This window comes from Anarhichas minor, unplaced genomic scaffold (genome assembly GCF_050575085.1).
Source record: "Anarhichas minor isolate MPS153535 unplaced genomic scaffold, ASM5057508v1 ptg000073l, whole genome shotgun sequence".
NCBI classification, from domain to species: domain Eukaryota; kingdom Metazoa; phylum Chordata; class Actinopteri; order Perciformes; family Anarhichadidae; genus Anarhichas; species Anarhichas minor.
The window spans coordinates 4,187,643-4,397,447 of record NW_027466519.1 but is presented as its reverse complement, the minus strand read 5'-3'; the positions used below and the strand labels follow the sequence as shown (position 1 = coordinate 4,397,447).

The 209,805-nt window shown below is 42.0% G+C and overlaps 4 protein-coding genes across 7 annotated transcripts; 1 reads left to right on the top strand and 3 right to left on the bottom strand.

Moving 5' to 3' along the window:
• The first annotated feature begins 6,474 nt into the window (after positions 1–6,474).
• Positions 6,475–28,333, top strand: stxbp1a (syntaxin binding protein 1a). 2 transcript variants are annotated; one of them, XM_076079709.1, is made up of 19 exons: positions 6,475–6,484; positions 10,930–10,979; positions 11,592–11,673; positions 11,767–11,843; positions 12,343–12,421; positions 12,731–12,834; positions 17,312–17,460; positions 17,703–17,787; positions 18,012–18,142; positions 18,294–18,401; positions 18,531–18,594; positions 19,809–19,874; positions 19,967–20,047; positions 20,313–20,451; positions 20,802–20,911; positions 21,144–21,245; positions 21,560–21,645; positions 23,783–23,937; positions 28,251–28,333. In XM_076079709.1, the coding sequence occupies exons 2-19, from the start codon at positions 10,935–10,937 to the stop codon at positions 28,331–28,333; spliced, it is 1,746 nt and encodes a 581-aa protein (XP_075935824.1). In that variant the 5' UTR covers positions 6,475–6,484; positions 10,930–10,934. The 2 variants fall into 2 exon arrangements, with proteins under 2 accessions (XP_075935824.1, XP_075935823.1); XM_076079708.1 differs by lacking the exon at positions 28,251–28,333 and adding an exon at positions 25,139–25,248.
• A 1,697-nt stretch (positions 28,334–30,030) lies between these two features.
• akna (AT-hook transcription factor) lies at positions 30,031–49,105 on the bottom strand. The gene is made up of 23 exons (XM_076079941.1): positions 48,932–49,105; positions 44,126–44,718; positions 42,989–43,766; positions 42,556–42,859; positions 40,798–40,872; positions 38,706–38,862; positions 38,429–38,529; positions 37,753–37,806; positions 37,545–37,663; positions 37,268–37,439; positions 36,526–36,695; positions 36,160–36,315; positions 35,721–35,961; positions 35,131–35,237; positions 34,673–34,929; positions 34,388–34,538; positions 33,714–33,866; positions 33,402–33,541; positions 33,061–33,186; positions 32,385–32,489; positions 32,096–32,185; positions 31,756–31,897; positions 30,031–31,278 (listed from the first exon to the last, which is right to left on the bottom strand). The coding sequence occupies exons 2-23, from the start codon at positions 44,472–44,474 to the stop codon at positions 31,041–31,043; spliced, it is 4,185 nt and encodes a 1,394-aa protein (XP_075936056.1). The 5' UTR covers positions 44,475–44,718; positions 48,932–49,105; the 3' UTR covers positions 30,031–31,040.
• A 7,195-nt stretch (positions 49,106–56,300) lies between these two features.
• On the bottom strand, positions 56,301–180,142 carry whrna (whirlin a). The gene is given in 13 exon segments (XM_076079911.1): positions 56,301–56,685; positions 63,613–63,735; positions 65,485–65,651; positions 66,115–66,703; positions 68,390–68,464; positions 72,612–72,833; positions 73,885–74,097; positions 88,900–88,936; positions 91,895–92,103; positions 119,499–119,624; positions 123,576–123,794; positions 179,304–180,116; positions 180,119–180,142. Coding segments are annotated over 13 exon segments (3,000 nt in total). The 3' UTR covers positions 56,301–56,502.
• A 15,356-nt stretch (positions 180,143–195,498) lies between these two features.
• On the bottom strand, positions 195,499–207,482 carry man1b1a (mannosidase, alpha, class 1B, member 1a). Of its 3 annotated transcripts, none has more exons than XM_076079637.1 (14): positions 207,118–207,482; positions 205,836–205,973; positions 202,839–202,947; positions 202,030–202,247; positions 201,584–201,729; positions 200,702–200,820; positions 199,976–200,167; positions 199,203–199,351; positions 198,711–198,899; positions 198,076–198,266; positions 197,444–197,564; positions 196,930–197,124; positions 195,918–196,049; positions 195,499–195,836 (listed from the first exon to the last, which is right to left on the bottom strand). In XM_076079637.1, exons 2-14 carry the CDS (start codon positions 205,935–205,937, stop codon positions 195,627–195,629), a joined length of 2,073 nt encoding a protein of 690 aa, XP_075935752.1. In that variant the 5' UTR covers positions 205,938–205,973; positions 207,118–207,482; the 3' UTR covers positions 195,499–195,626. The 3 variants fall into 3 exon arrangements, with proteins under 3 accessions (XP_075935752.1, XP_075935751.1, XP_075935753.1); XM_076079636.1 differs by having other exon boundaries at positions 207,221–207,482; XM_076079638.1 differs by having other exon boundaries at positions 207,097–207,191.
• Positions 207,483–209,805: the final 2,323 nt, after the last annotated feature.

Below are 209,805 nucleotides of genomic sequence, written 5' to 3'. Positions count from 1 at the left end.
TGGGTGCGAGTGTTGGTGGTCGTGGTTATGTCAGACAGGCCTGCATAGTGACTTAAACACTGACAGAGACCACTTAATGTGAAGCCAGGTGGCATCTACATCACTAATGTTCTCCGGTAATTTCCCCAGCTGCGCGCTCTCTCTATTTTTAACGTGCCCTGCCCGTGGTGCAGGATTTGCTTCATTTGATGATATCTGTTGTTTTCATCTTATTGGTTCAGTTTCACATGTCACTACAGAAATCGCACGCACTCGCTCCGCAGTAATGTTTTGCTCTCTGGCAATAAAATCGCTGAATCTCCAAATGTCTTAAATCGTGTCAGGATCATTGGCACATTCATGTGCTGCAAATTCTCAGGCCCCCACCCCATCTCTCTCACACACACACACACACACACACACACACACACACACACACACACCCAACTCCTCAGTCGTACTGTATTTTTCTGCTATATGATGGAGGGTGAAAGGGTTTGTGCTTTGGCTGGGAATCAGACCTCCCACATGAAGCTGAGTCTTAACCACCAACAGTTACGAACCACAAAATGCAAACCCGCTTTGAAGCCGAGAATATTGTATTATGTAACAGATATGATGTGATTGGTGGTGTGTAAAGCTGTGAATGTTTAGTGTCTCAACCCACAACTTTTTCGACCCATTTAGTTTGACTTGCTTGCTTGGAATCTCTGATTTTAACAATGTCATCAGGTAAATCACTGAGATGATATGATCATGGTGTCATGAATAAAATCCAACTAATAATACTACATTACTGGCCAGTCCCGCTGTGGAGTTGGAGCAGATTTTTAATAGTATTTTTTTTTTTTTTTTGTCCTAGTGCTATATAATACTGTGGTTTTATATTTTACGGCCTGCAAGATTTTTTTTTTGTAATATGGCAGATTTTTGTTTTACTCAAGGACCTAACATGGAAATTTGATAGAAATTATATAAAATGCACACCTACAACATTACACAATACAGCTTCACATGCCAAATATCCCTGCATGTTCTGCATTGCTTCTTTATAGGCCTTGTAACTGGCAATTACATAAAGCAGTTTGTAAGGCAGGAACACGCAGCCTCTGTGGCGAGTGAATCGTCTTTTCCAGACCAATGTAAACACTCGTGCGTGTTTCCCAGTAGGCAGGGATACGGCAGGCAACACCTGCTTTCTGTTTGGCTGAGGTGAAGCCGGGATGGGATTGGTGGAGGTGGTGGGGGCAGAGAGGGGGGAGGGGGCACGCGGGGCACGCCACACCATCATGGGTCTTCTCTGCAGCAGTGGATGTAGCAGCCAGGAGGAAGGAGGGGGATGGGCAGCGAGCAGAGCTCTCACCCTCCCCTTCCGTGACTGTATATGAGCGTCAGTCCCAGAGAGCAACAGACGGAAGATAAAGCTGAATGATGAGGATCTCAGCTGCCGGCTACAACCTGAGATGGTAGATTGATTCAAAGCAATGCGCTCAGGTTGATGAAACTGAGGCAGCACGGTGGTTCTTTTTGTAAATTACAACCCTGTCATTAAAAAGAAACAATATTCAGTTTTTACATTCAGGAGGTGAACACTTTACAAAGCAATGCATATACGGCTGGTGCTTTGGATGTCATTATGTTGTGCAGGTGTTCATGTGAAGGGCTTCTGTGCCTTTCTTTATGCTCACCCAGACAACAGTCTGCAATGACTTGGTCACCGTCTTACACTCATTAAACTTAGATTCCTCTCTGAACATCTCTTCTTGTGGCATTTTGATCACTTTATTCATATCAGTCAGCTGATCAGAGTGACAGTCAAAAGGCACATCACACCTGCAACACTAAAAATCACTTCAGTTGTTTCTGTTCTTGTGTGTTAAGGGCAAGAATGCAGAGGTAGAAATAAACTGTAAGCATCTACTATCTTTTGTTTTGCCAAACTGTCAATTTGTTCCAATTCCATATTATACACTGTTACTATGGAATACTATGCCATATACCACCTACTGTTGCTATATCTTCAAAGTGTAATAGTGTTGGACAGTATAATACTGTTTGGTGTTGTAACAACCGGAAACTATGCGAGGCTTGTGCTGAAAGTTGCCACTCGAGTTGTGAGTGTTACTGGGCGTTGAACTGTATTTGTGACCATTCATGTTGTCTTGTCACTTTGAAAACATTTAAGTACTAGTTTGACATTTTGGGAAATGCAAATTTGCTGTCTTATTGAGGATGAGATAAGGAAATTAACAACCCTGTCATGTCTGTGCTGTAAGTACAGAGCAGAAGTAGGACGTGGCTAGCCTAGCTTAGCATATAGAGTGGAAGTAGGGGGAAATGTATAGCCTGGCTCTGTCCAAAGTTCAATTTCTTGGCAAACAGAAGCCAGGCGCAGTGACTATGCAGCTTCCCAGAGTCTTGACGTCACAGTGAGGTGACCAGGTTTGGTTTGGTTGTTCCTGTACACAGAGAAAAATCTGAGTCTGTGATTACCAATCGTATCACGGAGCCTGTGCTATAGCTGGAGACGCTGCACAGGAGTACTGAGCAGATAAATAAACTAAATAGCTCCAACATTTAACTCCCTCTATAACCATACATTGTTGCTTTTGCATTCCACTTTATGTGCGGAATAAAGAAATGAGATTCAGCGTGTTGATTAGTGACTTTTAGTATTGGTATGGTGTATTTGGATAGAGGCAGGCTAGCGGTTACTCCCTTTGTCCAGGCACTCTAGTGTAGGTACTTTACACAGATATGAAACTGACATGGAGCTTCTCTTGGAAAGGAAGAACATACCTGTAAGTATCTGATTGGTTGTGATGACTCGGTTGACTCTGACTTGGAAGTATCTGGAAGCAGGCTGGTGTGTATTTGCTCCTCTCTGTGTAGGGTTTTGAAGAAGAGAAGGAAGGGGGAAGGTGATACAGAGAAGGACACATGCATGCACATCGCTGCACACACACGCACACAAACCAGCATGCACACAAATGCACACACACGTACACACACAAAGCTTTCATCTGACCTTGGAAGCATCACTGAACCAGAGCATCACACACTCGTCTGGGTTCAGAGTCTGACGCAGTGCCTGCAGCCCCTGGGCCTTCGTAAAACACACACACACACACACAACAAATACTCTTGCACCCTGCAAGCGCACACAGTCCCAAATAAATCCATGCCGACATGTCATGTCGCTGTGGTTACAGAGCATGAAGGGCTGGCTGTAATAGATCTCTCTAATTCAGGGTTGCAGTGGCTCATAATCTTAATGAATTCTCTTTCACTGAGGAAGAGTGCTGTGTCAGAGCTGGCAGACCTCCTCCTCCTCTCAGCAGCACATGGTTGCTCTCTCCATCCCCCTTTCGCAGACGTACAGTATGCACATACAGTGGAGACATATTTATCACGTGTTTCAGAAATATCTACTGATAGACGATCGGTACAGTATGAAAGCCAAGTAGCGCCAGCCAAGATGCTATCGTCTGGAGAAAGAAGAAGAGGATGGATAGCATGACGTAATAATATGTGAAGCTGTTGTTTTAACCATAAGAGGATTTTATATAAAATGATGTTGATGTGGCCCTTCATGATGTACATTAACCAGTACAGCTGAGCTGGAGGAGACCTCAGAGCTTCAGACGGAGCCTCCCCTCCAGCCAGGTTGTTGCAGTCGGCGGCATCATAGTGGATCGCTTGCTTTGCAGTCTATATACTGTCTGCTATTTTTAGCACCCTGGGCCTCTGTGAGTTGTTTCCCAGCTTCATTTAAATCCCTCTCTGGTTAGTTTCTTCATGGTGCTAAAAAAAGAGTAGCCGTCGCTTGAATTTCTTCTTGAATTAATTCACCACGTATCAAGCGGATGCTTCCCTGCAGCTTCCTGCCCTTTCTGTTATAGAGCGGAAACAATTATCTGTTTAATCAGTTGAAATGGATCAGTGACCATTTTGAATTAGGAATCCATTTTTAAAATCACAGTGAAATTGTATTTCCAATCAAAGTGGAATATTTGGGGTATAAATAAAGAGAGGGATTTGATTAAATCATTCAGGGGTTTCAATTGATTGCTCATTGTGTGTGTGTGCTGTAGTGAGTGTGAGTGAGTCTCTTGTGAATAACAATGAAGAGGACTGTTGGCGCCCAGCCACACCTTTCTCACCTGCATTATTAGATCAGCAATAGGACAAAAGTGAATGAATGAATTATGCTGCAACCACATTCTCCTGGAAATATAAACAGTTTTTTACCATGTGACATCCAAACACACTCCTCCAGAGAGGCACCAAAGCTCTACGACCTGAGACAAGCTAACAAAGTCAAGTTACGTTTGATTGAATCAATTCTACACGGTGCAGGATGAGTCATACAAATGTTTATTTTCGTATTTAAATACAAAGTTGTACATTTGAAATATATCACTAAATAACAAACATTAATGCAGGATACGAATGTATTTAACTGTCTATAATTCATGTCTTAACATATCTACATTTTACAAGTAACACCTCCAGCTTTTGTTTTTTAACAAAATAACTTACTACTTCTCAATTAGTATGTCCCTATAATGTATGCTTTGAGTATAGCCATCACCATGAAAACAGAGAGCCTGTTCATGGCGCCCTGAGCAATAAGACTTAAATAGATCTGCCCTCATAGTATCAAATGTGTTCAAAATAAAAAAAGATGTCTTCTCATCTGAAAAAAACAGTTGGATTACATCATACCAGTAGGAGTTTTATAACATCAGGTTTTGCAGTATAGTCATCGATTGGTGAACTTGTTATTGTTGACCTGTACTTTCTTAGTGAGAATTTTGCATGTGAAATATACACTGTATTTAAATGAACTGTGCAATTGCACAGACTGAAGAAAGATATAAATATGTACAAGCATCAACAAGTAAACTGCAGTTTATCTTTTTTTTCTGGCTACAAACGCTGACAATGAGCAGCTGGCTACTGTACACATCATCCACTGGTAGAAGTAACTTTCATGTGGAGGTAAAACACACCCTGAAGACCACACACAGCCTGCAGCATTCATGTTGAATGAGTTGTTCCACTCATCTGAGTTTCCTGTCACAAGCTCCTTGCTGTCATGTGAATGAGGGTGGCTGACAGCTCCATGTGGTGTGCAAGTGTTGGCAGACCACTCGGCCAAAGGGTCTAATTTGTCATGTATGTTATTACAGACGATCTTAATGCCTTTCCACACATTTTTTTTAAAAAGCGTTGTGATATGTTGATTGTTGCTATGCTCTACTGCCAACGTTGTTGGTTGATGCCTCTACAGTAGTGGCCCTTTGAAAATATAAACGGTTGGCACGCTGTTGTCACATGTGCTCCTGTGGCCTCTTATACGTTTATGTAAACTGCATGAGTATTAGTTGACACACTGCAAACACGGTAACTAGATTCAGTCCATTACCATGAATATACAGTACAGATATACAGACCTGCTGCCTTTTCTCTGCTCCCGTACGTCTTCATATACCATCACCCATCGGTGCAGGTCATCGGAAAGGGTCCTCCATCACTCCATTTCCTGTTTTACCAGGGTGACCTGCACCGCTCCTCAACCCGCATGACCTCTGACTACATGAACGTTGAAGGCCAGAGAGGCTTCAAACTCCTGATCCTCTGTTGCTTTTCTCACAACCATCTTGTGCTGGTTGGGGCTGGTTATGTAACTGCAGGCCAGGCTGCAGACTAATGTCCGGTCATGAAAGCAGACTAGCTCTAGGTTTCACGATTTTTTTTTTATTCTCATGCAAACTTTTATCTCTAGTCAATATTTTAGATTTTTTTTTTTAGTAGGTTGCGTAAGATACATTGAACTGAAGAGAACCAGAGTAACTGTTTCATGCTACATTACTCTTTAAGTCTCACTGATGAAATGCACCTCACTTTTATCTTGTTAAAAATTGTCAAAAGTAATATCAAGAGCTCAATGTGATGTCTTAAACTGACTATATGTGTTGCTCAACCGGTCAAAAAGCTTAACGTAATCTATTACAATGGCATGTAACAGAGGAGAGCGATTTTATTTCCTACATTTACAAGAAGTTAAAACTATAAAATGTTAACATGACTATTACAATCTATTTTCAAAGATATCAGACATTGATTCATTTTCAGTCAGTGAAATGACGAATCATTTCAGCTCCAAAGTATCCCATTTAGGAAATAATGGACTTCATGGTAAAATCCCATTACAATATCTTCTATATTACTGTAACACCTGATCACACATCATCACTTATATATGGCATAGTTTTACTGATGGATGAAGATGGAGATTACATTTTATTTGAAAAGGGAAGCTGTTTTTTTTGACATACACAATTAAAAAATGTCTCTGAAGGCTGTCGTATTTCAGTGCGAGCCACGCTGAAACGTCTGCATGTCTCTTTAAGATCAGCCTCGTCAGATTCTCTTGGGAGTGATGCTGCTGTGAAGCTGAGAGCCGGAGAAAAAATGGGTCATGCACTCATAGGTGAAAGTCCCCGAAGGAAGGGGGGGAGAACTACGAAGCAAAGGGAGGAACTGTCAGCTCTTCACTGCTGCATAATGTGTAGAGTCAGAGCTGGGTGTACATTGACATGTCGAACAACAACATCACACTGTTTCTTATTGTGGCACGATGATGTTGTTTGGGTGAAATGCTCACACTGTGTGGCCAGTATGTCTGGTGTGTCAAAAAGAAAAACAGCTTTATATATATATATATATATATATATATATATATATATATATATATATATATATATATATATATATATATATATATATATATATATATATATATATATATATATATATATATATATATATATATATATATATATATATATATATATGAATTTTACGCACGGGGAGACACCGCACTCTTATTGGCTTTATTGGCTGAAACTTATGTCAATCAATACCAAACTCGTCACACGCCTTCCTGAGACTATGGCGCGTCGAAGGAGGGCTTATTCACTGAAATCGACCGAAGATTGGCTGAGATAAGTGCCATACACACACAGGGACTGAGAAAATCCTATGGCTGAGAGCTCTGATGATGTCAGGAATCTCAAAATGATTCCTAACATCTGTATTTGGATGTATTGAATAATATGAGTGATAAAAAAAGTGAAATATATAGTTATATAGTATATAAAATTAGAATAGAGCATGAGTGAGTACAGAATTTCAAGCCGAATGCTCATTTCTCTGACCTCCTATTATGCTGGCCTGCTTCACTCAACCTAAATCAAATGAGCTTAGAGAGACCACAACCCTGTTGTGCTATGACACAGTAGTGTTTGTAGGATTCATTCTGCAATAATTCCAAAGAAATATCAATGAAAGCGCTTTTTTTTAAGTCGAATCTGAAAGTTTTTCAACTTGAGCTGTGCCATTAGTGTTGCAGTGTTTAACCAGTAACATATACACAATATTTACACAATATTTACACATCTCACAAGTGTTACCTGTATAGACCATCAAAATTATTAAAATAGACCTTGTAGTTTGGGTAGTTTACTCAAAAGAGTAGGAGTATGCAATTTTCGAGCAGGGGGCTAAAAATAGGCCTAGTAGGCAAAAGGTTGAAAAATGTTGTACCTTTGCTTTGTCTTTGTTCTTCCTTTGCTTTGCCGTGTGTGTGTGTGTGTGTGTGTGTGTGTGTGTGTGTGTGTGTGTGTGTGTGTGTGTGTGTGTGTGTGTGTGTGTGTGTGTGTGTGTGTGTGTGTGTGTGTGTGTGTGTGTGTGTGTGTGTGTGTGTGTGTGTGTGTGTGTGTGTGTGTGTGTGTGTGTGTGTGTGTGTGTGTGTGTGTGTGTGGTTGACACAGCTGTTGCCGCCGTGTTGTTTCAGGTCCCTTCCCCTCTGTCGGACTGCTACGTTCCTGTATTATTGTGCCTCCATCAGGAGGTCAGAAAGGAAGAATCCACAGTGCCGTCCCTCCCTGACGTGGTTTTGATCTTCATTCTCAGTCATGAGAGTGTGCAGTCAGCGTCCACTTTATTATTTTGATTATATTTTTCTATCCAATTCCCCTTAAAAACCTTTGTCTCAAGCAAAACTAAAAAGTGTCATGCCAACCCTCTGGCAAGCTGAAAACAACAGACATATTTTCACCACATAAAATTACATGTTGGCAAATAGTTCCCTGTTTACACAACCAGCTGACATGGAGCAGCATTAGCATTCCTTCTGATTTGATTATGTAATTCCATGATTCACTCTGTTTTTAGCTCTGGTTTGGTCTCCACCAGCTGCTGAGAAAACAAATATCTGGCTCTTTAACTGCTAAATGCTCCACTTTCTTAACCAGTTAGTCACCAACTTTTTCTGTTGGTGCAGGACAGGTAGTGTACAGTGAATTGTCAGAGCTTATTAGCGGAAAACAGCTGCAGGATTAATGAGCGAGGAAATCCAGAACAATTAGCGAAAAGATGCTCTTTAGAGCTGAGGGGAGAGATGCAGAGTTGGGTCATAATTCTCTGTGGGTTCGTCAATACAAAGGCCAACTTTTGATCATTTAAATCATTGCTGATATAAAACTATTGTACAGTGCAGCTTTACCTTTGCTTTACCTGCAACCTGACAGCCCACAATATTTTCATACATATTTCCCCAGACTAGATATCTATAAATATACAATATTGCTTTGAGCTTTTTTCTGAACTGTGTCTTTATTGACCTACATGGATTGCAAACGTTGTGTTGTTTCTCCACAGTTCACCCTTAGAAGAGGATTTAATACAGTATGCAGTGTGAAAGTTACATGTTGTATGTTTCAAACTCTTAGAAGTGTGACATCTTGAAACATAAATCTCTAGACAACTCTAGTTTATACTATATAGTTTATATATCAGTCCAGTGACTGGAGCTGCTTTTACCAGAAAAATGCTGCAGTACATAACAAGAGGAAACGCATCAGCTGCAGCAGAGGAAAAGGGAAAACGAGTGACGGATTTCCCCGCCGCTTCTTTGTGTCTCATCCTGTAGCCTGGAGCCACTGCTGGATGAAAGACATGTTGACTTTCTAGGTATTAAAGTGAACCAGCTTCAATTTTACAACTCTTACGTTTAGCATTTAGCACAGAGTCGCCAACTGCTCCAAAGTCAAAGCACTCTGTCCTTGTGAAACTAAAAGCCCATGTGCTGTACATTTTTTGTTTGCATTGATTTTTCTGCTGTTTTTGCTGACACAGCAGCTTACAGAACAGGACAAAGAAGAGTCTGGAAATACACTGGAGCTGAGTTGGGGAGTCTCTCGTGTCATTTAGAGAGAGTAATATTCATACTTACCAAGATCCTCTGTCCCAAAGGGGGGTCCATTACAGTTCCTCTGACTCACAGGAGGTGAAGGCTGGTGTCTGTCAGTGTTTCTGGATACACTGGAGATATTAATATCCTTGTGACTGTACTGAAGGTGACAACACCTTATTTCCTCAGGTGACATGGTGCTGCAGTGGTTAGCACTGTTGTCTCACAACAAGAACATACTATTCCGTTATTTTTTCACTTTTTCATGACTTTTCTATACCATAATATGGTATGATTTTTTTTTTTTATGACCTTTTTATACTATAATATGACTATTATAGTATATAATAATAAAAACCTGAGGCATTTGAGGCTTTCTATGTGGAGTTTGCATGTTCTCTGGTTCCAAAACACGTATGACATACAATCCTCTTTCTTTTACGACTCCTTCCTTCCATCCTATCGACTGTCTATCTTTCATTCCTCCGATCTTACCACTGCCTTCAGCTCGTCCCTCTCTTTGTGAAAAGAACAAAGCTGGTGTCTTCACCTGGAAGAAGAAGAAACACATACCTGATGTTTATTTGATGTGTGCTATAATCTTCTTCTTTTTTTCTACAAGTCTTTTTTAATCTGTGATAATCCATCAGTATCTGTGTGGTCTCAGTTTTATGCCGGGACCGAAGGGCTTAGCGGTTTATATTCACAGCGATCCGGTATGATGTTGAACAGTAATTCACCCTAAATGGATTTATCCTAACAGGGCTGGCAGACGGTTGGCACTGTGAGCAGGTCAACATCAATATTGTGGCATAAACATGGCCGTCGTGTCATGAGCTCATGGTGGACAGGAATATTTTTCCTCTGTGGATCTTTGAGATCTCTGAGAAACAAAGCAACGCAACAGTCTGTGTTTTTATTCACCCCTCATCCAGATGATTTATTCCACTGCTGTAGATCTGTCGTCATTGACTTTGTTGGAGGCTATATTTGACTTTCGTATACGTTATTGTTCTTCAGTGTAGGAATTGCATCATGGGATTTTAGAATCTATACCAGTAGGACAGCGCTGGATGAGGTTGATTGTTTCCAACATAGTTTTTATTTGTTGACGAGTTGGATTCTAGTCAGGTGAGCTAATACAACCTGAACAAAACATGAATACAAGCACCTGGTTTTCGACTCAACTCTATACTGCTGCTATAAGGTACATGTTATAGCAGTACGTTATAGTTGTCGTATAAGTAATGCTTAAAGGACAGTTTTGGCTCTCTATATTTAACAAATGCAGATGGTTATCATACCATTATTAAAACTGGAAATGTATAAATCTAGTATTAAAAGTCAGTATTGGCTGCATTTTTTGACTTTTTCCCAGAGTGAGTGTACCCCAAACTCAAAGCATGGTTAGAATTATCAGCATGCAGTTCGGACATAAAGGTTTGCCTCAATTGTCAAGATTGGTCCCGAAATGACTGAGATTGGCCGTTTGTCAAGGGTTCAAAGATGCCTGAACAACCAAACAATAGTTGTTACATTCTCCTCTGTGTGTATATGTGTGTGTGTTTTTGTGCGTGCACGTGCCTCTTTATTTATATCCCCTTCTTACAAAATGCCTTAAAACAACTTTGCTCATCAGGTCATTGTGTACTCATCAGATTCCTGATTGTGTTTCTTCTCTTTTGCAGAGATTATGAATGATGTAATCAAGAAGGTGAAGAAGAAGGGAGAATGGAAGGTAAGCGGTCCACAGTTAATTACACATTCAACATTTGGGGGAACACATTGTGCATCACTTTTTATTTTTAGGGTACAAATGACTAAATTGTAAAAAGAAACAAATAATAATTCACATAGAGGGGTGGCTGTTCTTTTACCACAAGCTCGGTGGTTTGATCTCCGGCTCCTACTGTCCATATTTACAATCACAATCACAAAGTTAAGTTAAAACAGGGAAAAAATAGAAGATAAAGCAAACTGAACTACATTCATTAGCATCATGTGCCAAACATGAATCTCATGAGAGTACATGTTTCAGTAAGGCAGGTGGGAAAAAAAGAGGCAAAAGAGTTACAGCTGAGATTTAAAGGGCGTGACTGAATGAGCCTGAATTAGCTAGTAAATGCACTAACGGCAGAGAGTAACACTTGATTTACTGACTGACATCAGACAAAAGCATGAGAAGGCTAAAAGTATTTCTGATTCCCAAAAGTATCAGCAGGGAACATTAGGTAAAACACAGTTCACAAAATATCACTTTTATTTAAGCGACACAGTTCCATTATTAGCAACATGTAAGGTGTGTAGTGAACAGTGTTTGTATAGTAAATGTCTTACTTCCTGTTGCCAGGCACTGATCGTGGACCAGCTGAGCATGAGGATGTTGTCGTCCTGCTGCAAGATGACAGACATCATGACAGAGGGCATCACCAGTAAGACACGATGGTCACATTCTCTTGTGCTGTTACGTTGTTCGTTTGTTTGTGTATGTTTCTCTGTACATACGACTGTTTCTGCTTCTCCAGTCGTGGAGGACATCCTGAAGCGACGAGAGCCTCTTCCAAGCCTGGAGGCCATTTACCTGATTACACCCACAGAGAAGGTACACAATGTCTTTCTCTCCTCCATAGTTTATATTCAGAGGTGTGTCTATGTCAGCAGGTCTGGGATTTTAGCAGAGAAAGCAGAGAAGTCGCTGAAGTCCAAACACAGGGCTGTTTACTCAGCCGCGGAAAACATTGCTACATAGTAAACTATAATGAAAGAAAAATAAATAATATCAAACTAATGGTGAGAAAATAAAAGCACACACAGCATGTTTGATAAGAAGAGGTCAAGTTTAACGGTTTAATGTATTGGCGATAGAAGAAAAGAGATAAAAAGAGGCCGTCAGCACCGTGTGTTTTCAGGTGTTGGTTTCCCATATTTATTTATAAGGTCACCTGTTTATGTTAAAGCTTTCGCAACATAATTTGGATGCAGACGTCATGGCAATAAAGCTTCAATGAACTGAATTGTACCCGCTGACACACGTACTGTTGTCAACACGCTCTCTTGAACTCTACAGTCGGAGCCCTGATTGCCCGTTTCTCTCTCCTCAGTCTGTCCACACCCTCATCGGAGACTTCAAAGACCCTCATTCAGCTAAATACAAGGCAGCCCATGTTTTCTTCACTGACTGTGAGTAGATCCATGAAGACTTGTTTTGTGGGTTGGTGTTCACATAAGAATCTGCTCCCACATCCTGCCAACTGATGGATTAGTGTTGATAATCATAATATCATAACCAAGTCTGACAAAAAGGTTACTAGATGAATGTTTGAGAAAGTGCAGGTCAGCATTTTCTCCAAACTATCTTCATAGGTCAATGCAATATGTTGAAAACTAATATTTGAATATGTTATTGGACCCAATGAATCACAATCTCTTTGTGCATAAAGATGCCTGCTGTCAATTATAATTCTGCTTTAATCAATTTGACCTTTCTAGCCTGCCCTGATCCTCTCTTCAACGAGCTGGTGAAGAGCCGCGCTTCCAAAACCATCAAGACTCTGACGGAGATCAACATCGCCTTCTTGCCCTACGAGTCTCAGGTAAATATCCAGCTGAAATGAGTCATCAGCGGAGACTTGTGATTGGTTTTCTCGCTCGCTCCACACGAAAATGTCTTCTGTCAGCGGGATGTAAACCTTTACGTGCTTTTCCCTGCGGTGTTGGTGCTTTCATTCACGACACAGCAGTGCTGGTGTTTCCCCTGACATGTTATCAAGTCTTGAGGTGGGAAATTGGCGGTGCAGATTTCCCTGAATATCGATTCATGCTCTCATTCACACATGACCCCATGCAGGAAATGTTTCTGAACATTCCAGGGAAAGGAAGGAAGCATGTGTGACAGGGACCTCAGAGAACCTCTTGTGTGTGTGTGCCCAGATGTACAATGATCCATTAAAAAAAATGTAAAAAAAACTGTAACCATGTTTATAAATGGCTTCAGAAATCTGGCAGAAAGAGTACATATGCATATTTCTGTCTTTGTGAACCTACACATAGTGTTATGCATCTGGCCTCTGGATTGTTTTCTTTTGTTTATTCAGAGAGAGAGAGAGAGAGAGAGAGAGAGAGAGAGAGAGAGAGAGAGAGAGAGAGAGAGAGAGAGAGAGAGAGAGAGAGAGAGAGAGAGAGAGAGAGAGAGAGAGAGAGAGAGAGAGAGAGAGAGAGAGAGAGAGAGAGAGAGAGAGAGAGAGAGAGAGAGAGAGAGAGAGAGAGAGAGAGAGAGAGAGAGAGGTTATTGGTAGATGTACAAAACAAGATGGAGAAAGACTTGCATTTGTCACAACGCCCTCCCTCCCACCTGCTTCTCTACCATTGTTATATTTCCAAATTGCTGCTTCCATCATGTTTATCTTTGTCCCTCCCTCTGTCTGTTTTCTGGTTTGTCCCGCCATTCCTCCATCCCTGCCTTTGCACATCGCTTGCACTCTCTCTGCTCTCCATCAAGCTTTTTATTTTTTCTTCATATTTATATTTATTCTTTCATTTATTTATCCCCCCCTCTCTTTCTATCTCCGACATCTCTCCTTCATTCCATCATTCTGTCTCACACTGAGGCTTGGCCCACAATGCTTTGCTCCTCTCCTGTCTACTCTGATTAGTTCAGAGTCGGTGGTTTTCTGCTTCTGGCAAAGTGCTGCATCATAGCCCCGCCCAAACGCTGATGCTCTCGCCCTGTTGGGTGAGTCAGAATCCAAACAGCAGGCGGTAGCCAATGGTAGCCGGGCTAACATAGGAACAGTTCTGCAGAGCAGAAGCGTGCTCATGTGACTGTAGACAGATGGAGAGGGAGGAGGGAGTGGTAGTGAGTGATGCAGGAGAGGAGAGGAGAGAGGAGGAAAGGAGAAGAAAGAGGAGAGCAAACAAGGACAGAAAAGTGGAGGACAGGAAACAAACAATTGATGGACGAGAGGAGAGGGAAGGAGAGGAAAGTAGAGAAGTAGAAAAAATGAGAAGACAGAAAGAGGATGGGAGACGAGAAGAACAGCACAATTAAACGGGAGAGGAGGTGAGATGAGTAGACAAAAAGAGATTGGAGGGGTTGTAGTGGTTAGCACTGACCCTCACAGCAAGAGGGGCCCCGGCTGGCCGGCCCTTCTGTGTGGAGTTGGCATTTTCTCCAACAGTCCAAAGACATGCAGTTTAGGGTTAACTGATGACTCTAAAATGCCCTTAAGGTGAATGAGTGTGAATGGTTGTCTGTCTCTCTGTGTCAGCCGTGCGATAGCCTGCCGACCCGTCCAGAGTGTATCTTGCCTTCGTCAGCTGGGATCGCCTCCAGCCACCATGAAGAATGACAGGCATTTACAGATGATGGATGGAAGAATGAGGCATTTTTCTGATTATTGTTGATCGATGCAGTAATGTAGGACTTTCTGGCAGATTCCATATTGTCGTTATGACGGTAGAGCGCATTTTTATAGATCTCAAAAGCAACTTGTAATTGCTTGTTCTCCACTTCGATTCAGCTCTCCGGCATCTCTTTGCCATCATTACTTCTCCAAGATGCTTTGATGCTTTGACAAGAGCAACATGATCAATGATCTGAGACAAAACATTTAAGAAATTGTCCACCATGGCATCACATGATGACAAGGTGGGTAATGTAAAATTCATCATTCCATATTTTAGCTGTATTGGCATTAATTAATTTAGCAATATTCACCTGTTCAAGGGAGCATATTACATCTAAAAATATGTAACAATAGTCGTAAATTGCAACATCTACAACAGCTGTTATTGTAATACTGAGACGTTTGGAAGCGTATGACCCTTTAGACCTTGTGGCATATTGTTTGAAATTAAATGATTCTTGTAAGTTGATGAATTGATTTGTATCTGAGTCGTTGCTGTCATCGACATGCATATTGAATACACCGCGAATGATAATACGGTTAAAATCAAATATGATTTGGGATAAAAGCTGACCACATTCTTCCAGAACACCCTGTCTCAGTTTAGGAGGATGACAGAGTACAACAGGAGATATGGAATTAATAACTATAGAAATAAATCAAAACTCAGGTAATTGCCAACAAAACAAATAGCTAAAATGATCATTATATACAACAGAAACTCCCCGCCCTTCCTATTTGTGAGTTATTGATGTTTCAGTCAGTTCCTTATTACCAGTTTGATCGAGCCAGGTTATACGACTTAGTCCAGTTATGAGCAGCACTGATATCATTAAAGTCTTTTTAGCTAGAGATCTGACATTAAGCACGTTTTAGAGTGAAGTACAAGCAGGGACAGACTCTAGCAAATCTCTAGGATTTTCTTACTTGTTTATTCATGGCCTGTTGTTAAAATGACTACTTCAATAGAAGATATCATTGTGCGACTCACAGTATGTCAGCGTTTGCTAGTGTTAAACACACTGTGTATGAGGCATCAAAACAAATCCTCTATTAGCTTCTCCGACTGCTGCATCTGAAGGTCGTTGGTGTCCGCAGGTACCACAACAGTCCAGACAGACTGGTGGTGACGCAGCAGCTGCAGGGCGGAGGTGTTGATGTCCTTAATGAGAACACCTGGGTGGCGCGCGGCGCGGCGCGGTGAGGCGCACATGACGGGTTATGGAAGACCAAACAATAAGCATGGAGGGATATTTTGTGGAATTGTACTCAACAACTGCCTCGTTGGACGTCCCAGGTTTAACACCGACAGAGAAGCGAGGTGGAGGTCCCGACTGATAGACGAGCGAGCCGCAGTATTGGCGTGTACCTTTTGACAGGCAGGCTGCCCATGTCTCATCGACGCGGTGTGACCGATGGCATGGAGGATTGGGACTGTTCACAGTCCTGCTCATGATCTCGATGGTGGGGTCCAGGGCTTGAAACTTGGTCTGAGCCTCTAGCGTAGAGCAGCGAGGGGAGTGCTTAACTCGCGTCCTTCACAAAAGTCCACGGCTTTGCTCCGAGGCTCATCTCCCCTCAAATCTGATGGTGCATCAGCGGGGCCGAATCACCTACTGCGAGAATGGATCCGGACCTGAGCACGAGATGTGCTAACCTGGGCAGAGGCGATTGTGGACGCATGCATGTTTTTGGATATCTGTGAGTAGACGGGTAGATATTGTCAACATTACTGATGATCTCCAAGTATGGTTAACAAAAAAAAGTCATAGTATAGTGTGCTTATATAGCCTGCATATGCAATGAAACCAGAATGCACAGGGCAAAGTATAAAATGCGCCTTTTGGAGTCCATCTTCGTTGTAGTTTCCCCATGGCAAACCCACGCCATAACATCCGCCGTCGCATCATAATAACATAGCTGAGTGAAAGTGCAGTCGGTTTTTCTGAGCATCACAGTTGTCTTTGTATAGTATATGACAAAAAAGTCATCATATAGTTTGTCAAAAAAATCTTAGTATAGTAGGTCAAAAAGGGGCAAAAAAAGTCATAGTAGGCTATAGTATGTTGAAAAGATTAATAAAAAAGTCAGTTTAGTTTGTTGAAATAACTCATAAAAAAGTCAGAGTATACTATGTCGAAAAAAGTCATACTAAAACAAAAAGTTATAATATTGTATATCATAAAAAGTCATATTATAGTGTGTCATAAAATGTAAAAAAAAAGGTCCAAGTATATAGCAGTAATTCCCAAAAAGTGTGTCAGGGCCCAGAGGTCATCGTAATCAGTTCATCCTTGAGGGCCAATGGATGTTTGTGCCAAATTTGAAGAAACTCCCTCAAGAACCTGAGACATCGTGTTCACAAGAATTGGACAATGTCACAGTGACCTTGACCTTTGACCACCAAAATCAAATTTGTTCATTCTTGAGTCCAAAAAATCCCCTCCAGGCGTTCATGAGATATCATGTTCTATAAGAATGGGATGTACCTGTGGACGGCCAGACAGCCTGTAAACATAATGCCTCTGGCCACAGTTGTCAGCGGCGCGGAGGCATAAAAAGATGTGTAGGAAGGTGGAAAAGTTCAAACCAATGAAAGTGGGAAAGCAAGGCAGTATTTTTGCTGAAGCAACATTTTAAGCTGTGTCTATGTCTGTGTGTGCAGGTGTACTCTCTGGACAATCCAGATGCCTTCCACAGTTTCTACAGCCCCCATAAGACCCAGCTGAAGAACCAGGTGATGGAGAGGCTGGCTGAGCAGCTGGCCACGCTCTGTGCCACCCTGAAGGAGTACCCTGCTGTCAGATACCGAGGGTGAGCAGCAGGGGGCTTGAAGAAGTCTTGTTGTTAAAATGAAAACCTGTCTTCCTGTATTGCTGCAGCAAGACATGTGTAGATGTTTTTCTCAAAAAAAATGAAAATAGGAACATTTTTATTCAGGTATTTTTATCAAAATGCTTTCATTTTTTTTTTTTTTTGTCTCGGTTTGCTTGGACATCTGTCTTTTTGTCTGTCCATCCCCTTCACATTCATCTGACTTCCTGTCATTCTGTCAGCGAGTACAAGGACAACGCCACCCTGGCCCAGCTGGTTCAGGACAAACTGGACGCGTACAAGGCTGATGACCCCACTATGGGAGAGGTAAGGCTTTTTCTTCTTTTGTCCCCCTTGTCTTGCTTAATTAAGGATTTCTGTTTTCACCTGTTGTCTCATTCTTGTTGCAAAAATATTTGTCTTAGTAGGTAATGTAATCTTCTACATTACTAAGAATGTACTTTAAAGTAATCCTATGTCGAACATCATATAGGTATGTTTATCTTTAACACTCCTTTCATTCCTGTATGTGTGTGTCGTCCTCTCTGTAGGGTCCAGACAAGGCTCGCTCACAGCTGATCATCCTGGACCGGGCGTTTGACCCCGTCTCTCCTGTCCTGCATGAGCTCACCTTCCAGGCCATGGGCTACGACCTGCTGCCCATCGAAAACGACGTCTACAAGTACGAAAAAAACACAATTGACAAAAATGATTACCTGAGAGGTTCCATTTTAATAAAGGTTAAAGCCGCAGCAGGCAGACTCTTTGTATATAATATAATATTTAGCTTCAGTCACAAATTTGAACCTTAATTAGTGTCTTTCTTTCTTCAGGTATGAGACCAGTGGCATCGGAGATTCTCGTGAGAAGGAGGTTCTGCTGCATGAAGACGATGACCTGTGGGTGAGCCTGAGACACAAACACATAGCTGAGGTTTCCCAGTGAGTACCTTTTTCTTATTCTTTATTAATCTCTTCGTTCACTCTCTGGATACTGACTCACGCGATATAATAATAACCTTTCTCTCTTGTGTTACTGCTTCTCCTTGCCTGTTTGTGTTTCGTCATTAGGGAAGTGACCCGTCAGCTGAAGGACTTTTCTGCCAGCAAGAGGATGAACACTTCTGGGGAGAAGGTAGAGATGAAGCTGCTGCAGGAAATGTTGATATATACAGTCTGAACATACAGTATTGCCAAGTTATTGGTATTACAGTGTGACTTAGCATGGCGGATAACTTCTTTAATTCTTCAAAAACTCCTAAAGGTTGTATTAAATGCATTGTGTGTGTTTGGTAAATATAGGGGATTTTTACAGCAATGGTTCTCAAACTTTCTCTTGTCAAGGCCCCCCTACATTAATACAGATTAGGTCACAGACCCCCATCTGATAAGATTTTGCTCCAGGGACCGTCATCTGAAAAGATGTTGGAAGTAAAACATGATTAAGACCAGAATTACATAGTTTTCAACTACAGTTGAGGAGATAACGGTGGAGAAAGTGAAACCTATGATCAGAATAGTCACTCTTGTGTAAACGTTGGTCTCATTTCAAAAGCGAAATAAATAGTGAAAATAAACTATTCCCCATTTTTCTGGGGACCCCCTGGAGCTCACTCAAGTAGCCCTGGTTTAGAACCAGGGTTACATTTACAACATTTCAATCATGTCTTTTCTAAGAGAACCGTTTCTAACTATTTTATGGCATATTCTGACATAAACTCTGACAAAAGTAATGTCATGCTATACTATGACTTTTTACTTTGTTGACATACTATATTGTGAATTTTTATTATTTTTTATGACATACTAATATATGACTTGTTAAGGCATACTTCATTATGAAACTATTAATGGCGTTTTTGTGACATACTTTGATTTTTTTATGAAATGCTGTACTGTGACTTTATTAATAACTTTTTAATTACAGTATGTCATACTATATTATGACTTTTAATGCTATATTTTTGACATTTTTAAAGGATATTTAGAGTTGGATAGGAATATTGAAATACCACTCATACGATAAGCTTAGCATAAAAAATGTAAACAGCGAGCCTGGTAAGACCACAACTTGTTGTTTTTACAATTACTTTTTTGTACCAAATGAGAAAACTGCTAGTCGGCAGATTTCGTTACCTTTGGACAGAGCCTAACTGTTTATCCTGTTTCCAATGTGTGTGCCGAGTAAAGCTGCTGCTTGCTTTAAATGATATTTATATATTTGTTTCGCTTGGTAGCAAAAATGTAGTGAGTCCAACATAAATACGGTCTGTTATCAGTAATGTAGTTGTCTTTATTATGTCCTGCACTGATGTTGACATCGTTACACTCTTTTGCTTGTTTCCACAGACTACTATGAGGGATCTGTCCCAGATGCTGAAGAAGATGCCTCAGTACCAAAAGGAGCTCAGCAAGGTGTGTGTGTGTGTGTGTGTGTGTGTGTTCATAGGAGTGTGTTTCCGTGTGTAAATATGTATGCTGACCCTTGTATGTTTCGTGTTTTTCAGTACTCCACCCATCTGCAGCTGGCTGAGGACTGCATGAAGCATTACCAGGGAACAGTGGACAAGCTGTGCCGTGTGGAACAGGTGAGAGGAGATGAAGCAAGGAGATGGGAAAGAAAATGACGAGCGGGGGAAATCAATTCAAGAAGACATTATTGCTAAAGGAGGACATTATCTAAATTAAAAAAATAAAATGAAGATTTTTGCACATGAATAAATGACAATGATTTCTGAAATAGTAACTGAAAGTAAAATGCCTACCAATCCCAGGACATGTGTATTTGAGGGTTTTAAATGACCATTCTAAGAGACAAACATGATATCATACCTGAGTTCTCTGTTGTTGCAGGATCTGGCAATGGGCACGGACGCTGAGGGAGAGAAGATCAAAGACCCCATGAGGGCTATCGTGCCCATCCTACTGGACGCCAACGTCACCACGTACGACAAGATCCGCATCATCCTGCTCTACATTTTCCTCAAGAATGGTGAGGAGGAGATTACAGGCAACATAAAGAAATCAAATCTGAAGTCTGACATTTCTACACAGCTATATTAAGCTGTTATGTTTAAGCAGTATACAGGAAGTATATATATATATATATATAAAATAATTTTATTTTTGCACTCCAGTTACAAAAACATGAATTCCCTTTCATCCCAGAACAAGCTGAACATATTAAATGTAAACACACGCACAGTTCATATCTTTGTGTGTGTGTGTGTGTGTGTGTGTGTGTGTGTGTGTGTGTGTGTGTGTGTGTGTGTGTGTGTGTGTGTGTGTGTGTGTGTGTGTGTGTGTGTGTGTGTGTGTGTGTGTGTGTGTGTTCGTGTTCAGGCATTACGGAGGAGAACCTGAACAAGCTGATCCAACACGCTCAGATTCCCCCTGAGGACAGTGAGATCATCACCAACATGGCTCACCTGGGCGTCCCCATCGTCACAGATGTAAGATCCTCACTGGCTGTTTTTCTTTTCTTCTTCTTCTCTCCTCTGCTTTTTCTGTCAGTCAACAGTTGTCTATGTTACATCATCTCCCAATACAATATATGGACCAAACAGTGTGAATGGAATATTTCTAGACTAACACAAGATGCATAGAGTGATTCTGGTCCTCGTTTCTTTTGTCCTTTTCCCACTTTATCTCATTCACTTCCTGGTCTCTTCTTTCCCTCATTAGTCCACCCTCCGCCGAGGAAAGAAGCTGGACAGGAAGGAGCGTGTGAGCGAGCAGACCTATCAGCTGTCCCGCTGGACACCACTGGTCAAGGACATCATGGAGGTGTGTCTGAAGGGCTTAAATCACTGTTTGACTATTCTCTATAGACAGATTCTGCAAACCTTGTCCAAAAACAACAATAGTCATTCAAGCATATTTACTTTTCAGTTGACGTACACCCGCAACAACCAAACAGCCTGGTTGTGACTATATTTAGCCTTTTATTTGTGCAAAGCCAATTCTCCAATGGACCACTCTGATGGAGCCACACATGGTTGCTAAGAGACGTGGCACAACTGTGATGCCCCTATTGAAGTGTGTTTGAAGCAGACACTATTGCTGACAAAGATCCGTTTTGTCTTTTTGTCCCCCTGCAGGACGCTATTGAGGATAAGCTGGACACCAAGCACTACCCCTACATCTCTACCCGCTCCTCTGCCTCCTTCAGCACCACTGCAGTCAGGTGCACAGACGCATATACACGTATAGACTCGTTGCATCGTAAATTATGAAGACAGAAATGGAGGTGGATCAATTGTAATTTGGGAAGGGAGACGAGTCTAACGGATCAATACTCGAGAAAAATTGAGCGCAGGGAGGCGATGCTGATGACTGTCGGGTTAGTGAGCCGTGTGCAAAGAAAGGAGGCATGAAGAGAGCTCAGACATGCTGCAAAGCTTCATTCATAACGTTTACAATCAAATTCTAAATCAACATTTCAACGTAGCGCAGCTTTTTCTTTTTGTATGTCTATTCATTCTGTTGGAGTTCGGTATTTCTGCAAAGTTGCAGATAAAGATCAGGCTACACTGATGTTTTTAGTATTATACTATTTGTAGAATTAGTTTCCAGTAGTGGCTGCGCAGGATTGTTTTCGACTCCAGGGCTTTGTGAAGGCCAAAAATGAATTACAAAAAAAAAAGATGGATGTGACCCTTTCCAAAATTCCAAGTTTTTTTGGCATTTAACCTTTTTAAAAATAACTTTTTTTTGCTGCGCTCAACAGACAGTTTGCTCTCCCACTTGCCGCACACAAAGGGAGGCAATATTCATTAAAGAAAGTTGTATTTAATCCAATGAATCACTTTTTACAATTGAGGATTTTATTTGACAGTTAAAGCTTCATTGGAAAAACTCAACAGAAGCTTTGAATGTAAATGCATATATACGTTTTAACGAATAAGAACATCAATACAGGAGGTAACAACCCGGCATTTACCATATAAGTTTCCTCATTTTTAAACTGATTACTTTGCATCTTTTTAAATTATTGGAATCATTGAAATGATCTGCAGTCACAGGAGATGAAATGTCAGCAACATTTTAAATAATGTATCTTAAGACATTTTCTATTAAAAACGTTTTTCCTAAAAAAAAATATATACATCTTAAATAACACCCCTGGAAACTACAACCCAACATGTAAGCAAGCTGACCTGATTACAAATTATCAATATTTCCAACTCCAAATTTTCCAACTCTGTGAGTGTGTGAGTGTTTGTCTATGAGAGGGAGTGATGAAGCCATGTTGAGCCCCACTGATCCTTACACTTCACTCTGCTGGTGTGTTGAGTCAGCGTCAAATCCTCTGCTGTTACAAACTGACCCGCCCTCACAGATACAGACCCACCCAGCACTGATGATCACATTAGGACACATGTCAAAGGAAAGCTACGCAGATACAGATGAAACCTCTGTTTGACTTCAACTCACCTGATATGGTTTCAGTCTCAAACTTTAAGTGGCTTCAATTAATGTTTTATACTTTGCTTCACACACAAGAGGCAAGTTTGCCAAGTCTGATAATCAAACAAAATAAACCCACAAAATGTCAATGAAAAGAATATTCACCTAAACAGAAAAATGCAACCGAACACCTTCTGATTAAAGTTTCTCTTTTACACCGGACTAAGACTTGCCTTGTTAACACACTTATGAAATAAAAAACCTAAATAAACTCACCAAACACATCTTGGTCAGTCTTGTTCCAACAATCAGCAACTCTGGTTTGGTCAAAACAAATCCTTAATTCACGGAGTAAGATGTGAAAATACGCCGGCTTTGCATGTCGGCTCCTTCTTGGGAGGCAGACTATTAAATTAGTAAAATACAATGACAAAAATCACCCCAAAATTGCCCTGCTGGTCTTGGTTGTCTTTTCCAGTTCATCTTCGGAGTCCTGAAGAAGGTTCTGAAGAGAACAAGGATGTTTTTAAGCAGCATTGTGACGCACCGCTACCAAAGCTGAAGTAGCATTCTGTAGTCCTTCCTTACCTCCAATGCATTTTTCACACTGTGTCCCCAATTCAGAGGGCTGAAAACAGCCTGTATGTAGCCTGAAGGAACAAGTGCCTGAGAGACAAAAGTTAGGGTGTAAACCAAGATGACTTAGGGACTGAGTGCATCTTTAGTATTTCACTCAAACTATTAGATTTTGAAAAGTTTCTCTGTTGTCCCTTGATTGATGAACAAACACAGCACATCTTTGTGTCCATTGTCGTGAGAGACTTGGGTAAAAGACTATCAGGATGCCAAGATGAGGCAAAAATGAGCTGTGCAACTGTACTAACTTGAACCTGTTCTCCTCTCTGCTCTGGCAGTGCTCGGTACGGCCACTGGCACAAGAATAAGACTCCTGGAGAGTACCGCACTGGGCCACGTGTCATGGTCTTCATCATCGGCGGAGCGTCCTTCAGCGAGATGCGCTGCGCTTATGAGGTCACACAGGCCAATGGGAAGTGGGAGGCCGTCATTGGTGAGTAGTGCACCAGGAGGCGCCACTGAGCGCAGGCCAAGAGCAAGAAGAAGTGTTCATATTTGTAGGACGCAGCCTGGTGTTAAGTAACACACAGTGGACGTGTCTCTAAGTGGACCATTTGTTTTATAGAAAGCGTGAACGCTGATAAAAGCTGCGTCCTAATTTAGAGGCCCAAGTCCTCTGAAGCATTTTCAGAGGACTGTGTGAGGTTTGACCAGCAGGTCCTCTGAGAGGCAGAAGGACAAAGCTTCTGAAATGGAGCGAACACAAATAAAGATGGAGGGGAGGAGAGACATGACGGTAACCACGGGAAGTGAGGTGAATGGACAATCTAGTGCATAAAAAGGAAGACAAATCTCTTAATGACACATTTGACCTCATAGGAGTCTGCTTGTTTTCTCAAAGCATGGGGTGAAACAAATCAACTTTTTGTCAAGGTAATGCCCGTTTTTAAGAATAACCTTCTGGAATTAAGTTATACTTTGGGGACGCAAGCCGTACGATAGTTATAAGGAAGTTTAGTTTCTTACAGGATTAACTATGGTCTATATTTATTCTGTGAATATATAACTCTCCCTCTTTTAAATAAAGAGACAAATTCGGAATTGAAGTTCAGGTTTTGCAAACTGAAGCCACCCACAACACAGCTCATGTAGGACGGCGTAATTTCCTTTTTGACTTCACCCTGATCACAAATCACAAATCCCACAAACAAGCGCAGCACCCTTGTGTAACGTATGTGGAAGGTGTAGCTGCAGATAGTTTTTACAACCTGCCTATTGTGTTCAATGTGTTATGTTAAAATAACCCTTCATGTTAAGCCCCTGTGTACTGTTTACTGTCTTAAAGCTTTGCCAGCCAGTCTGTTATAAATGGGAAAGTGTCTTGTTAGTTTTCGTTGTGCTCTGCTTCAGCTGTTGTCTTTAAAAACAACTGTTGTCTTTTAAATTGCAGCCACACCATGTCTTTATCTGTGTGTTTCTTTGTGTTTGTGCAACATGGCAAGTGTGTGTGTGTGTGTGAAGTGTGTGTGTGTGAACTGTGTGTGAAGTGTGTGTGTGTGAACTGTGTGTGTGTGTGTGTGTTTACTGTACGACAGTTTTTTCTTTTTGTAACCCTTTGTTTTTGGAGCGAGTGGGGAAGGGGGCGTGGCATGTGCTGAGAGACGAGTGGTGAAGCCGCCTCTGTTCCTCCACAGGTGCCACCCACATGCTCACCCCCACCAAATTCTTATCGGACCTGCAGCACCCCGACTTCCGAGAGTCCACTAGGGTGTCCTTTGAGGACGCAGAACCCACAGCCGAGTGAGGCAGAGAGAGATTGGGAGGGAGGGAGAGAGAAATCACACTGAAAAAAGTAAAGGCAGCCGCACAAAGAAGCCCTTTCTGAACCTTCGCAGCACAAGGGCTTCCTCCTTGTTCCTCCTTCTTTGAACACTCAGTACTGTTTTATGTAACTCCACCCGCCTCCCCCCCCGTGTCCCTCAGGGATGGGCAACCCCCGACCTTTCCTCAATGCATGGACCGCTCCATCAGGCTCTAGTCCCTGTACACACAGAGTTAGCCGGATTAGTTAACAGGATTCCTGCTATTCAGTCAGGTGCATCCTGTCTGTTTTCCCTACAGGAAGGCTGAATCCAAACGTCTGACCACTTTCCAAATCCACAATTCACTGAGTTAGCAGACTTCTAGAGAGAGCGCTTGGGGAGCAGACATTACCTGCTAATCATGTAAAAAAACTATTTAACGATATGTTCTTTGGCCATATGTACTGAGGCCACTAGACTGCAAGGCTACGAGGGCCCAGTATGGAGGACCCTCGAGTCCAGAGGGTGGACATTTGGATTCAGCCCAAGTAAAGTCTGTGCTGAAGAGCGGCCATGTCCGAGGGGGTCGTGACCCCATCCCTGCTGCCTCCTCCCATCATCTCAGCTGGGTGGATTAAATCGCCCCTCGACAGCCACCCAAAGGCCCCTTGAGCCTGTTGAACACTCACTCCAGATTTAATCTACCCCCGAGATCCATCTTTATCAGTTTTTACTGTCTGATTATTTTTCTAATCAACCCTTCGCTAAGACAGTCACCTTGATTTGTCACTGGTTTTTCCACACAAGGACAGGTCCTTCACTTGATGTTGGATTTCAAAGAAGGATCCTCTCCTCTTTCCCTTGTGGTTTTTTTTTTTCATCTTTTGACTACCAGTCCTCTTACGTCACTTTCTCACAGCCCACCATCACATGCTGACATGGCTCGTGGCTCGTCCGCAGAGGGGTCATGATATCACTTTCAGGGCGCTGACACACGGGGCAATTTTGGGGCAACAGAGAAAAGCAATGGGGAAACAATAATTGCTTCAGAAAAATACAAGATGCCCAAAAAGTTGCTCTTTGTATCAGGGCCTATATGATGACTCTCTGCTGACAGTCTGCGAATGTAGCAATGTTCCACCTGATATGCTTTAGCAACCAAATACAAAGGTAAAGATGCAGCTAATCCACCCCTCCCCCAATATAGGAGACTCTTCATTTCTTCCAAAACTCATTGTTTAAACCAGTCACTAGCAGACTATTAGTTTTACTTAGATACAGAAAAAAATGCATTCTAAAGAACCTGTTTAACTAAAACACGCTCTAAGAGCACATACCCAAATTAGCTGTTTTTAACAATTCAATATGTTTACAAGTTTTTGATCTGCAATCTACATTCAGATGGATGCATTGTTCAGTTTTGGCCATTGTAATGATTAGCAATGCTATTTCTGAACACTTATTCGACCATTAAAGATTGCACAGTGTAGTTCTGCGTATCCATCTCATGCCTAACTAATCTGCTAAAGCGATATCGTTAACAAACCAACGTTTGGTTTTATGGTTTCCTCAGTAAGCAGCTCTCATCATAAGCAGTATGGCCGCCCCCCTCATACTGCTGCATTCAACACTTTCCTGAGCAAAATGGCCATCACTTACTAAAACAAGTCTTTGTTTTTGTTATGCTATTTTGGTCTTAGCTTAGCCATGTACAATAATTTAGTGGCGTTGGAGATCAACGTCGCGGTGTTGTGTTTCTGGGGCAAAAAGGCTCACGAAGCTGTGTGTTTGGGGAACAGCAGAGAAGCAGGCGAGGCCAGTCCGACGTTGACCTCTGTGTCCCACACTAAACCCCCACCCACGACCCCCGTTTCACCATAACGACCACACTCCAGATGGGCTTGCCTCCTCCTCTTCTGTTTTTAAATACCTCCAGTTCCTATTCTAAGTTATAGTATAAGTTTTATTTTACTGTAGGTGAACGTCTTTAAGGTAATCAAACCAAACTGGAGGAAACATGCAGCTTTGCAACAGAAACAAACCAATGTAGGTCAAATACTGTTGACAATGTTGCATAAGGAGTAAATCAAATGTTTTGTCTTATTTATGATAAAGTTTGAGCATTTTTAATTTGGCAAAGCAACAAATTTGACAAAGTTTGCTTTACTCCAGTCTAGCACTGCTAAAGATTCACAATGTCTGAAATGTGTCTTCAGCTGTCACAACAGTTCATCTGTGTTAGTAGAGTTACTGAGTATGACATTTTCATTCATATAAGACGCGATGCTGGTTTGGGATTTCATGACGATCACTGATCTGTGTACTTCCATATTGTTCAGCTGCATGTAATTTAACACGGCTTCATGAGTTCGTATGTTTGTAGAGTGAAGTACTCAAGAGTATTAGTCAGAGGTGGGGGATGTTTACATGGTACTTAACAAAGACAAATCAGGATTAAAACATTTTAAATATAAAATATATGGATAATTGAAGTAAAACAGCAAAACTAGCATAAGTCATGCTAGTTTTGGCGACATGTTTGTTTACAGGCTAACAAGTCTCTTTTTTAAGTCTTTAGGACAATCAAAAATATTCATATTTTGACCAAACAACCTACAGTGAGAAGCTACTTTATGACTTCTTCTGTTACAGTAGTAACTAGAAACTGCAGCTCTAAGAGGAATGTAGTGAAAAGAAGAATACAAAGTATTCCTCTGAAATAAAAAGTCTGATTGGAAATACTCAAAGTACTTGGTTAACTCCCACCTTTTAAAATTATTTTTTAAACCGTTTTTATCCATTTTAACTTGCTGGCTAATTGATTATGATTTTATGACTTTGGGTTGCTCAGTGCTTCTATCTGTGCTTTCAACATTACGTGGGCGTGTGCTCATCTAGAGTAGGCATTCATGGCAAGAGCTGAAAACACATTTTTATCGGTTTCCCTCCAAACGTGCAGATCTAACGCTCTGTGTGTGTGTGTTTTATGAATGTGTGTCTCCAGGATCGACCCACATCTTCACCCCCACCAGCCTGCTGGAGCAGCTCAAGGCCATGAACAAACCAGACGAGGAAGTTACAAGCTAAAATCCTCCAATCACATCTCTCTCCTCTTTACATTAACCCTTCTACCCATCCTACCTCTGTATCCTTCCCTACATTGTGTATGCATCCTGCTTGAGAAGAAAAAGACCTCTAAGATGATTAAAAAAAAAAATATATGATGTATCAAAGAATAACATTGTTGCAAGTATTCCCACGTTTTACAATGGATGCAACTAAATGAACTCATTTAAACGGGTTTAAATATCTGAACAGAAGGCCATTTAAAGTACCAAAATGTAATATTGTATGCTGTGACACCTGTGCAAAAAGGTAGACATTTTCTCTTGTTTGTTCCTTTGGGTTTCCTACTTGTTTGAGAGGTTGATCTTGTAAAATATATCATATCGGTCAACATGCAATACATATAAAAAATATATTCATCAGAGAGGAGTTCCCCCTGCCCGTTTGAGATGTTCGTATACAGTAGCATGCTTGGACTTGTGTGGACTGTTGATGTGTTTGTATCCATTGTGGACGTTCTGGAAGCCGCAGAGTTTAGCACTTAGCTTTTTCCCTACGATGTTGAGCTTGAATACTTCACCCAAAACCTTTGTTTTGAGTATCGCTTTGAAACCACTCCTGATGCGTTATTCACTACTCAACGGTGCATCTGTAAACACCGCTGCCTGCTCATTAGGTAAATCTAATGCATTCTACTCATTAACTTAGTCTAATGTAACGTATAGAAATAGGGTGGATAGAATATTAACAGTTCGTAATATTCTATTACGAATATCCCCGCTGGGGAGTGGTTAAGATACTTAATTGAAAAAAAACGTTTGCTAATGAGCAAGCTACGCACGTTGACACGCCCACCGAGACTAGCAAAGAGTGTCCGGTTGGTGACTCATACTCGAAGCATACATTTTTGTTGAAGTATTTGTGTAAAACAACGCTTGGTGGAGCATTGGGCAGAGAAACCGCTCTGTAAAAAGCCAGAATATCCCTCCTCTGCCTGCCGAGACTAAAGTATTTACTTGCCACAACCTTTTCCTTTCTCCGGAGAAACTTCACGTTTTAATGTCGAAATGCTTGCTGATATTTAATGAATCTTAAAAAGGGCCAGTTGTATTTCAGTATTGTGTCGTGTTGTGTATTTGTCATATGTTGCTGTTTTAGCGTCTCACTGTTGACTGGCAATATTTCTGACTGTGACGTAGTGAAACTTTTCCTTTAAAACATGTCGATGTGAAGCCGCCGTGTTTGTGACGTTTTAGCCGTTAGTGGTCAACTGGGAAAATAATTAATATCTATACTTTCTTTGCCTGTTTCCTCCTCTGGTGCAATGTAAACTCTTCAATTGTGAATGGCTTTGCAAAGAATAACTTACATCCACCCTTTTCTCCCTTTCCTGGCCAAACGAGTTGTATATTGCACTGTAATGCATTTTCTGTGATGCAAACGCTTGACTGTGTTCATTTTTTTAAATTATAATTTGCTGTTGTATAGAGTTTACTTTATATCAAAATTATTTATCAGAGGAAAAAATAATAGTGATGCATTGGTCTGTCCTAAAACTGTTTAACTTATTGGGATTGTATGTTTGCGAGTGTTGAAGCACAAACAATACTTCCATGTGTACTTAATATGTACTAAGGCTGTCTAATAAATTGGCTTCCATTACATTTTACTCTTTTTTTTTTTTCCAATCACCTGAAAAGTGAAGTACAGCGAAAACAAGTTAATTTTTTTTTACCTTTTTATTTGTGTCTTTAGGGTCAACTGAAAAGATTCCCTGCTAAATATTAGAAAAGACCAACCGTTTAAAAAAAAAAAACAGTACAAAGAAATGACCAAAAAACAGAATTCACTTAACATCCACAGTTCTGAGGTATATTTCTACCAAATACAATTCATAAATTATCTGTAAAAATAGTTATATTCCTCTATTTGTTGGCATTTCCATATATATAAAAGATGGATCCACACCAGCACTGCATGCTCAAGTCTTTGCAGTGCTGGTGTGTGAATGCTCGATCGACATAAAGCTGCTCAGTTACAGTTCACTTGTTTGGCTCAGAGTTACAATTACCAGCATGTGATAAAACACTGTACAAAAGTTCAGGATAAAAACCCACAGTTTAAAATGTATAGAATACAAAATAACTAACATAGAAGCAGACGATATCCAGCATCTCGGGTCCACACGACAACAAGCTTCCACCATTTACAAAATAGATCCACGATGGTCTCCTGCAAGACCATCCAACACTAACTCAATAACAACAGCAAGTGCATTTTATTTACAGCACAATATGCTGCTGTATCAACAAGGGGACACAACGTTTAGGCAGCAACTAATACAACACGGAAATCCTGAACTTATTTCTACAAACTAGAAAATATATATTTTTTAAAACCACATTAATAAAGAGTTATAATAAAGTAGCTAGCCAGTAGGCCAAACCCACTGGGACATGCATCTGTGGCCGGACTAGCTACGCGACTTCATTCTCTACTAAGGAAGAAGTTACAAATAGTTTCTTTACGTAGCAAAAGGCCGTTTGCTGCCATGTTAATGTCCTGAATGTCATATGGGGAACCTTTTAAAAAATGCAGTATCCAAACATAGGACCCAAAGAAGAGGACATTTGATTTACCTGGTCCGACACTCACTCCCTTCAGCGCCTGTTGCCAGCCTCAGGTTACTCTTGCTCAGTCCATGCTGCCTGTGAGGTGAGTGAGCAGACTAGTAGCTGCAGGACTGAGTCAGGACCTCCTGGTATTGCACTCCAGTAGCCAGAGAGCGAGCCATGTGTCCAGAGGTATGTTTCATGTGCCGAGCTGCTCTGATGGCTCTGTTCAGAGAGGTGTCCACGGAGTGCTGCTGGTCAGAGGACTGGAAGCGTCTTGTCCTCTCCCCGCGACCTCTGATCCCTGAAGGCGCGCTGTGGCTAGGAGACACGTAGTGGGGCGATGAGTAAAACCTGAACAGGGTAAGATTGACAAAAAAAAAAAAAAATAATAATAATTTGTCATCCTAACTTTTAAACAAACAGTGCACAAGTACAACAAACAAATTCAGTTTTCTTTGTACTGATGGAAATGACAATATGTTGGCTAAAATATGTGAAAGTGTCACTTATACTTCACAGAAACATTCCAACTCTTCTATGTCCTTATTAGACAGTCATCAGTATGTACACTGACTTCATTTTGCTATGTTTGTACTGTAAGAGGGCCTCAGCTTCTGCATATATTAAAAAGGATCATTTGGATTTGACCTCATATAAACAAACTTAAAAAAATCAGAACGACCAGTCAACTACAGGCGACTTTCTGCAAAAAGCTTATGGTCTGATTTTCTTTTTACAATAATCATCTGTTTCAGAGGCCAGTGGCTGAAATAAGCCGAATAGACACTTCATCATATGTCTGGTGTGTGTGTGTGTAAGGTTGCTCACAGAAGTGGTGGCGGGAACACTGGCATGCACTGCAACAGTGCAGGAGGAGCTGCAGCTGCAAAGCGTCTGCTCCTCACAGCTCTATCCAGGGGACACGGGTGGCAGCTTATGTGTGTGGGTGAGTCTGAAACTCTGCGACAGTCTGTGAATCACAGGTGAAGTCAGCAGCTCCACGAACACTTCACATAATTAAACAGATTTAATTTACTGCAGACTGAACTGATGTATATCCTGAGCGCAGTGACTGTACAGAACTTTGTGCTGCTTGTACTGAACAACAAACTCATGTATTACATCATGCACTTAAAAGGACCGCGGCTCTGATGAAATGGTCTCTAACCTGGCTCAGTACTTCTGGAGGATTCAGGGCGTCCACAGAGAGAGCAGCAACAACAGCAATAGGAGTGGACCGGCTCTCTATCGCCACCGACTGGCACGGAGAGAAAAAAAAACAAGTGAGCAGCACAATGAGTGAGGACAAAAAGCAACGCTGTTAAATGATTAAAAAAAAACAAAGAAGTGGATTTCACTCTCTTTGTTTTGACTCGACTTTCTTTGCATTCAGGCAAACGCGTAGAAGGAAAGACAAAAGACAAATGTGCGGAACAGGATGAAAGGAGCCTCCTTACTTTCAGATCGCCCTTGGTGACGTGACAAACACTGAGGACAAAGAGGAGCCCGACGCTCTCTGCTGTCAGGTTCAGCTGCTGGTTCAGACACATCAAGATGCTGCCCTGCAACACATGTGCATCTATAATACATCGAAATAATCTAAAAACGTTTTTTATTGTTAAACATCAGTGTTGACATGAATCACGAGTCGTCCCATTTCTGTGCGTCTATGGAAATATAAGAGTGTCACACATTTTGGGATAGTATTTGGAAGCTGGTGACGGCAGGAGAGACACTGAAGTAAGCTATAAAAGGCTTGTAATGACAAAAGCTCTGTGCGTAGAGAACTTTGCATGGTTAGGACATTCTACAGGGGCTGTACTGTCTGCTGCTCAATACAGCCATGTGGCAATTACAAAAGAGAAGCCTCTGCATCACAATGAAATAAAACAAATGCTTCTATGTTTTGTTTTCAATCACAAGTCTGGCTGTTCTGAGCTGCAGCCACAGGCACTGGGTTGCACCGACTACATGCTCTTCAAATCCTGTAACAACGTCACTGTCAACACGTCTGAGCAAGACACTACACTTTAATTTGCTCAGTCACAAAAGGTTAATCTGGATTGGACTATCGCCTAAAGACGTCTGAAGTAGCCATTAAAAGGTCTGCAGTAGAGGGATGCATGTTCTTACTGGGGTGTGTTCTGCTGCGGACAGTATTTGTGTGTGAACAGTAGCTGTCTGGTGCTGCGGTGGATGTTTGAGTACACCTGGACACCAGAGGCTGAGGATTGGGTGAAGAGGGCTCTGAACCTGTCACTGAATACAAAAACATTACATGCATTAAATCAGAATTTGCCATTTTTTCTATGCAACTTAATCATACACATTTAGATCTTGTGCGTTATTCTCTCCCGAGTATGAATAAATGTAATGCATTACAATTTAAGGAGCATGTCTGCATGATAGTATGTGCATACATTTGGATTATACAAAGAGTTTAAGGATCAAAGTGTAAATTCAGGTCAATTTACAGATGTCCAGTTGTGGTTTTTGTCTGTGTGCAGAAGGTGGTCTCTCCCTTGTTGTTCGTCTCAGTGTAGACTCCTCAACCGCATCAACCGGCCGTCTGTCTCTTCTTCCACTGCTGACGTCACCCCATTGCTCCCCAGACCTAAGCAATGAGAGAAGACTAAATGACGTAGTCGCAGAAACATTTTAAGTAAACAGTATGGGTTGTGTTTATGTGTATATATAAGGCTAGCTATAAGCTCTGTACTGTTGCTTAACTCTGCAGACTAACAGCAGGTGGACGGTGTGGTTACACCCGGCAGATAAAAACAAACCTGAAGCGAGGTGGAGAGCTGGTGTGGTGAGTGTAGCTCTCCTGAGCTGAAGCAGCTGCTCTCACAGAGCTCAGAGGCGTCGTATTTCTCACACAGCTTTCGAGTCTCTCCCTCAGTCTGGTCACCTCGGCCTGCAGCCTCTGGATCGCATCACTAGAAAACACAAAAGATGTGCAAAACAATCACATGAGACAATCTAGCTGGAGGTCATGTTTGCATTTATTATGATTAAGTTATTATCACCACCACAGGTATCCAAAGTCCAGTAAATGTGACCACTGAAGTGCTGCATTGTGAAAATAAAAAGAAATTGCCAACGAGTATCTATCAGGTGTCAGTCCAAACGTGTACACACACACACACACACACACACACACACGCTTCGGAAAGTCATGCAACACCACACCATGCAGGGATCAATACAGAGTACCTCCTAATATGCAACCACATTCAATAGCAGCCGATTCTGTAATCAAATACATAAAAGAACACGATAGAAAAATTATGTTTAATGATGTTGCTGGGAAAACTTACAGATTAAAAATAAATTTCAGGAAATAACCGACACTATTTTCATTCGTCGGCAATCATTTCTCTGCAGGGAGACACACACACACACACCTGGCCATGTTTGCACAGCTATCGCCATAGCAGCCGCTGCTACACACACTTACTTGCGAGTCGCCGCCTGATTGGAGCTCAGTGCTCCGAGCGAATCGTCATGGTGATGCCTTCCAGCGGGGGAAGAGCTCGGGCTGGAGTTGTGGAGGGAATTGATAGATTCTGTGTACTCGTCCTTCTGTCCGTCTTCAGACACAGTGTGAGCTGCAGAGGACGACGGCACGTTAAATGCGCAATGAAAGACAACGCTAATGAATAAGAGTGAGAACATAGTAGGAGAATAACAGGACCACATTAGTACAACAATCTCAGTTGAAGGACAGAACTTAGAGACTCACATCTGTCACTTTCCAACCCAAACTCACTGGTCCCACTGTCAGCCCTGGTTTGTTCTGTGTGACGGACGCAGCGCTGTGGAGAGCAGGAGAAAGTGCGTCTCCTCTGCCCTTGTCTGGTTCTCCTCTGCTGGTCACGGTCGAGCCGAGAGTCACTTGTGGGCTCCATAGCCGCGTGACTGTGCGACGATGACGAAGCAGGAGCTGAGACTGGGCCTGTGTGAGGATTACCCGGGTTCGCCTCCTGAGGCCCTGAAACACTGTCGCAGAATAAAAGAATATTCAAACATGCTGAAAACACAAAAAAATATAAAATAAATAAAATAAGAGACTCAGGGGCTGTAGAGTTGTAGGGTCAAACATCAGTATGCTGTGTGCGTATAACATGGGTGGGGGATGGCACGGGAGGGAAAATTCATTGTACAGTAAATTGGTGTGGAGGCAGTGATGGACTTTCTCACCTCTCTGAGGCCCTCTGGTGGAGAGGACTGGAAGCTGCTGCAGGAGTCAGCCAGCTGCTCTCTGAACAGACAAACCCGCTGTCCGTCTCCGGAGAGATGATCCCATCCTGGTCAACACAACACAGAACAAAGATGATGCAGCATGTAGCTCTACACATTCTAGATGTAGCTGCATCACGTTTGAAGGCAAACACAAGGTTTTATGTATCACCGGTGATCTTTATTTTGATTCATATTGCTTTTTTTTTATAAAAGCAACAAAAAGAGAGGCTGTTACACTGGTTTCAAGAAGCAATTGCTAAGCATATATCAGTGCATGTCAGCTGATTGTCTGGTAGCTTAATAAAGGTACTTTGGAGTTCAGTGCTTTGGCTTTTAAAACAACTCGTAATTTGGAAGCACTAGAACACACAAAGCAAAAATATGAGAAAATGTTTCAAAATTTTAAATGCCGAAAGTAAAATCTTCTGAGGCTTCAACGCTCCAATCATCAAATGTTAAGCGCTGCCTCATCTAACCGCGCCACATTTGTGACTAAACTCAATGTAATGTCAATGACAGACTCTGGCAGTTTGCAATATAATACTGACCTGAGAAAGCACTCCGCTGCTCCCAGTTTGGAGTTTGGAGTTCCTCTTTTCCAAGGCTGTAATCTCTCCCAGACTGCTCAGACTGCTGCTGTGGGACTTCTCCACCTCTAACCTCCTTCTGCTACTGAGAGGATGGAGTGTGGTGGACTGGCTGGAGGCCCTGCGTGAAGAACTGGACCTGCTGGCCTGCTGTTTGACGGTGCGAACAGGAGCCGAGTCCAGATGGTCTGATTTGTCTTTCCTGTCAACAGAGAAGTGCAGCGAATTCAGTCCAGCGACTTAAATTAGCTTCCCCTTGAAAATAGGTAGGTAATATTGTACCATTCAAAATAAAAAGAATTACATTTAGACAGGAAAAGTACTGTGCAGTGTGAGAGCAAACACTACTGTGCTGCTGATGAAACTACCGCTCATTCCGTCTACTTCTCTGAAGACTTACCTCTGTGGAAGACTTTTCTGGACTTCCAGGTCTCCAGTTCTGTGACTCTGTCTTTCTTTCTCCTCGTCCGAAGGCTGCGTGTCACTTCTTAAGGCAGCAGAAGAGGAAGCTCCTTCCCTCTGGCTATTGTCTAAAAGTTTGGGAAGCTCCTTGAAGCTTTGGTAGCGAAACAGAGGAAGGAAAACTTTCAGGGTGCAATAATGAGTCCAGCCTGCAGGCTGCGCTCCTTACCTTCCATTCCTCCTTCTGACAGTGAGGAAAAGAATCGCAAGTATTTGGATATCTCCTAACATTTATTAAAAGTCTTCCACAGCACAAGATACAGATGGTCACTATTCATTAAAAAACACAAAGATTCCCACTCACTGATCCATTAGCGTGGCAAAGTCTTGTTCAACGTGTCTTTGTTTGCCATTCAGAGGTTTGAGGTAGAGAGAATTAAGAGTGTCCTCGTCTCCATCACTCTCTTCACTGGCTGAGCTCACCTCCACCGCCGCTGCCTCTCCTGGATCAACCAGCAAAGGCACAGGTGGACTCTGGAAAGAGATGAAGTTAGATCATATTATATACACACATATATATGAATAAAATCTGCTATAACATCCTGTCATGTCATAGCAGGAGTGTGTTCTCCATTAACCAAAGAAGGTCAAATGTCTGACAGCTACTATTTGTTGAGTTCATTAAGCCGTTTTAACACGAGGGAATGTTGGTATCGCCATGCAGAAGAAACTATTTTCTTTAGCATAACATTATCTTTCAGTGAAAAAATGTCTTCAACTAACAATTATTTTTATTATTATTTATTTGCCAATTACTTTTGGATGCATCATAATTGTTTGGTCTATAAAATATAAGAAAATAGAAAATCCCAATAGAATGGGACGTCCCTTGAGATAGATCTCTCTGTTCCGAGGGAGAACTGACCGACCCAAACCAAAACCCAAAGATATTCACTTTACAACAAAACAAACAGAAAATCCTCTCATTTGAGAAGCTACAACCATCACATGCTCAGAATTTTGCGTGATATATTATTAAATGATTAGATATTGTGTACTGTTCCAGGACAGAGGGCATTAATACAGACAGAGCTGTTCAACGGTACCTGTGGGTGAGTCAGCGTTTCTCCTCCCTCAGAGGGGACAGATGAAGGGGAGGGGTGAGGAGGTGGAGAGGGAGGAGCCACACAGGTGGGCTGCTCTTGTTGCATCTGTTCCACCTGCTCCTTCAGCTCGTCCATACGCAGCCCACACTGAAAGATCAGCCCCTCCAGCTCCCTGACACACACACACACATGCACACACAAACATAATAAAACCCGAGTGCACATGTGTAAAGAATATCAAATGGAATCTATGACGTATTTATCTTGGGGCGCTCACCGTTCAGGGTCAAAGTGGCTGATTTGTGCCCCATGCTGCTGCAGGACGTTGTGTTCATCCCTCGCTAACAGGTAGCCCCTTTCTAAAGAGTCGAGGCCCTCGGCAAGCTGAGAGAGACCCTGAGAGAGCACGACTTCATTAGTTTGGATTTGAGGTGGCTATTAGAAGTCATTCGTCTGAACTATTTAAACTAAGTTGTTGTTCTTACCTTCATCTGGTCAAAAGCCCCGAGTTTTTTTAGGAGATCCTCAAAAGTCTGCAGCTGAATGAAGAACATTAAAACCTTGATCTCTTTATCACATCATCTCATAAATCTGTCAGGATTTCCATTACTGATGATCAGGGGTGTGAATCTTTCGGTATCTCACAATTCGATTTTGATTCTTGGGGTCACAATATAATTCAAAAACAATTCCCGATTCAAATAGTTTCTCGATTTTGTACATAGAAGTGCTGATATGGCAATGTGGCAAATTATGGCATGAAAGCAGCAAAAGAGAATAAGATTATGGACTTTTTAGATTTGGAAAAGGTTATATCAACCAATTGCAATAATATAAACATCCAAGAATAAACCAAAGGCAACATTCATTTATGCCAAAGTTACACAAAAAAAAAAAGATTATTTTACTAAAAAGCCTCAAGAATAACAAATTCAAGTTGTACAAAAAATAAAAATGCCGCCTGATACATGAATACAATTAACAGGCTTTGTACAAAACAATAACACTGTAAACTGGTATTTGGTGGGTTTTTACAGCAAATTACACAATGATGCTCGACTATACTATGACTGTGTGTGCATGATTACATTCCATCAGTAGCAACATCTAGGTGCTTTTGTAGAAAACCCTTCCTGTTAATAGATACAACAGGTCATTTACCTGCTGGAGGAACTTGTCGGCCTGATTGCAGAGAATCCTGGCCAGCTGCTGTCCCACCTGAGGGTCCGGGCTTCTTGTGGAAGGACAGGAAGATGAACTTCCTGTTCATTTGACAGACAGGTGCAGAGGAAAGAGTTACATGATGCAAGTTACAGAGAATGGTGAAACTGTACAGCAATAAATCCATAGAGCAGGGTGACTCATTTATATGAAATATGATTATATGAAGTGATGAATTTGACAGCAAAGCAGTAAATATTGAATAGGATGAATGTACTCTGGTGATTGCTGTGTCCGTTTTGGTGAAGAGATGCAGAGTTAAACTCTGCTCGCTGAGCCGCAGGAAAATCCAGCATCATGAACTTTGAAGAGTCTCGGTTTGGTCCAGACAGCACCAAGTGGCCGGGCTTTGGAGGGTCCGAGTACAGGTTCACCTGGTGGAGATATGAATCATAAGTCTGGTGGTATATTGGTGCAACTTTCCCTTGGCTTTTCCTGGTGAAAGAAGTGACTTTAACTACTGAGCAACAGCACATTTGGTCCTGGTGACCTGGTGGAGTGTCCTCCTGGTGGAGGACACTTTACGGAACATATTAAGACTTTTTTGCTGCATAAAGTGTTCAAACTGAGCATTTTTGTAGAAATAATCAAATCATACGACAAACAATAGAGATGATCAAAACTAGTTGCATTTGCTAAGCAACCTAGTGTCATCTAGTGTTGTGTTTTCACTTGCTCTCTAAAGTCACAACATCAAACAGGTCATTTCAGAGCAGAGAAGACGGACTGAATTTAAACTGAGCTGTGTGATATACGGGTTAAACGTAGACACTGGGAGGTCGCCCTTCCCCCTCCACACATACAGAATTGAATGAAAATGAGTGTAAGCCCCTCCCCTCTGAGCAATAAATCACCATGACCTTAAAAGGACACACACACACACACACACACACACTTTCTCCTACCATTACATTCAGCTTGTATCACATTAATTAAACAGTTAACACTGAAAATAATTAGTCAGAAAGATGAAATGATATAAACTAAGATCATTAAACAAACTAGAGTATGTCAGGCCTGAGTGTTTAAGTTTTTAATTCAAAAGAAAATGTGCTTTGTATAAAATAGCATTACTTGAGCTTGTCTAAGTCTGAGAAGATGCATTTTCAGTTGAATGAATTAATCATTCAGGGTTCACACAACATGAAAAATAAACCTCTCCCATTGAAAGTAATCAGACAACAAATTTCAGCATAAAGTGGCTCCTCCCACCCTGCCAGTGTGATGTGAGCTAGCAGAGGGCGGGGGAGACAGATGGTGGTTCAGTGTTGTGGTGATGGAGATGGAGGGGAGGCTGAGAGCCCAGTGAGCTGATTTTAATTTAAAAATAAGTGCTGATTGTGGAGTGCTGCTGCTCCAACAGAAATGATTTAAAGGAGCTACTTCACTACACTCATCCCGTCTCTCCTCTTTCATTTCTTTCCTATCCTACTTTTTCGTTCTGACATAATGCTCCGTCTGTGATGTCCTGACAATGTCTGGGCTGTTGGATCTCTATAGGTCTGTCCTGTAGAAATAAAGACACAACAAGCTAATAAACAGTTGAATAAACATCTGAAATTTAAAAAAATGTGCACGTTTATTTTCATAAACCTCCCTCTGAGCACTCTGAAACATTTAATTTCTGTATTGTTGCTTTTTTAAAATCAAATTCTGGCTTCTGTTGTGCAGCTTGATTTTTTCATACAAATGTATGATACTCATTAATATCTTCATGCTAGTATCCATTAAATAAGGCAATCATATCTCCTTTTTATTCCTGTGCTTGGTGAAGGCAGGTACAGGCCACAAAAACACTCAATCAAATCATCTTTGGGCAATTTAAAAAGCACAAAATGAAGGAAACGCACAATACTAGTCTGTGTATTCTGAAACAGTACTGACCACATGCAGAAAATACACACAAACGGGAGTACTGTCATTGGCTAAGAGAGCGTTTTCTTTAGCCACATCATGTGGACTGTGCCGTGGTGTATTTTAGGAACTGGAAAGCTGAAACAGACATAATGGTGCGTTCACTGCTGCTCCTTTGTTTAATGAAAGCTCCAGCATTGTAGAAGTGAATCAGGTATTTGTGTTGTACACTTATACCTGCCATGTGTGTTTAGAAAAAAACATTTTATAATGTAATAAAATTAGAGAAAAATAATCATTTCACTTTGAAGCTCCCTTCTGGAAGTGCTATAGTGATTTAAAAATGAGACCAAAAATAAACTTTATGGCACCGTAATGTAATGTTTTTTAAAACCCTGTACTACTGCAAATTATTAAATAGTGATACATTACGGCCTGATTTCTATATTAACTACCTTGGCTGCGAGGCGCAGGCGATCAATGGTGTTCTCCGCTTCGGCGTACTTAGTCAGCAGTCTGTTGTAGTCCTCCTGCAGCGAGATGAGGCGGAGAGGAAATGAGCCAGCAAGAGAAGAAAATAGAGAGCGCAGAAGAAGCATGCGAGGAAGGAAACGAGCGAGGAATGAAAAATACAAAGGAAGAGTGGAGGCAAGGAATGAGGGGGCAGAGAGAAGGAAGCAGGATTTACATATCGTTAAGTTATTTGGCACAGTTGAACAGAGGAGATAAAAACATATTTGTACAACCTGGGGCTGTTTTTCACCGTTTTGGCCCCTTTGTTTCAATGAAGAAATGTCTTAATGCAACAGCTAACTATCAGCTAGCACAAAGTCTGGTCCATAAAGCAATGTTTTACCCAGTTTGGTGTGGAACAACTTGATTGGCCTGCACAGAGCCCTGACCACAAACCCAACCAACTCCTTTGGGGTGAACTAGAGCACCTCGTGTTTTGTGGAAAGCCATTTTAGCCGCAGATTAATGCCGATGGCTTTGGAATGTCATGTACACCAATCAAATGTGGGTGTAATGTTCCAGTGTCCACACACTTGTATCCTTGATATGTACATCACGGCCAGTGGTTCACTTTGAAAATACATGTACGGATTCTCTTGTATAAAACATGGGAGTTTGCAGTAGCCAAACTTAAATCGTGTAGCGGATGCAAAAAAAGAGCAGACCAGTAGTGGACTGTAATTTTAGAATAACATTTATAGAAAAAGTCACTCTGAAAAGCAAGGATTAGGAGTGTTGGAAGGCTAATTTGTGTTTTCTCAAGGTCAGTGATCTGCAGACCTTATTCCATTTCAATCAAAATCTCTGTAGTGTGAAGAGACGTCACAAGCCCAAGCTTTGTAACTGCCTCGGTGCTGTAGACGGATTGCAAAACAAAGCATTAAGAATGTAATCTTGAAATACACAAGGGCAGGGTTATATTGATAACTTGTTTGAGAACAATCCAGATGCCATCCTAGACTTGAACAGAAAGGATATTACTATTTCTGACTGATGTTCCCTCTTAAAATGTCTATAAAACCCAGCACCAGAATGAAGAAGGTCTCATCTTCATTATTCTTTTTGGTACCACATAGGCTAGTAATTTAAATCTCTCCAGTATACTCAATATATACCAAACTTTGAAGTTTAATTTCCCTGATGTATGCCTTCCCTGCTCAGTACATGATGTCTCGTTGCTTGACTTCAGCGTTGCTACAGAATAAGAGAGGATGTAAAGAGGGTGCCTCTGGGAACGAGCAAAGATGGTGGTGAAGTGGTGGCAATTTACTTTAGATTTCCCTTCGGACATTTAAGGAAATTGGGGAAAACCCTTTAGTTTTTCTAGGGCTCCTGCTCGATTTAGACATTATCACTGGTAGATGTTTCCAGAGGTGTGATGCAGTTGTCACTGAGTTGTCTTGGCTGTCATTACACCTTGAGCGGGTCCCCAGACAAAAGTGGGAGGAAACATTTTGAAGTCATGAATGTGTTTCTGCTCTTTAACAATCAAATAACACTAAACATGAGTAATCATTGCTTTATCAAATAATGTTGCTCTGGGCCAAAGTCAAGACCAGTATTCTGATGTGAAAAAGCCTGAGAATGCAAAATCTCGTGAGTGATTTGATCTTGGCAGTAGTTCCTGCACTGTCGTGCCAAAGCATTGTGTGTGTATTGAGCCAGCCTAGTGTAGATGTACTCCCAGTCTCTACCAGTACCTCCAGTTGGTCGAGCAGTGTGGTGGCCTGCTGGCGGGATCTGAACTCCTGAGGCACAGGGGAGTTGGGGGCGCTGGTTGGTGGTTTGTAAGAGTCTGATGAGGCAGGAGATCCAGCGGTGGTGTTCAGTAGGACTTCTTTCGCAATGTCAGCGGGGGATTTAAACATGAAGGGGGGCTCAGGTGATGAGGACTTCCTCTTGGAAGAGGGTCTGCTCTTGGGGGGGTTGTAACCATCTTTGGGGAAATGGACCTTGGGTTCCACCTTGGAGAAGTCTGGTGTGCGGTAACTCAGAGGCCCTTTTCTGGAAATACAATTAAAAGCATGGTTAGTGCTTTATATGAAAACTACAATCATGATGTATGAAAACTGAAAGAAGGGAGGACACAAAAGCTACAACATAAGAACTAATTGCTATGGGAATGTGGCTCACCTGGATTCATCCATTTCAGCAGCATTAGTCCTGGCTCTTGGTGTCTGCTGCCCTTTGTCAGGACTTGCCGTCCGATGTTGGAGTGTCAAAGAGTCGGCTTTGGCTTTGCTGAGGGAACGATTACTTGAATATGTAGATTGAGGAGAGGGCTGCCTCACCTTCCTTGGTGAGGGAGTGGGCTGTTTCTGAGGCTTACCTGACTTATCCGACGCCTTTAGAGGTCCATTATTTACTCCGCTGGAATGATTTGACACACCTTCTTTAGAAAACATGGCTGCTCCTGGCTGAAGAGGATCCCCGAGCTTCACCTCAGCACAACGAGGACTGGACGTCAGGCTTACGTGGCTCCTGTGTGATTCTGGAGGACTGTCTGTGAAGCTCATCTCTGGGAGGGTTTCGGCGTCAATCCCCGGAGCAGCAGCTAGTTCCTCAGCAGTGAAGTGGCAAAGGTGGGGAAAAGCGGGGGCGGTGACAGGTGAGGCAGGCTGGGATATTGGGCAGTGATGATTGGAGACTGTAGCAGGTCCCATGGCTAACCGGTGATATAGTGTAGGGCTGATCTCCTCCATCTCTCTTTTGGAAATAGAGCGCTCAGCCAAGCCCTTCGTGGTTCCAAGCTCTCTTGATGTGCTAGGGTGTCGATTTTTCTTTCTCTTCCTGTCACTGCTAGTCCCCGCTTCCTCTCCATCTTTCTCCTCCTCTGTCATGTCCAAGTACTTGTCCCACTGAGGGACGCACTCCATCCCCTGCTCTTCTGCTCTATCCATCAAGTCCTCAACTGCCAAAAACAAGGAGAGACGGGGAAATGGGACGACAGGTTTCAACACAGTATATGAATAAAGTGGCTCCCACAACAAAGGAGGGTAGCTCACCCAGCTTCTAATAATGTTTAAATCGAGGATTTTGTTTGAGGAATTTTATATTTTTTTTAGGGAAATGACATTTGAAGATTCATTGGAAACCTCAAAATAAGCTAAGAATGTCACTCAGTGATGTAAAGTACAAACAATTTGTAGTTAATGCGCTCAAACGCGAAAAAACAGTGGTATGGTCCTTTACGCATATTAGTACAGGAACTAGAACATCAAAACTTGCAAAGAAATACTTTAGTCAAGGTAAAAGAAATGAAAGGCTCACATGGTGATCGTATTTGTACATCCTCTCCTTGGGGTTCGTTATGTGACCAATGCTGACTCAGGTTGTAACTCAGCTCCTCGGGTGTATCCCTCTCACGCCCACGAGGGTCTGCCTCCTCTAGGGGGAGGGGTCCAGGGTACAAGTTTGGATTACTTTCTGCATCTGAATCACAACAAGATGCCCGCAACTCCAAATCCTCCAGCACTTCAGACAATCCAATGATGCCATTCTCATCCATCTGGTTGACAAAGTCCTCATCCTCAGATATCACAGAGCTGGTGGGTGAGGTGCGAACCGGGGCGGGGGTCCAGAAGAGAACCCCTGCTGTGGTGTTCTTTCTCGTCTCCATTCACCTATCGGGCCACTTCGGCCCTCAGCTCTGACCTCAGTTACTGTGTCAGCCAGGCACAGGAATGCCTTGAATCCTTTCTCGTTGATCGGGCTCTGCAGTGAGCTCCACTTTTAAAGTCATGGCTACAGAATGTCACCGATTCATGTCAGTAAGCGGGGAAAAAGTCCAGAGGCGGAGCTGAGGACGACTGGTTGGTCAGTCTTCAGTCTCGAGGAAGAGGAGATCTCTTTGGATGCAGTTCCTGAAACACAAAATAGTATCAACTCCTCAGTCTCTATAATCAGTTAGCATGACACTCTCAAGTAGAGGTATCCAAAGGAGATCGATTGAAGGAAAACAAACATATATAAAAGGACAAGTTCATGAGTTTGGGACTGTTGGACAAAACACGCATTTTAAAGAAATCACCTTGAGATCGTCTTTTTATTCACACACAGCTCCTCCGTAAACAAACGTCTACAGTCCATACATGAGGTCTTAACATGTGTCCCACTGCACATCTCTCATAAATAGATTGTGTGTATTATTGTTGCTGTCTGAAGTCAGAGGATTAAATGCCATCATAAGGTAAGGCAATCATTTCAAACAAAGAGTCACCAAATATCAACTTTGTCATAGTTATAAACACCAAATATAATTCACAGAAAAACACCATAGTGATTAAATAGTTTGCATTTAGGTCAGCTTTAACCCTCTCAGCCTCTCATCTGGCTTCGCTGAGGACTCAGGATGAGCTGCTGTGGGTTCATCTCAAGTATCTGATTTTAGCATTAGTTACAGCCATAAAATGAAGAATGAATTCAGGTAGTAAGCACTTCTAATAAAAACCATGCCTCTGAAAATGTGGACTATAACTGCCAGCATATGTATTTTAATGTTTCCATTCATGATGTGCAGTCACAGTCATTCTGTCTGACACTTCCTGTGAGGTGCAGCACTGAAAGACTCGTTTCAGAGGCGAGTTCTCCGTCAGCCTACACAACAGATAAGCATCTCTATTGCCCCGTGATGAAGTGCTGTGCTGTTGGGTCGCTCAACGAAGCATTTCAAGTTCTTCATTACAGACGTATCGCACATGTAACAGACTCTGGATCAGACTGCTGGTTCACAACGTTACACCAAGTCCCCCAAATATGTTCCTAGAGCTGCAGCGGTCACTATGGCAACGACACAACATGGACACGAGCTGCGCTTTTCAGCGTCTGCAATAAACCTTTGACAACTCTCAACATACATGCCAGCGCCACACAAAGTCTGTAACAGTGCTACAAAGACAAAGACTGAAGTTATACATATGCAACAGCAGCACTTGGACTCTCATTGAACACACACACACACACACACACACACACACACACACACACACACACACACACACACACACACACACACACACACACACACACACACACACACACACACACACACACACACACACACACACACACACACACACACACACACACACACACACACACACACACACACACACACACACAAGCATCATGCTCTCTCCACAACCCTTTCTCACACACAAAGCAGCAGAGGTGCACGCTGGCCAACATGGACGAACTCACCGTGCATTTAAAGTAGACCACAAGAAATGAGAGCGCGCACATCTCAGAGGATAAAAAACGTAAGAAGTTTAGAAAAGCAATAACTTGAGAAGAGAAAGAGCTCACTGGATGATTATAACATTACAGCATATACATTCCCTCACCCCAACACACACGAATGTCCAGGGACTCCAGATGAGGAGACAAGGAGGACAATATGTGAAGTCATTTGATTACAACTTGTAACCAGTGGTGAAAAGCAACTAAATACTTTTTTTTTTTTAGTGCAACTTTATGCTTCCTTACATTTGAGGGGGACATTTACTTTAAATTTCACTCCATTTATCTGACAGCCATGGTGAATTACAGCAAAATGCAAGACAAGCTTATAAAATATGATGCATTGTTATTATCCGATGTACCCGTCAGTATATAAGTGTGTCAGGATCAGCTCCACCTCAACCAGCGATCACATTGAAACTACTGTTAACTAGAAGTGGGTTCTTCTTTGGTACCCAACAAAATGTGTCCGGTCAGATTTGTGCCCTTCTTTACTGGCGATAGATCCTCATTTAAAATCATAATTTTACCAATTTTAGTAAATATTTTGGTAAACTCAGGTATTGCATCTCCACTACAGTTGGTATCCAAAGTTGTGATACAATAGGCCCTACTGCTTACATATGCATCTGTTTTTAACTAACAGTAAAGAAGTAAGAACATTTTGAACGTGGTTCTGATTACATCCTCTATCCCTGCTCGTCACCAGCGGTACCTGCTCCGCCAACGCTTAGAAGACGATTTGTTTTGGGTGGTGCAGCGTTTCTGACTGACTGACTGACTGACTGACACACACACACACTATTTACAGTACGTGTAGCCAACTGTAACTAGATATACAGAAGAGAAGCAGACAGCAAGGAACTTCTAGTGAAATCAAAGCCATCTCTTGGTTCAAAAGCTTCTCTAGGTTTTCCATAATCGTTGGATTTCTGATACCTGGTAAGAATAAAGCAAAGAAACAACTCACCTGTTGCTCTGCTCGTCCTCCCTGATCACTCCCGTGGAACTAAGGGTTTATCGAAGCTACCAGATGGGGGGGGGGGGGGGGGGGAAATTAAGCTGCTCTAAAGCCCTTACAGGGGGCTTCACAGATGGTAAACAGACAATGATCATCAGTAAACATCCAGGATAGGAGGCTAGCTCAGCTCCACACAGACAGACAGACAGTCAGCAGGGCTGTAATCACCTGACTGTCAAGAGAGCTCAGGTTGGACAGGTGGGGAGGAGGAACAATAGACAGAGAGAGAGAGAGAGAGAGAGAGAGAGCAGGAAGGGACAGCAATGACAGAAAGTCCTCCAGGTCCACGGTCATTCCCAGTCCCACCAAAGCTGTCGTAAAGTCATTAAACCTGGACAACAGCGAGACTACATGAATTTTCACAGGATGCCGACGGCTGAATTCTGAGCACAGTGAGCACTAGTGTAGCTGGAGCTGTCCCACAAGATGGCAGAGGTAGAGCGAGTTGTGTGTGTGTGTGTGTGTGTGTGTGTCCTGTGTAGGACGGCCTAGTGACTAATATACAGTATGACAGCTAATCTTCTTAGGAGGCACAGGGAGAGCTGAAGGAACAGAACGCACTGAGCAGAGGGACTAAATAACACTGGACGATTTTGAATTGTGCTGAAATTATTAGTTGATTGATGAATTACTCGCTGGAAAGAAAAAAAAAAGTCACTAAGGATCATTTTAAAAATGTATCAAGCTAAAGTTGTTGTGTGGATTATTATTATTAAGGTCGTATGTCTTCCTGATTATTCTAAATGGGCATCCAGGAAGATATTGGAGAAAGATTTCTAAAATCTTTCAAATAGCAATTTCCTCGAAATGTCCATTCTTTTTGTTCTTGCAATGTCCTTTTGCATCAACATGATGCCATTAATAAAATAACTCAACACGTTATAAAGCCTTTGGTGCTGTATATTTGGCAAGAAACAACTGCTGATATAATGCCAGAGAAACGTACTATTACACAGGGCATGGGTATCAAACATCAATACTTTGTTGTTGCAGACCGAAATGTGTTCTTAGCACAGAGAATCAAACACTATCAAGTAGTGAAAGTTGGCAATGAACTCTCTCACGATATGTACTGTAAACTTCCAGACTACACTACAGGTGAATAGGGTAAAAAAATAAAAATAGATTACCATGAAACTTCCCCAGTTTACAGTTACTTACATTAAGACAAGTATTTTCAGAATACAAGTTTTCTGATATTGTATGTTTGAATATGCAAATGAGGCATTATCTAATCTAATTAACCTAAATGTGTATTTTGGTTGTTTTATTTCCACTAGTCTGAAAGAAGACATGTAATGGAAGCAAAACAGCCCAAAATCTCTACATTGACCAGTGCATGAAAAAACATCATTTTTTCTGAGGTGTTAAACTCGGGTATCGTATTGGCAGTGGTAATGAAAAGATGTAATTAATTCCCAACCAGACTAATATACATGTACAAGTTAAATAAAACAGTAGTAGTAGAACATATCATGAATTAACCACAGGGCAGGGAATACATGGATGGCTCTGCTATGAGGGGGATCTACTCCTGTCTATCCCATCTTTCACACAATGCTGTTAAGTTTGATCTCCAGCCCCATGCTTTGCAATAACAAGAAGCTCCCTGTTGACTTCAACCCAAGAAGAAAAGTTGCTCAACAACTGTTAACCAAGTCCAACCAGCCAGGCTGGTGTGCAGAGCAGCACAGAGCTAACGTTTGCACAATATTAGCCTATTTGTTGCGTTTATGAGGACAATGCACACAGATCAATATAAATTACACTATTGTGCAATTAAAGTAACTGACAACAGCGTTGCATTGCAAACTTACCTCATGTTACAGATACGATTCATGCATTTCGTCGGTTCAACAGGCGAGATGTTCAGCAGACTGTGGAGCTTCACTGGAGGACGTCAACAGGTCTGTTGCCTTGAAAACCCATAAAACGTAGAGAAGACCCACCCCGTGTCACCATGGCGCACACACAACAAACAGACACGGTGCAGGGTGCTGAGGTTTCCTCAAGCACCCCCCGAGCCTCCACATCCGTTACACTGCTAAATATGGCAACTTATTTCTGTTGTGAACTGTAACAGAGTAACGGTGGAGTCAGAGTCCGTTTAAAAAGTTGTCTATCGCTACCATCACTTACGCGTTACTCCCAACGCCAACTTACAAAGACGTCACAGCCCACATCAAGATGTCGTTCAGCTGCATAATATCGGTACCTCGATGCTGGAGGAGTCACGGGAATTAATTTCTCACAAGGAAAACGTGGTTTCTGGTATTTAGGAGGCTAATTATCAGTCGTGTGGCGTTGATTACAGCTGGCAGAGTAGCCCTTCAAGACAAACTCTTTTAATGTCCTGAGTTTAGTATTTCAGGCACGTTTTACCTTCTTACAGGCCACGTACGCCTCTTTTATTCATTCAAACAGCAGTTCCAACCCTAACGTTAACCTTTTCTAAGTCTGAACATAACCATTTCATGTGTGGAGTTTGTTGCAGGTTGTGTTACCTGATAGACGAAGTTCCGGACAAATTACCACCGGGCCAAGTAAAACCAAAAAACTGAGTGGTGATTGGTTATGAGGCTGTTCAGGGGCGGGGCTTAGCGTAGATCTGGGAAGACGAGTATACAACCGAATACATTAGGGGATTGCAGTTCAAAGACAAGGCCACAGGAGGGCACCATTTCCTAATTTAAGAAGGATCTTTTCCTCCCTGTATTTAGGGGATTCAAATTTAATTTGTATCTTAATGGATGTCCAACACAGGTTTTCATCGATGTATACAAACATAACTAAAGAACAGAACAGAAACAAATACAAGAAATGTACGAAATTCATTTTAGAAAAAAAAAATCTAACTAAAAATGATTTGTTTTAAAGATCATGCAAAAATGAATTATATAGGTCAACCGTCAGTTGAAATTGTTTTTTAAAAATCTTTTTGATTCCAGCTTTTATCAATACTTAAAATAATTAGTATATTAGTAATTACTTGTTTCGTCAATTTAGCTGACTCAACTTCTTCCAGGCCGGACCTTCACATTATGAAAATGATACATTATAAAATGATAATTATCCCTCTCCTGTTTGAACATGACAATGACTTGCGCACAAAGCCTTGTCCATAAAAACAAATGGTTATCCAGTTCTGTGTGGAAGAACTTGACTGTACTGACCTTTGAGAGTTTAGGCTTTGATAGCAGCCTCTTGATGCCGAGGATTCTGGAAAGACACGTTCAATTACACATGAATTTTTTCTTGGGGTGTCCAGTGTCCAAATACTTTCGGCCATGTAGTGGTACCCTGGATCAGTGTCAGTGACCATTAAATACTCTGCCTGTGGTACCCCGGCCCACTTTCAAAAGATACCACTAGATGTTATAATGACACGGTAGCCCACAGAACATCATTATCACTATTTGAATGGCAAATTAAATCGTCTTGCGGCAAATTGTCTTTTTACAAAGGCAGCAAAGACTAGAACTGAACAGTAATTTTATAGGTAGATGTGCAAAAAAAAAAGTTACCCTGAAAAGTAAGGCTCATCAATGCTGGTTTGCTAAATGGTATTGCTCTGTTACTGCATGTCAACTAGTTTGAAAACTGGTTGAAACTGAAGTGAGAGAAATGCAGAGACAGAGAGATGACTATGAAGCAGACAACAATCTGCCTTCTCTCTTCTTCATTCCTGCAATAATCGGTCTCATTCAATGATTCAATCAGTATATCATCTTGGTATGAAGCAACAACAAAAAGCAAAGTCAAAACAGTAGTTTGCTATTTGCCGTTATCAGAGAAGACACGATGGCAGAGTATTTAATGGTCACTGGCACCGATCCAAACAATAGGCTCCTGCAGCTCCCGTGTGACAAGACGAGCAGTATATAAAATGGATTGAAGGACATTTCAGTACAGTGTGTTCCACTTGCATTATGCACACGTTGCTTTTCAACGGCATAATCAAGTTAATGTATTGTTGAAGATGAAAGCCTCTAAAATCAATCGCCAAAGAGCTTGAAAAACAAAAAGGACAATTTTAGAAATGACAAACATTATGTGGATCCTGAACATTACATCTAAGTTAGTGCTTCACATTTCATTCTAAACCCATGGACATTAACCTACTGCTACCACAGCCTCCACTCTTCTGGGGCGACTTTCCACACGATGTTGGAAGCCGGATGTTGTATGTTGGGTGATGAGATCTGGCTCACAGTCCGTGTTCCAGTTCATCCCAAGGGTGTTGGACGAGGTTGAGATCATGGCTCTGTGCAGGGAAGTCACGTTCTTCTTCCCCAAACTGGGGAAATCTTTCATTTCGGACTGGACTTTGTGTGGTATTGTAATGTTGAACAGGAAAAAACCTTCCCTAAAAAAAAGTTGGAAGCATATGGTTGTCTAAAATATTGTATGATGTAGCATTAAGATCTCCCTTCATTGGAACTCAGACCTTAAACCATCCGCAGGTGAAAACAATTTGGACAACAGTGTCCACATGATTTCCAACTTCAAACAGCAAACTTCAAAATAAAAGCAGACAGCGTGCAACTTTTTTTGTGCAGTTATCTTTATTGAAAAATTAAACACACTTTCTGTATAAATAGCATGTCCTTGTACAACACTCCTCGTTAAAATGTGCATGAAGCAGGCGAAGGGGACCGATGGAGTGACAGGAAAACAAAAGCAAAAGGAGGCAGCTGAAGAGCATGGCAGGCAGGGTGGGAAAATGAACACCAACAAAACAAACTTGTGCAGCTAATAAAGCAGGAGGCACACTCAGTGAAACAACAAAACATCATCAATAGACTCAACAGGTGGTGTTTTATGAGTCTGACCTTTGCAGGCAAGCAGTGGTTCAGGGGTGGTGGGGGGGGGGAGCAAACCGTCACACCTTGCTACAGCAACAAGACAATGTCTGAGCTGATCGTGGCTCATGTCGGAGCCAAGGCCAGCACCTCTCTGTCTTGGCCTCTGATTAATGAGACTGTCAGCGGATTCCATCCTTCCCTCCATCATCCCTCTCTTCCGGGTGCTCCTTTAATATCAGATCAAAGAGAAGGCCGAGCCACTAAACATCTACAAGATGGGGTCATTATGGAATTAACTGGCGGAGAAATGCCTGTGCTGAGGAGGGACGTTTCTGCTGTAAAAGTATGCTGTATATATATGTTTAAATTAATAAATAAGGTAAATAAAATAGCGGCTTTCTTTCACTGTAGAGCTTTAGTCATTCGTTTTTCACTTTCTCTGAGACATGTTTGAATTTATCTGCATTTCACCTTAGCAGGGTAAAGAGATCTACCTCAGTTAAAGAGATTCAATAAAATATAAAATACATATGACGATTGCAACTGTAACTTGTTTTTTTTTTTTACAATTTTTCATATCCTGGAACTTGGCTTTGTTTGAAGATGTATGAAGTCTCTGTGCAACTGTTTGCTTCTGGCCGAAATGTAGTTCTTTTTTGGAAAATAAATTATAATTCTCCCAATTTTATACGTTATCTAAGTTCTTGTGTGGCTGCTTATATTTAGACAACATTTAACATATGGGTGCTTGACTTCTTTTGTTCAAGGACAAAGTTATTATAGATATTCTTCTGTTGTCAACAAATCCTATGAAAATACAAAAACCAACAATGATTGATCCTACTGATATATTGTATTCCTCTGTGTCATAGAGATCTACTGTGGATTAAAAACTATTGAGAACACACAAGTGAGCACTAGGTCACATGTTCCCTCCTCACACACGGTGTATTGTCATTCAATCCCACGGACACTGCTTGAAATAATCACTAGAGCACCAAATGTGTATTAATTCGCAGCTGAAAATAGTCCCCAACGAATGCACCATTTACTCCTGTTTAGGTCAAGTTTGCTAAAAAGTCACAGTGCCCAGCTGTTTTGCAGAGAAGACAGAAAGTAATACTTTGGTAGCGGTTCTGAAAGTTATTCCATTTGTAAGAGTAAGAGAACATTCTCTAATGATATCTTGCCTTGTTTGTGGAAATGTATTTTGGAGTTAATCCGAAGGGTTTTAAAATGGTTTTATTCTTCTCAGGAGTGGGAGAATTCCCTCAACCCACAGAGCAAAATGTTTTCCTTCCGGCTGTTTGAAACACCTTTAAAGTGAATATAAATACAATCCAATTTAGAGACATAGTCTGCTGTTTTCACTGGAAAGATTTAGCAAATTAAAAATCAAAAGCTTGGCCACAGCAGTGCCAAAGAAAGCACTTTTTCCCCCTCCTCCTTTCCGCTTTCCTTGTCTCCTCTCTTTGAAAGGAGTTGTCATGTGTGAGGTTTGAATGTTCAACTCAGAAAACAAAAGCGTTCATCTGTGTGGGTGCGATTCCTTCCAGATTAGATTATTTAAGAGAGTGCTTCCATTGAGAGGACACACTCCAGCTCTCATCTGTTTGAATGTCTCTTGTGCCTTCTTATCCAGCTCAGGCTGTGTCTCTCTCTCTCTCTCACACAAACGCAAACACACACACACACACGCGCGCGCGCGCGCGCGCACGCACGCACGCACGCACGCACGCACGCACGCGCGCGCACACACACACACACACACACACACACACACACACACACACACACACACACACACACACACACACACACACACACACACACACATTTCTCCAAGTGAAATTAGTGGATGCACTCAAACGCCTCAGTAATCTTAGAGACAGAAACTCTGTTGTATAAATGGGAGCTTCTCCACATTCCCCTCAGAGATAAACAGTTTAATACGGAGGCTTTTCATCAGGCTGTTGACTTATTTATGGACAACGTAAGCTACAAAAACATTACATAAATCCTGCTGCAGGACGATAGTTACTGTCAAAGCTTTAGCTGGTGAGATGTTGGTGTGATTTACTGTTCCAGGTCGTCCTTTACTAGGCACTCTGGATTTATGTCATCTTGATTCACTTCTTCACTTGCATCATGTCATTACTTTCATGTTGACTGTTTTTTAACTGAGGGAAAATGAAACCTTCATAAAAAACAATATATATATATATAAATATATATAAATACACACACACACAATTCCCGAATACCAAACGAGAGACGTACAAAACTTGAAACTAGTTGTAAAAAAAATCTGGTGGACCCCAAAGCAGAGCTAAAAGCGGGGTGAGTCATCAGGTCATCAGCTGGGCCAAAACACGACTCAAGATGAATCAAAGAATATATGAACAACGTAATCTGACAATCTGTGTAAATGTTCTTGTGGAGTTCTCCTGTCTTCTAGCGGCAAAAATCAATTCATGCTGCTTAAAAAACGTTGCTACTTTCTTTGTTTTTTTTACTTCTCACTTGTAAAATGAGCAATGGAACAAAACATGGTCTTTTGACAGATAAACAAACTCAAATAAGTTGCAAAGAAAGTAAGAAATTAAAGATTCTTTAAAAAATATATATATCTTGGGATCATATTTGGGCAATATACGGGTACAGGATGTGGGTGTTTGTTTTGAAGGTTGACGTTTTGAAGATAAATGGTGTGCAAACGAAGAACGAATGTGCTGTTCTCTTCTCTTAGCGGTCACCAGAGAGATTCAGGAGTGTTTGACGGCAATTTCTCACAGAGCCGCTCCGCTGGTGTTCTTCAGGAGGCCCACACTACCGCTTCACTCCCTCACACGTGTCTCATCAAGCAGCGCCTTTGATGACATTTACATTCAGCATTATTTGCCGTCTCCTTGTTTTGAACATCATTATGTCATTCAGACAGACACAGGCCACTCGCATTAAAACACATATAACACACATCCACGCACAGATCCAACACTAGTTAATTAGTCCAATTACTGCCTAGTTCTACCTGCAGCCTAATGCGAGTCTCTGGCGTGACACATGGAGGATGTTTGCTGTACATCCTCTCCACGCTTGCACTCTTCCTGTGAGGAAGCAACTCATCACAGCAACAATCACGTCTCATCTGCTGCTTCTGTCGCTCTCTCATTCTCTCTCTTCCTCTCCCTCTCTCTCTCCCTCCACCTGATTGCTTATCTCCTAATTGCTTTTCTATAAGTGGATAAGATGTGTGCGTGATGTGTGCGTGCGTGCATGTTGCGTGAACATGTGAGGCGGAGTGTTTCTCAAATCTTTGGCAGTGTCGTCCTCCAAATGTCTCATTACGCCCCTCTTGAGGGTAATTGCTGCACTGAGCACGGCTTCAGCAAGTCCCCCCCCCCCTCCCCCAAGGGTGAATATAATTAAAACTATGAAATTACTAAATAAAATCATCAATTGTTATTCAGACGAGCAGGAGCAAAGCGGTCTGAGGGGGAAAAACGAGGCGTTTGATCCCCTCTGAGAGGACCTCCACACTAAACTGGCCGAATCTGAAGACATACAGCATCTTTGATGCAACTGAGCTTTCCAAAATTGCTCTGTAGAGTGAATGAATCTGAACACGACAACCTTCTCATCTGGTGTGTACTAGGAAACCTGGCTACAGCGCATGTTATTTTCACAGCATATTTTAATATTCAGCTCGTTTAGTGTGGACGTAGTCTCAAATAATACAGATGCACACGGAGAAGTGGGAAGGAAACAGGAAATGATTTGCATTGGTGTGGAGCCCGAATGAAGATTCCCATCATAACAGTCTTTTCTTCTATGTCTGATCAAGCAAATATGAGCATGTAATGTGTATTTCTGTTGTCCTTCTCGTGAAAGGATGGTAACACGCAGACATGACTGTAAAATCACCAGGATGGCCTGAATTATCATCATCTTTGAAATATATCACTATGTAGCGATGATGCAACAGAGGTTAAGGGTTTTATAATTCATATAGGACTATCTGTATGTGTACACTATATATGCATCTGTATCTACATTTGTTCATTTTTACATTTCCCAATCCGAGCTCGTAAAGTCGAGCAGGGATCAGTCTTAGATGTGCAGTTGTCTCTCAAGGTAGAAGCAGAAGAGAAATAAAACAAACGGACCATGGGACGTGGTCGTGCTACGAGAAGTTCCAGTCGGTTTTGAATGGGTGTAAATCCACAAGTTTTTTACGACGGACGGGAACAAAAGAAAGATGTATACGTCTCACTAGTTTCCATTTTAGTGCATAAGGTCTCACAGTGGGGAGGTAACACGTTGAGGAGCATCCTGAACAAAGTCCACGGCGGAAATAATACTTTGTAAATGTGAGTATCATGTATCCGGAATGAAGGGTGGGTTTCTAGAAGCGCTCAGGGATCAGTTGGTGGTTCCTTTGTGTCAATCTTAAAGAGTTGTGCCATTTAAAACAACAGACGCTTCAATTTTTTCTTTCTTCTTTTTCCTCCTCCCGGGACGTCCTGGAACCCCTCTTCTCTCGGCGCCGCCCCCGTCATCGTCCTCTCTCCTCCTCCACTCAGCTATAGCGCCACATTGAACTCGGTCACCAGGAAGTCCACGTGGTCCCTCTCTTTGGTCTTGAAGGCCTCAGCGATGAGGCGTGCGGCGTCCCTGTGCTCGCGGCCCCTCATGGAAACCCCGTTTACCTCCAGGATCACCTGACCCACCTTCAGCTGGCCGCAGTTGTGAGCTGAACCACCTCTCTAACAGACAGAGAGATAGAGACAATGTGAATGTTAAGAGAACTAAACTCTACATTTTGAGTAAGAACTGCACAATAAATGGGCCTCGTGTCAGAGCCACTCGTATTGACAGTTTTGTTCATAAGCAGCACGAACAAGAGACACAAGAGAACTTGTTGGGTTCATTCATTTTTTTTTAAATTTAGAAACCACTCACTTAGACACAAAAAAAAATCCCTTTTATTGTACAATTAATGTCAAGATAAACTGCCATTCTCTAAAATGTGAAAAGAATCAGAATGCCTTCATTTGAATAAATTTGGATACATTTGGAGTTTACGGATGCTCTCACACTTGTACTTTGGTTCAAGGAAAAAAAAAAGATGCATCACTGCTTCTTAACCCTACTCTGGTTTGTGTTCACACTGACCTATTACAAACAAGCCAAGAGCTGTAAACATGGAGTTGTACAGACTGGCAGGTGACTCACTGACTGACAGTTATGTCGACATGCCAACATTCCATAGATCACGGGGGCGGGGACTGAGAGCTAGTCATGCTGCACTTCTGTGCCTCATGTGTTTATTCATCTTGTCCGATGTCAAAAGATAACTTTCAAAGACTGGACCTCCTTTTTTATGATGACCTCCTCATCATAAATAGTGTCAAACCGACAGCACGTTTCCCTCTTTTGACTCACTTCTATTGGGGAACTGCCAAAGTACACAAAGCAGGACTCAAGCTCAACACACCTCTGGTTTTACTCCTTGTCACTTTCTGATGTGTCATGGAAAACACTCATACGTGTCACCATGATTCTGTATAAATACAGGCTATAGATTGTGTGTATGGATCCGGACATCTGAGTTGGATTTAATAGTTAGCTTATGAATTCATGACAAAGTCACATCTCTGCTTTCACACAGTCCTGTGGATGGTTGGTTTTACTTTAACACTACAAACAGACTGCACTGGTGACCATGACCCTTCTTTTCAGGCGGCCTCGATCTGGTTGTTAAGTCTGCACCAGAGTTCCATTTAACGGAACCAAACTGGTTAAGCGTGAAAGCACACGAAATTTCGTCTGAAATCGGCTGAGTTTTGACAGCTGGACTTCAAGCTCTGCCGTTTTTCTCTCGGGTGAATGAAAGTTGGAGGTGTGGTTTATACTAATGATCACATCTCACAAATGCATCTACTCATGAACTGATGGCATTTATCAAGTTCATATGAGCAATTTGCTAAATCTGACTTGGAAGCCTCGAACAAGCGAGGCTAACAGAGTGATGCACAGGTTTAGGATAAGAATAGGACACTGTCCTTGCCTGAGGCCCTATAAATTTATTGTTACAACTATTAATTCATCGCCAAATTTACTAAATGTCATGCTAAAAATACAAATGAAGGCCAATAATGCCTTTCCCATCTACTGCATGAAGACAACACAAACATCTCCTTCCTTGTCTTGTACAACACCAGGAAAATATAGTATATAAACACAACATCAAATGTGAAAACGTGAAAAATGTAATACATGTTATGTAAATGAGCAGGGACATACGTCATATCTGGTTGCTGTCTTTGTTTGGCTGAAGAAATATGGTCACAGCTCAAGCAAACGGTTAAAACTCCACTTTACTTTGCAGCAGACAGAACACCCAGGGTCAGGAAATTTCATCACAAAAACGGCAAGTGTTCTTTGTGCTTCCGTCTGTGATCGAATGCAATCACCATGGCAAAAATCCCAAAGGTAATAATGATCAGTTCATAAAAAAAACTAACTGCGGCCCAGCTCCAAGAAGCCCACTCATCTCTGTAGCTCAGAGGCTCTGCAGACAGTTTTTACGAGAGTCTAAGATTCTTACTTTTGTTCTGTTACACCAGGTCCTCTCAGTACACAAGTTAGAATTTAATCACCACGCCGTAAATGTGACAGGTTCTTCATTATCATACTGAAATAAAGCCGCGCTGTTACTGAAAAATGCATTCACACACACACACACACACACACACACACACACACACACACACACACACACACACACACACACACACACACACACACACACACACACACACACACACACACACACACACACACACACACACACACACACACATTTGGAGGTCTCTGCTGCGGATGATTGACATCCGTTACGAGCATTAAGTGCCAATGCAAGGAATAGTGTGTTCTTTATGTTGAGAGGCAACACGTAACGGCCTCTGCATGCCTTTTGATATTGCAGCTTGGGCAAGGATCTGGATGAGCTGACTCAGCGTAGCTCCTTGTTGATGACTGACTCTTGATTGGCTGTGCTACCCCGTGAGCCTGCAAATGTGGGGGGTTTAAGCTATTTCCCAGTCAACGTTTTCCTCAACCTAACCTGACGCTTACTACAGCTGATAAACCCACTGTACACTACCTGCCCAGCACCAAACAGCAGACAGACACAGTTAGCAATTAGATGGTGAAGAAAGTTAAACATTTGGCATTTAACAGCTAAAAAGACCAAACCAGAGCTAAAAGGAAAGTTAATATTAGACTTAAATTGATTAGGTGGACACAAACCCAACTCCAAATCAATGTAATGTTGCTCTGTGTCTGCAGGATGTCTTTTTGCTAACAATAGCAACTTTAAATGACAACAAAATGTCAGAGCAGTGTGTCTGTCAGCTTGTTGTGTTCCACCAAGTAGCCATACAATATACAGCCCAGTAGCCAGAAAGACAATGTTGGCATTGTATGTTTCTGAAAACCACGGGATCAGTTGAATGTTAATGTTTCTGATCCAAAAACACAAGTTTTATAAATATGTAATTCATATCAGCCTTGTATCACGCTTGCAGAAACGCACATTGCCACTTGGTTAACGTGGTTAACCGATTGGTTATGCTTAGGCAACAGAACTACTTCGTTGAGGTTAGAGAAAAGATCGTAACTAGCGTGAATAAATAACCGTCCTTAGCGGACTTACGCTACGCAACAAGTGTCAATGTGTACTTTTGGTTTCACACTGGACATGAACAGCAGTCTCCTGGTTGAAGGGCCTGTGTTTGTTTGACCCATCCACCATCCCACCCTCTCACACTTTGTGGACTGTCTCGCTCTTTCTACTATTTATTATCACTATAAGAAGGTTATTATACCACATATCTTCTATAACAGTCGCTTGAGAAACTACTGCACTTGCTCTGTGCATTGCTCGTTGTACTACGACACTTGCTCTGACCTAATTCAAAAACGTCGACATTCAATGCATCTGTGGTTTGCAGAAATCGTTACTATGCCGACATTTTTATCCTGGCAACTGGGCTGAAATGATGCTTTAAACTTCATTTAACAATGAAAAAGAAAAAATAACAAAAAACTCCCTTTCTTGTGGTCTTAAAAACACACCAAACAAGACACAGACTCGTGCTTTCCTTTCTGTCAGCGCCATGTCCTCCTCCTCCTGATTCCAACAGCTGACCTCATTACGTGCGACTTTGAAGGCTGAAAACACCGGCAGTGCCTTCCACATCAGGACCGCATCGTCACCTCTCGTATTTACTGAGCCTCCAACAATTACTGAGCTAGCGGAGCGCTCGGTCGTCACGATCGGAAGACGGCAGCGATAACAAGCTGTTGCTTCAGGAGGTGTGATGTGGGCTGATAACGACCGGCCGGCAGCAGCTTACTCATCTGCACTTCCTCATCCTCAGCAGCAGTGATTGAGGTGACTCGAGGCGAGAGCCCCTCGTGCCCGGAGAGATAGGAAGCAAGAAATGTGCTGTATCACGACTCCACGGTGCTTACTTCCAATACTGCAGAGAAACGATATTGCACAGGGCACTGGCTTTGATGCGACCTGCCCCCCGGACAGAACCGAAGCCCATCAGACAGTCAGAAACAAAATGAATGTTTTTTTTTAATCAAAGCAAATGTATCATTCTGATTCTTGGTCCTGACCGGGGGAAGCACTGAGGTTGTGAGTGCCTTGTTTAAGGGTCTAATAACATTGAGTTAGCATTCCCCAGGTGACAGAGCAACGTTTTCACGGCTCACTTCTCCATCGTGAAAACTGAACATTCCAGAAAAGTCTTCCTCCATTTCTGTAACAAGTGGCCTTGAGGCTACCATGTTATTGATGCCTCTAAATAACTGTGAAGCCACACAGCGTTATTGTTCGGGGAAGCAGCATCGGTGTCATGTAGCTTGTGGCTTCCTCTCGCTTGGGATCGATAGGGTTTGCACCTCAGCAAACCAAAGTTTGGATGAAATCTGTGCAATTCCAAAAGTGTGGAGCTGTAATCAAAGACCCAGCAATCATTTTAACCTGATTACAATTTCAATCTCCTTGTCTGAAAGGATTAAATGAACTTTAACTCTGTTAAAATGAGTTACATCTTATTAATTTGAACCTTTTTTCGGGCCGTTTCACTGGACCTCCTCATGCCACAGTGATTCTCTCATTGCACTCAGCTGCCTTTTTATTGTTATGAGTCTCTCACTCTAGCGTCTGTGAGATTTAGAGGAATTGGTTATGGGTCGAACCATTTCAGTGGCTTCATCTCTCAAGCGTAACCTTAAGAGCATCTCTTGCTCTGTGTGATTATGTCACGGACAATCCTTGGCTGAATTTGCTTCTTTTTTTCAATAGTCTCATGGTTTAGTTATTCTTTGTGATAGATGGGATGCGCTTATTCAAAAATGTGCAAGGACTTTGAGATGGTTATCTTTTCAACGTTGTACTCTCTTGAAAAGCGGAGCTTAAAGAGACCACTGCGGCTGATTTTACATTTTTTGCCCATGTCACACGGAGGAATAAATTCCACTCCAATGAAAACAGAGTCTATAATACCCCAAGCACTTTCATCAAATTGTATCTATGAGTTTGTGATTTGTGCTAAAGAGCTGGTGCTCTGTTATCTCTGGGTGAATGGAGCTAAGGACGATACAACAATGCAGCAAAGAAGCAGCTCTGATGTAGAATCCGGCAAGCTGTGTTTCTCGCTTCAATAGACAAAAACAGATGCATCAGATAAAAAAAGAGAACCTGAAATTCTCCTGCCTGTGCCTGAGGATTTGTATCTTGACAACTGATGGGAACAACTGCAATTTGGGAATGAAAACAGATCTGTTTACTATGTCCCAATGCAACCCTTCCCACCACCAACAGCACCAGACCTCCACCTCCTCATCTGTACCGATCCTCCTTGTTCCTCCGCTCCTTATTACCATCGCTCTGACTTCTTTTGCATCCTTCACTCACACTTGGCGCCCTTTCTTCCAGTGCACTCTTTGATTTTGAATGTGCTGATTTCCAATCCTTTCATCCCTCCCCTCGCAATCAGCGGCCTGTTTTTTGGTATTTCAACCACCACCTCTGTGGAGTGGGCGACTGACAGACATCTTTGAACAGGGTGCGGACTGTAGTCACTCTGATCTTTAAATTGTAACTCCCTGGTTCCGCTGTGGTTAGGAAATGATTAGTGCTACAGATGCTGAGCTAATACAAGGCTTTGTTGACTTGCAAATTACCGTGGCAGACAGAGGAATGCACATCCAGTCACAGTAATAGCGTTCCTCAGAGCTCACTAACCTGCCAATATTTGGATTTCACTCATAGCCAGAAGTTCTGAATTTCAAATATTTTCCAAAACAGACGTGCAAATGTAAATCCTCTTGCTTGAACATGTACAACTCTATTCAGCCTCAGCATTAAGTAAACATGAACATATCTGAACTGAGCTTTATCATTATCTTTTACATAAAAGGTGATGTATAATCTCACATAGGTGTTGCTGCTGATTCTGCCTTTTAATTCTAAACATCAACATTTTACCAGCTTCCCCTTAACTGGAACACTAATTGCCCAAATCTCTGGGCCGTCAAGTCTTTTCACGAAGTTACAATCATCTTTGTGTGAGAAACAACGAGGACAAAATTAGCAGAAATCTCAGAGTGAGTTCAGCTGCAGTGTGAATCCATACAAAGCCTTAAAGGATATCAAATCCCACCTGGAAGGTGGGCGCGTGGTAGAATCACAGGAAATAATGAAAGAAGGCACCCAGGATATAATAAACACAGTCAACAATACGAGGAGAAGATTCACCAACAAGGAGCCGACTGCATGCTAATGAGGCTAGAGGGGTTAAAGGTGCAATGTGTACGATCTGGCCAGAATGTTAGATTAAAACATTAAAAAAAATGAACTAACATTACCCACAGAATGTGAGGAGGTCACAGTGTTGTGTCAAAGACGTCTATGTGTTGTGTTGCAGAAATATCTAGTGAAATGAGCATGCTTACCAGCTAGCCCTGGCCCATCCTGTCTTATAACACCACTTGCACCTTGAGAGGCGGTAGTGAGTCACTGTAGCGTCCAGTCTGTCCCAGTCCAACATGAGAGGACGAAGAAGTTGAGCTGCCCCGAGGGCTTCGCAGTCATGTTGATAGATTTTTGTGTATCGGATTAAATCCAAAGTGAAAGAAATTAGAAAACCGCTCTTTTGTTTCGTCGTCCTTGCCCCCAGGAGACTACTTCGCCCGGAGCAGGGTGGGCGGTGGCTCCGGGAGACGGACCTTCAGTTAGGGGTTAGCTGTAGCAACTCACATTCAGCCAGCGCAAACCCATCAAAATGTACACAAACTGTAAAGCACCCGGCTAGCTAAACTATACGCTGACGCGACACGAGAAGAATAAAAGACAGCAGTGTTATTTTGTCTCTCAGAGTTTCAGCAGTTTGGTCAAATTGTGCGTATTCTTGCCCTGCTGTTAGTTAGCAGCTTTTGTCTTTTAAACTGATGACTGTGAATTGAGATGGTATGAGCCTAGTGTTAGAGGTGAAACGCTGCCCCCTATTCTTTGGAGCATGTTGGCAGATTGTACGCAGTGCTTCTTTAAGTAGAGGTGATCCTAGAGTGTCCATTATCATAAACATCATTTTATTGTCTTCCTGACTCACCTGTATTGTGACAATTCGTGGCAGCGGCTGGCGGGTGTTGGCTCCACCTTCAATGGCAATACCCAGAGTGCTGGCACTCTTTGCCACCCTCACCAGTGTAGAGGTGGGCTCCAATAGCCCCGGCTAAAGTAAGAGAGAGAAAGACAGAGGAGCACCAGTTATCAAATCAGAAGAACATTGGTTATGCATATTTATAAACCTAATTATATCCATAACTTTACCCAACCTCCCAATGTCTGCATCCCCTTTGTGCATTTATTGCTCTGCTTGTGTTTATACAAGGAAGAGCTTTGTTTTCACTGAGCACATATGCCCAAGACTCTTTCTCAATGGATTTACACATTCATAAAGGCCATGACTTCAATCCTGGTGACAAATTGGATGAACAATAATGTCCTCTGACAGCTCCAAAAGTCAGGGGACAAAATACATCTATTTCTACTCACTTATAACAAGGCATCTATGTAATTGTTTTCTACTATTAAGTCACATCTCATAAAGCTTCTCTTCCATTGGCTCCTGTAACCCAATGGGGGACCCTTTTCCTTGAGAGGCTTCTTTCATCTGTATGTTAATCTGAAAGGTGTTCCTGGGATTGTATGTCCATATTAAATATCTTGTGGCCAAGTGGTTAAGAGGTATAAAATATAACGGCAGCAATCTGGCTGGGAACCTTCATTGCTGAATGTCATTCCGCATTTACATACTTGCTCACAACTACCCACAGTTTAGCACCAGTTAACGCGTCGTGTGATTTGACTGACATAAGGAAAAGTAGACTATAACAAGGCTAAAACAAATGTATTCTTTCGGTCAATGTGGGGCGGTAATCATGAGCACATCATTATTCTCTCTTCAGCAGACAGAAAGTAAACGCTTTGCTCCTTCGCAATAAAATGCATCTTTTTATGATACGAAGTCGATTCCGCCGTCACATTTTCTGCCTGATAATTCTAAAACGGACACTGAATCGAACAGCCCTCTCATCATAAACAGTTAGGCTACTCCCATCCTTACTTGCTATTCCTTCCATCAATCAATAAGAACCAGGGAGCGCTTTGAGAGTTTCATGACGCTACACTGTGAGCGAGCGATGAAATAAATGACACAGCATGTGACTGAATGAATGACATGAATGAATGAAATAGACAAATGAGTGAAACAAAGGAAACAGTCTGCGTGAGCAAAAAAAGAGGGAGGAGAGAAGAGATCAAGGTTAGGTTTGACAACAGATTCTAGAGGAGGATTAGCAATGAAGCACAACGATTTATCGAAGTGTTTTCCTTCAGATACGCACACAGATGACGCACACACATTTGTACTTCAACACTTGTGAGGACCCAAAGAGACATCACAATGGACTCTCTACCCTTAATTAAAAACAAATTCTAACCATAACTTCAAAGCAAAGTAGCCCATTAACCCTAAAACAGCCCTTTGATGATGTGGGGACCAAATGTTTGCAAATTTCAAATATGGCTACACTCTCAAAAATATCTATAATATCCAAAAATGTCTTTACTTTCTTGAAATATCCATATTCTCGAAAAGATTTCCTCAATTTCCAAAAAGATCTTTGATTTCCCAAATTTTCCTCATGTTCTTAAGTTATGCTCACCTTCCAAAAATGATGGTCCCACTTAAAATGTCCTTACTTTCTAAAATGTTCTCATATTTAGTTAAACTAAATGTGTTTTCCAGAAATGTCCTCACCTTCAAATCTCACTCAACTTGGTCTTCACAAATACAGAAATACAGCAGCACACAGACTCCTAAATGAGTTGAATACGTCTCTTATTCCTCAGAGTTTAACAAATGAATCCACTCATCCATCCATGTTCGGCTGTCAGCTGTTCAGAGTGACCCCCTCACCGGTTTGGAGGGGTTTCCCCCCCCACCCCCCTGGGTGTCTCGGGGATGGCGTGTGCGTGAGGAATGGGGGCTGCTGTCTTTGCTGATGTGTCCTGACTCAGCTATGTCCACCCCGCTGTCCTCACTGAGGGTCTGGCCGCTGTCTGACAGCTGAGACAGGGCGCCACCTGAGTGTAGACAGGCAGATGTGACATCATGATGTTTGGCCTTTAAATCTTCTTATATGAAAGCAATCTAACATTCTCATTTTTATTTTCTTGATTTCTATTTAAACTTGAAGAGAAAAAAACAACCCGTATTTTTAGAAATGTCCTGAAAAAGATCAGATTTTAAGATTTAATACAAGATTAAAAGCTTTTTAAGATTAGTGATGGTTTGCATGCAGTGGAAATCATAGTGCTCTGGGTAATTGCTCATTTCAGCACATTATGCCCAAGTAAATAAATATTTGGGGAAATGATGCATTGTAGTGCAGACAATAAAAAAATGAATTAATTGAATATATATGATACATCTATATATCAATGTTAATTTGAATTAGTTGCAGTCATACATGTGCATGTTATTATTTGAGGACACAAATGAAAGAAATCTGCCCCGTGGTACATCTTACTTCCGGTGCTCCCTCACCTCGAGCTTGGGGCAGCGGCCGCACCTCGTTGAAGTCGGGCTCTGCGTTGCGCCTGTGAACCTCCACTGTAACAAACTGCTGTTTAGAGCCAGGAGAGGAGGGGGAGGGTTTGGACATGGACACTGTTTTGAGGGGAAGAGAAGGGGGCGGGGGAGGAGCAGGGAGTGGAGGCGGAGGTGGAGGTGGAGGTGAAGGGGGCGGGGCAGCAGGTTTTGTGCCCCTGTTGGGGGACTGGACCCTGGGGAAAGGACCGATGTTGTGCTGCGAGACCATGGACAACTGAGCAGCTGTTATCTGTTCTTTCTTTGAAGGTACCGAGGGTTCTCTCTTTCTGACGACCGCGTAGTCCCGAGACGGGTCCCTGGGATGTTCTTGTTTGTGGCGTGATGAGGGCGAGGCAGGGGCGTGTCCGGGCTCTCTGCTGTGGTTGTGAGAGGCCGGGGCTGTGAAGTACAGGCCTGAGTGGGAGGATTCGGACGAGGGGCATTTGTTGAGCTGATCTCGTCTAGTTGGGCACCTCCGCACCCCTGGTGGGGGCGGAGGCTTGAAGGAGGGGGGAGATTCAGCTGTGGTGGACTGTACGTCGTCCTGAAGTGAGAGGATATATATATATTCATCATTGATTAGGGGTGTAACAATTATATGTTTAATGCAATATATATGATTCTGACTCGTTTTTTAATAAATTAAATGCCAGACGGCGCAATCTTATTTCATTCATTAACTGTCAGAAGTCCTAAAGAAATGTGCTGCCTCACAAATGTAAAATCTGTTTCATCAAGATTCCAATTTCCAGACATTTTCTTTGTGTGAAGGTATTACTTATTCTTCATTTTAGTTGTATGTAGATAAAGATCTGCTGGGTCATTTCTCAGTGTTTCTCACTTGCTGTAGTTGTATCTACAGTAATTTTGGTGTTATTTATCCAGGTCTTGATTTATCCATCTTCTGCTGCCTCCCCAGTACAATGGAGGTGAATGGAGTTTGATCTATGGTAGTGACAGCATTGAAAACAATTACCTAACTAGATTTTACAGAACAAGGACACTTATTTTGCAAAGAAAAGTTGAGATAGGAAAATGCATATAGAAGTGGCATTTCGGTCACTTGCCACTTTCAAAACTGCACTTAAAACTCATCTATTTAAATCTGCTTTTAACCTGCGATGCTAGTTATGTATGTTTTTGTTTTGTTTCTTACTTTTATAATGTGATCCATCTGCCTTGATTATATTGTTATTGCTTTCATTGTTTCTGTTTTTACCATGTAAAGTGCCTTTGAGTACCTTTTATAGCGCTACACAAATAAAATGTATTATCATCATTAGCAGTGGATGACCATTTAACAATTGGTTAAAAATGTGCAGATTTGACATGCAAAGGGGTATAAATATGTTTTTTTTGTTTTATTTCTAACTTTGAACCCTGTGTACCTAACTGTATAGTTACACTCGACCCCTAATATTCAACTTGCAGAGAAAGTAAATTAACACAAAGTTTAAACCAAGTGTTCATATTCTGTCTTTCTAATTCCAACCAATATTCACTCACACAACTCAGACACCGGTGAAACCACGCCACTGGTTTTAGTGACAATAACAGCTGTCTCGAGGAAGTTTAATGAATGCAAACCACATCGGACACGTCGCTGCTTGCTGTGTGATTCCGCTGGGATCCTGTGTTTCAATGTTAGGGTGCTCAAACACAAACCGAACAGTGGGATGAACACAGAGACATGAGTGTATGAAAAGAGACACCAAATGTGTGTAAAAGAAAGTGTACAAAAGAAAAGTAAGGTATGATTTGAGTGGCAGGTAGCCTTGGACGACTGCAGACAAAAACGTCCTCCTTGACCCTCTTATCTCCTGCTCTCGATATCTCTTGTTGCTTTGGAAACTGCAAACTTTTCTTTTTTTTTACCTTAACGTGCAACCGTAAGCTCCTCCTCATTGCAGAGATGGAGAGATAGACGGAAAAATTGGACATGCCAGGTGGCCTATAGTGATCAGTTTCTTCTCTTTCCACACAACAAGGAAAAGATGAAGAAAGGCTAGACTGACACGTACTCACTACTTATCTTTCTTTCTCTTGTTCTCATTTGGTGGTACCACTCCAATACAAAGCCTGCAGGCAGCAACGTGACGTTTCAGGTACCTTCATCTGTCCCTAACTCCCCCCCCCCCCATTTTCTTCCCCCACCTCCCTCACTTCTCCCCAGTGTCGCATCCGTCTTTATCAGGGCAAAGCATGGGCTGTGCCTGTCTGCCCGGCTCACCAGAGAGATGTCGGTCAGCAGCGTGTTCAGACTCTCCGGAGGACCCTGCTCGTTACTCTCCACCACACTGTTGTTCTGAGAGACACAGGAAAGAAATGGAGGAAGAGGGACAAGAGGTGCAGCAGTGAAAGAGAAAGAGGAAGAGGAGCGGGTGATGAAAGGGAGAAAAGACAGAAGAAAACGCTTGTGAGCAGATGTTAAACGCAGATGTGCGTTTGAACTACAACAAATGCCAAATGAGATTCCACATCTTCTTGAAAAAAGGAAGGACGTCAATGTGCATTCGCATGCGCTTGTCAATCCTAAAGCTTATAAGGAAGGCAAGCAAATAAGACATGAGCACGCACACACACACACACACCCACTCACACACACGCCGGGAAATCAATAGAGAATCATCAGCTGAGTTCGAAGCTGGATTTGGCAGCTCAATCCCAACGCCGTGGTGGAGTAGAGGAGGCAATTTGCAGCAGATCTGTGAGTGATTTCAGAGCAGAGGAGCTGAGTTCAGAGAAACGCTGCCCTTCATTTAACTCTGCCACTAAACCAAAACAAAAGCACGGCGTGAATTTACAGACAATTTATTCATCAAAAAAGTCGATCGGCTTTCTACACAGGGAGACGCTGCTCTGCACCGTATGCAGTCAGAGCGCGCCGTGTTTGCGTGTGTGTCTCTCAGTCTACACAGCAATCACATCAGGCAAGACTGCAGAAATTACATCCAATGCCAATGCTCAATGCAGGAAGTAGTAGGTTGTTATGTGTCGGGGTAAAACATTACATTTGGGGTGCTGTTTATTGTGTTTGACTGCTGGGATCAGAAGAGCCAAAAACTTTTGGGGACAAAAATCTGCGCTGTGTAGTTTGTTATAGTGGAAAACAACCAATTTGGCGTCTGTGACACCTCAACGAAAAAGACAAGGATGTCAGACTTTTTGCCTCTTCTCTTGTAAGGTTTGACTCTGTCTAACATGCTCCGTGACACTTTGGATGCAACGGTTGTTGCCGCAAACTATAATTAGATCTATGTGTAGGCTGACATGTCTCTCAGACATAGCCTGTATATAAGAAATGGACATGTGACCGTGAAGGTTTTGTGGACTACGGTTTTAAAGCCGGTTTTGAGTTCGGCATATTGCCCGCCGCCATCTTGTTTTTTTAAAACCGGAAGTGACAGGAGAGGGTGGAGCTAAGTACAACCGAACGCTGAATGAGACATTTTTAGGCGTTACAATTCACTTTTATGAATAAAAACACACTGTGAAAGGGTTAAAGTTGTGAGACGAAAACACGGACAACTCCAGGACCGTGGTATCCACCTGTCAATCATAAGGTAGCCCCGCCCCTAAAGCATACCCTGCTTTATGGTCCATTTGACTCTAAATGGAGCATAATTTACTAAATGAACATCATGCTGTATTGAAGAAGACTTGAAACTAGAGATTGAGACCATAAACTCATGTTTACAATGTTTACTGAGGTAATAAATCAAGAGAGAAGTAGAGTCGTTTTCTCATAGACTTCTATACAAACAGACTTTTTGCAACCGGAGGAGTTAAATACAAGTTTAAGACTCTTCAACCTTGACTTCACTTTTCAGAACCGATTTAAAGGCAACATGATCACTTAACTGACATAGAGGCCATCTTTAAAGACAAATTATGTGCAATCTAGATTGAAGAGCTAGGCTGAACTTCTAGCTCTGATTTATGTTTTATGAGAAGCAGCAAATGACTCAAGATGTGCATGATAGGATCACAGATGTGAAACTGCGTCAACAGTGGAAGCAATTGTGATTACAAACACTACTGATCTGCCTGATTGTGGAAGGTGTTGGTGAGAAGTTAAAATATGACCCAGGAGGAACAGTTTGAGTAAAGATTCATGAGTTTAAAGGCTCATCAGATGCCAAAAGACTGCACAGTGGATTTATAATACTTCATCATGACAATCGCGTGATGAACCCTAGAATGACTGCATGGTATTGTACCTGGAAGGTGCAAGTATTTGATCTGAACGAGGCCTGGAACACACAGAAGCCTTGTGTTTTCACAGCCCATCTCAGACACATAATCATGATGGTTCTTTCTTTCGGCTTTTTGAAAGTAGTTTAGATAGTTGCCTACACTTAACAATATCTCAACCATACTGATATTAGTAGGATAAGAAAACATTTTTGCTGAATCTTAAGAAATATCGTCATTGAATGTAAGTAATCTGAGATTTTGCTGAATCATCCAACAGCAACATTGTGTTTGTCCGGCAAGCTGAAACGGCGTCTCCATAATGTGTGTTTGTGTGTGTGTGTGTGAGTGCACATGCATTGGTATGCAGTTGACTGTATACCTGGCTCTGAGTGCGTTTCAAAAATCCAGTATTTTTATCCTCCCAAACCCACCCAGCTCTCTAATCTGCTTCACGCAGCAGTGGTAGCAGTCACCCATGGGTCCAAAACAGCACAAACAAACACACACAGATGCATGGGTAGAATAAAGACCAACACACACACACACACACACACACACACACACACACACACACACACACACACACACACACACACACACACACACACACACACACACACACACACACACACACACACACACACACACACACACGTAAATGTCGCTTCTCGGAGGGGACGACAAAGAAAACCGATCTGATGCATCTGAAGGGAAGACACTGGTTGGTGGAAAAATCTGCAAACAGTCAACAGCTTTTCTTCGCTGTCAGCTTAGACACTGTGTGTGTGTGTGTGTGTATGTGTGTGTTTGTTCCTCTCTGCAGTTCGTCGTCTTTGTATACACCCAAACACTTGGATGCTGAGACATTTGCTACAAACTAACACGTTTGCTTTTGAATTGTTGCCTCATGTGTAAACTGAACTGAACAAAACGCTGTCCAGTATTCTCCTGATATGATTGGAAACATAAACAGAAGAGATGAGGAGGGGCGGTCGTTGTTTCATAATTTAAAATAAATCCTGATCAAGTGAAAATGTAAAAAGTGAGAATTTAGTATAAATGATTATTATTGTAATGTATCGATCCACCTGTTTTATGCACATGAAAATAGAGTGGAAACGCCAGAAATTTGGAAAATGCAATAACAATAATAAATCAACTGTGTTTGACACTTCTCAACAGAGCTGCCGACATCGGGAGAACTCCCGGGCCCTGGGTCTAGAGTCATATAAAAGCTTGATATGTTGGTCGAAAACAATGTTACTCAAACCTCACTATAATGCAAAAGAGGGTTTGGGCTGTCACGCAACTGTAAGATCAGAACTTTAACATTTTTGTCTTGGAGATCCTCTCCCGGGCACGAGCAAGAAACATGGTCGGCCTGCTGCTCAATATACTCAAAGACGATCTTTTCTCTTTGTAGCAGTGATCTAAGTCACATAAACCTTAGACTATTGGTACTATTAGGACTGTTGTTCATTAGGACTGTGGGGACACTTTTTCTGAAAGCACTGCCGATATTGTCCAAATCGAGGCAGAGGAAGGGAAAAACAACAGAAGAAAAAAACTGCAAACAAATTCACAGCAAAACCACAAACCAAGGTGAGCGTCGATATGTATGTATGTCTGGTACCCACAAGGAACTTTACACCCCCTTGTTTAGTGTGTGTCCTGTGGGTTTGTGTTGGAAAGCATTCATCACTTTCAGCAGCGACTCCTACCTCCATCATATCTATCAGCCACAGCAGCCTTTCCTACAGAGGGGGAGAGGGTTTTGGGGTGAGGGGGTTATTGAGGTAGAAGACAACCGATCAAATGTTAGTCGAAAGACTTTTCAATCTCAACAGGAAGGCATTGAAACGTGTCATTGTTCAGCCCCACAAAGTCCACTCCACAGCAGGATCTTTTCTACAGCAGATTCATGGAAATATATCGCACTAACCTCTCTGCCTCCATCTCTCTCTCCCACACACACACACACACACACACACATCCGAACAACCCAGACAGGGAGGCAGACCAGAAAAATAGAACAGCAACATTCAAGTCCATCCATCAAAATTGTTTGTCCCAGACTGAGCTGTTGCTGCACTTTCAAACATGCCAGAAAAACAGCAGCACGTGAAATATTAATTCTCAGCGAAGAGAGCGACAATTTTCTCCCCAAAAATATCCACATATGGACACATTTTATATTCCCACGCACACCCACTAATTATATCATTAGGAGCTATATTGTTATGAGCCCAGCCTACCCGCGCAGAGCTGAGGGTGGTGTTGGTCATGAAGCTGGCCGAAGACGAGGTCAGGGTGTCTGGGTACGACACCATGGACATAGAGTCTGGTTGGAGCGCCGTGGCTCCAGCTGTCCCCTGTCGCGCTTTTAGAGCCTGAATTTCCCGTCTCAGCACCAGCCCGTCAAAGTGCTCCAGGTCCTGTGGGGTGACCAGGCCTCGCACCTCTGACAGCAGAGAGAACTGAAGGGGGGTGAATCAAGACAGGAGGCAAAGGTATGATGTAACAGACTTTGAGCGGCTGTCAAGATAAACCTTAAGGACTGAGTCACTTTTTCTCTTACAATTCTGTTTCACCAAAACTGTGAACCTTATTTTCGACCAAACAGGTCTTTAAGTCTTTGCTTAAATGTCGGTTCAATCCTCTCCAAACCCAGATTACAATCGAGATGGAGCTTGAACCTGAAGAATATCTGCATTTGTGAGATGAGAGCATTGCCCTGAGGTTCTGAATTATTTCATCCTCTGAAAACAAAACAGAACGACAGCTCAACCATAAGAGTGCTTTTATAAGAAGAGAAATGTATATCTAACCAGTCAATGATCATTTAAAGTTGTTGGTGTGAATAACAGATAAATACATGTTGTTGTTTTTTTCAAAACAGATTGTCCTATTTATGGCTTTTGTTATACAATCTGGAGCTCCATCACTCTAGAATAAACTGTATTCTCCGGCGATTTAAACAACTTTGGTTTAAATTGTTAAACTGAGTTTTGTGCGATGCTGGTAGGATTACGTTTAAATTTCCCACTAAATCTATATTAAGTTCCAGCCCCAATCTTATTTTAGATTAATTTGGTCCACCTTTGTACAATAAAGACAAAACCTAACACCAAAACAACCCATCCAGTAAGGGATTTGCACAGTAGCTCTAGATATAGTACAAGGCAGCTGGAGAAGCTTTCTGTGGCTGTGTGATACAGCAATGTTCTTAAGAAGTATGAAATAAAACACCTTTGATTTATTGTGTTTTTTTACAAGGTGAACTACTGCAGACTGCTGTGAGAAAAAACTTGAGAGCAGGGGATGAAGTTAAAACAAAACAGTACTGTAAACATCAGCAAAAAGCCTGGGTATGAATCTCAAAAGGGCTTAGAAAACTTCAATTCAAACCTTGCAGCAATCCCACACAGAGACTGTACAGGAGCACAGAGTGCAGCACAGAGTGCTGCAGAAAGAAGATTGATTATCTTTTGATCTTTCCTTTCTCAAACAAGCCTCCACCTCCTTCACCTTAGCGTGCGTGTTGAGCAGCTCGAACAGCGCCACGACCAGCTGCTCCACGCCGATGTGTCTGTCCCGGTACTCCTCCACGTAGTAGCCCATGGTCTGACGCTCCGCCTCTGTCAGCAAGTGGCGCGCCTGCTCCTCCAGCATGGCCCGCGACTGGTTCACCAGGCTGGACAGGGTGACCTGTGAGCCCGCCACGCCTTTGTAAAAGCCAGGCTGGAGTAGATGGAGGAGAGGGGAAGAAAAAGACAAGAGATGGAGAAGACGTTTATTTTTGTTGTTCCATTTTTCAATGCATTTATTGTTTTATTTTTTCTATCTTTTTTTGTGGGTGATGGAGTGAGAGAAAAAGGACAGCCAGGAAGACAATCATACAGTAGAGGTGAATGTCCGCAGCTGTAATGTAAGATTTTATAGAGACAGGGAGAGGTGGCGAGGATGACGGTTTAGAGAAGGATAGGGAAGTAATGGAGAAGAGGAGGGTGGAAAGGAGTGAAAAATGAGAAGAGGATAGTGGAGGAGGGTGGACTATAATCTCTGTACATTTCACATGGCAACATGTGACACCAAGGCAACACCAAGGCAAATTTCTAGTATGTGAAAAACTTGGCAATAAACTTGATTCTGATGTGATGGGAAGGTTGTGAGGAAGAATGGGAGAGAGGGAGGAGAAAAGCAAAAATGTGGAAGGTGTAAAATATGGAGAGGATGGAGAGAGGGGGATGTGGAGGATGTGGACAGGCAGATGTCTGGCACGGCTTTCTGAAACTGCAAGGATGACGGTGGTTGATGAAGGAGGAGGAGACAACAGGAAAGTAGGAGGAAGAAGTGAAGGACAGGGAGGAAAGAGGGGAGATAATCGCAAAGGCCCAGAGGTGACGGTGAGGAGCAGGAGGGTTAGGGAGGAGACACTGGCAGGAAACCGATCATGGCGGACAGGAAAATAACATTAATAACACCCACATACACGGAACGAACCATCAGTCTTTTCATCCCGAATGTATAAATTATCATCCTTCCTTCTTCCTTCTGTCACATCATCCATTATCATCCATGCTTTGTGACACTAACACCACAGCTTGCAGCAGGACAGAAACTGTGACGTTCACACATGTGGGAGGCAGGTTTTTGGTTTCTTTTTCATTTACAGCTTTCATATCCGTCCCCAGTGTGCCAGCTGGCTTCTCTGCCAATCAGAAGGCTGACACTCCTGATCTTGAGAAACTGATGAGCTGCCAATATCACTTCTCCGCTCCGTATCTGCTCCTCTTTTCCTGTTCCTTGTCTCTTCCAAGTTATCTGCTCGCTAGCATGCAGCTTCTCTGTAATTAACTCCTTAATCAAAGACACCACTTCAAAGTCACAGCTTCGGGGTCTGTGTCTGCCTGCGTTTGTACGAGCCGGAAACAGGAGGAGGAAAAAGGCCCGGCGCAGTCTTCCCCTCCTTCTCCTTCACTCCCTGCCTTCACCTCCTTCTCAACTCTTGTCCGTGCTCGTCCCTCCGTATCGTCAGCAGTAGTCGTCCCAGTGTCCCTGGTCTGAGCAGAGCCAACAACTGTTTAATCCCCAAGGTGAACTCACGCGCTACCCTGCCTGAATCTCAATCATCCCAACACCTTACGCCGAAAATTCCTCCACAGCATCCTTGTCCCGGTTACTGAACTCAAGCGAGAACCAATGGGACCACATGAGGCGCACGGGCAGTCGGCCCGTCTCTCGCCGTCCTATCGGAGGACAGATCGTCACTTGAGGGAGCTAATGAAATCGGTCGTCACTCAACTGGAGTGGAACACCTGCAGTCTCCCGGTAATGAGGTCTGCTCGGGGAGGCGATGTCTGAGGACGGAGAGAGAGGATGCTTTTACTGTAAGACTGTCATTCTACAGTTAATGGACAGCCAGTGTCGCTGGGTCGTTTGTTGGACCCGATCCATCTCTGAGGTCACTCTCTGGCTGGGTTTCTTAAATGCCAGATAAGCCAATTGGCCCCTTTATCGCAGTGACCAACAACAACAACGATCACTGTCGACATCCAATTGATAAAGAGCAAATCAGATAAAGCCGGATCTGGAAATGTCACACGCCTTATCTCTGCTCTAGCTGGTTTCAGTTTGTTTTTTTCAGACAAAGTAAAAGAAAAAAAGCCATTTTCCAATAGATACGAGCCTATTGTCCTCTTTGTTTGCTGAATCTCACCTCCACTAATCTCAACTTCAAGGACACAAAACTGCACTTCCACTACGCCTTGCTTATCTGAAAACACTCAGAATATCTCATGTGATGACTCATCTGAAGGTTTCCTGAAAAACAACATCAAATTGCTGTCTGGGTTGCTGGGATGAATAAACCCACATGGTGGACCAAACCAACCACAGATCTGCTCTGTGGTTTCAAAAAACCAAAAAGGTCTGTAGCAATTCTGAGAAACAAACTGGTGAGTGACTGTTTTAGCAACCAGACACCGATGACGCATGTGTTTGATAACAGTTCTAAATGGATGTGGCAGCATTAAACTAAGTAAAGACAGCAACAGGGAGTCTTAGCTAACAAGCATGGAGCTAGTGTTATTTTGACTGCTTTACTGATTTTTACTTTTTACATGTCAATATTTAGAATTTGCATCTTACCGTTAACCTATTTATATTCATGACAATTACCGTTATCCTGTCACATTGATGGCATTGTGTGCATTTCATTTTTGCACCTTATTGACAACCTTTATTGTTTATATTTTGTTTATTTGCACTCTGTATATTTACACTCTGAATCGCAACTGCTGCACAACAACTTCCCCTGGGATGAATAATGTTTATCTCATCTCATTTACCATTAACAAAATAAATTAATAAACAGCTTCTCATTGACCACCGTACAAATTATATTTCAAATGCGTGCTAGTATCAGCTACAGTGAAGTAAGTTGACTTGCAGGACTGAGGGACAGAGAGGGAGGGACCAAAGCTGCACAGAAAATAAAGAGATGTGGAGAAGTCGCAGCTAATCAGTGGATGGAGATTGCTCAGTTGTCATGGAGACAGCTCAGTTGTCAGTGCTCAGTCAATGGACGGCTGGGAAAAAGTTAAAATAAGATGATGACGATGGCCAACAATATAAATGATTTTGCCATCCTGATTGTCTCTACTGTAATTGACTTGTTGGTCTGTTTAGCACACACAGCATATAGTGGATGTCTGTTCATCCAGGGAAAGGGATCCATCCTCAGTTGCTCTTCCTGAGGTTTCTTCCAACTTTTTCCTGTTTTTTGGAGGACTTTCTTATCTAATCAGAGTCAGAATCAGAAGGGTCTATGGAGAGAAGGTGTTGTATGCTGCACAGAATGAGGTAAAGTTGTAAAATATGATATACAAATCTCACAATAACCAAACAGATTTGACTTGATAGTCACTGTAAAACAAATACGTTTTTGGGTGGCATCGAAGTCTTTTATCAAAAAGAAAGATCACCCATCTTTGAACTAAGCCGGGGGGGGGGGGGGGGGGGGGGGGGGGGGGTACCATCTCTCCCTCCCTCATGCACAACAACCTGATATCATGTGACCAAAGTTCCAAACAAAATGATAACAGCTGAGCCATCTCCAACTTTTAATCATTGAGTAAAACGGACCAAGAAAAATCCAACCACAGATATAACACACTTCCAGCTGTGTGTGAGTCTGTGTGTTTACTCGCTACACTCTTTCAAAAGAAAAAAGAAACAGAGATTTGTGCTTCCCACATCCCTGCACCTCAAATGTGTTTGCACTGGGTGGACATTTTTCTCACAGGGAGTTTAAGCCTTTTTATCTCTGAAAATAACCACCAGATGAGGAAAATCACTGAAAAGAAGGGAGAGGAAAGATTGCCATGCCAACGCTACAAAAATGGATTGCACATGATGGTGGCACAGATTGTCTGACCTCACAGGGCAGATCCTGGTATTAAAACCTGAATCCTACAGAGAGAACAAGTGCACCTCCACCATTTTAGTCTTATTAAAGCCCAATATATTAGCTTCTCAATTCCATCACCGCTTCCCAGCTGACAGAACTTTAATATATGAAAAGTTTAGAGTGTCTGAAAAGCCAGGCAGTTATGATCACAGACATATTTACTACATCACTGGCGCTCTCCACAATGAAGCTGACATATACCTATATTACCTTGGGTGAGTGGGTGCTGATTCTATCACATTACAAGCTGTAACTCTCTTCCATCAGATGGAGAAACTTAAGTCCATCACTGATAACAATAACGAGGCTCAAACCAGTCTCCATCTCATTCTGAACACACCACCAAGGAGTGAAATCGACCCCGCTCTAATCGCAATTCAGGACTGCTGATCAACTTCATCAAGGGGAGAAATAGTGGTCGCTTATCACTTCTTATCGCTTAACAGCTTCTCCAAACCCCCTGTGCTTTAACTCTCTGTGAGTGTTATACTTGAGGGGGGGGGGGGGGGGGGGGCACATCTGCTAAACTCTTTCATGCATCAATTAACTAATTATTAGCATACTTTATATATTACATATCATATAACAGAATCAGTCTGCCTGTTGTGAATTTGGTTGCGATGGTTTGTCAGTTTTAAAAGAGTTTTTAAAAGAGACAAATAGTTTGGGAAACACTGTCATAGAGGACTGGCTGTAAAATAGTATGCATGACCTCATGGTTACAGGACAGTATGTCCAACCGCAATGCATCTCCGCTGCTAATGATTGATGACGTTTATTATGCATTACATTACACAGAGATAGAGGTCATTTGTACACAACTGACATGAATCGTCCCCTCAATCACAGAGAGGACTGAAATGATAAGTGATAGATTAGATGGCGTAAACTAGTGCTGGCATCGTACGCCATTAATCACCGTTTGCATACTTTGCATACATATTTTTGACGGATTGCACAGGTTGCAACAGCAGCAGCTTCGTGGCCAAGTTGGTTTTTAACAAGACTTAGAGTCATGCGGTCATGCTAACATGTGAGCCCTTACACCTGTGCTTTAAGACATTCAGACAACTCCCTCTGAAAAACACAATAAGCTCGTCTTATCTTGGTAATAAATCTGCTTTGTGTCGATACCAAGATGGTCAATGAGCCAACCTACATATCTTCAGAGAGACTTTACTTTTACTCTACAACCCCCATCAGACTCACTGTCAAGGCATTTATAAAGTATCTATATTTGCTCCTGAGCTCTAAGTTGATCTCCTTTAGTTCAGACCGTGATGAGCTGTGTGCAGACATATTTCAGCTGCAGGCTTTGGACTGTTGCTGCTGTCGTCTTAAACGTATCAATGTGTATCAGTGACGAAGCGGGGCTGACGGGCAGGATCTGTTGGTTTTGAAATCACTCTCTTACAAGCATCACTGCAACAGTGCCGGCAGAGTTAAAATCTAGATATCTATAATCTTGATATTATGTAACGGGCTGCCAGGTATCTTGCGTCTTTAAACCACATCAATTCCCTGACCAGTCTGTGAACAGAAAAGCAGCCCAAACACAAAGCATGTCATGGTTACCGTGCTGCCGAAGGTCTGGCAGGTTTGTTTTTCCAGGTCGAGAGAGTGAGATACTGGACGGTACGGCTGGTTACAATTGTGCAAATTAAAAAAACATCTCGACATATCAACTTTGTCTCTGTATCTTTCCTTGGCTTGCTCCTAACTTTAAGCAAAACTGACCCCCCCAAACCCTAAAAGGAGTTGCTCTTCACAAGGACTAATGGTTAGCTTTCCATGCTGCAGTCTGATCTGACATACAAACATAAAATGATCCTAATTCCCATATTTAGTACCTTGCTACTGAAAAACAGTAGACATGTGAGAATAAAATGTGTCTTGTTTGCCAGATAGCTTTGCAAGGCATCAGTTTCTTTAAGTTAAAGGATTTCTCTTGTTGATAAAAGCCACACATCTTGAGGTTCAGCTCACTAGCTTCCAGTTTTGAATACCAACAGCTGTTGAATCCGAGGAGTTTATCTTTGAATGCCTTCAGGTTTCAGCAAAAACATTTCAAGTTTTTCAGTTTGCTTGTGTATGATAACTGTGTGTGCACTCCTACCCGCCTTGCTTGGACCACACCCATCATCAAACTCTGTCTACATTTTGATCTCAACAGCACACCTGTAAAGTTTCGTGACTGCATCTTACATGGTTGTGACGCTATCACAGCCACAAAATCTGTCCACAGACGTATAAACACCTGAAAAAGTACTCAAAACCTCATCTGTGGTGCTACAGCACGTGTCTCCAGGACCACATTTTGTCATGGTGACACACACACACACACACACACACACACACACACACACACACACACACACACACACACACACACACACACACACACACACACACACACACACACACACACACACACACACACACACACACACACACACACACACACACACACACACGAAAACACAAGTGGGGCTGTAGCGGCTGATAAGAAGCAAATTAGGTTTGACTGACAAATGCAATATTTACCCGGTGCTATTTGCTGTAATGCATTTTGTTGTCTCTCAAACAACATTCATTTGCTCGAGATCAGGGCCTAAATGGGGTCAGAGCAGATCTAATGATTGAGAATTGCTTTGTGACCTATCCTTAATTAATTAGCTTATCGGTCTAGCTTGGCCTTTGGGCTTCAATTACAGGATGGAAGAAGAATGGCGCAGGGGGGTTGTTTGGAGGGACAGACGATGTGACCGCTGGGATGATACGAATCTACGGTCACCAGCCGAGGGAGCGGTGTCAGGAGAACGCCGAAATGTATAAAGATGAACACAGGTCTCTTTGCTTGTTCAAGCAGCACAATCAGAGGCAGATCAATCTAAAAGAGATTCATATTTATGCTGAGGATGCGTTGACACGTTGTGAGGTTAGTCGGCTTGAACAGGAGCTCTCTGGCTCACGTGGAGAAGCAGCAGGGGTGTGAATTATCACCTCTCAACCTGCTGCCTGGCCCTAAGGCCCTGCTGCTACATATCGTTCAACCTTAATGGCCTCTCGCTCTGTGTCTCTCTCTCTCTCACACACACTCATACTTACACAATTGAACACAGGAATAGAGCAGCATCCAGTCCCCTTACATGTACTTAGTTGTCTTGGCTTATTCTGAGCTAATACTCTTTTGACTCAAATGATAACAATTGTATTTACAACATTTCTTGCCTTCATAAGAGCCCTTCGCGTTCTTAGAAGCTTCTTAGGTATTTCTGGAGCTGCTGTTGCATCGGCCATTAGCTTTAGCCATGTTTTGTGCTTTATATTAAAGCGCCTGAAAACTTAAATACAAAACATGGCTAAAAGTACATGGATATCAAAACAAGTATACGGACACTATTGTCTAAAATGTGCCTTGATTGGAACAAAGGAGCTCAGCCACAGACCAAAGATAGTCCTCGTCTTAAATTATAAAAAAAGAAACATCCTTATATACAGTACACTATACATGCTCATGCACAATATATATATATATAAATAAAAGTTGAATTGACAAAAGATAATCTGCTTCATCAGGACTGTGTGGTTGTGCTTTGATCAGATTTGATTGACAGCCGTGTCTTCCTGGCAACACAAGCAAATTCTGATTCAGATGTTTTAATGAATCTTTTATCTATGAAGTCCCATTGAGATACAAGATCTCTTCTCTCAGGGAGTCCTGTTCAAGATGGCAGCATAAGCAGATTCACATAAAACTATTTGACGCCTATAATACATAAAGTAAAGATGCACCGATACGGATGCTGGAATAACAACTCAAATAGCTGGATTGTTTATCGGTGACAACAAGCCAATCTGATACCATTTTTTTAATAAATAACAATTCACTGTATTGTATGAACGCGTATTTATTTACAAAGTTAAGAAAGCAATGTTCAAGTCAAACCTGATGTTGCCTTGGACATAATCCCTGTTACTTCCACGCAGTGAGGCATACAGCTTATTAATCAAACACTGGTATTTGATCGGTATTGTGGATCAGCCGATACCTAAAGCCTAGGTATCTGGGCTGAAAAAGCTGAATGGGCGCTTCCCCAACATAAAGGCTAGCAAGGGAAAATAGTAAAAGAAGAGAGCCATACAGGCCATACCACCTGAGTCAAGGATTATTTAAAACAGCAACAAGTTTCCTTCAAGGCACTTTGTAAAAGACCTTAAAATGTATTTAAAGAAGCAAGAACATCTAAGATAATGACATTTCGCAGCTAATTCCATGCCCAGGGTGCATGCAAAGAGAAAGCAGTTTTACCAAGCTCTGAGGGCACCCTGGGGACAACTAAAATAATCCAATTTGTAGATCTAGTGCTATAGTTGCTGGTACGAAAGGTTAAACGGCTTGAGATATAAGCAGGTAGTCTGCCTAACAATGTTTTGGCAATAAATAGCAACACGTGCATTTGTCTCCTCTGGTACAGAGAAGACCATTCATATAAAATGCCTCAAATGACCTCAAATGACCTCAAATGGAAAGCATTTCTTTCTTTATATTTAAAAAAGCCCAGTTTTGGCCTTAGCCTTTTCAATAGATTATCAATATATGAACATTAAACATTTCTATACATGTACCTGCTAATGTCAAGATAGTGGGATTAGCTCCCTTAGAGGGAGAAAGAGTGAATGTCATATATTTGGTCTTTTTCTTAGTTTAGTCTATATGGCCTGATTCAAAGAGGATGCCAATGTATAGATCACTGTGTCATCCGCGTACATATGTATTTTAGCTGGATTTATAAAGTCATTTATAAAAATAGAAAATATGGTAGAAGCTTAAATAGATCCCAGCGGGAAACCTTTGTTTACTGTCAGTGAGGCTGCACAGCGCTGTTTACTGTCTAAGGATTTGATGATATCATTAGTAACTTGCATAGCTGGTGCTTTAGTGCCTGATCTAATCTCTGACGGAGATTCCCTGAGAATAATAAATACTGTTTTAATTGGCCATTTACGACAGATTTAAATACAAAACAAATACCATAACAGATATTCCAGTCTGAAAAAGGGACTGAAGTCATTCAACTCAGAAGGGTCTCCTCCACCCCTTAATACAGGAAGAACCATAGCTGATTTGGCACCGGGTATGGCATTGGAGAATACACTTAAAAACAGAAGCAGTAGGCTTTGTAATATCATCTGCAGCCATTTTCTTCTGAAAGTAAAGCTCAATCTAATCTGGGCCAGAACATTTTTTACAATCTAGTCTCAAGAGAGCTTGGTGAACTTGTGAGGTTGCGGCGGGGTGTAAAAGAAAACGGTTAAAGAGGGCAACGTGGGAGAGGCTCAGAGTTTCCTTTTGCAACATGTACGCCTGTCTTACTGGAACCACAGATAGAACCAACTGAAATAAAACGACCATTAAAAGTGTCTGCAATATTAGTTCTATCCTCGATTACACTTTGAAGAATTAAGGATTCGACACTTCCAGAACTTTGCAGGGTCTTCCAGATATCTGTATTTATCATGGTAAAAAAGTAGTTTCATTTAAAACAATATATATATATATATTTACATATACATTTAGAATATTTCTTTCTTTATGTATATAATGTAATGTGACTAATGCATCTGTAAAGAGTTCCATGCAAAGGGTTCTTAGTTTTCTTTGCTTTGGCTCAGACAGCATCTCTTTGTCTAATGAAAGAGGAAATATATTGATTAAACCAAGGGTTGTCTTTACCACTTATCCTCAATCTTTTAAATACTGTGAGATGGGATTTAAAATAGCCCCCAGCTAGATCAACATCAGCCATTTAGGACACACACACACACACACCCTTTTACCAGTCCTGTGTCGTTGCCGTACATAAGCAGCAGTGTGTGCTGCCTGATGTCCGTACAAATTCGGATAGGCTCTTCCTGATTGGGAGGCTACACTAGTATTACCCATACCTCAGTTCAGTTGAGGGCAGGGCCTGTGCGAGAGAACTATCTCTTCCAACACAGTCTAGTGTACAGACAAATATAACATGGTTCATCTTTCTGGTTTGATGCCTGTCAGATTCATAGTGTGTTCATGTTGGACCCCATTGGGCAGAGTAAGAAGCTGATTAAGGAAATAGAGGCTATAAATACGTAGGCAAAGGGGAAGACAAACAATTGTATTGTCAATGACAATACAATAACCTAGCAATAACACATTTACTCATACATATATAAAATGCATATATGCCAAGCCGTTCACATGTAAATGCATGCAAACATGTACACATACGCATTAAGATGTATACGCATAAACACGTCACACACACAAAAAAGCACCGCACTGTAGCATGGAAAGCTGACTGTTTCTATCTGGGAGATCAAAAGACTCCATCAAACAACAGTTTGTTTTTTTATCAAGGTCAGTCTATCGGACGCAGGTTTGAAATGGATGCGCAGCATGGTTTAAACAGCGTGATACAAGACCAACAATATCATAGTGTTGGTATACCTCGTAATAACAGTCAGGATCAAAATCCTGCTACACAATGCTACACATGGAGAGAGGAGGACCGCACACCGCTGTGTTACTCACAAACCTTCTACCGACCAACGATGTCTCTGCCTGCTGTTTGTTCACAGATTTGTTGTTTCGTGGCAGTAAGAGCCCTGAGATTCCATCAAGCAAACTGTGCATGAAGTTATGTTTTCCTATAATTACCTTTATGTCATTTGAAGTTACAGTATGTGGATGGTGTTTTCACTTGTTTATTTTATTAACGTTATGAGATATAGTCGACATTTTACACTGCAAACAGTAACGTTGTAAATTATAAAAAGTTATAAATTATTAACTTTAAATACTTCTTTCCTATCTAACTGACATACTAACTGAAAATGTACAACCACTGGCATGCATTGCTGTCTACCACGTGTGTTTTCTGACACTCCCACTTAGGTCAAGTACATTTTAAAACGTAGAGGCTTCAAGCTTTTGCATTGAACATTAGCTTACGATCTTTTCTTCCCTGTAGCAGACACAGTTGACATTTCCAATATTTAACCATAACCGATCAGAGCAACTGAGGTGATACTGAGCAACAACATCATTTAAAGTCTTGTCTCTCCACCTGGTGAATGTAAATCTAATAAAACCCCTCCAAAATAGAAAAAAAAAGATGCAAACTAGAATTACGGTTGTAAGCCTCTGCCAAACAGTCATGTCGCAGTCCAAAATGTCATCACCTCATCTTTTTATCCTATTAGACATTTGTGTAAAATTGTCAGATCTCAGTGATTTTCGACTAGCAAAATCTAATCAGCCAAATTTGAAGAAATTCCCCCAAGAATGGGATGGAGGGAGAGACAACCAGAATACATAATTCCTCTGATAGGTGGGTTTATTCCTAGGAGCGACCCTCTCAAAACTATGCTGCGTCTAATATTGGACTGCTGATCACATATGGCAGACAAAAGTGTCCTGCTTCGAGGCATTAGAACCTTTCTGGTGAGAGTATAAATATCTCTTTAAAAAGGAAAATGCTGAAGTTCTGAAGTCCAGGGGCACAGCATGTATTGTTCACATGAATTGTCTCGGCATTACTTGACTGAACACCTCTGTCTTTTATTATCGGTACTCCCCGGCTCTGCTATAAATAAGAGAAATAAGGGCTGGGTAGTGGAGTGAGGTAACCATTAGTACTGTCATGGTGTTTTTTGACAGCTACAAAGGAAAAGAGAAAATCTAACAAAAATGAGCTTTGAAACTGAAGATAATGATTTCTTTTGAATCTCAGAATTAGCTCTTTCTCAGCTCTCCCCTCATTGAGGGATTTCTAAATGAACTGTCAGTGTAATGTCTCACACCTGATCAGACTTTTATGTTTGGTCTCGCTTCTAAACCTGAGTGGATTGCAAAGTGTAGAGCTGCCCCCTCGTAGTAGATTAGTCGACTAATGGTCGTTTTGGTCTTAGTCTACTAAGTTTTCAATTAGTCGTTTTTCATGCTTTTTATTCACACAAAATTACTTATTTCCAATAAACTACTGAGCACATCTCTGGTAAACACCACATTTAAAGTGGTGCTGTTGTGTGATTCTTTGATCTGTTGATAAAATCAACTAACCAATTAGTCAACAAAAAATGTCTTTATTCATGGACAGCCTTAGCACAGTGTCGTATAAAGGTTTACTGATCCCCGACATCAACTCAGCTGGGAAATACGGACGGGCTAAAACCGCATGTGTTGTTGTTGTTTCACATAGATTTAATGGAAGGATCTGAAATGTCGTGATAAGTTTGGAAATGTTGAGGAAGGATCTGAACAGATGTTTGCATCAAATTCCTAGCTTGTTATTGTGTTTGGCACAGACTCTCGACAGGGCAGACGAGAAACGTGTGAAACAAAGACACCAGTCATAAAACAGCAACATCGAAGGCTCGGATTGAGCATCCTTTATCACGCCTTCTTGGTTTCACAGTCAACTGTGGAATTAAGCAGAAATGCAAACACAGTACAGATCCCACGCATGACGCTCTCCGAAAGGGACGATTGTAAAAGGTTGCTGAGTTTTGCACCAGGACAAGGACAACATATAGAAAACCTGTATTTCTGGCCCCTCTTTGTTGTGCAGTCTTTAGTGTCCAGTGGAAAAACTGCCAGAACTGTGAGGTGGGACTGTGGACACTGTCCACAGTCCCACCTCACAGTTCTGGCAGTTTTTCATCAGAACAAGTTATTTCTCTGCACACATAAGAGACTGGATGAGAAAGGCAAGTTTCCTGTAAATCCTAGGAGAGGATGAAAGAAACCAAGCGGCCATAAATTCCCGAGGCTGACTAGTGGAGGCTGCTGAGGAAAATAAACTGTTTTTCACACACAACCACCACACACAGTCTGTAATGCTGCTGGTATTATAGATCAGGTTATTTTTATGCTGTTGTAGCTGCAATGCTTTGACTGACGTGGTGACCGCCTTGGTTATTGGTTCAAATGCTTTTAAAAGACCTATACTTGTGTTTTCCTCTTGCAGTTGCCCAAATAATGACAGCCCTTTCTCATTCACAAAGATGGACCAAGCATGATGTTGTTATCCACAACATTGTCAGTTCCAATGGTGGCATGAATATACTGTATACAAAGTCAATGAGGAGATGAGAGGGAAAAGAAGAGAAACTTAAGGAAAATAATGGAAAGAACTGGACCTGTAGCGAGTCTTAGATGTCCCTGTTTGTGTCCTGTCCCCTACAACAGTCTGTGTTGGATTCTTTTCACCACCAAGACGATATTTTCCTAACCCTTGACCAAGCAGTAAACTTAACCAGACCTCAACCACAGAGTGAGAAGGCACAAACCTTTTTGTGGTATGGGTATAAGAAGACTTGTTGGTTTGGCAGCCAGCATATAGTGGAAATACTTTATCATCTAATAAATGTCCTGCAGATTGTTTTGACCCTTTTATCTCAGAGCTGCTGTCAGCAGTGCCCCGCCCATACACAATCCATCTTAGATATTCATCTGAAAAGGGCATCTTTGACAAAAAGGGCACAGCGGTGTGTGTCGTAGGGCTATGAAATATACTTTTAAAACCTCTTTGCACCCAAGTCTGGAGAAAATATGTTCCTCTCCCATCCAAAATACCTCCCACATCCAGCGTGTCCCTCTCTCCCTCTCTCTCCTACAGTGCTGCTAGAGTACATTGCCTCCCCAGTCTGTCAGGAGAAGAACCTCCATCAGAGCTTCCATAATGAAAAGTGAGCTCTCCCTGTCACCTTCCTCCCCTCTCTCCCTCACCCTTCTTTCTTTCTCTGTCGTTAGCTGCTGTCTCCTCCAACTTTCTCCTCTTATTATTTCCCCTCTCCTAAACACTCTTTCTTGCTTTGCAAAGTCACAGTTAAAGTCAACAGTAAAGTTAGTAGACGGTAGGGCGAGTGAGTTACAAGGATAGTTTGGATTTTTTGAAGTGGCGTTGTATGTGGCATTTATCCATTGTCAGTTCATGGTGCTCGGCACGCCCCCAGTTTGGGGAAACAGAAAGTACCAGCACAGGACTGCTTTGGACAGGGGTAGAAGCAAAATATATTATAGACACCTAAAAAAATCAATATCAGCTTAAGTGGACACTAGATTTAGAATATTTTCACTGCTTCACTTTGCTGTCAGACAGCACTTTCCAATGGGAACTGAATCCATTATCTATGCTCTCTTCAAAACTTGGACTCCTTTGACAAAAACATCAATTTGACCTAGCAGAGCTCGGGAGCTGCCTTGATCTGTTAGTTTGTTTGTGCTGATGTGTAGTCATACAACAACCCTAACTAACTCACCAATTGAACTTTTGTGTTCTGCAAGGTGAAATTGTATAGTCTAGTATAGTTATATACTATAGTTATATAGTCTTGTGGCGTTATAGAGAGCATTGATATAAGTCTTCCGGCTGCTGGCTGTAGCCTTCAAGGGCAGTCTGACAGCAAGGTACAGCAAAGAAAATATTCTTCAAAAATACGAACTGTGCCCTTAAGGACAGCTTCGTGGTATAGGCTAGTAACACAAAGCCTGTTAGTGATGGAGTTCCAATGGACTACAATATATTGAGAAGTGTTTCTAATGTTCCGCCACCGTCATGCATGTAAATAGAGAGGACAAACAAATAGAAACTCCTCTCTCAATATCGACAAAAACATACAGATTTTGTAAAGAGCTGAAGTATTGAATTGCTTTAGATGGTACAGGTGTTCCTAATAAAGTGGCCACTGAGTGTATGTATATTTGATAAGCTTGTTTTGATTTTTAATGCTTGAGGGTTGATCCCTAAAGACTTGAACATGATGCATACAATCTGTATGTAAAACCCAAAGTGGTCTTTTTGGCCCACTTCTGAACAGTGCTGCTCTCATCCCCAGTGCAGTTAACCTGCTATACAGCCCAACTATCCATCCCAAATAAAAAGTGATCAGTGGTGGAGTTAACAGACAGTCGGACAGACAGATTATCATTGTCCTGAGAGAAACACACAATAACACAGGTAGTCCTGTGTTTGGTGCGCACACATACACAGAGTGGAAATGAGTCGGACTTTGTGTGCATCTCTCACCTTTCCTGCTGCAGAGGCTCCTTTGTCCATCGAGAAGCTGCAGAGAAGCAGAAGAAGAGGACGAATAAATCACAGAGGGACAGTTTAGTCCTCACACACACACACACACACACACACACAATATGGTCAAAACATGAAAGATAAAAATCCCCCCCCCCCCCTCCCCCCAAAAAACGTCAAAAGTGGATGAGTTATTCGCACTTATACCATCGCTCTGATTTGTGCAATATCAAATGACGCTCTTAGGGACAATTTACAGTACATGGACACTTTGCTTTTCTGCTTCTTTATGACCTCCACCTGACCCGTGACATTTAATGTTTTCTCAGTGCTGAGTAAGAAGTAATTTTGTGGGATTGAAGATACTTTCAGTGTGCACATACATGCACTCTATAGTAACAGGCAAACTGATGAGCATATACAGAGAGTATACACACACTAATATTCTCTCTCTCTCTCTCTCTCTCTCTCTCTCTCTCTCTCTCTCTCTCTCTCTCTCTCTCTCTCTCTCTCTCTCTCTCTCTCTCTCTCTCTCTCTCTCTCTCTCTCTCTCTCTCTCTCTCTCTCTCTCTCTCATATTTTTGGAGCTCTGGTAAAGAGGATTTTTGACTGACAGCTTTTCATCTTTTTGAATACATTTCTCATTTACCGTAGGTTGATGCAGTAAATGCACACTACCACAGATTTTTTTAAATCTTCGTCATGGCTGTCATGTTTTCTTAAGAGATGTTGGCTTTTTTAAACTTTTTACAGGAATTGTGACAGACATAAAAATGTATGTCACAAACGCACACCGACGCGCTCTCTCTGCAAACATAAAAGTGTTTTGAAATGTGTGTGTCACTTTTTCAGCCCCATATTCCTGCGCGAGTGAAATGACTCGAGTAGCTGTCTTTACATCCTCAAGTGCCCACGAAGTAAGAGGCGTTAAATCCACGAGTGAACGCGACAACTCAAAGCACTGCCTTCAGGGACAGAAGCAACAAAAAAAGAAGATAATTAATGCAGAGTCAAAAAAATACTGCAGTTCCACCTGCAATGGAACTCAGCGTGGGGAGACGTTTTGGGATTCAAATTAAATTAGCCCGGGTGACTTTTGAGACCAATTTAGCCATTTAGTCCATTCTCTCATACTGATTCTTCAATTGTCTCCTCCTTGGCTGTTCTCTTTGTACTGCCAGATAATTGGTAGTCTTTAAGGAACAGATACTAAATGAAAAACTGTGTGCAGCACTAATTTAAAGTCCTATCTAGAATGTAAAATAATTCAAAGGAATAACAGTGTTTCATGTAAGTTTGTGTATGCAGCATAGTAAAGACACTAATTAGTTTGCAAAACATTAATTTAGGGCAGCACAGCACCTAGTGTTTGATCTTGTGTAACTACCTCCTGGTGCATATTCCAATTTGTTCCCTTTTGGATTATTAAACATGTGAAATTAAAATTCAACAAGAAAAAACTTGCTGTTGTTGCAGCTATGGCTTAATGTGTGGAGAGATGCCATGGTTTAAAAACATGATTAAACATACAGGGAACAACCATCTGTCTCTCTGTGGCAAGTAACACTTTAATAACTCTGACAGAACATCACCTTGTGGGGTAAATGTTAAATACCCGTCATAGCCCCCGTTTATTTGGGAGAAACAGAGGAATTACACGTTCAGAGTTGTCGGGCTGTCGGGTTGTGTGTTACTGAACTGATGAGAAAATGAGTCTGGCATTTATACCAGACTTTAATTTGGTTGTTGGGGATTACATTTATTCCAGGTCATGAGCTGCAGATGAGTTTCTCAGGTGTGGCATTTTGAAACGAGCTCTGGCATTTTTCCAACAGAGCTGCATATTGCATTTTTATATCTGCAAAAAAGGAGCGAATGAGAGTTCTGAGCTCTGACGGACGCTTGATCACATTCGGCTGTTAAAGACTTTGGCATCTACTTAACTGGAATCAGAGGATTCTTTTTTCTTCATTATCTCCGTGAAGTCTTTTTCACTGCTGCGCTGCTCAAGTCTAATTCTTTCTTGTGCCAATTTTCATTACTGAAACTCACATAGTTTAGAATAAAGTACAACATCTTTGGTAATTTCGTCAGTGTTCAGTGACAAGTTAAATCAGATTAACTCACAGACAATGTAAAATGAATTGTGATAGTAAGGTTCTTCACTTCTTGGTAACTCTCATAGCATTTGAACGTCTCTGTGTAAATTGCAACAAGGCAGGTATTGTATGTGTCAAACTTACTCATCTGATGAAAGTGATGTAACATAATAACATTACATGTAATATAAATACAGTTTTGATTATGTGTCCCTTTGTATTTTCAATCAAACCACCCGACTAAATATTATTATAAATTGTGCCATTGTAGAAGCTGTTAAAGGTAGAGGTTTATGTGGAGAACGTCCTCAGCTGCCTCAGACGCAGAAGTGCTGCAGTTAATTCAGAAAACTTACACTTTGTTTTGTTTTTAACAAATAATTTAAAAAAAGAGGCAGGCAGATGTTGTTACTGCTGGGCAGAGCCAGGCTACTTCCCCCTGCTTTAAGCCTTTATGCTAAGCTAAGCTAATCGTCTTCTGGTTGCATTTAGAGTACAGACATGAGAGCGGTATCGATCTATTTAAACTATTCTTAGAATAAGCATTCTTTTCTTCAAATAAGTCAAACTATTTCTTTAATTTTATCTTAATTTGGGTGTCACAATATTTTTACATTTTTCTTGAAATCACCTACATTAAAGCACTTTGAAAAAAAAGGAATCTTATTTCATTTTAATTATAATTGCCACTCTTTGTTGCGTTTGCTTTTTGATAATAATGAATCGCCGAAAGACATTTGTAACAATTTTAATTCATGCAAATGCAAATATACTAATAATGCTGTCGATACTTTAATAATCAATAAACGGTAAAAACAGTAGCATTAGCAAGGCAGAGTAACAATACTTTGTGTGGGCTTAGACCAGATGTTTTTTTAGGACCAATCAAAACTCACCCTGCCATGCTGCTGTTGGCGGAGCTCTCTCCGATCTGCGAGCTGGCGATCCACTTGGTCTCGCCCACCACCGTCCTCGCGTGCGGCAGGCGGCCCACGTCTTTCACCGTCATCATCAGGTGCTGTGACGACTTCAGGACCCTGACGGCTTCGTCGTGCGGGATGCTCAGAAAGCTGCGGCCGTTCACCTCCAAGATCTGGTCGCCGACCTGCGGGTAGCGGAGCGAACACAGACGCATGGCGGGGGGGACTGAGCAAGGTGGTAAGGGTGGACCGGGCAGACACTGTCGCATGCACAGGTTCATAGGTCAAAGGTCAGAGACAAGAGGTGGTGGAGGTGTATAAAAAAAAAAACGTTTTAATGGATCAGAGTGAGATAAGCAGGGTGTAGGTTTCTTGTCAAAAGTTATGGCAGCAGAACGGAACAACAGAAATAATTAGGCCACAGAAGGAGTGAAGTATTCTCTGCTCGCTGCCAGGTTCAACACCAGGACTGTTCAATATGTAATGGAAAAGGCTTTGATATGTAATTCACATTCTATCACAGGGCTGAGCCTGAGGGCAGCGGCAGCAGGAGTATAATGATGTCCATACTAAACACCACCTTGGACCGTACCTTCTATGATGAGCTGGCGTATTGGCGTGTTTGTTTAGCATTTTACTGTCTGTTTCTTTGTTCTATTTCTACTTAACTCTGGTCAGCCAACCAAACCTCACAACCACTTCAATGTTCTCTTAGAGCAGCAGCCAACGCGAACTTGACATTAAAGACATTCTGAATCTCATAGGTTTTAGTTTCTTGGGTGCTTTCCAACAACCCGAAGTGACCCAACACCACATCTGTCATTGCTGAAGCACTGCAGCACATCTGAGGCAGCTGAGGACATTCTCCACATAAACCTCTACCTGCTTCTACAATGGCACAGTTTATAACCACGTGTAGGGCTGTTTGACTGAACATGCAAAGGGACACACAATCAAAACTGTATTTACAGATGCAATCAATCTAATCTAATCTAATCTAACCAGCACCACTGCAGCGTGAACACACCCTGCTACCACAGCAAACACTTTGTATCCGGGCTGTCAGGCTGAGCTGAAGCCTCAGGGATGCGGGACAGATTTGAAGACAATTCAAAGCTGTTTGTAAAGCTGTTTGCATTACAAAAAGGCATAGAAAGGAGTCAATAAGCTGCTTCTTACGGACTTTATACAGTGTTTGACAACACTAGAGCTCAGTTTATTGTGAGCTCTGCTCGGTTTATCTCAGGTTCACTTGGATTTGACACAGCTTGAGAGCACACATGGCTTTGAAACGTGCATGCACAAAAGAAGCAGACACACAAACACACCGCCATCTTTCTTCTCTCTGTCACTTGAAGAGAAATACCCTTCTGACTTGAGTGCGGTTGTGATAAACATGATATTGTCGTATCATACTCATCAATTTACAATTGTTGTCACTGCGTACAGTAATAGACAGCTGTCTGGAAACTACGTACAGAAAACGCTTGAGCTGTTTCAGCTAAATAAAATGTGAATGAGTCCTCAGCCTTTGCTATGGCGCTCCAGACTGAGCTCAGCTGCATCCCGTTTGCACTGATCATCCTGCAGATCATCTCTAGAACTCGATAGGCCTTTCTCACCGCAGACATTTTGACTTGTCAGAGCAGGAAAAGCACGGGTGTTACTAATAACATGAACAAAGGCACTGCTGCTTTAAGTAAAAGTAACAATATCAATGTACGAATACTGTTACAAGCATGGTCTTCAATTCAAAACTGTACTTAAACTACATACAGTTTTGTCATCAAAATATACTTAAAGGTACTTATGCAGAATGGCTCGTTTTATTATTGGATTGGAACCAATTTAGAATTAGTACGTAAGAATCACTAATGTTGTAGCTGGCAATGGTGGAGCTAATTTGAACTACTTCATATACTGCCAGGTAGCTTAACCTGTAATAATACATCATAATGTATGAGCTATTTCTTGTTGAATATTGGTTATATTTTGTATTAATAATCTAAAGTTAATCTAAAGTTGAAATGAACATGATATATGTGTATTTGTCCTTTATAAGTTGTATAAAACTGTTCTTGAGTAAATGTATCTTTCTAATAATACCACAATGCAATATGTCCCATTTTATCGATGAACAAATTGCATCTGTTAGTCATAATGAATAATAAATGGTAAATGGCCTTTCTAGCCGACTACTAAAAGCGTTTAGCTATTCACACACATTCATTCACTGACGGCAGAGGCTGCTATACAAGGTGCATCCTACAAACCAGGATAATCTACATGCTCATTTACACACACTCACACACCTATGACACATATTTCAGGAGCAAATTGGGGTTCGGTATCTTACCCAGGGACATTTTGACATGCAGACTGACTGGAGGAGTTCCAATAAGTGTCTGAAATCTCTAATTTCCTGCTCACCAAAGAGTAAGCCTCTACATACTGAGAAGTCATTGAAGAAAACCTGCTCCAGAGTGCACATGTCCTCCCACTGGGGTGAAAGTCCTCCTTTCAGCATGACAGCTAACAGAAGCATGCAGTCAAGACAACGCTGGAGAGGCCAGTGTATAAGTCTAATGTTGTTAAATAGGCCCAGTCAAAGCCCTGACTGGAACGCCACAGTGGAGAGACACGAGGATGACGGCTCACAGACGTCCACCATCCAATATGACTGAGCTTGAGAGGACCCATCAGGAAAGGCGGGAGGAACTTTACCGAATTCAGACGTGTAAAACTTGCAGAGACTCGCCCTGGAAGACTCTTCAATACTTTCAATTCCCTGACACATCAGAACACGCATCATTGCTGCTTCACCACCAGGATGACAGAAGACATGTTGACATGTCACATCAGGAAAAGCACAGGTGTAAATAAAAAAAAAATAATGATTCGGTTTCAGGACATCGCTAAAACCTGCTTGAATAGCTTGAACAGAACAGGGCCGTCTTTAAGGTTGTTGGTAACAGCTGTGCTCTTCCTGCTATGAGAAGGTCTGCTGTGAAAAGGGCCTATTAGTTGCTATGGTGATAGGGATTAGGGTGATATGCAACCAGGCCTGTGGTCTGGAGTCAAACCAGGGATGCTGCAGTTACACACAACCGACACACACAGGCTTTTTATTCTGGATCTTACGGGCTCTCTGGTCGAGTGGAGACATGAGTTTGGAGAAAAATAAATCAAAATGTGAATAAAATCATATGGATGAAAACCTGGTAATATATAGTGGTACATGGCATTGTTTACTGTTTTACATCTTTCCAATGTGAAATCCACATTATACCTTTGCCTGCACTACTGTATCAGTCATGCAGTTTGTTAAAGCACTGCTGTGTGTCAGCACCAGTTAATCAAGTCAGATTATTTGCACCTGTTGTATTTGTATAAATGATTGAAACTTTGATTTTGACTCTAATAACGCGCCGATTAAGTTTTATGACCCTGCGAGGCTCGTTGAAAACCAAACTGTTAATTACAGAGGAACGAGTTAGAGAATGCCAATACGCTGTCATTGTCCTCCGAAGAATGTCTTCATTATTGTAATGGTTCGGGACAGATCGGTCAATGTTCCGGAAAATTAACCCCTTCACTCACTGGTGTTCGAACATAAAACACTAACAACGGCATCACTGACATCTTTCCTCTCCCCTCACTCAATCTCTCTTCTCATTATTCTGCTCTTCTTCATTATGCTTCTATTTGAGAGTAGATGGGCCCTGTCCTGAGTCACAAGCAAATCATTTCTTGTGATTAATCTCTCTGTCACATCAGAGGCGCCGCCACAGTGCTGCATTCTGGGCAATTAAACAACAAACAGTGGTAATGATGATTAAAGCTCTGATCGATGCTGCGTGTGCAGCATGGACTGTACATAAGAAGTAGATGCAGTCGCCGTGACGTCACCCATTGTTTTGTGTACGACGGTTTTAAAGCCTTGAGTTCGGCATCTTGGATTTTTTTAGGTGACCAAAATGTAAAATTTGATAAACTGTCAACAACTGAAAACCATAATTTACTTAATGAATATCATGCTGTATCAGAGATGCTCACTAGTCATTTTCTGGGAGTCCAAGTCAAATTTCAAGACATTTGTGGTTGAAATGACAAGATTGTTGCAGGCTACAAACAATCTTGATAACATTATTAGGTGTGCAATAGTAACGGTAACCTTTACTTTGGTGAGTAAAGCTCCAATCTTCTAATTATAAATCCTCTATGTCCACAAGGATTCCAGCTGCAGCTGTAAACATACACCTGCATGTGACTGAGAGTTCCCTCAGGCCCAGGCAGGAGGAGGGAGAAGTGTTTTGAGAAAGGTTAATGTGGTTCCATAGTGACTCTACGGTCTAATCCATGAAAGTAAGTAGAAGTAAACAAGCTGCCATTACCCTGGTGGCATCCTGCTTGTCATATGTAAAGGACTTCAGAAGCTACAGCCTCACTCATCCACTGGAACATGTTCCTTCATCACAACAAACACACACACTGTCATTTATGTTGACTCTCCACACACAGTCCTGCTGCCATAAGTACTCACTCACCAAATGTGTATTACTCCACACAGTTGAACATAATCCCCAACAAATGCACTATTTACTGTTGTTTGAGTGTGTTTTTTATGAAATTAAACATTGTTTGTGTCCCATTTGTAAAGATTTCCTTCAGTAGGAACAGATGGGTATAGTGGAATTGTAAAGTAAAGAGAGATGGACTATTTTAGGTTTGGTTTCATAAAATGTGTGGACAATAAGAAAATATATCACAGTGATGTTTGAGCACCTAATTCTAATCAGTTCATCCTTGAGTCCAAGTGGTCCTTTGTGTCAAATGTGAAAAAAATTCCCTCAAGGCATTCCTGAGATATCGCATTCATGAGAATGGTACGGACAGACAGACAACCGAAAACTGTCACTGGCACAAATGCATATAAAACTTAACCTGAAGAGACAACCGGATGCTGCTTCATGAATTCATCTTCATGCATCTCCATGAAATCCAAATTCTTCATCTGACTGAAAGTATTTCATCTGAATGCAGAGGAATAAATCATGGATTGCAAGTTTGTTGATTTAAAATCATTTGCAGCAAATTTATTGTGTAAACCAATGTTGCCTAAAGCTGCAACATTCCTTTTCGCAGCACTTTCACAATGTCGGGCAAAAGTGGTAACAAAGTTATTTTCCCCAAATCTACAGTCTTAACTACTTCAGTCTAATGTTTGAGTAGCATCCGCATTCATTCACTGAGGCTAATGTCCTTATTCAGAATGAGCGAGATCCGATCTGTAGAGCCAGTGAACCTGAATTTCTTTAGACTAAGCCCCTGCAGTAATGGCAGCATCACCAGAGTGCAACACATTAATCAGATGGCAAGTAAGCATATGGCCTCTGAAGCGTAATCTGCAATAACAGCACTAATAAACTAACAAACTGGCAGTAAAAAGATTGAACCAAAAAACTACACAATCACTTATAATCATTCTCTCTCCACTGTGCTGCCTTACAAATTACCCTTAAAAGTAGAAGATTCCCTCCAATTGTAGACAGATTTAAATGCAAATTAAAGTGCATCACTTGGCATGTGGTAAGTGATGGATTATATCCCTTGTCCTCTTCTGCTCACACTAATTGCTCCCCAAAAAATATATATATATATTCTGGCTTCTTCCTCAGCTCTTTTTTTCTTTCTGCTTTTACGAGAGGACTTTGTGATCTCCTGCTGGGAAATGAGCACATTTTTGAGTTGTGGCAAATTCCATCACTCAGAGAAGGTCCTACTGTATGTATTTAATCAGTATTGCATGAATCCCAGTGTGTCTTTGGCGGTAGAATTGCGGTCCCTAATATGTTTTTGAGACAGTGCAGCAGAGCAATGATGGATGACAGCAGAGGCGAGCAGACAGATTATTGTGTTCCCTTTGAGTCGTCCTACTCGAGCGTTTGATCAGGAGTACTGTCAAAGATTCATCTGACATTATCAGAGCTGTGTGGTCAACAGTGAGGGCTAGACGGCTCAGGGCTGAATGGTGGCGGACACACAGAGGGGAGATAGAGGGATAAAGTGGCATCTCCAGACCACTGATCCCGAAAGCTACATTAAGAAGAGTGAAGCCGTTTTATCTCGTCCTTTGGCACCTCTTTCACTCAAATGCTTCCTGCTGTCTAGCCAGCTCTCTCTCAGGTCTGTGTGTGTGTGTGTGTGTGTGTGTGTGTGTGTCCTGTTGGTCAGACTTATCTTTTAATAATATGTGGTTGAAGTGTAGACTTTCAGCTTCAATCCAATGGATATAACAAAAACACCACATTAACCGTTTAGGAATTACAGCCATTTTTACACAGTCCCCCATATTTTCAGAGGCTCAGAAGTAATTGGACAACTGTCTGATAGATGGCTTCATGGAGAGGTGTGGCCTGTTCCCTCGTTATTCCATGACGAATTAAGCAGATAGAAGGTCTGGAGTTGATTCAAGATGTTCCTTAAACACTCAGCCCACTCAGGACCAACGAGGTGTCAATGCAAGTGAAGGAGGCCAAACACATCTATCAGACAGATAGCAGAAACATTAGGATTGGCTAAATCAACAGTTTGGTACATCCTTAAAAATAAGGAATGTACTGGGAAGCTCACCAACATCAAAAGGCCCGAAAGACAAGGAAAGACATCTAAAGTGGATGATCGCAGAATTCTTTCCTTGGTGAAGGAAAACCCTTTCATAACATCTCCTGTCATTGTCAAAGTCTACGATCAAGAGCTTAACACATCTAAACACAGAGAGTTTACGACAAGGTGCAAACCACTGGTAACACTGAAGAACAGGAAGGCCCGATTAGACTTTGCCAGAAAGCAGCTGAAAAAAGCCTGACCAGTTTAGGAACAAGATTAACCAAGATTAACGTGTACCAGAATGATGGGAAGAGAAAAGTATAATGAAGAAAAGGAACGGCTCATGATCCGGAGAAAACCACATCATCTGTTTAACATGGTGGAGGCAGTGCTATGGATGGGCTTGTATGGCTGCCAATGGAACTGGGTCACCGTTGTTCATTGAGGATGTCAGAGCTGACAGAAGTAGCAGGATGAGTTCTGAGGCGTTTAAGGCTATACCATCTGCTCAAATTCAAGCCAATGCTGCAAAAATGATTGAAAGGCGCTTCTCAGTGCAGATGGATAATGACCCAAAACATACCGCATAACAACGTCAATTTGAATATCTTGTGTGCATGATTATCATGCAATTGACAGACAATGTTGATATTGGCATTGGTATCAGCTGACAAGGTATGTTTATAAATGGCAGTGGCACGGCCCCCCTACTCACTGTACCTTGCAGATGTTTAAAATAAAAACATGAATATATGAACCTTTGTATTATTTGAATAGCTTAGTATTGAACGCATAATAACAAGGTATGTTTATACTTGGCACTAGGCCCAGTTTAATATAAAACACAATTCTATACAATATATATAGTCGGGGGTCCCTGCCCCATCTCTCTATCAGTTTGGGGGTCCTTGGCCTGAAAAGACCCCTGCTTTAGATTATGATTTCATACTTTTCTCTCAATTATCTGCTGCACCAGTGTGTAGATAGAATATTGGCAGTTTTAGTGTCTCCTTTTTGTATTTTTTATCCTTAAAGTTTTATTTCTTTAAAAAAAGGAAAAATATCATGGCACTGCTGTGTTAAACATCCTAGTAATGAAAATAAACTAGCTTAAAGTCTTTTTTAATTAATGTTGAACAGCTAGCAAGTAGAAAGGTAACAGTTTGTCTTTCTGGTGAAGTTCCTTTTAAAATCTTCAAACTCGTAAATGGTTCTGCTGGGTATCGAAGCATGCCCAGCTGTGGTTTTAGTTTGAACAGATCTTTAATTTACCTTGAATGTAGCCCTAAAGCCAGACAAGCACTCTGCGGCTGTGTCAGTTTATCTGACATGTGTCTATCCTTTGCTGAGTAAATCCCACACTGATGTTGGGTTTTACTCAGCAAAGTCTTTCAAATAACAAAGTGAACCTGCTTTCTGGTGCAGCCTCTGCAGTCTTGTTAGATGGAAGCCAGAGTCTGTCCGTGTGGAGGCAGTCCCAGAGGTGGAAACTGTGACCACCGCTTGTGCTTGATCAAACATTAAAGCCAAAGAAGAGACCACTGCATGCTTTACGACTGATTTGCTAAAAGATGTCTGGGCTAAATCAATTTTGAAAGGTTGTCTCGATATTTAAATGACAAACGTTGAACTCCCTTCATTAAAATGCCTTTTTAATATGAGCAATGGTTCTATTTTGTATTGTAATGAAATGTTGGACCACTGCAGCTGTGTCTTTGGTCTCTTATAAGCACGTGAGGGGCGGGCACATCGTGCGCATGACATGAAAATAAATCAATCAATCGATCAATGTCTTTTGACATGCAAGCCACCCAATCAGTGCCGGGTGACCTCAAGGACTGCGTTTTATGACAAAGGTGACTAGATGCTTCGTCACCACAGTCAAGGACGTCCATTCACACAATATTAAACACGTGTGAACTCTAACCAGCTCTGAATGTGTCTCCAGTGATTACATCTCAATCACATTTGCATTTAGAGCTGCTGAATAATCTAAGACCAGAAAAAACAAGAGCCCGTCTCTCTGAGCTCCGCCTCTCATACCTCGGCTGTCCTGACGTTTCCTCCCTTGCTGCTGCTGTCCCTTGGCATAAGGAGGAGAGATCAGACATCGCCTGTGTCAGACTTGCTTACACCTTTGTCCTCTTAATGCGCATGACTTGTTAGGAATTTGACTTGATGAGCCGGAGCTTCTTCCAAAATGAAAAGGGACGGGCACGTGGTGTGAGCCAAAGTCCAGACAACACATTATCCTCAGTTTGAGACCTTCACCGGAAATGATTACACTTTAATTAGACCAATTAGCTCCATTACCTTTCAACTCATTACAAGTCATTTATTGATTTCTTTCATTACTTTAGCGGTCTCCAGTACCTTTCATTATACATGATTATTTTTCCTGTTTAATTTCCTTCTCTGGAGTCTTTCCTGTCCTCCCTTGTCTTCCCCTCTACCTCACCATCTATATCTTCCTCACACTCGCTCCTTCCCCAACCTCTGGCTTCTAATTAGATGTCTTCTCCTCTGTCTTCGCCCAAACTGACTCCCGATTTCCACTGCAGTCATCCATCGTCAGGGATTCCCCTCAACCATCAGCTACATCAGCAAGGGATTAACTCTAGAACACTGATCACAACAAAGCAGACTAAGTTCACAAGTTACGGAGGTTCAGTTCATCCTCATGCAGCAGAGTGTTTTCTGGTGCACTGATTCACGGCTTCCACGATTCACCTCAACCGTCAGCCACATCAACAAATGAAATTAATAAAGGTTTTTTCAAACTGACAAACACAGTCCAGAAAGCAGATAACAGCAAATAGTGTAGTCCACTGTTTTCTATAACATTTTATCCTCGTAAATTCTATGAATAACTTTAAATAATAGCGCTCATGATGGCTAGAAACGAATAAATAGGACCAGCCACACGCATCAACTTTAAACTTTTCAAAGGTCAAGTCTTTATGATAAGTAGAAACAGAGCATTTATCTCTGCTAATCTAGTGATATACAATAATAATACAAAATACTTGTGTATATATTCTACTTTTATGTTGTAACGATTTACGATTTATCACAAAAACAGAGAATTGTAACACGCTGCCACGACTGACCTTCAACAAAAATGATGAAAGTAAGAATGAGAGTTTTCGGCATCAAAACCAGCAACACCAATCACGAGTGAGCAAGTCCTTCAAAAGAGAAAGAGGCTGGCCAATAAATTCAACTCAATGAATTCCAATTTTGTTTTTGCACGATGTGTGAAATGTCGACGTCATATGGACAAGTTAGCACAACGTGCATCATTTGAAATACCAGACGATTTTTAACTTCATAGTCACAGAAGGTCCCATAAATATTCACACCTGCGCAGCTGTTTTGCACATATACACCTGGAAGATTGTTCAAACTCAAAGTTATTCATAGCCATGCTTTAAAAACCAACAAACGATATGATGTATTATGTTATTATAAACTCGGGTGACCTTAAATATTCAAATGTAATCACTCACAATTCCCTTTATCTATAAAGTGGCGGAGGAGTCACATGAATAATCCTTAAATTACCTTTTTAAACCTCCTAATCATTAAAGTAAAGGCAGACTGAGGAGCCTAAGCACCAGAACAGGGCTTCACTGTGGCCTTTTAAAGCAGTGGTTGTCCACTTGGGGGTCCCAGCCCCCCCGGGGGCTACAAGGTAATTTCCTACGGTTGCAAGACAGCTGTGTAGAAGAAAATAACTACGATATTTTTAGATTGGGGAATGGTTTCCATTGCCTGTATCTATTTTATTTACTTTACCATCAGAGCATGAATTCACAATAATCACTCAAAAGCTAATTACATAGTTTTGCAGCTCTCGCTCTCTGACTGACTGTCGTTTTCCTTCCGTCTGTGGATTGCTACAATAGGGGGGAAATGAGATTAAGGGATCCCGACGCTCTATGTTTATATACTGATAAATGTCACTGCTGCTGATCTTTCAAAACAACTTGATCTGCGGAGCACGAAGAATATCTTAATGATGCAACTCTGACAGCAGTGCAGCGAGACGAGCTGAGTGAAATCTGAGAGTACAAGCCTGACTGACTGATCGCGTCTGAGCATACTAATAAACCAACGCACATCCAGACTGCATCAAATAATCCCTCCACCAAACACTGATGTGTTAAACTGCATCACGGTGGCCCGGAGCACAGATCAGCGTGACGAGTCAGCCCATGTGTACCAAGACCGGCAGGAACTCTTTCTGCTGCAAGTTTTAACAAAGAGCACATGCTGGCACGAAGATGTCTTCATCACATGAGCCGGAGTCTGCTGAGGTTCTTTTAAAGCGCAACAGATACTCACAGTATCACAAAGGTTTTATGTGACCAACAGTCCCAAAGACATTGAACTTACAATGATATAGAAACACGGACAAGCAGAAAATGAACAGTTCTACTTGATAAATGACTCAAACAATGAATAGATCATAAGAGATGTTGCATCACCTGTTATGTCTGTGAATTAGCCTTTAATGTTGAATGAGCTATTTACCCAGATATGCACTGAGCAGTCAGTAGTCGAGACATTCTGAGCCGCAGCATATCTCCATGTTAGCTGCTCTAGAGTTTTGCTCCGAGTGAATCAAATGTTTAAAGATGTTTCCTCTGTTAGAACTGCTCTTTGTGACCAAATACGTGGGTTCACCTTTATGCAGGCGTGTGCAGGTGGGCTTCTTAATGGTGTGGGTTCATGGTGTGTCGAAACACTCTGACGAAGGCAAGTGTGCTAATATGAATGGCTGTATTTTTGACCATGCTATGGGTATGGTTCATGGTTGGTCGGTGAGTCCACCACTTTGGTTCAGGCTGAAATAACTCCATCTATTGGATGGATGGACACTTGACACAACATGAGGTGGACATTTGTGGTTCAGAGGGAAATATCTTGACAACTAGTTAATGGTTTACCACCAGCTTTGCTACATAAATTAAAGGTCCTTTGAGGAAATTTCTGACTTTCCCAGTAGCGCCACCACGAGGTTCAATTGGAAATATCACAACATCTTTTGGATGGACTGCCAAAACTGTGGTTTATGACAAAATACCTGCAGAACTAATAACAATCCCATCAGCCTCAGTGGCACTTCGTGTATAGTGCTAATTGGCAAATGCTAGCGTGCTAAAATGCTAAACTAAGGTGGTGAACATCAGCATGTTAGCATGCTTACATTAGCATGTAGCGGAAAGCCCCACTGTGCCTGGATACAACCACATAGAGCCTCTGCTGTAGACTCGTTTTTCATTCAAGGATTTTTATTTTTTACCACCCACAAATGTTCTCATTAAAATTTTGATTATCAAAATAGTTGATAAATTACTTTCTGCGGATCAGCTAATTTCTTAACCAAATAATCATTCCAGCGATAGATAACTTTTCTCAAAGGAAGACAAATCAAATATTGGCGTATTTGAAGATAGTGTGCATGGCTTTGAATGCCTCACAGGGAGGTCAGTGCATGACATAATGCAGACAATACTCAAGACTCTACAAGGCTTTGAAATGAGCTCAACCCTGATATTTTTGAAAGACTCACACCAAGCTATACTGCCTGTAGTTCATGTATCGCTGCTCTTTGAATTGCTCACAGAGACTTGTCAGGCTGCTCTCCCAAAAGTTTCCTGAAATAAGCACAATGCCTTAGAGAAATACTTTTCCTCACCACAAATTATTACAGAGACAGAGACAGGTGGTTTGACACTAAAATAGTGCAGAGGAAGTCTTGCCCTTCAGTTCTGACTCCTCAGGGCGAACTCCCAACATCTTCAAAACAGCTCATGACTGCGAATGAAGTCTGGTTTTTAGCACATTTAGATTTTATAAGCATAACTAAAACATTACAGGACCCTCCACCACATTCTTAATGAGAGTTTTAGTAGTTTAGACCTCAACTAATCAGATCACAGACGAGTATGCTGATTACCTACTTTGACTCGTAATCCTGTTAAACATTTCAATGGATTTATGTCTTGGATGATTCAAAGCTGTGGCAAAGAGAGTCGGAACATAATTATAATTTATGTTGCTTTCCTTTTACTGGCTACTGAAACTACACCTTTGGGGAAAAAAACATCCCAAGATTATAAAGAATAAAAACAGCAGCAGAACATTTTCCACCAAAGATAATTTAGATTTATTCGATGGAAAAGCAGCAACATGTATACAAACTGAACAAAAGGATACACAGCACCAGCTAAATAGATTAGAAAATGAATGTTAGTCTTCGATCTACTCTTTTTAGAGTCTATCATACACTGAATTAATCACAGATTTGATCTGTATTATCAGATCAGATTACAGATCTGTGAGCTGCTTTGTGGCAGGGCCTGAGGCTCTCGATGATTTATTGAACCAAATAGACTCTTACCTGTTAATCTGGCAAATTGCCTGTTTTTTTCCCAGTAAGACCAGCCGTTCACTCTATATAGAATAGTTACAGAATAGTTTTAATAAAAGGCGAGTCTGTAAGACAAAGGTCTGCAGCGATCTGCTGAGCAGTGAGCTCAGTGCTGCTGAAAGCTCAGTTCAGTCACACTCGCTGCTCCGTTGTGACAAACTACTGGGAACATTTCAAGGCTTCCATCTGTGCGAGCGAGTCCCAACACAGCGGAGTGATCGCAACCGCATGAGTTATCTGGAAACATCTGTTGAGGTTAATTCAGGCTGTGACAATCAATTATCTAAATCAGCTATAAGTAATGAAGATCCACATGGATGCTTGCACTCTACTCTAAGCACACTTTATGGAGCTAGGGAACGATGTGTGAACTACAATTCCCACGTGCACTTGCACGACAAAGCGCAGGAGTCCTGTATTTATTGCAATGATATGCGCAGAGATTCCCTTGCGTAAAGCATTTGCCTTGATATGGTGCAGAGATGTCAAGCTTTTTAAAAAAATCATTAAATCCTTTAACTTGAACTGGACCATCTATATTTAGATTTATTATATTTGCCCTAGCATTGTGTCATGATCCTGAATGAATGAATGCAAATAAAGTACATTTAGAAGGTAGATTGAAGTAATATTGCAGGGAATGGGGCTGAAATGAGAAAGCACTTTAACTGGCTGGTTTGTGTATTCGGATTCCAGCGAGATACTCGAGTGCATATTTGAAGTAAACGTTTCCTCCGAGATGAACATAAAAACGTGTTAGCACAGTGCAATGTCCAACAATACCAAACAACGGCCACACAGGAAAGATGTGGAAATAAACAAGTGTTCCATCTGTGTTATTGGAGATTGCCGCGTGAGATGCGTGTGTGTACGTATATTGCTGTTCAGTTGGCAAACATAACCACAGTTACCGGCAGTCGCTTCCACATAAAATGTGCAGTTTGCATCTATAAAGTGCAACTACAGGGCTCTTTCCATTTGTCTCTGTTCCACTTAGCATGACAGAGCAGTTGCTGTGACTTTGTAGTCTGTGCCAACAGATATGATACAATTACAAGCGTTTGGCTCAGCGGGGCGATTGATAATGTGGAGAGAGCCCTGCAGGAGCCACATCACAGAGGAACAGATGGGCTGTATCGATGCTCGCTCTCTTAGTCCGACTGCTAATGCGATAGAACATCCGAGTGTGTATTCATATCACTCAGAGCAGGTGTGTGTGTGTGTGAGTGAGATGAGAGAATATTAAGGGACACAATGTCTTAAAGAAAACTCAGAATCCATATATAAAACAGCATGACAATAACACTTTCATATTGAATGCGTCTATAAAATGTTTACTGTCAATGTGGGTTGTTTTTTTTGGTGAGTGCAACAATTAAGAACAAAATAAAAATAGAATAAAAAGCTATATAAAGGCAATACTGAGAAAAAAGGAGAGAGAAAAAGACAAGCAGAGAGTGGGCGAACCGGCAGGGTTTTCATGTGAAGGGCAGCAGTTGTTATGTACTCCTCGGTGTTCCCTAGAGATTTTGGAAAAAGAGGAAGCCCAGGTGCCTCACTTTGATCAACAGGCCTCTGGGTAGCAATGACACTTTTATGTTGTCTTTGTGGTCCACAGTCGGTGCATTTGTATTTGAATCGCATGTTTATTAACGGAAACAGGGAACCGCCTTCTTTTTCTTCCAGCACAGCAGGGCTTTTCTACCGGTGTGAGTCACATATCTATAATAAGTAGAAATAAATGGCTTGCTTTGCCTATTAAAGTGCTTTCCAGCTGTGCAGCCAGAAATAGTCTAATGTGGAGCCCTTTTCCACTTCACAGAGCAGAGCCATGGAAGCAGGGCTTCTACTGTACATGTGTACCTGCAGCCTGGATCTACTCCTGAAGCACTGGTATCTTATATCGGTGCTGTGGGGATCAGCTTGTGCAGTGAGTAATAGTTCAGAAATGGTTTATTTCTCAAGGATACAAACACAAGGACATTGCAAGCAGATCACTGTTGCGCTGTTTTACATTATGTTTAGCTAATGTCAGCTTGTGGCTAATGGATGTCTTTGAGCGCAAACACTCAGGGTTTGGTCCTCATCAGTGCCGTTTTCTGTATTATTGATTATTTATTCTTTACCAAGCTTCAAAGTTACTGCCACATTATATATATATATAGCTAAAGCTGACAGAGCATGGATGCCATTATGTGCTTTTCTCTCTTTTCCTGTAGCACTTAACACTTACGTAAAGAGTACACATACTTGTATTAGTACATGTTCTCTATGGACCCTGAGTCTGAAATAAAGTCTATCTATCTATCTATCTATCTTCTATGTGCTAGTCTCTTCTTTTGTACAAAATATGCACTGGATCTCAAAGCGTGATAAAGACATTAAATAAACGTGCAATACCTGCCTGCTTGTTTACTGTTCGTGTTAGTTACATTATTTTTGTATCATTTCATAATGAGATTTTAGAAAAATCTGTTGCGTAAAGATAATGTCAAATCAAAGCTTTTGCAGGAATGTAATGATTGCACACAACAAATCAAAGCTCACACATAAGGTATTTGGATTTTAAAGTTTCTCACATCAGAAGTCCTCACCAAATGCATTATTGACATGTGGGACATCTCAAGCGACCAATGGCAATGTAACTAATAAAGTGACCGTGAGTGCAATCCCGGTTTCATCCGTACTTCTGTTAACCCTCAATTAAACTGACATTAACACAGTCACTCACGGTATGAAAGCCTAAAACACCCCAGGTCATACTTAAACTCTTAATGTTTGCACACTGTCTGCCTCTTTTACACTGACGCTGATGTTTATTCTCCTGGATTTTAATATTTCTGTCTCCGCTGTTAAATCCTGTTTTGATGTTTCCTTCAAAAGCAGCAGCACAGAGTTGAGAATATTTCCCCTCAAGGGACAGTAAATCCCTTCTCCTCTTCTACATTGGCTGCGTTACTTTAGCCCAAGTTGTCCTTATCAGGAGCTATTTCACGTGTGATTTTCAGTAAATCCTGTTCCAAGATTTTTTCCTTTTAAGTATAACGCTGTTGACACGTTGTGCCGTCTGTTTCCTCTTCTACTTAATTTACTATAATAACAAATTATGAAGGTAATCCTTTTATCGGCTACAACATTAGGGATCACACGCGCTGTATCATTGTTCTGCAATCACAGCAAACAACACAGCGATGAGATGTTGAATATGCGAAGGTCACTGCTCCGGTTATCGCTGCATTTTAAACCAATCATTAATAAAGTAAACTAACACTGATCTCTCTGTACTGTTGTTGTGTGCAACCGTTAGCAGACATTGCAGTAAAACATTGTAGGATGGAGTAGAAGAAATATTCATGTACGTTCAATACCTGTTATCAAAGACTATAATAAGAACATATAACGTTCACAGCACAGATTGTGTAATTCCATCTGTTGACACTGTGACAACAAACAACCTGAACTCAATTCTAGTTTACACTTTATGTCTGTCAGTAGCGCTCATCTTCTTCCAGGTTTTTACCGTTTATTATCATTTTTGTTGTAGTTACATTGCTAAACATGCTAAACCGTTAGTTTTAACAATATATACACAGCACACATGTCCATGTACACTTAAAAAACACAATCCTATATTTTCATGATAGCAATGTCTCACGACAATAGGAGAAGAATGTAATAATGTAAAAGTGGTCGCACTTGGTGATGAACCCACAAAATGATCAACAAAAAGCTTGTTGTAGTGAATTTCAGCTCATTGTTTCGGCCAACAACTTTACTGATTTGGTTCACTCTCACCGCTCTCATAGTGTGGTTTCCAGCTGCAGCAGGCAGCAACAAAGCTGTGATGAACCCACTGCACACTACCTGCTGAGCACCAAACCGCAGACTGACAAAGTAAGCGATACGATACAAAACAGAGCTAAAAGAGAAATCAGGTTCTCCAAATGACGACTCCAAATGAATGATAATGTTGCTCCGTAAATGCTGTGCAAATAAGCAACTGTTTGCCAACAAGTTTATTACATCAACTTAGAAGGTAATAATATGTTAATGTTGGCCCCACAGTGGCCAGAAAAAAATCATTTAAAGAGCATCAGAGAAATTGGTCAATCTGTTAGTAATAAAAATAATTGTAAGTGCCCAGATGAGAGGAGCATAAATTGTAAATGACTTTCCAGTCAACTGAAGGATAACAACAGTTACATCTTTAATACATGGGAGAGTGTGGTGGGAAAAGGTATCACCTAGTAGAGTTGTATTTAATGTTTCCCAGTTGTTCAACATCATGATACTTTTATACTACCTACTCTTACTTCTTCTTTTAAGTGGGAGTACAGGAATGCAGCTCATTGAAAGGGGGTGGATGCCTCAGTCCCAGATTCACCACAAATGATCTGGGGAAGTGTCATGTTGCAGACACTCAATGCTATTTATGGCCAAATGCTCTTTTAAAGATTACTTTTACGGTATTTCTGCTGTATTAGACCGCTCAAAGTGAAAAGAGGCGGAAAAGATGGGCGAGAGGAAATGTACCCGAGTAACAAAGGGATCCAGGTCAATTTCAAACCTATCATGGAGGAGCCATCCTGGCAGCCCAGAAGTTGCTATTTTAGATTAGATTTTATACCCTTTTATCTTTTTCTATGAACTGGAAGTAAAGTGAATTTTCTCCTGACCCCTTCAGAGGCTGTGTTTGGTAATGCCTCTTTACTGAATCAAGGGGAGTGAGCAACTCTCTTTAACATCAAAGGCTGGTCAGCAACAAATGTGATCAAAGATGAGTCTACGGTCTCTTTTTATTGGCTGAAAGAGTCCACAGTTCGTTTTGAATCCCTGAGTAGTATTAACTCATGTTTGACTTGATTTTGTTGCCTGAAACTGCTGCAACATGAAACACTTACAGACAAATCCACAAAGAGTGGATAGCACCATGGATTACGCATCACTTGCAACCGCTATCTGCCCCGCCTCAAGGTCCAATTCACAAAAGATATCGCGCTAATGACAGCTGCATTAGTGCATCTGATTGCAATTATCAATGTGGCAAAGTATACATTTTGCAAAGAGAAAAAGACATATACATTTTTCAGACTGCGAGCTACGAGTCCTGACTGGCAAGGTGCAGAGGCATTCCTTTAAAACGTCAGGTATGGAATTTAACTTCGGTATCCTTACTAAATTCTGACATTCAGTAAAGATGTTGAGACTTTCAGGTCACACAGGGACTGAATATACACCGTCAGCTACTAACACTTTGTATTCTGGTTAGAAAGAAACGCACGCACGCACGCACGCACGCACGCACGCACGCACGCACGCACGCACGCACGCACGCACGCACGCACGCACGCACGCACGCACGCACGCACGCACGCACGCACGCACGCACGCACGCACGCACGCACGCACGCACGCACGCACGCACGCACACACACACACACACACACACACACACACACACACACACACACACACACACACACACACACACACACACACACACACACACACACACACACACACACACACACACACACACACACACACACACACACACACACACACACACACACACACACACACACACACACACACACACACACACACACACACACACACACACACACAGTTGCTCGCCAAGTGCCTTTTTTGTCCTGATTTGTTTTGTGCTCTTTCAGCAGGATTGCTTTATCATCAGAGAGGATGGAAAATCACCTCTGTGCAAATTGAAAATACTTGGCATAAATCCATCTGCATGTTTGGCACACTCTTTATTCAGTTAGATATGCACTGCAAAAAAAGAAAATGTTGAGAAAAGTCCAAATTCAAGGCAATACAAATTTAAGTTAGTTCAACTTGATTTCTTGAATTGTAGCTTTGAGTTTCGTCAACTTAGAATTTTGTATTTATTCCAAGTTATAGTAACTCAAATCTCCAAGCTAATCTGTATTGTTTTGTATCCACTTGGTGTTTTCAGTTTGTTACTGAACTTCACTTCAGTTTTTATTATACTGAGTTTGATGTTATGAGCTAATTTGTTTAGGTAATTTAAGATTTCAAATGACCCAAAGCACAGAGTAGCTGAAGTGCACAGCAATCTCCATCATGTTTTTTTATTGTTTTAATATAACTTCTCTGAGATGTGTATTGAAAGACAATCCATCTTGTAGATGTCTTCATATAAGAAACTAGAATTACTGCTTCACAGTTGTATGCCTCCGCCAACCAGTTCACGTCCATGTCCTTCCAAAATGTCATCAGTTCATCCTTTTATCCTATCAAACGTTTGTCTGAAATTGTTATAATTAGCATATGAATTATTAAGTCATGGCCCAAAATGTGTTAATGAGGTCACAGTGACCTTTGACCACCAAATTCTAATCAATTCAGTCTTGAGTCCAAGTGGACATTTGTGCCAAATATGAAGACACCCCCCCCCCCCCCCCCCCGTCACGAGAATGGACCGGACGGACGGAAGAACATAATGCTTCTGTCCACGGCTATTGCCGGCGCTGAGGCATAAAAAGAGGGATAACTGGAAAACTTTGAAGTCAATGCATTTTGGAAAGTATATGCTATCAATGTTTCTAAATAACATGATCTTATGAGTCAAGTAAATGATCAATTGGACATTTTTTCCTCTCATTATTGAGTTACACAACTGAACTAATGGTTAAATGTTCTGAAAGTGATAACTAAAATGTTTTAACTTGAAATTGACAAAACATGGAGTGAACTCTGACTCTCTCACTTTTGTTGAAACAAGAAACTAGCTTGCTTTCTTGGCACAAATAGAATTATAATTTTAAACGCTGATGATTTAAGTCCTTATTTAAGCCAATAATATAAGCTGATGTTTTTACAGTGAGTCTAAACACCGTTTATATGTGTGGTTGGATTTTAGTAAAAGAAAAAAAAGGAAAGAGTGAGGTTGAACACATTTATTCTAACTTGCAGACTTCAGCTAAATCTCCTTAATTATGAGTTTACACAAATGCTTGGTGAATGTTAGGAAAAATTTAATATATTACAGAAATCAAACGGTATCCAGTCGCCTCTCTGGTTACCTTCATGTGTTGACATCACAGTAGGCATGACCTTCTCCCTTACGCTTTAATTAAATTCAACCGAACCAGGCAGATATCAACAGAAGGGCAGTGGGCCGGACTGACCTTTCTCTTCCGTTAGATTGCAGTGAGTGGGCTGAGGTGCGGTACTGGGGACTAGACAAAGTCTTTCCATGAGTCATCCAAACCTAACACGCATATATTCAAATGCATTCACGCACACTTGCATGTAGATCTGAATTTCGTCTTTTTTTTGCAATTTGTCACCGTCCCTTCTCAGTGCTCGGCCACATTAACGTTACACACTGTTTTCACTACAACACAGGTTGTCACAAGGCTTCCCGTCAAAAGAGGAGGCGGCGGGACAGCAAAGTGGTGTGGTAACATTTATACAGCCAAGCTTTCATTTTCACCAAGACTGAAGGGTGAGGAAGTGACATCTTGGTGGTGTGATGATTATAGGACGCTGGGAGCGATACAAGACATCCATCACAGTCATTCTAGCCAGATGGAAAAAAAACAAACAGCGTACAGACTGAAGGCAGTCTGCTGCCGGGTAAGGAGCTGAAGCGTAAGCAGCAGCGTCGTGGACAGTGATGAGGTAGCATCTTCTCCTGCTGAGCACTGACAATCAGAGATGTCTTTAGCTCGCATGAGCCAGAGGATGTTTATGACCCTTTAGGATGCACAACGGATCCCTCCCTGTGAGCTATCACATAAGGGGCACTTCAATTCAAAGTCAGCTGCAGGGCTCTTTTTGAGATTCGTAAAAAAGTTAGAATAAGTGATAAGTGAAGTGATTTATACTTCCGGTGAATAGATAGAATTAACGGATTATCTGGTAATGATAATGTTTAGACAACTCAAAGCGCTTTCACACTAGTTGTCATCATTCACCCATTCACTGATGGCAGGGGCTAAGTGACACAGTCGCCCCCTCCACTATGACATCAGTATTATATCATAGTGACGGTCAGCCACGTCCTGTACACAGTCTCTCTGGATAACAGAAGACATTTGTATGCCAGTCACAGGTGCTGCTGCAGTCTGCACCAGCCATAGTTTGACAGATTGGGCAGAATATTCATAAAACATCCACACCAGGATCACCACCCCGAGCCCGGCGTCACTGGCCTTTATTATTCTTTTACCTCAGAGATACGAGAGGCCATTCAAGCAATAACCCACACCGTAGTGCTCTGCAAAACAGCAACTATCACTTCAGTACCACCACAAGTCTGAATGTATCAATAAACAAGATTTTCCTCCATAAAACTAGCAACAACTAGGAGCATCCTCACTGTTAACAATTTGACGACAGTATGATTATTATCCGCGGTACTGTCTCATCCACGTTAAGATTAGCCGGACAGTCTGCAGTAACAGACCCACCACACACTCTATCGGTTCCTCAATGATGCCAAGTTGCCTCCATACAAACTAAATAAAAGTTAAGGTCCCATTTTAAATATGTCCATCATTCTGTTTCATATTGGTGAACCTGCCAATGACAACAACATTTAGAACAAAAATACTATATTAGTGGATTTCTGTTTTTTCTCCATTTGTTCAGTAGCTTAGCTCTTTAGACTGTAGCACAGTGGAACCAACTATCCCTTTTCAACTATCCCTTTTCAACTATCCCTTTTCTCTCAGTTTTCAAAAAAAGTATTTAAAGACTACCAAGTCCAATAAAACAGAAATGTAAAACGGAGGTCAAAAGGCCCCTTCAAGGCGTACCAGACAGACAACACTATAGGGACATCGAAATGCCACCAGAATGAAGAGAAAAACGGCAGATGCAGAGTTGTCTGGAAGGTATTAATTCTTATCTTTTAAATACATACGTGTATATCTTCTGCTTAACAGAATACAGGTGTGTCAGCCCATGATGCCAATACACTCGCTATCATCACAACATCATCAAACTCCACCCTAGACCACATACCAGTACCAATAACACATACCAATAAAGCTAAGCTAGGTTAGTGCAGATGCCAACAACACCTGCCCGCTAACTCCTACATCATTGCTGTTTCACAAACAGTCATATGGTAACAGCAGTTTAACCCGTTGTCCATATGTAAAAGGCCACGTTTGGAACAAAATGTTTTACTCTGGTCAAAGACAAGTTTAACAGCAGCTTACATTCTCATGCACATACTGTACTGTACAGCTACATGACTGCAGAATCTAACACAGGCAGTCCTCCCACTCCTCAAGCTCAGTTAGAAAGGTTCAGGGGGCGTCATTGTACTTGGAAACAAATCAACCAGTGGTGTAGTATCCACAGATGTGTGTTTTCAGTCAGGCTCCAACTTCTCTTCCACACTGTACGTCAAAACCACCAGAAGAGCTTCTTTCCACTGGCCGTCACTCTGATGAACACTTAATCAGTCATACTGCACTATTACCTCCATTCTGTTTTTTATGTTCATATATATATATACACTTTTGTGTATATATTTATATTTGTACATCGTAGTTAAATGTTTATGCTTACCTCTGTTCTACTTTCTTGTTTATTTGTATATTCTGTGTATTTACGCTGAGAGTTAAATTCCTTGTATGTGTACGCTACGCATACATGGCCAATAAAGCAGATTCTGATTCTCTTATTCATCCCCTGAGACAAAACACTTCCCCCTGTTTGATGAGGGCTCAGGCTGAACCAGGCTTTGGTGCTGCAGCATTAGGCCGAGGACGTTAAAGACGGCATTTAAAAATTCATGACCAGGCAGGGATCCTTCTGTACAGTTTAAAATGATCAAACACTACGGGTCACCGTTCTGCACACAATGTGACGTCCCTTTAGGAGAGGACCTATCTAATCTGAGAGCAGTGCAGCTGAGAGTTGAACCCTGGTCTCTGGAGACAGTGGAGGCTCATCATCCAAATGTTAACCGTGCTACCATTTGCCAGCGCAAACATGGAATATCTGACAACAAGGCATGAATAAATTAATATTAACATAATTTGAATTTTTGTTTTTATTTTACGAAACAGCTGGTAAACAGTTGTTGTTGCTCTCCAGATTCCCCGTTAACCAGCGCAGTAACAAGGCAAACTGAAACCTACATCTTCTCTTTACTCTTATTAGTCTTTACTTATTACTCTTATTATAGAAACGTTACAAAAAAGTTATGCAGATTCAACTTTTCCAACTTAACATATTTCCACTTGCACCGTTATTCTTTACAGGTCGGAAGTAAGATAACATGACAAACATGACAAATCACCACATGCGCAACGGACAAACATCCACCGATGAAGCCAAAATTGGAATCAATAATTTCATAGGCTGCCAACAACTAAACAACGGAGGCTACAAACACTTAAGCGTGGTTTATTTAAGAAGGACAAAAAAAGAGGAACTAGAGCTGTGCTGCCAAATGGAGCCAGGGGAGTAAAGTGTGTGTGTGTGTGTGTGTGTGTGTGTGTGTGTGTGTGTGTGTGTGTGAGGGGGATCAATGGCCCCTTCCCCACTTCCTAGCCCCTTACTTCCTGCACACTTGCTTCGACCACACCCATCTTCGAACTCTGCCTTCATTTTGATCTCAACCACACACCTGTAAAGTTTCGTGACTGCATCTTGCACGATGTTTTCGCTATCGCGGTCACGAAATCTATCCAAACATATAAAAACCTGGAAAAGTAAATCTCTAGCGGACCCAGAGTGCGTCACCTCGGTGGTCTTCTAAAAGAAAATACAGAAATGCATTATTTCATTGGATTTGGTTGGCAGGCCCGATGTCCTTGTGAATGCCAGTAATGCTCTTCACCTTCAAAGATGCAGAAAAAAGAACACCATTCAACAAAGTGTTCATGCATTGATTTAATGAGGGCCCTTTCATATCAATTCTAAATCTTTATCATCAAGCTACAAGAAGTGGAATCGTAATACTATTTAATTACGTAGCTAGTGGTCACGTCATGTGTGCAAAACAATCATGGTGCCCAAGAGTCAGCTGACCTGGTGTGAAAAGTAAAAGTCCATAGATGTCATTCAAAGACTATACATTTGTTTCATACGTTGTGCGACATGGTCATGGACATGTAGTTTGGGTCTTGGATTCTGAATATTAATTCCAGTGCATTTTCGTAATCCCTGAAGGACATTGTTTACAGGGCACATATTTTAGTGATCTTGCTTGGGGCATTAAGAATTGCAGAAGCACCAGATACCGTACTGCTGATGTCAACACAGAGGGTTATATAAAATAATGAACTCCTTGGAGATATGAGATATTCTAAAGGCATGTTACTGACCCATTTTAATGACCAGCCTAGAGTATTAAATACCATGACCTTCGGTTTGGCATTTGTGTGTCTCACACATTCCCTGCCACACACACACACACACACACACACACACACACACACACACTGTGTCCGAGCCTGAATGTGTGAGGTTGTCCATGGATGTGGCCAGGATTTGGCCCTGCCTGTGAAGCCAGGCATCTACTAGAGGTGTAACGCTCCATCGATCTGGATTGATGTATCGATTAAAGGGTCAAATATAAGCGATGCCAAGAGAAAACATTGATACATATCAACATCTTTACGACGTGGCATTATCTTGAAATTACCGTGGACCGTTTGTTTCTCCATTTACATACAAGCGCATCTCCTTGCTAAACTTTCAAACAGTGCTGTGTGTGCGTGACTGTAGAATAAATGCCACAACTCCTCAAGATCCAAGCCTGTGTGCTGCTTGCCACCTGCTGATTAAAGGGAAGGGGGCGACACATTTTGCCCAGGCTCACTTAAGGTGGACTGATCTTTCTATTCTCATTTTAGTGACAAGCTGCTCACCAGCTTTGACCAGCATCCAGAACTCCAACAACAACTATTTTTATTTAGAAAAACTTAGAAAGCCCAATAATAAAATAGTCAAATCCTATTTTAGTTGCTTTTTGATTGCTGGTCACCGAATTGACTCAAATTGAAATTGTATTGTAGCAGATTTCAGCAAACACCGTATCATTGTCCAAAGAATTGATATAATATCGCATCGAGATGAAACTTGTGATTTACACCCCTATAGCATCTACTGGAGGATCACCCAAAGCAACAAAAGGCAGGAAAAGCATCGCAACAGGTTGTAAAATGCGATTTATTAAGATTTTTGTTTCTCCTTAAACTGAACCCAAGTACAAATGTGTTTGCACTGGAAGCTCTACTGGCTCGTATTCATTCCAGCATTTCAAAATGACAAAATTCCACTCCAAATACTGAGCTGCCCGCCACCAAAACAGAGAAAAGGAAAGGACATTGGGTCACAGATAAAGAGAGGCTATTTGAGGTCTGAAAACCCAGACTTGAGAGTTTCCAAAACACACTCCTTAAAACGCACGTCACAGCACTAGAGGCAGTGTTAAGTAGTTCATGCACATGAAATAAAGAAAATAACTTTAGGGGAGGGAAGCAGAAACATAAAGATAAAGAAAGAAGAGTGCAAGTCATATCACAGGATATTAAAGCCTTTTCGACCGCCTGTCTTTCCTGTCCTCTCATTTTAATAAAAAGCCTTTCTAGTTGCTAACAACCGTCCACGTTAAGATGCTGCTATGCCGAGTGTGCGCCGGTGTGGGCTCTCTAATAGGTGTCTATGTAATTGGCTGGTTGACAGGCTGATCACTAACAGGCGTGAGATGAAGGGCTCCCGGGAGGAGACGTCCATCCTCACTCTCCTTCTGTTGCCATGTAACCGTGACAAACACACATCTGTAAGCAAAACCAACCGCGGCTGTGCACTCTTAACGATGGATACCTGAAAATGTACCCAATGTAGGTCTGTTATGGTGCATCTGTCCTGCATTTTGAAACATATAGTTGGTATGTACATCAGATGCGTTGGTGGAGACGTGATCCAAAAACTTTCTTCGATCATAAAGCTGAATGTAAAATATACTGCAGACTGAAGTCTCTGTTAATAGTGACAAACGGCGGATGTCACATATGAACGCTGGCGGTATCAGCACGGTATTGCAGTTCTATAAAATATGATGAAACCGGTCGAGTTTTCAGTCCGTAAACATTCTGAAGTTGTCCTGGCCATTTAAATGAGAGTGAAAGCCAGGAATGCTGCCCTGCATCAGCATGGTGGCCGTATATTGTTCTCAGCACAGTATTCATGCGAAACTGAACACAGCATATATTGTCTTTGCTAAAGTCCTCAGAATGATGACAACATTTTCAATATCTGGAGGATACTGTAATTAGTTAGAAGAAACACTCTGTAATTCTGTCCTAAAACAACAAAATATCTCCTACGGTCACTACGGAAGTTTTTGAAATTCATTCGTTCATTTATTCATCACCAACTGCCTCCTCTCAGAGGGAATACTAAAATCACTCAGAGATGATCAAATGGTGAAAGTCTTTAAAAGGCCATTGTTTACAACATTGTTTACTTTCGGGGACTTAATGCCCAAATTAATGAGAGTATAGTCACAGCGCAATGTATCCAACAAACAGCATATGTTACTTTTTAATTTCTTCAAACGCCTTGAAGCCATTACTTTTTGACAGCCCATATGCTGAAGAAGAAGGGGAATGGCAGCTTGTCAGAGAATCGCCCAAAGTAGCAAGAAAGTGGCATATTGGAATAACTCTTCCTTTGTTGTCATGTCACTGTGACAGAAAAATATCTTAAAGGAACTTTCCACGCTGGTCAGAGATGCTGATTTTCTACACAGACAGTAGGCCTCCCCCCAGATAGAGAGAGATCTAATCATAGACAGCCCGATCCCTGGCGGCTTTTTATCACTTTTATCGTCCTACATTAAGTCCCCACCAGCTGCTCTGTACCCGACCCGGTGGCCTGACATCCCTGTAAGGACAGCAGGTGAAAGGAATCTCTTCCCTCTCAGGAGCCAATGCCTTTGTCAAATAAAAAAAAAAACAGAACAGTTATAGTCACTACAAAAGGTTACGAGTTCTTATGACAATTTAAGTCTGCATGTTGAATTAGCAAAAGTCTGCAGGTTATTGCTAATAACTTAACGTATTACAGGTTGTTATAGAGCTCAAATGATTAGTTTATTTTGTTAATGGATTTTTAAGCGCGTAATCTTTTCAGCAAAACTCACAGCTTCTGTTCCGGTTCCAAATTTGCTGTTTTTCCAAGACATTTGAAGATGCCATCTTGGACGTTTCAAATTATTTTTCGGTCTCATATTTTGACCAAACGCGTATCAGGCACCAAAACTGTGTGAGCAGCAGTGTGGTGACAGGCCTCAGAAAAAGAAGGCTCAATATGGGAGAGCTGATGTGTGTATGGTGTCCACTGCAAGCACAACTTCAAAGACCAAAGCATTACAATAACTCACATCTTAACTAAAATATCACAGATGTCATACGTATGTCAGGTCAAAGTGAGACAGTGTGTGTGTGTGTGTGTGTGTGTGTGTGTGTGTGTGTGTGTGTGTGTTTGACAGCGAGTGAGAGATTGAAGTGATACCTTGAGTCCTCCACACTGTGCTGCTGATCCCTGGTCCACTCCGGTGATGTAAATACCCAGAGCGTATTCTGCTCCCCCTCGTATCATGAGACCTAGGGAGCGGCCGTCATCCAACACCAAGTTGACCTATCAAACGCAGACACAGAAACGGCGGTTAAATATCGAAAAATGGTGTGAACCAGACACTTCTTCAATTTTCATTTTGCAGTCTCAATTGCGTTGCTTGACAGGCTGCCAGACACACCTGTGGTGTCGGGCTTTTTCACACTGAAAACGGAGCTGTGAAACACAATGCACAGACAAAGTGACAGCCCTGCTCTGAGCCGGCGGAGAATAGAGAGTTTCAGGAGCCACTAGAACCTGGTGACTCAGAGCCATTAATGAGGAGGCTGGAATCTGTTCTGATTGGACGAATGCTTGAATTGGTCAATCAGTTTGTTTATAGCGCTCATCCGTTTCAATCGCCCCGATAAGCACAGCGGACAATATCCGACATTGTTAGAATTCAAATAACCAACAAACCATAATAATCATAATATCCACCCCGACTACAATAGCACCCAAATAAACACACTGCTGCGGGGAGCTAAAGATACCTATAGGATACACATGACGGTGCCAAACCGACTCCAGTATCTGCCTTTGTAGAAATGTAGAATGTAGAAATCGTGTGCTGCAAAATGGAAAGCTCTCAACCTCTTCAAACAACTCCTGAATTTGAATTAAAGGAAATTATCACTATGATACATTATGTATGTGACATCAAATTATATAATTTTAAAGCAAAAGAAAGTTCCACTACTTCCAATACTGTTATTCATGTTACCATTTGTGTTACTGCTGAAAACATCACTGCAACTTCATCACCTGAAGCTTAATTGGACTCTCAAGATGCTGCGGTTGTAAAGCGACTAACAGTTAGGACCAGGGTAAACAATGCAGTATTCAACTGGTTTGAAAGAAGTTGAAATGGAATCCATCCAGCACGGTACCACTAACATTCACTGTTTCTCTAGTCTGGAGGACACACAGCTTCGTGTTGAGCGTTCACAAGCCGCACTTCCAATAATGGTGAGACACTGTGGGGCGACAGTGGTAGATCAGGGGCGTCCTTCAGTGAGAGGATCGGCGGTTCAATCCCCGGCTCCGCTAGTCCATGTCGATGTGTCCTTGGGCAAGACACTTAACACCAAGTTGCTCCCGTAGCTGTGGCTACGGTGTGTGAATGTTGTATGACTGCCATCAGTTTGTGAAAGGGTGAAGGATGACGTGTAGTGCTGAAGCGCTGTGAGTGGTCGGGAGACTAGAAAAGTACAGTCCAAGTACAGTCCATTTACCTTTAACGCTACTTTTAAAATACTTCCACAATATGTTTCAGACAATGCTAGTGCACAACAAGAACTCAGTGATGGAGCTATTTGCTCACAACCCACCTCTTAGATTAAGGAGCCAACCCACACAGATTAATGGCAACATCCACTCCTATTATTCCCAATTCTGCACAAGTCAGACATAACTTTGGAAGTAAAATGTGATGCACTTCACAGTAGAGTGGAGCCGACCCATCTCACTGAGAGTGACTCTGACAAGCAGGACGTAGAACTAGGAACTGCACTTGGCATGTAAAGATATAACTATATATATTTTGACCTCCCAGCTGCTGTCTCATGTCTTGATCTATGAAAGCCTATTTGCTCTCTGTTCCGGAGGCTATAGGGTTTGATGAAGGGTTCATTTGTCTGATAAAACCGCTTTATTCTAACCCACTGGCAGTGACTCCATCAAGTATAATCTGCTCTTCTTGGTTTGGTGCCTCTGGGTCATCTCATCAAGGGTGTCCCTTAACTCTGCAGCTATTTGTTCTGGCCCTTGAGCCCTTAGCTGACTTAATTCAGTGATCTTATAGTGCCAGAGCCATCTCTCTTCACGGCACACAACATTACATGCTAATGATATCCAAACGTTTACTCGGGATTCCTCGAACACCCGAAACCGCAACTTTTTAAATATTAAAATTCGGGTTCAAAATGCATTTATTACCCGGGTGTCCGTTTAAAAGAGTTGTGCTTCCTCCATCTTTCACTGGCTACATTGATGAACTCAACTCACTATTTCAAAATCTTGTTCAGAAAGCAAAGAGGACACAACAAAGTCTGTCCGCTGGGAGAGTCTCAGCGGTGGCTGAGCTGTGCCAAACTTTAAATTGTACACTTTCCTCCATCACTGAGGCTCTTGATTACTTGGGTTTCATCCTGATGAAGCTGTCTCTCGCCAAGATTGAAAAGAGAAATCAGTAGCACCTTAGCAAGCACAAGATGACGTATATGCAAATATCTCTATTAAACAATGTCAGCTTCGCTTCTGTTACTTTCCAGCCGGTGTAGGTTTGGCATCTGGCTCAGGAATCTCACTTTCACCCAAAGCATATGGCACTGCAGCTCTTCCTTTTTTTTTAACAACTGTCTGCTTATTGGAGGTAAGCCAGCCACCTTTGCTCAGTGAGAATATGGAGGCATTCATGCTCTCTGTGACATTTACTCAGGACATGGTTTTAATTACCAGACTAATCCCTCTCTTATTGGCGGCACATAGCAGCTCATAGTGTTGTTTGGCATCAGCTGTTATCATGGAATCACTTCAACATGCTCTTTGTCTCCAGAAGGACTCCCAGTTGTCCGACGGTGTCTCTGTTTAGTAAGCAATGGAATTCATTGAGCCTTTGTTTGGACAAACACAATTGCATGTAATCACAGGAGGGACTCGTGAATTATACTACACGTGTTACAATGAGTGCTGCTGTACTCCTGAAAGTAGCTTTACCCGTTTTAAATCTAAATGATCTTTGAAATTGCCTAAATAATAGCATTTCTTTTTTAAAGCTGAAAGAAGGTAAAATAGCCAAACGATCTACTATAAACTGGATAAATGTTTTCTAAATGTTATCTACATGGCACTAACTGCAGCCTGTATTAATGGAGCTGAAGCAGTAAAAAGGATTAATGTGTGGCTCTCAGCTGCTGAAAAATTGAAAGTTCTAGTGTAATAAATCTTTAAAACAGCTCTGACAGCTCCTTCCCTGCAGGTCGCCAGGTGCTGACAGGGTGGAGTTCTGTGGCTCTGAAGGTCCAATTACTGTTATTGTTAAAATTTTTGTTTTTTTCTTTCACATCCATCATCTTTTGTCCATTACTGAGTCTTATATTATAATTCACTTTTACTCCCCCTGACTTCCATCAAAGTCACCCTGGTCGTACACCTATTGACTCAGATGGTAACGTGATTTGGAGACCATCCAAACTACTTTACCTGTTTCACAGCCACTATGGACGATGCAGATATCAGTGATATAAGTGATTCTGCAGATGCATGGACTATTTCTTGTCTCAGATACATTCAGGAACTGCTTTTGATGGGTAGTGTAGGAGAAATTGTGATGAGTGGGAGGAGTTTACATGAGTTGAGTCGACATCAGAGGTCCGAAGACACAAAGACGCACAGCAAAAAGGACCTCATAAGCAGAGGGGAAAAAACACTCGTCTCAAACAACTCGTCTCAGTCTTAAGGTCCGTTCACAGCATGACGCCTGTTACAGCAGCAACACTTTTGAAGCTGCCTTTAGAGGAAGTTGGATATGTTTTTTTGAGTTATTTTTCATGGAATTTTTGATTTATGGATCAAACACTTTTAGATTTTGTTTCTTACTCTAGCTCAGATAAATCTAGCTTGCCTTTTCATTCATTCATTGGTCATGAATATTTGATTTTAGATATTTTAGCATAAATTCTCAGAGTTTTAAAGATATTTAAGAGCATTTTTCTGCACACAGAAGCTGTTAAAAGTGCATTATGGATGGAAAGGACAAGAAATGTTTTAGACAAATCAATGTCATGGCCACCAATAAAATATTGAAATGATAAGTCGTCACACACGGTTCGAATATGAATAATGTTTTTTTCCCCCTGATAGTATTCTAATGAACGTAAAAGGGATATTTGTGTTTAAAAAAGAAGTAGGCGATAGAAACACTGCTCCATGATTCCAGCACTGCAGTGCTGTGTTTCCCATGTAAAGCCTCACCTTCTTCTCGTCTCCCTCCTGCAGTAGCTGCATGTTGCTGCGTCGCTGGCTGTCGGTTCTTCTCAGCGTGGCGCTCCGATGCTCAGGCAGGTCCGGAGGAGGGGACACACTCCGACCCTGAGGGTCAACCCAGGTATAAACATGGTTGGTGACATAGCCACCTGGAATCCGCCCGACTGAACGCACGGAGAGGCAAAGCTTTTTACTGCCCTTCAGCACCTGAGGAGGGGAGAGGAGAACCACGTTATCAACACACAACAAAAATGTAAACAAAAAGAGTACCCACAAATCTTCAATCAATTGAATCAGATTTTCTAAGGCCATAGAATACGCAAACATAAATCCATGCATGGTACACACACAGTGTGAGGTTGTAGCAGTGAATAAAGTAGGACACAATCAACTCGGGAGAAAATGAAAGATTACAGAGAAGCAACCAATTTTTGCAGTGCTGCAGACTGCAAAAAACCCAAATGACCAACCCCCCCCCTCCCTCCCCCACACACACACACACACAACTAAGACATTTCTACTGAAAATTGCTGTTGGCTGTGCCTCATTGCCTTCTGATAGCTCGCTGTATGTGCAATCCCTCTGCAGATCAATGTATTCCCATGTGCCCGCTGGTCCGGAGAAATCAGACCGAACGGGGTTGAAGCTCTTAATGATCAAACTATCCTTGTGCAGCACAAACACAAAGAGGACCTCGACTTCCATTCCAGACTAGAAATTATAACAAACACTGTCGATTTAAAAACTGATATTACTAATATTACTCCAAGACAGTGTGTTCAATTCAAAGATGTATTGCCCAAACTACATTCTCAATTAAAGATGAAACTGTCTGGAATCCTCAACCTGCAGGCTTAAAGGTTCAAACTTGGCCAGAACAGTAATCATGACAACAACCATCATTATTAGTGTACAGTAGACACTTTTATAAATGTTTTGCTTGTTTCATTTATCTTAGTGTTGTCATGGATGGTTGATCTTGTTTTTGATGAACTGTAACATGTCATTTGAATGACTACTTCAATGCCCTCAAGGGACTGCTTTTGGGAATGTACAGTGCATCGTACACTGCTTCTGAAACGGTCAATGTTTGTCTGTACTTGTTCCTTACAAATAAATACTCTCGGGAACACTGTTGAGTTATATGTTGTTTATCCATCAAACCATCTGGGAATGGTTCCACCCAGAACCCTCTCTGTAGGTTATATTCAGAACCTTTGTAACTTCTAAGGTGTTCTACCAAGAACACTTTTATCTTCCAAAGGTTTTATCAAGGACCCACTCAGGAGTTTCTACCGAGAACTCTTTAATATTCCAAGGGTAGCTACTCTAGAGGGCCAGGGGCTTGTGGTGCAGCCCAACCCCTACAATCATGGTTCACAATCACAGTTTTTGGGGCTTGGTGGGCTGGATTGTGGGCGTTCCCTTTTAAAACTCCTGCTTTCAGCAATCCTTGAAGAACTCCATCTTCCAAAATGGGTTCTTTGGATGAAAAGGGTTTTTAATGGAACCCATAGTCTCACAAAGAACCATCGCAATCTGTATTATTTTTGTTCTTGATGTTAAATATATTCAAAGCGTTTGTAACCTCTGTGTACCTATAAATCCTTTTAATGCCTAGTGTCCCCAGATTTGGGGACCCTCGGGGTGACAGACATGTGCACCCCGTGTATAATGCACTGTTGCGAAACAATAAAAATAAAAATAAAAATATAAAAAAAATACCTGCGTAACAAAGAGATTCTTGGCGAAACAACCATGGGAGCCATTTTACACACTGCAAAACACAATTATACATGAACTAAGATCATATTTGGAAGATATCTAGAAGATTTCCCACAATTTTGGCCAAAAATCGACGAACTGTGCTCTTTGTATGATCTCTCATCACGAAGCAGTGATCGCACATGGCGGATGAGGACATCTAGCAGGCTCGTGATTCGACCCGGAAACGAGCAGCGGCGTCGAAATTACTCTCTTTCAAACCGTTCAAAAGTTATGGGTATGCATGCCAACATCAGCCACTGGTCACGAGAAAAGAAATTGGGTAAAAAAACTTACGTTTTGACGGTTTTGGCGATCAAAAACGGATTTATTCCAGCGGATTTCGGAGCAGCTCTGTCCCCCATGTTGTGCTGCATGTCTGTGAGTGAGATCAATGCGCTGGCGGAATGAATGACAAAATGGCAGACGATTCTGTGGGGTGGAGCAATCCATGTAGAGAGGGGGGTTCGCCCAGCATTTTCCGATTTTTAGTCAGTAAACAGACCCGGATACGATCAAACACCCCTGCATGGCTCCCGCTGGACTATCCCGCATCTAAAAATGTCTCACACGAGTAAATAGGCCTTACCAGGGTCACATGACACACATTACGAGCCATTTATTGTTATGAATGACAGATATGAAAAATCATAACTGCTCAAAATTATTCAAAATGGTGTCAAACTGATTTATTAGGATTATTGAACACTCTTAGTGATAAGAAAAGTAAATATATAGTTAATATGTAGTTATATAGTATATAAAATGAGTATACAGCAATGCAACAGCTGGTTCCGAAAATCATAATTTGGATTTTTATGACCATTTATGCTGGCCTTTCTTCACTCAATCGAAGTAAAATATGTTGTGGGGACATGTAACACGTGTTGTTCTATGACTTTAGCATGGTTTTAGGCCAGCCAAGGCCTTATTTTAAAAACACAGGTTCAATGCAAGTGCTTTTTTCCAGGCGAACTTGGAACTTTTTCCATTTGAGCTGTGCCATAAGTCACATCAGTTATTAACCAGTAACATATACACAATATTTACACAATTTAACACATCTCACAAGTGTTACCAGTATTCTAGCATAAAAATTATTAAAATAGACCTTGTAGTTAGAGCTTGGACTCTCTATGGGTATGTGTATGCAATTTTCGAGGAGAGGGCTAAAAATAGGGCTAGGGTCTAAGAGGTTGTAAAGGCCCTCTTGTGTTTTAAAAAACATCTAAATCTCAAAGGTCAAACCGCAATAGCTTCAGAAGTCCTTTCTGCTGACTCGGCGTGTAAGGTTAGTGAAAAGACTTCTCAAAGTAGCTCTGTGCTCGGTATGCAAACTCAATATACCTCTATTCTCCTCTTCAGTGAACCACAAATAATGCTAACCCTTACATTAATCTCCCCGTGTCTTCTTCTGACAATACTTGCAAGGAATGCCTATTAACTGCAAGCAACAACTGAAATTATGACTTGTCACAGTGCTGCAGATTGCAGAAGAGGACCGTCTGCTCGAGCGCAGCGATCCAGCTGAATCAATTTCACAATCTTGATTTGTGCTGAGAGATAATAACTTAAATTCTGAGGCAACAAAACCCTGTCAGCACTGAAGATCACTGACTGGAGCAAAATGCCTGTCATCACCCCCTCCCTCTTCCACCTCCTTCCCTTTTTTATGGGCACCATCAATGCAGAGGTGTAGATAATATACAAGTTCAGTAACACATGAGCAGGCACACTGTAGTAACCCCTAACTCTCACACACACACACACACACACACACACACACACACACACACAGAGAGAGAGAGAGAGAGAGAGATAGAGAGACTACAAGTAAGCAATATATCTGCATCCAGGAAGGCACACATTATCAAAAATAGTGTTTAGTCAAAAAGGAAAATTGCCTGTCTTCATGATTTTATTATTGTGTCAAATATTTGACAGTGTCCTCGACATGAACAATGCACATCAGCAGCCCACGGCATGTGTTCCATCCTTCTGAGCCATCAGATATCAGCAGGAGGTCCTGGGAATCAAAATGCAATCAGGATTACACTGTCTGCAGACCGAACATGTTGCAAAAAAAAATAAAAGGAAACTGAAGTGGCATTTCCTTAAAAATCGAAACATTTCAATAAAATGCGAGAGGAAGATCTCAAAAATCTCAAAATGCACAATGTACTGTATTAAACGTTATGAGACTAGCTATCGTCTTGAATTTTGGATATCTTAATATTGTAATAAAATACACAAATTCAGCAACACATAGGCAGGCACACTGAAGTAGCCTTTAATTTGGCACGTGTTGTCTTTTCCTGGTTTTTAAGGCTACATTACAGTAAAGTGATGTCATTTTCTGAACTTACCGGAGTGGTCTAGTTGTTATGATTAGTCATTACATCCCCATTACTGAAGATTACTTATCAAAACCTCTCGTTGTCATTGTTATTTTATGAATGCACGAATGATCAACCAGACAATATTGTTGCAATATCGACATCAAGGTATTTGGTAAAAAATATCTTGATACATGATTTTTCCGCCTAGCTCTACGCGTTTACATTGGAGTTAGTTGGAACTCGGGGTGTCATGCAGACGCTAAAGGGTGCCTTGGTGCAGATCAACCTTGGGTGTTTGACAAGTTGGAAGTAAGAACAGGTTGAATATGAAGTATGAAGTATGTAGTACTGTAGACTGCTATCATGGAACTGGGAAACAGCTGTCTCTATGTAGAGATTAGTTGATACAGTGGACGATGGACATATCTATGGGCTGATGAGGATATCACTACAGGTGAACCTTCACAGATTGCACTGCAGCATCCACAATCTCAAACAGCGTTTTAACTCTAAATTACTGGGGCGTCTTTGTTTTTATTTGGTGATTGTCTGATCCAAGCACGCTGGCTTCTCCCTTGGACACTTGGCCAACCAGCCACAGAGCATCACTTTGATTTATCGTTCCAAACAGAGCTGATCATGGCGCATGCTGGTCTGAGACACACACGGAGAAAAAGAAGGATGGAGGGTAATGGAGGCGACGGAGGGAGGGCAGTGGGTTTAACAAGCCGCTCCATTCTGTGAATAAGAAACAGGGCTGATGGACCGAGGAGCCGTAAAACAGTGGTCCTAATGCGGCCTCCCTGGAGGGAAGTGCTGATTGTGACACTGGGCTGATGAGGCTCGGGCCCCGCTTTCGAACAGAACAAACATAGCGGGGAAAATAATGAAATATATACCGCGGTGTAATGGGAAATGGCAACGGCAGGTAAACTGCTTTCAGATGATGCCGCGGAACAAACAATACGCTCTCACGAGAGTCCCGGCAATCCATTTTATACAGAAAAGCTGACTGCACAAAGCCCGGCTGTGGAATCCATTCAGTTTCATCGCTTAGAAATGCATGGCCGCATACTGTAGGAGATTTAAAGGCACCTGGCAAATGGCAGAGTAGAACTACAGAGAAATTGACTTATGAGACATGAGGGATTCAACCATAACCCCTCGTTATGTTAAGAGTTTGTATTAAATGGCCCCAATGGCACTGTATACTATTTGTAGTTAGAGTAGTTAAATCTCCAAAAGTTAATAGGGATCATACCAAGATGTCATGTGCTAATATGTATGTATATGTAGGATTTGAATATCAAAATGTGTGTTGGAACGGCTGGAAATTGCCTATGGGAGTGGCTGTATAAGTCTGTATATGAATTCAAACAGGTCTATAATAATAGAAAATGCAACAAGCAAACTGCAGAGTCACTAAGGAGTATTGAGACTTTGTTCAAGAGAAAATAATCAATATATGCCAAAAAAACAAGTTGCTGTGCTCTGTTTTCGAGAAACTCACTAAATAAGTCCCCAAATCTAACACTGGGCCCCAAATAGAGTTCAGCCCCCACTGCGCTACCTTGTGTCCAACACACGAACACAAAGTCTCTGTTTTTATGAGGGTTTAGATGGGGTTCTGGTTTGGACAGGTGGATTTATGAGAGTAGAAGAAAACGGTCCACCAGTCGTCCGTTAAAAGCGTATCACGTTTGGTGCCGGCAGACGATCTGGCTGCTTAGTTGAAACCACTCAACGCTAATTTGTTCCCGCTAATTGCACACGCTCGATAAGATGCCGTGAACACACAGAGTACAGGTGAACACGGGTTCATCAAAGCGTGCACAAATCAAACATGCTTTCAAAGAATCTTTCTCTTATTACTGCACAGGACTGAAAACATTGTGATGCATACTTTTACATCTCATATCAAACCCTCAGTAAGAAAAGTGGAAGAAAATCCAGATTATTCTGACTACGCTTCACTAAAATTCAATGGGAAGACACAATGAACACCTGGGGAAGTGAGCAGCATCTGAATTCATTTTTTCCTGTATCGACTGGATGCTCCGCAAGATGGCAAAAACCCGACGAACACAGACAAATAATCACACAACACTCACACACACACACACACACACAGAGACCCCAAGCAGCGATTACTATGGCCGAATGCTCCAGCCAATTGCAGAAGTGCAGTAAGATCCTCTAATGCCCTGTTCACACAAACAGACTTAAGCACTGGAGAGGATGCCATTCAATGTGAATTCAACCATGTCGATGTCGCCCAGCACTCCTCCAAGACTCAAAAAGGCCCCAAGCAGCGCAACAACACAAAGGTTCAACCTGTTGTTCAGGCAATATTCTGAAGTGCGAGAACAACAGCTAATCCAGCCTGAAAAGATAGCATAGTTGTTCTATACTCCAACTCAACAACGTAGAAGAACATGATGGAGGAGAAGCTGATGATTTTCTACTGTTTCAACAAGCGACGGGGAGCATGGAAATTAGGTGCTCAACACAAGCATGCAAGCTCCGGGCTTGTTGGCGAGACGAGAGAGAGAGACTGCCACTTTACATCTGTGTGTGAGAAAGAGGTGTAATGGCCATCAGACTCCGCTTCCAAAATTCTTTGAAGACCGTAATAAAGTGTGAAAACACAGCTTCTCTCTAATCGTATTAAGCGATCATGCTTTTATTGTCGCATAAAAACTAAATGTCTATTAGCAAATTTAACTTCTAATGCGTGTATTGGTTGCAGTATTGAAAATGACTGCTCCATTAAGATGTTAAAGCTTAATGGATGTGTTAAAGATGTGATGTGCTTGATTTACAAGGTTATCACAATCTCTTATGGGGCTTGCCTTTTGCTGCAAATTGCCTGTTGTAAACCTTTTCTGGCACTGATATCAACTGCCTCGAGCCGTTAAATCAAAGTCAAAAATATCAAAGGGACCTACACATGTGGGTGATGTCCCTTTGGCTCTATTTGTACTCAGCGGAGCACAGGAGGAAGTCGTGGCGAGTAAGTCATCTTGTATTAGCTTAAACAGGGTCAGGAGATTAAAAGGTCTCATTACTCTTCGTTGGCACTGCCGCATCGCGGGTTCACGGTGTGTTTGTCCAATTACGACCGCCAGCAGCGGCGACGGGCTCGGCGGGCTCTGGAGAACGAGCGAGCTGTAACGAAACTGGAACGTTTGTTTAATGGCTTGTTGGAAATCCCGAGCGTGACTGAGAGGGAAAGCTGATCTGTCAGCGGTGTGAATGGATCATATAGCCATCGATGCTGTGCGGCGCCAGCACAGCATAAACACAGAGAATCACATGCTCTCTTTTTGACATCGGTTCAGTTGGCACGTGTCGCTCTGACAAGTAGAACCACAACGTGCCAGTCTCACACAGTGCAGTCAGAATACATTACAACAGCATTATGTTGTTATTGTGTGGGCACATTACATCTGGACTGAAACAGTGGCTAGGGGGGTTTTTTAGCTTTATTATTGTTTAATGCGTTTCACTGAACTTAAAGATCGAAATAAACATTATGATTACGTTCACAACTCAAAGTGCTGGCATATTAACCTGGGGCTGTTAACAAACACTTTGGGTGAACACTTTGGGAGTCGTAGACCTTTTATAACCACTCTCAAAATGTAAAGACGGTGTGCAGCAAGTCAACTATCAAATCGAAGAAACCAGGAAATAAAAGGTGGAAAAAATACCAAACGACTGCTGATGATTTTGGGTCGGATGTCGAAGGATATGATGACTTTGAGTTCATATCAACTATTCCAGTCACTTTTTGTCCACTTAAATTACATAGTTAAGATATAGATGTTGTATTATTCCAACACGGTTCACCTGATGTGGATGCAAACTAGAGTTCGACTGTTGGTATCGGCTGAACTGGACTCCGATGGCTTTCACCAGTCACCCTGGAACCGTTTTGCTCCATACATGAAGTCAATGTGTATATGAGGTATATTTAATATATCTACTATACACATACAAAATGTATCTACAGACACATGGCTCAGTACTCAAACCGTCTTCTAGCTCCCGCTACAATAAGTGTCTCCACAACATTTTGCCAGGATGACACAGACTCATAAGGTGCAAAAAATACCAGCGGTATGCTGCAGCTGGTAAATGTGAATGAATAAGGCAGGTAGGTCAACTGGAACAGCAGGTAAAACTGCTATGTTGTACAATTTGCTTTAACAGCTACAAAGAACTCCAGGGACTACCTTCTCTGTTAACTTTCTGTTAGACTCAACTTTTTGATTTTTTTCTGCTCAGTGTTTTCTGAAAGCTCTGAGAGGCTTGTGCTCCTTGCCCTGATCAATGGCGTTGAGTGAATGACCAATAGTCATTTTCAACAAAAAATATAACACCCAGGTTCACGAACACCAGAAGTTTCATTTCAACAGAAACTACTTTCTCTGCACTGACTTACTGACTTGTGAGTACTTGCCACGTGTGCGAGAATGCACATGCACATTTTGTTGGACATAGAGAAGCAGTTTAGGCTCCAAATGAAGTAAACACTTAGACGGATTAATGAGTAATTGACACAGCCGCCAAGACAGAGACTTAATGGAAGCGAGTTATCAATCACAGGGATTAGCCGGAGGAAAACATCCACGATGCTCTGCACCAAGCCATCTCCGCTAATCCTCCCGTTCCCCAATCCATCTCTCACTCTCTGTTTCCCTCTTTCATTTGAATGAATGCCCTAGACCACCTGCACATGCACACACGTATCCACACATCAATGCAGGAAGCATACAAAATACAAATGAGACAATGTGACAGACAGGATGTATGCAGGAAAAGATTCAAATTGAAGGCATTAAGAGATCAATATAAACACTGTAACTACTTCTCTGTTATTATTATTTTCTGCTGTTGAGCTCATCCTTCCATCACTCTTTAAGAAGTTTAGATTCGTGTCATAATTCCTGCTGTATAAGGCCTCTGTATTGCAGCACTTTTGCTATTTATCGTTTTAAAATGTGCAGTGTGTCGTATGTGGCGGCATCTAGTGGTGAGCTTGTAGATTGCAACCAACTGAAACTTTCCTGTGTGCCAAGCGTGAAAGAGAACGATAAGGGACCAACTCAAAAACTAGAAAGAAATGTCAATAGTCCGATCTAGAGCCAGTGTTTGGTTTGTCCTTTCTGGGCTACTGTAGAAACATGCAGCCGTCTCCGTGAAGAGGACCTGCTCCATATGTAAATATTCTTAGGTAATGGAAAAAGGTGATTATAGACTAAATAAAACATATTAATTAATATTATATTCCATTTCTTTCAATAGATCCATATTAATGTTACACCCTGTACCTTTAAGGTCAACAGAGAGGCTGGCTTTCTAAAAAAAAAAAACAATGACAGGGCAGAAACAGAAAGAATGTATGGCCGTCATTGCTGTGACGGTGCTAGAGAGAAGGCAACAAAGTTAAACCCCTTGTGAAAGATTTCAAAACAGACCTGTCAACACATTTTTATCATTGAGACAATAGTTGCATTTTTAAGAATTCTAGCCTTCAAATAGCAGGTAGAGCCTGAGATGTAAACACAGTAAGGCTGCAAGACATTTGGACCGGACCTTAGGGATGTGCTATTGGCGTCGGAATGTTACAGGGGAAGATGATAAGTTGACCCACAGATAATTAATCAACAATTTATCAAGACACAATGCCAAGCTTTTGTTGATTTTCTCCTTTTCCGTCTGGTTACTTGCGCTTTTCCCTATTCATTATTATGATGTTATCATATGATAATTACTTATTTATTTGCCCCGATTCCTCGAGCCGTGGATGTGATTCTATAAATATCATTGACACGTCTTCATCCAGTCCACCACCTCTTCATCACCACCGTGACCTCCAGTGTGTTCAGGGGGATTCAGCTGAACTCCACCACCAGCGGCATTTAGCCTCCAGGGATCCTGTCCTAATGTCCAATCTCCAAAGTTTTTGTCTATTGCTCACCTCAGCAAATTCTGCTGTACACTTCTCCTTATTAAGAAGAAATGTAGAGGTAAAAAAAATGTAGCTGCTTATCATTTTTTTGTCATACGCCATAATATCCTTTGTAATTTATGTTGTGTGACTCAGTTTGTATTCATGTTGGACAGGAGATATTCAGAGGTTTTTGTTTATCGGAGCTTTTCCTTGGAACTTGAAAGTGAATTCTACTGGCGAGTATTGTGTGTTGTACTTAGTGTTAAAAATGTTCTATTAAACTTTTGTAATTACTTTTTTGTGCTCTCTTTTGTTTGTTTGTTGGGAACCAGTGCTGCTTTCCTCTTTTGAGATATTGTATGGGACTTGAGGTACTCTGTAGTTGAAACAGATTTCTAAAATGTATTGGACCTCCTTGCTGTGAAACAACACTACTAACTGCTTCACCAAAGTGTAAAAAGAGGACACACAGATAGTTAATACGTCTTAATTAAACTGCGATCAACATGGACACTGATCTGCTCGAAATTGTTTAAAAAGAGAAGGCGTGTCAGGACGGCTGGCGTGGCCATGGATCAATCTACCCTCCCTCTCGTTTCATTTGCACCAGCTCATTAATCAAACTCGCCTCCTATAGCTCCTCTCACATCTCCTGTATTGTACTCCGTATCTCTGAGCGGCTGTTATTTATGAAGCCTGCTCCCGGACACAGATGCCCGTCACTGATATTTACTCAGACAGAGAGAGCAAGAGAAAGAGAGAGGACAGATAATGGGAGCGTCGATTCGCGGCTTAATCTCTGCTCGAGGTCCCTTCCACTTGCTTCTGTCTATCGGAATATCAAACTTCTGTGGGAACATTCATCATTCATGTTGGGTAAAGCATGTGCAATCAGCTGTGATGGGTCTGACAAAGTGAAGAATGGCGCTAAACTTTGACAAGCAGCAGCAGCAGATGTGGTTTCATCCTCCACAACAGAACAATGAACATAATCAAACAGTTTGGGCTCAGAGTCCCAGTGGAGCCCCATCTCATTGTTTCTGCTTCAAAATCTGAGCGGCCATCAACTTTGCGTCAAGCTCACCATTATACGATACAAAGATGGTTTTGTGCCTGCAGGTTTATTGCAGCTGCCATTGTTTTCACTGCTCACAACGAATCAATTGGAGCGCTTGTACCCACACTGATGTACTCCTGCGTTCTGACGAGAGCTCTCCCCGGAGCCGTTGGAAAAGTGTCTGAGATATCAAACGGGATGGTTTTTAGTAATTATCACTGCTTCGGCTCTCAGCCTCGCTCAACGATATGCCGGGACAAAACGAATTAGTGCAACTAGTGGTGCAACGGATCATAGAACTCACGGTTCGGATCGTATCACTGATCAGAGTCACGGATCGGATCACAGATCGGATCACAGATCGGATCACAGATCGGATCAGCACAAAAAAAAAAAAGGAGCAAATAGAACTTTTAGAGATCCTTGAGATCCCCGCGTTTTTTTTTGCCGCCGATACTAATTGCCGATCATTGATTAAAAATCATTTCAAATGTTCTGAAGTCAGTAAACCATCAAAAGAGTTTTCCTTTTTACTTTGTTATAGTGATAAGGAAATAAAAGATCAGCAATCAAGTCAATCGTATCACATCTTCACAACTATACAGTCACCTGTAGAAGTGCTGCTAAACTCTGTGTAGTTGACACCAAATAAGAAGTGGAGGTAGTCATTGCGTCATCACCCATTGGTTTGTGGACTGGCGTTTTTAGGCCTCGAGTTCGTTGCCATGTTGAGTTTTTTTGCAACTAATGAACAGAAGTGACCATGTTTGGAATGCGGAGGAGTGACGTAGAGACGCCGTATACGGCTCTGGCAGCAACCTGTCAATCACAGTAAGCCCGCCCTAAAGCATACTCCGCTTTATGGTCTGTTTGACTCTAAATGGACCATCATCTTCTAAATGAACATCATGCTGTATTGAAGAAGACGAGACTGAGACCATAAACTCATGTTCACAATGTTTACTGAGGTAATAAATCAAGAGAGAAGTAGAGTCATTTTCTCATAGACTTCTATAGTTTGAGTCGGCAACCTGACTTCCTTTTGCAACCAGAGGAGACGCCCCCTGCTGGTCAGTAGAGATAATGCAAGTTTTCAGGGCATACTGGTCTTTTTCAGTATAGATGCTTTAAAAGACAGGCGCTAAAACTGAACGTTTCAGACGGAGAGTGAATACAGGTATATTCAGACAGACAGTATGAAAAAAACAATGTGTTTTTGACATTAACCCAAAATACAAGTACCTGAAACTGAGCAGGATATACTGTATCTCCTTCAACATTTCTATTAATAAAGTAACTCAGGGGTGCTTTGTATTTGCACATTATATTTGTGGTATCAAAAGAGAATGAAAAAAAAAAGCTGGTTTGATACATTTAACTGCTGTGAGCAGAACACACAGAAACTGAAGAAGTGTAAGGACCAGTCTGAAGCTGACGACTGAACACGTTCAAGGCTGAAGATAAACTCACATCAGGGGTCAAACAAGTGACTTCTCCGTAAGTGGGCCGCCTCACTGCCAATACATGTACCAGCTTCTCCACCTGAAGACTTTATTCATCTGCCCTCATTTCCTTCAGAGACACTGCAGGCGAGTGACATGAATTATGGAAAACAGGAAGTACGGCAAATAGACAGGAGCTGGTGCATGTCTGAATATCTTATGACGGTCTCATTATCCACCACTTAACTGTGAGCGTCTGCAAAGTGTGTGAGAGTATTCATGAGTGTGTGTGTTTTCTTGTGTCTGCAAGTGTGCGTGTGTATATCTTTGTTTTCAGGCGAGTTTGTTTGTTTGTTGTTGTGTGTGGGAAGATCAAAAGACTGTGGAGGCAGTAAAGTTTCTTCTGTGGTACCTGGATAAGAACTTTTTCATGCCTGAAGAGGTGCCGCATAACTAATGACTGTAGATAGTCATTTTATGCATCACTCTTCACTGCATACATAGCGATTACTTTTTTTTTGAGTTTCTGTTTGTATGGCGCAAACACACATCTTCCAACTCTAACCCCATGGAAGACACTGTGACGAACAGTGTTGGTGGCAATACCCAACCCCTATATAAATCTGCTCTGGAAAGTCAAAATGAATAAATACCCAAAGGGGGAAAAAAATATGGAAATGTCAACATCAGTTTAAATAGTGTGGTCCTCATTCTTTAAAGCCACTGGTAACAGAACACTGGCCCCCTGCTGGCTCAGCTGTCAATCACACACATACCCCGTCCCACCCCCTCAGATAATTGGACCTCAAAGGAGCTTTTCTGACATTTTCTTTTTTTTCATCCTGCCTACAAGAAAAACATCAACTACATATTTTAAGACCTTTATTTTCTCAATAGTATTTGACTGCACAAAGGGGACACTTTTGCAATCTAAGTTGGACTTAAATCTGAAATGCAAAATATGATAAAGAAAAAATCAAAAAGGTTTTAGAGTCGCCTTTATCCCACAGAGCAGAGAGGAAATACGTGGCTGCAAGCTTCTCATCAACATGCCCGTCAAACAGCAAGCGGAGCCCACAGGAGGTCCCTGGGGTCTGACATCACTGGGGAGAATGACACACACACACACACACACACACACACACACACACACACACACACACACACACACACACACACACACACACACACACACACACACACACACACACACACACACACACACACACACACACACACACACACACACACACACACACACACACACACACACACACACACACACACACACACACACACACTTAAAAGGTTTGCTTCATAGTGCTTGTAGTGGCCATTTGTCGACTTCATCCAACTTAAACAAACGCCACTGATGCACCGTGGTCGCTATTTTTACGCAGCCAGAAGAGAGTGGATTGTCCATGCAGGATTCCGATTTTTGTGTTTATTGAATAAAGCAAACAAACGAACAAACAAACGAACTAACAAAACTCCTGTCGTGCTGTCTCTCCTGTGATGTGATATGCTGGTAAAAACTATACGCCCACCCCGGTGCATGCTGGTCCTATCCTTCTACTCATATATATAGCAACAGGTGCCCACAGTAATTACCCAAAAAACAATATAACTAAACAAATTACTATTAAAGAGAAAAATAATCTTAATATATAAAACATCTACAATAATTAAACAATACTACTTATAAATGAAATAACAAAATACAATATCAAATAAATAGCTCCAATAGCGCTCTTTTTCGTGAGCAAACACACACACGTACCTCGGTACATATGCATATTGTAAGCAGCCTATGTTCTGGGTCACCTTTGATGTGCACCGCAGTGTTGCCATGTGACGTTAAAAACAATAAAAACACAACAGATAATTACTAAATCATAATAATGCAGGCCAGTGAACGATGAAATAACCACGGAGTCCTGTGTATTGAGTGGTATGTGCATCATTTAAAGGAGGTTTGGTTAAGAGTGAGTGTGTTTTTACTCAATGAAATAAATTTGTGAAACTTTGCTCGTGCACGCGCTCCCATGTTTGGTGATGACAACGCTTTCACTGATTGTATTAAACACTCAATAATGAACCTCAAACTATAAAGCACTCATTAATGATCTTTTATAAAAGAAAGAAAGAAAGAAAAATGAATTTATTTGGCGTTTAGAAAAAAAGAAAAGCAAAATGAAAACGTAAAATCTAATTGTAACATGACTGTTATATATATATATAAATATATATATCATCCGAGGGTGGGAGCACGCCTACAAGCCAATCAAATTGCAAATATAGAGAGGACGACATGACGCCAGGTGTGTCATGTTGAGTTCTTCAGTGAACTTGCATAGTTACAATGTAACCCAAAAAGTAATCGGATCAAATGTATGCAATGTAACAAAAACACGTACCTTCAGACTTTCATGTGTGAAAAAGAGTCTGTAATCATTGCAGGAGCATTTTTGAGTTGAAACGGCAGTTCTTCGTCCTCTTGCAAAAGGGAAAATAACAGCGTATGGATGCATGTGGTCACATACTGAGAGAGAGAATCAATTTGAGCCTAATGAGCTTCTTTGAAACAAGACTCTGGTAACAGCTCTGTGAAGCCGTCTTAGGCACCGTGGTGCTAAACGCTAACATGCTGATGTTTACTTCAATATTGGAAGTAACTGGAGTTGAGAGACAACGTGTACGACCGGATTGTTTCTCCATTAGCCAGTTTACAAGCCAACTTTATATCAATGAGAAACTAAATCATCGTCAGACGATAGATGATGAACATCAGCTATCAGGTATCGATTTAGCATTTATTGACACATTCTGTATCTGTGCTTAAAAGAACATAAAACGACTGGATTCCTATCACACTGAACAAACACAATTACCAACAGCACACAGCAGAAGCCGTACTATATCGCAAAGGTCATGTGAACCTCTGTAGCTTCCACAGTATTTGACTTACTGTTCAATTTGACCGTGTTTGATTTAGGTTTATAGAGCAGAGAGGAGACAGAAAAGATGGAAGGGGATGCAAATGATTAGAAGGGATGTAGAGGGGAGACGGATTCATATTTTATTCACCTGAAGTCTTACATGTCTTTTGTTTTCATCATTTACCCAACGGGTGCAGCAAAGCTTTCTTGCGTGTACCAACAACATCAGTCATAAATAGATCATACATTTGTTTCGAATAGGACATTGAGTTAATCTCTTAAATAAAATCATGCTTGAGCAGCAAGGCCTTTCTCCAGCACACATGATATTTACTGTAAACAAATGGGAATCTTACTCAGCCATGCCGTAGCTGGACAAACACCGATAGCGGACGGGAGTCGGTCACAGTAAAGACACACAGAACGAGCCCTGAGGCTTTCAGGATCAGAACCGTTTATTGCCAAGTACGTTACACATACGAGGAATTTGACAGCTCAAAACTAAAAATACAGAGAAGCCGGAAAGACCCAACAATGCACAAGCTTTTCGGTAATAAACAAGCCTGATCATCCTCTGGCAGGAATGCCATCGGATGCTTTCTGCTGGTCGATCTCGACAGGGCGACCATTGTGACACAGGAAGAGCTACGACACGGGGTAAAGCTGCATCCCCAACACAAAAAAGTACACCACCTTTATGGGTTACATGTTCCCAGTGTGCCTGGCAATTTAAGAGTCATTCAGCACTTATATTTACTTGACTTTATGAACATACTGAAGCTTTTTATGGGGCCTGTAGTAAGGGGGGCGGGCAGTCAGAATCCTTTAGTCGGCAGCAATAAATAACCACTGCTCAGGACCATGATGCCACAAAAGGTCCGTGGAGGACACTTAAGGGTCGCAGGCAAATTTCAATATACAGCTGACTGGGACAGGTGGTCATGAATAATGTGTGCGAACCAGTGCACCTCTCAGCTTCTTCTGGACACAAGCTTTCCACCTGTGTCCGCCTGTGCCCAGGCTGAAACAAATTATACCGAGAAGTATGTCTGCAACATTATTAAAGACCTTCATCTTAAGAAGGTCTGGGGTAATTAAAACTGGAAAGTCAGTGAGAAAAGGGCAACTGGAGGCTCACTCCTGCTTTCCCTGTCCGCTCTCTGAAGAGAAAATGATTCCAAGGTTCATTTAACGAGGTGACTGTCGACACCACAAAAACAACAGCACGGGCAGCTTGATGACGTTTTTAAAAATGACTTGTGTTTTTCTGACAAGCAACCTTTTGGTGGTGTAAAGACTGACTAAAGAGGCAAGACGACTGCCGAACCTTCTAGGGAGCGTGTGTTAAGTGTCAGGCTTTGAGGTCAGAGACTGTCTCCCAAACCCCGTCTCCCAACCACACTGCACAGTGGGTTTCTGTTCCACTGGAATTAGTGCTGCAAACGGTTAGTCAATTGACATGCTTGTCAACTCCACTCCACTGCTAGGGAAAACCCTGCACATTGTAGAGACAATAAAAGCCAAAGCCTTATAAAGGGTAATAAATCCTTTACCAAGCACTTACTAGACACTAAAGACAACATGCAGCAAAGTGAGTCAAAGTTCAGATACTAAGGCCGCTGCCTTAGTACATGCAGGGGTATAAGGCCTTGTGCAAGCTTTAGAGCCGGTACCTGCAAAACATATAGTTAATGGTTATTAAATGCAGTTAACTTCCAATAAATGCATAACGATAACAAGCATCGTATAAAGGACCTATAAGGGTGTTATTACCTGTTAACTGACGTTCCTTACAAGGACCCTAACCAAAAACACTTGTGTTGATCTTTCGTAACTGTCATAGTGGTCAAAATAAGTCATTTGGTCATATGTTCAAGTGATGGAGATCCGTAATTAGTTGATCAGAGGAGACCCATTTAGCTGTTAGAGACCACACTATGGTGGCTATATTCTCCTACAAAATGTTAGAATAAGTAAAGAAAGGGGTGGAGTTATAGAGAAAGCTGTCTGTGCACTTTATACATACAAATTGGTTTGTTGTGCAAACCAACTTTTTAGATGAAATACACATTCATGTTCCCACCTACAACGCTCTGATTGGCTGATTGATTGTTTCTGCAACCAGTGTTGTAGACGAGGGTGGTGATTCATAGATCTGGAATCAGGGATGTGTTACCAGCTTTTAAATGTTTTTTGTTTTTAAATGTCAAACTCCACAGAAATAAACATCTTCATGCTCTGACAGACAAAAGCCTTTTAACAATACTACCTCAGGACACGCTTGTTTTTGTTCCGTTTCTTGAATGCAGCAAAAACATTTTTGAAACGTTCAGCTCATCCATTAGGATGAGTGCACTGCTGTTCATGTAAATAGGCCTTTTCACATTTTATTCATGGCTCTGTTCTATTCAAGTGTCATCATATGGCATTATTAGAAACATGCTGAAAAGCGCGACGGTTACAAAAGAGAGAAGGAGCAAAAGCTGAGAATCAGTCAAGGTTACACGTTTACAACATCTGCATCATGGCTTTGCATTTGTAACCCAATTCTATTAATGGAGCAAAGCGAGTTCAAGTGTGCTGCTCACACGTGATAGATTCTACTCAGTGCATTATCCATCCAGCCAACAGGGCAATAAACTGTATTTAAGCCTTCTGTGCTCGGCTCACTCCTCTGTAATGCTCACTAGCAAACTTGCTGCTGCCATTTCATAAGCACTCCCCGATCCACCTGTAGGCCTCGAGACTAACCTACCCTGGGAGGGTCGTTGTTGTCAAGCCCCAATCTCTGCTGTGCTGAGCTCGGTGTATTGATGGAGTGACGAGTTCAGACCTTAGACGCCAAATATCAACTCTGAACATATTCTGCTCTCACATAACAACCCTGGCAGGCTCAACTACACTTGAAAAAGAATCATTACAACGACGGCACTGTTTTATGGCAATACCCTGCCGGCTTTTGATTTTTTGTATTTTGTATTTAATGTTATGTGTCATCAGGAGGGAGCTGGAGCACAGCGTTTCGGTTGAATGTACTGTTCAGTAACCTGAACAGGAGAGTTGGACTTAAAGCGGGGGGGAGGAAGTTTTCTGGAAAAGGCAAAAGAAAAAAAAAATTACTATTACAACCCTCCTCCTGCAGCTCTCCGCTCTTTGTCCTAAGCCCCTCCCACCAGACGAGCATGGGCATGTGCACACGCTTCATACAGTAACCTGTACAAGTACAAGCATTTATGAAGATGTGTGCCTGAATGCTATATTGTACTGCAATTACTGCTGGAATGTAAGAAAATAAAGTTTAAAACAAATTTTTTTACAGCCTATTTAATCAACTTTTCTCCACTTTAACAAATACAATAATTCAAACCGACATCTGTAGAACATAATATTAGTTATATTACAATACATCTGAAAACAAATAATGCTGCAAATAAGCATACTGATAAAAGCAAACAGTACAGCCAATAGGAACGCTCTCTCTCTCTGAAATGACCTGTGATTGGCCGTCACAGGCTAGATCCTCTAAAGTCAGAGAACAGAGCCAAGAGGAGTCTAGTTCTCTCTCAGAACACTTGATTTACAATATGCTGAAAGGTTAGAATGGAATTGTGCCCGATTACATAAAAAAGAAACCCTGCCTACCTTTAGCTTTAGTAAGTGTTCAACTAGCCAGCTAGAGATTCATAAGGAAATACAAGATTCTGCATTTGAAATTGAATTATAATCTCACCAATCTTGCACTTTGAAAATTGATCTCACTTCATGTTGAAAGTACAATTAAATCCCTTGATACGGTGCAGTGCACCTGCCATTGAATATTCATGGAGTATGTCAGTGTTCTGAGCCCCGTTGTCATGGATATTTCATGAGGGTAAAAAAAATTAAATTAAATAAAACTGTCAAATTCCCTCGCCGACCATGTTTGACATACACCTCTGCACACTCCATGACACCGTTCTGGGAATTCAAAGGCCTCCTTCAGGAGGCAGCACTGCAGTAACCTCCTCCCTCCGGGCATCTTATCACGCAACCCTTCCAGCATCCTGCAGTGCCGCTCTGTCTTACGGAGCGGCCATCTCCCCGCAATACCCGGGGCTTTTTTTTTTTTTATGCCTTCGGTGCTCAGCTATGCAGAAAATTAACCCAAGCAGCTACAGCACATCCACACGGGCCAATCTAAACACAGTCTCTGCCTCCAGTCCATCATATCAATTCCCTCCATCCCTCTTCCTCTCTCCCTCCAGGACACAAAATCGAGCTGACGTCCCCCCCGCCCCCCTCTTGCATCAAGAACATCCATCTACACCTCCACATCAGCAGCAGTCCATCACCTGCACACTATATCATTTGCAGGCACATATCAGCCCCTCTGCTGTGCACCAGCTGTAATCCGCTCAATGTTCACCAGGTCTGCTCACCAAAAGTCATTGGTCTGTATTATCAGTCCAAGACTTTTTTTTTTTTTTCTTCCTTTATTTTATTTACAGCATCATCATCCACAGAACAACACAAGATAGCAGCATAGCGAGCTACTCCTCCACAGCTGATCTATAAGCACTAAAGGCACTAAAACACAAGTGGGCTAGTGGAGCAGTTTGGTATGCTGTGGACTTGTGGTGCACTGGACTGTGGAGTAATTAGGCAGACGCCATGAACACTATTGTTTCTGTAATACTTCCAGCTAGCTAATTCATTAAATGACAAATATTAATAAATAACTTAAGACAAGAACCAGTGGCGCATCAAATCCGATTCAACTTGGAACAATTCCAGTGAGGACACAATCCCTGTTTACACTCCACTGCCACACATCATCTCTTCAATATTTTGCGTTGGTAGAGATGCGATGCCAGGCATGTCCCCACTGACGGGGCAGATGCGCGCACGCGCACGCGCACACACACACACACACACACACACACACCTGTCACTATCACTGTGAGCTCCTTTCCTCCTCCACAAACACATCTGTGGCAGTGGCAGGTCTAAAGAGACGTGGGAGGACAGGGGATGTAGAAACAGATGGGTTGCTAGCACCAGCTGCAAACCCAGAGTCTGACACTAATGGGCCCGAAGAGAGACGTCGAGGACGGGCGGGCCTGATACCGCTGAAACTATAGCCAGCGGCAAAACATGAATTCAGCAAACAGACGATAAAATGTCCTGTTGCCTAAATACAGTCAGGCCGGACGAAAGTGTTCCACACCTCCGGTCTGATTTAGAAACAAAGAAAGGTCTCAAATTCCACGAATGTGTGAGTTTATACTGTAAATCTGGTGGCTGTTGTGGGAATGTTTCCACCTCTGATGCAGGTGGACACACACTATGTTTTAGTGGCTGTGTTGAAGGACCAAACCTGTGTTTTTGCAGATTTCTGCCCATTTGTCATAAATCCCATTACAGCAGTGTTTCCCTTCATCCAGGCTGCCGTTGGTTGCCGTTCCTCTCAGTGCAGAACAATTATTTTAGATTTTAGAAGAGGGTTGGGTTTCAATTGCATTTTATTGACTCTATATCCAGTAAGAAATCTATGCCTAAATATAGATTTGAAAAAAATAGATACACTATCAGAAGTTATAATATATAGTATTTAATATGTACTAGACCTCAAAGAATCACATTGAGTGAGATTACATATTTATTAGTTATCGACATGATTCCAGGTAGTTTGTACTTGCAACTGGCTCCAGAACTGAACCAGCAGCAGAAAATCATCATCATCATAATCCATCACAGTTGTGTTATGTTTCACAGCAATGAAAGCAGACACCTTGATGGATTAAGAAAGGTTAGGAAGTATACTGCAGTAGATTTGGACTTTTTTACACTGGTGTTTCTTTCATAGCCTTTGTGATATAACTAGTACTTTTACAACATGATATGAAAAAATGATATACACTGAATTTAATCTTATAATGACAATGTGTTCGACACAATGTGGGTCAATTGACCAATAAGGACTGGCCTGGACTGAAGCAATTCTTAGTTGGCTTGTTACACATCGAGTATGGTTCCTATACCCACACTTCTGTACGATATTGAATACTGATCCAAATACTGAATTTCACAATGCTCATTTTATATTTCAAAATCATATAAACTTTGATCATTCCTGAATTACTTTGCTCTAGAGTGTTTATAAAGTTGTGCTTTTGTAATGTGACACCAACAGTGACCAAGAATTAGTATTTAATGTGGACTGGTCCAAGCAATCAATTAAAAAAAATCTGTCTAAATGTTTTCTCCCATACTATTGCCAGCATGAGATGAATGCAGGCGTACAGAAGGATCCTAAATACTAATAAATATTAAAGATCAAAGCAGATTTGTGAGTACCATTGTGATGCCAGATGTGCCTTTTTCATTCCCTGAGAGTCAGTTTAACACTCTTTCCCCATAAGAATAAACGAATCAACTAAAAACCTCTGAGTCTACCGAGACCTCAAGGACCAAATACCAATTACTGGAAACAATACTTGGCATGAAATGTTTCTAATACAAAAAGTCTTGTTTTCACACAGCAACACTAACATGTATTTGCTGTGGGCTTCTTCTGTGCTCATTCTAGTGCAAATGTTTAGTGATGCTGTTTCCAGATCAGAACATAGAGTTTAGACAAAAGCGTGTGTTACTTCCAAGCACAAATACACACGAGTACGAAAAATATACTTCAACGAATATCTATGCTTCATATAAGTACAAAAGGTGACCTTGCAATCGATTAATTAGCTGAAAGGATCCGATTCAGTGAGGAGACATCATTAATCAACACATAATTAAAAGCACTGTTGAAGCATATTATTGCTGAGATTGCTTTGCCAACAGCTATTTTCCTCACGTGTGTGTGTGTGTGTGTGTGTGTGTGTGTGTGTGTGTGTGTGTGCGTGTGTGCGAGAGAGAGAGAGATGCAGAGGGGGAAAAGAGCTCTGGATAACAAACTAAAACCTTGATAGGAATGGTAGTTAAAATTCGATAGAGCTATCTTGATGGCTTCACAAATAAAAGCGCTCCCCTCAGGGGTTTACAGTGATTAAGCAGGATAATGTGAACACTTCATACTCATAATAAGTCTGATTGTGCTTCATAATTGGGAAGCTCCACAACATGAATCATGCGATCACAGATGTAGACGTAATAATTCATTTCCATCTAAATCCGTGCGTCAGTGCTGAAGCAGAGCACATGGAGACAGAGTCTCTGATTTCTGGGCGGTTTCATCATGGTAAGGACGTCATCAGTCTGTCTAAATGGAAGAGGATTCTAAAGCTTTACTTTGAATACTTTCAAGCATAAAGTCGTAGTGTAACTTTAATCATCTTAAAAGGTGAAGATATTTTCACCAATATTGTAGTTATGAGGGCTTGAATGTGTTTAGAAACTTGATGTAGGCCGGTTGCAACCATCTCAGCTCATCACAATTGAATTACATTCACATTCTACGTCGATAGTTCATTAATCAAATCAAATAAGTGAATAAAAAATGCTGAGTGATGAGATCTATTAAGTTAAATGTTAAATATAAATACAAGAATAGTATAAATTAGAATTGAATACAAATATTTCTTGACAGAATTAATGAATGATACTTTGAAATTTCCATTTAGATTATTTATATTTACAACAACTGTTGGACTTGTGCCTTGTGAACTGAAGCGCCAAAATCCTAAACCAAACATAATTATAGGATGTGGTGATGATTTAATTTTTATGTTTTCAAAAATGTGAAGAGGTAAAATAGCGCTGTCCCTTTTCAGATGACACGATTTTCCATATTGTATTAATCTTATGGTGTTTATGTTACACGACAGTATATATGGCCAGCAGTCAAAGAGGGTAACATCTGATGATGTAATGTGGAGGTGGCATCATTAATGAATGGACTGCTCCTATAAACAAACCAGGTGAACGTGTTAATCAGAGTAATGGCCAACTCTTTTAGCATTACACACTCATACATACTGTACAGTATGAAGCTCTTAAGCCTTTCAGACTGACAAAGTGGATGTGCTGTATAATCTCTGTGAGATCTGCGCTGCATGTACCATCGATTCAGAAAGACCAAGCTTTCTGTTTCAGAACAATTTGGAAAATGTGCACGCAGCAGTGATGCGGACAGTCAGTGGTGGCCTTTTGAAATGAGGTTACAGTCTAGAGTCCAGAGATGTGACTCAACAGGACACAAGTCATCCACTGTGACTCACTGCAGGACGAACACAAGCAGTCAAATAAACCGTACCTCTGAAACCAGTGTGAATCACACCAACCGGACATGCTGTACGCTGAAGACACAGCAGGGACATTAACACACAATTTCTCGGCTTCGCAAGTGTACAACGTATCACTGCAACAAAGAAGCACACGGACACTGGGGTCAAGGAAAGATCACGGTTGGGATTCAAAGAAACTAACGCTGACTTTTGAGAGGAGACATGTGAACATCTGAGGATAGTCTCCGGAATGTAATGCTGCGCACACACACACACACACACACACACACACACACACACACACACACACACACACACACACACACACACACACACACACACACACACACACACACACACACACACACACACACACACACACACACACACACACACACACACACACACACACACACACACACACACACACACACACACACACACACACACACACACACACACACAGAGCAAGATCCTGCATTGCAAACCAGCAACCAAAAAGTCGAATCCTCAATACCATGCATCCTTGTAATAATACAGACATTAATAATACAGACATTGCTCTCAGAATATTCTGGATTGACTCCACGTAAAAACAACAACCTGTATTTAAACATATTATATTTATTGCATAAGAGATATATCATTAAGAAAGAAGTCATTTAGCTATTTTAGAGTGCTGGACGATCCGGTCTTCATCTTAGGCAGTTGCATCCGGGGAATCTTGAAACGAGTAAGCTGTGAAATGGCAGGGACAACCCCGTATTGAAACTGAAGCACAAAATACAGAATATAGATCACAAAGTCAGTTCAAAGGAGCTTTTTTTTATGCCCCGTGGGACTCCTGAATGTCTCCTTCAGACATTCCAATTCAATTCATGACATCTCCCGAAATGCTTATTCCAGCATTACATCACTGGAGGGAGAAAAAATAAATGCATCCTGCTGCCTGCAAAGCGCTGTGATGTTGTGGAAAATCCATGTGAGAATATTTCACTTTGATTTCCAGTTATGAGAATATTAGACCATGTGCTGTAATGTACTGTGAGCATTTGAAATGATTGACCCAAAGAGCTTCAGACAGTGTTTGTAATGAGAGACCTGTCGAAGCCGTCTCTTAAAAGGAGAATTGCTGCTTCACGCTACATCTAAGAATCCTGGGTGAGAGTCGGGAACTAATCTTTTTTACTTGAAATGTAGCCGGAAATACCAAAAAAGGTGAGTAGCATGGTTGAAATCAATCAGTTCAGGGTCGCAGATCCCGAAGAGTATGAAAAAAATCCTGCTATTGATTTCATTGTTGTGAACTGATTGATAGATTGAATCCGTTGTTGCATGTGATTCATACTCATGCATCTATTCAACCAAAGTGTGGTTGTTTTGCCTGCCTCCCTCCATCAGGCCTCAGGACCGGCACTCTGTACTGTGGCTGGAACAATATCAAATGACTCCAGGCTGTGAATTCAAATGCTTGACCATTTTAAATTGGATCTGATTCAAATGGTTGATTGGAAAAGCCAGTGAACATTTGAGCCAGGCTGAGTCAGAGGCAGCCAGCAGCCATTCGCCGTCAGCTCTACTTACACAACTTTAGAAGATATTCTTTCACAAAAGGATGGAACTGATCCTGTTTTAACGACGATGATTAACGTGACGCCATTTGGGAAATTCTCTTCTCATTTGCCTTCTTTCACAGGGAGGTCAGAGTGCAGGAACAACCAGAGCAGTTGTCCTGAAGGACGCGTTAGCTTCTTTAACTTCAGATACATTCTGTGCTGACGTAGAGGCTGCTAAATCTCAGAGGTTTTTCATCCTAAAGTAAAGGTCTGGACCCCAAAAGGAGGAGCAAAATAAATCTGATTAATAGGACAGGAAAGGAAAAATATATTCCAGGACACTATCAATCGGAGTAAATCAAAAGGAAGGGACCAAAAGATGCTCCGTTTGCTTCCTCTACATCATGATGTTGAAACAACTCGCATGAATGATGTGGATCATTTACCCTACCAGGAAACCGTTGGCCGGCTCCACTGTCCCACTCTGTCACGCTGTGTGATTAAATGTCTTAATGTGCTGCTGATGCTGCAGATTCTCTGTGTGTGTGTGTGTTTGTGCATTGATATCTGTGTGTATGCTGGTTAGGTCTAGGTATCAGTACTCAATACCTTTAAGATATTGACCCAGTACCAAGTACTGTAGTATCAAAACCTCTCCAGTCAGACGGAACCTGCAATCAGTCCTTTTTCTGCTTTGATTTAGAAAATAAAGGACTATTTTAATGGTTTGGCTCGCAGCCAATCACCACAAGCTTGGATTAAATGCAAAGTGTGATTGGACCACCAACATAGCAACTACAACCGGGTACTGGCATTGGTACTGGTACATTTTTTAAATGATAACCAGCCCTAATGCTGTTGAAAATATTGTGTACATAAAAGGTGGTGGATGTACCTTTGCTCTCTTATAACATAATAAACATATTGATTTATTATGTTATAAGAGAGCAAAGGTACAACACATACTTCAGAGGAGAATGTCAAGATATGTTTACGCCTTTCAGCAGTTTGATGTGAAGAAGAAATAAAATGTCAAATTTTACATCCAAGCAAACATACTTTGAGTTGGGGGTCATTAAGACTGGCAGCATGTCTACCCACACATCTGTCCTTTACGTTCTTCTTTATTCAAAATACCTGCATTTTGAAAACAAACTGGCATCATTCTGTTAAAAAGGCAGTTTTTACTCTGCTTGGCTGTTGAATCTTGTATAGTAGCGGTACAGAAGAGAATGCAAGATAAACCCCTTATATCGTCCTCCCAGGGGACAGAACAGGGAATAACATAATGTAAAGGTGGGATTTAGTTGTGTTCCCCTTTAGAACATTATTTTTTCTTGTTTTACTTTCCAGCAAACGCTGTCTTGTGTTATTTTATATACGTGCTATCCGTGATATTAGTACATCCTATTGTGTTGAGTAAATCTGAGTTGTCAGCTCTGTTGGACTCGAAGGAAAATCCCTACAGGAAGTCTGTGTCACGAATCAGCACAGTGGTTTGTAGCTTGAACTGATTCTGAAGAAGCCTGGTGCTCTACGCCACATAGTTTTCAGCAGGCAGGTGGTAGGAGGTGCAGAATAATGGAACAGTTTAGCAGACAACCTGTAGTTTACAATAAACCAAATGATCACAGATTTTGACAGCCAATTAAGCTGTAACCTAAAAGAACAGAGGGACGTCCAATCAGTGTTGGTAAATGTAGTCGATTGAAGCAATAAATGACTCACTGAGAGCTATATCTAACAAAGGAAACTCTCTTGCTTCCTGCATCCAGTGCCGTCATTTGACATGACTGATGGAGTTGGAGGTAAGGAAGAACTACAGGCTGTTCTTTGGATATTCATCCCAAGAAATGCCGCACAGAGGCCGAGGAGGAAATGGCCAGCAGGGGCCCTCCACAACCTGCTTTTCCAAGACCAAACGGCGACCGGTGACGCATTTGCTCAAATTGCCCTTCGATGCCAAACAGAAACAGAATCATTCCGCTGTAAGAAATGTCAGTTGTTATTGGATGCCGTTGCCGACAACAGTTAAGCCTGAGAGAGCCTGCGTGTGAAAGTTGGACGGGGATGTGCTGGAGACCGAAGATAAACTGGAAAATACAATCAAGAGCAACAGGGCAGATGACCATTGAGTAATTTAAGTTGGGCTTTGTTGTGAAAGGTAAAAACGTAAGGAGTGAAGCTGTTCTGCGCTGCCGATGACAATGTGGGAAATAAGAAAGAGTTGTTGCGGTCTTGGTTCACACTGGTTCGGACCACGAAACATCTGTGTTTTTAGTTTATTACCTGCATAAGTAATATAGGCTGGGCATCAGTTTAGCTCACGCAATGCATCCTGGTACTTGTAGGCACTGCCAGCACGGCTTTGCGAGCAGGAGAGCTTAACTTTCTCAGTTCATATAGCACGCACTGAAGAATGTATTGCTTCAACAACCGGAAACCTACAAAAAAACGGTGAATTTTCCCTTTACCAAAAAAACTATATATAGTGTATAGTATTGCATATTTCTCAAATGCTGCTGTTTACCTTTTAATACTTACTTGTGTTAGTCGTTAGTCTAAAAGTTTGGAAGTTGATGTCACCTCGCAACGTGGACTTGATTTGGTTTTCTTGGACCGTGGGAGACTTTGGGACTTTGCCGTGCACCCTTTTACCCATAAAATAAAACCTCCATGATCCACATGGAGAAGAAGGCGAGCTGGCCAAAGCCAGAAGAGAGCCAGCTCCCAACACTGAGTCTTGCAGGAGGATTTTGCAACATGCTGGTAATACAGAGTCTCCGTGAGAGAGGTGAGTCCGACAGGGAAACCGAATGTAGTCACAAGGGGCAAGAACACCCTCAGGTCATATTTGCAACATACAGGGCCAGGCTCTCAGTGGTCCAGGCTTGTTGCACCGCAGAGTACACTACATATGATGCTACAGAAGTTTACATTTCTTGCATCTTTCAGATGGTAAATAGTAAAGAACCTGCTTGACCGACCCTGTCGATCACTTCAGCAAAAGCAATTACTATTTGACTTCATGCCAGAGAAGACACTCATCCAGCTATCTGGAGCAACTTAAATGTCTGTTAAATGACAGTGAAAGAAAAGAAAAAGACTCTATGGTGGGTGTTATATCACTTTGCTAAGTGGACCATTTTAGAGGCCATTTCTCATTTTGGAGTCTCTCTCTCATTTTTAGCTGAGTGTTTGTGCTGACACATTGATTCTTTCCTTTGAAATGGAGGCATGTTCCCTGACCCCCCGAGCTTGGCCCCTCTTCTGCTACTAAGAAAGTATAGAGTGGGATCAAGAGGGGCACAGCAGAACTATAGTCCAGCAGACTGAGATTAGAAAAAAGTGAAGTGAAGCAACGAAACAACAAACGGCTTATCTACAATACACCTGAGACCAGCATGAACAAGAAGGCAATCTACAAAATATATAAAAGTGACAACAAGGATCCTTCTACAATACTAGAAAACCTTTGGCAAAATAATTTAAATGTTGGTTCGATAGAACAAGCAACTTCAAAAGGTCACATTGGCCTGTGGGAACTTGTAATTAAACTCTGTTTTCACATCTATTCATTGAAATAAATAATTCAAGTATCCACGTACTAGTACTGTAGAAACTAGCATTGGTTGCACTCCTACATTCAACATGTTGTATGTATTTAAAAAAGGCACAATGAGTAGGAGTTCCCTGAAAAACAATGTATGGACTCATACAAAAGAAAACAACACCAACAAGCTTAAAAACATTGCAACCACGGACACGGCGCCGAAAAAAGGGCATGTAGCGAGGCGAAACCTCAAGCCGACAAAGCTCGTGCTAAAACGATTCCTCGGTGAATCTGGGGGTTGTCTTATAGTGTGACTCCCCACATGTGGACTGTGGGTATAAGCCGGCATTCTCCTCCCCTTCCGCTATCCGCGCTACCTATTTTGCAATGGCACCGCCACCGCATTCTGTGCTTAGCGCCGCCCAACACGATTGTGTTTGGTTAAAAGAAACACAAACAAGCCAGAGCGTTGTTTTCCCGCCAGTAGCAGAATGATGATGTGTGGGGCCAAACCTTACTTTTATGACAATGTCACGCAGTTGTGATCCGATTCGTTTTCAGGCCATTGATCTGTGTTGCTCTCTGCTGCCCTCCCTTTCATTCTATTACAGTGATCACTATAAGCTAATTACTGACTGACTACACTGCCCGAAAGAAAACAAGAACACGCTTGAGAGTGCTTTTGTGCACGTGCTCTTCTATAAACGGACGTGTGCTGTGCCTCTGTGTGCATGTGAGCCTATTGTCAGTATTGACGAGTGGCTCCACGCTGCGGTGAGGTGATGATGATTTCGTGGCCCACATTGCCGCAGCCTAATCCATTTCTCGCCGTGCTGGTGGATCCTAATGGCCCGACACAGGCCGGTTGGTGCGAAGGGGAAGTTCTGCCCCGGCACAGATATCGACTTCATCGACAAACAGTGGCCCGGGAGCCTGGCCTACCTCTCCTGGGTGCATTTAGAGAGACCCCACGCAGCGCACAGGGCAAGCCGATAAATAAACTAAGCAACGAAGCATTTGACTGACTCTGCTATACAAAATAGGCATTTGCATTCATGGCATGTGTGCACAGACGTATTTTATTCCTCTGGATTCTGCAGATGGTATATTCAAGGCTCATTGCCTTTTGTGTTCTGCAATGTTTACAGAAGAAAAAATTTGATTTTTTTAAAATGAGCCGTTTGTTTTGAACTGATTTTCACCTTCTGTCAAGTCGCCAAAAATGATTCATATTTGAGCTATGTTTTATGCCAGGATTAGGCAACCATCATTATAGCACATAAACACACACAAGAATAATGTTAATTTTCCAGAATATATTTCAAACATATCTCGTTGTACAACAAAGAAAAAGGGAGAGAATAAAAGTAGGAACTAAAAAGAAACCACAGGCACCAGAGTGTGCATTTTACAGCTGCAGCACCTTTTCCCCAGATCACCATGTAGTCCCTCTTTGATTGAGTCACTCTAAATATTCCCACTTCCTGTATGCCCCCCCGCCCCCCCCCCGCCGTTACCCCTCCATCCATGGCGGAGTTGGATTCACAGGAGTTTGTCACTGCTATACTTTACTTCGACAATCCAATGTCCGTTATTTGTCAGGCAGAGACAGTGAAGTGTGTGTGTGTGTGAGAGTGAGTGTGTGTGTGTGGCCATGAAGTGTGTGAGACCATGAGGAAAGTCAATAGGGGATATGCAGCAGCACAAAGAGAACAGAAGCAAAACAATGCAGCTACTTGTGTCAACTTCCCCTGTTCAGCTCACTGCGAAGGCTGTCAAGCCGCAGTAGACCCTTCTCAGAAACACTATATTGTACAACAACACATTGTCTTCCTATCTTTTTCTTTATATCTGTGCATGGCAATACGATATGGTTAAAGGTGCAATATGTAATGTCTAGCCACTTGCTCCAAAGAAATTGGATGCAGCAATTCACCTTTACAACTGGGTCCATACAATCTAAATTTACAGTCTTCAGCCAACTACTAACTAACAGCAGGCAAGTATACGAAACATTTGGCGAAACTGCTGAAACTCAAAGCCGGTCAAAATAACACAGCTCTCTTATAATCTTCACAGTTTTTTAGGTTAGACATGTATTTTGGTAGCATGTGGTATTTATTGTTTTAATGTGTGTCTCATGTCTGTTTGGCCCCTGTATATTTCATCTATTTGATTTGATTTCCTTGACTCTGAAGCACACAGACTTTGCTTGCTGGCTTTGCTCTGCACATCCAGCAGATATTGAGCAACAAGGGCATTCATTTTGAGTCTTGTTTCTGGCCACCTGATGAATCCCAAAGAGGAAGTTCAATATTCACTCTTCGTTTACCTCTGGTTTAATCCCCACCGACACCAACACCAACACCGCTCGCTCTTTAGCTGCTAATTGCTCCACTATTTTCACCAGAGAGCTGCTCCTTCTGTCTGACTGCTGTTAAACAGATGGTGTAAAGTTCACAACATAAGTGTGCCGAGTCCTGAATTAAAGGCCCACACACGCACCAAACCGACATCAAAGAACGACTGTTGCGTTGTCTCATGTCGCATTTGTGTAAACAAAAAGTTGCATATGAACACACCGTGGGGACTACAGACAACTAACGCGTACGTTCTACGCCTGCATGAAAGGAAATGAGACAAAGCAGTGTTTGTCTATTTTCAGGAGTATTGGAATACTGAGATGAAGATGAAAAATGAGAAGAGCCTTCTTGACTAAACTGGTTCGCTTGCTTTCCGATGCTCTTCTCCTGCACTGATTCACATAAGCTGAACGGCAAATCAGAGTGATTTCTCTCACCAACGGGCTCAATTGTCAAAGAAAAGTTGCCGGCGAGGGCTGACTAGTGCCAACGGTACGTGACACACCGCAAAAGCTAGTGACACAGAAGCTCACTGAGGGCCTACAATGGCCTGTCGGTCCGGTGTTTCAGAGCCTGAAGGCTGATCAGAGTAGTGAGAACAAAAAGCCGAGTAAAGCTGGAAAAACACAACAATGAGGTACAAACTCCGTAGAGCTGAGAACTGCCGAGTCGAGTCATGATTCAGAATGATGATTCGTCACTTCAAGCAACACCTCTCACAGATCTTGTACCCGATGTCCTTATCGATTTCCCAAATGATACCTTTTATTATGATGTTTTTGATGTTATATTATGTGCTGTCATGGTTGTTAAAGTTGTCTTCATAATATTTTATGTTCCTTGTGCAAAACACATTTCCTTAAGGGCAATAAAGGTTTCATTCATTCATTCATACAAATAGTCAATGTAAATATAAAAGTATGAATTATTGCCGTTTAATACTGTAAATATTATTGGAGCAAGAAGCAACCGAAAAAATACATTTGAAGAGGATGTTTTCCTTCAAATGTAATTGCTGATGTACAAACGCAGCAAATGCATAATTCATAGAAGATATGCTTAAAAGCCATGAAAATGTACCTTTATTTCATTAATGTGACTTATTTCCTGGTTGTGACAGGATAACACAATGAGGAATCACAACCCACAAACTTTTAAGAATTAGGTTGTTTGATTTGATAAAAAAAGGACAGACTGTCGCGATTTCTGAACAAATTATGATGCTTTTATTCGTCTGAATTTGTTGTGCAGGATGAGGTCGGCATTCGTTTTCCCAGAAGTGACGTTTTTTCCGTGAATTTCTGTGTTGTGAGCTTTGATGTTTGTGTGAGCATATGCATGTGTTTGTAGGATGAAGGTTTTAAAATCTTTAATCCCTCTCTCTGTACGCTGACATCCTGCAGTAGAGCAAAACTCCCAGCCTTGAGAAAAAAAACACAAACTATAAAGTTATCAGCAGCTTCAGACTTGTAATTCCTACAAGAGGAAAGAAGTCATTATGAGAGGAGTCTTCCCATTCTCAACCACTGATATCATTCCACAAACATTAAAACTGTGCCAGACAAAGCTCCTTCCAGACAGTGTTTCAAGAGTTAAGCTGATTAGCTGTCTGCCATTACTGATGTGTGTGTGTGTGTGTGTGTGTGTGTGTGTGTGTGTGTGTGTGTCAGTGGATCTTTATGTCGATTAGTCCCTCACAAGAGCCCTTTTTCATCAACATTAAAGACTCTATCGCAAACTATTCAGTCAAAATGTGGTGCACTTTCATATAATAACAGATAATTAGAGATTACAAATCACAGAGAGGAAAGGGATACTGTAGAGGAGGAACATTGCCTTTTAAAAGTAGGGATTTATCAGCATTCAGCAGCTTGAGGAGCTAAAACATATAAAGTGTAGAAGAAGAAAATGAGATGTGAGGTATGCATGTGACTGACAGGAAAGGTAGAAATAAAGACATAAAGACGCACACACTTCCCTGGTTTGTTCCAAAATCCTGTAAGATAAGCTTCAAAGCCACCTACGTTTCACCACAGCGGACCATGTGGAGAAAAAGAATAATGCAGACAGACGTGTGGGCTGTCATTTCCAAAAAAACACTCTCTTCCTCTGCTTCTCCAACACGCACCAATATGCACATCTCTTTGCTTCTGACACTTATAGCTCCCTAAAGCACTCCGTGCTTCTCTCTCAGAGACGGAGCTGTTGTGTGTGCGTGAGAGAGAGACAGGAAGCCAGAGACAGGGAGGTCTGGATCACCCCACAGGTTCCTCATACCGCACCACTGAACTTTGAGTGGCTCTTAAACCACAAGCACTAAAAGCACGCGCACACACACACACACACACACACACACACGCACGCACTGAGATCACACTAGGTAAGCCTTACTCAGCTGTATATAGAGCCCGTGGGCAACATTGACGTCATTAAATCATCTATTTCAGTCTACTTGTCCCAGTTTCAGAACTCTTCCATATTGAAAGCTAATGAGGCGTGTGGGAACTTCTTCTGTATACACCGCCGTGATATTCAGTCCATCAATGAAAAGTCTTGATCCCACGTAATTGAGGCGACAACAATAGACCTTTTTGGCCTCAGACATTCTGACTCGTCATAGCAGAAAAAAGCACTTGACCCTAAGTCCCGCCCCCTCGATTGGACAATTATAGCGTAGCATTGACCAGCTCCCACCACGGTCTGACAAGTCTCCGCCTCTCCTCCAAAGACTCTCATTCATTCGTTTCAGATTCTCTTCATTTTTGCGGCTGGTTTTGTGGATTTGGAGCTCGCCGTGGTTAAACGTTGTGTAACAGTGATACTCGTTGACTGGAGAGGCTGGAAGAACATTCTTATCCTTCAAACACATATTGTGCCGACCCTTCTGTCTGCTTCTCTCTGAAATCATTTTGCCAAAAGTTAGATGATATTCAGGGAGTGCATTTAGTGACAGTGCGGGCTCCATGGCAACTCTGACAGCTTGAAAGAGTAGCAGCGGGGTGGCGGGGCTTAGTGAAGGGTCATTTGATAACTGCATTCCATTTAGGTGAGCTGGTTCCACCTGTGCTGTTCCTGGTATGAAAAGTCTAAATGTCTGACTTAAAAAAAGAGTCAATGGCTACAACAACCAATGACATCTAACCAGACCAACCAATCAGCCAAAAGTGAAAAAACGAAGAGAAGGAAGATGAAAGGATTTATCGACTACAGAAATGACACAAAATGTATAACTTACTTACAGGTTAGCCTCACAGGAAAGTGTCTTTATAAGCTAGGGCACTTCACAGCGTAATGCATTAGCACAAACACCCACAACTTCCAAACACCCACAACTTCCAGCCTCATGACAGAGCCACTGAGTGAACGCTAAACGCTGGTATTGTACATGATGGCGGGGAAACAGACTGACACCATGAGTCAGTATTGGGAGTGGGTGACGACGGGGCTGAGTGCCAACAAGGAGCTTTTATGATATAATGAAGCTGACGACTGCATCACTTTGCATTCATTAAATGCATCAGCAAATCGCCTCTCTGTAGTACTGCAGATCTCTACGGAGTTTATGGTTTAACAGGAATGTCTGTATTCAACACCTCCTTTTGAAGAAACAGCTTCTGTTCCGTTTTAGGTTTTGTCTTTTGTCCTCCCTCATTCTGGTCGTTTTGCTTCAAAATTAGCATGCCGTGACCATGCTTCCTCTACTCCACCTTCTCTTTGCCATTTCCAAGTAAGCACTGATTTGGTGACTTGCAGCTCAAACGACGTCTAGTGAATTAATGACTATAATTCAACATGTAATTAAGACCTGCTTCAAATTTAATTAAATACATTGAAATGGTGTTGAATGTATACAGTACATCCCTAATGGACAAATTTAGATCAGTTTGACCTGCAAATTACCAACATCGGTGGGTACCCCCATCAATTTCCCTCTAATCTTTTATCCCCTTTTTTAGATCCACTGATGTGGAAGCTTTGTCCTTCTTGTTCCTTCAGTCTCATTGAGACCAATCTTATGATCAAGATCTCTTTTTCAAGACGAACCAGAGCACAAAGAATACTGCACTCGTAAGATACATAACATACAGGAAAGGACGATCACAATCATGAATCACGTAAATTAATCAGTACAAGTGTCATAAACTACATCAGATAATATGTAACAATCTTTTTGCAGAGAGAGCGAGAGATTGTTATCGGGGTCAAACAGCAGGTATGACTCAAGGAAATTCTCTCTCTCTCTCTCTCTCTCTCTCTCTCTCTCTCTCTCTCTCTCTCTCTCTCTCTCTCTCTCTCTCTCTCTCTCTCTCTCTCTCTCTCTCTCTCTCTCTCTCTCTCTCTCTCTCTCTCTCTCTCTCTCTCTCTCTCTCTCTCTCTCTCTCTCTCTCTCTCTCTCTCTGCCTTCCAGGCAGGTGTTTCGGTTGTGTGTGTGCTTGTGCACACATGGCATGAACACGGACGCATCCAGCCAAACAGAAAACCCACAACAACAGAGCAAAAGGTTTGCAGCCTCTCCCCGCGCTACACAACACAAGCCTCCAGAGCCTGCAGATCAGCCATAACCTTGTAGCTGCAAGGTCCCCGGTTCGTTTCCAGACAGGGACTATTGCATGTCGTACTCCTCTCTCTCTCTCAATCTTCATTTTCCATCTCTGTGCTCATTTTGTTGTCATTTTCACACAAAGAGAAGGCAAAATACCAAAACAAATCAGCTGCAGAACGAGCTGTAAGGAAGGCTACAAAGAACTGGTTGTATGTGTATAGATCGCAGTACTGCTGACATACTGCTCACACTAATGGTTAGCTACACAAACAGGCCGTATTTTAGATCAACGCATCATTTGACATTCGTCAACTGTCAATAGAACAGATTAAATGTGCCATATGGAGAAAAGAAGTAGTCAGGATAGATGTGACAATCTGGAGAGCATATGAGGTCAAACGAAAGCTTTTCTGGGGGGTTTAAGCGCATCGATACTGGGAAATGGGAAGGTGTTGTCGGAATGTGCATCATCTGCTGATAGTGAGTGATGCCAACCTAATCAACTACGCTCTGTTTTTTATCTTTTCTTTAAATAAAGCAGCTGCAGTGCCTCAGTCGGGCTCGGGTACATTGGCAAGCTGCTCCAGTCTCTAAAATAATGTGACTGTCGACCTCAAGTCATTATCGGATGAAACAACTCGGCAGTTATTCACTTTGCAAAGCACCACTGCCAGTATCAGTTTAAATGCACGTGATTTATGTTCTGAATAATGTAGGTTGTACCAACATGCTTATCTTAATTATTTGTAACAAAAACTGCGTGATGTGTTTTTGATAAATAATGCAGGAGAGACACCTCATTATGTGTTAAAAGGACTGCTAACCTTGATATACATGTGTCTTTGCCCTTAATTCATGTTTTTAAATTGTTATTGAAGGACGCAATTCACGTTTACATCTAGTGCTGAAAAATCCTCTTGTCCATTAGTAGCTGCATGCTTCCTTCTGCAAGGGGATACAGTTGGCAGGTGTAGTTTGGTAGAAAGAAAATAGTTCCTACATGAAACTGCACACAACAAGGTCTGTGGATTACTGGGGATAACCCGGGTCATGATTTCTGAAAAGAAACATTGCTGTTGAGTTTTTCCTCATGTGTTTTGCAGACATCTCTATGGCCGATATCTCCAAAACCAAGCAAGTCACGCCAAAACAACTTATCACGCAGGTTAGCGCATGGGGACGTAGAATCAATAGTACAAAAGCACAAGCTGTTTTTTGGCTTCACGTGATTGGACCAGCTTTCTCTCGGTACGTGTCAATCAGTGTGGACGCCCACATGTGCGTGCATGGCCACAGTTTATACAGGGCCGAGGCAGAAAGGGTGTAATGGGCAGTGAATAGCGTAACTGCTCTACTGGGGGAGCCAATGATCGGAGGTCCAATGAGCTATTATCAGAGCCTCCATGAGAGCAATTGCTCCCATGAAACCTGCTCGAACAGAGAAAGAGAGATGACAGAAGGCCCCGGCCTCTTGCAGCCTGATGGGCTCTCCAGACAAGCAGGCGCTAATGGTAGACGGCGGAGGTCAAAGCAGAATATCAAGCGTTGATGCATTTAAACCGCAGGCAAAAGAGACATCAAGTTGCTTTCATAACGCTCCGACTGACCGCCGGAGACGCAAATGAGAAAATGTCCCAAAGAGACAGAAGCAGAATGACCAGTCATGAAGATTTTGGGTATTGACTATGGTGAGAGTGTACTGTAAGTGCAGTGTTTTTCCATGTGTGTGTGCCTGTCTGGTTAAGGTGTGATAACTCTTGGGGAGCTGATAGCCTTGGGCTTGGAGAGTGAAGGTAATAAAACATAAGAGTGCTCACCCAGATCCGAGAGCAACACCATAGAGACTGTTACAGCTCCCCAACACTTGACCTGTCCTGAACCAGAACTTGACTCCCTCACCTACACACACGAGAGCGCAAACACATACACACACTTACAACATCTGCACAAACACACTGCTCCAGGACTGCAGGTACGCTCTAGTCTGCTGACTAACCTTTAAAATATACACACACACACACACACACACACACACACACACACACACACACACACACACACACACACACACACACACACACACACACACACACACACACACACACACACACACACACACACACACACACACACACACACACACACACACACACACACACACACACACACACACTTGGGGTTAACGGGGTGACAAGCTGAGGGAAAGGCCTGCATTACAACCTCACCGTGTTACCCTGAAAGGACTAAAGGCAGAAACAAGACAGTTTGTGCTTCTTCTAAAATAGAAGCAATGCAAGTCAAGAATTGTAAAAACCTTGGGAGAGGAACACACTGTGTTATCCTGGTGGAAACAATGAGAGCTTTACCCTTTTGTTTAAAGATCAATTAGAGCTACGCCATGTTTAAAACTAGGGTTGGTAATCTTGAGAAACCAGCAAGAGTACGCTTGATTAAAAAAATCATCCAATTAAAAAAAAAAACAGCCCAGTGATGCCAACTCTTTTCCAATGAAAGTAGCCAGCAGCAGTAGCGCCAAAGGCTGCTAACTCTAGCAAGAGAATCGCCAGTCAGCGACAATGACAGCCCGTCCCTTCAGGTCTCCGAACTGGACCGGCTTATTATAGTCCTGCTAGAGCTACTGATTGTTTTTCTTTTTCTTGTAAGAACATTTGAATATTGATTGCTGTCGGAAAGTAATGAGAATTTCAACAATACAACAAAAAATTAGCTTTTGAAGAAGATTACCCGAACTTTAAGGTTCCCTGTTTTTGTTCATTACCCGTTTTTTCCAAGCAAATTTGTGGATTCTGTTTTGTTTTTCCCTTGGTGTTTAGGTCCCCGCACACCCAAAAGTTGTTTCCTGCTGCTTGCTTCAGTTGACAGTAACAGAGGCATGTTTAAAGATGATGAGCAGGGTAGAATAGGTCCATTCAAAACATGGCATCTTGGTTCTGATCATTTTACTCAATAAAAACGGTTTTCAGAACCAGCAGATGCAGAATATATGTGATACAGTCATACCTAAGTTGGTTCGTATTTCTCTATATTGAATTGGTACCAAAAGGATTAGTCTATATGAATGAATCGATTGACTGTTTGCTAAGCCCCGCCCCCTGCTGCTACTCCGTCAAGCTGTCAGAGCTACCATGGAGCCCACACTGTCACTAACTGCACTCGCTGAAGAAAGTTTAGAGAACCTTTGGTAAAAGTGGGGAGAAAAAGAAGCAGAAAGAAGCAGACAGATGGGTCTACTATATTCTATGAAGGATATATTCAGGTCAAACTCATTCAGCAGCAAGAACAGGTTAAAAAAAGATAAATAATAGAAGCTAAGTTAAAAAGGACAAGTTGATTGGACAACTTGAAGGGAAAAAAGCACGAGTTTCATGAAAGCCTTGAATGGTCTATTGACCTATTGTGTTGCATGCTCAGTAACATACTGTTCTCTCTCTTTCACTGAATTCTCTCCTATTTCGCTACGACATTAATCAAATCAGTAGAGGACACAGAGGACTGAACAGGACACTGGTGATAATTGTGTATTGGATTCTGACAAACACACCAGCTGTGGACAAATGAAAAGGTCCGACTCAATCCCTTTTCCCTCCCCCCCTTTCCTCCCCTCCTTCTCATCCCTCTGGTTTCTCTTTTTCCACTCTGCTCAATCCATCACCACAATCCGTTAATACAAACACAACTCGAGCAGAAACAACCCAGAGATAAAATAATCATCCCCCTTAACATGGAGTCAATTATCCGTGCGCGGCTGGTTTTAAGTCTTTAAACATGGCACATTGTCGGGAATCATAGTCTGTGCCGAGTCGGAACTTATCACGACCGCAGCAGCTTAGTTTGACCCTGGCAATATCAGGAGAGTTAATGCTCCTCATATTGCTGCTGGAACCAACCGGGACAGAGGCTATCAGACATCAAAGTCTGATAGCCTGACAGAGGACATGCTAGAGATACGAGGCTTCACCCCAGATGGTGTTACAGTATAAGGGTGAATTATGTGATGCCACCGGTATTGTCCTTCAGTCTTCAATCTTCGCGATCATCCCCTTCTCTCAGTATAAAGGGCTCTGTATCGCAGCGAGATTAGCCTCAACTACCATGTTTTAAAAAAGGGAGAAGAAGATGTGGATTTTGTACGAATAACTACCTTCAGGAATGTTATGCAACTTTTAAACTCAACTTAATTTAAACAAAATCCAAATACATAAGGGTTGATCGCAGCAATATGCCGATGCTGTGTCTACACTAATACAAATAAAAGAAGTACGACAGGGTAGTTATCCAGAAATTCTGTTTCCATTAATAAACTACCATTAATGTCTTTTTTTTTTAATCGATATTCCAAGATTTACACCCCAGGCAAGCATGGGAAATGTTCTGAAAACATTTAGGTGTTTTTATTCATTTCTGGCATTTCCTTTTTTTATATGTAAATGCTTTCGACACAAGGCTTTAAAAAAAGCTCTCTATGGTCTACTGTAGTATCCCCCCCCCCCATTGTAGCAATCCACAGACAGAAGGGAAGAGACAGGGAAGCAGAGAGAGAGACAGAGAGAGAGACAGAGAGAGAGAGAGAGAGAGAGAGAGCGAGCGAGAGAGAGAGCGAGAGCGAGCGAGAGAGAGAGCGAGAGAGAGAGCGAGAGCGAGCGAGAGCGAGCGAGAGCGAGCGAGAGAGAGAGCGAGAGAGAGAGCGAGCGAGCGAGAGAGCGAGCGAGCGAGAGAGAGCGAGCGAGAGAGAGAAAAAGATGTTGTGATGAACAAATGTATTCTTTGATTTTGAAACAGCAGCCTTGATCCTTGATCCATCCCTCCAGGAGCCTGAATTGGCTTCTGTCGGCAAAGACATTATTACTCCATCATGTTTTCAAGTGTGGCTTTGAGGCTAGACGGAGACCTTTCTCCCTCAGAGAAAATGAGTTATCGTTCACACAAAAGATAAAAGATAACTGTAACACTTTGCGAGACATTGGAAGTGGTTCATGTCACAAACAATCGGTCTGACCGCAAAGCGGTTGCGCAACCACACACAGATGTTGGATCTGGCTGCCTCTGGAACAGTTAGCCGGGACTCAGCACCAGCTGAACGGACGGACCACAGCACAACAAAAAACATCCTCACCAGCCATCAACCCTCACACTAATGGACACGGGAGTACACTACATTGCATCAGCCCTCAATACATCACAAGAATGCACACCCATCTGCAGTGTGTTTACTCTGTGTCAGTGTTTTTGTGCATCTTTCTTTGAAGAACACGTAGAAGCCTTCTGTCTGCATTCTACATGTGCAGGTGTACACGCTCAGATCACCGGCAGTGACTGACAGACACGGAGAGAAAAGACATAAAGAGACGGAGAAAGTGAGCGAGCGGAGCTAAAGCCGGAGACGGAGAGCGAGAGTAATTTGTTAAAATGGCCGCAGAGAATAGGTGGAAATGTTGAAAGAAAGTTGAGTCAGCCTACAAATGGCTCTGCCTCCTTTCTTTCTCTACGCTTTGATCATTTTCCACAACTCCAGGGTTAATGGATTGCTGCGCTCTGAGGGAAGCCAAAGGTTTTAGGATTGGACAATGTCATTTAAAAAAAAGAAAGAAACATGTCTCACGTACGTTTATAAAGCCACATTTATTTTAATATCACATTTTCTTTTGATGAGATCATCAGTGGATAATTAACAGAACAATTGTGTTGATCTATGAAATATGGCGATCAATTCTAAATACTTTTTAGTATTTTTTTGGGTGACGGATGGCTGTAAACACTACAACACACTGGAACCCTAGTCCTCTGTATGAATGCTAAATTACCACACCGAGCGATAAGTACCAAAGTGCACCAATAAAGCAGACATGTACTCCCAGCGAGGCGGTAACGCTCTCTCTTCTTAAATTATGCAAACTCGGGAACACTCGACGGGCTCTGCTGCCCATCACGTACCTCCAGCCAACATGAGTACATGGTAATGTACATTACGTGCATCACTTCTGCTTGGAATCATCCCCTTATCAAATAATTGCATGCATTACTTAAAAATGTGCAACCCACCGCGACAGAGTTCTGCTTTCTTCCCACCTCCTAAACCACATTCTCTATTCCTTTTTTCACTATTCCTCAGGTTTGTGCATTTCTTTCCTGCTGAAAGAGTGTCAGACAGCAGATGGTATGGAAGACGGAGGTGTGTGTGTGTGCTTGTGTGTGTGTGTGTGTGTGTGTGCGCGTGTGTGTGTGTGTGTGTGTCGGTAGGAGATAGGAGATAGGTAAGGCAGCTCCACAGTATCGGATGACCTGCAGGGCTCCTCTCCTCTCCCAATCATAAAAGAGACATCTGGGCCGGCAAACGGATCGCTGCTGGTCAGCGCTCTTTGTGTTGGGAAGGCTATAATATAATCTGCCAGACAAACAAAAGAAGATTTAGTGTGCTGCTGGTGGTCACTGTCTCAATATGTTAGTGATTAAACCCATATTATAAAGATCTCCATCACACCGTTGGGATTTAAAAACAACCCTGTGTCTCTCCTCTGAGGACTCCCAGTATTAGAACTCCGCTCCGGCTCTGATAACTCACACATCAGAGGACTTCACAACCTCCCAGGAAGTCTTTTTCTCAGGGAGGAGATTATTTAATCGTGGCTCCTTGTGCTTACGTCACCCTTTTAAATCCATTTTCCTCCTCCTCCTCCTCCTCCTCCTCCTCCTGAATGTGTGTAAGTGTGAGTGTGTGAGTCTCTACCAAGAGCAGCAGAACGTACGAGCCGCTGAGGAAACCACAGAGCTTCAAACACAGCACATCTTACAATAACCAAGCCTGGTAAGACGACCAATATCTGTGCAATAAAAAGGTTCATTGGGGAGCAGATACAATCTCACCATTTCTACATTTTTAGGAATAAAATATGTGACACTAAACCTCTCAATAAATAATTACAAGGGTTCTATGAATATTACAGTGTGACGGTAATAAATGCAAATTCCACAGTTCTGATTGCATTTAAAAAGTGAACTTGTTTTACATATGCATATGGTGGTGTTTTCTTTATACTATGACAGCTTTCTGGAATTAGATATATTTTTAATTCTCAATATATTAACCTTAGGACAAATAGCCTATCACACTGCGAAGGCCGTGCGTGGTCATATATAAGTGAAGTTACAGCTTACTCTGTCATTCAGTGAGCCGATTAAAGATGAGATGAGACACAGGAGCAGCTCAGGAGGTGACAGCGACCGATCGATCGCACAGGTGACAGCTTCTCCACGATGCTTCCAATCATAGACATCGATCTGAAGTGTGGAAAAACTCAACTGCACTGAGCCGAATACAACAAATATACCTGTATGCCCTGTGAACAGTAGGTTTTCCTATAGCTATCATATATATTGTACACATCTCTGCCTGTGCCCGGCTCCTAATTATACGTGTCAAGGAGCAACAGACAAAGTAACAATGAACCGTCTAAACCTTCATTGATATTCAGAGCAGACCTCCTGTAGTCTCACAATGGTTGAGACGGAGCCTCAAGAAAACAACAACAACAACTACAAGCTCAGTCCAACCACAAGTCTCGAGGGCATCAATGAAACGCCTTCATCTATCATCACGGACAAAACTCAACTTTAACTATTCCTTCACTCTAAATAATGTCTTGTTTTCGTTGTCTTCTTTCTTACATTCCACTCTTTATAGCACATACTAATTCAATAGCATATCTCAGGTTAAGATCATTTAGTCGACTATGTCAAGGTTTATGATGCTGCCTGCTGGTACAATGGACTATTACACAATATTACAAATAGGGATTTACAGATTATGAGATTGCAATGTAGCTACGTAAAAAAATAAGGAAAATTATTTTTGTGAAGCTAATTGTGTCAAAAAAAGCTGATTCCATCCATTTCTTTGTGGCAGTGGCCTGTTGTGTTGCATATTATAGCTGTATCACAATAACAATGCAATATTTTTTTCCTACTATGGCAAAGGCATGACCCGCCCTACTCCACCTCTGATTGGTTCACCCTGACATACTTACCCTTACCCTAACCAATCCAACTTATGCAGGCAACAAGTGCTATGTAGTCAGAGGCAGAGTTATTTTGGTTGATAGCTTAGAGGTACCGAGTACCAATACCCAGCACTAGTTCTACTACAGGGCTGTTGTGTTAGACTTTAACAGTTTTTGATGGGTGTACTAATAAACTGACAATTGATTGTGTTTCAATAAACTCAGTGGTCTCACCACGGGCCCTCAATAACAACATTTGATGTCTGTGAAACTTCCAAGCACCCAAGGGTCTAATAGAATAAATAATTTCCTGCCTACACACAGAAGTGAACAGAGACGGAGGGATTCAGCTCATTGACCGGATATTAACGACTGCTTCCGGTGATCTGGTGCTGTGGAGACCAGGTGATAGATTGGGGACGCCTTCGCTGTTAACTGAAGCATTCGGCGGCTCCATTGTAAAGCAATTAGACCGTTACAATAGAGTCACTTTGGCAGCAGATCTGTCTGAGGGACCCCAGGTGGGCCAACCAGAGGAGAATAGAAACGCTGCCTTTCAATGGACATATGGATGAGATATTTGACACAAAAGGACCGGAAAGAGGAGAAGTGTTCCCGATTTAGTGCCAGGAAAAGGCTCACAGAGTGAACTGAATGTGTGTTTCTATGTGCACATGTGTGAGCTTGCATTAATACTGTATACGGGACATGTATACTAACAAAAGTTTAAAAAAGCCATTGTGATAGGGGTCCCCCCCCAAGAAAACCTTTCAGGATTTTGACTTAAAACTATAAGATTGTACATCATTTTGTGCTATTATTACAATAACGCCCAAAAGGCTTTAAGACAAACCTTGCTAACATTGCTAAACATTTAACTTTTCTGGCAATGTTTGTCCTGTAAAATCATATTCTGTTAATCAAAAGAGCAGATTCAGAACATTTAATTTATTATAATTGCTCATAAATAAACAAAAGCACCCTACAGGCTGTGGGTCGGCTCGTTCTGATGCCCGCCACATTGTTTTCATGTTCATATGGTTTATGAGCCATTATGAATCACCCAGATAACCTGATATGGAGAGGGCTGAGGAGGGTACCGGCAGCTTGTGAGAAGCCCCAAAATGTATTAGGTGCTGGTACTGGTCAATAGTGAGTACCAGCCCACTTCGTATACAAGAATTGAGTGAAAGCAAAAAGGTATAAAGCTATCATCTTTATCACCTTTAGTCTAGACAACTAAAGGTGAGCGTGTGGGTCAACGTAAAGGAGGCACAGAACAGCTGGATACAACGTCAACAAGTGTGAAATGATATCTTAAATATGCTGAACATGACATCGTGCATGACTCCTCTCAGTGTGTTTCCATCATCTCCCACACAGTCTTGACATCAACCCTCCAACGCCAGTAAACATTTCAATATTCATCAGTGTAGCACACCACGCCGGTTTCAAAATGGCCTCCGCCCACTTAATTAAAGCAATTCATGAATATTTCACATTATAATCACCAAGAGGAATACAGCTGAGGTGCTACATGAATCTTTGAGGCGTTGCATTTACTGGAAGGGCTGGACGATATGGTTGAAATCATTATTATTATTATTATTATTATTATTATTAGTGTGCGTGCATCCGTGAGTTATTGTGCACCTCTGTGTCTGTCCACAGCTAATCTTGCATTCTGCTGCAACAACCTGTAAAATATGCTGGGTGCCCCGTTATGGCGGCATGCTCAAGGACCTTGTGTGGTTGCGGTGACTCACACTCTTAAAACACCTATTGTTGGCAGTTTGCCTACTGACTCCTCGCTCAACACTCCTGACTGTCCACTGGCCGGCATGGGGCCGCGTGTGGTAACACAGCTGAGGGCTTTGCATCTTTATGCGTCGTTTGGTCCATCCATCCCGTTTCTGATTCCTTTCCCATCTGCCAACTCCCCATCCTGCAGCCAACGCATCTAACCAGCACTAAAATCTCTTCTTCCCTCCTGATTAAAAGCTTGAGAGAGTTTCACTCCTCCACCTTCAGTCCTCACTAACAGAACTCTCACTTTCTGTGAGTAAGAAATATGGTCTCAAATATAGAGGGGCCGATGTGGGTAAAGGACGGGGGGAAGAAAGGCATTCAGTCTAAAGTCTCTTTCACAAATAGTTCCCGGTATGTTACTAGAATATCCTTTCAGACACCGCTAGTGATTTTCACTATTCATACATGCACTACATCCAGGAACATTGCCGTCCTGTGCCTTTTCACACATGCCGCAGCAATGCCGGAATAGATGGGGCAAGGGACGGTCCGGCCGATGGCGGTAATGCAACACTTATGCATACCAACCGACATAAGAACTCAACAGAGGAAGATTATCGTGCAAGGCCAGATGTGCGTGTTTGTGGCTGAAGACGTCTCCTGATATTTTCAGGAACATGGCCACAGAGGAACTGTTAGTAGTTGACAAGTTTGCAGAAATGCTTAATCAAAAACAAGTTGCAGATTCAAGTAGGTCAACAGCGTGGTCTTGTGACCGGTTAACTCGATCTATGTTTAAGTGTCTTCAGTCAGAAGGAAGTAACCCTTTACGTACATGTTCCTGTAATGTTACTGCTGTCATTCATAACACATCAGTATTTCCCCTGAAATGTAATCAGGTCTTGAGGTGGGAAATCGGCGGTGCAGATTCCCCTGAATACGGATCCCTGCTCCCATTCACACACGACCCATGCAGGAAATGTTTCTGAACAATCCAGGGATAGGATGCGTGTGCGAAAGGCACTTACGTTTTGGTTAAATCTGTGGGTGAGGGAGAGTTAAGGCATGTGCAAACATTCAATCAATGTGGGTTGGATAAATGTTTGGACAATGAAGGAGAGCCTCCAGCTGTGCTGTGTGAATATGGTAATTCTGAGATGGTGTTTTAAACTGCAGTAAACACAACAGAGAAAGGGAGGCATTGTTTCGGGTAGAGTCAAACTTATGGATTTCTTCTTCTCTTAAAACTTTTGGCCGACATGAGAACCGTTAGCGGATGGAAAAGGCAAATGTCCAGCGTCTCACAGCACAGGGCTGCAGTTTATGGAAACTTCCTTCTGTCCTTGAGGCAGAGAGTTCGAGCTGCCAAAGATTTAAGAAGAATGAGCACTGACCCTTCAAACTTCAGCCATGACTGGTTTCATACTCATACCGCCACAACTGGAGGCCGGCCAGAACAAGCCGATGGCCAAATAACTGTTGGCCAATAGAGTGGAGAGGTGCAAAGTGTCTTGCTCAAGGGCACCACGAGGATAGTTTTTTTTGAAGTGCAGTAATAGCCTTTTACTTTGTCAAATTAGAGATTCCAGGCTGGTCCAACAATGCAATCTGGTCTTCTCTATTATAAGCTGCTGTTGCCCAAGTTGAATAATAAGCATTTTAACGGTCCAATTTTCCAGTTCACTGCATTATAACAAAATATTCAGTTCATGATTTTGTCAAAGTTCTACCAAATCAGCACTGTTCACAAGTGAGATCCAAAGCAGGGGCTGGCTAGGAGGAAGTGTGGGGACTTGGACAGTGAGTGTTTGAATTATTAATTTAAGGACTTTTCTTCTTTTTAAAGATTTATTATAGAAATAGACAGACAGGAAATGAGAGAGCTATCAGGATGCCCCTTGCATAACTTTTCGAAACAAATGCTTCACATTACATGTAAAATGTTGCACTAATGTTTAAAAATATCTATATAAAAATCATAATACAGCAGTCACTAGCTTCAGCCACACGAAGATCACTGGGGCCTCAGCTGTGCACGGAGAGAAGCAAACTGTTATTCATCAACACTTGTCCACGTGAATCTGTTGACTGTCAGTCAACATAAACAGGAAGGAAATTAGCAGTGACAACAAAACTAACCATACACTGGTTCCCTCACTGGGAAAACTGTAGTACCTGTAAAGTCCGTAAATCATATATATATATTTTTTTTTATATTTCAGGGAAAACTGACTAAGCATCGTTGTGCTTTCTGTCTCTGCAGCACTGAAAATGAATTCTCATTAACACTGCCAATGGTAATATAATAAATAAACCCTGTGTGAGCTAAAGCAACAAGAAAGGTTGCTAATGTTGCCCCACAAATCTTTTCAACCTAAAACATTGGAAAGCGAACCAAAGCTCTCTTCATTTCATCATGAATTTCATCATCGTGAAGCCCGTACAGCACACTTGAAAGAGATGTAGCCGTCACAAGACCGAGGTGACATTTTCTCTAACAGCTGCTGCATTCTCCTAGCCACTTAGAAGGTGAACCTTCCATACAAATCAGGGCACAGCAAGCGCACCGTGATTTGTATACACATAAAGTATTTGTACGCGCGCACTCATTCGCCAATGAAAGAAGTGTGTCTTGCGATATAAAATGCCATCTGTACTGGATGAAACTGGCAGAAATCTATTAATCATTTTGTTGAAGGTTTGTTAAGCAAGCCAGCATTTAACACCGTCCTTGATCAGAGTGTCTTCTTGCTCATGGGCACGTTAGCAGTCGTTTGTTCGGGCTGAAAATGAGGAGAGAAGCAAAATAATTCACTCCTGCTGTGATTTCACCAAAATGACACGTGTGCGCTTTTACTGTGGCGTTGTCAAACCTTCAGGGCGCCTTTAGGCAACAATCAGCCTCATGTTTACAAGAGAGACGCCTTCGGTGATACTGCTACTCAGCGCTATGTTCAGTGCATCTTCACGTTGCTCTGCTGCTACCACACACGACATGTGGTCTGAGCTGGAACCGCTGCAGAGTCAGAGGTCAGAACTCAGTTCAACAAAGCAATTCATTTATAAAAATAGAATATATAGAAAAATACAAAAACATGTTTTTTTCATTTTTCACAAGACTACTATACTGGCCCAAATATAAGACATTATAAAACAACACCCCTCCGCTTTTGTAGAAAAACCTTTTGAAGTTTTGAAGATACGAAACACTTTTTGGAAAGTTTCCCACAGTTACTAGAGTCCTCATCCTTCAACTGACATGAAGGACTTTCATCAAGGCAGAATGGAAATCCTGCATTTGCGTTGCCTGTTGTCAGTCACATACAGTATTCACAAGCTCTCCCGTCTGCCTCTGCAAACGTTTCCTCCGACTGTTTTGCCTTTTCCTCAGCTTTTAGCCTCATCATGACATTCTGCGAGAGCGGTAATTCTTGCCAGCTTGACGGATGATTCAGTCCCCGGTGCGTCTCTGCGGTAAAGACGTCAGGGGACACTTTGACTCGCTCTCACTCATCTGGAATTTATTTCCTCGGTGGTATAGAAAAACATGTTACACAAGCCGTCAGAAGCTCCCGCAGGTTAAACTAGGCTAACTCGTTCTAACACTTCCTCGAATACAACACAACAAACACAATTTCCAGAAAAAAAAGGTTGCCTTATATTCCGGCCAATAGAGCAACTCCCTTTCTCTGTTTAAGCTTCAACATCCTGTTTCAAAAGGAACCATATGAAGGAAGCAAAGATGCCACTGCATGGGGTCCTTTAAGTTCAAATAATGCCTCAATTTCTGACCATTGTATAATAACATGCAAATGGATTCTGCTGCAGATGTGCAGCCATCTTCAGATAGAAATGTTGTGGATTTTTCTTTTTAGGTTTTGAGCTCAGTAACTGCAAAACCAACCTCCATCGCAAGCGCAGAATCAGCTCTGAGCTATGAATCAATTAATACCTTCCTCAAGTTTAACGAGATTTCTATCTGCCTCCCTCCATCTCATCAACACACTAACCATTAGCAGTCTGCAGTGCCGCTCAGCTCCCATTTCTCTGACTTGTAGCCAAGTCTTTGCATGTCAATGTGCCTGGCAGCTGCCCAGGTGTCGACCCAGCGAATTTAGCAAACCAGCCAATTTTTTTTTTTTTCTTCTTTTGTGTTAAATCGCCTCTCCTTCTGGTCCCTTTTGCAAGAAAGGTCACCGCTTCAACTGCCCAAAGACAGTTTTTCTCGGAATAATTACTTAAGACAAAAAGGAAGACAGGAAATCGTGTCGACCAATCTTGCGTGCGACTTATTTTCTGATTCCCTAGCCGTTTGTCTATGGGCCTTTGTTTCTCCCTCTCACACCCTCCTCAGACTTAAGACAAATCAGATTAAAAAAAAATAAATCACAGAGACAGGCAGTCTGTGGCCGACAGCGAGACAAGACTGCTTGTCTCAATGCTAGTGTGGCTCTAAAACAACACGATGTATGTCCCAACTCATCACGTCACATTCTCCTGACCGTCCAGCACAGGGAAGATGACGAGAAGACTAAATGCTGACAGGGGAGCTAACCTTGGCAGTGAGTCGAGGGACCGGGGCCAAGGCGGGCTCTTAGGAAGAGGACAGAGAGTTATACAGCTGTAAGCCCTTGACTCGTCCCCTGGGGTAAACAACAATCTATTGCTTTCAGAGGCCATCCCTGAACTCATCAGGCAACACAGGTTGGCTAAAGTGGAGCGGATTAGGCCTAAGTAGAGGCATACAGCGGGGAGGGGGGGGGGGGGGGGAACAGTGTGAATGAGTAGAAAATAAGTTGCATAGACGTATTTAAAGCCAGCCTTGTTGTGTGTGTAGGATTACTGATTTGTTATTTATGTGCGTGTGATGGTGGTAAAGCTTTGAGACTTCTATATAACAATTTGGGCTGAGCACAAGAGCAATACTGTAACTGATACACAACTCAATGTACACTTATTTTAAATGATAACGTAGGGATGTAGGCCTTTCAAATCTGCATTAATCCTTTTTTTTTGGCTCATACAACTCCAAACATAGCTGAAACAAACCGCTCTGACTGATTATCACTTGATGAAGATTTTACAGATGGCTTGCAATAGAAAGTGCCTGTTTACGCATCCAGCAGACATGGATCAACATTATCGTTCACGCGGAGTCACGTTTCGGTCCATCTGATGAACAGAAGTTCAATATTCACTCCTTTTTTACTAGTTAAGTCTCCACCCACTCTTGAGAAAAATATTTGACTCTTTGCCTGTTACATGTTGCACTTTCTTCCCGATCTAGTTGCTAGCTATGTCTGTCTGCTGTTTGGTGACAGTTGAGTACACGGTGGGTTTACCAGAGCTTGTTTGCTGATAAACGCTGCTGGAAACACGGTTGATGAGAGCTGTGAGACTGAAAGATCCCAAGCTTTGCGGCGCAGCAGAGTTGGGCGATAACTCTTTTCGGGTTCATCACTAGGACCACTTTCACAATACGCGCTGTCATTCGACTGCACTTTAATATAAAAACACTGACTGATGGAGCTTTGAGTTTGGATGCTCTGTGGGAGTTCAGTTCTCAGTCAGGGGACGAGATCAGATGTGGCGTCTCAACTGCATTCATCAAGAGCATCCAGACAGCAGCTCATTCAAAGGTGACATTTCATCGGTCACAATGTGCCAGACGCTTGAAGTCACTGAGCGGGTTTTTTTCAGATTGGCTGGTAGTTTGTAAAGTGGCAGTTCCCTTTAAGAATAAATAGTTAACAATAAATACGTGTTAAAATGACTTTAGCAAGAAACTTTGATGTATAGAATTATTGAACAAATGAATTGTATTCAGAATGCAAATATTCAATCATTTAAAAAGCTGCTAAATTCCAAATTCAGAGCATAAATATGAGTGAGGGACACGGCTCTCAACATGGAGATGGCTGACACCCTGGGACTCACGTGCACTAACATGCACTGAGCACAGAGAAACTCCAAGTACAACACAAACAGAGGGAGAGAGACTTCATTCTCTGCTCAAGTAGAAATGACTCCACCATATCTTTACATAGACAATAGTTGTTTAGAAAATATTAAAGTCTGGTATCTGCACCAGAATATGAAAGGGTGTTTGTACAACGTTTTGGCCGCACATCATGAGTTTGCAATGATGAGCTCACTCGTAGGTCTGGCAGAGTTTAGACAGCTAAAAGGAGTACGGTTGTAATAAACGCTTGTAATAGCATTCAGACTAAAATGAGGCGGCATTAAAATAACTGAGGTGAAGCATTAATAACCTCCAGAGACGGCTTCTCTCCTAGTTGGCTGCCTGTCAGACTAATAACAGCAGTATAGGCCAAGCAGCAGTGGTCGCAGTATAACTAGTGGTATTCATAGTTAGACATAAACCATAATCATTATGCATGGCCTAATAGTGGAATGAGAAGCAGAGCACGAAGTAAGGACTTGCTGACAATGACACAATAAAGAAAATGAAGAAAGAATGAAGATACATATATTATATAAGGAGCGTTTCACTCCCTCTCAGTCCTACAACCGACCCAACTCCTCACACAACAAATGATGTGCACTCTCTCAAAGAAACCTAGACAGCAACACTCTTCACTTACAGTACAGAAGCAGCATGCGATCGCCTTCAGTTCACAGATGGAGACCGTTTTAAATGTGGAGAGAATTGATTGTAGACACATGGATGGTTAATTCTGCAGTTAGTATTCTATCCAAAGCAGTCTGACATCACGTACAATATGAGGTGCAGAGGCGCTCTGCTGCAGTCTTTAGTCTGAAGAGCAGATCTGTAGACAATGACCTCATCACTTCAACATGCATCATCACTGTCACGTCAATAGAAAACTGAATTAACACATGGGGGATATGCATCTTCCTCAGAGACAGATAAAGCCCTTCAAGTTAGGGCTGCACAATTAATTGACTATTAATCATGATCACAATTTTGGTACCCCACAATTAAATGAACATGATCAACGGCAAAATTGACATTTAAAATAAGTGGGCCGTTCATAGAAATCTCTGCTGCATATCAAATAAAGCGCTTCCCAAACGGACAGCTATCCAACAGGGGCGATCCAGATGTTTTGGCTTCACTTTCGGGGGTGCACCCTACAGTGGCAGCCTGTGAACCTTGCTGAATGTAACAGTAAAACCATGAAAATGCATTTATCTAAAGAAGGTCCGACGTGGAGCCCCGACCATAAAGACACAACCAGAGGATCAGCGCCGTACGATAAGAGATAAATGTATCTATGTATACAGTAAATGTATCAAGGACATTGACACTGTGAAGCCTAAAATGTTTCTTAACCAACCCGTGAATCGAGGCTAAACCAGGGGGAACATGTTCTCATCTCTTGGTGTTAATCTAAAATCCTATAGGTGCAGTATTTGGGATTTACTTAAGGTAAGAGTTTGCCTCGTGGCTTAGCCCTGCATAAAGTGAATTACAAAAGGTCCACACCAGAGGAGATAAAAACACGGACAGCTTTTTCAAGATCAGTGAAGGTTAGAGAGGACTCAATTTGAGCTACATTATAATCCCCGGTTGTCGGCGGGAACAAACCAGTGACCTTTTAAACTACAGACATTCAATCACTATTCCAAAAAAGCAGTTTATAGATATCTGGCACTTTTTTGTGGCTTTGTGCAGGCGGTATTGCTTCCTCTCTTCTTTTTTTTTAACTGAGAAATAACTCCTCTCTCAATGTCACTGCCAATCAGGACTGCCTGAAAAAGACAAAATCAGAGTGGTGAACTATTTTCTTTTTCCCTGAGGTAAAAGCCTCATTGAGATTAAAATGTGATTCCCACAAGAGGCAGACTCTTAAAACCTCTTAATCTCGACGCCCCCAAATTTGGGGGCTCTCTGGCTCAGAACCCCTCAAACTCACATGCGGAAAATAGCATGATTGTTAGCCAGTAGTGTGGACACGGCCACTTTTTTTTCTTCGATGAACCAGCAACGTCTGGACAACAACATCATATAAGTCACTTATTATAAACTCCAAAGACAACTATAGGCTACTCATATAAGCAAAAGTATATCGTGGCATAAAAGCACCAAATCCGGGCCAGAAATCGGCGCTATGAGTACAGTAAATCAATGTTTGTACCCTCATGCTAACAGCTACCCAGTCATACAAAGCATGTAATAGCATTAGCACACGTGGCGGAACACGTAACTAACTTCTGTTTTACGATCCGTAGAAGCACTAAACAGTTGTGTGTGATCAAACGTACCTTCATGCTGCCCTCCGCCGAACAAAATCGTGGGTATGCGCCCAAGTTTTCTCAAAATATGGATAATAACGTCGCGGAATTTCCGTTCCAAAGCTGTAGTCATTGCTGCCAACTGCATACTGTTGACTTCCGACTTGTTTCCAGAATAAGAGCGGTCAAGGGGGCTTGGGCGAGTGGTCAGACTGCCTGCGACCGGAAATTTCCGCCGGGGTACACGCCTCACTTCTGGCAACTTTATTCTATGAAATCTTTTGACGATCACCACCAAATTTGGCATGAGTCTTCCTAAGCCTGTGACGCGTCTAAGGAGAGGTTGTTTTTGGAAATCGACCGAGGATAGGCTGAGATCCAGCCACACACACACACATGAAATGAGAAAATCCTACAGATGACAGCCAAAACTGGCTCTGATGATGTTATGAATATGAATATGATTCCTATTATCTGTATTTGGATGTATTGAATCATATGAGTGATAAAGAAAGTGAAATATATAGTTATATAGTGTATAAAAGTACAATGTAAGAGCTGCAACAGCTGGTTCGAAAATGATGCCTCGCCTGACTAAAACCTCTAATTCTTAACTTTATTCCACTTTATTCCACTTTAACCTTTTTTTAATAACTACTGATCAGTTATGCTATGACTTGGGAAAGATTCAGGGAGCTAGCTGCATTATTTCAATAACCTTTTATCACTGAAAGTGCATTTTTCCCAGGCGAGGCTGAATATTTTCACTTTCAGCTGTGTTATGTCTTATTTTCTATATTAACCAGCAACATATTCACAATATGACCTTTGTAAACTATGTCACAGGTGTTGTGATCTGATTATATCAACAAAAATTATTAAAATCGACCTTGTAGTTACAGAGCTATGGTCAGTTTTGTAGGGCTATGCTTTTTTTTTCGCTCAGAGACCTCAAAAACGGCTCCGAGCTTAAAAGGTTTAATTAAGAGACATATGCTATAAGAGAGTATATGTAACACCCAGTTAATACGCTTTCACTGGTATGCGTTTTTAAATATATCTAAAATGAAGTAAAATCACTGAATAAGGAGCAAAAGCATTGACCGTGAGTGTGATTTTCCAGATGGTTAAAAACTGACTGGAACCTTGTTGAACAACTGCATCCCTGTGATGACATGGGCAAATAGGTGTGAATGAGTGCAATCACAAAATTGATCAGAAAAGCATGACTTAAGTATTGAGTGAAGAAAGGAGGGGGGGGGGGGGGGGGGGGCGGTCAGGAGACAGAGAACAAAACGCAGAGATGAATTTTCAGCACCATGGACAGCTCATAAAACCAAGGACCTCACAAGGTTTCCTACTGAATCAATCTTCCCTGAACACAAATCAGACACGCTCCTTTATCGCCTCATTTGCTAATAGACGTTATTTACAGCCAGTGGCATTAACAACAGTGCACAAGGCTAAAGTTGTCCCAGTCCTTATTCTCAGTCTACAGCTTCAGAGCACTGGGGCCAACACTCAGCTTCTTCGACACACACACACACACACACACACACGCACACGCACGCACACACCCACACACACCAGCAGCTATTGAAGGTGTCAGGTTACACTCCTAGAGGTAGTGATCCCTGCAGGCCTACAGTTAACACTACAACACTACACCCAGTATAGTGTTGTAGTGTTAACTGTAGGCCTGTAATGTCTGTTGCACTACATTTCTTGCAGATCTAACAAATTGCCAAAACTGTTTCCAGCCAACAAAATCGATTCCCCTCAATAAATCGAAGCTTGTTAACTTCCAAGAGGTTAAGTTTAGACACAAACACATATGGGAATGCACAGGAGATGTAGCATCGTTAAGAGGACAAGACCGATGCAAATAGTTCCCATGACGGTAACATTCGTGCCAGTTCACTAATCTGCACCCTGTAATGACAGGATGAATGTGCATTCTGTAAGAGCTGCATGTGTGCAGGTTTAGTGAAACAATAATAATAAACTTACCTTCACTGCTTCGGCATGAGTGACTTTGTCGAAGACTTTGTCGTTGACTTTCATGATCTGGTCACCGATCCGGAGACCCTCTTTCTCCGCCAGGCTCCCGGGCTCCACCAGGGACACGTAGATACCGACCCCGTGCTCCGAGCCGCCGCGGATGCTGAAGCCCAGGCCCTCGTTGCTCTTGTGCCGCTTCATGGTGACCTGCCGGATCTCGCCCGGCGGCTCGTGGACAAAGTTCCTCCCGAGCAGCGGCACCAGGGGAGCTGTCCCCTCGCTGCTGGTGCTGAAGCTGTCCGGCGAGCCGCGCAACGCCACCTGAAAGTCGGGCGGGTTCGGCGAAAAATGCCCCGGGGGAGTCGGGCTGGCGCCGGGGAAGTCGCCCTGCGGGGGTTCGGCGTTGCCATTGCTTGTTGCGACTGAATCCGATTTTAAATAGAGGCCCTCCGAGGTGTACTGCTCGAAGAGAAGCTGGTCGGAGCGGGGGATGACCAACCGCAGCATGGGCAGAAGTTGCCGCTTGCTGGGCGCGTTGAGAATGACGTTGAGGGTCTGAACCAGGTCGTACACGTTGCGTTTGGAGTGGTAGACGTTGAGGCAGTGGATGAACTGCTCCCTCTCGAAGTCGTTGAGCAGGAGGTTGAGCGCGTTGTGCAGCTTCCTCACGTTGGCCGACAACGTCCGCGCGCTGGAGGCCACCGAGTTGGCCGAGGAGCTGAGCGACATGCGCTCCAGGTCGGTGCTGCTCATCCTGGCGGTGTGACCGGGACACGGCGCCACACTGATGCGGGTTAGAGTGCAGGCATTGCGGGCTGGCGGCGCGGGATTAGACCGGCGCTTGGCATCACGACCGCTGGAGGACGTCCACTCCGATTATATCCATGCTGTCTGGTTCTGACACATGATCCGCTTATTACTTGCAATTTGGGTGGACAGAGCGGTTAAAGGGGGAAACTTCAACGGGCAATTAAGTCAAACTAATTCGATGTCACAGTTGATACAAATTAATTATCACTTACCATGATTTAGATATCAGTAATTGGATTCTACAAACTTCCCATGCGAAAGGGTGCGTCAAGACTGGACATGCAACAGCCTCGCGGAAGACTCGTCCCGCTCCGTCAGAGAGCTTAGTAATGAGCCGCGTAAGGATCTCAGCCTGCGTGTCATTAGCCGCGGTGTTATTTTCCAGGAGGTCAGGTGGCTGCCGAGCCGCCGCTTCTCTGGTGTCCGCCTCCCTCGTCAACAGCTCCACGAGCAAGGCGGAATAAAACAACGCCAGAACTTAAAACGATTTGTACTTGGTCCACTGTTGCGCGCGCGACCAAGAAAAGAAAAGCTATTTCCTCCACGAAGAAAAATAAAATAAAAAAAGTTATTTTCGTGCTCCTGCTCTGCGTCCCGAGGAGTCCACGCTATCCGGCTCCGGTGTCGGTTCTAGGTCCAAACGACGTCAAGTTCACAAAAATATCTATCCAGCAGTGTTACGTGGAGCAAGCGACGTGTACTCCAGCTGTTCGTTGGCTGGTTTAGCATTTGTTATGCGTCCGGCTGCAGTGTTGAGGTGACCTGCTGCTCGGTGTCTCCGTTACTACAACGACAGAGTGGGGGACTGGCGGCTCTCTCGCCTCCGACTGTCCTCCGTCAGGAAGTGACGCAGCCTCGTGCAGCCAATACATTGCTTTGCTTATTACCAACAGCATGCGCTCGTGCTCCCACGGCACTTCCGCGACCAGTAACTAAACAGGACTTCAATTAAACTTTATAGAATAGCCTGCCTTTGACTGTGCAGCTTTGTAGTTGGTTTTCGGTTCTCATGGTTTAAATCTGTATTTTAAAGCCCATGTTCTATAAAAGCACAAGATGAATTGCAGTTTCAATTTTTTTTTTTCCACGCACTATTTCAACACGCAATTTAGCTCACAGTTTGTCTTTCTACAAGCTTGCCCTATGAAGAATTCCGAAGAAAAAAAAAATCGAAGTGGGAAAAGTTCAAAACAAATCCAGGGTGGGTTGGTTGTGTCTCAACAGGTGGCGCAGCAGCTCAGTGAGGTATTTCACTTGTTGACTGGTTCTGCTTTTTAAAAGTTGCAGTAGGCTTAAACAAAAAGGGAATACATGAACACATCTTGACCACAGAGTGGCACCACTGAGTGCTATAATGTTACTGTATATCATGACTTTATTATAATAGCTTGAGAGGACATTTTCCAGTCTTCCTCTAACAGGCACCACAGCAACTTTTAAGGCAGAGGTCAGCCTCATCAAGAAGAAGAAAACCAGTTTTTAGCGTTTACATGGATTAAGAAAGACAATGAGTCTCAATGATGTCTGATAATTGAAGCCATTTCAGTGTTCTGCATTGTAGCATCAAGTCTCTTTGTACTGAGATAACTGTCCACTGTGAAAGTAATGCAGGTTTTGATGCCTCATTTCCACATTGTAAAAGTGAAGCCTTACTATATCGTGTCACATCAATTTAGTGCATCAGTGTGTATTACTCCGATCATTTCCTTCTTTCTCTGGACAAACATCAATCTTTGCCTGCAGGTCGTGGAAGGTTTGATCTGCTAGAATCCCTGATCCAAGCCAAAAGGAGCAAAGTGGAGGCTAACTCGGTTGCCCGTGTGATCAATCACAAGCACAAAACGGTGACGACAGCAACTACAACTGACATGTGGTCTGAGGTCACTGTGTTGACAAATGATGCTGTGCAGTGCTGGCAGAGTTTCCACGCTGGGCCTTCCTTAATATCTGCAGCATCCAGGAGGCAAATATTCCTTCTGCTGTATTAACCAGTAACTGAAGCGTTTAAAAGACCAGGGCAAACTGAGGACTCTCTGCTCTTGGAAAAGGAACCTTTGTGTCGTTTTAATTTGAAAGTGTGACTAAGTGTGGGCTGGGTGATATAATTAATAATGTCAAAGTAATTCACAAGATTGAAAATGGGCCGATGCACTTGGAAAATTGAAAACCGAAAATGATCTTTGGAAATGAGTCAAAAAGACAGAGAATGCACTGAATATCAGAGGAGCAATGGAGGTTAGAGCAGAGCTGACTGAAATCACAGATGAAGTCAGCACTCCGCGTCCTGAAAGTGACACGGCAAAGATCGAATCAACAGCATCTGATAGCATGTGCATGGTGTCAGAGGAAGAGCTTTATCACTTCATGATTTCCTCTGCAAAATCTTTATTTTTAATTTTCTTCTGAATAAGCAGCTCTGTAGTGAAAATGGTTTGATATTGGATTAACGGATGAATCATCTTGTCTCAATATATCATAAAAAAGAAGAACATGCACCACAAGTTATCAGAGCCTAACATGATGTCTTCAAATTGCTTGCTGTGTTCGACCAATATTTTAAAACCCTAACCCTTCTAATTTACGATGATATAAAATGAAGAAAAGCAAATTCTTTGATGAGCGAAATATTGCATTTGTCGAAACATTTGTAACTCCTTAATTGACGAATCATTGTGGTACTAGTCTGAGTCGGGTCGCCAGATGGTCATTGAGAATAAAATAAAATAACATATCAATAATAAAATATATTTTAGACTGAGGAATGTTTCTTACAGTCGTCTGTGGTATAATTTGCCTCAGAACAGATGTTATTGAGTGTGTTTGTGAGAGTCAAAGTGAGCATATGCATGAGATTCTGATTTAAAAAGGGCACAGGATGCATCAAAAACCCTCGAGCCTGCTGGATAACGCCTATAGGTGCTAGCTGTACAAGAATTGCCGGAAATGTTTGTGTCTTCCTATTTGGATTTCCAGTTTGTGGTCACTGAGCCTGTAATTGGTTAGGACTGTCTCTGCTTTCTAACTGAACATAAAGCCATGCTCTTGGCAAAGCAGTTTACAGAAGATTACACATATTGCATATTATATACACAGGTGTCGTCTTCTGCGGGTTCCATATTATACCGATGCAGTATTTGATTGCTATGAAATAGAGTACAACACAGTACACTACAGCTTCATACAGTTTATAACAACTATTCTGAGGGGGCCATGACTCGAAGAAGTTGAGAACCACTGCTGGAATCTGCCGTTCACAACGCAGAAGGTGGTTTAGGTTATCGCGTGGTTAAAAAGCAACTATTTCTCTGGACTTAGTGATATGTGGCCATGTTTTTTATTAGTTTTGAGGTATCCGTCTTTTCTATGTCTTTCTAAGTCTTTCTATTTTTTATGTCTGCCCCCAAACCAATACAACGTGAATGGAATTCATGAAGATGAACAAAACTCGACATACCTGTATTACTGGGCAACTCCCAATAAGTAATGTCAACAACTGCATGATGATGGTGCTGCTCATGATCTATTCTATGAACAACAATGTGTTCATGGAAACGTGTGAATGCAGTAAATGCAAAGAAAAGCAGACCTGTTCATCAGAGAGACACTGAGACAACACTGAGAGATCGTGTTCACCTCTGCGACTGAAAAACCTTGATACAGCAAACATTTACTTTCTTTATGTCAGTGTGGCTGAGCAGACTCTATGTGCATGCGTGTGCACTTGTGTGTGTGTGTGTGTGACTGTGTGTGTGTGTGTGTTTGAAGTTGATCAATGACAGTAATTAGAGGAGTTCACCAATGGAAAACACTGAAAAGCCAAACAGTATTATAATGGAGAGAGACACACGCTGCACAACAAGCAGAGCAGCAGAGAAGAGCTACTTGAAGTTCACTGTGTGTGGAAGCCAGCGAATGACTGAGACAGAAAAAGAGTCAATGAATACAATGACTTCTTCAAGAACACCCGCAGAGCTATAATGATTATGGCTATTATCTCAGTTTTCAATTTGAACTGCAGAAGCTCTTCGCTGAACGCCAGCGCTACGGACGGGGACGTATTCTCTCTTGGTGGAAGGACAATTAACATGTTAATGAAGAGATGACCGCTGTAAGATGAACTACTGCATTACAGCTCTGGGTTTAACTTTGTGTGCTGTCGGACTGATATAGAACTGCAGCTTTACTTTACTGTGAGATTATGGCTACTCCTTTTAGCTGATGAGTATGACCAGGGCACTTTGCCCAAGGTAAAGATTTCAGAAAATAAAGAAGGCTGCCTAGTAAATTACCACATTTCATGGTTAACTAATCGTTCTGAAGGCTTAACAAGGCTTAAATATTTCACTTAATAGGCTTAATTGTGTATGACTAAAAGCTCAGCAGAGTCATCAGTTTTCATCAAATGGAAGATACATGGTGGGCATTAAAAACAAAAGCCATTTGTATTTAAATGTGATTTATACGATATTTATATACCGCCCGACCTCTGGCCCCCCCCCCTGTTAACATTGTTTGCTGTGTCAGCACGGTTGCTGTTTTTTGCACTCATTGACTGTGTATAAGAAGTGGGCGTGGTCTTCATGACGTCACCCATTGGTTTGTGGACTGTCGTTATGAAGCCTTCAGTTTGGCCGTCGCCAGTTTGTTTTTTATTATAAAGAATTAAAATTGATTCCTTGTGAATTTCTTAAAAATCCAACAGCGAGAAATAAAACTGGACCAATTCAGAACATGTATACTGTATTTATTTCACACACTCACACCATTGCTGAATCATGCAGCAGCCAGGTCTGACAAGAGAAAAAAAGTGAAGCCTTTCATTTGCATTCTGCCTAGTGGCCAGCAGGGGGCGACACCACTGCAAAAAGAAGTCTGATTGTATAGAAGTGACTTCTTCTCACTTCATTTATTAACTCAGTAAACATTGTAAACATGAGTTTATGGTCTCAATTGCTAGTTTCAAGTCTTCTTCAATACATGATGTTCATTTAGTAAATTCTGGTTTACATTTAGAGTCAAACAGACCATAAAGCAGGGTACGCTTTAGGGCGTGGCTACCTTGCGATTGACAGGTGGATACAATAGCGTTGTCCGGTCTGGGAGTTGTCCGTGTTTTCCTCTTACAACTTAATCCTTTCACAGTGTGTTTTCAATTCATGAAAACAAAATGTCTTATTCAGTTGTTCTTAGCTCCACCCTCTCGGGTCACTTCTGGTTGCACAAAAACAAGATGGCGACGGCCAAAAAGACTAACTCTAGGCTTCAAAACCGCGCTCCACAAACCAATGGTTGAATTCATGGTGACTGAGTTCACTTCTTATGTACAGTCTATGAGTAGAACATACATTCAACATGAAGAAAAAGTATCATCACATCACAATCAGCAGAGCGCACAGTGTATACTTGAGGCCTTCAACTGTATGTGTGAGGGGGTTTGAGCTCAGCAGGCCGTAGAAGAACAGGGATCGCCCCTTAATGGGTCATGCAACATTGAGCATCTCCCACTAATTAACTTTTAAATACAACCGTGACTGTTCATCTGGCAGGAAGAGTGTCTCATTTGTTTTTTAGTAGGAGACGCCGGTGCTTCAGGGGACATTTAAGGACATAAGCATAACTCCTGGCATACTTTAATGTGTTAATAATACTATATGTAAAAACGGTATAATGCCTCTACGGTAAGCACAATATCTATTAGAGAGGTAATTCAATTAAAGTGTTTAGACCTGTTTATACTTGAAATATGATGTAGCTGAAACTTGTGCCACAAAATACTCCCTCAATCATTTCCCATCAGTCTCCATTTAGGAAGAAATGAGGCGTCACAAGACTTGCGATACCTGCAGAGATCAAATAGGGACATTGGTGCCTTGGGCCAAATGTGAACACCTGGTGTGCTAACATGCTCATAGTGGCAATGCTAACAAGCAATGGTTTAGCAGGTTCACCGTCTCAGTTTAGCGTGTTAGCGCGCTAAACTGGCTGAGGTGTGTGCACTCTGCCTGTGCACTCACTCACTGCCTTCCACCGGAGTCTTCCACAAGCTGCTATGGTCATAGTGATCATTTTGGGGGAGTGGCTGGGGAGGGAGGCCTGGCAGGTGAGTCTGGGCGGTCCGGGGTCAGTTCTTGTCTCATTGGTGGTCTGATGAACAGTAAATTCAGGACTCGATCAGTTAGTCAGTGGGTGTGGTTTTTGATTGACATTTTGAGAGGAAGTGACAAAAATTGCATCCTGTTAAACGATAAATGTCAGTAGCGGATTATGAATGATGAGTGGCAGACAGTAGACGGTAACACACAGCCCAGTTGATTATCAGAGCAAACACTGTTTCAAATTAAATGTGAACCAAGTTCATTAAATCAGTTGGCAATTTATCACTCTGTTTTTCCATTCACATACATTTCATCCCTTCCATATTAATTATTAAGCATTTTTATCACTACCACTTCCTGTTTCAATTATGTTTTGTTATTCCCACCCTTGAGGCCACTTTAACTGGCAATTTTGTGTTGTGAATGATGAATGACGAATGAAAGAGGGAAAATAATGAAACAGCTCTGTTTTTTATCACATCACAACTGATTTAATCAAATCGGCTTTAAAGAGATCAAATCCCCCGATAATGTATCTCTCCATTTTTCATTTCACTTCCTTTTTACCGCTTCATTTTTTAATTCACAAGCATTTTCGTCACATCCATTTTTAGCAAGGTCTCAACTGAAATTAGTCACAATCTCGCCGTGTCCGAAATAGGCTGATATGAATGAGACATGCCTCTGTCACATGTACTAAAACAAAAATGCTTTGATTTGAACATGTATGCAGTTTGAGGGAGAAAGAAAAAAGGCTTCATCCTGACCTGAATATAAATGTAAAGTGATTTGATACACAAATATGGTTTAGATTTCTGTAAACAGATGTGGAGGATAAAACGGGCAGCACTTGAGTAAATCTGCCTTCCAGTCTATCCAATTTTCTCCGTGAGTAGCTCCCCCGTGGAGAGGTTTTCATGGAGAACCAGACACAGTGAGAATGCGTTAGTATTCGGGTTCAGCTTTATATGTTTTAACAAGGTGGCGGTATGAAGATGATCTAAAACCCACCTACAGAGGAGGTCTGTTTGATGTGGAACAATGTACACACCAAAGACGAGAGAGGTGCAACTTGTTTGTTGGGGGCAAAACTTTGATGTGTGATATGTAAAAGACTGACGGCATCAAAGCAGCTCATTTCTGTTGAGCTCATTGTGATCCAAAAACACGAAGCATCATCCGGAAGAATACTTTTCACTCGTCAATCCGCTCCTGATCCGCCTCACTTTCACAACACCACGATGTTCCACTTCTAAAAATAGCCCCACAGTGTTTGCCTGTGATTTATTATTGGATCTGACGTGGGACGACAGATAGCCAAGCAGCTGCGTTAAGGGCAGTTGTGAACGGACGGATGACACAGTATCCGGAAAAAACCCAAAAAAGGAGCACGCACACACACACACACACACACACACACACACACACACACACACACACACACACACACACACACACGGGCAGTGTACAGGCCTATCATCTAGCTCACTGCAACTGACCAGTCAGATCATCTGCAGGGATAAGATGGACATCGATCATGAATTAATGGACCTTGTCAAATCTGGACTTTCCGATGACTGCAGAGCAGATAGTGCCAATCTTGATCTGGCTTTGTAAACGGATGCCAGGCACCCAGAGAGCTCTGCAGCACCACTCATGACCAGAATGTGCGCACAGACCTGCAGTCCAGAGTCGTGGGTTGATTTTTGATTACAGCCTACTGGTTCAAGCTCCACATGTTCTGTTCTGTCTTGATCAGTGCAGAACAGAAACCAAAGAACACAGAAAAGGTGCTTACTTGTGGTAGTTAGAGACATGTTCTGATAGCCATGCACCATCAAACATATCACACAACAAACCATAAGCATGTATGCACATTATGCACACTAATGGGCAGTTTGTTTATGCACACTTTGCATAAGGGCTGTCCCCATAATGATGCTTCTGGAAATCATTTTCCAAACAATAACAACAGAAAGAGGTAGCTCAGCTAATACATGGAAGTCATTCACAATCACACACTGTAGGTGAATGTTAGCAATGTAAGAGCAGTTACCCTCATCTCTCCCCCCCCCCCCCCCCCCCGCCTTCCTTCGTTCCCCCTGCCTTTCTTTTAATGTCTCATCTGAGAGACCACAGGGCTGCGGCTGACATTTGGCTGATAGATCACAGCTCACAGCACAGCCTGGTGCCAAGGTCTGCGGCTGCTCACATGAATTCAGCTCAGAGAGATCAGAGGAGTCACACAGTGCGAGCGTGAGTGTGCACCACCCATGGATCATCACAGAGGTGGAGGAGACACCTACAGGAAGGAAGATGGAGAAAGATAATCAACTATCTTTTCAGAGTAGAGAAACCATAAGCTCTCTGTCTTTTAATCATTTGAATGTTAAGTTATTTTTAGTAGCTTACTGGGTTTGGCTGTATTGTGTAACATAATATCCAAATCAAACATTAAGGTCACTCATCCACAACCTTTTTTTTTGGCGAATAGCCTTTCACAGCTGAGCACTCCTGACCACCTCTCATCCGAAAAGCTTCTTCAGTTCTAACTGAGACTTGGACTTAAAAGACGTTGCATACACAGCCAGCAGAAGCGCTAGCACAGGACAACGGTTTAAAGCTGACCCTACTTTGCTGCTGGTTATTGGGCACAGTCAGAAGTGTGCCGACACACCCTGGAGTGCACTTTACATCAATCAGTCAATGGCAGTCAATAGCAACGTCTTGGTCCTGATTGGCATACGTAGCACTCAGGGCTGGTGTTCCACACTCTGCAGCTAGATATTGGACTCATGGTCGACTTTTAGAGAGGGGCAATAGAAAGCACTCTGACTGGAAACATTACAAACTAGAGGAGGTGTGCACGGCCCAGGACAGGAGGGCTCTGCAGCGGTCCATAAAAACTGCCCCAGAACATGATCGGTACCGAGCATTTAGTGAGGCGAGGTGCCCAAAAGAATACTAAAAGACAGAATCCACCCAGCTGGCAAGCCGGCAAGTATCTGCTGTTATACCACCGGACTACAGAGCAGCTTCTCTCCTCAGGCTGTGAGACTCCTCTACTCAGGCTCTGTACCACACCAGGACATTTGTTTTGGTTTTGTTTTTCTCGTGCAGCACGAAGAGACAACAACTCACATTTCGTTGTGGAACCCTAAGTCGTAGACTGACGATAAATAAACCATGTAACCCTTGCCATAATCATCACAAATAGGACCGTAAACATGAGTGTTTTTGCAAATTTTGGAAGTAAAAATCACTAAAAACTGCACAAAAGGTCTTGTGATTTACCCAGAAAGGCATGTTTTCCCCTGAGGTTTTAAATCCAGCCTTTATTCAAACATCCTCCACAGGCAGGGACCTATACACATGCTGTAGACAGTGTGCAACATGCTCAATTGCTCAAGGCAACATTCACCAAGTTGAATAAATTGCAGCCAAAGTGAAGCTATTCTTACAACTTTTTCAACCCAATTTGTTGGCAAAAAGCTGACTGACAGCTGGTGAGTTCAGGGGGAAAATCTCTAAATTTCCCCCTCGGGCAACAATTAGTTACTGAAAACACATTCTTCATATTCTTTCGGGAGAGAGATGCAGCGTTAGGCCTCGAGCTAACTCTCAGAACCAAACCACAGCAGTAGTTACACGCAGCATCCCTCAAGTCAACAGCACGATAAACCCGAGAAACACCCAAATCTAATTATGCACAGAAGATTTAAAGAATGTTGGATTATATTTGGAGTTTAAACCATCTGGCGGTGGCTGTAAATCCCACACGGGTAACTGCTAATAACTCTAATGGGATCAATGCAAAATGGTTCTGTGTGGGTGGGTGCTGCTTCTGCTGGTTGGTTGGCATTCACTTTTGTTTTTAATTAAATCCTTCAATGTATTTAAATACTGACATATTCCAAATTGATTCTCACCAGGGGGTCCTGGAGTGTGTTTATGAGTATCCTGGTCACAATCAGGATTTTGGAATATAAGGCCCTGACTCTGGTTTTGAGAAACCTGGATACGCTATCTGGAGCACACCAATAGAAACCAGTGTAATGTTACATGTAAACACAATATCCAGGTTTCTAAAACCATCCTTTGTTGGTACAAAACATAGTGACGGAGAAATGACGTTTATAAGAAAATAATACAATATTATAATAATAATTAAAAAAGCTGTAGCTTCCAGGTATTCTGATCCAGATGTATTATATTTAACAATATGTGACACAAAACACGTGACAACTTAACCATTTTCTGATAGGAACTCACTTTTTTTTTTATTCTCTGAAGCTTGAGATGAAAAAAAATTCCTGAAACAATGCATGTTAAGTCATGTCTCCACTGTACATTTATCAAAATGTCACCCATGAGTCATGTTTCTGTGGCAGCAGTTATGAGGGAAAGTGCAATAAATGTCAGGAAGCTGGAAGTCACCTGTGTTTCTTTTGGAGACTGTACAGTAGGATTCAGGGTGAAATGCTGTCAGCACACTTTCCCCGCCAGCCTTGAATGGTATTATGGCCTCCAGTGTGCCTATATTGTTTTTATTATTAGAGTGCAGCAGCAGTGACTTCACCACAATCCTACTGTGAAACATGTATTGCCTAAATTGATCGTTAATACCACATTAAAATGGGAATAAATGGGCATTTATTTGTAGCGGAGGCAAAAACTGTCCATGCATTCCTAAACAGTGGTAACTCATCAAATGTGTGTGACAGGTCAGGCTGAGCAATGACAAGTGTAAACACTGTCCTCCGCACTGTATTGCACCAGCAGCACACGCATGAGTCTTCTCTGTCTATTGTTCATCACCTTCCTTTTCTACCTGCTGCAGAGTCTCCAGGGTCACAAACTGTGACTTCACTAATTGAAGATGAAAAGCATTTCCTGGTTAGAGCCCTGCTTTGTGATTGGATCTCCTGTAAGCCTTGGCTTCAGTAGGAAGTGTAGACTGTGATAGATGGTTTCTGCTGCCCCCTGGTGGAGCACTGGCAGCATATAGTATTTAACATTCAGTCACAGGCAGCTGCAGTTGATGTTTTAGTGATTGTTGAACCTGTCGTTCCAAAAGCATGGGCATTAATCTGCTGCTCTAACGGCCACCACTGGGTTCAGGCTTGTCATCAGATAGTGAGGAGGTGTTCGCTCTCCAAGCTGGGAAAACCGGTTCTGCATGGATGCAACTTTAGACTGCGGAGGGCTTCAAGGTGAGACCTCCTGAAGGAGACATACAGAGCTCTTGGAGGGAGATCTGGAGAGCAGGAGGACGAGGCTATGACGTGGTGTTGTTGCAAGTAGAATGACACTTTGAATCTTCTTCAGGCTTTTAAAAAAATAAAATAAAAATTAATTAAAATAAAAAAAAGATCCAAAACATTAATTGAAAAGATTTATTCAAAAATTAAGTTGGCAGGAAGGAAGTTTGAATTCAGAGAAGATTACAATAAGCCACAACTTGAGTTACAAAGTGCTCGATCAGTGAACGTGGATTTGATCAATGATTGATAAAAGAAACAAAGCACCATAAAGAGTGCAAACAAGAGAAACAGCCAGAAAAGTGCCACACATGTATATATATATATATATATACACACACATTTATATACTGTGTATACAAAAGTGGAAAACAAATATTGATCATAATTAAAATAAATAATTTGCATGCCAGCATGTCATCAAAATATGCAGATGAGTTACCGACCTGCAGGCCAGAACACCGTCTAAGTGGAGAGAAGTGACGACTGTGTCAAGATTTGAGTTTGTTTTTTCTGGCAAGGTTCAATTAAATCGACTGAACCAGCAAACTCATTATGGATCCACGTCTGTGGCTCTTGACACCGGGTCAGAGTCGCTCAGCAGGAACCCTGCAGCCGGCAAACCGATGAACTGCGCTGATGTTTTGTCATCCATGAAATAGTAGAGTTGTCATTTTGCTATGGCTCCGATTCAATAATAATCACATTTATAATAATTATCACCACAAGGTGACGATTCAGGTAATGTAAGAGTGTAGAAAGGGCAAAATGCTACAAAACCCAACACCCTCATTTGTTTCACACAACCGCAACATTCTAGACAATTGTAATTTTGCAATATAACCGCAAGAATCAATTTTAAATGTTTGAAAAACAGGGAATAGACCAATTTCCTTTCAGTGGAAGAAGCAGGCGAGAATATAAAGATACAGAACAGTAGTCTCAGGTTTATGATGCCGTTTCATTTCAAACAAAAACACATACAGGTGAAGCAAACAGAGCTACATTGTTGCTCAAAAACTATCCAAAGCCACAGTTTCACTGGGTGACACGTTCCTCCTTTACCCTTTAGAAATTACCGTGCCCAGCAATTTATAAAACTATTGACCCTTTAAAATAAAAATAAAAAATGAAAATAAACTGTATTTTATATTTGTTAGAGATTTACATCTTCAGTAGTAACCAATGGCCTTGGGTCCGAGTGCCTCCAGCAGGCTGGGGAAGTCAAAGTATTAAAAGTCGGACTAAAGTAATTATCGGTTTTGGGTCTTTGTCGACAATAAGACTTTTTTTTTTTGATTTATTCCAGCCTTATCCTTTAAAGTCTGTAAGGCATTTTGCAGATTTAGTAATATATATTATTATTTAGAACATTACATTCATCAGAGGTATGGCTGATTTCCACTGAGTAATCCAGTCCGTCCTCCTCACCCACATGCATGACCTGCTGATGGGACGGCTTTAGTATTTACTGGCATCTCCAACAAAGCACCTGTAGCCGCTGTCAGACTTGGACTTCACTCTGTAAACATGGCAGCTCTGCACGGCAGCGTGATGTCTGAAAGGCACCCAGAGTGGTTTTCTGAGAGTCACACAAACCCTCTGATAGCACCTCATGACAGCTGCAGCCTCTCCAGGTCAAGTCTGGTCTGAATGTGGTCACAGAAACACTCAAGGTGACTAGAGAAACATATTAATGCATGTGTTGTCATAAATCTCTCATTTAATCATCATTTCATATGCACCAGGGATTAAATTCGGATTAATGGACCGATGGATGAACCATAAAATACTGTGAAAGAACCAAGTACAACATGTAGTACAGCTGTCCTTCTCACATCAAGTAAGCCTTTTTTCTTTTATACATCTTCCCTAATTAGGATATTTAATTGCAGCGTAAAACAAAAAACATGAAGCAAAACCCTCAGAAAATAAAAGATGGAACCGTCACTGATCTCCAGAAGGCCAGAGTAAAAAGAAGAGCAGACACAAACAATGATCTGCTTTAAACAGAACGCGTTTGACATGATGACATGGAATATCAAAACCACAAATCAATAATCAGCGGACACACACAAGTTAGAAACAATTTACACTAAATATTTACACCCATGTTGTTTTGTTACCCACCCATCCAGAGTCAAAGTAGAAACCATGAGTCATACTTCACAAATAACACCACTGATACAGCAGCAATGAAAAACAAACAGAACCAAACCACGGAGCACAAGACACATCTCAGTAGGCACAGCAGAGCATTGGCAAATGTAATGTAGTGCACATTCAATGAATTGAAAGTCAAAGTAGAGCAGCGAGGGTACAGCGGATACGTCCTCGCTGCCACACTGCTCAGCATCACATGTGACAGGAAGTCAGGCGTGACGAAAACAAGACAACAAACTCAACACACGGCGTCTTTGGGATGAACGGCTGCATATCGTCCCTGACACAGGAAATGATGACGTCATTTTCAGATAACTTCACAGCAAATTTAAGACTGCATCAAAGCCTTCATATCATCTTAAACAAGTGGGAATACAATCGCAAACTGAATCAAAACCAGGATGAGACCCGAAACCGGAGGACTAGAGTTCATATTAAGACCCTTACTAACAAGTGCTCAATGACCAAATCTAAATAAAATAATTAAACAATGTATACATTCATCAGCAACACAAGAGCTCATTATGGATGCAGCTTTAACTGAACATCACTCACTTAAATAGACCTCTGTATACTCAAACGTTCTCACGTTGGGGTCATATAAACAGGACTTCATTTATCATATTTAAAGGGTACCTTCAACCATGTTTTAGTGTCCAAGTGACTAATGGGGACAACAACTTGTTCAATGAGTCCAGTGTTGACAGAGCGCGAGAGAGAGAGACGTTCGCTTTGGAAAAGTCTCATTCTCACATCTCATCCCTACCGTAGAATCATCTGAATGTTGAGAATCTTTCAGATAACGAAGTTACGCTTTCTGTACTCCAACACAACAAACTCTCCTCTCTCCCTCACGCTTCCACCGTTGTCTTCCGTGCAACAAGTCACATGACTTATTACCAATCAGACGACCCACCAGAGTTTTAACCTGGAGACCTCGAATGAGACCACCGTAGTCTGGTGAACTCTGTTTATGCAACAAGAATCCGTTGAGCTCAACACCTGGAAGCTGGACGACTCAGAAAGCAGCAAAACAGGCTTAGATGCATTACAACTCAATAAAGTTTGGAATAATTGTATTTGTGTGACCGCTGGGCTATGGCAAGCTTACCAGCCATAAACATCTGTATACTTTCATTTAAGACTTTATGTAATTAAAGACTGCGCTGTAGCTGCCCATGGCTCCTAAACACTTAGGGTCCAGGGGACAGACATCCCAAAGGGAATACATTTACAACTTTACTTATTCTATGTCATTCTGAAACATGAGCAGGTGCGCTGGCTTCTGCCAAACTAAAGACTTTAAACAAACATGTGACTCCTCCTCTAGAGCAATCTGTTTAAATATAAATGGAGCTGAAGAGGCTCCATGACTGGTGACTGCACCTCCAAACATCAGAGAGTGAACAGAGTAAATCTGTGGACTCCTTCACAGCCGTGACACCTGACTGTGAGGATGTTCACCTCACATAGAGAAGACAAAGGGATGGATCTCACTCACACACACACACACACACACACACACACACACACACACACACACACACACACACACACACACACACACACACACACACACACACACACACACACACACACACACACACACACACACACACACACACACACACACACACACACACACACACACACACACACACACACACACACACACGTAATAAAGCCCCCCCCCCCCCCCCCCGCCATCTTCCTTCCTGTGTCCTGTTGGAAGCTAGTCAGAGCTGATATAAAAAAAAAAAAAGAAGCTTTTTACATTAGAGACCAGCTCTAACACAAACCTTTTCCTTAGGAAAAATAAAACAGGGAAGAAGAAAATGAAACAAACCCTCCACATGGAAACGTAGACAGCACAGGTCTGCTTTACTGCTCAACAGCAGCAGTGGAGCCTGGGCGGCTGCTGAAGAGGATTGCCGGACCGAGCGGCAATAACAGTCTTTGACGCTGTGGGTCGGATCTTTAGACGCACCTCCTGCACGGGGACATCACTTGGGTGGGGAGGGCCATATGGGGAGGACGTGGGCCTCCGTGTTAAAGACGTACTTGTCCAGACTGAGCAGCTCGGCGTCGTCGGAGAAGAGCAGATACAGGTACTTCAGCGTCTCGCCCAGGAAGAAGCTCTCCATCTTGTCCCGGGGCCCCGGGTTCACGGGGTCACGGACGTTGTTGATGGACGTGTAGCCTCCACCGGGGACCTGCAGGAGTGGAGGCGTTCGGTCAGGTGGTTTAAGGACACTAAATGTGATGGTAAGGATAGTTAATGATCTTGTCTGTACTTTGGTGTAGTTATTGAAGCTGTGCAGTATCTCCCAGCCCCAGTCTCTGTACTTGGGGTCCTTGGTGAACCGGTACATGTAGAACAGACTCTCTACCGTCTCTGGCCTCAGCAGGTTGTGTCTGTCTGCAGGCTGGAGGAGAAAAGGCCAATAAATAGAAAAATGAATACGAAGTGAAAAAGAAGAAGAGATGAGTTATTGCTCAAAGCACAAATAACGAGAAGGCACGACGCGAGTTTGCACATTTTAAAACGCAAACCATAAAAAGGTGCCTTATCGTAGGATCTGATTAATGGAGGCGCTACGGATTTGTCAACAAATGTTTTATGTAAATAGAACAGAATCCATAAATAACACAATAAAATAATTCATGAGTTTACATGTAATCTTTCTGCTGTCGAATAACACAAGTCCACAGTAACAAGCAGTCAGGCCCCGGGGCCCCGGAGCCCAGGAGCAACCTTTATATCTTTATCAGGAGGATTCTGTACTCAAGGCACCATTTCTATTCCTCTTGTTTTACTTTACGCTTTACCCTACCCACACAAAAGAGCCTGTAAACAACCGCAAATGTAAACAGTATTGAAATCCAAACATCCAAGGATATGCAACTATAGAACAAAGTGTAACAAGTGAGTTACTCATTTGAAATAAATGAATAAATCCTGTAGACATTTATTTCCTTAGTGTTTAATCCTAGAATTAGAATGAGCTCCTAAAATGTTTTACACTTGTATTTGAGGTTAATGAAGGCAGCGGTGGAGACAAGTACAAAAACACTGGCTGCTCTGATAAACGTGGAGCAGTTAATGAGCGTTGAGGAAGGTTAGGAGGGTTATGGACACAACTCCCATGATTCATGTCGACTCACTCAGCAGAGGGATCGCACGCATTCTGGCTCGTTTTAATTGCATCTTAAAATAAAATTACACACACACACAAAGATATAAAAAAGGAAAATATGAATGATAACATGATAACTCAAACGCCAGCTTTAAGCTACTAGCCTCACCTTGACAACGACATCTTGCCCGTCGCTGGCCTGCATGTTAAAGTGCACGATCTCTGGGCTCAGCCCCGTCTCCATCTGTCTGTACATCTGGTGACACGTCTCCATCAGCTGCACAGCCAGATCCATGTGGTCCCCCGGGAGGCCGTTGTGGGCCCCAAGTGCCAGGGTTCCTGGCAGGAAGCACACCAGGTGGTCCTGCAGAGAGAGAGAGCAATGAGGGCGGACGAGACTGATGGGAGATGGAATTGATCGGACTGGCTGACGGACAGACGAGCTCATAAGTTTGTACAGCTACTGATTCACCGTACAGAGCACAGAGGCTGATTGATTGAACACGGCGGTCATCGTCTCTGAGTGCATTGAGTTTTGGCAGTGTGCGAATTACGCTACAACAATCAGGGGTCCTTCTAAATAATACACAACACTACCAAATGTGCTTTAGAGTTTTCTAGCAGCTCCCAGATTAATTAAGGTCTCGTGACCCCATGACACCCCAAGTATTTCTCACACTGACCATTTTTGGGTTGAAGCGGCTGTGGGACAACTCTCCAACAAAGGTCAGTTTGCTGGGCCCCGTCTGTCTCACGAGGTGTTTCTTCACTCCTTCCACAGCCTGAAGGTAGTCCTCCAACAGGCTGGACATGTGACAGGATGTGAGAGAAACATTAGTCAGCCTCTAGTGACTCCGTTTAGGGCTGTGCAATATGAATGTGGTCATCAGCACTATCTTTAAAACAAGAACAATATTCTGGTGTCGACTACATCATACTTAAAGTGGTGCAATGCAGTGATTTACACCATTACCTCAAATTCTTCACGTGTAGAACCAGAGCTTTGACTGTGCACGCCATCTCATTTTTAAAACCCATCAATTTGAAAACATGAAGAGAATCTTGTAAGATGATAACATAATATGAACTAATGATTAGAATAGTATTTCACTTAAATGTACATCATTGGATCAGATGATTTCCCAGCTCTGACTTGGTGCAGCCTAACTACTAACAGTGCACTGAATGTCATGTCAGGTCATGTTATTCTCAAAACGTGTGTCGGTGCCGGCTCTGTGGTTCCAGTCTAACTACTCCGGTGTTTTTTTTCTCACAATCACAGAACATGAACTGAGGAAAGTGAAGTGTGAATTACTCGTCTTCCGTCTTGCCTCCCTGGATCCACTGTTTGAGCAGGTATTCATAGTAGCTGTCTGCTCTGGCACCCAGCGTGAACACTCCTTTGTGGGTGAACTGGCCGCTGTTGGTGTTGATGAACATGGGCACCAGGCCGTCATGTTTGCCTGGCAGCTTGTGGACCAGCTTCATTACCTCATTCACAACCTCCTGGTGAGGTAAGAAAAAAAAAAAAAAAAAAAAGGAGCTACCATTAGTGTCTCGACCTGAGATGATGAACCCAACAGCCTCACTTTACATACTGCCGGTATGTGGGCCAATACGCTTAAAAAATACTGCAGTTTATCATTGGGAAATTATTTGCAATTTCACACTTTGATGAAATTGGGCTCATCAAAAGCTACGTCTCACAGGGCTGGCCGAGGGTAGGGCAGAAATGACTCAAATGTCGTTCAGGGGAAACCTCCGGTTTGTGGAATCACTCATAAACTCACAACCTGACGGATTCAAAGCAAATCCGAGCTCATGCTCGTTACTTCAATCACACAAGTGTCTGCACGCCGTACTTAAAGTCTGATTTTAACTGAACTGAAGCCCTCCATCTAAAATCTATATGAATTGCCTCCAATCATTTCCCCCTCTTGGTACCCTGACCTGGTACTGTGGGTCCTGAGTGAGGCGGCTCAGCTCTCTGAATTCCAGCTGAATGCTCGTGACCTCGGCCAGCGTGCTGTCTGACGTCCATCGAGGGGGGTGGGCGGTACCCTTCCCGATGTTTACGTCTGAGAACGGGATCTTTGAGGGAGTTTTGAAGGCAGGCATCAACCGGGACCCGATATCTTTCTTTAAGTGGAGAGAGCAAACACAGGTATGGGGGAAATCACATGTTCTGTCTTATAAGAGTTGATAATCATTGGCGTCATTTTGAAAACTCAACCGCTTCACACATAACATTACCGCACCATTAAATCTGAAGTCACCTGTTAAAATGGAACTGAAGTGAGGCAGAGGAGACTCTGAACCTCGTCAACGCGACAATATAGTTAACTATGAAGCTACATGAGTTGCATTCTCATATTTGAACCTGCAAACCAAGACAACAGAAGAAGACAGGAGAGCAGGAGTGCCCGTTATGGACGGACTCACAGCTTTATCTAGAAAGAGCTGGTCTCCTGTCAGATGGTAGGTACTCAGCAGGCCCCCCAGCACACGGATGGTTGTCTCAAAAAGATTTACGTCCACGTTCTTGTCAAAAGAGAGCTCTTTCTCTACCCAGTCCCTTGCTTCTGCAAACTCTGTGTGGAGTGAGTCGGAGGACAAGAAAGAGAGGGAAAAAAAAAATAATGACATTTTAATGACAGCAATTTAACATCATGGTGGATCAAAGATCCAGGCCCCGACCGAAGCTTTGTCAGATTCTTAAAAGAAAACTTAACATTCCTGACATTGTCGGATAAAAGGATAAAACTCTATGGAGATATTGCGTTGTTCTTTCTTGGAGCCTACATGCAACATTGACTGCCAGTGCAGCGGCTAATGTGGCAGAGATAAAGAGCAGGCTACAGATCTGGTGACATCAGCTTTTATGAACTTTCAGCACCAAAGTACCAGACTTCATGCAGCTCCCTCTGGAGCCACAAAAGGCTTTATACAACTTGTCTTCCCATATGTAGTAGTACTCCCCAACACCTGTAAACAGACTTACACGTGTACAATCAATGGAGTTCCCTTTTAAAGTTTGTAAATCTATCTTTTAGAGATGGCACAAGTATGTACATAGGGTAGAAAATGGAAAGATACGAGTGGATGCAAACAGACGCGTCGACTCTATATCAGTATTGTATTTTGTTTGGTTTTAAAACATGTCAAATGATACCAAGCCCCAAGAGAGAGGGGACGACTGACATACAGTACAATACCTTCTTTTAGGCCCAGAATCCACATTGTGTCCAGAGAATCAATGAGCGTCAAACCCAGGCCGAACCATTCGCCGAAGGACCTGGAGATGGGCTTGAGCTCATCGTGACCCCAGGCGTAGTCCTTATAGCCTTTCCACGCATGTCTGAAGGCATCACACACGGCCTGCAGCCTGTCCACAGCTACAGTCGGAACTACAAACAAAAGGAATGAATAAGAAATGAAAGTGTAACCTTAAGAGTCTGTTTCCTCTAGGAGGCTCTCTCAACAATGCACGTCTCATTTTCTGTAGAAGGAATATTCTGTGCCATGCTCCGATACTGCTGCTTTGAGCACAGCGAGGGTTTCATCCTGCGTGTTGGAAATATAACTGTAAAAAGAAAAGAAGCAGGGCTTTGAACAGCATATACCTGGACAATGCTGTGTTAAAGAATATGCTTGTGGGGAAAAGAATGTAAGTGTAAAAGTTTTCTCAATTTCAGAAAGAATAGAATTAGAGAGTAGGAACTCAATGATACAAGGCTGTCGAACAATAAGGAATGACAATGAAATATTATGGTTTCTGTGTTTTAAATCATCAAGAAGTGAAAATCTTTGGGTTTTGGACTGGAATTTTAGGAACATATGAATGGGAAATCGTTTGTTGAAGACCACGTACCTTCATTTCTCATGTTCCCTTTGTGTAAAAATCCTTAGGAAAATGCCAACAATTTGAATCCAGTACAGACCTTCCGATGGGACAGTGTCAGCAGGGTCGGCTGGGGCTGGGGGAGCCGCAGCTTCTCTCTCATTGGCCGAGGGCGGAGGCTCGGTGGCCTGGTCAGCTTCGATCATTGCTCCCCTCCAGCTGCGAGACCAAAGTGAAAACCCGTCTCACAACTGCTTCTCTGATTCATGTACCGCAACGAAGGCTACAGGGCCTGGGTGCGGCTGGAAAATGCTTGATTCCATTAATCTGAGTAATATCATATTAACATGTCATGTTAGTTATACGGAGGGAAAAATTGTCACAAATTGTATGTGGATGTCCAATCAGTGTTGAGGGTAAATGTAGTCGAATGAAGCAGTAAATTCCTCAGTGTGTGCTGTATTGTACGGACAAGAAAGCCATCTTCATGACTGATGTAGTTGGAGGTGAGGAAGCACTACAGGCTGTTTCAGCTTGGTATTCTAGTCTCTGCCTCTGGGTAGCCGGGGGGGCTGTGCTCTAGATGCAGCAAAAAACAAACAGTATTGCATTGCATTGTACTTTACTGTGTTTTGGCCGGATATTCAATCTTATATATTCAAGCCAGTGTATACGGCCGAAAGAAATGCAGCGGCGGGAGGCCGAGGCTGGCGTTAGCCGTGCACGAGGAGAAGGCTGGCTGGGACCCTCCAGGCGCCAGAAGCTCGCGCACAATGCATCCTGGCATCCTGGCGAGCAGGCAAACACAGCTTTCTCAGTCAATATAACGCGCACTGAGGAATGTATTGCTTCAATTGACTACATTCACCATTAACACTGATTAGTCATGCACATAAAAGGGTGGCACATTTTCTGAATTTTTTGGCAAAGAGTTGCAAATCTTTCTGCTCAGTTGGGGGAAAAAACACAACAAACAGATTACCTGACAATCTTCTGCTCTTTGTCCTCCTCCTCGCCTTCTTCTTCTCGAACCACCTCTTGCACTTCCTTATCCCCGCCGACTGTGTCTGAAATATTTCCATCTTTGTGCAGGCTCGGTGGACCTCTCTTGTTTGGGAAATTCTTATTCTGGGGATAAATAAAATAATAAGAGTCTACATATTTAATCCAAATGGGGCAAGAGGGACTATACAAAAGCACGATGCTGACCAAAACAGTGACCGCTGTACAAGTCATCTCAAAACGTACATGCAACACTGAATTAAAGAGAACACATCAAACAAGTACAGCTGTTTTTAATCATGACACTGATGTAAGTGTAACGTGTCCGACTGTAATTAACATCTGGCAACAGTCTCGGCCGACTTCAGCGTGAATACTTAATAAATGATGTTGACTGATGGGAAATAATACAAACACAACTCCCACCTTAATGGGAGGTTTCGGCAAAATGGGAACGTTTGGTCCTCTGGGCTCCACCACAGCACCTGCAACCGCATCTGGATCCACAGCTGGCAGCACATGTGGCTCTGCCACAGGAGGCAGAGCTTTACCTTCTGCCTGATCCAATATAGACTTCACACCTGGAGGAAGATCCTTCACGTCTCTGTCATTCAGCTCCAGCCAGTCCTCCCTGTCAGACCCCCCTGAACACAGAATGAACGAGAAAATAAGCTGAAGACTAAGTCCACACTATGCCAGCTGACTATATTATTATTATTATTATTATTATTATATAGCTTTCATCTGAAAATAAATGTTAAAAAAGACAGAGCTGGTCACACAAAGTTGTCTTCCTAACTCCATTCCCACACACCCTCGCTCGAGTCTGAGTTACAATACATACATGCATCATCCTTTAGCCTCAGACCGAGTCTCAGCAGGAATACATCATCCTTTCCCCAGTGTGAAGAAATGCTAGCTAAGTGTGAACGCAAACCCCAAACACAAAGGCAACAGAGCAATTTATCCGCCTTAGTGTGGACGTGGTGTGAAAATCAAATAGAGGGCAGGTAGATTTATAAAACAGTAAAAGCAAGCAGGTGTATACAAACACAAAAACTAATCTAAACAGAGAGAAACTGTCGGAGCGTCTTGTGGCCTTGAAGCAATTCACTGGAATTCATCATCACCACCAAACGCAACACACAGGCAATCGCACTCATCAGCTCTTTTGTGTGTGTGTGTGTGTGTGTGTGTGTGTGTGTGTGAGGGTTGTGCTGTCCTGCATCGTTTACCTCTCCACTGCTCTGTGATGCTGGGATAGGAGAGCAGTCCAAATATGAGCAGCAGAGCCAGCAGGAACAGGACGAGGCTTCGCTGGAGCCGAGACAGCTGCTTCCATTTCTGTAGGCAGATTAAAAACAAACAAACATGAAGCCGACTACACCGACTCGTGTCTAACAGCTCTGGGGTCAAATCACAAGAGTCTGTCAGCGGATTCTAAAATCCTCCCCCCCCCTCTTAAAATATCTCACAAATCTGTTTATGGTCCTTTGAAAATAGCAGAGTGAAAACGGGAAAAGCCTGATGGCCGTTCTGGTCTGGCTTACCCTGAGTAAAGTCAACATGTCTCTCCAGCTGATGGCTTCAGCCCAGTGGCAGCTCATAAATAAATGATCCAAGTAACCAGCTGTACCTGGCAGTGCAGAGTCTCTCAGGAGAGACAACTAACAGGCAGAGGGGCACCACTCTCTTACCTGCTCTAATTAACACCCGTGCAATACCATGAAACTATTGAGCCATTGTTACACTAGACACAGCCGACTTCATCTCAGGGGACGCTTTACTTTTACTGCGCCAATGGCTCCCTCACCATAACAGCATCAACATATTCTGTTCAGTCCAAGGCTGCATTTTTACAAATGTTTAGGAAACATTACCAACCAGGCCTTTATGGTTTAGTACATAAACACAACCAGGTAATACTCCACACTGAAGAAGACACAATTATTTATCGACTCCATCTGCACTGAGCTGGAGTCAGGGAGGCTCACTCGGCAGGTTGGCTGTTGAAAGAATCACACACACTGCCGTACATAATGAGGGATCAAGAGCTCTTTGGACATGTTGAAGGAAACCAATGACGTGTGTAAAGGGGTGCAGCATGCGGAGACGTCCTTCTTTTGCTGTGTGAGGACACAAGCAGCGAGCCAACGAGCCACTCAGAGGAACATGATTTGCGGAGAATAGTCTTCTCAGGGACCGTAAACCAGAATCAAATATGAGGACCCACAGGTTACGGGTGGGGGGGGGCATCTTTAATGATGATTAAAGATGCCTTTTTGTTTATGATCAGGGTATCTGCAAACTTTTTATTTTATTTTTTATAAATACTACTTTGTGTTTTATATCAGTTTACGGATTAAAAACAGATGCAGAGATGGATCCTAAATATTGTTTTAGGGGAAAATACAAGTGGTAAGTAATTTGACAATTAAATGTTGAGGAATGGTCCAACTGCATTTCAAATAAAGCAGATTTGTTGGGGAAAAAAAGACGTGTTAGACCACATATTATAGAAGTATAGGGAACACACACCGGCAGCCTATAACGCAGAACAAAACACCTCCAGTCATCGTCTTCTGTGTAAGCCCTCATACCTGTTGATGTGTATCATGACACACCACTGTCTTATTTCTCAGCATCTACACATTTCAACTCTCCAGAAAAGCAGCAATCCTATTGCTATTGGTCCTCAGCATGGCACGGTCTGGCTGCTGTTCCCTGAATTCTTTCCATCTGTACGTTGTGTTCGGTGTGTGCTACGCATGTCAGTTCATTTGCAGGACCGTAAATAACTCTTCTGGCGTATGTTGCTCAACACTGACAGCTGTACAGAGCAAAGCAATCTCTCATTGCATGGTAAAAAAAAAAAATACACCTCTAATCCTTCACTTGAAGCGTTCCCATCCAAGTCCAGTTAGCTGATCAAACAGAGTAACCATGGACTGTGTAATATGTCAGCCATTGGATTGTGGACTACCATTTTCAAGCCTCGAGTTTAGCCATCGCCATGTCATTATTTATGGAGCTAGAGATGACCATATTTCACTTCCTTTACAGTCTGTGTGAGTAAGACAGAAGTAATGAGTGAACGACTGAGGTAGTCTCATTATGAGCGTGGTTAGAAGACCAGTGTTACAAGAATGAAAGCGGAAACCTGTGAACAAAGCAGCAACCCCTGAGGAAAGAGCAGCAAACAAAAGTATGAGACGTGAAATGAAAAGTGCAACACAGTATCCCTGTAAAACCTGAGCATCAAAACCAAAAAAGGAGACGAAGGAGGCTCACAGTGAGAGGGCATGAGGAGGAGTGAGATGTGTACGAAACTTAAAAGCAAAGCAAACCAGATTAAAGAGAAATGTGCGGGGAGACGGGAGAGAGACAGAGATGAGCTGAATTTGTTTTATCTCGTTGTAGTGATCATGTGCTCAAGGGATGCTTTTATCCGAGGAGTTTGAAAGTTCTGGCTGCTCAACAACAAAGGAGGGTTCAGAACCCGAAGACTGAAACCTAGAAAATTGATTTGTCTCAAAAAAAGAAGAAGATACATTTCATAAAGACAGAGATGCTCTATCTGGGGGATGTGAACAGAAGCAAACAAGCAATCCATCAACTAGGACCGGGCCATGTGACACAACATACGTCTGCAGTCAGAGATGTTTTCATACCAAGTGCTGCACTTCCTATAATATCTCTGGTTGTATCATATTAGGCCATTATGGATATTACTGCAAATCAATGAGCTTTACAAGATCGATGATGATTTACAAGGTTGCTACATCGATATAAAGTATCATGATTTCTAAGGTATTTGCAAGTCTCTACTGCAGTCATTTAAAAAGGTATTCACTTCATTTGGTATTTTGATGATGGTGGTGAACTATTTAACATAAAGCTCCAAAATCCACCTTCGGTGTGCAGTTAGCTTAAGATCAGGTGACTGAATGCCAAAGCACACGACTCGCCTCATTTTCATACTCTTTAAACCATTCAGTGAACTCTCTCCAAACAGTATCATGGTATAAAATGACGTTATCCACGTCTTCCACCACTGCCATCAACCATAACTCTGTGGTATTGCAGTGATGTGTATGGACCTGCAGGTATGCATCTTTCACAAATGAGTTGAACATAAGCTCATGATCTTGCATCAGACACAGGGCTTCTGTGTCCAAATGGTGAATCCGTCTAGAGCCGTGATCTGCACACCGCACCACGAGACCACTCACCCTCCAGCAGGACTGTCTCCGGTGTTTGCCGTTGTTGTAAGTGTTGTTGTGGGAATCACTGAGTGTCAGAGAGATGAAGTCCTTTCTGGAAGGCGGATACATCCTCTGATCCGGTCAGACAAACTCAGCTCATAGAAGCTGCAGAGAAGTAAACAACACAGTTAGCTTAACTATGACCACTTCCTTTAATATTAAAATATGAAAGTAGGGTCCATGCGGGCATAGCACTGAAAGAAAAGGTTAAATAAGCGATCGAGAGAAAAATCACATGATGACTATCTTCATGATCATATCGGTTATTCACATCTCCACACATTAAACGGTGTGTATTGCATCCTTTGACTATTCAATTGCCTTGACACAATGTGCAGCATACAACCATCACAACGATGACTGTGTGCGAGTTGCCTATAGCTCTAATGATATCTCCATTTCGAAATTTTAGCGAAATTGCAATACGACCCACTGCAACTTTCATATCGCAGGAGGTGCAATATTCGTAATACACTAAATGTGCGTCAAAATACCAATATAAATGAATTACTGTCCTGCAGAGATTATCAGGCAAACATTATATTATACAGACTTAAGAAAACATCTTTGTTTGGCACAGAGTCCCACAAAAATCACACCTTAATCATTTTAATTTGTTTTTTAAGGAAAATTTGAATAACGATGTAAACATTATCCCCTCTAATAGCACGATACACAATGTAAAATAAAGAAGGGCTGAGTGTTGATTGAGCATTGGGCTTTTTGTAATGTAACACACACATGTATACATATCTCTGTTGTGTCATTTATTTTATTCATGCTTTGCAAATTCTGTAGTTTGGACATATATAATATGGCTAACATCACACTGAGGAGATATACATCATCATCATCATCATCCTCCTCCTCTTCAGCACCATGGACAGCTTACGTGCTGATGTACTGCACGTGCACTCGAGTGACTTTTAGGACACGTCTTAAATGTCGATTGTTAGCGGGAAACAGGGCTGACTACAACAGTGACGCCCCTTTAAGTGGTCACGTAGTCTTTGCAAGAATGATTGAACTGAATGAAATGGACTATCATTCTGAGATTGATAAAGCATGGGCTGTTCCGTCTCTCATCTAAAATACAGCTGACATAATTATTATTTTAAGCATGTACTCAAAAAGGCAAGATAGCTGCTGTAACGCTACACTAAATAACTAGCTTACATTACTCAATAACAGCAACCAGCTATTTCAGCTAAGTAAGCTAATGTGTTACCTTATTTGGTTAATGTGTTACCTTAGCTTCCTCCCAGCCTTCCACACGTCACTGACATGCTGTTTGAACCCACCGACACAATCAGTAAAAAGAAAAGTCCCACTCTGAGCTGCCTCCCCCTCACCTTTGTGCCTGGTCGGTTGCTTCACAGCGACGTTATTCTCCTGAAAGCTGTTGGCTAGCTACGACAGGCTAGCTTGTTCGTTATTTCCGGCGTGTTTCTGAAGGGAAAGTGAAAGTGTTCCGCAGTCAGAAGAACCAACATGCAACACAAACGTCCGTCCGACTGTCACGCACGACGACCGACTGTTGCATGAAATGTCAAGCAAATGAAACCGGGGGGGAACATGGCTAATGTTAGCGAGTGAATACAGACAGATGCGGAAGAGAGTTGACATGTGACGTGTGCACGTGCTGTGACGGCTCGAGCGTTAACCCTTAACAACCCCAATTCACCACTGTGTACACAGCTGAGATATTAACACAACTTTGTTTCACTTAATTCAAAAAGCCTCTTTATAAACCCTTATATGTCGAGCCCCATTCACACCCATGTACATATTAATAGAATTGGAAACTATTTCTCATGTTAATTGGCATCCTTGCCTGTAGACAAATCTTATTTAGCATGTTCAGCTGACTGAAATAGGCTACTCTAGGTTACACTGTCACTTAAATGGAATCAATCTACTGAAAGTGTGATATTTGAACATTGTCTACATTTCCCCAACGATTAGGACCAGATCACATAATCTTTTCCTAGACTTTTCCTAAGAATTAATTACAGATAAGCATGAAAAAACAGGAACAACCCACGTAAATAAATACATGAAAATACAAAATTAACTAATCGTCTACCTATAATCAGTGATTAGAAGAATACTTAATTTTTTTCCAACCTCTGCACATTAGAAATAATATCCTCACGGTTTCCTGACTGCATCCTGCTGACTTTGATGCTCCTCTGACTTTTCATCTATCACCAACAGCAGGTCAATATTTTGTGCAACATATTGAGATGTTCGCCATCAGGTCAGAACTTAATTCCAATAAAAATCATTGCTAAACTAATTCTGATTAAATACACTGAGTCAATATTTGGTTATGTATTTTTCTTTATTCAGCCGACACAATTCTTTGAATGAGCCGATGGTGGGATCACACAAGACGGATGTCCAGCATGTCATCTCAGCTATTTCAAAAATGATACTTTGTACAAAACAAGTAACAATGATCAGTCTCAGCCAGCTAAGGCTATCATATGGAATGATGATATGACTAATCTAAATATAAAAAGAAAACATGAAATATTAAACACCAGGCGAGAATTGCAATCCTAAATGGCTAAAATGCTTCAATTTTAATCCAATCCAATTTGTCTGGTTGAGATCAAGAATAAGTACATTTCTTCCCTGTTATTTAGCGGTGGCACGCCTCAGCCTTGTCAGGTCCTCTGATTCTCCACAGCTGAGAATATGGTACAATCATGCAAAAGAAGTTTCGGTGTTTTGCCGTTGCAGAGCAGCTGTTTTGGCCAAACCCAAAGACCACAAACTCCCTGAGATCCCCCTCCAATGTCTCCTGTAGTCGCCGCAGATAGTGCACACCTCTTATTGCTCACTGCTGACCAACTCTGGGACACACACACACACACACACACACACACACACACCAAATCCTGATTCTGCTGAGAGGATGCAAGGCGTGCTGCTTTTCTCTGGACCCAAGCACTTCTCAGATTGAATGAAGCAGAAATTCAGGTTGACAGCAATTACTCAATGCTAAGTGGGTGGTAATCGGCACCTTTTCTTTTTTTTCACCATGGGGCCATTAAAGCTCTGCAGGCCAGGGGTGCTACTCTTGCACCAAACATATGCATGATTCTTTACAGTACAGTGAAAGAAGTTACAGTATTGTTCTGGGAGGACGTAGGTCGATCTTTAAGCTCTGGCTGCTTAACTTCAGTCTTTGGTTTGCATGACAAGAACACATTTCTAATGTCAAAACCGTAAATAGTCTAACGTAAACCTGTTAGACAGGTGTGTAGCAGAATTAAAATCGAATTAAAATGTGGTAAACTTTGTACACTGTCAGCACAAAATGTATAAACCAGCAGCAACGTTTATGTCAGAGACCTGCAGGGAAATGGGGAAAATAGAAGCTTGATAATCAGAGGTCATGACAGTTTCTGTTTGAAAGGCAATGCTCTCCTCCCATTTCCCCCGATATCAGGATTTCATTGCATTCTTTTTCCAATAAGATGCGTTTATTAATCCCTTTGTATTTTGATGGATTGTTGAAACTTGCCAGTCTTATCGTATCAGGTGTGATCGGTTGGCGGTATTATAAATATGTTGCTTATTCTACTGTTTTTTAAACCCTAATGAAGATCAACGACTGAAACTTCTTTAAGTGTTTTTTGATAACAGTGTGCAGGAATTCACCACTTTAAAGGATAAGGCCGGTGTTTTTGTCAACAAATCATTTTGAAAAGAGCAAAACCAACAATGATTTAGTCTCTCATTCCCAAGCTCATTGGTTGGAACCTGAACATGTAAATCTTTAAATACAGCTCATGATATAAAGCTTAATCTTTTAAATGGCCCAGTGATTTCATAAAACTTTTGGCACTATACATTTTTAGCAAACATCACTCAAACAGGAAGAAATAGTGCGTTTGTTGGGGACTATTTTCAGCTGCGGATTAAT

Bases quoted from the DNA above. Each gene is read 5' to 3' on its own strand.
- stxbp1a (XM_076079708.1), top strand. From the start codon at position 10,935: ATGAATGATGTAATCAAGAAGGTGAAGAAGAAGGGAGAATGGAAG. The intron at 18,595-19,808 runs GTAGAGATGAAG...TTGTTTCCACAG, and splicing joins TGAACACTTCTGGGGAGAAG to ACTACTATGAGGGATCTGTC. The intron at 21,646-23,782 runs GTGCACAGACGC...CTGCTCTGGCAG, and splicing joins TTCAGCACCACTGCAGTCAG to TGCTCGGTACGGCCACTGGC.
- man1b1a (XM_076079637.1), bottom strand. From the start codon at position 205,937: ATGTATCCGCCTTCCAGAAAGGACTTCATCTCTCTGACACTCAGTGAT. The intron at 197,565-198,075 runs GTAATTCACACT...TCACATGTCCAG, and splicing joins GGAGGCAAGACGGAAGACGA to CCTGTTGGAGGACTACCTTC. The intron at 196,050-196,929 runs GTGAGGCTAGTA...TTTCTCCTCCAG, and splicing joins GGCAAGATGTCGTTGTCAAG to CCTGCAGACAGACACAACCT.
- akna (XM_076079941.1), bottom strand. From the start codon at position 44,474: ATGGAGACGAGAAAGAACACCACAGCAGGGGTTCTCTTCTGGACCCCC. The intron at 36,696-37,267 runs GTACCGTTGAAC...ATCTCTTTCCAG, and splicing joins AAACGCTGACTCACCCACAG to AGTCCACCTGTGCCTTTGCT. The intron at 31,898-32,095 runs GTTAGAGACCAT...TGTGATTCACAG, and splicing joins CTCCAGAAGTACTGAGCCAG to ACTGTCGCAGAGTTTCAGAC.